Here is a 243,793-nt window from a genome sequence, read left to right on the forward strand (position 1 = left end):
TCCAGTGACCGTCTCCGTGCTGACAACTCCCAACAACCAAGCTACCCTCTCTCTCCCGACCTTCAAACCCACACCTCCAAACACCACTGGCTGCACATAAGGCCACTCTATCGCCTCATGTCTAAGACTCAACTGATATTTTTCCTCCCTACCCCAGCTCCTCTCCTCCTCCCAAGTGTTTTGTCTTTGTTGGTGGCACCACACCCACCCAACTTCTCAAATCCAAGATGTGGAAGTCATTCATGAGCTCAACTCTACTTCTCACTCTCAACAATCAAGCCTGGGTATTTGCCCATTTCCCTCCATCCCTGTTGTCCGCCCATCATCCTCTCTGTCTCCCAGATTATTGCAGCAGCCTCCTAACTTATATTTTCAGGTTGGCCCTTCCCATTCTTCATCATGTGGTTGAAATGATCTTTCATAACTCAAATCAAATCATTTCATTCTCTTGCTTAATTCCCTTAAATGGCTCCAATTGCCACTGGAGTAAAGCAAAACCTATCACTAGAGAGGTATTTGAGGACCTTACTGAAATCCGCAGTGAGTTCTGTCTCGGTCCCAGAGGAAATTTCAGTTTATTTACAGCATGGAAGTAAGGAGAGGGTTTCACGACTGGAAAACTTGAGACTAGAGAAAAGCTTCTTTCTTTTTTTTCCTGCCACCTCTTCAACCTCCACTAGAAGCAAGATCACACACCATTCAGATGTTATTCACCCTGATGTCACTCTGATGATGAGGGGACTTTTGTTTATAATCTGGAAATTTCTGGACACATTTATTTTTTGAAGGAGGATAGTCCCTCCTGAAAGGCCTTGCCTACAACTGGAAAACTGCCCCCAAGCTAGGGGGTATTTTAGCTCTTTCATCACTTCCCCTGAGGCTGAAATCGTTGATTATCTGAGATGAGATAATCTGAGGTCAGCCTCCCTGACTTCATACCAGGGGGTTCGGTGAGAAGGGTTTTGTCCTAGGATTGACAGTGAACAGAAAGCCAGCATGATTTCTACACAAAGAAAATTTTAAACATTGCATGTTCTGTATGCTGTAGTATGTGAAATATACCTTTTTCGAGGAGGTTTACACTTATATTGCCATTGCTTGTTTAAGTTCAGTAACACAATGTGATGCAAATCCTATGACCAGTGTGGAACTTGTATCCAGAACATATTAAAAAACTCCTGTAACTCAACGATAAAAGGACAATCAAGTCAATTAAAAATGGGCAAAGAGTCTGAATAGACTTTTCAGCAAAGATATGTGCAAGATAGAATGTTTATCTATCTATCTTCATCACCATCTCTCTGTTCAAGATGGTCAAGAAGCACATGGGAGAACATTGAAAACATTATGCTGAGTTAGAGAACCCAGTGGCAGATGGCCTCATGTTGTATGATTCCATTTATCTGAAATGTCCAGAACAGGCAAATCTGTAGTTTCCAGGAGCTGGGGGATTGCTTAGGAGAAAATCAGGAGTGACTGTGTGCTAGTGGGTATGGTGTTTCTTGGGGGGATAATGAAAATATACTGAAAGTAAACAGTAGTGATAGTGGTGCAACTTTGAACCTACTAAAACCCACTGAACTGTATACTTTTAAAAGGGTGAGAGACTTCCCTGGTGGTCCAGTGGCTAAGACCCCATAGTCTCAGTGTAGGGGGCCAAGGTTCCATCCCTGATCAGGGAATTAGATCCACATACCATAGCTGAGAGTTCACATGCTGCAATTAAGACCTGGTACAGCCAAACAAAGAAATATTTTATACATTTTAAAAAAGGAGGAATTTTGTGGTGTGTAAATTACATCTCCTAGGGGCAGTGTTAAAAAATCTGCCTGCAATGCAGGAGACCTGGGTTCCATCCCTGGGTTGGGAAGATCCCCTGGAAAAGGGAATGGCAACCAACTTCAGTATTCTTGCCTGGAGAATCCCATGAACAGAGGAGCCCAGTGGGCTATAGTCCATGGGATCACAGAGTCAGACAAGACTGAACGACCAACACACACACATGCACACATGCGCACAAAGCTGTATATATAAAAAGAGTGACTGGGACGGTGTTGAACCAAGTCATAGAAGAGCAAGCAGGATGGGGGAGTTTGTGGGGAGACCTGGAACATTCTGACTATGTGGGTGGCTGGGGTAGGATTGTGTCCTGGCAGGATGTTCTTGGCCAGGATGTGTGGAGTGGGTTTGGACTGGGAGGAGGTGGGGACCATATTTATCAGGATGAAAGATATGACCTCTATGCTTAGTGAACTGGAGAACTTCCTGGTCCTGAGCTTAGCACCCTCTGCCTCATGCCCAGCTGAAGAGGCGTCCCAGGCACTGAGAAATGACTCACCCCTCTCCATGCTCATGGTCCTCGTGAAGACGGATTATTCCCCAGCTGCTTGTATTGTCAACACCATCTGAGTGGTGGCCTGGGTCATGGCCCTTCTTCCCTGAAAGGATCCCAGCAGTGTGCGGGTCCATGGGCCCTGGCTCCTGGCCACGAGCTGATTGGTCTGCAATCACTACCGACCCCAGGTGGGGCATTTGAGTGTCTGTCTGGGACACAGACACAAAGAGATACAGGCAGGGTTTGTCTGTGGCAGTGGCCTTGAGATGAATCTCAGATTTCTGGGTCTCAGGTCTCTGACACTGCCATGGCCCTGCCCTTCCTGAAGCCTGGCGGTAGCGGGGCGGTGGGTAGAGGTGGGGTGAGGGGTCACTATCCCACAGATGCCCGGAGCCACCCTATCTCTTCCAGGATATCCTCTTCTGAAGGTCCCCCATGGGCTGGAGAGGTGTCGTCCTCCAGACGAGTCTTCAGGGCAGTTGAACCCCATGTGGCCTTGAAATAGAGTGGGATGCTACGGTCCTTGTTCCGCCTATGTCTTGCGTCTGCCTTTTGCCTGTGGAAAAACTTAAGCCAAAGAATAAGCTTAAAGAGAAGTGAGAACATGCAGACACAAAGGAAAGCAGTCGAAGCAGGCCAGTGCCCACTGTGTTCTGGAATCGGGCATCTTTGTGATTTCTGTCTTCAAATCCCCTAAGCCTAGCATCTGGGGCCCATCAGGATACACCCTGAAGGACTTGGCACTTCTTTTTCTTTTCAGATTTATTTATATCCTTATTTTGGATTGTGCTGGGTCTTCGTTACTGCACAGGCTACCTTCAGTTGCGGGGAGCAGGGGCTCCTCTCTAGCTGTGGTGCTCGGGCTGCTCTCTGCAGTTGCTTCTCTTCTTGCAAAGCACAGGCTCTAGAATGCTTGGGCATCAGTAGTTGTGGCTCATGGGTTTAGTTGCTCTGAAACACACGGGATCTTTCCGGACAAGGGATCAAACCTGTGTCCCTTGCATTGTAAGGCAAATGCTTAACCACTGGACCACCAGGGAGGTCCAGGACCTAGTACTTCTTGATCGTGATTAGGAAGTCACGATCTGGATTAGGAAGGCACCACATCTGGCCTCCCTGTCAGCTTATGGTCCAGAAGGCCTGCTTGTCCCTATTGTGGTTCAGGAAGTGCGTCCCCTTCTCCGCTGCAGATCAGTATCTGTAGAGAGCTACTGTGACCCACAGTGGACTCACCATGGACGCAGTGAGAGAATCAGGTACAGTGAGACCATCTATGTGGGTGAGAGGGCTAAACCATCAACCCGAAGGTTTAGTTTGATGTAATAGGACCAGATCTATGGAGTGCCACAAGTCAAAATTCTTGGGGGGCGGGGGGTGGGAAACCCATCAGGAGTCCGAAGTGGACTTAGTTATGTTGTCAGGGCTTGGAAGGGCCCCAGAGCCTACTCTGTTATTCATCCAGGTCCTGGGAAGGTGCTGCCCAGAGTGACTTGGAGGGAGTGACAAGTATGGCTGGGGGTGATTCTTGGTCTTCTGATTGATCCAGGAAGTTGTTTTGAGACAAACCTAGGACCTGGGATCCTTCACTGCAATGTTTGCATCTAGACACACCTCTCCTCTCCAGCAATAAAATCGAAAGGAATTGTAGGGGACTAAAAATAACCATGTGCATGAGCAGTTGGGGCAGAGTCTGCACCTAAAGATACAAAGAGACCAAAAAACCCAACTGTCACTTCCGAAGAGCCAGGAGCAAAAGCAGGGTACTGCGCATGCCTCCTGTACACACAGCACCACCTAAGAGGTGGGCAGACCACCTAAGTCACCCCTCCAGCCTGATCCTTGGATACACCCCTGCCGCCCCTCCTCCTGGGAAGCAAGCAAGCAAAGGACCCTGCTGTTTGTTGCCCCTACCTCCAGCTATAGCAGGGACCCCAATAAAGTCTCGCCCAAATTTCTTGTCTGACCTCTAGTCAATGTCTATTGATTAAGGAGGCCAAGAACCCTGAGAGGTAATAGTTCATCTGGAGGACTTTTAGCAGTGGAAGTGTGACCCCATCAACTGAATCGTGGGTGATGTCAATTCCAGGACCTAACTGGGAGTGGGCGTGGGGGTGGAGCATGAGTCGGGCTACACACGGGATCAGGGGCACCATGTTTCTCAAACATGACTTGGCACATTTTTACCAAATGAGATATGTACACAGATGCATTGTGTTTTTGTGTACATGTTTTAAAATGTTTTCATTAAATGTAAAGATTTAAGGTAGACTATAACTTCCCTGAATCCATTCTGATACTTTTTCACTTTTTTCCAGATACTGGCAGCCTTTAAAAAATAAAAAAAGCAATTGGTTTGAACCCTTCTCAACAATGAGTGGTCTTCCCGAATTATATTAATCAGTCATCAAGTATTCAAATATTCATATAACACCCACTGGGTGCAAATATGAGCGAGAAATATGCTATGCAAATTAGACATTTCAGTCATTTAAAAATAATTTCCTATCCATATGGGCCCTGTTGTTTTAAGTTTCAACCAAATGATAGCACTTGTCATTGGCCGGCCGTGCTGTTTCACTTCCCCATGATTTCAGCCGGCCTGGAGTTGTTCAAAGGCCAAGGAAGTTTTTGAGTCTCCACACGCAGGAGGCCTGGTCTGGGTGGGAGCCCCTGGTCCCTGCACACCGGTCTTTGACATCAAAACAGGGACCAGGCAGTCTCACTTCTTGGAAAGTGAGAGAAGCGGGATTTGGTAAAAGTGACGATCTTTTTTTTTTTTTCTCAACTTTTTATTTTCTGTTAAAGTATAGGCAATTAACAATATTGTGATTGTTTCAGGTGGACAGCAAAGGGGCTCAGCCATACATACACATGTATCCATTTCCCCTCAAACTCCCCTTCCATCCAGGTTACCACATAACATTGAGCAGGGTTCCCTGTGCTATACAGTAAGACCTTAATTGGTGGTCCATTTTAAATATAGCAGTGTGTTATGTCCATCCCAAACTCCCTAACTATCCCTTCCCCCATCCTTCCCTGCTTGGTAACCATAAGTGCCGTTCTCCAAGTCTGTGATTCTGTTTCTGTTCATTTGTATCCTGACTCTCTTATTTTATACTTCCTCTTTTATGCTTTCCTCTCTTTTCCAACTATTATTTGTTAAGTGCTAATATTTTTTCTTGCTGCTTTTTTCTTTATGCAGATTAGAAGCTATGTATCTTATTTACGACACTAGTTATTATGTTTAAGGGAAAGGCACATTTGAACTTGTCTTTACTCCAGTGAAAAATAACTCCAAGTGAAATAAGAAATTTGATACGCCTTTAAATGTCTCATTATCTCCCCCAACATTTAACATGATTTTTTTGGGAATAATCTATCTACTCTTTCAGCCCCATGTTATTATTAACAGCCTCTTTTTTCCTAAAACTTTTTTGAGGATGTATATAATGTCTGCTTTAAGTTAATATTCATGTTAATGGGTGTTTTTAAACTTAACTACACATTTTATGGGTTTCATACATCATGTCTTTTATAATTTGCCTCCTCCATGCCTGCGGGCTTCACTCTGACCCTTTTTGGTGGGTGTGGGGAGAGTGGAGCGATTGTGCACTGCCACATGGCGCCCCTGTGTACACACCTGTGCTGTGGCTCACCTGGGTGGAGTGTCATTCTCCTTCTCTTGACCTTGGCTTTGGCCGTGTGTCTTGTTGTGGTGGCGGTACAGTGGCTGAAATGCAAAAAATATCAGTTCTGAGTTTGGACTTCAGAAGTCCTCCCTCTTCTGCTTCTCCTGTCGGCCCTTGGGCCCCAGCAAGGGAAGAGAGGTCTTGGCTAATCTGCTGGTCCCAGGGAGGAGACGTGGCAGAGCTCCCCACGGCCTGCAGACCTCCAGCGAGGAGCAGTGCTGTCCAGCCACACCCCTCCAAGACCAGCCAGGCCCGGTGACCACAGATGCCCTCAAGGAGATGCAGGATGCACCATGGGTGGAGCCCAGCCTTGACATGTTGTCTTCAGAGCTGCCTCCATGGGAAAGCTCTGCTAGCTGGGCCAAGGGTAGACTCCCCTGGGCTAACATAATTCTGCCATGATGGGGAGCAACTCCCAGGAGAAGGGCCAGTGTGATGGCTTTCTCCTGAAAACCAGGAAAACTAGAAGTGATATTATACACTGCTCTCAGTATAACCCCGCTGTTGAAAGTTCTCTGACATTCAATCAAGGAAGGAAAAGAAACTTAAAAAAATTTTATTTATTATTTATTTGGTGCCCTGGATCTTGGTTGCAGCACACAGAATCTTTGATGTTAGTTGTGGCATGTGGGATCTAGTTCTTCAACCAGGAATTGAACCCAGGCTCTCTGCATTGGGAGTGAGGAGTCTTGGCCACTTGACCACCAGGGAAGTCCCAAGAAGTGAAAGAAGCTTGATCATGAGGAAGGAGAAGGAAAAATTACCATGACTTATTTACAGGTAATACAATTGCCTACTTAGAAAACAGAGAAGAAATCGAAAAACTGGAAAAACTAATTTAAAGTGGCTGACTACAAAATAAACATTCAAAAATCCATAATTGTCCTGGTAATGATTAGACAAGAAATATCATGGACTCCATGAGCAAATAGCAACATAATTTATAAAATGCTTAAGAGGAAACAGGATGAAATTGGCTGGGTCTTCATTTTTAGTAATGTGTTTTTCACTGAGGGACATAAAAAATCAACTTGAATAACTGAAGCAAAATGCCTAGGCAATGAAACAGTTATTCCAAGATATTAATTCTCTCAAAACCAATTTATAAATCTAATGTTGATTCTAATGAAAATACAAGATCATTTTTGAACTTGTCAAGTAGATCTAAGTTCATTTAAAGGAATAAATGCTCACAAAGAGCCAAGAAATTCTTGAGGAAATAAAAATGCCAGTGCTAGTGCTGTGAGCATTGGCTGAAAGCTATGATAATTAAATGAATCTGGTTATAGTTCAGAAATAGGCAGATAAACAGAAAGAAACTAAATGCTTCAAGGAAATTAGTACTGAGAAAGATGGCATTTCATAGCAGTGGTCAAAATAATGTTAGTTTTTAAAAACTGGAAAAGTTCCGCTGTTGGTAGTAATGTAAATTGGTGCAGCCACTATGGAAGTTCCTCAAAAAATTAAAAATAGAACTACCATATGATCCAGCAATTGCACTTCAGGGTATTTATCCAAAGAAAATGAAAACAGTAACCCATGTGGTCATGTATGGATGTGAGAGTTGGACTGTGAAGAAGGCTGAGCGCTGAAGAATTGATGCTTTTGAACTGTGGTGTTGGAGAAGACTGTTGAGAGGAGTCCCTTGGACTGAAAGGAGATCCAACCAGTACATTCTGAAGGAGATCAACCCTGGGATTTCTTTGGAAGGAATGAGGCTAAAGCTGAAGCTCCAGTACTTTGGCCACCTCATGCAAAGAGTTGGCTCATTGGAAAAGACTCTGATGCTGGGAGGGATTGGGGCCAGGAGGAGAAAGGGATGAGAGAGGATGAGATGGCTGGATGGCATCACCGACTCGATGGGTGTGAGTCTGAGTGAACTCCAGGAGATGGTGATGGACAGGGAGGCCTGGCGTGCTGTGATTCAGGGGGTCACAAAGAGTTGGACACGACTGAGCGACTGAACTGAACTGAACTGAACCCATGTTCATTGCAGCACTATTTACAATAGCAAATCACGGGAGCAACCTGTGTCCATCAGTGAATGAATGGATAAAGAAGATGTGGTATATGGAATAGTATTCAGCCATAAAAGAATGAAATCCTACCATTTTGACCATGCAGATGAAGCTTGAGGGCATCACGTTAAGTGAAATAAGTCAAACAGAGAAAGACAAATACTGCATGATCTCTCTTTTATGAAGAATCTAAAAAGTAAAACAAGAATAAAAAGCCAAACTCATAGAACCAAAGAATAGACTGGTGGTTGCCAGAGGCAGGGGCTTGAGGGCAGGGAGAAATGAGTGAAGTGGGTTAAAGGTAAAAAGGAAAAATTAAAGATTTTTTTTTAAAGCTGCAGCTAAGACTTTGAACCTGGGGAAACCACCAAAGGGACGCTACACACCACGGAAGCAAGTCTGGGGCCTCAGGGACCTCGGCGGGGACTCCAGTATGGCTGCCGCTGCGCACTCCCCTGGCTGTGGTCCCTCTGGGCAGGCTTGGGCTCTGCTAAGCCCTGGCCTTCAGCCCCTTAAAGGTCTGTCCTAGCTTCTGATGGGAGAAGGCAATGGCGCCCCACTCCAGCACTCTTGCCTGGAGAATCCCATGGACGGAGGAGCCTGGTAGGCTGTAGTCTATGGGGTCGCTAAGAGTCAGACACGACTGAGCGACTTCCCTTTCACTTTTCACTTTCATGCATTGGAGAAGGAAATGGCAACCCACTCCACTGTTCTTGCCTGGGGAATCCCAGGGACGGGGGGGCCTGGTGGGCTGCCGTCTATGGGGTCGCACAGAGTCGGACACGACTGAAGCAACTTAGCAGCAGCAGCTTCTGATAATTCTTTTTTTTACAAAACAGGCACACAAGAAATACCCAGCAGATTCATTTTGCTATACAACAAGAAACTAACATTGTAAAGCAACTATGCTCACACATACACACACACACACACACACACACACACACACACACACACAAACCCTGGAAAAAGTAGATAACAAACAGGGAACTCTACTCAGTATTTTGTAATAACCTATAAGGGAAAAGTATCTGAAAAAGGATACACACACACACACACATATGTAAAACTGAATCACTGTGCTGAACACTTGAAACTAACAGTGTTGTAAATCAACTCCAATTAAAAAAAGTTTTAATTAAAAAAATTTTTTTAAGTACCCAACACAAAGTAGGTGCTCAGTAAGTATATCCTAAAGAAAGGAATGAATGAAAATGGGTCTCAGCCTTAAATCCTGCTCAGTGAAATATCGATTGATTGATTACATATTTATTTATTTGGCTACACTGGCTCCTGGTTGCAGCATGCAAACTCTTAGTTGTGGCATGTGGGATCTAGTTCCCTGAGCAGGGATCAAACCCAGGCCTGCTGCACTGGGAGCGTGGAGTCCAGATGAGATACTGTCACTGGGAAGTCCCAATGAAATACTGATTTAAATTGGTTTGTTTCCATCGTCAATCCTATGACTTACATCTGGAGCCAGAGTTTTCCCCCTTAAATGCAAAAAACCACAAACATAAATTAAACTTGGAAGTATTAATGAGAGATACCTTTGGAAAGGTAAGCAAATGAGATAAAAAAAAATAAAGCTAGAAACTCTGACATATATACTAGAATTAATTCCAGGTGGATAAAATATGTGTATGCTAAAACAAATAAGAATGGTGTTGATTTGCCCACGTAACGCCTTTCTGACTTGTGTTTCTTAGTCTACTCCGTCTATTATGAAATCCTTCTATTATTCCTCTACTATGTTGCTTTAAAAAATCATTATGTTGTAGTTAAACATACTTCTATTTCAACAGAGACCGACTCAAATAAACAGGCCAATGTGCAAGCTACAGTTTTGCAAGAAGCTAAAGTTTTAAAGGTTTACAGAGACAGAAACAAATTTCACGTTTATTCACCGGCGAATCAGGACTCTGGTTGCCTTATGCTGCGATCTGAATGTTTGTGTCCCTAGATTCACACATTAACACTATTGGAAGAAAATGCAGAAGGAAGAGCTAGAGTGCTTTTCATTCCAATGAAACGTTTATTTCCCTGATAAATGGGCTGTTACCACACAACACATCATGGGTCCTCTCTGAAATCACTGCTCATTTTCATCCAAGAGACCAATTTCCTCCACTTTCAGTGCATATCCTCATGGCGGATACTTTCCAAGAGTTTAATAATGCATTTACAATCTCAGAATCTTCCTCTCCAAGGGATCGTCTCTGTCCTTCAGGCATCAATGCAACTGCGACTGATGTTCTATTGTTGTATTTACTCTCAGTCACATATGAACGTAGTCAAGCACCTGAGTTTTCATGATCCAAGCCTCTCCCCTGTTTTCTACCCTCACTTGGGTTAACTTCTCTTTTTGGCAACATCTGAAAAGTGAAAGTGTTAGTCGCTCAGTCATGTCCAACTCTTACTGTGATCCCATGGACTGTAGCCCACCAGGCTCCTCTGTCTGTGGAATTCTCCAGGCAAGAATACTGGAGTGGGCTTACATTTCCTTCTCCAGGGGATCTTCCTGACCCAAGGATTGAACCCAGTTCTGCCTTGCAAACAAATTCTTTACCATCTGAGTCACCGGGGAAGCCCCGGCAACATCTGCAGTCTGTGTCAATGCCCATCCTGCTAATAAAGATGTGCAGATACGGTGCAATGAGCCTTGGGCCTTCCCTGGTGGTCCAGTGGTTAAGACTTCACCTTCCAATGCAGGGGGTGTGGATTTGATCCCCAGTCAGGGAACTGAGGCACCCCACACCAGTACTCTTGCCTGGCAAATCCCATGGACAGAGGAGCCTGGTAGACTGCAGTCCATGGGGTCGCTAGGAGTCGGACACGACTGAGTGACTTCACTTTCACTTTTCACTTTCATACATTGGAGAAGGAAATGGCAACCCACTCCAGTGTTCTTGCCTGGAGAATCCCAGGGATGGGGGAGCCTGGTGGGCTGCCGTCTATGGGGTCGCACAGAATCAGACATGACTGAAGTGACTTAGCAGCGGCAGCAGCAGCAGGGAACTGAGATCCCACTTACCTTGAAGCCAAAAAACCAAAATGTAGAACAATATTGTAACAAATTCCATAAAGACTAAAAAAAGAGAAAAAGATGCAATAAGTCTCAGCCATTGGGATATCTGAGGGACAACAATGAAACATTTTCTATATCTTGCAATGAATTCCCTATAATAGATGATTACATGTCACACTCCTCTGCAGAGGATGCTGATTCTACTGTATCAGGAGAGGCAATTTCTGGTGTCAAATGAGGTGGAAAGCGAATGCGAGTTTTCCTAAACTTTCTCCTGTATCTTCAACTTTTGCACTGAACTCATTAGAATTGATTTATGGGAAGTCACCAGAGACATTTCCAAGTTGATGAAAAGAAGGTTACATTCATTCGTCAGAAAGACAAACTGAGTGGGTTCTCCATAAAAAATATACACTCAACAGATAAAAACGCTTGGTACATTTGTCTGTGCTGTACAGTCAGTGCGGCAAAGTAACCCTGTGCTGAAAGGTGTTAAATCACTCACAGACAGGCATGGTTTTGATTTGGTAGAATTTGTCATGTTTTGCAAAGAGGATGCTTGGTCTGTTGGTCGCCTAAGTGACTTATGTCAGGAAGATCTGTGTGCTGATGTCTCAAGGGAAAGACTAGTGAACCATTTCTAAAAAGTTCCAAGTTAGAGTTAAATCCTTAGAGCATCCATACAATAGACCTGGGACTTCCTTGGTGGTCCAGTGGTTATGACTTTGCCTTCCAATGTAGGGGGTTTGGGTTCAATTCCTGGTCAGGGAGCTAAGATCCCACATACTTCACAGCCAAAAAAAAAAACAAAAAACAAAAACAAAAAACACAGAACATGAACAACAGGAGCAACATTATAGAAAATTCAATAAAGACTTTAACAATGGTCCACATCAAGATACATAAATGAAAATGTTAAAGAAAAACAAAGCAAACAAAAGGAATAGACCAAAGGCTGAGTTGAATTCATTCTCAATCTCTCTCTCTCTCCCTTCCACCCTCCTTTCCATGCTAGTCTGTTTTAGATATTGAGCTAAACAGAACCCTGGTTGTAACCTCAGCTTAAAGGTGCTACTTTTGCCCTTTGCAGATACTGGCAACAAACCCAAAGTGGATAACCAAGCACAGATATGAAGATGTCTGTATGTCTGCACTGAGGCTGCAATATTATTTTTGAAACTTTCCATCCATCCACGTTTCCATCCATTTCTTTATCTCCTCACACACACCTCCATTGTCATTCATTTGTGGCATAGCTCTCCAGAATGTAGATATAAACGTAAATTTTTAAAGTCTTTCTTGAATTAGTTACAACATAGCTTCTGGGCTTTTTGTTTTGGTTTGGGTTTTTGGCCTCAAGGCATGTGGGATGTTAGCTCCTGGACTGGACCAGGGATCAAACCCTCACCCTCTGCATTGGAAGGTGAAGTCTTAACCACTGGACTGCCAAGGAAGTCCCCACAAAGGAAAACTTAAATTTACATTCTCCCTTTTGTATACAAAAGATAGCATATCATTCCTACCGTTCTGTACTTTGTTGCTTTTGGCTCTCTGATTCAGCAGAAGAGAGCCTTATTCCTGCTCCCCCTGCCCCATCCAGTGACAGACTATTCCATCCTGTGGTATCACTACACTGTTTCCAATTTTTTATAAAACCAGTTTTCTTCAGATGAGCATGTTGGTCATTTCCACTCTGTTAAACTTAAAACTACAGTGAATAGAAACTAAGTTATCCTGTGCCAGTGCTAGAGTATCTGGTATAATTTCCAGAAGTGGAGTTGCTGACAAAGAGCAAAAGCGCTTCTAACTTGCATGAAGAGTGCTACATTCTCCTTCGGGGCGATGTACCAATTCCTGCTGCTTCCCAGTGGCACACGGCGTGCAGGGAAGTGGAGAAAGTCTCCCCCTGGTGGAGGCAACCAGGGATGCGTTATCTGTAGAAAACTTAAAAAGCTGATACTGACACAACTGAAATTTGGTGTGTTTTCTTTCTGACCCCATGAACTGACCCCATAGACTGTTGCCTGCCAGGCTCCTCTGTCCATAGGATTCTCCAGGCAAGAATCCTGGAGTGGGTTGCCTTTCCCTTCTCCAGGGGATCTTCCCAACCCAGGGATCGAACCCAGGTCTCCTGCATGGTGGGCAGATTATTAACCGACTGAATGATGAGGGAAGCCTGGAAAATTGGCAGTTTCTGATAAAAGACTTTTTCCCTCCCCCAGATCTTTGATTGATCTAAATTCTAAATAATTTCAGCAGTCACTGTTGGATTTTAATAATCTACGTGTAATCATTGGGTTCTGTCTACGTGGAAATTAACCTGGAGGACTCATAGTCAGGCTGTTAGCCCCCTTCAGAGTCAGCTATTGGTGCAGAATGAGAGGCAAATGGTTACCAAGTCAGGGTATGCTTCTGACCTGGAGGCCTACTTCTGATGCAGTCCTATCTTGAGCCCACACGGTCCTCCATATCCTGGGCTTAAACTGGACTTCCTGGTGGTCCAGTGGTTAAGACTCTGTGCTGCCCAGAGAAGAAATATTGTTTGACATTTCTTATATGTGGACTCTAAAAAGAAATGAAAAAAAAAAGAACTTATTTACAAAACAGAGACTCTCAAACTTAGAGAACAAACTTACGGTTGCTGGGGGGAATGGTGGAGGAAAGGATAGTTAGGGAGTTTGAATGGACGTGTACACACTGCTATATTTAAAATAAATAGCCAACAAGGACTGACTGACTATAGCACAGGGAACTCTGCTCAGTGTTAGGTGGCAGCCTGGATGGGAGTGGGGTTGAGGGAGAGCTAATACATGTTTATATATTTGGCTGAGTCCCTTTGCTGTTCACCTGAAATTATCACATTGTTAATCAGCTATACCCCAAAATAAAATTTAAAAAGAACCTGCTCTTCCAATGCAGAGGGTGTGGTTTCAATCACATGGAACTAAAATGCCATGTGCCCTGGAGTGTGGCCAAAAGATTAAAAATACAAACACAAAACTAGGATTATGCAATGACTGTAAAGACGAAAAAATAAAACTCAGGTTACTTCAGTTCTGTCCTTCTGTGTGATCACTTAAAGCTTCTCCTTGCATTTAAAACTTTATAAAAATTAGTCTTGGAAACAGAAATTGCAATGTTATTTATTACCAAGACAGATGAATAGGGAAACACTTAAAAATGCTTGTTAATGAAATGAAAAAGCACTGAGCTGTGATATTTGTGTACTGTAGGTTCATTTCTGTGCCTCCTAATCTTTTTTACTGATATGATTCATTAGGGGTATGAAGTTCAAGAAAGGCCATAATAATAATGCTTCCTTTGACTTCATTTTTACTGAAAATAATTAATATATATAACAGAAGAGGCATTATATTAACATATGATCTTTTCAGGGTGTCAAAATCTGCCTGCTGTCTACTTCTCCTCCAGCAAACATGAAGAGGAGCCCAATAATGTCAAAAGTGAATACTGTCATTATGTTGTAGGATGTCTGCCAAGCTGAACATTGGATAAAAACACCTTGGTGTACCCTTATTTTATATTTATCTTATCATGGGTTATGGTGGACATTTTTTCCTATCTTTAAATGCATCTTCAATTTCCTCCAGCTTTTTAAATTTGGGGCATTCCTTTTCAGTTCTTTTTCTTGTTCCCTCTCTTGTTTTCTTCTGGGAAAGTCTCCTTCAAACCCTGGTACCCAGAACAATGAGACACTTTCAGTGGTTGATTGCTCAGCAGAGACCAAGACCATCTGCTCCCTTGTTCTGGACCCCACTTCTATGAATACAACCGCAGCATCCATTATTTTAACAGCTTCCTCAACTGCTGGCTGATGTTGAGTTTAGAGTTCACCTAACCTCTTAATTCCTTTGGATAATGATACCACCCCTTAGCCATGTCGTCCATATTTCTGTACATGTGCACTTAGCTTTGGGACCCAGCCAAGGATGCCTTGTATCATGTGTAAGCTTTATTAGATTTATGCCATTATTCCAGTTTGTAGAGGAAATGGCAACCCACTCCAGTGTTCTTGCCTGGAGAATCCCAGGGACAGGGGAGCCTGGTGGGCTGCTGTCTATGGGGTTGCACAGAGTTGGACACGACTGAAGCAACTTAGCAGCAGCAGCAGCAGAGATTATTTTGCTTTTTGCTCCTGGCACCTGCAGAAGCCTTTAAGGCTTCCAGCATCATATCAATGGCAAATTGAATAGTCAGAATTATCTGTCCTTATTCTGATCACTAAAAAATCAGGGAGTGATGCCAAGGCTAGACCCTTAGGGAAGATGAGGAGATAGTTCCCTTCAGCTGACATTATCTCATGAATGAGCACATTGCAGGAACGATTTTGACATATTTCTTAGTACTTTACCATTATTTAGAAAGAAATACATGCTCTTCATAGAAAATTTACAAGATACAGGAAAATATAAAGTAGAAAATTAAACCTCCTCTCCAGAAACAATACTGTATCATTATATAATGTTAATATTTCTTTATAATATGTATCTGTGCTGTCTGAGAGAGTAACTCCCAGCCACATGTTGTTATTAAACCCTGGAAAGTATGCTGGTCCAAATTGAGATGTGATGTGAGAGTAAAATACACTGAAGGGAGTTTGAAGACTTAGCATGGAAAAAAAATTGTAAATATTTCATTAATAATTATTTATACCTATTACATTGTTAAAATCAGGCTAATTTTGGAATTTTGGATTAAATTATTTTATTCAATTAACTTGAGTTGCTTCTTTTTACTTTCTTAATTTGACAACTAGAAAATGTTAAATTACGTGGTGGCTCATTATATTTCTATTGGAAATATAACTGCTGCGTATTTTCTGCACACTAGACCCTTATGTGCCGTGTTTAGATGCTTAGTTGTGTCTGACTCTTTGCAACCCTATGGACTGTAGCCCTCCAGGCTCCTCTGTCCATGGGGATTCTCCAGTATTCTCCAGAATACTGGAGTGGGTTGCCATGCCCTCTCCTCCAGGGGATCTGCCCAACCCAGGGATTGAACCCAGGCAGATTCTGTTTTTTAGACCCTCATGGTTTGAATATATCTGAGGGACCTTTTTTTATTTCTTAGTTTATTTTTAATTGGAAGATAACTGCTCTGCAATGTTGTGTCGGTTTCTTCTATACAACACCACGAATCAGCTATATGTATACACATACCCCCGTCCCTCTTGAGCCTCCTTCCCACCCCTCACCCCCATCCCACCCTCTAGGCCACCATGCAGCATGGAGCTGAGCTCCCTGCGCAGTACAGCTGCCCACTAGCCCTCTGTTTTACACTTGGGAGTGCATATATGCCAATGCTGCTCTCCCAGTTTGTCCTACCCTCTTCTTCCCCCTCTGTGTCCACAAATCCATTCTTTACATCTGTATCTCTATGCCTGCCCTACAAACAGGTTCATTAGTTCCATTTTTCTAGATTCCATATATATGCAGTAATATACAATGTTTGCTTTTCTCTTTCTGATTTACTTTGCTCTGTGTGACAGAGTCTAGGTTCATCCATCTCACTGCAGCTGACTCAATTTCATCCCTTTTTATGGCTGAGTTATTTATTCCATTGTATATATGTACCGCGTCTTCTTCACCCGTTCTTCTGTCAGTGGACATCTAGGCCGCATCCACGTGAGCAATCTTGGGGCTCATGACGTGGACGGGTTATCCATGTCTTCTTTCAGGTACGTATCCAATCACACGTGCTAGAGGAAGCAACTTAAAGAAAAATGTCCAATAGCTGCCACCATCTTAGCTCCTATAACTCTGGTAAGAGCTAAGTCCAAACGGGCTCAGATATGCACAGTCATCCAGGCTTGGCCAATGACAGATTCCACCTTCCAACCAGCAGTGAGCATGTAACCCAAATTAGTGCAATTGCAGTCAGCTCCTGGACCTGTACAACTCCCTGGAAAGAGATGCACTGTTTCCATCAGGGTGGCCTGTAGAATAAAACCCTCTATCTGCTGGTGACTGTTGCTAACCACACACACAAATACAGCAATGGGGAGGGAAGCAGTGCAAGAGATGGTCGGGGACAGACCACCTTGTTTGTGCACCTGGATACAACCATTCCTGAGGCTGGAATCCCTTGGCTTTTCCATTAAAAGGGTCAATATAGTCTATTTCCCACTTTTTTCTCTTAACTCAGTTTTAGTGACATTTCTGTCATTTGCAGCCTGAAAAGCCTTAACTAGGACATGCGCTGTGAGTCTTTTGTGCAGAAGCAAATGCTTCATCTGGTAAAAGAGTCTGGCACTGGTCCAGCATCTGTAACTTAACTTAATGGCATCGCCCCTCTCGACTCATTCTGTCTATACTGTTAACTGCTCTGAAATAACAAATGCATCTTTTCTTGGGATGTTCATCACCCCACCTTTCTCCATACACTGTGTCCTAAGCCAACTGCTATGTTGACGATGTACATGAAGAAAAACTACAATGTTTTCCTGTATTTTTATGCAGTTATTCAACATTATCAGCAAAGATAGAAGGTGGTGAAGATATCAGAACTTACCCCTTTGCCAAACCAAGGGTCTGTTTTATCTTTTCTTATCCCTGTCCATGCCCATATTGTTTATTTTTGTTGTTGTTTAGTCGCTAAGTCATGTCTGACTCTTTGCCACCCCATGGACTGTAGCCTACCAGCCCCCTCTATCCATGGGACTCTCTAGGCAAGAATACAAGAGTGGGTTGCTATGCCCTCCTCCAGGGGATCTTCCTAACCCAGGTTTCAAACCCACATCTCCTACATTACAAGTGAATTCTTTACCACTGAGCCACCAAGGAAGCCGCATATTGCTCATACCTGAGGCTATTTGAGATCACGCTATCTGTAAAGAACATTTATGATTATTTAACTCATGATTGTATCTTGAACGTTATGACAAATGTCAAAAACATTTGAAATGCAATCTGTAATGACTGATGATAATTATATTAACATAATATCAATTTCTCCTTTATTCAGTAGAATTTGGGAAAGTGGTTCTAATATCCAGTTGGATTTTTGGTTTTATGTTTTATAGTTTTAATTGATTCATGAGTGTTAAATGTATCTCCTGCAATTCCTACTTTTTGGATCATCAGTTCAGTGCAGTTCTCTCGCTCAATCATGTCCGACTCTTTGCGACCCCATAAATCACGGCACGCCAGGCCTCCCTGTCCATCACCATCTCCCGGAGTTCACCCAAACTCACATCCATCGAGTCAGTGATGCCATCCAGCCATCTCATCCTCTGTCGTCCCCTTCTCCTCCTGCCCCCAATCCCTCCCAGCATCAGAGTCTTTTCCAATGAGTCAACTCTTGGCATGAGGTGGTCAAAGTACTGGAGTTTCAGCTTTAGCATCAGTCCTTCCAAAGAACACCCAGGACTGATCTCCTTTAGAATGGATCATAAATTTTATATATTATGATATGTAATTTATGATTATAATTTATATGATCCAAGTGGATCTTGTGTTTTTATTATAAAATTTAATGATTTATATAATCATTTTTATAAATGATTGATTATAACATGAAAATATAATGTCATGTACAGTTCAAAGTATGATTATGTATATTTGTACATATACATACACACACATATATATACATGCACAGTGCTATTGATTCAGTAAGTATTCAACCTCTCAAGTTTCACGTTTGGTCTGTTTTATCTATAATGTGTTCATAGTGCTGTGTTAAATCTTCCAATACCAAGGGCAATGCCAAAGGACTTTGTCAAGGCTTTCATTTATGCATGTTCACTATCAGCCAACAACTTCTAAAATCATTCCAAATAAACATACAGTAAAAAATAAAACAACCCAACCCTGCTTTGCGGGGCACATTTAGCTTCAAGCTAAGTCCCTCAGGCCCTTCTTCTAATCAGAGCCCAAAATCATTCTAAAGGGATAATTTGACTCCAATTGTAACTGTGATCCTAGCAAATCATTTAAAAACCATTCAAAGGACTTTCCTGGTGGTCCAGTTGTTAAAACGCGTGCTTCTACTCCAGGGTGTGTGAGTTTGAACTAAGATACTGCATGCTATAACCAACTTAAATCTTTAAAAGTCATTCAAGAAATATTTGTTGAACAGCCACTCTATTTTAGGTAATATGCAAGATTTTAGTTCCTCTTTGTATATCAAATACGTTTGCTTTGTTTATTTTTATCTTCTCATTTTGTGTATGTCTTCATGGCTATTATGCTTTTTATCGTTGATTATACCTCTCAACTTAAAAGACTTCTCACCCGACCTACCAGTTATCAGCTGCTTTCTTCTCAACTTCCCATATATCCTTACTCTGCTTCATGTCACTGGAGCTGGCCCCTGTAAACACTGGATATAATATCTGTTTGCTGTTGCTGCTTGAATGAAGAATTTTTCTCTCTATCTCTGTAAGTCAAATATTATGCCTTTGTAAGTCAAACAGCTCAGGGACTCCTTTTTCTCAGCACAGTCTGTATGATATGACTCCATACAATGCCCTTATTGTCAATATAGTGACCGTGGTATTCACTAATTGGGTTGTTTATTTCATAAATAACAAACAAACATTTGTTCAGGCTCTTATATGTACACAGCATTGTTGGGGAGGAACCTTGGGAAAGCATCGCAAATTCATTCAATCTAAAGTCTTCACTGGGACTTCCCTGGTGGTCCAGTGGTTAAGACTCCACACTTCCAGTGTTGGGGGTATGGGTTTGATCCTGGCTCAGATGGTAAAGAGTGGCCTGCAATGCGAGAGACATGACTGAGCAACTTCACTTTCACTTTTCACTCTCATGCATTGGAGAAGGAAATGGCAACCCACTCCAGTGTTCTTGCCTGGAGAATCCCAGGGACAGGGGAGCCTGGTGGGCTGCCATCTCTGGGGTCGCACAGAGTTGGACACGACTGAAGCAACTTAGCAGCAGCAGCAGCAGCAGCGGGAGACACAGATTCAATCTCTGGGTTGGGAAGATCCCCTGGAGAAGGGAATGGCAACCCACTCCAGTATTTTTGCTTGGAGAATTCCATGGACAGAGGAGCCTGGTGGGCTACAGTCCATGGTGTTGCAAAGAGTCAGACATGACTGAGCAACTAATACTTACACACTTACTAAGGGCTTCCCAGGTGGTGCTAGCGGTAAAGAACCTGCCTGCCAGTTCAGGTAGACATAAGAGACACAGGTTCGATTCCTGGGTCAGGAAGATCCCCTGGAGGAGGGCATGACAGTCCACTCCAGTATTCTTGTTTGGGAAAACCCATGGACAGAGGAGGGCTGCAGTCCATAGGGTCGCAAAGAGTCAGACACAATGTTGAAGTGACTTAGTATACATTCAGGGAACTAAGATCCCACATGCCAGATCGTGCAGCCAAAAAATAAAGTATTTCCTATCTGTCAGACTCTAGCCTGGCTATTGAGGAGATACGAGTGAAGGCAGGTGGGTAGCTTTGGCTGTCTGAGGGGAAGGTAGACAGCACAGAGCCCAGCAGAGGGCAGGGCCCTGGCACTGCCAGTGAGTCAGTGTGGGAGTGCAGTGCAAAGGCAGGCCAGACACAGAAGCTGCAGCTGTGTCACGCTGTGACCCGCATACATTCACCAGGGCAGTGGGCCATCCAGACAGAGGCACGGGGGCTTCCAACGGGGACCCGCCTGCTGTATCCCCAGAAGGTGGTCTGCTCCACGCCATGTTTAAGAGACTGTTTCCATGACCAAGCAAGGCAGGCCTGGCAGCATGCAGGAGGTGACGGGCCACGGTAGTGAGATGACTTGGGCTTTACAGTCATCCATTGTTTTGTTTTTAACTTTTTATTTTGTATTGGGATATAGCCAATTAACAACGTGATAGTTTCAGGTGAACAGCCAAGGGATTCACCATACACATACATGTATCCATTCTCAGTTATACATATATATATATATACATGTATCCACTCTCCCCCAAACTCCCCTCCCATCCAGGCTACCACACAGCATTGAGCAGAGTTCTGTCTATACAGCAGGTCCTTGTTGGTTATTCTTTTAAATTATCTTTATAATTTTATTTTAAAAAACTTTTTGTTTATTTTTTATTGGGGTATAGTCTATTCACAATGTTGTGATAGCTTTGGGTGGACAGCAAAGGGACTCAGCCACACATATACCACCCAGTCTTCTAGATCAGTGATTTCAAACTCAGAGAGGAAGCCTTGAAAAGTGATTGCGATAGAAAAGGGGAAATGGAAAAGAAATGACTTGTGCCTAAGTGCGAGTGATTCATGGACTGCCATTTAGTATTTAATTCCCAGCAAGCTTGCTTCATCTTGGTTCCTGTGCCATCAAAGGAAATATAACGTGTGATTTCATCACATTTATTCCCAGTGATGTTAAATAAAGCTGAAAGCTCGGCTGCACATTGATGTGCACTCAGAGCGTGGCCTGAAGCTTAATAAAGCTAATTTAAAAGAACTCAGGCCATAACATTTATCTTTCACCCAAGTCAGAGGAAGAACTTGGATGCATTCTTTTGAGCAAATGCATCCCCTTCTTTAAATAAAGCTGCATGGTTCACTCCAGCTATATCTGTAAAAATGCATACCTCCTAAAGTTTATACTTTAATTTCTAATTCTGTGAGCAATAATACATACACAGTGTAAGGCTTAGAGGCTGTCTGAGTGGAAAATCACAGGAGTCCTAAATGTCAGGGATTAAACTGTCACTTCTTCCCTTTCATTTCACAGATGCAGGATCAGGCCTGGGCATGAGAAGTGACTGACCCAAAGGAGAGAGTGTCTAGCTCCTTAAGGCCCAGACAAAAGGGAAAGAGGGGAATTTGGAAAGCAACGAGACACCCTGCTCACACAAAAGCAAGAACAAAGTAAGGCTTCTTCTTCAAACCTAAAATGACTTGAAGTTTAGATGCTAGAGCAATTCAAGAGGTATTTTCCTTTAGAAGTAGTTTACTTCATTTGAGGCCATTTGTCTTCCTTCCTTAATCCTCTCGGGCATGAATTTAATATCTTTACTCTAAAACAAATAGCTCCTGTAAGGCTAAAATAACAAGAAGGATATTACAGTCTACCAAGTCCAATAAGATCATGAATTATGTTGCTGGCCATTCTCTGAGTCAGTAGAAAAGTTATGGGTTGAAAGTTAAAGTATTAACTGCTCAGTTGAGTCTGATTCCTTGTGACTCTGAGGACGGTAGCCCACCAGGCTCCTCTGTCCATGGAATTCTCCAGGCAAGAATACTGGAGTAGGTTGCCATTTCCTTCTCCAGGGGATCATCCTGACCCAGGGATCAACCCCAAATCTCCTGTGTCTCCTGCATTGGCAGGTGAATTATTTACCATTGGTGCTACCTATGGTAAATAACTTCTTACTGACTTTAAAACTAATATATCTTCTTTATAGAGAATTTAGAAAGCAGGATTTGGCCACATGTCATGCTGAGCTTCCATGGAGAAGGTGTCCCTCCTATTACAGCTACATGGAATTGGTAGATAGAATGTAACCGAATGATGGGATGTAGCATTCAAGTTGCCCTCCTCACCAACCCTTCATTGATGTGGCGGGAAGTCAACACAACACACATACAACATAATGGCAGAAGGGCTTCTCTTATTTTAAAGGTGTCCTCCCTTCACTGTGAACTAGAGCAAAGTAAACTGTTCCAAAAGGACTCTGTGAACTCAGATACATGAAAAAGAGGTGTCAGTTTAATTTTACTGGTTAACTTGCTGCCCCTCCAGATCTCTTGAGTTCTCCCTCCTCCCTCCCTCCCTCTTTGTCTTCCCTTCCTCCCTTCCTCCTGGTAATGAAACTGACAGAGGATACAAAGCAGGGAGGGATCAAGAAGATGCTTTGGAGGGGCATGAAGGACTAATAGCTGAATGCCTTCCAGTGATTGGGGGTGTGCTGCTGAAGGTGCTACGAGAGATGGATGGGGCTATTTCAGAAATTTCCCCTGGAGTTAACACTTCACTTAGCATTCTTCCTGCAGATCCTGACACAATTAAAAATTCTGTTTCCATCTTCTTGCAACTTGTATGAGGCCTGAAGGGATTTTTCTTCAGGGCCATTGAACACGCACAGGAAGATGATTTAGGGAAACGTTACACTGCATGTAAAGTCTTCCTATATTATCTTCCTGATCTACCTCATTGCAAGGAGAAGTTGAGCTCTGTGAGGCAGGCGCTGCCCGAAGGGCACGGCCCTCAAATCTGCTGTCAGAGCCTCGGCTCTCTGAGCTGTGATCATGCCCAGGGACCTGGAGAGGCTGAGGGGCAAGTGGGGCAGGGGGTGGGGGGAATCATAGGCATGGGGAGGGGCCAGCCCTGCTCCTGGCCAGTGCCTTGGAGTAGAGCACAGCCCCTCGGGGAACAAAACCCATCCTGGGGTTCTCAGCCCTGCCAGAATGCTGGTGCTCAAGCTGGGAGTGAAAGCCACACAGTGATGCTTCTAGAAACACCACACATCATAACCACACGCTCATTTTGTTCAAACCTTGGACAGCAAGGAGATCCAACCAGTCAATCCTAAAGGAAATCGACCCTGAATATTCACTGGAAGGACTGATGCTAAAGCTGCAACTCCAATACTTTGGCCACCGGATGTGAAGAGCTGACTCGTTGGAAAAGACCCTGATTTTGGGAAAGACAGAAGGCAGGAGGAGAAGGGGACGACAGAGGACGAGATGGTTGGATGGCATCACTGACTCAATGGACATGAGTTTGAGCAAGCTCCTGGAGAGTGGGTGTAGCTCATGGGGTCAGAAAGAGTTGGACACAACTGAACGACTAAACAGCAACTGTGTGTCAGGCCTCATTCTGATAGGCAGGGCAATGAACCCAGTTCATTAGAGCATGAGCCCAGTTTCCACCGAGCCATCAGGGAAGCCCAGAGAAAGGAAAAACTGAACTAAAGAAACGGATCTACATGTGTGCCTGTGACTGTACAGATATATCCAAGCAAGGAAAATGTAAGCAGAGATACACAAATATTTTTGAAAATTGGACACGTTAAGACAGGAAGGATGATTTACATACGAGGAGGTGGTTGCCACAATAACTACTTCTTTTTTAAAAATCTGTATTGTTAAACTTGCCATAGAAACATAAGACTTTATAAGCTGAAAAACAATATACTTTTAAAGTTCAGCAGACATAAGCTTTGAACATATCATTTTAAAAAAAGAGTGACATTCAGTTAACATCTTAAAGATATAAATAAACTTATTTTGTCTTAAAAAAAACTTTTAATTGAGTCTATTTAAATATTTGAAAAGAAAATCTTGCAGTTGGATGCAAAAATTTCAATCAAATGATGAAAATACACAAAAACCATACAAAAGCCAAACCAAGCAGAATTCTATCTTGGTATTTAGAGACAATGACCTCTTCTGGTCTTTATACCTAAAAATGATCAGAGTATTCTGCTTTTTAAAAAATCTTTACTGAATTTATTACAATATTGCTTCTGTTTTATGTTTTTGGCTTTTGGCCAAGAGGCATGCAAGATCTTAGCTCCCTGACCAGGGCTTGAACCTGCATTCCCTACATTGGAAGGCGAAGTCTCAACCATGAGACCACTAGAGAAGTCCCATGTATACTGAGGATCAAAGCATCATTCCTCAATATCTACTGAGTGTCCATGTCTACTGGTGAGGAAGAAGGCTGAACACCACATACAATTCAAAATAACATGTGGGTAACTTCCCTGGTGATCCAATGATTAAGATTCTGTGCTTCCAATGCAAGGGCCATGGGTTTGATACTTGGTCAGGAATTAAGATCTCACGTCCTATATGGCATGGCCAAATCTACTTCCCTCAAACAAAACCAAACCCAAAATAACATGTGGACTACCCCAGGTTTCTTTACTCTGATAGGCACCAGTGCAAACTTCCTGCCCCAAATACCCTACTGGAGAACCCACATGGTGTATTCAAGGACATTTTTGGACTATACGCAGAAGAAGCGAACTAGGAGCATGTAGTTTTTCAGGCTGCCCTGGTGACTCAGCATGATAAAGAATCCACCTGCCAATGCAGGAGATGCTGGTTCGATCCCTGGGTCAGGAAGAAATTCCATAGACAGAGGAACCTGGTGGGCTACAGTCCATGGGATCGCAAAGAGTCAGACACTACTGAGTGTAACAATAAGCAAGCTCTGTCCCAACGGAATGTGCGGCCTCACATAAAATATCAAACTGGTCCTCAGCCACCAGGGGCTTCCACAAGAGGGAGTGGTTATGATGTAGAGGTTGTGGGGGGAGGGAAAACTAATTCATACTTAAGACTTAATATCTGTGATATGCATGCTCATGTATGACTTCTTCAATTTCACTGCTGAATATTCATGTATCTTAGTTACAGTTCGGTTCAGTTCAGTTGCTCAGTCATGTCCAACTCTTTGTGACCCCATGGACTGCAACATGCCAGGCCTCCCTGTCCATCACCAACTCCCAGAGCTTGTTCAAACTCATGTCCATGGAGTCAGTGATGCCATCCAACCATCTCATCCTCTGTTGTCCCCCTCCTCTCCTGCCTTTAATCTTCCCCAGCATCAGGGTCTTTTCCAATGAGTTGGCTCTTCACATCAGGTGACCAAAGTATTGGAGCTTCAGATTTAGCATCAGTCCTTCCAATGAATATTCAGGACTGATTTCCTTTAGGATGGACTGGTTTGATCTCCTTGCAGGCCAAGAGACTCTCAAGAGTCTTCTCCAATACCACAGTTCAAAAGCATTAATTCTTCATTGCTAAGCTTTCTTTATGGTCCAACTCTCATATCCATACATGACTACTGGAAAAACCATAGCTTTGACTAGACGGACCTTTGTTGGCAAAGTAATGTCTCTGCTTTTTAATATGCTGTCTAGGTTTGTCATAGCTTTTCTTCTAAGGAGCTAGCATCTTTTAATTTTATGGCTGTAGTCACTATCTGCAGTCATTTTGGAGCCCAAGAAAGTAAAGTCCGTCACTGTTTCCATTGTTTCTGCATCTATTTGCCATGAAGTGATGGGACTGGATGCCATGATCTTAGTTTTCTGAATGTTGACTTTTAAGCCAGCTTTTCACTCTCTTCTTTCACTTTCATCAAGAAGCTCTTTAGTTCCTCTTTACTTTCTGCCATAAGGGTGGTGTCATCTGCATATCTGTGGTTATTGATATTTCTCTTGGTAATCTTGATTCCAGCTTGTGCTTCATCCAGCCTGGCATTTTGAACCATGTACTCTGCATGTACAGTGGTGTGGTATTGGATCATATATATGATGTGGTATTGGAGAAAGACCCTTGAGAGTCCCTTGAACATCAAGGCGATCAAACCAGTCAATCCTAAAGGAAATCAACCCTGAATATTCTTTGGAAGGACTGATGCTGAAGCTGAAACTCCAATACTTCGGCCACCTGATGGGAAGAACTGACTCATTGGAAAAGACCGTGATGCTGGGAAAGATTGAAGGCAGGAGGAGAAGGAGACGACAGAGGATGAGATGGTTGGATGGCATCACTGACTTGATGGACATGAATTTGAGAAAGCTCTTGGAGTTGGTGATGGACAGGGAAGCCTGGTGTGCTGCAGTCCATGGGGTCACAAAGGGTCAGACACAACTGAGCAGCTGAGCTGAACTGAACTGAACTGAACTCTGCATATAAGTTAGATAAGCAGGGTGACAGTATACAGCCTTGATGTACTCCTTTTCGAATTTGGAATCAGTCCATTGTTCCATGTCTGGTTCTAACTGTTGCTTCTTGACCTGCATACAGATTTCTCAGGAGGCAGGTAAGATGGTCTGGTATTCCCATCTCTTTAACAATTTTCCAGTTTGTTGTGATCCACATAGTCAAAACCTTTAGCATAGTCAGTGAAGTATATGTTTTTCTTAGTTACAGTATATCACAATTTAACTATCCATTTTCCTGTTTACCTATGAGATACTTCTGGGTTTTAGTTGTTATAATATTACTTGAAATGCTTATATATCATCTCCTGGTGCTTTTATGTAAAAATTTCTCCAGGGTATATACTTATAAGTGAAATTGTTAGGTTATAAGTCATACACATTTCTAACTTTACTGGATATTGCTGAATCTATTTCAAAATAGTTCCCTTCATTGTCTCAAGGTGGCTGCAGCAGTTCCAGACATCACATCCAAACACAACAACGGTCACAAGAAAAGACATAGTCTTTTCGAATTCCTCTTGGAAATGAGAGATTTCTTAGAGACCTTATGACAGACTTTGCTTTAAATCTAATAAGCGGAGATTGTCATATTCCTGTCTCTAAACCAAGCATTGGGAAATGGAACCTGTTAGGCCTGATCTTCTTCTCCTTCTTTAAGATTTATTTATTTGTTTATCTTTGGATGCACTGGGTCTCCGTTGCTTTGTGCAGGCTTTCTCTAGTTGTACAGAGTGGGGGCTACTCTCTAGTTGGTGGTGCACAGGCTCCTCAGTGCAGTAGCTTCTCTTGTTGCAGAGCACAGGCTCTAGGGTGTTCAGGCTCCAGAAGTTGTAGTGCACGGGCTCAGTAGTTGTGGCTCTTGGGCTTAATTGCTCTGCTGTCTGTGGGATCTTCCAGGACTAGGTATTGAACTCAAGTCCCCTGCATCAGCAGGTGGGTTCTTAACCACTAACCCACCAAGGAAGCCCAGATCAAAGTGTCTTAACTTCTGCAGTATGATTGATGTTTGGAGCCAGGTACCTCTTTGCCGTGAGCAGCTGTTCAGTGCTTTGTAGGATGTTTGCAGCATCCTGTCTTCTACAAACCAGATGCCAGTAGTACCTTCTCAGACGCCACAGTAAAACTGTGGTCAAGATACTGCTGGATATCATCCGGGATGGGGGAAGGGATGAACAAAATAGCCTCTGGTTGAGAACCACCGGCTTAGACTTGGAATGGAAGAGACGGAGGGAATTCAGCCACCATGACCACCGTGACTCCAAGCAAGGGTCAGGGCAACAAGCATGTGAGTCTCCCAGAATAATGTGTGAAGTGCCTCCATGCAGAACAGTGCTGTTTCTATTACAGACTTCTTGCTGGGAGATGCTGGACTGATAGGTGTTTCTGCTGTCAGCCTGGCAGAGGATTCATTCCAGAGTCTGGAGTGAGGCAGAAGGTACCTATGAACATGAAACAAACTCAATTGTGCAAAGAGGAGATTTGTCAAGACAGGAGCCAGTCACGTCATTACTATGGGGGTTTCATTTCCAGGACAAAATATCACTGAAAACGTGATTCTAGTTTCCCTTTAGCTCCCTGACCCTTTTAAGATCTCTTGCAAGGGCCTTAAAAATATTGTTGGATACTGAAACAAGATGTGCCTGGTTTATTTCTTTTCCACCCAATGTATATGTAGCCTGGGCTAATATTCAGTCTTCTGTGACAGTGACATGCTGTTCCTAAGGGTTGACAGAGTTGCAGCAGCTTTCTCTGCAGTTATAGAGTCCTTATTTCAGGATCTCTCCACTCTCACAAGCTCTTTGTCTTAAGCTGGAGAAAGTTCATCCTAGGGGTTTTTGCAGCAATAGCTTCCACCCCCTCAGTGTTCTCTGAAGGTCAAGATAAAGTTATGAGATCTTTGATATAAGTGGAGATGTTCTGTCGACAGTTGGAGATGAGAAACTAGTGTTCATATATTTTTCAAATGTGATCAACTGCAGGACTTACTTCTAATATACCGACTTTACAGATGAGAAAACTGAGGCACAGAGATGTTAAATAAATTGGAACTCTTGGTATCAGTAATCCTCAGGGCAGGGCCATAAGATTCAGAGACTAAGTTGATGGAAGAAGAGACAAGTGGTTCCTGCTGAGTCACTGGAGACATTTATTGGACCAGAGATGTGACTGTTTGGGATCCAGCCCCCGGGGAAGTAATTTACAAGTGGACTTGAATACAGACTTCCCACCTAAAAGCCTTTTTCTTTCTTTTACTAAGAAATACTTTTTTAAAAAAATTAGTTTTTATTGGAGGAAAGTTGCTTTACAATGTTCTATTAGTTTCTGCTGAATAGCAAAGTGACCCAGCCGTAAGTATATGTATATCTCTTTTTCAGATTTCCTTTCATTTAGGTCACTACAGAGCACTGAGTAGAGTTCCCTGTGCTATACAGTAGGTTCCTACTAATTATCTATTAATATTTTACACATAGTATCAATAGTTTATATATGTCAACACCAATCTCCCAATTCACCCCACTCCTTCCCTCTTGGTGTTCATGTTTGTTCTCAATGTCTGCATCTCCATTTCTGTTTTGCAAATGAGACCATCTCTACCATTTTTCTAGATTCTGCATACATGAGTCAATATACGATATTTGTTTTTCTCTTCCTGACTTACCTTTACTCTGTATGACGGTCTCTAGGTTCATCCATGTATCTACAAATAAGCCAATTTTGTTCCTTTTGAGGCTGAATAGTATTTCATTATATATATATATGTGTACCACAGCTTCTTTAACAGCCTTTTTCATTATTCCGAGTTGCCACCTCACCACCCCATTGATTTTTACTACTTCTGTCTCATTTCCCTCCACCACAGTCCTGGTGGCCAAGAGAAGAAGCGGAGGCAGCTGTGGCATCTTCCCTGTGGCCGAAGATCCCCTTAGAATAGGAGGCCAGAGAGCCTCTTTACCTTCTGTCTTCTTCAAGGACAGCTATCTCGGGAAAAGTAAGAAGCTCTTGGAAAAGGTAAGAAGCTCTTTAGTAAGATGTTGAGTCTTTCTCAACATCCAGGTCTTTTCCTTATCTACAAAGAAGTTTCAACCTGCTCAGGATTTATAAAGAAAACACTCCCACCAGCATCTTCCAGGCTCCTGAGAGAGTCTGGGACACTAAGATCACAGGAGCAAATAGTACAGGGAATACGTCCATCCTGCCCAGCTCTAAAACTGCCTTTTGTGTCTCCTAGAAATGTATTCATTCTATTTATTGGACAGTCATGGAAACTGATAGCAAAAGCACTTTTAATAAGTTTCCTAACTCAAAAAGCTTAATCACATTTTGGCAGCTTTTCCATAGGACACCAAAGCAAAAACTCTGTCTTCTCCCGATTGCCACTCAGGTCTGGGTATCAGGCACATTGTCCATAGAACATCTCAGGAGTTAAGTAAGAAGAAACTGTCAGCTTCTTGACCCATGGTTGGCTCTGCTTCCCCTCTTTGTGCAAACTAGGCCTCTTCCATGAATCAATATCTTCTTTTCAATTTGCAAAGAAGGGAGAGGACCTGTGTAATGTAATTTGTGAATAAAATGTAGGGAAAAAAAACAGCACCTGCCTGAAAATTGGAGGAATGCCGAAGGTGAGGTGAGCAGAACAAGGTTTGAGCAGAGGGAAGCGGGGAAGCCCGCAGAAGGTGCAGGAATCAGAACAGAGCTGCAGCAGAGATCAAATTGGTCCAACTTAGCCACACGGAGGGCTAAGACCTGAAGGATGCCTAGGATGGGGGACAGGACAGGGGGCCAGACCAGGAAGTGGTCTGTGTTGCGGCCAGTGTGAGGAAAGCAGGAGAGACTCTATCTTGAAGCCTGTCACCCATCTTAAAGATAGGATGTGAACTGGGCCTGAACCCTGTCCAAGAGTAAGGAAACCATTGCTAGTGAAAACCAGGTCTCCTGGAGACTTCCCTCCCTACAGATGACACACGGAGATTGTAGTTGAGGTCAGGCTGCCCCTGTTAGATTAACCATGGAGACATCCCCCCTTGATGTATAATCATTGTCCTCCCACCCCCTAACTTTAATTGTTTGTTCTCCTAGCACCTATCTGTTGTAAAACTCAGTCAGATACAACAGAGGTTGCAAATGATAGATTACAGTGAATGATGTCGGATTTGTGATCTCCAAAGAAGATTTAGCTTCCGGACCAGGGACCAAGCTTGATCACTCAACAGCTTTTGTGTAGCAGAGTTTTATTAAAGTAAGCAAAGGGATAAAGAAAGCTTCTGACATAGACATCAGAAGGGGGCGGAGAGTGCCTCTCTTGCTAGTGTTAGCAAGGGAGTTATATACATTTTAAATTAGTTATTACAATAAATCAGAAGAATGTCTTGACGTTGTAAAGATCTTACTAGACTCACTCCTATAATTTACATTTTAAGATAACAGGATTAGCCAGAAAGTTTTCAGGAAGGAGAAACAGTCCTCAAGCAGGATATATTGTTGTTATATAATCCTTCAAAGTGAAAGTGAAAGTGAAGTCGCTCATTCATATTCGACTCTTTGCGACCCCAAGGACAGTAGCCTACCAGGCTCTGTGGTCTATGGGAGTTTCCAGGCAAGAATACTGGAGTGGGCTGCCATTTCCTTCTCCAGGGGATCTTCCCAACCCAGGGATCAAACCTCGGTCTCCTGCATTGCAGACAGACGCTTTCCTGTTTGAGGCACTAGGGAAGCCCACGTAATCCTTAGTACAGAGTTTAACCTGAGTTGTTTGTTGTGTAATCATCAGTTCCGGGCTTAAAGAAAAAAACATTTTATGTGACTAAGACTAAGGAATGTAGAGAAAAAACATGTTTGTCCTTTCCTCCTCCTTGAGAATTCTAGACCCCTATCTCCTCCTCCTCAAGGACCCCAGACTCTTATCAACCTGCCTAGGAAGTGACTCTCTCACTAACAAGTAATCAGTCACGTAGCCGGGGGTAAAAAACTGGTCCTCTCAGAAACATCACGGTCCTTGTTGGGAACTGATTACCCTCGGACCCGATGTCATGATAAACTGTACTCCACTGTCCTGAGTGTCCTCCGAGGTGTGTTTTGTGACACCAGATTCCACAAAAGTCTGGAGTGTAAGAGCTGGACTATGTTAATAAATTTATATGCCGTTCAGTTCAGTTCAGTCTCTCAGTCGTATCCAGACTCTTTGCAGCCCAATGACCTGCAGCACGCCAGGCCTCCCTGTCCATCACCAACTCCCGGAGTTCACCCAAACCTATGTCCATTGAGTCGGTGATGCCATCCACCCATCTCATCCTCTGTCATCCCCTTCTCCTCCTGCCTTCAATCTTTCCCAGCATCAGGGTCTTTTCTAATGAGTCAGCTCTTCGCATCAGGTGGCCAGAGTATTGGAGTTTCAGCTTCAGCATCAGTCCTTCCAATGAACACCCAGGACCGATCTCCTTTAGGATGGATTGGTTGGATCTCCTTGCAGTCCAAGGGACTCTCAAGAGTCTTCTCCAACACCACAGTTCAAAAGCATCAATTCTTCGGCGCTCAGCTTTCTTTATAGTCCAACTCTCACATCCATACGTGACCACAGGAAAAACCATAGCCTTGACTAGACGGACCTTAGTCAGCAAAGTAATGTCTCTGCTTTTGAATATGCTGTCTAGGTTGGTCATAACTTTCCTTCCAAGAAGTAAGCGTCTTTTAGTGTCATGGCTGCAATCACCATCTGCAGTGATTTTTGGAGCCCAAAAAAGATAAAGTCAGCCACAGTTTCCACTGTTTCCCCATCTATTTGCCATGAAGTGTTGGGACCAGATGCCATGATCTTCGTTTTCTGAATGTTGTGTTTTAAGCCAACTTTTTCACTCTCCTCTTTCACTTTCATCAAAAGGCTCTTTAGTTCTTCTTCACTTTCTGCCATAAAGGTGGTGTCATCTGCATATCTGAAGTTATTAATATTTCTCCCAGCAATCTTGATTCCAGCTTGTGCTTCCTCCAGCCCAGCGTTTCTCATGATGCATATAAGTTAAATAGGCAGGGTGATGATATATATCTGGAAGTTCACGGTTCACTTATTGCTGAAGCCTGGCTTGGAGAATTTTGAGCATTACTTTACTAGCATGTGAGATGAGTGCAATTGTGCGGTAGTTTGAGCATTCTTTGGCATTGACTTTCTTTGGGATTGGAATGAAAACTGACCTTTTCCAGGCCTGTGGCCACTGCTGAGTTCTCCAAATTTGCTGACATATTGAGTGCAGCACTTTCACAGCATCATCTTTTAGGATTTGAAATAGCTCAACTGGAATGCCATCACCTCCACTAGCTTTGTTCGTAGTGATGCTTCCTAAGGCCCACTTGACTTCACATTCCAGGATGTCTGGCTCTAGGTGAGTGATCACACCATCGTGATTATCTGGATCATGAAGATCTTTTTTGTACAGTTCTTCTTGTATTCTTGCCACCTCTTTAATCTCTTCTGCTTCTGTTAGGTCCATACCATTTCAGTCCTTTATTGAGCCCATCTTTGCATGAAATGTTCCCTTGGTATCTCTAATTTTCTTGAAGAAATCTCTAGTCTTTCCCATTCTGTTGTTTTCCTCTATTTCTTTGCATTGATCGCTGAGGAAGGCTTTCTTATCTCTCCTTGCTATTCTTTGGAACTCTGCATTCAGATGTGTATATCTTTCCTTTTCTCTTTGCTTTTTGCTTCTCTTCTTTTCACAGCTATTCATAAGGCCTCCTCAGACAGCCATTTTGCCTTTTTGCATTTCTTTTCCATGAGGATGGTCTTGATCCCTGTCTGCTGTACAATGTCACGAACCTCTGTCCATAGTTCATCAGGCACTCTGTCTATCAGATCTAGTCCCTTAAATCTATTTCTCACTTCCACTGAACAATCATAAGGGATTTGATTTAGGTCATACCTGAATGGTCTAGTGGTTTTCCCCACTTTCTTCAATTTAAGTCTGAATTTGGCAATAAGGAGTTCATGATCTGAGCCACAGTCAGCTCTGCTTCTCCATCTTTGGCTGCAAAGAATATAATCAATCTGATTTCGGTGTTGGCCATCTGGTGATGTCCATGTGTAGAGTCTTCTCTTGTGTTGTTGGAAGAGGGTGTATGCTGTGACCAGTGTGTTCTCTTGGCAAAACTCTGTTAGCTTTTGTCCTGCTTCATTCTGTACTCCAAGGCCAAATTTGCCTGTTACTCCAGGTGTTTTCTTGACTTCCTACTTTTGCATTCCAGTCCCCTATAATGAAAAGGACATCTTTTTTGGGGTGTCAGTTCTGAAAGGACTTGTAGGTCTTCACAGAACCGTTCAACTTCAGCTTCTTCAGCGTTACTAGATGCGTGTTCAATCCCTGGAATGGCCAGATCACCTCGAGAAGGAAATGGCAACCTACTCCAATATTCTTGCCTAGAGAATCCCATAGACAGATGAGCTGGGTGGGCTACAGTCTGTGAGGTCACATAGTTCGGTTCAGTTCAGTCACTCAGTCATGTCTGACTCTTTGCGACCCCATGAATCGCAGCACGCCAGGCCTCCCTGTCCATCACCAACTCCTGGAGTTCACTCAGACTCACTTCCATCGACTCAGTGATGCCCTCCAGCCATCTCATCCTCTGTCATCCCCTTCTCCTCCTGCCCCCAATCCCTCCCAGCATCAGAGTCTTTTCCAGTGAGTCAACTCTTCACATGAGGTGGCCAAAGTACTGGAGTTTCAGCTTTAGCATCATTCCTTCCAAAGAAATCCCAGGGCTGATCTCTTTCAGAATGGACTGGTTGGATCTCCTTGCAGTCCAAGGGACTCTCAAGAGTCTTCTCCAACACCACAGTTCAAAAGCATCAATTCTTCAGTGCTCAGCCTTCTTCACAGTCCAACTCTGACATCCATACATGACTACTGGAAAAACCATAGCCTTGACTAGACAGACCTTAGTTGGCAAAGTAATGTCTCTGCTTTTGACTATGCTATCTAGGATGGTCATAACTTTTCTTCCAAGGAGTAAGCGTCTTTTAATTTCATGGCTGCAGTCACCATCTGCAGTGATTTTGGAGCCCCCAGAAATAAAGTCTGACCCTGTCTCCACTGTTTCCCCGTCTATTTGCCATGAAGTGATGGGACCAGATGCCATGATCTTCGTTTTCTGAATGTTGAGCTTTAAGCCAATTTTTTCACTCTCCTCTTTCACTTTCATCAAGAGGCTTTTTAGTTCCTCTTCACTTTCTGCCATAATGGTGGTGTCATCTGCATATCTGAAGTTATTGATATTTCTCCTGGCAATCTTGATTCCAGCTTGTGTTTCTTCCAGTCCAGCATTTCTCATGATGTACTCTGCATATAATGAATCAAGGCAAATTGGAATTGGTCAAACAGGAGATGGCAAGACTGAACGTCGACATTCTAGGAATCAGCGAACTAAAATGGATTGGAATTAGTGAATTTAACTCAGATGACCATTATATCTACTACTGTGGGCAGGAATCCCTTAGAAGAAATGGAGTAACCATCATAGTCAACAATAGAGGCTGAAATGCAGTACTTAGATGCAATCTCAAAAACGACAGAATGATCTCTGTTCTTTTCCAAGGCAAGCCATTCAATATCACGGTAATCCAAGTCTATGCCCTGACTAGTAACGCTGAAGAAGCTGAAGTTGAACGGTTCTGTGAAGACCTACAAGTCCTTTCAGAACTGACACCCCAAAAAAGATGTCCTTTTCATTATAGGGGACTGGAATGCAAAAGTAGGAAGTCAAGAAAACACCTGGAGTAACAGGCAAATTTGGCCTTGGAGTACAGAATGAAGCAGGACAAAAGCTAACAGAGTTTTGCCAAGAGAACACACTGGTCACAGCATACACCCTCTTCCAACAACACAAGAGAAGACTCTACACATGGACATCACCAGATGGCCAACACCGAAATCAGATTGATTATATTCTTTGCAGCCAAAGATGGAGAAGCAGAGCTGACTGTGGCTCAGATCATGAACTCCTTATTGCCAAATTCAGACTTAAATTGAAGAAAGTGGGGAAAACCACTAGACCATTCAGGTATGACCTAAATCAAATCCCTTATGATTGTTCAGTGGAAGTGAGAAATAGATTTAAGGGACTAGATCTGATAGACAGAGTGCCTGATGAACTATGGACAGAGGTTCGTGACATTGTACAGCAGACAGGGATCAAGACCATCCTCATGGAAAAGAAATGCAAAAAGGCAAAATGGCTGTCTGAGGAGGCCTTATGAATAGCTGTGAAAAGAAGAGAAGCAAAAAGCAAAGAGAAAAGGAAAGATATACACATCTGAATGCAGAGTTCCAAAGAATAGCAAGGAGAGATAAGAAAGCCTTCCTCAGCGATCAATGCAAAGAAATAGAGGAAAACAACAGAATGGGAAAGACTAGAGATTTCTTCAAGAAAATTAGAGATACCAAGGGAACATTTCATGCAAAGATGGGCTCAATAAAGGACTGAAATGGTATGGACCTAACAGAAGCAGAAGAGATTAAAGAGGTGGCAAGAATACAAGAAGAACTGTACAAAAAAGATCTTCATGATCCAGATAATCACGATGGTGTGATCACTCACCTAGAGCCAGACATCCTGGAATGTGAAGTCAAGTGGGCCTTAGGAAGCATCACTACGAACAAAGCTAGTGGAGGTGATGGCATTCCAGTTGAGCTATTTCAAATCCTAAAAGATGATGCTGTGAAAGTGCTGCACTCAATATGTCAGCAAATTTGGAGAACTCAGCAGTGGCCACAGGCCTGGAAAAGGTCAGTTTTCATTCCAATCCCAAAGAAAGTCAATGCCAAAGAATGCTCAAACTACCGCACAATTGCACTCATCTCACATGCTAGTAAAGTAATGCTCAAAATTCTCCAAGCCAGGCTTCAGCAATAAGTGAACCGTGAACTTCCAGATATATATCATCACCCTGCCTATTTAACTTATATGCATCATGAGAAACGCTGGGCTGGAGGAAGCACAAGCTGGAATCAAGATTGCTGGGAGAAATATTAATAACTTCAGATATGCAGATGACACCACCTTTATGGCAGAAAGTGAAGAAGAACTAAAGAGCCTTTTGATGAAAGTGAAAGAGGAGAGTGAAAAAGTTGGCTTAAAACACAACATTCAGAAAACGAAGATCATGGCATCTGGTCCCAACACTTCATGGCAAATAGATGGGGAAACAGTGGAAACTGTGGCTGACTTTATCTTTTTTGGGCTCCAAAAATCACTGCAGATGGTGATTGCAGCCATGACACTAAAAGACGCTTACTTCTTGGAAGGAAAGTTATGACCAACCTAGACAGCATATTCAAAAGCAGAGACATTACTTTGCTGACTAAGGTCCGTCTAGTCAAGGCTATGGTTTTTCCTGTGGTCACGTATGGATGTGAGAGTTGGACTATAAAGAAAGCTGAGCGCCGAAGAATTGATGCTTTTGAACTGTGGTGTTGGAGAAGACTCTTGAGAGTCCCTTGGACTGCAAGGAGATCCAACCAATCCATCCTAAAGGAGATCGGTCCTGGGTGTTCATTGGAAGGACTGATGCTGAAGCTGAAACTCCAATACTCTGGCCACCTGATGCGAAGAGCTGACTCATTAGAAAAGACCCTGATGCTGGGAAAGATTGAAGGCAGGAGGAGAAGGGGATGACAGAGGATGAGATGGGTGGATGGCATCACCGACTCAATGGACATAGGTTTGGGTGAACTCCGGGAGTTGGTGATGGATAGGGAGGCCTGGCATGCTGCGGTTCATGGGATCGCAAAGAGTCTGACATGACTGAGCAACAGAACTGAACTGAACTCTTATGTATCCATGCAAATTCTAGGAAAATGTCTGGTACAAAATACAAGACAAGGTCAGCCTAGAAAACTCTCACCAGGTCATTGCCCACTGTCAACTACAAACTGGCCCTTGCCAAGGGCATCTGCGGTCTGTGGAGACTGAACCATGTCCTGATGCAACTCTTTGACATGCCCTGGAGGGAGTTCAGGATGGAGAGTAAGGTACTCTGTGCTCCAGAGGAACTGGTGGAACAGGTCTTTCTAGATGGTTAGATATTTTCAGAAAGTCATTTGACCCCAGTCCTTGCATCTCCTCTAGAAAAGCACTAAGTCCTTTCATGGTGACATCAGCTCCTTGTGACTCCACAAAACCTCTTGTAAAATAAGTGCTTGATTGTGTGAACTCCACCTTCACCAAAATCATCTATATTGAACTTCCCCCACTGCCTCTGTGGAGCAGTCTCTCAGAGCCATCTGAGGTGCCATCTCCCAGGCTGCAGTCCTCATTTTGCTCCAAGTAAAACTTACCTGGCGATTCTCACATTGTGCATCATTTTAGTCGACATCGCCTTCTGTTTCGGGTTGAGAGTTTTTTTTTTTCTTTTTATTACCTCTAGCTTAAATGAGATATAACTGACATACAACACTGCACAAATTTATGATGTAAAATGGGCTTCCCTGGTGGTTCAGTTGGTAAAGAATCAACCTGCAATGTAGGAAACCTGGGTTCTATCCCTGGCTCAGGAAGATCCCCTGGAGAAGGAAATGGCAACCCACTCCAGGATTCTTGCCTGGGAAATCCTATGGACAGAGGAGCCTGATGGGTTATCGTCCACGGGGTTGCAAGTGTTGGACACAACTTAGTGACTAAACCACCACCAAGGTGTAAAATATGGTGATTTGTTACACTTATACATTATGAAATACTTATCATAATAGAGTTAGTTAATACCTCCACCACTTAGTGTACTTTTTTGTGTGTGTGGTAGGAATATTTAAGGTTTACTGTTTAGACAAATTTCAAGTTTATAACACAGTACTGTAAACTATGGCCCAGGGATCCCCAACCTAAAGCCCAGGGGTCCCCAACCTCTGGGATCTGATGCCTGCTGATCTGAGGTGGAGCTGATGCAATGATAGAAATAAAGTACACAATAAATGTAACGCACTTGAATCATCTCAAAACCGTCCTCCATACCTCTGACTGTGGAAAAGTTGTTTTCCACAGAACTGGTCCCAGCTTCCAAAAAGGTTGGGGACCACTGCTATGGCCAGGCTGTATGACCACGTGTTTTCATTGCAAAACTTCTCACAATGGCATGGTAGCTCCAGTGCAGGATGCCGTTGAAAGCAAGAGAGCATCTACATTTAGCACAGATGGTCAGAAGGAAGCCTCTAAGTAGGACAATGTGTGTGTACTAAGTCACTTCAGGCATGTCTGACTCTTTGTGACCCTGTGGGCTATAGCCCTCCAGGCTCCTGTGTCCATGGATTCTCCAGGCAAGAACACTGGAGTGGGTTGTCATACCCTTCTCCAAGGATCTTCCCAACCCAAGGATCGGACCCATGTATCTTATGTCTCCTGCATTGGCACTAAACCATCTTTATCACTAAACCATCCAATACATGGTTTAACTTCTGACGTATTTAAATATGAAGAGAAATTTAAGCACTCTTTGAGTGTCAACGATTCCAGCCTCATCAATTAGATACAACTATAGTAAATGCATCTGATAGCATTTAAGCTATCCTTTTTTCTTTTTGCCTAATTGTAAAGCGAGGGGCTAAAATCATTCGCTTTGATTTACCCAATTTCCTACCGTCAAATGCTTGCCTGATGTGATTATGTTAATGTGCTAATTGAGTTTGATGTCCTTCATTGTACATGCTAGTTTCAGCAAAATAAGAAAGTAGTCCTGAAGTATGTTTTCTTTGACAGTGTTCTGGGATATAAATAGAACAAATGCCTTGTGAGAGCAGGAAATGTTATCTTTTGGGTTGAGCTGGCTTAGGTACAATTTAATTTAAATAATTGAACATATTTATGAGGTGCAAGAGGCAAATTAAAAAAGAGCATTTGAGCTGTGTATTGTGCTTTTCCTTCACCGTTTGAGCTGCAGTAACAGTGAACATGCTGCTATGTGGGCCACAATGTTTTAGGGGGAACACAACCGAGAATATTCTGCTTATGTGCCCCTCAAAGCCATCTTTTACTTGAATTTATATTGTGTTCTAATTTCTCCTGACTCAGCTTACACAGACATTTTTGTTAGCTTGCATGTTAATATTACTTCTGATTTTCATTTTGAAATCTCAGAAAAAGACCTGAGGCCCAGGTCTTGTCTGAGACAAGGAATATTTCTTAAAAGAGACTGAAAGAATCCATTGTTTTCATTTGCAAATAGTCTCGGGAGTAGAAAGAACTCAGGAATGCCAGGTCCCTGCTCCCAAGATCATCTCTATGGGCTTGGGGATTTCTGGTGTCGACTTAAAAAAATGTACAATGTGAGAGTTGTGAGTTAAGCTTTATTCCGGACAAAATGAGGTCGATAGCCCAGGAGAACAGCACCTTAGAAAGCTCTGAGAAACTGGTCCAGAGAGGCAGTGGAGGAAGGTCAGTATAGATGTGATTTGGGTGAAGGGGGAGTACATGCAATCTAACATGCATTTTTTGCAGGAGGTTATTGTTAGTCACAAGGAGCAGTGGTCACCATGAAGGATTTTAGTGCTTTTCTACATGTGAGGAGATACAAGAATTTGAAATCAGCTCCTGAAAATACATATCTAAAGACTTGTCCTGCCAGTTTTCCCAGAGCACAGAGTGCCTCATTTCTGCTCTCCAGCCTGAACTTCTTTCCGGGGGTGCTAAGGTCAGCAGCTGCAGTAGCACCTGATTCAATCCTTGTAGAGGTAGATGGCAAGTGCCAATTTATAGTTGACACTGGTTAACCTGTACTGCCTCAAGACAGAGCCAAACGTCTGTGTGTGAGTACTCTGTATTAGAAGACCTGTAGGGCAAAGCAGGTGGAGACCATAGCATCGAAACCAGAGCTGTGAACAGTGTGGTGCGGACTGCCTAAGAGCTGATATGTGCAGTCAGACCTTGGAACTGTCTCTTACTTGCTTGGTGAGTTACTTAATCACCCTGAGCCTCTACTTACTTATCTGAACAATGGGAACAACACTGTGTTTCATTGACACCATCAATTGTAAAATATATTTATTTATTTATCTATATATTTATTTATAACTGATTTGTGTACCACAGCAAAAATTACACACACATAAGAAACACTTGGGTTTTCACCATTTCCATAGGTGTGTGGCCGTGAGATGTTTCTATCAACATTTCAAAAACTACCCTGTGTGATACTGTAATAAGAGATGAATGTTTTTATATATTTGTTAAAACCCATAGAATACATACCACCAAGAGTGAACCATGATGTAAACTATGGACTTGGAGTGATTATGATGTATCAGTGTAGTCTCAAGAATTGTTTTTGCTTTAAATATTTATTTTTATTTATTTGGCTCTCCTGGGTCTTAGTCGAGGCAACGAATTCTTAGTTGCAGCATGAGGGACCCAGTTCTCTGACTAAGGATTGAACCCGAGCTCCTTGCATTGGAAGTGCAGGGTCTTAGTCACTGGACCACCAGGGCAGTCCCTAGACTCATCAGCTGTGACCAAAGTATCACTTTGGAGTATGATGTTGATAGTGGGGAGGTTGCACTTGTGTGGGCTCTTTGTACTTTCTGCTCAATTTTGCTGTGACTCTTAAAACTGTTCCAAAATATATTCAGTCTACTAAAGAAAGAAGTGGAAACATTTCTAGATTAGAGGAAATGACAGAGACATGGCAACACGTGATCTTGCACTGGACAGAATTTTTTTTTCTATAAGGAACACTTTTCGGGTAATTGGGGAAAAATAAGTAGGGTGTGTGGCTTAGATAATTATTTAATCAGAGATAACATCTCGATTTGAATAATTATAATGTGCTTATATAAGACAGAGTCCTTGTTCTTAGGAAATACACACTGAAGTACTCAGCAGGGCTTCCCAGGTGGCACTAGTGGTAAAGAACCCACCTGCCAATGCAGAAGACTTAAGAGACGTGGGTTCGATCCTTGGGTCGGGAAGATCCCCTGGAGAAGGCAATGGCAACCCACTCTAGTACTCTTGCCTGGAAAATCCTGTGGACAGAGGAGCCTGGTAGGTTGCAGTCCATGGGGTCACTAAGAGTCAGACACGACTGAGCGACTTCACTTTCACTTTTCACTTTCCTGCATTGGAGAAGAAAATGGCAACCTACTCCAGTGTTCTTGCCTGGAGATTCCCAGGGATGCGGGAGCCTGGTGGGCCACAGTCAATGGGGTCACAAAGAATCGGACCCGGCTGAAGAGACTTAGCATGTATTCAGCAGAAAGGGCTGTCATGTCTCCAGTTATTCTCAAATGGTTCAGAAAGATAATGTGAAGATGTATACAGAGAGAGGAAGTGAGAAAGCAAGTACTGTGAAATGTTAACGATTGGGGTGAATGGCAGGTATCTCAGTGGTAAAGATTATCCACCTGCCAATGCAGGAGACATGGATTTGATCCCTGGGTCAGGAGGATCCCCTGGAGACAGAAACGGCAACCCACTCCAGTATTCTTGCCTGGAGAATTCCATGGACAGAGGAGCCTGTCGGGGCAATAGTCCATGGGGTTGAAAATGAGTCAGACACAGCTTAGTGATTAAACAACAACAACAGATACAACAAGCAGAGAGAACTGGAAAATTTCAAAGGTTCACCTCTAAATCATATACTAGATGGGTTTTCAAGTTCCCCTCTAGAAGTCTGTGACCATGATTAAAACAGGTAGATATTCAAAAGACCAAAAGCTAACCCCTCAATGAGGGAGACTAAGCATTCCCAGGAGAAGGCAATGGCACCCCACTCCATTACTCTTGCCTGGAAAAATCCCATGGACGGAGGAGCCTGGTGGGCTGCAGTCCATGGGGTTGCTAAGAGTCAGACACGACTGAGCGACTTCCCTTTCACTTTTCACTTTCATGCATTGGAGAAGGAAATGGCAACCCAATCCAGTGTTCTTGCCTGGAGAATCCTAGGGATGGGGGAGCCTGGTGGGCTGCTGTCTATGGGGTTGCACAGAGTCGGACACGACTGAAGCGACTTAGCAGTAAGCATTCCCAAAATAAATGTTCTTGAACAGAAACAGATTTCCCTTGAACACTGTGACCTACAGGAAAGGAAATCATTGTCACCTGCCCTTTATTTGTGGTCATTTGCATGCTAATGGTTGAACAGTCACAGACCAGTTGGCTGGATAATGAGTTTGGTCTAGACATGTCGTATCAGAGGGACCACTGTGGATGCCAACAGAATTTCGAATATCACCCGGAAAGAGAGATTGATCATTAACTCTGTTAATTCACTGGGCATTTCTAAGCAAAAATTACCTCTGTAAATATGTAACATGTGAGAAGACCCAATGCACCCAGTATTATCTGATAAAAACATCCAGAGAATCTGGTTATGCTGAAAAAGAAAATTGTTGTCATTCGTGAGGTGGTTTCCTAAATGGATTAACACAAACAGGAAAGTGATTATCTAACAAAATATTATTTTCATATGCTGAATTTCTTCATTTATAAGACCAAATAAAAAATGCCCTAGCTTGTGAAATAGTGGTGTCAGAGTGATGTGAGAGTCAGAAACTGCTGTACATAGAAGGGGAGTTGTTATAATTCCTGCTGGAAATGGGATTATTACAATCCTTCTCATGCACTGGGAAAAAAGGAAGACTTACATGGGCTTTCCTGGTGGCTGAGCTGGTAGAGAATCTGCCCACAATGTGGGAGACCTGGGTTGGATGCCTGGGTTGGGAGATCCCCTGGTGAAGGGAAAGGCTACCCACTCCAGTATTCTGGCCTAGAGAATTCCATGGACTACATAGTCCATGGGGTCACAAAGAGTCGGACGTGACTGAGTGACTTTCACTTTCACTTCACTACATGGCATAGAGCATTGAGCTTTTGGGTGGAAGACCTTTTTTCATACTCATTTCCCTCTTGTTCTCCAAGAGTAACTGATGCAGCTTTTCATATGGATCAAAACTATAGCAGGAAATTAAAAATAAAAATCCAGCCTAGAGAAGTTAAAAAATAGAGGTTCTCTATCACTGGAAACGTGTGAGATGTTATAGATAGAAGCAACATTTCATTCTGTGTATCCTATCAAGGAGGGAATAGTAGGGAGGCATGGTGGATTACAGGCTCACTCATGTCTGATAAGATACTTAACCACTCTTTCCATGAATATTAGAATACTTCATAAAACAAGAAAAAGAAAAATAGTCACTCAGTCATGTCTGACTCTTGTCAACCCCACGGATTGTAGTCCATCAGGCTCATCTGTCCGTGCAATTCCCCAGGCAAGAATCCCGGAATGGGTAGCCACTCCTTTCTCCAGGGTATCTTCCCTACCCAGGGATTGAACCCAGGTCTCCTGCATTGCAGGCAGGTTCTTTACCACTTGAGCCACCAGCAAAGCCCCAGAGTGCTCCCTAGGGGTCAGGATATGAACTCGGTATAAAAGGAAAAAAAAGATAAAGGCAGTAGCTCACAGCTTAATGAAGCAAAACATAAAAAATCAATCCCAGTGTAGAGAGATATGTGCTGAAGGAAACGGAGGGGAATGGAGCCCCTCCATGGGAGAAATCATGAAGTCACTGCTTTTAAGTGAGGAGGCAATAATGGTAAGAAGGTCATGGGTTGTTGTTGTTGTTTAGTCACTAAGTCCAGTCTGACTCTTGGCAAGCCCATGGACTGTATAGCCTGCCAGACTCTCCTGCCCATGGGGTTTCCCAGGCAAGAATACTGGAGTAGGTTGCCATTTCCTTCTCCAGGGGATCTTCCCGACCTAAGGATCAAACCCATGTCTCCTGCCTTGGCAGGCAGATTCTTTACCACTGAGCCATTAGGAATGGGGGCAGGGTGGGGGGCAAAGGAAGCCTCCTGGTGTGTGTAGGAAATAACAAGTCCTGAACTTCACTAGAATGTAATTGTTGATGGGGAATGGAGGCAAAGGTCCTTTCCAAAGGCTCAGCCCTTGGACTAATTGGTAAGTGCTTCTTTTGTTGCCTGCTATATCACTTTCTGCATTTCTCTTTGTTAATTTTTTCTCCTTCTTTCATTTTCTCTCACTTTGCAGCAGCCATCTGTGCAAACGTCTTCCTAGCCATTCCATCCTTCTCTTGGAATGGTAGCCCCGTGTTCTTGAGGGCTGCTTCTTCATGGCTCCAGCCACAGGGCTTCATCAGGAGCCTCGTTCTTCTTACATGATCAGGCCTCCTATCCCAAGAAGGGACAGTCAAAGTCACCTGCCTCATGGGCACAGCTGGCGTAGAGGCAGGCATCTGAGCCAGGGCCAGCCCCAGCCTCTCTCTGTTCATGGGGGCCACAGAGAGTTTCAGAGAGTTTGAGAGCATCTCCCAAGTGATGAACATCTCCAGGAAGATTATGCCTGTCCTATACGGTCCAGTCACTGTCTGCAAACCCACTGAATCACAGCCACCCTGGGGGCCAAGCTAAGAGGAAGAGTTTCAGTCAGACTCAGGAGCAGAGTCTTAGGGTCCCAAGTTACAGCCAAGAGTAAATAATAAACTTCAAACCAACATGTCCTATAGTTGCGTTTGTTGTTATTCTGTCAACAACCAGAAAAATCTTAGCGAAAATCTGTACTGCCGCTGTGATTTTTGTCAGTTTCTTCTTGAATTTCATTTCATATATATTTTTAATTGGAGTATAGTTCCCTTACAATGTTGTTAGGTCCTGCTGTACAACAATGTGAATCAGCTATACTTATACATATATCCCTTCCCTCCTGAGCCTCCTTCCCATCCCACCCCTCCAATTTCTTCTTGAATTTCTAGTAGCATCTGTTGTATACATTTTCATGCCATGTGTTTGCATTCCTGGCCTCTTGCCATCTTAAAGTTAAAAGAAGATAACAATTCCTGGGATGTTATGCATCATACAAAAGGAAGCCCTGTCTCTCATACCAAAGGGATACAAGCAGAGTCAAGGTGCTTGCTTTCCCCCACCCAGTCTTATCAGCATTGTGTCTGGCAACCCAAGTCATTTCTGGGAATACCATACCCAGAATCACATGCTGTGGGTCCCATGGGTCTGTGTGTGTGTGTGTGTGTGTGTGTGTTTTAATGCAAATCTCAGCTTCCAAAGCAAGAGCCTCATTTGGAATTTAAAAGAGTTCTAGGTTGTTTAACGTTTGAGTGGAATTCCTGAGCCTGTTAACTGGTCACAGTCTACTAGCTCTCATAATTAGCAAGAGACACTGTATTATGCAAACGCCACTCAGTATTCAACAATGACTAACTGCTCTGTTTCAGACTGTTTACTTAAGAGTGGGGTTTTCATCCACAATCGATGTTTCTGGGTAGTTCCTTATTTAACAACGAGAGACGAGAGAGAGGATGAGCACCCAAATCGCTCATTCTTCTACTACTTCCCAACAGCCTCCTCATTCCACCGCCACCCCCTCACCCCACATCCTGGCACTGTGGGTGACTTGGCTCCAAGTCTTATCTGGCTAGAAATACGGATCCATGGAACAGGATAGAAAGTCTAGGGGTAAACCCACGCACCTACGGTCACCTAATCTATGACAAAGGGCTTCTTTGCCTGGTAGCTCAGACAGTAAAGAACCTATAATGCAGGAGACGTGGGTTTAATCCTTGGGCCGGGAAGATCCTCTGGAGGAGGGCATGGAAACTCTAGTATTCTTACCTGGAGAATCCTATGGACAAAGGAGCCTGGCGGGCTACAGTCCATGAGGTTGCAAATAGTTGGACATGACTGAAGCAACTTAGCATAGTACACACACAGCACAATCTATGACAAAGGAGGTGAATGCATACAATGGAGAAAAGACAGTCTTTTCAATAAGTGGTGCTGAGAAAAGTGGACTGCTACAGGAAAAGAATGAAATTAGAACACTCCTTAACAGCATACACAAAATTAAACTCCAAACAGATTAAAGACCTAAATGCAAGGCCAGATACTATAAAACTCTTAGAAGAAAATATAGGCAGAACACTCTGACAAAAATCATAGCAAGATCTTTTTGATCCACTGCCTAGAGTGATGAAGAAAAAACATAAACAAATGGGGCCTAATTAAACTTAAAACCTTTTGCAGAGCAAAGAAAACCATGTAGAAAACAAAAAGACAACCCCTATAATGTGCATGGTGACTGCAACCATGAAATTAAAAGACGTTTGCTCCTTGGAAGAAAAGTTATGACAAACCTAGACGGCATATGAAAAAGCAGAGACATCACTTTGCTGACAAAGATCCGTCTAGTCAAAGCCATGGTTTTTCCAGGAGTCACGTACGAACGTGAGAGGTGGACCATATTGAAGACCGAGTGCTGAAGAACTGATGGTTTTGAACTGTGGTATTGGAGAAGATTCTCCAGGGTCCCTCAGACTCAAACTAGTCAGTCCTAAAGGAAATCAACTCTGAATATTCATTTGAAGGATTGTTGCTGAAGCTGAAGCTCCAACACTTTGGCCACCTGATGCGAAGAGCTGTCTCACTGGAAAAGACCTTGATGTTGGGAAAGATTGAGGGCAGGAGGAGAAGGCGATGACAGAGGATGGAATGGTTGGATGGCATCACTGACTGAATGAACATGAGTTTGAGCAAGTTCTGGGGGACAGTGAAGGACAGGGAAGCCTGGCATGCTACATGCAGTCCATGGGGTCTCAGAGAACTGGATACAACTTTGCGACTGAACAACAACGACAAATTATGGGAGAAAATGTGTGCAAATGAAGCAACTGATAAGAGATTAATCTCCAAAATATACAGTTCATGCAGCTCAATAGAAAACGAAACAAAACACCAAATCTTATCTCGCTATTGAGCTGTGTGACCTCGGGAAAGTCAGTTCCCTGCCCTGAGTCTCAGTTCCCTCATTTGCGAACTCTGGGGGCTGAATTGGGTGATGCCAAAAGTCCCTTCCACCTGGAAGGTGTGGGGATTGGGGGAGAAGATAAAATGTCTCCTTCTTTGTTAAAATTCAAATATGTTTATTACTTACTAAAAACCACAGCACCACAGACTCCAAGCAGACTATGGGACACAAAGAGTCCCAGTGTCCTGTAGCCGTCCACATTCTAACTTTTATTGCCATGGACAAACGCAAGAAGAAGGACTAAAGATATTTGCAAAGTAACCTTTTAGAAAAATGGGGAGAAGGCAACAGCACAATTAAGGTTTCCCCAGTGGCTCAGACACTAAAGAATCCACCTGCAATGTAGGTGTTCGATCTCTGGGTCAGGAAGATCCCCTGGAGAAGGGAATAGCTACCCATTCCTGAATTCTTGCCTGGAGAATTCCATGGATAGAGGAGACTATTGGGATACAGTCCATGAGGTTGCAAAGAGTCGGACATGACTGAGCGACTAACACTTTCATTTTTCACTTTTCAACAGCACAGTTGAATATATGTGTGTCTGCGAGTAAAACCGGTCATGTTCGCTACAATTTCAGTTTTTTAGGGAGACTATTAAAAATATGTTTGGAGATAATACCAAAATGAGCCACATGGAGTGGCTGACATGTGAATGCCAATGAGAGAAACTAGCTTACCTCTAAGGGCTGTGGGAAGTTGGAGAAGGGAAAGAGTTTGGTGGTAGCAAGGGTACAGTGATGCTGGGGGCTATGTGAAGATGCTCTTACAGAGCAGAGCCTAAATAAGAATCATCTGGGTAGCAGAAGCATTTAAAATGGATTTTTACCTTGCTTGAGATGGAGTGAAAAATCTTCAATCAAGTATCTTTGTTGTTCTTGATTAGTCATTAGTCATGTCTGACTCTTTGTGACCCCGTGGACTGTAGCCCCCCAGACTCCTTTTTCTATGGGATTTTCCAGGCAAGAATACTGGAGTGGGTTGTTAATTCCTCCTTCAGGAGATCTTCCCGACCCAGGGATCAAACCTGTGTCTCCTGCATTGGCAGGTGGATTTTTACCACTGAGCCACCACGGAGGCCCTGTGTATTTGTTAAGTGCATGGGGCTATTTGAATGTGCTGCCGTTTGGGAGGATGTGGAAGAGAGGCTGAGCTCTCATTTAACTGACGTTGAGAAAATCAGGCACAGCGACTTGATACAAGGATGGGGTGGTCCCAGCTGATACCCAAGCTGTTCTCTCTCTACACCTCATTATCTGTCTAGGCCTGGTCCACCTTTTTTATTATTTTTTAATATTTATTAATTTATTTGGCCGCACCTGGTCTTATAGTTGTGGTACGTGGGATCTAGTTCCCTGACTGATCTCAGATAACCTCGGCCTGCAGTGGTTTGAAGTGGGGCTTCAGTTCCCCACCAGAGGTTGAGATGGGGTCTTGGAGATAAGAAGACCTAGCCACTAGGACAGTGGTTAGTGACAGGCCCTTCGGCTTTGCAGAAAAGAGTTCCCACAGAGATAGAAAGTCGTGAAACTAGTATTTACTAGAGTACAGTTGGTATGGCTAGACACACAGGCGGGCTCAGCGAGAGTCGTGCCCTGGTGGTAGTTCAAATCACTTTTAGGGGGTATTTCTTCCCGGTTTCCTCTGGTCAATCATTTAGATTTGCCTGATACTGAGTCTGTACTTGGTATATCTCAGGATCCCTTCAGTGTTCGCGTGGGCATCTTTTAGCCAAGATAGACTCTAGTGAAGAGGCCTGTGGGTAGGTTGACACCACTTACTAGGCTGGCTGCTGCTGCTGCTGCTGCTAACTCGCTTCAGTCGTGTCCGACTCTGTGCGACCCCATAGATGGCAGCTACGAGGCTCAGCCTACGAGGCTCCCTCATCCCTGGGATTCTCCAGGCAAGAACACGGGATTGGGTTGCCATTTCCTTCTCCAATGCATGAAAGTGAAAAGTGAAGTCGCTCAGTCATGTCCGACTCTTAGCGATCCCATGGACTGCAGCCTACCAGGCTCCTCTATCCATGAGATTTTCCAGGCAAGAGTACTGGACTGGGGTGCCATTGCCTTCTCTGACTAGGGTGGCGCCACCTCCCTTTTTGACTACCATGGAGCCTTTCTGTGCATATATAGTCGGGGAGGGCTCCTTAACTTTGAGAATGAGGACTATGTGGTCTTTTATGTCTTATTTGGGCAGGGCCCAGGGTCCTCCTTGGGCTTCCCAGGTGGTGCTAGTGGTAAAGAATCCGCCTGCCATTGCAGGAGACATAAAAGACTCAGGTTCGATCCCTGGGTTGGGAAGATTCTCTAGAGAAGGGCAAGGCAACCCACTCCAGTATTCTTGCCTGGAGAATCCCATGGACAGAAGAGCCTGGAGGGCTACCATCCATGGGGTCACAAAGAGCTGGACACGACAGAAGTGTCTTAGCAAGCACAGCCTTCTCTGTCATCCTGTTTTTGTGGAATTTCTGCTATTTTTTAAAAAATAATTTTTATTTATTTATTTTTGGCTGGGCTGGGTCTTCCTTGCAGTACGTAGGCTTTCTCTAGTTGCAGTGAGCAGGGGCTACTCTCTAGCTGCAGTGCTTGAGCTTCTCATTGTGGTGGCTTCTCTTGTTGGGGAGCATGGGCTCTAGGGCATGCAAACTTCGGTGGCTAGGGCACGTAGGTTCAGTAGTTGTGGCTTCTCAGCTCTGGAGCACAGACTCAATAGTTGAGGCGCTAGGGCTTAGTTGCCCCATGGTATGTGGGATCTTCCTGGATCAGGGATGGAACCCTGGGTCCCCTACATTGGCAGATGATTCTTTACTACTGAGCCACCAGGTAAGCCCCAGGATTTCTGCTATTACAGAGTTTCTGTCTATAGGGGATAAACTGTTCAGTGTGGGGCCCCTCTATCTCCTGCCTCATGACCAAGGATGGAACCCAGGGGCACCCTGCATTGGGAGGTCAGAGTCTTAGCCACTGGACCACCAGGGAAGTCCCACCAGCCTGGCCCACCTTGGTGCTGGTTGCATTCATGCCCTAGTTTTCCCTTGAAGAGTCTTTCTTTCCACCTCTCCATATTCTGCTCATTGTTTCAGAATAGTGTGTGTGTTCTTGATCACTTTGGCCTCTCTCTGCCCCCATTCATTCATTCACCAGTGACCACACTGAGCCTCAAGCAGCTGTGTGCTTCTGGAGTACAAACACCTTATTCTGCTGCCCTCATGGCCACCCAGACTAGAAGTCCAGGGAGGGCAGAGCCCCTGTGGCTCTCTTTCCATCGTCCACCCAAAACATCCCCTTGTCCAGGCACTACAGCAGACATTCAATTTCATGGAATCGATAAACAAATGAATATCATTAAGCGCCTATTAGTCAAATCAATAGTGACAAATACTCCCCTGGAAGACAATGCTGATTTGAAAATAACATCCCAAGCACTTCTTCTCTACTCGCCCCCTCCCTCTCCACCAAGTGCTTCTTTGTAAGGATTTAAGATAGTCTGATGTTTTTGCAAACGTGTTCACATTAAGAGGCCGTCTTGCCCTTTGTGGGTCTCACCTGGGAGGGGTTCATTCTTCAGTGGAGCCTTCTCAGTGGGTGCCATCTCCTTCCTATGAGCAACCGTGCTGTCTGGCGAAGAAACAGCCCCTCCCAGCTCCCTATGGCTAACTTCACCAGGATATGCAAATAAAAGCTCTCAGAGACTCCTAAATTCTCAGGTGGTTGTGTAAAAGCTCCTGCAACAACTTTGGGTGATAACCAGTCACCATGCAGAAAGGAAAGTCGAGCTGACAGCCTTCCTAAGGGCCGAATCCTGCACAATTTCCCGGGTCTGGTGCTCGCTGGATGCCCTCGGCAGCTGTCCTTCCGTGCCCGTGGCCTTGGAGGTGCCGGGGACCTGAGGAGTCTCGGCCCTGGGAGCCGAGCGGCGCGGCGCCGGCATGCTAAGTGGGCAGCACTGGGGCGCCTTTGTTTCTCTCCATCTTCCCTCTGAATCTTAATGGGCGGCCCTCCACCCTCTCGGGCCCGGCCCCCTGGCCCAGGGACAGCGCCCCTTCGAGCCGTGTCCGGGACCCCCGGAATGGGGGTGGGCAGGGGGAGACTCGGACCCGGAGAGCGGGGAGGGGGCGCGCCTCCAGCCCGAGCCTGGGCACCTGCGCGGCCCCGAGGGGGCGGCCCCCGACTCGGGGGTCCGGCCGCCCGCCGCCCCAAGTCTCGCGGTGCTGCGGCCCGGCCCGGGGAGCGGCGGCCGGGCGCCCCCCGCGTGTGACAAAGGCTGAGGCCGGAGAAGGAGGCCGGGGAGGGGGCGGAGGCGACAGAGGCGGGGGCGCGGGCGGCCGGGCGGCGGGAGAGCGCGGAGCAGCGCCCGCCCGCGCCGTCCTTTGTGTGGAGGCGGAGGGGCGGCGGAGGGGAGGCGGCGGTGGCGCCTGGGCCTGCGCCGGCCGCGCTTGCCCCGGGGGGCGCCCGGCTCCGCGCCGCCCCCGCTCCGCGCCCCCGCCCGGCGCGCGCCCAGCCTCCCGAGCAAGATGGCAACCCCGGCGGCCGTCAACCCTCCGGGTGAGTAGCGGCCGCGGGCCCCGCCGCAACCCGCGGGCCCTGCCGGGGGACGGAGCGGGCCGGAGGGGCTGGGCGCGCCGAGCGCCCCCGGGGACGCGGAGCAGGGGAGCTCGACACCCCCATCCCCGGGTGGGGTGAGGGGGGGCGCTGTCATTCTGCGCGGCAGCCTCAGCCTCAGCACCAGCTCCAGGATCTCCATCCCAGTCTCTGTCCATCCCGGTCTCGGGGATGCGTCCCCTCCGATCCGCGGGCGGCGCACGCCGGCCTCGCATCCCTGGGAACCAGCAGCGCCTGTCCGGGATCCCCTGAAGTTCCGAAAATACCCACCTTAGCCTTCCCTATCCAGCGCCTTTTTCTCTTCCGGCCCCGGCCCATGTAGCATCAGGCGTCAGCCGGTCCGGACGGGTAGGAGGGTACAGCGCTGACGAAGGGAAAAGTTCGGAGCCAGAATTCAACAGGGTGGAACTCCGGGACGGTCCCCTCAAGCTCTGGTCCTTTGATCCCCTGGCGACTAGCTACTGTGTGTCCCCATATTTAATGGACACACATGCACACAGCCTGTAGAAACAGCGTGGAGAAGCCCAGGCCAGTTCAACGTCCTCTGCTTTATAAGGCTGACCAGCTCCCAGGGTGCGGTCTATGATAACTCTGCTTACTGGGCAGATTTCAAAAAAATGAGACGAGGTCCTGATCAAGTGGGAATAACGACGTGGCTTGGAATAGTAGCAGAGAAATTCTATTGTGTTTGGAGAAATGCTCTACCTTGTGAATAGGACGGCCGGAAAGGTGTCCAAGAATGGAAAGGCGGACAGCTGGGCTTTCTGCTACAAAGTTTTGGGTGCTGTGCAGTGACTGCTATGGCCGTGGCGTGGTGTTCGGCCCCTGTGGAGGTTGCGGGGGAGTCTGACAGAGGCCAGCCCTCGGGGAATTCCTGGTAGCCGGAGGTCGTAGGGTGGACTCGGGGGAGGGGGGGGGCCGAACACACGCAGTGTCTAGCAAAGAAAAAAAAAAAAACAGTTAGAAAGGAAGATCCCCTTCCATCTGAAGTGGTAAGGCAAAGCTTTTGGAGACTGGGCACTTTAGAATTGGACTTTGAAGAGCTGGAACACAGACCCAGGTGCGAAAGCGGCTCGCAGGTGGAAGGGATGGTGTGAGTCACGGCGGACTTACTCTGAGCATGCGCAGATGCAGTGAGTGTTGGGGCTCTAAGCCCGAGAATTTCACACCGAGCGGTTTGGCAGTGACCAGACTTTAGAGTAGGAGGAGAAGGGGACAACAGAGGATGAGATGGTTGGATGACATTACCGACTCAATGGACATCAGTCTGAGCAAACTCCAGGAGATAGTGAAGGACAGGAAAGCCGGGCCTGGTGCAATTCATGGGGTCACAAAGAGTTGGACAGGACTGAACAACAACAACAAGGCTTTAGAGTGGACGGACTGAGGAGTATGGACTCCCTCATTCCACACTAAGAGTATTCTCTATGGTATTGCACACGGAAGTTACATGATCACAGTGCTTCTGGAAGATTAATTTGTTAGCTCAGGTTTGAGGTAACATAGGAATGAGGGAGCAAGACTGGAAACAGAGAGGCCGGGTTGAGATGAGGCAGGTGCTGGGGAGGAGAGACTTAGCGGTCCTGGCTTGGGACACAGAGAGGAAGGACAGTGCTGTTGGGCAGGTGGAGGAGCTCAGACTTGCACCTCTTAGATTAGGGGTAAGCCTAAAGGAGACACAGACACAGAGGTGAGGGGCCTGAGTAGCTCCAAGGACAGAGGTTCCGTTTGCAGAAATAGGGAGTCTAGGAAGAACAGATGAGTATCCTGTCCAGATGCTGAGTCTGAAAACAGCTTTACCAGTTTGCTTGTGATTGAAGCCTGCAAGTTCAACCTGTTCAGCTACTTAAAGATCAATGTTAAGTTGATGGATTTAAATGTTATATTAGGAAAAGCAAAGGATGTTAAATGAGGATATTTTAGTCCAATATAGGTTTATAATGGAAATAGGAATAAAATCAGAGGCAATGTACATTAATATATGTAGGCTGTGGGGTTTCCCCACTCAACCCACTCAAGTATTCTTGCCTGGAGAATCCTGTGGACAGAGGAGCCTGGTGGGCCATGGTCCGTGGGATCCCAAAGAGTCAGACACGACTGAGCGGCTGAGCATGCACGTGTACACACACACACACACACACACACACGCATACGTACATACACAGCATAACATTGCTGTTTAATACATTTTGTGTATCACATTGTTCCGTGAGCCAAATGCAATAAATACAGGGCAACTGCCAGCCTTGGCCATGCTGAGCACATGACTGCCTGTGCCTTAGACTTTGGAACACTTGAACTGTGCAAGTGCAGGGAGTTGTTTTTATTATTTATAAACAATAGATGGGAAAACAATGGAAACAGTGTCAGACTTTATTTTGGGGGGGCTCCAACATCACTGCAGATGGTGATTGCAGCCATGAAATTAAAAGACGCTTACTCCTTGGAAGAAAAGTTATGACCAACCTAGACAGCGTAATGAAAAGCAGAGACATTACTTTGCCAACAAAGGTCCGTCTAGTCAAGGATATGGTTTTTCCTGTGGTCATGTATGGATGTGAGAGTTGGACTGTGAAGAAAGCTGAGCGCCGAAGAATTGATGCTTTTGAACTGTGGTGTTGGAGAAGACTCTTGAGAGTCCCTTGGATTGCAAGGAGATCCAACCAGTCCATTCTGAAGGAGATCAGCCCTGGGATTTCTTTGGAAGGAATGATGCTAAAGCTGAAACTCCAGTACTTTGGCCACCTCATGCGAAGAGTTGACTCATTGGAAAAGACTCTGATGCTGGGAGGGATTGGGGGCAGGAGGAGAAGGGGACGACAGAGGATGAGATGGCTGGATGGCATCACTGACTCAATGGCCGTCAATCTGAGTGAACTCTGGGAGTTGATGATGGACAGAGAGGCCTGGTGTGCTGCGATTCATGGGGTCGCAAAGAGTCGTACATGACTGAGTGACTGAACTGAACTAAACTGAGCTGAACTTGCTTGCTAGAGACAGTGGGTGTCTGTCTTTTCTCTGTTGGCAGTGATACCAGAGATACTGAGCATGATGAGATCTTCCCAAGGGAAAATTTCTTTAGGTGGCTAACTTTTCTCTTACTCACCCATCTTTTCTTTAAAAAAAGAAATTATTTGTTTGGCTGCGCCAGGTCTCAGTTGGGCACTGAGGATCTTAAGTCTTTGTTGCAGCATGCGGGATCTTTAGTGGTGGCATGTGGGATCTAGTTCCCTAACCAGGGATCGAACCCTGGCCCCCTGCATGGGGAGCACAGAGTCTTAGCCACTGGACCACCAGGGAAGTCCTTCACCTGCCTTTTCTCAGAATGACCCTCCGCGATAACCCTCAGGTCTGTGGAACAAGTTGTTTTTGCAACCCTGTGAATCTTGAACTTCTCTGGGGAAAGGATGTATTTCCTAAGGGAGATAACTAAAGGTTAGACCCCAGAGACAGGTTTCAGATTTCTCTGGCAATTTACAACCGAGAGAGGCAAGGTGCCTGAGCTGGGTACCCAGAGTCCACCTCTCCTAGGCACGAGTCACATGATGCTTCTTTGAATGCCCCCTCCTCCTTCCAGCTCACCTTTCTCTCCAGATGTTGTTGTTTTGCCAAGAATAAGAGCTTAGTAAACACAAGTGGCCTGGGAGGCACCCGGTTTTTTTCCGATGCTTGTCTCTGTTCAGGGTACCAAGGTGACAGGCCATCACTTCGCCACCCCACCCACTTGTTCCTTTTCTTCCAGTTGAGTCCTGCAGACCAGCAGACCCATGTGCAGTGACGCTTGTCTGTGCTGTATGGTAGGGGCGCTCTGGGGACCAGGTAATATGAAGTTGGAATCTTCCTAGTTTCGTGTATTCAGGAGATCTGAGCCAGGTTCACACTCTAACCATCTGCCCCTTCTAGGTGCCCTGTTTGGGTTTTGGATTCTACCAATTACTCAGAGAAGAGGAGTGCTCCTTGGAGCAGGATGGGTTTGGCCTCCCGCTCTTCTCATGGTGTCTGCCACCGTAGTCCGTGGGTTTAGCTCCCATCTCCTGGGGCCCCTGACCCCTCCCTGCTGCTGCTGCTTAGTTGCTTGTTTGTCTCTGACTGTTTTTGACCCCATGGACTGTAGCCCACCAGGCTCCTCTGTCCATGGGATTCTCCAGGCAAGAATAATGGAGTGGGTTGCCATGCCCTCATCCAGGGGATCTTCCCAACCCAGGAATCAAGCTGTGTCTCCCGCTTTGGCAGGCAAGTGAGCCATTGGGGACCCCTCCCTACTTCTAGGTCATTTGCAGTCCCTGTCTTGGTTGCTGATACTATGGCAGTGGCTGATTCTTTTAAAATTTATTATTGTTATTTTATTTTTGGCTGCACTAGGTCTTCATTGCCGGGTGGGGTCTTTCTCTAGTTGTGGCACCTGGGCTTAGTTGCTGCATGGCATGTGGGATCTTAGTTCCCCATCCAGGGATAAAACTCACGTTCCCTGCACTGAAATTCTTAGATTCTTAACCACTGGACCTCCAGGGAAGTCCCATGTCTAGTGTCTTTACACACTGCATTTCATGGTATCTAGAAGACTGTTGATGGCAAGATCAGTTCAGTTCAGTTCAGTCGCTCAGTCATGTCTGACTCTTCACGACCCCATGGACTGCAGCACGCCAGGCCTCCCTGTCCATCACCAACTCCCAGAGCTTACTCAAACTCATGTTCATTGAGCCTGTGATGCAATCCAACCATCTCATCCTCTGACATCCCCTTTTCTTCCTGCCTTCAGTCCTTTCCAGCATCAGGGTCTTTTCAAATGAGTCAGCTCTTCACATCAGGTGGCCAAAGTATTGGCGTTTCAGCTTCAACATCAGTCTTTCCAATGAACACCCAGGACTGATCTCCTTTAGGATGGACTGGTTGGATCTCCTTGCAGTCCAAGGGACTCTCAAGAGTCTTATCCAACACCACAGTTCTAAAGCATCAATTCTTCTGTGCTCAATTTTCTTTGTAGTCCAACTCTCACATCCATAGATGACCACTGGAAAAACCATAGCTTTGACTAGATGGATCTTTTGTTGGCAGAGTAATGTTTCTGCTTTTTAATATGCTGTCTAGGTTGGTCATAACTTTCCTTCCAAGGAGTAAGCGTCTTTTAATTTCATGGCTGCAGTCACCATCTGCAGTGATTTTGGAGTCCCAAAAAATAAAGTCAGCCACTGTTTCCATTGTTTCCCCATCTATTTGCCATGAAGTGATGGGACCAGATACCATGATCTTAGTGTTCTGAATGTTGAGCTTTAAGCCAACTTTTTCCCTCTCCTCTTTTACTTTCATTAAGAGGCTCTTTAGTTTTTCTTCACTTTCTGTCATAAGTGTGGTGTCATCTGCATATCTGAGGTTATTGATATTTCTCCCGGCAATCTTGATTTCAGCTTGTGTTTCATCCAGCCCAGCGTTTCTCATGATATACTCTGCATAGAAGTTACATAAGCAGGGTGACAGTATACAGCCCTGATGTACTCCTTTCCCAATTTGGAACCAATCTGTTGTTCCATGTCCAGTTCTAACTGTTGCTTCTTGACCTGCATACAGATTTCTCAGGAGGCAGGTGAGGTGGTCTGGTATTCCCATCTCTTTAAGAACTTTCCACAGTTTGTTGTGATCCACATAATCAAAGGCTTTGGCATAGTCAATAAAGCAGAAGTAAATGTTTTTGTGGAACTCTCTCACTTTTTCAATGATTCAACGGATGTTAGCAATTTGATCTCTCGTTCCTCTGCCTTTTCTTAATCTACCTTGAACATCTGGAATTTCACGGTTCATGTACTGTTGAAGCCTGGCTTGGAGAATTTTGAGCATTACTTTGCTAGCGTGTGAGATGAGTGCAATTGTGTGGTAGTTTGAGGTTTCTTTGGCATTGAATTTCTTTGGGATGATGGCAAGATACATCATTATTTTATGAGCTTCCAAGAAAGAAAACTAGCTAATTCAGCTCTGACATACTATCAATTGTTAAATGCTCCTCCATTTCAGTGATGTTTTAGACAATCGCATTTAGAACCAGTGAAATACCATGCCTTAAGAAAAAGTCAGTTTTGCTTCCTGACTACTTGTAGGCAAAACAAACGGTCTTTTTTTTTTTTCAATAAAAAATCTATATAAAGTGTACCCTTTCAGCATCTGTCAGGGAGCCTAGTGATGAACCAATACCCTTTTAGCTTCTGTCAAAAAACAGGAGTGATATCTGAAAAAGAGATATATTTATTTTTCCATCATGTTTTATTGAGCAACTAGTATGTGTCAGTTGCTAGGTGCTGTGCTAGCTTGAAGTTGGGAAGAGCTGGGCTGGTTTGAGGATCCAGAAAAGCCCAGGGTGGCCAGAGGACAGTGGGTGAGTAGGGGTGATGGTGATGTGGGAGGTTGGAGAAGGGGGTAGAAGCCACTCATGGGAGGCATGGATTGGGATAAGGGGTTGAGATTTGATGCTAAGAGCAATAGAGAGCTTGGAGGGTCTTGAGCAGTGGAGGTGTGTGGTACCACCTGCAGTGACTGCTGTATGGAGAGCGGACTGGACAGAGGCAAGAGGAGAAGCCAGCATCCCTTTAGAGCTTGTTGACATGGACAAGGGCGGTGGTGAGCATGGAGGGAAGCGGATGGAGTTGAGATCTATCTGGAGGCCAGACTGCTATGCTGAGCAGCTGCAGAGACACCAGTTATATCCTTGGCCACATTGCCTGCAGCAGCCCTTCTTTTGGGTTAGCACCATATATGGTGTGGGTTTGGGAGAAAGAACAGTTGAGGTTGACTCCTAACACTTGGGTGGTAGGAGATGATGGGGATATAGTGAGGTGCATGTGGCCGTGGGGTGTCCATGAGGCTCCTGCACTTAGCACTGGGGTGGAGGTGCCTTGGAGACACTGTGGGGGAGCCGCTGGGAAGGCCATGGATTTGCTGGAGATGTAAGTGAAAAGTGGTGTTTGCCAGCCTCTCAGCAGCTTCTCTAAGCCCTTTCCTTGAGGGATGTGAGCTCCCCGAGAGTGGAACACCTGGGCCACATCCCCTGAGCCCCCCAGCGTCACCTCCATAACTGCCTCATCCTCGGCCTGTGCTGAGATCCGTGGGGAAGTCAGTTCTGTATCTTTTCCAGAACTACGACTCCAGTGCGAGTGTCAGCTGAGTGCTGGGCTGTCCCTAGGAAAGGAGCGTGCAGTAGACTTGCCCGGGGTGGGATCCACTGCATGGGGAGCCGAGGACGTCCTCATACAGAAGCAGGTAGAGCCGCTGTCACGCAGGTCAAGCTGGTGGACTAGCTGTACACACAGAACTTGTTCAGTGAAGAAAAGCAGGGTCTCCCACTTCTTGTCAAGCCCCTTCCCACTTGAGGGCTTTAGCCTGTGCTGCTGTGTTCTCTTCTGAGGATGAAGAACTGCTCACCTGTCCTTCCTGCCGTCTCCTGCCCACTCCCCCCACCTAACCGTTTTCCCCCAGGCCACTCCTTTTGTTTCCTTCTGGTCTCAGCTTGAATTCTTACTCCATTGGAAGAGGTTCTCCGGACCCTTTATCAGTGGCTCAGTGATAAAGAACCCGCCTGCCAATGCAGGAGACCGGGGTTCGATCCCTGGGTTGGCAAGATTCCTTGGAGAAGGAAATGGAAAGAAATCCCACTCCGGTATTCTCGCCTAGGAGATCCCTTGGACAGAGGAGCCTGGCGGGCTCCAGTCCATGGGGTCACAAAGAGTCAAACATGACTTAGCGACTAAACAACCACACCACCACCACCGCGGAGGGAGAACAGGTCAGACTGGTAGCAGCCTGGGGACCAACTGGTGGTCTCGGAAGACCCGTATCCCCACCAGATTCCCTGTGGAAATCCCACAAGGTGCTCCCCTTCCCAGCCTTCTGCTCTGGGTATGAAACTGCTGCTGTGTCTTGTGTGACCACCAGCAGTCACGGATAAGGCCCCCTGGGCTGGTTCTCATTCCCCTGCCTCCCCCACCCCGCCAACCCAGGGGTCGACACGGGTCTCAGGAAGGCGGCACTGAGGACTACTGGCTCTGCAGTGGGAAGCGAGGCCCTTTGCAGATAAGCAGAGCCTGCATGGTTTTCCAGACTGTGACAGTTGGGCCATTTTCCGGACAAATTCATAGAAAAGCAAAAATGTTCACCAGTAAGGAGTTCTTGATTTTGGACATCGTGTGGGGCATTTTTCACTCCTCTGGTTATGTTGTGAGGGCAGCTGAGCAGAGCCTGGAGGGGATCTTCTCCCTGCGCCCTTCTGAGGAATTGGCTTCCTTTCTTCCCCATAATCACTTTTTCCCTGAATACAACAAGAAAGATACTGCGTGGATTATAAGAAATTTGGAAAATACACGAAAGTGTTGAGATAGTTCTCCTACCCACTATTAATATTTTTGCGTATGTTGTTACAGACTTTAAAAAACATTAGAAATTAATACAAAATAGAATTTTAGAGTACATTGCATATTGTATATTGTAAATTAATTCTATGTTGGAATAAAATACACAGTTTGCTATTTCCTTCTCCAGGGGATCTTCCCAACCCAGGGATGGAACCCATGTCTCCTGCATTGGCAGGTGGATTCTTTACTGCTGAGCCACCAGGGAAGCATTTTATTCCTAGTTATTACCAGATGCTATTCTCTTTCTTATTTGAAGAGACTCTGACTAAGCCAAGTGGCAGAGCATCTGAGAACCCAGACATGGGGGCCCAGAGATGTGTCCATACAGCGCTTCTGAGCTGCGGGGGGGCAATCCTGGTTGTCACATACCAGGGTGGGTGGGAAGGTGGGGGGAGGCAGCATCTTGGGAGTGGTGGCCAGGGATGCTGGCAAACATCCTCCAGAGCACAGGGCAGCTCCCACCACAAAGAATGATCCAGCCCTAAGGGTCACCAGTGGGCGGCTGGGAAACCCCGGTCTACAGGGACAGGACTTCTCCTGGGTCTCTGGGCAGTGGCCACTGGGAAAGGAACCTGAGAGTTACAAAGAGGCTGGCCCCCGAGGCCGCCACCTCAGAATAAGAAATCACGGTGGCTTTAGAAACAAGACGGTGCTTTTCGGAAAATTATGATATCCGCAGTGAAAGTTAATTTAAATGTGAAATGACAGAACTGCAGGATTTTTTTAATTATTATTTTTAGAACAGCATTGCTCTTTCTATCACATCAGCAGGTTCGAAATGAGGCCTCGTCTGGGTTCATTTGCTATAATTTGATATGCTTGATGGATTCCAAGCCCCCCAAAGAATGAAATGAATGAATGTGATCAAGGATCACAGCTGTGTTCTTTCTCTTTGAAAGCATTTCAGACCAGAAAACTTCTAATTCGGTTCAGCCAGCCTTCCCTGGGCACCCCTCTGCCCCCCTGTACCGGCTTCTGGGCGGGTAGAGAGACTCTGAGTGAAACAGGTTGGCTGCACTGTGTGTACAGCTGGTCTCCTCAGCAGGCAGTATTGGGACAGTCTCATGGCAGTGACTGGTGGACTCTTACGGACAGCCGAGAATGGACCCCCACCAGCTCCTCCTGAAGGGCAGAGAGAGAGTTACAGGAATGGCTTAGAACAGGGGCCCCCAACCTCTGGGATCTAATGCCTAATGATCTGAGGTGGAGCTGATGTAATAATCATAGAAATAAGTGAGTGAAGTGAAAGTCGCTCATCGTGTCCTACTCTTTGCGACCCCATGGACTGTAGCCCACCAGCCTCCTCTGTCCATGGGATTTCCCAGGCAAGAATACTGGAGTGGGTTGCCATTCCCTTCTCCAGGGCATCTTTCTGACCCAGGGATTGAACCCAGGTCTCCTGCATTGCAGACGAATTATTTATTATCTGAGCCACCAAATGTAAGGCACTTGAATCATCCCCAAACCATTCCCTCTACCCCTCTCCCTGTCTGTAGAAAAATTGTCTTCCATGAATCCAGTTCCCGGTGCCAAAACGTTTGGGGACCACTGGCTTGAGGGTGCACAGCTCATTTTAGCACCAGAGTGTATGCCTTTTCCTAACGTCAGCCTCACAAACCACAGGTCTCTATTTCCTGCTGCCCGCCCAGCATCTCCGTCCACGTGTCCCCCTCATTTTGCAAAGCCAGTACCCCCTCCCCAGGTCCCCTGCAGCAGTGAATGGCATCACTCTCCATTTACTGGTCCAAGCCTGACATTAATTATTTTAATTGCTTATCCACCTAATTAAGCAAATATTAATTGAATGCTAACTGTGCATGCACAGCAGTGTGCAAAGCCAGGCGTGGTCCCCACGCCCACAGAGATCCCTACGGGGAGGACTGGTTGTTTATTAAAGAGTCATGAGCAGGAGGGTGTTATTAAAGTAAGTATTAGGGGAAAAAGGTGTCTTTGTATCCAGATGCAATAGGAAGCCATTGAAGTGTTGTGAGCAGGAGGCAAATTTTGAAAAGACCTCTCTGGCTGTTGAATCAGGCCTACAGGCTGAGGGCGTCCTTCCCCATGGTCCAGGGAGGGGACTGCAGAGGCCCTCTCTAGGTGGCAGTGGACATGGAGAGAAGCAGGTGAACCCCTGAGATGAAGCCAGCAGAACCAGATCAGAACCAGATGATGCATCAGATGGAGTTAATGAGCGTGACAGTGGCCAGGTTCCTGATTCAGTCCCTGGAAAGTCAGGGTGCCATTTCCCAAGACAGAGGTTGTTGATGAAGTCCCAGTGTTTGCGGGTATTTTGATGGAAGGGGCAGGGAGGTGATGGATTCAGTCCTGGACCTGTTGAGTCTAAGGCATCAAGAGTTCAAGGCATGTAGGTGGGGCTTTGCCAGAAACCCCAAGTTGCTTCATTTCGCTTAGAGCTGAGATTTTCTTTTCCACTGTAGGAGCCTTGATATTAGGGGCTTCCCACGTGGTTCAGTGGTAGGGAATCTGCCTGCTAAAGCAGGAGACATGGGTCAGGAAGATCCCTTGGAGAAGGAAATGACAACCCACTCCAGTATTCTTGCCTGGAAAATCCCATGGACAGAGTAGCCTGGTGGGCTATAGTCCATGGGGTAGCAGAAGAGTCGGAAACAACTTAGCAATTAAACTACAACAACGTCTCTAATATTATTGAATGAATGGATGGATGGGTGGTTTGGTCACCCAGTCTGCCACAATTTAAAACCAATGCAAAGCAGTGTGACCGTTAAAAGGTTCGTTTTTTTGTTTTTAGTAACTTTTACGCTGCAATAATTACAGGCTTACAGTAAAGTCTTGAGAAGACTACAGAACTCCTGTATTCCCCATCTAGATTCCTTAAGTGTTAACATTCACGTTTGTCTCATCAGTTTCTTTAGGTTTTTTTCCTCAATTTTCTGAACACTTTAATACCTGGTAGACAAAAATGAAAATGAAAGTGTTAATCGCTCAGTCGAGTCTGACTCTTTTGTGACCCCGTGGACTATAGCCCACCAGTCTTGTCTGTCCATGGAATTCTCCAGGCAAGAATACTAAAGTGGGTTGCCATTTCCTTCTCCAGGGGATCTTTCCAACCCAGGGATCGAACCTGGGCCTCATTTTAATTCTAAACACTTGAATGTGTGTAAACTGAAAATAAGTACATCCTTCTACAGAACTGCGATTTATGAGCAAGATCAGGAAGTTGGCATTCATATAACAGTATATTCTAAGCTGCAGACCTTATTCATATTTTACCAGTTGATCTTCATAGCCCAAACCATTTTCTTGGCTCTAGGTTTAATCTAGGATGACAACTTATGATGCCTCTTTAGTCTCCTTTATTTAACTGCTCCTTTAATAACTGCTCTGGTTCCCCACCCCGCCCCCACCACCCCCGCCACCCATAACATTTTTACCGAGTACAAGCCAGTCACTTTGTAAAATATCCCACAATCTGGTTTTGTTTGACGTTGCTGCATGATGACCTTGGGATTATGCTTTTAAACTTGTCTGTTTTCAAGGACACAACAAAAGTGATGTTATATCACAAGGCTGTTTTTAGCAGGCATTACTTAAAAAGCAAGTCTCTGGGTTGGTAAGTCAAGGTCTTGTGCAGACAAGGCTAAGCAAAGGTGATCAGCGGTTCCAGATGCCCTTTCCTGTGTAGATGCAGAGAGTGTGTTAGCTGCTCAGTCGTGTCTGACTCTTTGTGACCCCATGGACTGTAGCCCGCCAGGCTCCTCTGTCCGTGGAATTCTCCAGGCAAGAATACTGGAGTGGGTAACCATTACCTTCTCCAGGGAATCTTCTTGACCCAGGGATCAAATCTGAATCTCCTGCATTGCAGGCAGATTCTTTACCATCTGAGCCACCTGGGAAACCCTTCCCTGTGTGCTCGGCAAACTTCTGTGGGTTCTATACACCATATATAGGCAGCTTCAGGTGTTCCTTGTCAAGTACAAGTCCCAGGTTTTTTTCTATTTTTTAAAGACTGTAAGGGTAACATTTTCCTAAATAAGTATCGACTTCATTTGACAAATAATTATAATCTAACTGTGTAAGGATTATCAAATCTCTAATAAAGTCAATAGGGAGTTGAAGAGTTTAATTACCAACTTTCCTGACATACAAATTGGAAAGCTTTTCAGGTAAGTTGCTCATGTGGAATTCCTGAAACGTGTTGCAATTAACAGATCTCCATTCAAACAGTAATTAGTGTATGATTTGACCTGTTCTTTGTGGCTGATGCGTATCTAGGGTTAGATAGGTATTTGTGTTTATTTTAGGAAGTGAATTTGCTGCCTTTTTTTTTTTTTTTTGGCTGCACTGTGTATGGAACCCTCCACATCCTGCACTGAAAGTATGGAGTCTTAACCACTGGACCACGAAGGAAGTCTGCTGCTGCTTCTACGGTCCATTTAAAAACACATTTGCATTTACTGTCACTTCCTAAAGAAAGACCCAGTAAATCAGATTTGGGGGGTGAGTAATTTGCCTGCAGAAACCTGCTGAGTTTTTCCCAAGGTCCGAGAATTCCCCCTCCTCGCTCTCTCCTCTCTGCTCCCGTCCCTCTCCTGTCTCCTTCCTTCTTTCTTCCTCCCTCTATCTCTTTCTCCTCCACCTCTTCCTTTCTTCCATTTGTCCTCCCTCCCTTGTCCTTCTCTCCCTCCCCACTCCCACTTCTCTTTCGTCAAAGACCCAAAAGAACCAGACAGGGTGGAAATGTTCAGATCACCCCAGTAGTTCATGCTGGGTCATCTTGCTGCAGGTATGTAAAAACCCAGACTCTGACTGTGTGAGTGGTGACGATGTAAACACCATCTGCTGGGAGATGGTACAGGTGAGGGCCTCCGTCTTCCCATCTGTAAAATACGCTGAATTCTTGATCATGCACTGACTGTGCTGTGTGCTCAGAATTCAGAGATGAGGAGGACACTGCCCCCTGGGGTTGAGACAGGCCACGGCCGACCTGGTGTCCGTGGCTTGTGGGCTGGCTGGTTACCCCCTCGTTTCCACTGCTTCCTCACCTGTATAGTGGGGCTCCTCCCTGGGCTTTGATGAGAATTAGATGGTTCTACTTAAGAACCTTGGGGATGAGGCTTGGCACATGGTAAACACTGGCTCAGAAGGGCCTTTGCTTCTTGTAGGGACATGGAACACAGCACAGGGTTCAGGAGTGAAGGGCAGCGTTCCAGCTGGGCGGGGAAAACTTGGGGAGCAAATAACCAAATGTGCTTATGAAAGAGATGGGGTTCTTGTGCAGTAGGCAGTCTGGGTTGCTGGGGCTCTTCTGTGCATGTGGGGGTCATTAGCTGTCCATGCTTCAGTATTCCTCCTCCCAGGCTCAGGGCTGAGAAAGCCCTGGGAAGAAGGCCATCAGCCGTGGCAGCAGTCCCCGCCGCCGCCCTGCTGGACTCCAGCTTTCCCCTCCTATTGTGCTGTGACTGTCCTTCCTGCCATCCCTCCCTGTTTGCTAGACTTCCTGCCTCGGTCCTGCCCCTGAGTGCAGACCAGTTCATAATGCCCTGTCACCCTCCTTTTTCCTTCCTCACTGGCACAGTAGGGTGGGGGGAGGGTCCCACTACCCTAAGACGAGTCTCCCTCCTGCCCCCTCCATCCTCTAGACAGACTGTGATGGGCTCCCCACCCAGGAGGGTCCCCCGTTGAATGCCCAGGGCTGCTGCAATTGCAAACAGTATACCTGGATGCCTGGAAGTTGCCGCTGCAGGCAGTGGCTTGGCACTCTCTCCCACCCTGTCTCCTTCCACCTCTTAAACCTGGCTTCACTGGGCCTCAGGCTGCATCCTAAGAGGTTTCAATTTCACAAACACTTTGTGGACAGAATAGGCATTAAAACGTGTGTCTTTTTAAATTTATTCGTTCATCTTTGTGCATTCAACCGGTATTCATTAACTGTCTGCCTTTTATTAATCATGGTGCTTAAGTGCTGGGATTATCCTGGTTAGAAAGCACAGCACAGTCTGTGCCGTTGAGCATCCACAGTCTGCTCTGTTGAGCATCCGCAGTCTCCATCCATAGTCTGCTAGCAGCGGTTCCTTCCCTTGGTCGTTCAGGCTGGGTATTCTGGTCCTTTCCCAGAGCATAGGCGCTGTTGTGCCTATTGACCACTAGGTGGCGCAGTCACACAGGTAGCTCAGTCACTGGAATTAGACCTGCTTGTTAATACCCACTGCTGGCTAGAACTAGCCTCTAGCCCAGTTCTAGAGGCTCTGCCCATAGGCGGTGGTCAAGTTGGAGGGAGGTTGGCCTGGCATTTGTATTTCTTTATTTTTAAAGAAAATTTAAAATGTATTTATTTATTTATTTGGCTCTGCCAGGTCTTAGTTGCAGTGCTCAGGATCTTTAGTTGCGGTGTGCAAGTTTTTAGTCGCAGTATGTGGGATCTAGTTCCCTGACCAGAGATGGCACCTGGGCTCCTTGTTCCAGTGGCTAGGACATCTGTTAGTAAGATGCAGACCTCCTGGCTTGATTCTCTATCTCTTCTCTCATTCCCCGGCTCCTTGATTGTTTTCTGTGTAGGGGGTGTATTTCTTTAGAAAACAAACCTTCAGTCTCATTCCTTGGGAGAAATGTCAGCCCATTGGCATTAGGGGTTAGAAGTTTGTTATTTTCATTAAGGGGGTGGTGTTGGGAAGGTAGAGAGGATGAGGCATATGTCATTGTGCTGCCTTTAATTGGAAAATGGTGGCTTTTATTTTCTTTTTCTTTTTTGGACTGTGCTGCATGGCATGTGGGATCTGGCAGTTCCCCAGCCAGGGATTGAACCTGCTGCATTGGAAGCATGAAGTCTTAACCACTGGACCACTAGGGAAGTCCCAGAAAATAATGGCTTTTAAAAGAAGCATCTAGGTTCACTTTTTCTTTTAAAAGATTTTCTAATTGGGTAAAACAACAGAAGCCAAACTATACCATTATGTACTACTATTTACAACTTGGAAAAAGTGATTTAAAGGTTTGAAAATAGAAGGACCAGCCTTGGTGTATCAGGCTAGTGCAGACAGAAAGAAAGCTGTGGTCACAATGTTAAAATCAGTCAAAATGAAATTATTGTCAAAACATCTAATGGTAAGAAGAAATTATTACCCTGTGATTTGTTGGTTTTGATCTTAATGCACCAAACAACATTTTATAATTGATATGAATTTCTTATCACTTGCAGTGAACACCCATCTTATTGCTTTATTTTTAGCCATCAAATTAAACCTGCCTTATCCCTTCCAGCTGGCTGTTAGAACATCCAGTTTCATGTTTCCCGGGGAATATGAGCCCCATCCTTGGTCATTTGTGACGCCTTTGGCCCTTACAGCACTCAGGAGATTTGGAGACAGGCTGCCTATTGTTTAGTTCAGGTGGGCCATCAGGAACTTACAGTGCCGAAAAATAAGCAAAATTAGGAAACTGGTGGATGAATTACTTATTTATTGTTAACGCGTAGTTTGACAGTCTTTGTTTCCTAATCCAGAAAACTGAGTCCCTTTATTGGGACCATTTATGTGTACAGACTTATTTCTTCCACTTCTTTTCCTTTTTGTCCCACTTTTTCTTTTTCTCCCTCCCTCCTTTATTTTATTGGAGATGAGGGTCATATTTACCCTTCTGTTCTTTCTTGCTCTGCTAGTTTGGAGGTCATATATAGTATGCGTGTTAATTACCACTTTGGAAGCATGATTACGCACACTCAGCAGACTTTAGTAATACTGAATGGCCTAGCATCACTTCAGATCACCCCATGAAGCACATGCTAGTATTATTTACTTACAGTCAATACATATTTATATTTATTCTGTGTTCATCACTCTCTTTGCTCAGTAAAGCAAAGAGAGTCCTCCTTGTGCCTGAGACCTTCCATTTGGGGTTACTTTGGTTTCCTTATCTGTAAAATGGAATAATAACAAATACCTACCTTCAGGAGCAGGCGAGGTGAGCTGTTGAAATGAGACAATGGATATAAGGTGTTTAGTGGTGTTTAGCGGTGTGCTGGACGGTGTCTGTGCTCAATATGTGTTAGCTCTGCCTATCATTGGAGTCATTCTGGCTCCGAGGACCATTTCCACAGGGATCTGAGAAATGATTCGTAATGGATCTGAGCAATGGCAGCCTTGAGCAGTAAGCGTGGAAGCACACAGCAACTCCTAACACTAGGAACACAAACCTGTCAAAGCAACGAGTCCCATGATCAGTTATGTCACATGTCCTTTTCAGTGTCTATTGAGATAAACTCAGGGTTTGTTTTTTTTTTTACTTATTTAAGCTATTAATAGATCTCCTAATGGTGAATTATCTGCATCTTCCTGGAATAAAAGGGACATGGTAACACTGCATGGTTCTTTTAATATTATTATTGTAAGATAATGCTGGATTTGATTTACTAAGATTTTATTTAGGGATTTTCCGTCCATATTAACGAGTGAGGTGTTTTTGCAAATACAGAATTTGCAGTGTAGTCGGTGAAGTGTGCTTGTCAAATAATTCATATATACAGATTACAAATATTCATTGTGTCTGTGAGAGAAGAAGGAGAAAGAGGGGAGGGGAAAGGAGAGAAGAAGGAGGAGGGGAAAAAAGAAAGACGGGAAGATGAAGCAGGGGAGGAGGGGGCAGGGGAAAGAGGAGAGTAGGAAGAAGAGGAAGGAGAGGAGATGCAGAGAAAAGGAAGTCACGATATATTTGTCAGGATTATTTCACTCTCAGAAGACATCCCAGAGACTTCCCCGGTGGTCCAGTGGTTAAGACTTCACCTTTTAGTTCAGGGGCTATGGGTTCGATCTCTGGTCAGGGACCTACGATCCCACATGCCTGGCAGCCAAAGAACCAAAACTATAAATCAGAAGCAATATTGTAACAGATTCAATAAAGACATCAGAAATGATCCACATCAAAAAAAAAAAATCTAAAAAAAAAAAGGCAGCCCAATTCAAACCAAACAGTAATTGTTCCTAAAGTTAAGATAGCCAGGTGGGCATTTGGCTGCAGGTAAAGATCCAGAGGTGCTAGCACTGTACCCTTCATGCTGCGTATCTTCACTAGGTCCTCTCACCCTCCCTCCTGGTACTGGTTTTAATCTCAGGCAGAATCCCCCTAGTGCTGGTGATGTTACATCTCATCAGCGAAGCTCCAGCAGAAGTCAGATGACTTTGCTGAGCCAAGACCTCTTGCCAGGGCACGCAGTGCTCTGAACAGACCTGGGCATGTGCCCACCTTTGGGAAGGAGAGAGAAAGGCTCTCTGTCCAAAGGGAGTCTCCATCACAGCTTTAGATGTTTTATCTGGCCTCACCTTGTCTTGACTTTAACATATCTGGCTCTGTGTTTACAGGTCTTTTCTGTTTTTCCTTTTTGGCTGTGCTCCATCTGTATTGCAGCGCGTGGGCTTCGCAGTTGTGGCACTTGGGCTCTCTAGTTGAGGCATATGCATTTGAGTCCCACTTGAGCCACACAGACTATGAATGGAAGGGGGGACATACCTGAGATGTGGTTCTCAGCACTGTCACTGAAGTGAAGAAGGGGACATCGGGACAGGCAGTACCAGACATTCTGGATTATCCCTAATTGATCAGGTGCTTTTGTGTGTCCCAGATTTCAGTTACTTCATTTGGCTTGCACAAAACTCCCATGAAGTTTGTATAAAATACTGTCTAAAATATTTATTTATTTATTTTAGGCTGTGCTGGGTCTTCTTGCTGTGTGCAGGCTTTCTCTAGTTGCGGTAAGCAGGGGCTACACTTCTTGGCGGTGTGTGGGCTTCTTATTGCAGTGGCTTCTCTTGTTGCGAAGCACGGGCTCTAGGGTGATTGGGCTTCAGTAATTGCCCCACGGCATGTGGGATCTTCCCAGACCAGGGATCGAACCCATGTCCCCTCCATTGGCAGGCAGATTCTTACCCTCTGGACCAGCAGGGAAGCTCCCATGGAGTTTTATTTGATATCATCTTCCTCCCTCTGTTTATGGAGGAGATGCTCAGAAGCGTTCCCACTTCGGCAGGACGATTGAGTGGGACGGTGAGTCCTGAACGAGGACTCCTCTCCCTCAGTGGGGCTGCATCTCCAGTCAGGATGGCCCGTGCCTCCTCTTCCAGAGTATCCTCTCGGGCAAGCCACCACTTGTGTCCCTCGTGGCTTTACCACAGCATCGTCTCGTCTGTAACAGTCAGGTGAAATCTACCTGCAGGCGGAAGACGAAATGCCTGTACCCTTACTGCTTCACTGTCACCTAGAACCTTTCCTTTTCAGTTGTCTGAGTCATAATTTTCCTTTGGTTGATTGATAAAGCAACTTTTACTTTTTTCCTCCCAAGCAGCCCTAAAAAAACCAAACAGGCCAACAAAGAATGGATTTGTAGAAGCTCACAAACTCAGGCTTCCAGGCACTGAAACCCAGAATCTCTGCCTCAGAGATGTGAGTGTGCAGCTCTCTGCCTATGGTTGCTTCCAGGAACCTGACACGCACTTTGTCAAATTCCTTGTGAAAAGCAAATCTTATTTTGCAGCACAAAGTGCTCAAGTTGGAGAATCACATAAGACTTATAGCAAATGAGTGGTTAAAGTAAAAATGTATCACAAAGGTATTTTCACAAAGTACCTGGGATTATTAATCCATATCTAGTTGCTCTTAACCAAAATTTGACACATTGGGTTTTTTTTGCTTAATAGTATATTCTCTAGGGGACCCAGGGATCGAACCTGGGTCTCCTGCATTGCAGGCAGATTCTTTACTGTCTGAGCCACCAGGGATGTCCATTCAAGGTCTTCTTAGAGTAGCCTTGCTTCTGTCAAGATGAACATAAATGAGATAATCAAGATGAAGATGAACAGGTACTCAGAGCAGGGACTTGAGCCTTTAAATAGCTCAAGACAAACAAGAATGTCCTTCCTGGGAGCCTGAAATGCTGTGTAGTCATTGACTTTTTAAATGGATAGACTTCATGCTTCTGCACATGTGCCTCTCTGAATGGCTGTTTTAAACTCTGAAGTGCTAATGGGCACGTTTCTTTTCCACTCTTTCCCGTGAAGATGGCTAAATCAGTAGCATCTCTACAGGTTGACCCCTGAGGATCCTGATCTTTGTTGTTTAGTTGCTCAGTCGTGTCTGACTCTTTGTGACCCTGTGGACTGTAGCCCGCCAGGCCCCTCTGTCCATGGAATTCTCCAGCCAAGAATACTGGAGTGGGTTGCCATTCTCTTCTCCAGGAAATCTTCCTGACCCAGGGATTGAACCAGGTCAAAGGTCTCCTGCATTGTTCTTTACCATCTGAGCCACCAGGTAAGCCCATGATCTCTATTTCAGGTTCCCTAGTCCATCCATGAGGCTCAGTTGAATTAAGTACTTTAGAACTGGAGGTTTATCATTTTATTCGTATATGTATAAAAGAGAAAAGATGAAAATGTGATTGATTGCCTCGCTCCTTCTGTGGCCAGGAAGGTAGATTCTTGAGGTCTGTGCTTCTTCTCAAGATAAATGTTGGTTTTTTACCGGCAGCTTCTAACAGCTCCTGGGTCATGCTGGTCTCTGTATTTCCTTTTTTTAAAAAAAAATTATTTTTCTTGTAGACCATTTTTTAAGAGGATTCCCAGGTGGCTCATTGGTAAAGAATATGCCTGCCATGTAGGCAGTACAGGAGACTCGGGTTCAATCCTTGGGTCTCAAAGATCCCCTGGAGAAATACATGGCAACTCATTCCAGTATTCTTGCTGGGAAAATCCCATGGACAGAGGAGCCTGGCAGGCTACAGTCCATGGGATCACAAAGAGTAGAACCTGACTGAGTGACTGAGCAACTGAGCACATTTTTTTTTAAGTGTTTATTGAATTTGTTACGATATTGTTTCTGTGTTCTATTTTGGGGGTTTTTGGCTTTGAGGCATGTGGGATCTTAGCTCTCCGATCAGGGGTCAAACCTGCACCTCCTGCATTGCAAGGTGAAGTCTTAACCATTGGACTGCCAGGAAAGTCCTCTTGTCCCCATATTTTCTACTTTGAGCACAGCTGGACAAGTAGAGCTGGGTTTTAGGATATCATCTTAGAGAAGACGTAAAACAGCGATCATAGGAGCTCCAGGCTGCCACCAGAATTTAGTTCCTCTCAATTTTCTTTCAATCAGAGCAAAACCCAACTTCTTAATGGCGCCTTTCTCCCAAGGCTACTGCATAGAAGGGGCAGGGCCAAGGAAAGAAAAGATTTGGTGAACACAAGGGTGTGGTCATCAGTCATTGGGTGATTTTCTCTCCGTCTTCATGAAGAGGAACAAAGTTTTCACTTCTCCTAACCTGGTTAAATTATCTTGTTTATTTTTTAAAAGAATATTTGTTTGGCTGTGCTGGGTCTTAGTTGTGGTTTGTGAGATCTTTAGTTGTGGCATGTGGGATCTAGTTCCTCGACCAGGGATTAAACCTGGACCCCCTGCATTGCGAGTGTTAGCCCCTGGAGCACCAGGGAAATCCCTAAATTATCTTGTTTAGAACACATTTCACAAATGAAAGGCATTCTTTTTGACACAGTACTGTTGAACAGCTATCTTCGCTTGGGCTGTGATAACGAAATACTGCAGACTGGGTGGCTTTAACAGCAGAAATTCATTTTCTCACTATTTGGAGGCTGGGAAGCCCAAGGTCAAGATGACGGCCTGTTTGGTTCCTGACAACAGCTCACTTCCTGGCTTGCAGATGGCCACCTTCTTTCTGAGTCCTCACAGGGCTGGGAGCAGAGAGACAGGAAGAGGAAGCCAGCTCTCTCCTATCTCTACTTGAAAAGAAACTAATTCCACCATGAGGGCTTCATCCTTACGACCTTATGACCTCCCAAAGACCCCACCTCCAAGTACTGTTCCATTAGGTTTTAGAGTTTCAACATGACTTCCAAAGGGACACCTTTCAATCCCTAGCATTAGCACAAAATTATTTTTAGGATATGCATGTGAGCTTCATCAAGCCCCACTTTGCAACCCCCTGGACTGTAGGCCACAAGGCTCCTCTGTCCATGGCATGTTCCAGGCAAGAATACTAGAGTGGGTTGCAATTTCCTCCTCCAGGGGATCTTCCCAACCCAGGGATCCAACCCACGTCTCCTGTGTCTCCTGCATTGGCAGGTGGATTCTTTACCTACTGAGCCATCGAGAAGCTCATTGTAGTGATCCGTGTTTGGGGTGATAAGATCCTAGACTCTGGTGGAAAAAGTGAGAAGAGGACACCTGACCTGCAAGGTGGGGCTCTGTGGCTGTGGTTGTTCTGCTGAGACCTGAGCGTGTGTGCTTTGTGTCCCTGTCCGCCTCTCTTCTGAGACATTTAAGAGTGACTTCTTGGTTCACCGCTCAAATTGATTCTGCATTGAACCGCCCCACTCCATTCTCGTTTGTGGCAGTGACTGGTGGTACCTGATAGAAGACGGGTGCTCAGAAAACCCTAGCGGAAGGAAAACAGGGAGTTTTGAGCCTCAAGACTGAAAACAAGTGAGGTTCTGCTGATGGAAAGACTGGAAATCAGCTTACCAGATGGTCTGGGAAGGAAAAACAGAGTTCCATTTTAGACTGTGGAAGTGTGAATTGAAAGTTGCTCAGTCGTGTCCTACTCTTTCCGATCCCATGGACTGTAGCCCACCAGACTCCTCTGTCTATGGAATTCTCTAGGCAAAAATACTGGGTTGGGTTGCCATGCTCTTCTGCAGGGGACCTTCCTGACCCAGGGATCGGACCTGGGCGTCCTGCATTGCAGGCAGACTCTTTGTCATCTGAGGCACTGGGGAAGCCCTTGAAGCCCGGAGGCAGCTGTGATGCTGCTGTGGTGGTGGGCTAGTTGCTAAGCTGTATCCAACTCTACGAGATCCCGTGGACTGTAGCCCACCAGGCTCCTCTGTCCATAGGATTCCCCAGGCAGGAATACTGGAGTGGGTTGCCATTTCCTCATCCAGGGGATTTTCCCGACCCAGGGTTTGAACCCGCATCTCCTGCATTGCAGGCAGATTCTTTACCACTGAGCCACCTCTATACATTATTGCCAAGTAGGTGAAGATCAAATAGTCATACGTCTTAGGAAGATAAAAGTCCTTTGTTTTAACCCTGTAGTCATGGCAGGGATCCCCAGGATAAAAGTGTGGCCCCATAGCACCCCGAGCCCTGCTTGGCACTCTCTTGGTGACGTGATCATTTATAAGGCATTTAGACAGTCCCATCCTATCTCATGGAACGTGCTCTGCTGCTCTTCAATTCTACTACAATTCCCCCTTATTTGTGAATCTGTCTTCTGAGGGATTGCAGTCTGCATCTATTAATAGCTTGGGTCTTCGCTGTTGCTCGCGGGCGGGAGCTACTCTCTAGTTATGGTGCACTGGCTTCTCGTTGCGGTGGCTTCTCTTAAGCACAGACTCAAGAGCACGGGCTCAATAGTTGTGGGGCTTAGTTGCCACTTGGCATGTAGGGTCTTCCCGCAGCAGGGATCTAACATGTATTCCTTGCATTGGCAAGTGGATTCTTAACCACTGGACTACCAAGGAAGCCCCATATATCTTATATATCGGGAGATTTTCAGCCTTAGCTCATCTAGAATGCCTGTGTACGTTTGAAACTGAATATTTGGAGAACAATAAGTTTGTGTGGCATGCCTTGTCTTGGGATTGCTGTTACTATACTATCAATGTAGATATGATGATGACCCATGTGATCGTAGGGTCATTGATCACCCACAAGTTCAAGGATGCCAGAAATGATCCTGAAATAGGTATTTCACTGCTTCACTATTCAAAGGTTGAGCCATTCATTCAGAAGCCAGGGCCAGATGTTAGGGCAAATATTGCAAAGCTGAATTTCATCGGATCCCTGACATCTATGTCTGCCTCTAAGCTTTTGTATCCTGCCCTACCTACTAATGTACCCTGAGCATTTTCCTGTGGCATTATTCTTTAAAATCGTGATATTTACTGGCTGAGTGATTCTTATCTGTGTGGGTGTTCCATAATTTATTAGCTTTTAACTTTATGTCAGATGTTTTAGTTCATTTGGTTTCTGTTCGACTTCAAATTGTATTTGGACAGTCAGCATGCATCTGAGTCATTCATTTTCCCCTTATCCTTCATATCCTTGGCTACCATGTCAAGGCCTTGGCAATAATCAAGAAGTGGCCTCTTTTGCTTTATACAGGAAGGTGTCTTGCATATTTGAAGACAGTTTCATGTCTCCTTCTGCCTCAAGGACTCTTCTTCAACCTGGGTTTTAAGCGAGGCTCCCTCTAAGACCCTCTCAGCGCAACCTGTCCATTGATTGAGCCCGAGCCTGCAACCCAGGTGACCTGCCCTGTATTCTGCCCGACCCATGAGACCCACTTTCCTCTGATGGTCTCCGGCTGTTGATTTGACTCAAGCATGAGATGATCCATGGGGTTAAAGACATGGGCCTTTGTTTGTTGTCTCCCAGAGGGGGCAGATTTGAGTGCTGAGTTTACACTCAACTGTCTTCCTCTAGAGTTGTTACCTTACCAGTGACCTCCCGACCTTTCTTCTGCCGTTATTGGTTACCTATCTTCTCCCTGGGGCTCTGGGTTTTGCCCTTTTTATAAAGTTCAAGGTGAGCTTGGACAGAGCAGCAATACAAGTGCTGACACCCTAGTAGACTCTGGTCAATGTCCGCATTCCGAAGGGCACAGCACGGCCCAGGCAGGCCAGGGAGCAGGGCTCTGCATAAGCAAGCATCATTAGCTGAGATGGGAGGCCGTCTCCCAAGGCTGCCTTGGGAATGGTTCCAGTTCCCTAACACCAAACCTGCCTGCCAGCGAGAAGTGACTCAGGCCTGCAGCCAGGGCTCTGTGTCCAGGTGGGAGGCATCAGCTGATGGAGGCAGGACTGGCCTCTTCTTCTTCTCCTGGGTCCGTTGGCCATCTCTTACCCTGTCCAGCACCTCCTGCTCTGCTGCAGAGAGCACCTTCCCCACTCCCTCCCACCCCCCGCACTATTGCCTGTTTGTGGATGAAGGCTGCCTTACAGAGGATGTAAAACAGGTTAAAGTCTAGAAAGGGCCTGGAGTTAGAGTTCCTTGCCTCTCAGTCTGATGGCTTTTCTGTACATTGTTTTTGTTTTGTTTTGTTTTGTGGCCACACCTTGAGGCCTGAAGAATTGTCCCGGACCAGGGATTGAACCCATGCCCCCTCCATTGGAAGTGCAGTGTCTTTTAACCACTGAACTGCTAGGGAAGTAAGTCCCTTTTCTATGTTGTGCTGTGCTTAGTCACTCAGTCGTGTCTGACTCTTTGTGATCCCATGGACTGTAGCCTGCCAGGCTCTTCTGTCCATGGGGATTCTCCAGGCAAGAATACTGGAGTGGGTTGCCACACCCTCCTCTAGGGGAGCTCCCCATCTCAGGGATCAAACACAGGTCTCCCACATTGTAGGGAAGTTCTTTACTATCTGAGCCACCAGCGAGGCCCAAGAATACCAGAGTAGATAGCCTATCCCTTCTCCAGGGGATCTTCCCAATCCAGGAATTGAACCTGGGTCTCCTGCATTGCAGGTGGATTCTTTACCAGCTGAGACACCAGGGGAGCACCCCTTTTCTATACATTGTGCTATAAAAATCCCACCCTCCAGAGGATCTTTGGGAGTTCTGTGCCTTGCCTTCCTTCCAGAAGTGGAAGGGACCCTTTCTCCCTTGCTTGCTAGGAGGACTCCTTTTTGATCTCTCGCTGAAATATTTTGATAACAATCTAGAGATTTCAGTATAGACTGTGGTTGCACAAGAAATCCAAGTCACCAATTTTTCAGAACCTAAGCAGTTAACATTAGAAATTTTGCTGCAAATAAATTGATCAGTATGCAAGACAGTTGTCACGGCTGAATCATGGTCCACAGTTAAGGTAAACAGATCTGTGATGACATTTTCTGAGCGGAATACAAATGTAACTCATTTCCTCCCAGAGCTTTCTGACATTTCTTCTACACGGATAACAGATTCTCCCAAGAAGGTGTTGGTCACAAGGAAGAAAGATCTTTGTTTAATCCCTCTGTAAAGGTATGGCTGTGATATTTGATATGCTTTCTTTGAAAAAAAAAATTGTTCTAAGAGAGATGAATAGTGGGGAGAGCATTTTTCTTTGGTTAGCTGCCCCTCACTCCCTCCCAATCATGGGGGGAACCCTTTTGGGTTTTTGCTTATTTGAATGGTTATTAAAATATTACATTGTCGTATTGTGAAAGTTTGCATGTCATTAATCTTTTTTTTGCAATGTGACAATCAAGGGATATTTTTCCTTATTTAGATTCATATGAAATAGTAGTGAGGGGAGACGAAACAGAATGTTTTTCCATTTTCTCACGTTCTTTTCATCTGTAATGCTCTCAAGTTTCACATTTTCCCCCAGGTTTTCGCTGCCTATACTGTGTTTTAGAAATTCTGTACACCGCCTCTGCATTTGAAATGTGAAATAGTCCTTAGCTAGATGCTGCATCGTAAGCCAGCTCTGTGTTCTGTGTTATGATGAAGCTTTCAAAAGCCTCAGCTTGTGCTGATGTTGAAATGAGCTGAAAACCTGCAGCTCTGGGTAAGGGCGGGCAGAGAGTCATTCCACTCCTGTATGTAACAGGAATCAGAGTTTCCTGGGGTGGGGGGATGGATATTGGCATTTGGGGTGGGGTTGCTCTGGATAGAGCTGTGCATGTCTGTCTGTGCATTCGTCGTCGGCTACGACCAGAGATCCTGAGTGAGGAGCTATGCCGGAGGGTTGCATTTGAGCTGGGGGTTTCATTCTAGATCCTGTTGGGAGTTGCATTTGGGAGAAAATACCTGAAAAGATGTGAACAAGAGGGCATGCCCCTCAAAGCAGGGGCGTGAGTGAGTCTGCTCAGAAATTATGGGGCAATAGAAGGAATCCATTTGGGAAAAGGTCATCTTTCACACCATGCTTCATTCCTTCCCGAAACATTTACAGTCCTTGGCCAGGATAGCGCAGGTGCAACCTCCTCCAGGAAGCCTTCTTGGATCTCCCTGGCCATTCCCACCACCCAGGGTCCAGTCTTTTGCACAACTCACAGCTCTCAGTGTGAAATTACCCAGCTATGTGTCGTCACACTCAGGACTGAACTTGTCAGTGGCAGGATGGGGTCTTTTCGTCTCCAGCTCTCCCACCTGAAGTACAGTTCCTGGCTCAAAATCAGAGCTTTGCAAATGCTGTTTGTAGTGGGTACAGGCCCTGCTTTCTTACAGCAGCTTCTGCATAAAGAAGGGATGTCCTGATTAACCCCATTTCTTAGTTGAAGAGTAGATGGGGAAACTGAGTCTCATGGCAATGAAGCCAGAACTGGAAGCAGATGCCTCTTGAGTGCGGAGGAAGGTGTAGACGCTCATGTCTCCACTTTTCTCCAGAGTCCCCACATATCAAGTGCATGGAGTGGTTGATGTAAATATGCAACCGAACCAACCACATTTTTCTTCCTCCTCCAGAAATTTTTTGCCCTGTGCAGTCTCAGTGTAGGAGGATCAGGTGACCAAGGCTTTTTAGAATCTTCCTTTCTGGGCTCTGACGATGACACATCATGTATTCTGAGGCATTGACATCATCTCCTTCTTCCTGAACGCCCTTTTGGTGGCTCCATTATTCAAGCTCTGTCATCTTTCACCTGGACCATCGTGACCTTCATTCATTCACAGGAGAAGTGCAGGTACAAGAAGAATGAATCACCAGGGACCAGACCTAGAATGCGAGGGGCAGGGACTGGCCAAGGACAAGCTTCCTTGGAAAAGTGACGTTTGAGCCGAATCTGAATGAGTGTTTGGAGTTAGCTTGGTGAAGAGAGAACTTTCTGGCCACAGGACACAGCGCGTGCAAAGGCCCTGAGGTGGGAGGGAATGTGGTGTGTTCGTAAAACCGATGGGGCAGTGCGGCCAGAGCCCACGAGGCAGGCAGGAGAGGTGGACAGCAGTCTGACCACCCAGGGACTGGCTGGGAGCTCCACATTTGTGCTGAGAGCAGAGAGAAACTGCTGGGGGACCGAAAGAAGCAAAGGCTGGACCGGTCAGCTCCAGCTCCCCTGTGAATGATGCGGGGGAAGAATAGAAGCAGAAAGGCCAAGGGAGGAGGCCCTGCGACAGGCCAGCAGCAGAACCCAGGGACAGAGGGGCTGCGGGGACGTGACAGCACGCCTTGATGGCTGGGTTTGGGAATTGCCGTTGAAGAGACGGTATTGATGCCACTGCCTGCGTGAGCTCACCTAGAGAGAGAGCAGAGCAGAGGGGGCTGTGGAAGCGCCTGGAGGCCTAGAGGAGGGGCAGCTGGCTGAGAGGAGGAGGGGCCCGCGAGGCTGCAGGGAGAGGATGCGGCCCCTGGCAACCAGGAGACTCTGGTGATGGAGTGGGCAGCCGCGCCCTGCAGAGAAGGGCAGGAGCGGAGACGAGACCCCCACGATGACGGCAGCTCCCTAGCAGCGTGACAGAGACACAGGCCTGATGGAGGGGGATTGAAAGGAGCCTGGGGGGTGAGGAGAGCCTGAGGGGCACGTGACGGCGAGCAGTGACTTTGCCCCGTGTGACAACTCTTACTCTGACGAGTTCTTCATCTGCTTTTAGGGTCGATTTGCATTTTGATATGTGGTGTTTTGGTCAGTAGGACGCGTTCATGTTTCTGTGGCACTCAAGCCTCTCAGTTTAAAAATTTATTCATATATTTGACTGCGCCGGGTCTTTGTTGCGGCGTGCAGGATCTTTAGTTTTTCTCTGTGTCCACGAGGAGGAAAGAAGTTTTCACTACTCCTACTCTGGTTACATTGTCTGTTTGTTTGGCTGCACCGGGTTTTAGTTGCGGCACTTGGATCTTTAGTTGTGGCCTGGGCACTCTTAGTTGCAGCCCAGGGGATCTAGTTCCTCGACAAGGGATGGAACCTGGGCCCCTGCACTGGGAGCCTGGAATCTTAGCCACTACCCTGGACGTTCAGCAGGGGAGTCCCAAGCCTCTGGTTTTTCTTTTTTCAAGGTGCTGACCATGACCTCCATACACCTCTCAGTGGAGTTCCTTTGCCGGTGCCCGCTTGGGACGCCCAAAGAAAACGAGAGTGGAAAGGATGTAGATGGTTCACCCAGGATTTCTGGGCTCCCCTGCTGGGCTGTGTGAACCCTTTGAAGGCCGAGTAGAGCTGTGTAGGGCCGTGGGGTCCCAGGGCTGTGATAGGGGCACGTACACCTCTTCAGGTGAGGCTCTCGTGGTTGAGAGCATGGCGTCGCCAGGAGGGAGTCGTGTCCACATTGGTTCAGGGTGGAGGGTGCGTGGGTGAAGTCCTGCAGGGACCTTGGGAGAGTGGAAGTTGGGGGCAGCCAGTGGACGTACTCTCAGGGCCTGTCTGCTGACCCTCCCATGGGGTATGGGGCAGGCCAGCCAGGTTAAAGGCAGAACTCTGGGTAGGAAGCTGGTGTAAGGTCAGTGAAGGACAAGAATCCCAGCTCAGTCTCCCAGGGCTCTGGCAGCCCCTCTTGGCCTCCCTTTGCACGGGCATCACCCTGGAGACACTTTGCGTGGGGGCTGCAGAGGAGTCAGTCGTATGGCCAACTCCCTTCTGTGGGCACTGTCCCCTTTCCTGCACTCCTGTGAGACATAGCCATAAAAACCAAATTGCAGAAGTGATCTAATTCCTTACAGCAAGAAGTTATACTAAGTTTTGTTAGTGTCTATGTATATGTTACCTGGCTTCCCAAGTGGCACTAGTGATACGGAATCTGCCTGCCAGCAGAGGAGATGTGGGTTCGATCCCTGGTCCGGGAAGATCCCCTGGAGAAGAAGGAAGTGGCAACCCACTCCAGTGTTGTTGCCTGGGAAATCCCATGGACAGAGGAGCCTGGTGGGCTACAGTCCATGAGGTCGCAAAGAGTCAGACACAGCTGAGTAACTGAGCATGTGCACGTGTGTGTTACTCAGCAAACGCTTAGACGTCCTTTTGTGCTCCAGACATTATGCTAAGTGCTTTACAGATGTTAGCTTTTTTAATCGTCATAGCAGTGTCGTGAGGAATTTACTGCTTATTATTATGGCCATTCTCTAGACAGAAGACTGAGGTATAGAGAAGCTAAGTTTTGCTCAAGGGTTCTGGAAAAGTACAGACACGCACACACAATATCTGCTTTAAAAAGCATTCTTGTCTTGGGGGGAAGTAAAAGGAGAAGAGGGACCATACCTTCTGCCAGGTATCTGACATAAGGGATCTTCCTTAAGCGCCACAGTTAACTGTGGATAATGTGGGCCTTTTCGTTATTTATAGATGAGGAGTCTGTTGCTTAGGGGATGATGGCCGCAGGGCCATCTGCAGGGCCGCAGGGCACTCTGCTGCCACAGGGCATAACTTGCCTGTGGCCGCAGAGTGACCCCAAAGCATGGACACTTTCTGCACGTCACACCATGTCCACCTGGCTCTGTGATTTAGAGGCTGGATGTTACGATGCCTCCTGTTGCCCCCCCTCCCCTGCCTGGGAAAGGGTCTGCTGGCTGCCCAGCCTCTGCTTGGGCCCCTTGAGGAGGCGAGGGCCCTGCAGGGGTGGGACTGACCCATGAGAGCTCACTATCCCCCTTCACAGCCCTGTAGCTGGGGCATGGCACTGACTTCTTTCTGCCCCAACTCCCTCGCGTAAAATGGGCTGATTTATGCCTCTCTTGTAGGCTGGATGTAAAGCTCATGTGAAGAGATTAGAACAGAGGAAGCACCTAATATAAATCTTTTAGGTAGATCTATACCTGTTAGCTGTAGGTATACATTTAGCCCCTCCTTTTGGGATTTCCTTCCCATTTTGGTCACCATAGAGCGCTGAGAAGCTTCCTGCGCTGTACAGTAGGTTCTCATTAGCTATTGATTTCATACACAGTGAAAGTAAAAGGGAAGTCTCTCAGTTGTGTCCAGTTCTTCGCGACCCCATGGACTGTAGCCTACCAGGGTCCTCCATCCATGGGATTTTCCAGGCAAGAGTACTGGAGTGGGTTGCCATTTCCTCCTCCAGGGGATCTTCCCGACCCAGGGATTGAACCCCGCTCTCCTGCATTGCAGGCAGACGCTTTACCGTCTGAGCCACCAGGGAAGCCCTAGTAAGTGTATATATGTTGATGTTTATCGTCATTATTAAGCCACCCCATTCCATTGTTGGACTCTCTTTTTATTAAAAAGTCATCCTCTTCCTTTGACTCGTTTGTGCACTGCTTCCAGCTCTCCAGCTGTATATGCTTTCCAATGTGTCTTACAGTGAAACCCTTTTAAAATATTTATTTCTCTATTTGTGGTCATTAAATTAACACATCATTTGATTATTGTTAAATTAGCACAAGTTATTTGGGAAAAAAATCCTAGTATATTCAAAAATAAAAAGAGCTTTTAGGAGAAAATAAAACCCACCTATAATTCCCACAACAAAAATAGCCAAGTTTAACACATTGGTGTACTTGTATCTGCCTTCCAGTCTTTTTCTGTACATATAGCAAGTACACACACACACACACACACACACACACACACACACACAGCCCTCGCATCCTCTTGTGAATGCATGCTCAGTTGCTTCAGTCATGTCTGACTCTTTGAGATCCCATGGACTGTAGCCCACCAGGCTCCTCTGTCCATGGGATTCTCCAGGCAAGCATACAGGAGTGAGTTGCCATGCCCTCGTGCAGGGGATCTTCCAGACCCAGAGATGGAGTCCTCATACTCCTGTGGTTCCTGCATTGCAGGCAGGTTCTTTACCGCTGAGCCACCAGGTCAGCCCTTGTGAGGCATGGGTAATTTGATGTCTCTTGATACATACTGCTAAGTCCTCCTACACAGAGGCTGTGTTCATGCACACCTCAGGGTATGACTGTGGCCAGGTCGTCACCTGTTAGGTATCTGATGCTATTGCCTGTCTGCCCAGTGCTATAGTCAAGGTTCCACTTTACTTCCTTTTGAAGTGAAATTCAGAAACCCTGCACATCAATAGTGTACTCACAGGACTGCTTTCCATCTAATTGAATAGCATTTTCTATTCCACTTAAAACCTTGCTCTGCCTTGGAGACCCTCACCTCTGACACCAGGTGAGTGAACTTTCTCTGCTCACTTTTCCTGGATAGATGTCCTAGGAGCTTTGCTAACTTATATTCAAATCATATGGAGAAGTTGCCAGGTTTAGGGAGCAGGTAGTCGCTTATCCAAAGAAGGCTAACTGCGGAACAGTTGGTAGATATGGATGTCGATTATAGATGAGAGAGATGTATTTTTTATATTTTTATTTGAATGTATTAAGAGTGGTTTTAAAAGACGTTAGAGAAAAGTTTAACCTTTCAAGTGAATTTTAGTCTCATTGATTGCATATTTCACTTGGTTTGTTTGGTATCTAAAACACTATGTTAGTTACCACAATGATATTTGGTAAAATGAGACATCCATTCCATGAATCAGTTAAGAAATAGGAACAGCAGCAGATTTCCTTGACGTCATAAAGTGTATTTGTCTTAAACCCGCAATTATATTCAAAGACCAAGCAAGTTTACTTACCATCACCATAATCATGATCATTTTAATCATTGCTGCTTGAGAGTTTTTTCCCTTCCCAGACACTGTTTGAGGCTCTTTATAAACATTATCCTTAATTTTTCAAGTGATCCTTTAAAGTAGATTATTATTAAGAAGTTTTTGGGTTGTAATTTTAAACCAGATATGTTTCACTGCAGATCCCCGTGGCCTTTCTATTCCCACTTACTGGTCATTGTTATCAAATATCTTGGAAACTCTGGCCAATGAAACAAGACTTGAAAAGAAATCAAACATTTAACTATTTAAAGTGAGAAAATAGTATTATTTGTAGCCCAAAGGCTTGGTAAAATTAGAAAATTCATAAGACTTAATGACAAATTATTAGAGCAAATGTGAAAATTTGGTGAAATGGCAGGACACATGGCAATGGCCCTAGAAACTCTTTATCCAGGAATTCAGATTTTGAAAGGATAATACATACACAGAACAGCAAGGGAGGGGAGGGCAGCACCCCTCTTACCTGCTGGTCAAATCAGTCGACATCACTTGCGAAGAGTCACTGCAGCACAGTTGTCGTCATAGCTACTAAGCAATCAGAAAGTATCTGGGAAAGGTGATCTCATTCACACTGGTAGCAGTGATCACAATACACTGTCACATCATAGTAACATCGTAAAGTAGAAATAAACTGGATGCTGGGACTTCCCTGGTGGGCCAGGGGCAAAGACTTTGAGCTCCCAAGGCAGGGGTCCCAGGTTTGATTCCTGGTCGGAGCTAGACCCCACGTTGCCACAAGTAAGAGTTCGCATGCTGCAACTCTAGATCCCATATGCTGCAACTAAGACCTGAAGCAGCCAAATCAATAAGCAAATAGAATGAAAGTGTTAAAGAAGTTAGTCATTATTTAAAAAAAAAACAAAAAACAACCTTATGGGGAAAAGGAAGGACTAGAATAAATGAGGTTAGGACAATTGACCTTTTCTTCTGCTGTGGACTGAATTGTATCTTCCCAAAATTCGTTTGTTGAAGCCTTAACACCCCAGTTGACTGTTTTGAAGATAGAGCTTATGGCGGGTAGTTAAGGTTAAATGAGGTTATGAGGTCATGAGTCTAGTGCCCTAGGATTGGTGGTCTTATAAGAAGAGAAAATGTGACAACAGGGAGGGAAGGTGGCAGTCTGCAATCCAGCAAGAGGGTCCTTACTGCAACCAGTTTGGCTGGCACCTTCATCTTGGACTTCCCATTCTCCAGACTGTGTGGAAATACATTTCTTTTGTTCAGGCTGCTCAGTGTATGGTATTTTGTTATGGCAACTGGAGCTGACCAATACATTTTAAACTCTACCTCTTAAGGCTTTTATCTAGTGTTAAAAAATCTTTCAACCTAAAAAAGCAAGCAACAAATAGGAGAAAGATTGTTAAGTATTTTCAGAAAATTTGGCAAAGCTTCAGTATCTGTCATCAAAAGCATCTTACAACTAGATGAGAAAGAACACCTGAAACTTAGAAGAGAAATGGATATAAGATATACGAATGCAGGGGGGTGGGGGGGTCCAAGAGGGAGGGGATATATGTATACCTGTGGCTGATTCATTTCATTGTACAGAAAAACTAATGCAACATTGTGAAGCAGTTATCCTTCCATCTAAAAAAAAAAAAGATAAAATAAAAAAAATCTACAAATGCAATTTACAAGAGAAAAGTAGAACTAGAATGAGCCACATTTTCTTAGAAATGTTTCTTGAAAATGAGAAAGAAATCTAAAACAGAGGGGATATGTGTATACATATAAGTGATTCAGTCTGCTCTACAGCAGAAATTTAACAGTATTGTAAGGCAACTACATTCCAATAAAAACTAATTAAAAAAGAAATGCTTCTCGAGTTGGGGAGGGGGTAGTTTTGGCCATTGTGGCGGGTGAGCCGACATCCATCTGTATTGTTTGGGTAGCCCTCTTTGCTGGGGATGCGTTTGTGCCTCTCAGTCTTCCAATTCTGTTAATGTATTTGCTCCCTTGCTCCTCTCCCCCTAAAGCCACCATGCTCTGGCTTTATGACACACTCATGTCACATGTAAAGATTGCAGCCGGCTCAGCGTGTCTGTCAGGTGCCCTTCATGAAGCATACGCTTTCTCCCTGGTAGAAACTACTTGTGTCTACCTGCCAACTCACATTTGGCATCTTGCACCACGCTGGGAGGGCACAAGAATATACCCAGTGGGCGTTGATGGAGGCAAGCTGGTTGTGGACCTGTCCTCACTGGCCCTTCTTCTGGGCCGATGAAACTTAATCATGGGAAATGGTCACTGAGAATAAGATGACAGCAAGTCTGGGCCCTCCCCGTGGCCCGGCCCCTGGTCCAGGGGACGCACCTCGGCAAGTCACTGAATCTTTCTTTCCTTGCATCCCTCATCTCTCTGAGGAAAAGACTGGACTTTCCAAACTCCTCTGCCCTTGCCCCATAGACAGGGTTTCTGTGGAGCATTACAGTCCACAACTTTGTTTTCCCCACATAGAATGGGACAAATATCATCTTCTTTCCTAACTGCACATTGTCTTCCGTTTTCCACTCCTTCCTCCTCCTTGCCAACCTCTGAGCCAGAAGGTGACTGCAGGTGGGACTTTCCAAGTCTGCAGACATGGGTGAAGATCTCTCACAGCTTGGCATGTCCTTAGTTCAAAGGCAGGACCGAGGTAGCTGGCTTTAAAAAGCTAGAGTCACCTGAAACCTTATTTGTTCAGAAAGTGCATGTTAGGGTCTCCACGTGGACTTCCCTAGTGGTCCAGTGGTTAGGAATCTGCCTGCCAATGCAGGGAATACTGTGTGGGTTCGATCCCTGATTTAGGAAGATCCCACACGCAGCAGACAGAGCAACGGAGCCCGTGCGCCAGAACTCCTGAGCCCGCCCGCAACAAGAGAAGCCCCTGCAGTGAGAGGCCCGCACACCGCAACAGAGTAGCCCCTGCTTGCTACAGCTGGAGGAAGCCTGTGAGCAGCAATGAAGACCCGGTGCAGCCCCCCCAATTAATTAATTAATCGATAAACATTAATTAGAGACCTTTATGGTATCCTGGGATAGTCACAGTTAAATAAGTGTCCTCCTATTAGGACTTCTCAGTCTATTTTGGGGGAACTTTGGAATCTTGGAGAAGGGAATAAGGGTGTGGCTTTTTCCTCGCCTGTTTGACCACGGAACCCTTTTCTTGGAAAATCTTAAGGGCCTGATGTTCTGTGGGACTTACTTTGGGAAGTGGTGACTTTTGTTTTTGCCCGTGTATGCACGGGCAGTGACTCAGCCTTCAGTTTGAGGCCTTAATGGACTTAACCTGGTTTAGCCTCCATTTTAGGAAAAAACACAAATTTCTTATCAGAAGCAGGCAGATGTCAGATTATGAGGTCGTTGCTGGTCGTACTGCCTAGCTGTCACAAATACAGTACAGTCACTGCCTACAGTGGAGAGGATTGCATTAGTTGAAAGAAAAGCCTGATGGCTCTCAAATTTGTGTGAGTCTAGTGGAGTAGCTGAATTAAGATTATGCCTGTTAGTGCTGTGAGATTCTTCTTCAGAAGTTTCGAGGGGACTAGTTCAAGTTGACCTTAGAATATCTGTATTAAACACAGTGTCTTTGGGCATAACTGAGGATCAGATGCCTCTGTGGTTTCTGGGAGGAGACAGAGCTGTAACTTCTGAGCATCACCAGCATTCCTTCACTAACAAGGGTCCAGATTTTCATATTTATCCGAGACTGTCTTTCTGAAATAAGTTTTGTAGACTCTTGCTTCCCTTCTGCCCTGCGTAAGAGTCAGGCTGAGAAAATCGAGCCCTGTGCAAGTCATTCACAAGAGCAATAAACAGGATCAGAGAGGCCACTGGAGGATTGCTCTTGCCATTTAATGGTCTGAGGACAGGGCGTCTGAGTTCACAAGCTTGCCACAAAGTGGGAAGGAGAAATTCCTTAACTGTGGTTTCTTTGAAATGTAGAATGCTGATCATTGCCTTAACAAGCTTCCAAAAGTTTCTAGCTTGTAAGAAATAATGTATCATGGTAACGAAGCACAGGGAAGGCACTCTCATCTAATGACAGACCTACTTATGCTTTAAATTAAGATTTCTGCCTCGGAAGGCATGGCTGTAGAGAGCTGCCATCACTGGCTTACCGTGCAGCCTGTTGTTGTTCAGTCTTTAAGCTGTGTCTGACTCTTTGCGACCCCAGGGACTGCAGCACACCAGGGTTCCCTATCCTTCACTATCTCCCGGAGCTTGCTCAAACTCATGTCCTTTGAGTCGATGATGCCATCCATCCTCTGTTGCCCACTTCTCCTCCTGCCCTCAATCTTTCTCCACATCAGGGTCTTTCTAATGAGTTCACATCAGGTGGCCAAAGTATTGGAGCTTCAGTTTCAGCATCAGTCCTCCCAGTGAATATTCAGGGTTGATTTCCTTTAGGACTAATTGGCTTGGTCTCCTTGCAGTCCAAGGGACTCTCAAGAGTCTTCTCTGGCACCATAACTCAAAAGCATCAGTTCTTCAGTGCTCAACCTCCTTTATGGACCAGTTCTCACATCCATACATCCCTACTGGAAAAACCATAGCTTTGATGATATGGACCTTTGTCAGCAAAGAGATGTCTCTGCTTGTTAATACACTTACTAGGTTTGTCATAGTTTTCCTTTCTTATGGCCTGAGGGGGTGTTAAGGCCCTGGGACCTCACGGTCCTCATCATGAATGGAGGGCCAGGAAGGACTCTATAGTCAGGGATTCTGAGTCCAAATTTAAGCGGGGAGCAGAGTTTCTGCTTGAACACAGATGCCCAGCGTGAGGTCGGAGCATCTGTGATGCTGCTGCAGGAGACTGGCTCTCTAGGTTTGCCCCAGTGGGCTACCAGTATTTGGGACCAGCAGTGGTTCTTTCCCTGTAAGCTTTTGCCATGTGCCTGAACTTCTGAACATCTTATCTGCCTCCAGGTGACAGGAAACAAGAGTTCTTTATGAATGCTGTTAGCTGTGAGAACTTTTTTTTTCCTACCCACCGAAACTAAATACAGGCATGCTGCCTGGCATGTTGTTTTCCAGAGGAGAAATAGGCAGAGCCCGGACTAGGGAAGGGCTCAGTTGGGTCACATGACTAAGGAAGGGCCAGTACCCAGGTCCCCTGGTTCTCCTCCCAGGTGGTGCTTTTGCTCAGCTGGACAATTTTTCTGCTCATTCCTGGACTTCTCTGTCATTAACAAAACTTCTCTTTGCCGAATTACAGAAATGGCTTCAGACATTCCTGGCTCAGTGACGTTGCCCGTTGCCCCCATGGCGGCCACTGGACAGGTGAGGATGGCGGGGGCCATGCCTGCCCGAGGAGGAAAGCGGCGATCCGGGTAAGCCCCCTCGGCATTTCTGGGAACCGCGTTGGATATGCATTGCACAACATTCTTGACCTGTTAGGAAAATATTGTCTCTCCCTGTCCCGGAGAGTAAGAGCTCAGCAGTTTGCATCCTGTTTATTAGATTCCACGGGATTCCTAACCAGGCATGTGATCGCCTCTAAGTGTTTTTGGGCCTCGGCACCCAGCTGGGGACTTCTGTTTGCTTGTCCTTGCTGTGAGAACGGCTCTGTAGTCCTGCTGGGCCTTGCTCCAGCCATCTCTCTCAGGGAGGGGGCTCACCCCTCCGTCCACCTGAGCCCACCAGCCAGAGGCAGCCCTGAGGGTCGAGCCTCAGCTCCTGTGGGCAGCAAGGATCCCTCTGGTGCTTTCTGTTCTTTGCTCTGGCTACCAGTCTTTGCCAGGTGCTGTGCAGGAATTCTTCTCAAAAAAAAAAAAAAAAAGAAAGAAAGAAAAAACCTGGTTCTAGTCCAGCATCTAAAGGCTGGGCAGCTTCCACTGTAACCTACTCTGCTCATAATGTTGGTAAGAGTGATGGGTTCTGGTGGGACCAGAAAGACCATCACTCTTGAGCCGATGGAACCCAAAACAGTGTCTACTCATGACGTACCACATCTGAAGCTGAGTTACAGCCATCACAGACCCTGCAAGAAGAGCACAGTCTATACTGTCAGACTCTTGTTTATCAACCAGCTCCTTTTCTTCATTGAATCAACTTCATTTTCAATGAAATATTCGATATACAGAGTTTCTCACGTAGAGTCAGTTTGTCCTATGAATGCATTTTCCCACAACACAGGTTCTCCCCAGGAAGACAAGGCTCCTAATTTGTAAAATGGTCCAGCATTTTAAACCCTAGAGTTTCCTCTTAACCACTGTAATTCTTAAAGGCACCTGGGCTGGCCCCAGCAGGGGTGGAGGTGGGGGGCAGGTGTGTTTTGAGGATCTAGAATGGAATAGGGTAGGATGAAAAAGTGCCTTCAGTGTTATCATTTCAGATGGTGAAAAGACTGCTGCCTGTGTGCTGGTCTTCAAAAGAGGGGCTAAGATTTTGGTGATTATGGAGGGGGTTATGGAGCCTGGTTCCCCACTTTCCTTTGGTTCAGCTCCCTCCCACCCCTAAATGCAGCCAGAGTTCCATGTTTATGGTGGGACCCACTGAGCTGTTGTGATCAGTGGGGTGCTTGGGGCCACACTCCTCAGATCAGCCTGCCTCCAGGGCTTACTGCAAACCCAGATATCCTCCTTTAACCAGCTCTTCTTTCTAACTAGGTGCTAAGCTCAGTGGAGTCTGGGTTGTTAAAAGAATGCACTTGCTGTCAACATATCAGCTTACTGCATGTTTTTTTTTTTTAAAGAATCCAGGTCTTTAAAAAATTATTTTAAATGCCTTTGCTCTCTCACATCCATTCCCTGGGGACAGAGCCTCAGTGCAGGCCCAGTCCTTTTTAAGAAGCCGGCACAGGACTCTCTGATGCAGGAAGGTAGGGCTGGGCCAGGCACCAGGCAGAGGTTGGAGCCCAGTATTGCGGGGAGGGAAGTGGTCTCTGAGAGACTCTGCCAGGAGTCTGTGCCACTCCCCGCCCCCACCCCTGCAGGGTGTGTGCTAGGCTTCAGGGAACTGAGGCTACTCCCCTCCTCTGCCCCCGAGTTCCTGGCCCCGGCCTGACGTCTGGACCCTGACTTCTGCTGGCTCCCTGAGCTGATGATCGGACAGTGGACTCAGGCTTCTTTGTGAAGGAGTCCTCCCAGCTGCTCCTTTCCCTCCCAGATCACGTATACTCAGTGTGACTCTAGAGGTGGAGAAGGACCTTGGTGGGGTGAGACTGAGACACAGCCTAGAGCAGGGGTCCCCAACCTGCTGGTCCCCTGCAGTACTGGTCCGTGACCTGTTAGGAACTGGGCTGCAGAGCAGGAGGTGAGCAGCAGTGAGCAATGGAGTGAAGCTCCATCTATACTTGCAGCCACTCCGCATCACTCACATCACCACCTCAACTCCACCTCCTGTTGGATTGGCGGCGGCATTGGATTCTCATAGGAGCTCAAACTCTACAGTGAACTGCACATGCAAGGGTTCTGGGTTGCCTCACTCCTTATGAGAATCATCCCGAAACCTTCCCCTGGCCCCATCGGCGGAAAAATTGTCTTCCATGAAGCCGATCCCCAGAAAGGTGCCAGAAAGGTTGGGGACTGCTGGCCTAGAGTTCTACTCCACTTAGAACCAAGGAAGCCCAACGCCAAGCAAAAATACCAGAGGTTCAAGGGGATGAGCAGCAATTGCTGGCACACCCTCCCAAGCAGGAGGAGGAGGACGCACACCCCTGGAGGCAGATCAGGGAACCAGCTGCCTCCCGGAGGCCTGTCCTTCATTTTCTTCGTTCTTGGAGCCCTACACCTGCCTCCATTTCCCGCTTCAGAGGGAGCAGCCAGAAAACTGTGCTTCCTTCTGCTAAGCCCCTGGGACTCACGGGGGCAGCTCTGTGTCTCAGCCAAGAAACCTCCCTTTTCACAGGGAGGTTTCCAGAGTAATTCTTACCTCTGATATTGTTACACGTTTTGCTGAAATTCTGTGATGGAGGCCATCGCTGTTGTAGAGTAGCCACAGCAGTGATAAGGCTCCTCTGCTCTCAGCCCCCGTGCTTGTACCAAGGAGACCCCGATGGAAGTCACGTTCCTCAAATAGCGGGTCACCCCACTCGGGGTCCCCACCCGCGAACTGTGGCACATTTACACATGCTTCCCCATCTCTGCCATCTTGCCCCCCATCCTCCTTCTCTCCTAGAGTATTTGGCACAGTTGGAGACACAGGGAGGGGGACAAAAAGAGAGGAGAGGTGGGCTGTGTTGTTGAACCTCTGGTATTTTTGCTTGGTGTTGGGCTTCCTTGGTTCTAAGTGGAGTAGAACTCTAGGCCAGCAGTCCCCAACCTTTCTGGCACCTTTCTGGGGATCGGCTTCATGGAAGACAATTTTTCCGCCGATGGGGCCAGGGGAAGGTTTCGGGATGATTCTCATAAGGAGTGAGGCAACCCAGAACCCTTGCATGTGCAGTTCACTGTAGAGTTTGAGCTCCTATGAGAATCCAATTCAGTCGCTCAGTCGTGTCCAACTCCTTGTGACCCCAGGGACCGCGGCATGCCTGGCTTCTCTGTCCTTCACCTCTCCTGGAGTTGCCCAAACATGTCCAGTATTCTTGCCTGAAAAATCCCATGGACAGAGGAGCCAGGTGGGCTACCGTCCATGGGGTTGCAGAAAGCTGGACATGACTGATGTGACAGCATGTTAGCACACATGTCCGAGTCGGTGATGCCGTCCAACCATCTCATCCTCTGTTGACCCCTTCTCCTTCTGCCCTCAATCTTTCCCAGAATCAGGGTCTTTTCCAATAAGTTGGCTCTTCGCATCAGGTGGGCAAGGTCTTGGAGCTTCAGCTTCAGCATCAGTCCTTCCAGTGAATACTTAGGGTTGATTTCCTTTAGGACTGACTGGTTTGATCCCCTTGCTGTCCAAGAGGTGGGCTGTGGCAGGTGGAAAGGTCCTTCCTCCCGCTCCTCTTCCCTACCCAGGTCTTCCCACTCTGACTTGGTTATTCTGGTGGAGGAACTTGTCCCAATTCCCAGGATAACTACCCAGCCCTGGGGTTTCAGAGCCAAGTAGAACTGACCCCTAGCGGGTTTGGCTCCCCTGGCCACATGCCTGGCTGGCTGCCGAGGATCCTCTGGCCCGAATGTTCCCTCCACTCCCCTGACAGCCTCCCCAGTACACGTCTTAGCAAGCTCCGTGCTCTGCGGGCAGTGGGGACACGAGGTGAAGGTTCAGAAGTTTCAGATTCTTTGCAAAGTGATTCCACATGTGTGGGAGAAGGAAGCAGAAGCCAGTCACCTGGGCTGCATTTTTGTAGAGAACTCCCTGATCCCGGTGAGGGGGTGGGATGGGGCTGGGGGGCACCCACAGGGCACACTGGGTTCTTTTCAAAAGACAGGGGAGTGGGCTGTCATCAGGTTGTGCCCGTTCTGGAGTCGGTCCCTGTTGGGAAGGGGAGGTAAGGGTGGTGGGGACCAGGAGTCCTAGCCCCTTCCTGCTGCCTTGGAGTCAGATGCTGGGCTTCTAAAGCATCACCATTGAGGAGAACGATTTCCAAATCCAGTGCAGCCAGTACACCAGCGTCTCCCTGCAGCGTAAGCCCATGGCTCCTGGGATGTGGGGAAATGAAAGGCATATTACATAAGTACATGTTTCCCTTGGTTCGGATTTATGCAGTGGTGATGCTGTCATCTGGCCTTTGCTGTCACCCATGTCCCCTCTTCACCTTTTGTCAATAGCAGCTTTGAGCTGGCCTAGGGTTGCTCCTTTGCTGAGCTCTACAACCAGCCTAGCGGGCGCGGCCTGTCATCTTTTCTCATAAGAGCAAAAGTGGTTTCTTTGATGACTCATAGTGGATGATGCATGATTATTATTACACAACCGCTGTGAGGCCGATTCACATTGCTCACTCTGAACCAGATGCAAGCTCAAAAGTGGCTTTCACGACTTTTTATTGAGGGTAGAAATCATGCTCAGAACAGGAAAGTGAGGCAAAAGGCATTTTCAGCCCACCTTTGGAGGACTCTTACCTCATCCACTGATGGTACCAAATTCTTCAAAGTGAACATAATAGGACTTAAAAGTCATATTTTGATTTCTCTCCTTTATTATCCAGATGCTGTGGTATAATAGAGATACATAAAAGATATAAAACAAGGATGATTTACTTGGCGTTTTTATAGCAGGAGAAATAAACAGAGCTATGGGAGTCATATTTAAAGTGGAGCATTTGAGTTGGTGGCAGAAGACCCAGAGGCAGGAGTCCTCCAAAAGATCCTTCTGTCCTCAGAAGTTGCAAGTTTTCTGTGTGGCTGATGAGTGGTTAGTCGTTTTGGGGTCACGTGAGTTACGCTGAGGGTCTGAACAGTCGTTTGTGTCCTGTTTTTTCTCCTGAGTTCACCCCTACACAATACGTTTCACAATTCCTACGTGTGATTGCAGCTTATATGTGATCACACACCTGTATGGGTAGAAAGGTACAGATTTGTGGTCCCTGAATTTTCATAGAGAAGTCCTGCTTCCTCAGTTTTCAGCAGGCTTAAACTGCCTCCAGAGCATGGCACTCCGTCTCTTACACTCTGCTTGATTGGGTTGACGTGGTCCAGACTGGGACCATTTACCGTAAGGCTCTCCTCTCTACCCGTCTACCGCTTGAGGATGGGGTAAGGAACTGAGCTGTCCTTATGAAAACAAGGGTGACGAATAGTTCTGGTTGGCCCGGGGCTTCTCCGGTTTCAGCACTGAAGTCCTGTACCCCCACGTATCCCCTCCTTCTGGGAAAATCAGGACGATGGGTCACCCTCAATACCCCAAAGATCCTGCAGGCTGAGGAGGGCCGGCTGACTAAAAAATGGCATCTTGCAGGAGCCAGATGATCACACTCCTATCAACTGGAGCTGAAAGGCATTTTAAAGATAACTGATCATCTCACACCCACTTGAGGTTTTTTTAAATGCTTGCATAAATCCATTGGAATTCTGAAAATGCAATTTCTTTTTCTTAACCACTGAGCTGTTTTTGACAGCCCAGGGGTGTTAAGTAACCTTTCTGTCTGCAGCAAGTCGCTCTTACCCATGATGAACACTAGGTGACAGTGTGGTTCTGCAGCGCTGCAGAAGCCCAGAGACAGGCTTTTTGGTGCTTTCTTCTCCCAGATGTCGGCACCCCACTCCAGTACTCTTGCCTGGAAAATCCCATGGACGGAGGAGCCTGGAAGGCTGCAGTCCATGGGGTTGCTGAGGGTCGGACACAACTGAGCGACTTCACTTTCACTTTTCACTTTCATGCATTGGAAAAGGAAATGGCAACCCACTCCACTGTTCTTGCCTGGGGAATCCCAGGGACGAGGGAGTCTGGTGGGCTGCCGTCTATGGGGTCTCCCAGATGTAATTTTCAGGAAAAGTGAGACGAAGCCTTAGTAGCTAAGCAGCATATAGGTGACTTTCCTTCATTTAGAAAGTTGTGCATTCAGCCTTCATTTTCCCACGACGTAGACAACTCTGCTGCTGCTGTCTGGTACCCTGTTACACACTCTGCATTGCGGGGGGTCCTTGTCTCTCTCTCCCAGGGATGTTTTAATTCTGTTTCTCCTTTTTTATAATTTTTCTTCCCTGCCTCCCCTCCTCTAATTGTGCACAAGTATTTTTGTTATTGTTACCATCATCTCTTCAGTTATATAACTCCTTTTGTTCCTTTAGTCTGAATGCAAGCCCTCATGTCTGGAAATTGGGGGTTCTAAATGGGCATAAAACCCATCAGGTCATCTCAGATCAGAACTCTGGTCACACTGCTCATAAAACAAGATAAAAATAAACAAGTGATTGTAAAAAAAAAGACAGTGTTCCTTTGCCCTGTGTCATCCTAGTCCTTTGGTTCCCCAAGTAAACCCAAAGCCTTGAGAGTTTACCTCTTTAGAGGCCTCTCCCATGTGCTTGTGGAGTGATAGCTCTTCCCTTGAAAGTTGGCCTGGGAGCCCTGAGCCCTCCCTATATCACCACTACCCCCTGCGCCCCAGCCTGAGAGCTGCAGGTGGGGTCATATCCCCCATGAGGCCAGCAGCTGTGGCACCTGTAGTGTGGTTCTGGAGCACACCCGCCATTCTTGTGGCAAGCTCCTGGCCACCAGGCAGGCTGGACTCCCTTCTGCCTGGGGTCCATGGGAACTGTGTCCCACTCAATCCATCAGGCCCCCTAAGAACAAGATGGGGAGTGCAGAATGCCTGAGACGTTCTTCCCCAAGGAAGCCCACTCCCTGTGAATGTCCGGGAGAGTCAAAACATCTGTACTGTTTCTATTTTGTTCCCGAAGACTCTGGGTACACCTCGTACTAATTAACTGTTCTGCCCTAACATCTTCAAGGAGTAAAATTAATTGACATTAGAGAGGGCTGCTTTGTTGTTTTTCTTTTTTTTTGAGAAGGAGAGTTTGGGATATCAGCTAAACAAATATCAGTCATAACTTTTCTATGTTTGTTTGGAGAGACCCAGTAAAGTGGGAATCCGAGTATATCTTGGGTGAGTTTCCATAAGCAGACGGCCATTCTGACTAGCTCAGGCACTAAACAACTGTATCTCCTCCCACGTCCATTTACTTGGACCCAGAGTTTATAGGGTAATGGCCTTAAATGCCTTTTCACTTAGACTCATCGAGGCCAGCCAAGTCGTCACATGGCACAACCCGCAGTGTGTCTTCTTTGCCTCTAAAGCTTCTTGTTTCCAAGCTCCCTGGAGCTCTCTCCATCTGTTAATATACCACTAGATAGTCAAAGGAGGAAGTCCAGTGTCGATACACGACGTGGAGGGGTGCAGGTGTCCCCAGAGATGGTGGGGGATAAGGGGTGCTGACTTCTCCAGCGCGGCAGCCTGTAAAGGGTTCTTGAAGGGTCGAGTCAGTATTTCAGCACTGTGCAGAAGCCCTCAACCATGTGATTAATGATGCTGGTACCGTAGACCTTTCATTTTGCCTTTTCTTGTCCCAAACCTATTTGAGGACTGTGTAGAGATACTGTTTATTGCACTGTCAAGGGCTGGGATTGTTGGAGAGCAGTCTGACCAAATCAACCCCAGTCTGAGGCAACAGCTCATATGTCCAGTTAAATGTTCTACTTCTAATGAACGCTCACTTGTGAACTTGACTTTTCCAGAATGGACTTTGATGATGAAGATGGCGAAGGTCCCAGCAAGTTTTCAAGGTGAGTTTCCTTTATGTTCCCTAGATTTAAAGAAGCCCAAACAACCAGTTATCACCTTATTGAAATGTATAGGGGTTTGAATGTCTTTTGTCATTGGAAAAAACCATTGTCTGTTACATGGCATGGGAGGGAAGTCTGGGGGGAGAATGGATATGTGTATATGTATGGCTGAGTCCCTTCTCTGTGCACCCAAAACTCACATTGTTAAATGGCTGTACTCCAATACAAAATAATTTTTAAAACTTTAAAAAAATAAGAAAAAAGCCATTGCCTATAGCTTGACGGCCTTGTCCTTCATTCTATGCTTGGCTCAGGGACAGGTAACTCTTAGCAAAACCTGCCATATCCCAGCCTAGATTTTCAAAAGTTAAGTATTAACAAGTGATTGACTCTGTTAGCTTTTTAAATTAAACAGACTGCCAGTTTTAATGGATCCCTTTTTAAAAGACAGACCTAGAGTTCAAGTTTCGAAAAACAATCAAGATAAAGCCTCTTTTTCTACCATGGGAAATAAAGAGAAATATGAGAAACCTGGGTGGCCCTGTTCTAGATGCAGAAAACTGGACCTTAAGTTCCTAGGAGCTACGTCACTCGCTGGCCACGTGACAGCATCTCCATCTAGGCTCTGCAGGGCTGTCTGGAGTGCAGACTGCCTTCCAGAAGGATGCTAGCCCGTGGGTGCTGTGATGGTAGGTGCATCACTTACATGAAGGGTGAGGCGTGCCCTGTCCCGTGGCTCTTTATTATTATTATTATTATCTTGTTTTAAGTTACGGGAGAGAGTTTGGCAATGTTGAGAAAAAGAGCAAAGATCATTCCATCAATCTTAGCAAACTTCCCATCTACTTCTGTTTACTTATGAAAGAACCTGCCTTGACATTCCTCTCCCCACCACCCCCCCACCCCCACCACTGCCCAAGAATTCCTAATTCTTGGTTGCTAATGAAATTGAAAACCTACCCCGGGTGATGGGTACCTTTCTCTGGTATGCACAGCCCACAGTTTGAACTGACAGCCTCAGTTATTTTATAAAAGTTTTTGAGGACTTCCCTGGTGGTCCAGAGGCTAAAACTTCACCTTCCAATGCAGGGGTGTGGGTTCGATCCCTGTTCAGGGAGCTAAGATCCCGCATGCCTCGTGGTCAAAAAACCAAAACATAAAACAGAAGCAGGATTAGCATTATTGTAACAAATTCAATAAAGCCTTTAAAAATGGCCCACATTAAAAAAAAAAACAACAACCTTTAAAAAATTGTTTAGAAGAATGATGTCTGTATTGAACCTTGTACCCATGGCCTCCCCGTTTGCTCCTTCTCATGGAAGTCACTTTTGGTTGGGTTCCTTTTACCTGTATTATAGGTGTGAATTGAGCATCCTTTCCCCAAACCCAAGAGGAACAGGCACCTAGTTCCTATTCCTGGGCTTCCCTGGACTCTTCAGGTCCATGAAAGTCTCGACCTTGATTCACTTTCCTCCCTGAAAACTGAGTTCCATCCTCCACTCAGTTCCGGTGAGACAGGAGCGAGGAAGTGGAACCCTCTTTGATGTCTGATGACCCTTCTAATCAAATCAAGACACAGGTTTCAACAACAAGAGTATGTATTATTTTCCCCTGGGTGCAGACAGAACCCAAGCTTGGATGCCCACCTCTTTCGTAGGACACATATGAATAGCAGGGAGCACTGTGTTCCTGAAAGGAAGCTGGCCTGGGAAATAAGGGCACATGTCACCCCAGCTTGGTTTGTGCCAGCCTTACACAGCCTCCCTTTGTGAGGAAACAAAGCCTTGTGATTGCTCTGGATCAGTATTCCCCTGGAGATAACGTTCCATAGCGTGTTGACCTCAGGAAGCAACGGTTCCTGGGTCTCAGAACAGAAGGAGGAAGGGAGAGATGCGGAGTGACATTGGCTTGACATGGAAGATCAGTGTCAGTGCTGAAATAACAGTGCAGGGACACAGAGCACTCATTGTCCGGGGTCCCACCAGGAAGAAACAGAAATCCTAGACTCTGCTGTGAGCCTGCCCTTAAGTCAGGTTGTACATAAGTCAGGGTTCAAACCTGGACTTTTGTGAACCACATCCTTCCCCCTCCCCACTCATGAAAAATAAGAGGGAAAGATGAGGTGAGCTTACAACATATGTTGGTGCCGGTGGGAGCCTGGGGCCGCTTCAGTCTGACAGCAGAAGGGTTGATGGACCCGTCGGCTGCTGGGGACATCTGAGCTGCTCCCAGCTGGGGAGACCACTGAGTCCACCCCTGCCTTCGCTTTGCCAGCTGCGCTGGCCACCATCCAGAGGCAGGTCAGAGAGACTGCTGCAGGCTGTCTCCCTAGGCGGCAGGCATGGCATGCCTTGGGTCGGCTTCTGTTTCCTCCTCCTGTGTTCACAGTCAGCCGAGGGAGCCCTCAGGCCAGGTGTCGGAAGAGAGAGGGGCTGAGAGGCAGGCGTCTCGCCAGCAGAGTTTGCTGTCTCAGAACTCGGGCAGCATGCTGGGTCATGGTTTGTGTCACCCTGAGCTACCCTGGTGGCTCAGACGGTAAAGATACCCCCTGCAGTGCACGAGACATAGGAGACATGAGTTTGATCCCTGGGTCCAGAAGATCCCCTATAGGAGGGCATAGTAACCCACTCTAGTATTCTTGCCTGGAGAATCCCATGGACAGAGGAGCTTGGTAGGCTACAGTCTGCGGGGTCACAAAGAGTCGGACACGACTGAGTGAACCAGTAGTAGTAGATGTGTGTGCAGCCAGCTTTCCCAGCTTCTCTTGAGGGTGGTCCCAAATTCAAATGTCCCACCTGCTATCAGAGGTCGTGTCTCAATTTTGGATTTGGGGAATATGGTCACATTCACATAGGAGGTACATTGTAGCCAATTAGATTTGCTTCCTATGTTCTCACAGCAGGTCTCAGATGTTAAGCTGCTTGCAGATCACACAGATGTGCACATATGCATTTTTAAATAGATAAAAGAGGATTTATTTATATATGTGTGTGTGTGTGCTAAGTCTCTTCAGTCATGTCTGACTTTTCGACCCCACGGCTATAGCCCTTAAGGGATGGGATCCTTCAGGCAAGAATACTGGAGTGGGTTGCCATTTCCTCCCCCAAGGGATCTTCGCAACCCGGGGACTGAACCCATGTCTCTTGTCTCTTGCGTTGGCAGGTAGGTTCTTTACCACTATCGCCACCTGAGAAGCATATATATCCCCTGCCTTGATCCAAAAAATCCTGATGGTGGCTTAAAAAGGGATTGCAAAAAGTTTTTTAAAAGCTTATTTATTTTATTTGGCTGTGATGGGTTTCACTGCTGTGGGCAGGCTTTTCTAGTTGCAGCCAGCAGGGACTACTCTGTTGTGATGCGTGGGCTTCTCATTGTGGTGGTTTCTTTTGTTGCCACCACCATGAGAGAAGGGCTTGTGGGCTCTAGGCATGCAGGCTTCAGTAGTTGTGGTGCATGGGTTTAGCTGCTCCGAGGCACGTGGGATCTCCCCAGACCAGGGGTTGAACGGGTGTCCCCTGTGTTGGCAGGCAGATTCTTAACCACCAGGCAACCCCAAGTAACTTTTTGAAAAATGTTCAAAGTCTTAAAAAAATTACTCTTCCCCTAGAGCTAGCTGCTTCCAAACTTAATATTTTGCATGTTTTCTCTCTCTTGCTTGGTGACTGTATTTGCTTCTCCTTTCTGCAGTTGTCGTCTTATAGCTGATCTTTGCTGATTCGTCAACAGATGTTTTACTTTCAGCTTCACCAGTTCTGGAGGAACTGTGTAGGGGTACTCAGCTGCTGGGCACATGTACACACCTGTGCACACGCAAGGGTGCACACACGATGCCAGGGCCAGAAATGCCCCGAGACTCGCCTCATCATCCCTGTCTCAGACTTCCCTCCCACATGCAGTTGATGCTGCCCTGGGGGCTGTGACATGCAGGACAGGGCTCTGCTGACCAACATGCTCCCCTCCGCACACACAAAGTCAAGGGCAACCTGAGGGGCAGAAGCCGGTCTCCAGGGGCCAAGGAGTAGACTGGGGATGAGGAACCGAAGACCAGAGGGGACAGTTTATTGAGCAGTTTGTGTCCAGTTCAGTCACTGAGTGGCGTCCGATTCTTTATGACCCCATGCACTATAGCCTGCCAGGCTTCTCTGTCCATAGGATTTCCCAGGCAAGTATACTAGAGTGGGTTGGCATTTCCTCTTCCAGAGGATCTTCCCGACCCAGGGATCGAACCTGGGTTTCCTGTGGCTCCTGCATCGGCAGGCAGATTCTTCACTGCTGAGCCACATGTATTGTGTAGAACAGAAGACTGGACACATGAAATAGAGACATTCTTCAATGTTGGGCTTACTTTTTCTTTAATCTTTGGCCGTGTTGGGTCTTCGCTGTGGTGCTCAGGCTTCTCTAGTCACGTGGGCTTTAGTTGCCCCCATGGCATGAGGGATCTTAGTTCCCCAACCAGGGCTCAAATCCCAGTCCCCTGCATTGGAAGGCGGATTCTCAACCACTGGACCACCAGGGAAGTCTCTAAATTTGGAGTTTATATCTTAGGAACACCCAAGTGCTCACTCCCAAACCTTTCATTTTCGTTGCTATGTGCTATCACCCTGATTTTTTGCGGAGTTCCCACTCATTCTGCATCCTTTCTCAGAAGACTCAGAAGGTCTGGGAAGGAGTTCTCATACCTGTTGCTCTGAATAGTGCATGGGGCCATCTGGAATCAAACCTGGAATCAAAAGACCTGGATGGGTTTTATTAGCCTCTCTTCCACCCCTTCCTTCACCCTTCACCTTTTGAGGACCATCTCTGACCTTCCCAGGGTTCCACCTTTAATCTGTATGACTTTCAACTGTTCCCTTGGACATGGTCGAACCCAGTGGCATTAGTCCATAAGGGGTCGTGATATTTCACAGGGTTTCGCCAGTGAACTGCTAACATTATCTAAAAGTAAGGCTATCCACAATAGGAAGGTTTCCACAGGATTTTTTCCTTTTTTATCACACCCATTTTGACATTTTCCTCTTGGTTTTATGCAGTATTATGCTTGTGGACATTTTTCTTTTCCTGTCTCTTTGGGTTATGATGGTATTTTCATCTTTCCCCCTGAATTTATCACCTGTTTTATTTAGAGCTTTGACCATCAAAACCCCATTGATAAGGGGGAAACATGCAATGTGGGTGTATCCTTCATTTCCTTCCTGGCAGAAAAAAGAACAAGATTGTCATTTCACAGAATTCTCAGTGTGCGTCTTAGCTTAGAGAGCCAGGCATTTTGTTTCAAGGTGGGGGGGTGTTCAGAGTACTTCTGATGCAGAGAGGATGGCCAGGAGGGAGCAAGGATTACCCTCATCTCATCAGTCACCTTGTGGGGGACACCCTGACTTAGCCATGTGGATTCTGTTTAGAGTAAGGAGAATTTCAGCTGAGCCTTCTGACACTGCCGAATAAACACCCACATGAGCACTCTCAGCCTTTCCAGACACTCTCCCTGCCTTGACAGCCTTCGTCCCCTTTTTTTTTCACTGTGATTTTTTTCTTTCCTTTTTTTGATTGGAATATAGTTGCTGCACGATGTGTTAGTTTCTGCTGTACAGCAAAGTGAGTCACTACACGTCTGCCCCTTCTTTTTTGGGTTTCCTTCCCATTTCAGTCACCACAGAGCACTGAGTAGAGGTCCCTGAGCTATGCAGTAGGTTCTCATTGCTGCTGCTGCTGCTGCGGCTAAGTTGCCTCAGTCCTGTCCGACTCTATCTGTTTTATACACAGTATCAATAGTGCATATGTGTCAATCCCAGTTTCCCAGTTCATGCCACTCCCCTCCTGCCTTGGTAATTAACAAACTTGGTAAGTTTGTTTTCTGCATCTGTGACTTGAATTCTGCTTTGCAAGTAAGTTCATCTCTACCATTTTTCTAGATTTCACTTGTAAGCAGCATTAGAGAACCTGCCTGTCAATGCAGGAGATATAGGAGATGTGGGTTTGATCTCTGGGTTGGGACAATCCCCTGGAGGAGGGCACAGCAGCCCACTCCAGCATTCTTGCCTGGAGAATCCCCATGGACAGAGGAGCCTGGCTGGCTGCAGTCCGTAGGGTCACAAAGAATTGAACATGACTGAGCGACTTTGCAAGCGCATACAACATTTGTTTTTCTCTTTCTGACTGTCTTCACTCTGTATGACAATCTCTAGGCCCATCCATGTCTCTGCAAATAGTACAGTTCTGCTCCTTTTTATGGCTGAGTAGTATTCCACTGTATGTATGTACCACAGCTTTATCCATTCCTCTGTTGATGGACATTTAGGTTGCTTCCGTGTCCTGGCTATTGTAAACAGTGTTGCAGTGAACATCAGGGTGCATATGTCCGTTAGAATTATGGTTTTCTCCAGGTGTATGTCCAGGAGTGGTACTGCTGGGTCGTATATAGCTCTGTGGTTAGTTTTTAAGGAACCTCCACAGTGTTCTCCATAGTGGCTTTGTCAGCCTTAGTTCTTATGAACCAGAGAAGTCTGGCAGAGAACCTGGGTGTAGTTCTCTGAGGAACAGTGTAGCCTGTGAGGAGCCAAATTACCAGGGGAGATAGCTTGAGACAGTCTTGTCGTTTCGGTGGGCTAGAGCTGAGAGTAGGGCTGGAAGCTGTGGGATTAATGCTGCGTCGAGTGGAGACAGTCCTCTGCCATCAGGCCTGTCTGAGTCAGTGACGTCTTCACAGCTGTTTGACTCTCGTGTCGTCAGCTTCAATCCTGATGTCCTTCTCTCCTTGTTCAGCGACCCCAGTTCCTTCTGTTCTCCTGCAGAGGTTAACCTTGATGTGAAGTGACGTGCATCTCCTGCACTGCAGGCGGATTCTTTACCCGCTGAGCCACTGGGGAAGCCAACAGTCCTGCATAACCCCAGGCTTTGTGGGGAAGCGGGGATCGTTTCTGGAGGCATACCTGGCCCCAAGCTGTGTCTGTAGAAGCTACCAGGCTTCTCTTCCCCGTTGAGCCTTAGGTGTCTCTGCCTGTCTGTCTCCCCAGTGTTCCAGCTCTGACTCTGGGACCAGACAACGCTCTGCTGGGGAGCTGAGTTCAAGTCCTGGTAAATCAGTCCCTCTCAGAGCCCCAGGGTCGTCCTCCACAAAGGACATTCCTGAAGACAGTGTGGGATGAACTTGGATCCCACTCTCTGGCTTCCCTTTGCAGACCTCCGGACACTGAGTTGGCAGAGAAGCCTGAGGCAGCGTGCAGCTGCAGCTCCTCCTCCTTGCCCTTGGCTTCCGCAGCTGTGTTCCCGGGCCAGGCGGTGGGCCCTCTGGTCCCAGCGGAGGGGGCACGGCTGATGCTGTGCTGTGTCCCCAGCGGTCACTGCTGCAGGGCCCCCGCCCTGGCGCCCATGTGCAGAGGGGCTCATTGCTTTATTGATGCTGCATGTGGGGCCCACGGAACTCAAATGCTAAGTTCACAGGCTGCCCCTGCAACTCCTCCAAGCAGGTCCCCGTCGCTCCGTACCCTGTGGAGGAGGTGGCTTTGGTCCTGGAGACACTTCCTTCTGTTTTCACAAGATGGCATTGTTCCTGTTTCTTGCCTCCATGACCCTTCAAAGGAACTATATATATACGTATATTTCATTCAAAATGAAACCATATATATACATATTTTACATATATTTTAATATATTCAATAGCTATACTCACTAGTTTATCAGATCCTGTTGCTAGGTAATTTGCAGCTCTTCCTCATTTTGACTTCTGTTGGTAACTCTTTCAGTCTCATTTCATGAAGTAGAGCGTTTTCTGCACTAGCCAGTCAATACTGTTTTAAACAGTTGTCCTCGTGTCTCCCTCAAGCCCCTGTTCTCGTGAGTTGGGTTGAATCAGCATGGTGATGAAATTGCTTTAGATCCATTTTAAGAACGTCACAGACTCTTCTCAGATGTTTTACAAAACAAGTTGGTCTGTGGGTCTTTTGCAAATGGGATCAGAAGTAGGCATGCCCTAGTCCTGCCTTGGGGGGGTCGCTGTGGTAACTAGCAGGAAGCGGCGAGGGAGGGGGCTTGGACTCTACCCTGTATATTTGGGGCATGCCTGAAGGAATGGAGAGGAAGGTCTGGGTCTGCGTTTTTAGGGATATCCGCAGGATCACAGCACACAGACTGAACTGAGGGCCTGTCTGCTCCTGCCCAAAGGCTTCACCCCAATTCCAGCCCTTTCTTTGATCCCACTGATGCTCTTCCCATAGTGCACCCCCTTCACCTACTGCCAGGTCAGGGCCAACTGCCTCTCAGCTCCTCCTCCACCCTCTCAGCCCCTGTCACCCCCAGGACCACCTCCTCCTCTCCTCCCTTACTCTCTCCTGTGGGCTTTACTTTCCATGTGCCTCTCAGAGCATTTGATCACTTCTGCCTTCATTTCCACTCTTCATGTTTTAATGTCCTGACCAAACACTTCGCTCCTGTAGAACAGGAGCGGGACATTCCTTGGTTCCTTTGGCCTGTCCTCTCTGGGCACCTGGCTCAGTGCTTTCCATACAGAGGTGCTCACCAGGCCTACCCAGGTCCACTCACTTCAGGCTTTTATTTTTTTAACATTTATTTACTTATACTTATTTGGCTGCACAGAGTTTTGGTTGTGGCACACAGGATTTTTAGTTGAGGCATGTGGGCTCTAGTTCCCGGACCAGGGATGGAACCTGGGCCCCCAACATTGGGAGTGCCGAGTCTTAGTCACTGGACCACCGGGGAAATTCCCTCACCACAGTCTCACTCCCGCCGTTTTGTTAGTGTGTTCATGTGAGACCTGCCCACAATCAGGCCCACTTGGCATCTGCTCCTGGCCTGGAGGGCAGGGTGTGCAAAGTCCCGTGAATGCCAGCAGTGTGAGGCAGCCTTGCCCAGGGCTCTTCCTTCCTTGCCCTCACCGTCACCCTCATGCTATGAGCACCGTTGAAGCCCTAAATCCTGCCGCAGGCATGTGCTGTGTTTTTAGACAAGTCTTTTACCCCACGTGACAGCCTTGTCTCCGTGTCGTGGAACTGGCTTGGCTGTTACTCTGTCAAGCCTAGAGGTGATCATTTCAAGACAGAAACACTTTCCTGTCCCTTCTGTTCGTTTTTCATCTTAAACACGCCCCTGAGTGTCACTTTCAGAATTCCTGGCAGTGCTGGGATTTTTTAGTTGACTCCGTTGTTGGAGAGCAGGTACACATACTCTGTTACTAGGCTGTAGAAAATGCGCTGTCGAGCAGGGGCTTGTTCACAACGTGATGGGATGTGGGTCTGTGGTGTGGCTGTCTGCTTAGGGATGCCAGGAATGGTGAGGAGGCTAGACGTGTTTCTCATTGTGGGTCAAAGTAAACCATTTGTTCAAGTCGGTGGTAACTATTACGTTCAATGTGTGTGTGGATATTTGTGCAAGCCTAGCATTCGTGGGTGCACTTGGAAAGTGTGTTTGGTTCACTTTGGACACCTGAAGGGTCATGTCTTCATTCTTTATGCTTATTAAAAAGTATTAATACCTAGGTACATGGGAACAGTGAAAGCTTTGAGAACATATTCAGAGATGAGACTGAGGTATCTGTGGAAGTCTGTTCCCACCCCATGCCCTGAGACAGAAGCTTGCTAAGGTGTCCAGAAGCTGCTCTAAGATGTCTTCAAAGCATGAAGATTCCTTAAAAAAAGTAAAAACAGAACTGCCATATGACCCAGCAATCCCACTACTGGGCATGTACCCAGAGAAAACTGTAATTCAAAAATACATACACTCCCCAGAGCTCATTGCAGCACTATTTACAATAGCCAGGACGTGGAAACAAGCCAGACGTGCATTCACAGAGGAGTGGATAAAGAAGACTGGTACATATGTACAGTGGAACATTACTTGGTCATAAAAAGGAACAAAATTGGGTCACTTACAGAGATGTGGATGGATCTAGCCTGTATACAGAGTGAAGTCAGAGAAACAAATATGTATGAACACATATATGTGGAATCTAGAAAAATGGTACAGATGAGCCTATTTGCAGGGAAGGAATAGAGATGCAGACACAGAGAATGGGCATGTGGGGAGGTGGGACGAACTGAGAGAGCAGGACTGACATACATACACTTCCCGTGTGAAACAGATGGCTGGTGGGAAGCTGCTGCATGGCACCTGGAGCTCAGCTTGGGGCTCTGTGATGACCTAGAGGGGTGGGATGGGGGAGGGGTTGGGAGGGAGGCCCAAGAAGGAGGGGACATATGTATACATATGGCTGATTCACAAGGTTGTACAGCAGAAACTAACACCACATTGTAAAGCAACTATATACCCCACCGACACACACACGTGAGGCATTGAGTGAACCATCGCGAGTTCGTCTTTTGGCAACTTCGTGTGCCGTTTTACCCCATTTGATAGTAAGCCCTGGTCTGATCTGTCTCTCTTCCCCCACCCTGATCTCATGCTTTCGGGAAGAGAGAACCACAGTGAGATCGAGAGGCGGCGGCGGAACAAGATGACTCAGTACATCACCGAGCTCTCGGACATGGTCCCCACGTGCAGTGCGCTGGCCCGGAAGCCCGACAAGCTCACCATCCTGCGCATGGCCGTCTCTCACATGAAGTCCATGCGGGGCACCGGGAACAAGTCCACAGACGGCGCCTACAAGCCTTCGTTCTTGACGGAACAGGTACCCGTTCACTCCTCGTCTGTGGTCCTTGCTCCCCTGGTAACCACGTTCCTGGGAGGGCAGAGAGTGGCGGGAATGGCAGTGTCACCAAGGTGAGATAAACTGCGTGGGGTGAAAGGCTGAGGTGGGGACGGAAGCAGGAACTTTCATCCCTATGCTTCGCTAGGAAACTCTCTTCTGGGGACTGTCTTTCTGAGTTTGCATCCTCTCCTTTTTTCCCCCCACCATGTACCTTAATAAGACAGGCTTCCCTGATGGCTCAGTGGTAAAGAACCTGCCTGCCAGTGCAGGAGATGCAGCTTTGATCCCTCAGTTGGGAAGATCCCCTGGCCACCCACTCCAGTATCCTTACCTGAAGAATCCCGTGGTCAGCGGAGCCTGGCTGGCTACAGTCCACGGGGTCGCAAGAGTCCGACACAACTGAGTGACTGAACAACAACCGCCTTAGTAAGATATCACTCAGAGCAAAAAGAGACATTGCGCTTAGCACACGCTCACCCGGGAAAAAGGCAGCAAACCCAGTTCCTCTGTGCTAGACTAGCAGTGACGGTCGTCATCATGATGAAAGTTTTGGTAGCTGTCACAGCAGTCATAGGGACAAGGGCTTAACAGGCAGCACGCAGCCAGCCTCTGCCCTGAGCCCATTTGAAGTCATGTCCTTTCTGTGCAGGATTTCATGGAGTCCTTATTCTGGCTCCAGGAGGAAGCTGCTGTTATTCATCCCTGGTTTAGAGATGAAGAAGTGGAGGCTTCAAAAGTGTCTGCTGCTCAGTGCAGACCAGGAGTTGACACAGGTTGATCAGACCCCAGAACCATGTATTTTAACAGCTATCCTGGTCTTTGCAGAGTTGGAAACAGTGAACCTGAGAGGTGGCCTGTGGGAAGTATTGATATATTGTAATTTGACCATTCCACGCCCTGGAAGGCCTGTGTTCTGGGTCCTTGTTCTTCCCCATGCTGGCCAGACATTGTCAGCTTGTGTTCACTCATCTGTAGACAAACAGGAGCTTTCTGCCCTCCTGACCCTGAGGGCTTCTGCAGGATAAAGGGGACAATGGACTTGGTGCCGGCAGGGGAACGGGGAAGTGATGTGTCGTCAGGGACACAGGCAGGAAGAAGTGTTCAGGCTCGTCAGCGGCTGCCCGGGACAGAGTCAGCGCTGGCCTGCTGGGAGGGAGCCCCACATACGCGCAGAAAGAGAGCAGAGGAAGGGGTTCCACATGGGGAGACTTGGGAAACCGGTGAGAACAGAGCCTTGGAGGAAGGGGTGAGAAGGTGTGTCCAGAGACAGAATCGTGTGTTTTGCTGGAGTGAGGAATCTAAGCATTAGGTTTAGAAAAAGAGCAAGGAAAGAGGAGCTCACATGAATTCCTGTGTGGCAGTCTTTTTAGCGAGGGCCTTTTGCCATCCCATTGCCCATGTGCTCTTCACCTCAAGGTGTGAAGAGGTGTGGCAGTGGGGTGACCCTCTCTGGGAGCCGTGGAACACGGTAGTCCTGGGCAGAATGCGCAACCCATTTCCACCTCTGTAAAAGGGTTAAGGTTAACACAGCGATGGCTCCCACCTGGCAGGGTTGTGGAGACAGGTAAGGGAGGAAGCAGAGTAGAGTGTTTAACACGGGGCTGAAGTGGAATGAAGGATGACTAGCTGGTGGATAGTGTGAAAGCAGTGTTAATCGTTTGGTCATGTCGGACTCTGTGACCCCATGGACTGTAGCCTACGAGACTCCTCTGTCCATGGGATTCTCCAGGAAAGAATGCTGCAGTGGGTTGCCATGCTCTCCTCTAGGGGATCTTCTCGACCCAGGGATTGAACCCACGGTCTCCTGCATTGGCAGGCGGGTTCTTTACCATCTGAACCACCAGGGAAGCCTAGCTGGCAGGTAAGCAGACAGAAATGCATTACGCACGTCCTGACCACTAGGGTTAGTAAAAGGCTTTTCCTCTACATTTCTTTAATCCTTGTAACAAACCCGGTTGGGGTCCATATTTGACATTAATCTCTTTAAGTGACTAGGGATTAAAAACGTGGAGGGACTTTCCTGGTGGTCCAGTGGCTAAAGACTCTGTGCTCCCAATGCAGGGGGCCCAGATTTGATCCCTGGTCAGGGAACTAGATCCCGCATGCCCTAACTAAGAGTTTGCAGGCTACAACTGAAGATCCCACATGCCACAACTAAGACCTGGTGCAGCCAAATTGATAAATATATTTTTAAATGCTTTTTCAAAAAGAAAGAGAATGGAGAGAAGAGAGAAGGCAGTTATGTAGGTCACATGCATCCTCTCCCCCAATTCATCTCTCGGTTCCTTGGTAGGCTGTTGATGATGACAATAGCCATATATATTAAGTACCTACTGTTCGCCAAGCCCTTACTGAGTCCTTCACATTCAAGATCTCATTTAACCTCACAAAATCTTCCCCCCGACCCCAAGAAAAAGGCATGAAAACAAAACAAAACAAAAACAGAAGCCAAAGACATTACGTCTGGAGCCCAGACTTGCACAGTGAAGTGGAAGAGCTGGAGCTGGTGGTCTCCTTTGACTCCACCGTCTGTGCTTTTAGACCTTCCTGTTGGCTTAACTGGAGGATAGGGGCAAGGCTGCTTCTGGATTCAGGGCACAAGACCTTGGTCATGAGTGGGGTGCTCCCAGAAGATGAAAACCAGAGGGGAGGGTGTAGAAAGAGGGGCTCGTGAGGAGGGTGAGCTCTGGCCCATAAGCCCTTCCCACAGTCCCTAAAAAGGGCTGAAACTGTGAAAACATAAATGGAGTCAACTTGTCCACTTCCTCTCCTTCGGAGACACAGAATTCTCTGCTTTCCCAGACAACCTGTTTTATGTGTTACAGTCCTTCCTGTTGGGAAGACCATCTCAACACTGAAAATAAAACTGCTGACCCAGTCTTCTGAACTAAGTCATCATCAAGAGGGATGGCACAGTGGAAGTGCGAAGCAAGACAAAGGGGGAAAATAAACGTTTCTTTAAAAAATGATTGTATAGACCGCTTCCGCACCCAATTCCCAGGCAAAGGATGTTAGAGTTCTGACTCAGCCGAGGGCTCAGAGACCTCCCTGGGTTCTGCTCATCAGCTGACTCACGTTTCCTAGTCTTTGAGCTTTTGGGCGCCCTCAGGTCGGGCACCAAGGGTGGGGCCGGATGCTCCAGACTCCACACAGGTGGCCCTTGCTCTGTTACAGCAGGGCTCCCACCTACAATTTTTGTTGTTGTTTAGTCGCCCAGTTGTTTCCAACTCTTTGTGACCCTATGGACTCCTCTGTGTCTGCCAGGCTCCTCTGTCCTTGGGGATTCTCCAGGCAAGGATACTAGAGCGGGTTGCCACTTCCTACTCCAGGGGATCTTCCCAACTCAGGGATCGAACCTGAGTCTCCTGCTTTGGCAGATGGATTCTTTACCACTTGAGCCACCAAGGAAGCCCACCTGCAGTTACACAGAAGCAAGGAATTTGGGGCTTCCCAGGTGGCTCAGTGGTGAAGAATCCGCCTGCCAGTGCAGGAGGTGCAAGAGCTGTGGGTTCAGTCTGTGGATAGTCCATGGACAGAGGAGGCTTGCGGGCTACAATCCATGGGGTCACAAAAGAGTCGGACACAATTTAGCAACTAAACAACAAAACAGCAAAGAATTCCCAGCAAGAATTGTTTGCCAACCGCTGACCAGAAGAATCCCATTTTTCTTTGGGGCCTGAGCAGTGTGCGAGGTGGATGAGAGCTGGCTGTGGACTCCGGCACACGTGGAAGAGTCGGTCCCCAAGTCCAGCAAGGACGGAGCCCCTTGCGTTCAGCAGGAAAGGGGCCCTGAGCCTGATGGGGGAGACAGCTGCGCCTGGGCTGCCTGAAGGCACTGCAAAGAAAAGGCATCTCATTTGGACAGAGTTGATCCTGCCCTCTGCATCCCTCTCGGGATGTTGAGGGCTTCCTGCCGCCCATTCATCCTTCCTGCCGGCACCAGCAGTCATGAGCTCTGTGAGTCAGCGTGACCCCAGGGCTGGCACAGCTAAACACTTTTCTCACCGCCAAGGGACACGGACAATGTTGGTATCCCTGCCACCTCCTGGGATTACCCTGGGACTCTGTTGAGATGCTAGCTGTCACAGAGTTCTGGGAGTTTGGCAGACAGTGTAAGGTGGTGCCCTCATATCCACTGCCAGCATTCAGCTCAGACAGGAAGAGAAGAGGAGTGAGAGCGCTGGCAGCATGGCAGGCGGTGGCTGGGGAGACGCCTGGTGCCTTTCCTTCTCTCTCCCCACGTTCCCGTGGGCCTCCCCTCCCTTCCTGGACCATCTTGTGCTCCAGTGACATGACTGCAGTTTGAAAATGTAGGAGAGGCCATTCGCATCTCTGGGACCCAATACCTTCTGATTCCACTGGGCTGGGAATTTCCTCTTTCCTTAAGAGAGAGCAAGTTAAGGGACTTCCTTGGTGGTCCAGTGATAGAGACTTCACCTTTTAATGCAGGGGCTGCGAGTTTGATCCCTGGGCAGGGAGCTAAGATGCCACATGCCTCATGGCCAAATAAAAGCATATTTTAAGAAATTCAGTGAAGACTTTTAAAAATGATCCACATTTTTTAAAAGATCATAAAAAAGAGGACTAGTTAAAGACAGTTAACTGTGTCTGGAGCAGCTGTATCTTAGAGCTTAGTATGAGCTTTCTGAACTTCTTTTAAAAAAATAACTTGCTCATTTATTTTTGGCTACACTGGGTCTTCGTTGCTGAGTGGACTTTCTCTAGTTGTGAACAACAGGGAGTACTCTTCTTGTGTGGGGGCTTCTCACTGCAGTGGCTTCTCTTGTTAACGGAGCACGGGCGCTAGGCGCATGGGCTTCAGAGTTATGGTGCACAAGCTTAATTGCTCCTTGGCATGTGAAACCTTCCTGGGCCAGGGATTGAACCCGTGTCCCCTGCATTGGCAGTCAGATTCTTATCCTCCGTACCGCCAGGGAAGTCTGCTTTGTGCACTTTTAAAGCTCACTTTCTGGAAAAAAAAAAAGAGTTCCCCAAAGCATTTGTGTATCAGAATGAGCTTCTGAATGAAAGTTGAAGGTTGCTAATAAGACTGTTTACCTGGTTTGTCCATGTCGGGTCCTCATCGTGATCTTCTCTTCCCAGGAACTGAAGCATCTCATCCTTGAAGCGGCTGATGGGTTTTTGTTTGTAGTGGCAGCGGAGACGGGCAGAGTGATCTATGTGTCCGACTCTGTCACCCCTGTGCTGAATCAACCCCAGTCAGAGTGGTTCGGGAGCACCCTCTATGAGCAGGTGCATCCTGACGACGTGGAGAAGCTGAGAGAGCAGCTGTGCACCTCAGAAAACTCAATGACAGGTCAGTGTCGCTCTCTCCGAGGAGCTTTCTCCCTAGAGAAAATCTTCTTTCCTTAAACATACCAAGGAATAACACTGGAACAAATATATTACCATATGTAAAATAGATAGCCTGTGGGAGTTTGATGATGATGAAGGGCACCCAAAGCTGGTGCTCTGTGACAGCCTGGAGGAATGGGGTGGGGAGGGAGGTGGCGGGGGGTGTACAGAATAGAGGGGACGCAGGTATGCCTATGGCAGAGTCACCCTGATGTATGGCAGAAACTATCACAATATTGTAAAGTAATTATCCTCCAGTTAAAATAAGTAAATTTTAAAAGTACTGGGAAGTTTGAGGTCAGAAAATGTTGCCTACAGGTGAAGGATATATTTGACTTAGCTTGTTTAATAGCTTCATTTATCCTGTAACATGTTAAAATTTCATTTTTAATGCATGATTTTTTTCCTATATTTTACCTCCAATTATGGGATGTTGCCACTAGGAGGCATTGTTGACACGTTAGCCACAACCCACTCAAGTGTGTGATTATTTGTGAACCTAATCATAGGTGTTGATTTTCCAGGCCTTACTTATGGGAAATGAAATTTCTTATTGAGACATTTAAATACAGTTAGCTCTGCTATACCACAAAATAATGTGTTATAAAAATCACTGCAAGAAACAAAATCATGAAATAAAAACCACAGGGCTTGGGAGGGGAAAGTGGGCTAGCCATGACACTAAAAATTTGTCAGGGACAAAATGTTTACATAAGAACAAAACTAGGAACCTAATAAAAATGAGAGCATTGTTTGACACATTAAGTGGTTAAGAAATTTATGGCACTTGACCTTGAAACCCGACTTGAAGTTGACTTGTGTAGTAAGTGAGCATCAGAACTTGGGTGTTGGTGTGAAAATGGTCCAAGGACCATCGTATGAAATCAGGCAGAAATCAAGAACTGTAACATAATACGTGGATAGTTGTGGCTCATAACATGTGGTAAATCAACGCAGCCTCTGTGTGCCACAGTGTGTACATTTTGTGAATTCTTGTGTGGCTCTATTCAGCTGGGTGCAGTTTCTGTGTTCATGTAGTACTTCTTACAGATAAAATCAAGCGTAAGCAAACACAAAATTCGCATTCTGATCAAACTGTCACCCAATGTATCTGTGGCACTGGAGCAGAATTGCATTTTTAAGTATTTTGTTTCTTTCTTGGGCTGTGCTGTGTCTTAGTTGCAGCGTGTAGGTTCTTCGTTGTGTCATGCGGAATCTTCTGTTGCAGTGCACAGACTCTCTAGCTGTGGCTTGAAGGCTCAATAGTTGCAGCCCATGGGCTTAGTTGCTCTTTGGCCCGTGGGGTTTCAATTCCCCAACTAGGGAATGAACTGCCTGTGGGATTTCAATTCCCTGACGAGGGAATGAACTCGTGTCCCCCTGCATTGCAAGGCGGACTCTTCACTGCCGGACCACCTGGGAAGTCCCAAGATTTGCTTTTTCAAAAAAGCATTATAGTAGAGCCGAGTATACCATGCTAGGGCTTCCCTGGTGGCTCAGACAGTAAAGAATCTGCCTGCAATGCAAAAGACCCAGGTTTGATCCCTGGGTCTGGAAGATACTCTGGAGAAGAGAATGGCTACCCACTCCAGTATTCTTGCCTGGAGAATTCCATGGACAGCGGAGCCTGGGGGGCTCTAGTCCATGAGGTTGCAAAGAGCTGGACGTGATTGAGCAACTAACACTTCATACCGTGAGCCCTCCATTCCGCTTTACGACAGATCTGTTTGTGCAGCGTGTTCTTCCTGCCACACTGAGAGCCGCTGGAGTCTCATTTCCTTCTGTGTCTGCCTGAAGTACCTCCTTCAATGCTCGGCACACAGAAGGTGTTCAGCAGAAGCCTGGTGAACAGTGAGGCAGTGCTTTTGTACTGTAGTAATCTGCTAGGGTTGACATAACGAAACACCACAGACTGGGTGGCTTAAACCACTGTCATTTATTTTCTCACAGTTTTGGAGGCTGGAAGTCCAAGGTCAAGGTGTTGACAGGTTTGGTTTCTGGTAAGAGCTCTCTCCTGGGCTGCAGACAGCCACCTTCTCATTCTGCGTTAGGGTTAGTTTCTCAGTTGCGTCTGACTCTCTGCAGCCCCATGGCCTAGAGCCCACCAGGCTCCTCTGTCTATGAGATTCTCCAGTGAGAATACTGGAGTGGGTTGCCATTCCCTTCTCCAAGGGATCTTCCCGACCCAAGGATCAAACCTGGGTCTCCTACGTTGCAGGTGGGTTTTTTACTGTTAGAGCCACCAGAGAAGCCCCTCCCTCCAAAGGGCCCAAATCTCTGGATAAGAGTCCCATGTCCAATCTTCTCACCGCTCGGGATGATCTGGGTCTACACTATACTCCAATAAACCAAACTATACCCCAATAAAATTAATTTTTAAAATGTTTTTAAAAAGTGACAGGAGTACCGCTGTTTCTGAACAATAATAGTAATTTTCTCAGTGTTGGTTATCAGTGACACACACAAAGGAGGAAGATAATGAAGGATTAAGGTATGTGGACAGTCTACGATGTACGGGGATGAGCTCTCCGTATGCGTAAAACAACGGTGCTGGAACAAACTCAGAGAAAGACATGGTCTGCCATCGCACAGCTGGGACTGAATGAGAGAACTCCCTACAGACATCGTAGGGGACACGCCTTGGGAAGTTAACGATCTTGGAAGGGATGTGAAAGGGGGAATACATCAGCCAGGAAGTGTTGGTTTGACAGCTGAAATCACCTTCCCTGAAAAGAGCTGTCTTTTTTTTCCCCGACTCCAGTATGTGAACACAGGATGTGGCTTTATGAAGGCAGTCAGGAGACCCAGCTGGGGCAGTCAGTGGGTGGGGGAAGTGATGGTCAAAGGCAGGTCAGTTTCCGGATCAAGGGTTTAACAAACCAGCTCGCCAGAGTTGGGTGGACACTTCTGTCTGTGGGAAGTCTTAATGTGTGTGGCAGTGTTGACAGGGGCAGCGTGAACCCCATTTGGAAAGAAAGGTCCCTGGAGTGGACGCTGGGTGGTGGCCTTGGCGGCCAGAGCTGGTGTGGTGGAGTGAGTCCTCCAGGACACCAGAGAGGAGCCAGTGAGCCCTGAGTGGCTGGGCTCCATGAGGTCGGGTGGAGAAGGCTGGTGAAGAGGACTGGGTCTCTTCTGGAACCAGAGAGTGTGCAATGCGAATCTCCCAGGACACACAACATAAAAGCGTATTGATCCAGTGCAGGAAGCTTAGGATAGCTCACTGCAGCCAGGCTGCCGCTGGCCTCAGGGTTTTGCTGGACCAAGGACTGGGAGGGAGCTGGGCTTCGTAGCCAACCAAAGCGCAGATGTAATGAAAACTAGTAATAAAAAGCCACAAGGATGATATGATGCCTTCAGTGATTGGACTAGGGTTTCTCAAACCTCCTGTCCTTAGGCATGGTGGGTTTCAGGCCCGGAGAGAGATGACATGGCCCATTGGATGGGGCATCAGGGTGGGAGGCAGGGTGTGGGGGCAAGGAGCCAGGCAAGGACTGCTGGGTGGTGCTGGTTTAATCAGGGCAGCCTGGAACACTTGACCCAATGAAGTTCCCCTTCTCTGAGCCTCCCAGTCAGTAAAGAGTCCCTGTTCCATGCATAGGTTTTGCAGGGCGGCCTGGACTGAGCATGTGGGGCCTTGCATGTGCGTGGTGACCGGGGACAAGACACCGAATGACAGTGGGGCCTGCAGACGCCCATGCTGATTTGAGGATCCCAGAAAAACAATGCTTGCACAGAATTGCAGTCCTGGGGGTGGTGGAGATGAGGGAGTTCTTCTTTGTGGAATTAAAATTTTCCCCCTGGCTGGAGGAGTGGTGACAAAGAGTGGGAGGAAGATTCACAGGGTCTCCTTAGAATGGAAACCAGGCGTCATGGAATTGTTCAGTTGCTAAGTGGTGTCGGACTCTTTGTAACCCTATGGACTGCAGCACGCCAGCCTTCCCCGTCCTCCAGTATCTTGGAGTTTGCTCAGATTCATGTCCATTGAACTGGTGATGCCATCCAACCATCTCATGGAGTGGTATGGACCAATGCAATGATGTGACTTGTCTGTGAATAAAAGCTGGGGTTTATCCATGTGAGGAGGGGCTAGGGGAACCCTCACCTAGCAGCAGCCACGCTGCTCATAGAGAAAGTGCTGGGAGGACCCTGGGAGCCCCTTGCTGGTTTGCGCTCTGCGGTCTTGGCTGGTTCCTTTCTTCTCTGCCTCTTGTGCTCCTTATCTCAGCCGAGGACATTGCTAGGCCCCTTCTGGCTCTATTCTACCCTCTTGCCCAAGGCCCCGGTATAGAATCTAACCCACTGATTGGAGAAATGGTAGGAGGTTGGAGAAGAGGAACTGAAAGCCGCCACCAGGTTCCTGGCTCAGGGCCACACCCGCAGGCCCCTCTGGGCCCCATTCCCATGAATGCTTCCTTGTAGGCTGTCACAGCCTGGTGGGCAGGATGGCAACACTGGCCCTGGAAGCCCAAGAGCTATGCAGAACACAGGACATCAAAAGTAAGTGGGGAAATGTTTTCAGATATCTAAGAAAAAGTTAATTGAATCTTAGCTTTCCATGAAAATTAAAATTATACTTTAAGTATTATTTTTAAATATTGTTTTAAAAATGCTACACAGAGACATGCATCATGTAATAAGGGTGGAGTTTTCTGTCTCTGAACAGTTACATAAGTGGATTTTGAGTAGAAGGAAAAGAGGTCGAGAAATGACTGAAACTGCGTGAATGCCGAGTCTCTCAGTCGTGTCTGACTCTTTCTGACCCTATGGACTGCAGCCTGCCAGGTTCCTCTTTCCATGGGATTCTCCAGGAGAGGGTTGCCGTGACTTCCTCCAAGGGATCTTCCCGAGTCAGGGATTGAACCCACGTCTGTTATGTCTCCTGCATTGGAGGGTGGGTTCCTTACCACTAGCGCCACCTGGGAAGCCTGGCTGAAACTATAAAGGAATTCTCAGTGGCTAGTATCCAATCAATTGAAGTTGGATAGCCAGTAACCAGGAGATTTTGCACATCCAGCTTCTTAGGTTCGAATCAATAAAGTTCCCAAAGGGAAAAAGAAGAGCCATAGAGAAAGCATATTCATTCTCCAGGACTCAGATTGGCCGTAGCTTGAGGGGGATCCTGCTGAGGAGTGTTTACTCACAAGAAGAACCCAGCTCCTTGTGAGAGCTTGTCTTGGTAGGAGGGTCAAAGGGATCTGTCATCTCATGCTGAGTGACTCTGGATGTAAACCTGGAAAATCTCTTTGCAAACAATGCCTGGGGGCTGGGGGCAGGCGGTGCTGAACTTTCCCTTTGCAGGGGTCATGGGGATGTTGAGGGTTCTGAGGCTAATGAGAGGGAACCAGTGCCTTTCTCCCAGAGACCTGAGTGCCAGTAGGAAAGAGCAGCCATGGAACCGGCCTGGTTCAAGTGACAGAAGATCAGCTCCAGGGGATTGAGTGAAGAAGGAAATTCATTGGCTCGTGGAACTGAAAGGGATGTGTTGGCTTCAGGCTCAGAAGGATCCAGGTGATTTGAACCCTGCTAGCGAAAGCACAGTCAGTCTCTGTTATTCGCACATTCAGTGTTGATGAATTTGAGAGCAGCAAAATTTACTTGTAACCCCAACATCAATACCCACGAAGTGTTAGAGGTCGTTTGAGGACTGGCACAGAGGCCAGGGTCACACGGGATGACACCTTGCCTTCTGGTCTCAGCCCTCATAACTAGAAACACGTGCTCTTATGTTTTGTCCTGTGATGTTTGGTCTCTTTGTGCTTTCTGTCGGTAATTTTGCTGTTTAACATGACCCTCTAGAGCAGTGCTGAAGTCTCTCTAGTGTCCTTAAGCACAGGGCTGTAATGTGCCCTCTGGAGAGAAGACATGTGTTGGATAAACCTCGTTCAGGCATGAGTCATAAGTGCTGTTGACTGTGAGTTCAGTGTTATGAATCAAAATATGTTAAAGAAAGTGTCTTTAAATAGCAACACAGAAAATAAGACTCTGTGTCCATTGATTAATAAGAGTGTTGTGACCAGAGGCTGGCGGGAACATAACCCTCAGTCTCCCTTAGGAGCAATGGTTCAGTGTTTGCTCATTCACTATTTGCAGTGACTTCACAGCACAGAACTACTGCGAATGGTGAGAATCAGCTGTGTGTCTTTTCTCCTAGCTTTGTTTGTTTTTAAAGCTTTATTGAGGTGCAATTGATATACCGAAGATTGCACATATTAAATGTATACAATTTGATGAGTTTGGTCTTAGGCCCACACCCATGATACCATTACCAGCTTCAAGGTATTAAACATAACCTTCACCTCCAAAACTGGAGAAGAGAATGGCTACCCACTCCAGTATTCTTGCCCGAAAAATCCCATGGACAGAGTAGCCTAAAAGTCTACAGTCCACAGGGCCGCAAAGTCAGTCAGGCACAACTTAGTAACTGAGCAACAAAGCTTTATAACACCAGCAGAAATAGGTTGCCTTTTCAATACTTCCAGCACAAATCCTAGGACTGGCTCTCCTGGATCAGGTTGGGCCACCTGCCTTGCCCAATTTCAGTGGCCAGGGAGGCTGAGCTGGCCTATGAGGCCAGCATCTCCACCCAAGAGTAGGGGACCCAAGAGTAGGGGAGATGTGATTTCCTGGAGGAAGTTAGTGCAGTCACTCAAAGGAAGAGGGGAATGCCGAGCAGGCAGACCACAAGTTGCCGCTGGCTGGGAGAGCCAGGCTCACGGTGATGCTCCTGGGGAGGGGTGGGTGTTCTCCCAGAGAATGGGGAGCACCTCCTCTTACTGGGAATGCTGGGGACACTGGGGTGACAGGATTCTGAGCTAAAGATGGAGCCAGTGTCAGGTATGAAGGAGGGCATACTTGATCAGGTAGAAGTCTGATGGAGGGAGGGGCCCTCCATCAGAAATAATTATTATGGATCTCAGAGTGACCTGAGCCCCAGCTCACTGTGTGGAGGGAGAGCAACCAAGGAGAGGTCCCAGTGGTACCAGAGTCTGTGACTAACAGGATGCGCCCGAGGGGTGGGGCTCAGAGGGCCAGCAGTGCAGCCAGCTGCCCAGGAGAGCACAGAGGGGGCAAGCCCTTCTCTGTGTCTTACACGATGTAGCCCAATACCCCTCCCATCCCCCAACCCTATCCCCCGACCCTGTCCCTGTGGGTACTGAAATCTGGACAGCCCTGGTCCTGGCTAGCAGACAGTGGAGACTCCTGCTCAGTGACCTCGAGCACTGTGCTGTGAAGGAAGTGCCTGGATCCATGGGCTTGTCAGACTAGGTTTATCGGTCCCTTTCCCCACTTTGATTTTCTGTGGCTCTGTTTCTGCTTGGCTCTTCCTTCATTCAGAGAATTGGGTCAGCCTTTTGGTTCAATATAAGAAAAAACTTTGCAGTTGTTAAAAGTGTCCAAAGGCAGAGAGTATAAAGCAAGGTGGGATTATCTTTCTTCTTCCCTCCTTCTTTCTTTCTTTTTCTGTCTTCCCTTCTTTCCTTCCTCCTCTCCCTCCCTTCTTCCCTTTCTCTCTCTCCTCCTCCTCCTTCCCTTCCTTTCCTTCCCTTGTCTTCCTTCCTTCTTTCCTCTCTCCCTCTCTTTCTTTATCCAGTCATTACTTTTTAAAAGTCATGTATGTGGGACTTCCCTGGTGGTCCAGTGGTTAAGACTTCGCCTTCCAATGCAGGGAGTGCAGGTTCGATCCCTGGCCAGGGAGCCAAGATCCCACATGCCTTGTGGTCAAAAAATCAAAACATAAAACAGAAACAGTATTGTAACAAATTCAGTAAAGGCTTTAAAATTTAAATCATGTATTCATTCATTCATTCATTCATTCAACAAATACTTGTTCTGCACGGTTGTAGAAAGCTCATCTTGGGCACAGCCTCTCCTCTCATCACTGACAGGCGTTTCCAGCTGTTGTTGGATGAATGGACCCCCATTTCCTAACTGTTCCAAATGATTTGTGATAATCTGGGGCGAGCCCCAGCAGGGTTGCTCCCCAAAGGCGTTAGCCGGAAAGCTCCCGTGCGTGATTCATGTCCCAATCAGCTGTGGTTAAGCTTCCCTATCCTCCCGAGAGCTTTGCCGAAGTCCAGAGATGCTTTCAGTCTTGGATCACCAGGTTTGGCCGGGCCGCGGTCGAGCCACAGGGAGCAGCTCCCCGGGAAGCCTGCTCAGCCAGCTCGGCTTGAGGACCTGTCATCACACCGCCCCTGGGAGGGGTTAGGATGCTTCATAGGCTCTGCAGGCTCCCTGCTCGTCTGCGGGAGGGGTCGACGCCTGCGGGACTCAGTGCTCGTTTCACTTTTCTTTTCTCACCCAAGCTCAACAGTGAACTATTCATGCTGCTGCTGCTGCTAAGTCACTTTAGTCGTGGCCGACTCTGTGCGACTCCATAGACGGCAGCCCACCAGGCTCCCCCGTCCCTGGGATTCTCCAGGCAAGAACACTGGAGTGGGTTGCCATTTCCCTCTCCAATGCATGAAAGTGAAAGTGAAGTTGCTATAGCAAACTCTTTTACCTTTTTAAATTAATTAATTAGCTAATTGATGTATTGTTTTTGGTTGTGCTGGGTCTTCATTTCTGAGCACGGGGTTTTCTCTAGTTGAGATGACTGGGGGATACTCCCTAGTTGTGGTGGCTTCTCTTTGTGGAGCACGGGCTCTAGAGCATGCAGTCTCTAGAATGTTGTGGCACACAGGCTTAGTTGCTTCGGGGTGTGTGGAATCTTCCCGGACCAGAAGTCAAACGTGTCCCTGCATTGGCAGGCGGATTCCTAACCACTGGACCACCGGGAAAGCCCCGTCTTACATTCGTATAGCACGTTTCTACCCTATGTTAGTAGAAACGTGCTGCAGATTAGACCCAATCATGTGAGGAGAGGTGACCAATACACCTGCCCAGGACTGGGCGAAGGTGTTGGCACTGGTACTTTATAAAAGCTTTCTGGTGACTCTGATGCACAGGTGGGCTTCAGAACCCTCACTCCTCTGGGCCTGAGTGCAGTTCTGTTCATGGAGCGAGGGCAGGGGGTGGTGGTGTTGAACTCATTTCACAGGTGAGGAGCATGGTGCTTGACATCACTGGGACCTTCCCAGGACCACACAGCTGAGGCCCAGCAGCTCCTACAGACGGAGCTCGTCCTCAGTGTAGACAAAGCGTCTGTTTCTTCGGAGGCGTTGAGATACAAAGAAGCCTGGAGAGCCTTGGCCTGGCCTGATGCAGCACATGCAGAGCCGTGCAGCCCTGGCCTCTGGGCTCTGCTCAGAGGGAGGACAGGGCAGCAGTCCAGTTCAGGGCCGCATGGGTTGCAGATGGTGTCAGAGCTTTGCGACCACACTCAGATTCCCCAGGGGTCTCCAGGGTCCCCTGGTCTAGCACAGGGGTTCTCACAGTGTGGTCCCTGGTCCAACTGTGTGAGCATCACTTGTGAACTTGTTAGAGATGTCAATTGTGGGCTGAACCCCAGACCTACTGAATCAGAGGCTCCGGGGGCCCAATAATCTGTATTTTTTCCCACCCTCCACATCATTCTGACGCACACTGAAATCTGAGAATCACTGGTTTCCGGAAACCATCCTGGAACTTGAGTTCAAATCACCCGGATTGAGTCCACCTCTATTTTGACCTTGTCAAGCTCTTCGATGTCTTGAGTTTAGCATTCCTCCTCAGAAAGATGGGGATGCATGGTTTTATAAAGTGTCTTATGAACAGTGAAGCTGAAGGCACATGTGTATTTGACCTTGGAAGGTAGACTCTAGTAAGATGTAGTAAGTGTGCTCTGTGAGGCAGCAGCACCTTTGTCTCCTGGGAGCTTCTTAGAAATGCAGTCCTAGGCCCCATCCTGAGCCTGCTGACTCAGAGTCTGTTGGGTTGGTCAAAAAGTTCATCTGGGTTTTTCTGTATGATGTTATGGAAAAACACGAACAAACCTTTTGGCCAACCTAATACATTTTAATGAAATGTCCAGGGGATTTATGTGCATAGTCCAGACTGAGAAGCCCAGAACTAAAGAATTCAGCAAGTTGTGGTTGGGGGCTTGCAGCAGCTGGGGTCAGGGGCGTCCTCTGACTGCTAGGCATGGCTGGGTGCTGGCAGGAAGTGGTGGAATTGGCCCCAGCAACTATTTTTTTTTTAAGGCTTTTTTGATGTGGACCATTTTTAAAGTCTTTATTGAATTTGTTACAGCATTGTTTCTGTTTTATGTTTTGGTTTTTTGGTCCTGAGGCATGTGCGATCTTAGCTCCCTGAGCAGGGATTGAACTCACACCCCCTGCATTGGAATGCAGAGTCTTAACCATTGAACCACCAGGGAAGTCCTGGCCCCAGCAATTTCTGCTGACCAGCTTGGATTTGCCCAGCTCTTGGGTCCAAGGCCAGGCCTTCAGGGAGAGCAGTTGGAGGAGCAGCCTTTGGAGGTTTACAGCCCTGGGGCCTCACTCAATAATCCACACATGGCAGACTCTCCATCAGTGTGAGGAGGTTTGCAGGGTCGGTGGTTAGCATCCTCCACCGGGGAAGAGGAGGGGAGCAAGGAGATGAGGATGGCCTGTGAGGACCCGGGCTAGAGCAGAAGCAAACCCAGTTATGAATGACGCCACAGATGACAGCAGGCACGCCTGGGAAAAGAGCCAGTGGTTGTCAGCATTGAGCCTCACCCACCGAGCCAGCTGGGCCTCCTTCATGACACTTTGCATGGGAGGGCGAGGACAAAATTGTGTCAGACCTAGCCACACAGTTGGGTCCTTCAGGGAAGAATGTCAGGCCGATAATTGGTCCCACAGGGGTCCCTGAACTAGGAAGTCCACCCCGGTGGTATCAGTTCTGGAGAAAGATGGTCTGTTTCCAAATGCCAATCATAAAGGTAACTTCATGAAAACCAGACTTGAAAATCTATAGCTTATTTTCCTTGGAATACCCAAACTTCGTCTTTGGACTGATGCCAGACCCTGAAATCCTAAACATCTTCAGCAGTCTATCTGTTTGTTGCCATATTAGGTAATGTCAATACATGTGCCCCCTGCCAAGAAAAAAAAAATCCCCACTTTATCCAAGTCAACTATGAGCACTGTTATAGCATTTTTGTTGTTTGAAATCAAAATAAAGTGTGTTAGTGGCAAGGAAACCATGTTCATTTGATTGTAGCTCCTTAGAAATTGCCCAATTGTGTAATAAACACTTAGGCCACTGGAAAAAGCGTTTAGAGTTGGGTCGCCAGAGGTGCTTGGTGCATGCACGTGAGAGTGAAATCTGAACCTCCCGGGCTGGCTGTTTTCAGGTCTTCCTAGTGCCTTTCCCACTGGAAACCACAGCCTGCTTAGATGTGTTACCCCAGATGTCTCTCTGGCGCCTGTTCAGTTCTTTCTCATTGTTAATATTTATACAACCTGCCTTGTTTTGCTTTCCTGTATCCATAGCTTGCTGATGCTCCTCAAACATTGGTGTTTTTCTCTCCTGTTTATGGTGGAAGTTATTTCATGAATCTGGACAGGTTTCCAACTGGGGCTGCTGGGTTCATTATCACTGTGGTGTCACAGCAGATAAAGGGCTCGGGCAGTGTTTGCACATACATCCACATATTGTGGCTGGAGAGTCAACTTCTCCGCCAGCAGGGAGAGCAGAGAGAGCTCCCCCAGCCCACGTGTGTGCTCACCAGGGTGGCTGGAGGATGACGGGGGTGGGCATGGGGGTGAGGCGAGGCCCCTGGGGCTCATGGAAGGCTCCCTGCATGTGGAGTCGGATGCACCTGGCGACAGTCATGGTTCGCGAGCCTTTATTTTGGGGAGTGACTTAACCCTCCTGGGCTCAGTTCCTCACCTGTAGATACAGACCTACAGGACTGTGGTGAGGTTTGCACGACATGACACATGCATGCGTGCTAAGTCACTTCAGTCATGTCTGACTGTGATGCTATGGACTGTAGCCCGCCAGGCTCCTCTGTCTGTGGGATTCTCCAGGCAAGAATATTGGAGTGGGCTGTCATTCCCTTCTCCAGGGGATCTTCCTGACCCAGGGATGGAACCCGCATCTCTTATATTGCCTCCATGAGCAGATCGGTTCTTGACTACTGGAGCCACCTGGGAAGCCTGACATGACACGTGGGATAGCATTAGTGATTGCATTTGAGAACTGGGGAGATTTCGTTCACTTTTTAAAAATTATTTACTCATTTTTGGCTGTGCTGGGTCTTTGCTGCTGCAAGTGGGCTTTTTCTGGTTGTGGCATGCAGGGGCTACTCTCTAGTTGTGGTGCTCGGGCTTCTCATAGCAGTGGCTTCTCTTGCTGCAGAGCAGCAACTCCAGAGCACAGGCTCAGTAGTCGTGGCACAGGGATTTAATTGCCCTGAGCCATGTGGAATCTTCCCGGACCGGGGATTGAACCCATGTCCCCTGCGTTGGCAGGTGGGTTCTTAACCACTGGACCGCCGTGGAAGTCTTCATTCACTTTTAAATAATTGAAAATTAGATTCAAACATCTACCTGAGTCAGTGGTTTTCCAGACTGTCTTGCTTGCTTTATTCCTCTTCCTGCCCTAGGAAGTGTCAGGATTTCGACACTGTTGACAAGGGAAGGCAGGTAGACTGTGATCTTTCTGAGTTTTGTCCAGCTCTGAAAGGATGGCTTCCTCCTCCCACCCTGTGCGCGAGATCATCTATTGCGCATTCAGGAGGAGGGGGTGTGAAGATGTGCATGCTCTCTTTCTCTCTTTGTTCTGCTGATTAATTCGTTCATCCAGCACGTATTTATTGAGTACCTACTCACTTTGTGCAAGATGCTGTGCTGAGTGTTGGGGATACATGTGTGATCTGTTGCTTCAGTCGTGTCCCATTCTTTGCGACCCCGAGGTCTGTAGCCCACCAGGCTCCTCTGTCCATGGGATTCTCTGGGCAAGAATACTGGAATGGGTTGCCATGCCTTCCTCCAGGGAATCTTCCCAACCCAGGGATCGAGCTCGTGTCTCTTACATCTCCTTCAGTGGCAGGCGGGTTCTTTACCAGTAGCACCACCTGGGAAGCCCCACGAAACTGATGCAGTCTGTACCAGACTGACGCTCTCATGGGGGTTACAGTTCAGTGGGGAAGAGAAACAGCAAAGAAATGATCACTCGCAACACACTATGACAAGTGTTAAGAAGGCAGAGGCCAGGGGTCAGGGAGGATGAATAATATAGGATCTGGATCATCGGGGCAGGCTGGAGTGGGCTCCTGTGAGTGTGTGAGGCCTTGGGAGACCTGGCAAGGAAGCTAAAGGCTACCCACGGAGAGGGTGGTGGAGGGTGAGGAGCGTGGATACTTTTTCCCAGGGCAGTACATACCCAGGTCACTGTAGGTCTTTAACCAGAAGAGTCCTGGCTTCCATATTGCTTCTGAGAAGCTCATTGCAGCTACGGAGTGGAGAACATGTAGGGAAGCCAGCCTGGGATGTGGGAGGAGTCACGGTAATGAGGGTGTTGGAATTGTCCAGGGGAGGTGATGGAGGCAGGGGTTAGGATGGTGTCCTTGAGTTGCAGTCACAAATCACTGCAAACTGAGCAGCTTAAAACAACAGAAATTGACTGTCTCCCAGTTCTGGAGGTCAGGAGTCCAGAATCAGGATGTCAGCAGGGCTGAGTCCTTCTGTGAGCTATGAGGAGACTGTACCAGGCCTCTCTCCTGCTTCTGGTAGTGGCCAGCAATCCTGACATTCCTTGACTTGCAGACAGTCACTCCCATCTCTGCCTCCATCATCAAATGCTTGTATGTCTCCACGTCCACATTTCTTCTTCCTATAAGGATGCCGATTGTATTGAATTAGGAGTCTCCATGATAAGAGGATGACCTCATTTTAACTTGGTTATAGCTTGATTGGGCTTCCCCAGTGGCTCAGACAGTAAAGAATCTGCCTGCGATGCAGGAGACCTGGGTTCGATCCCTGGGTCTGGAAGATCCCCTGGAGAAGGAACTGGCAACCTACTCCAGTCTTCTTGCCTGGAGAATTCCATGGCAGAGGAGCCTGGTGGGCTACAGTCCATGGGGTCACAAAGAGTTGGGCACGACTGAGCAACTAAACAACAACAACACAACAGTACGTTTTCCATCCCATTATAAAAGCATGTGAATTAGACTTGAGAACTCTGAATCTTGCTTCAAATTCACTCTGAGATTTCACCACATAAAAGGACCACTGGTGCATTTCTTTGAAACTCAGGTCACCTCCTAAAGATCTGTTTACTACAGGCCCATTTTTGTATCCTGGCTTTTCTTGAACCGAGGAACATCCAAGAAGTGCTTGAAACACAACCACTTTGTAAATACATTTTTAAAATTCCCAGCTCCTGAAACAGTGGTTCTCAAATCTCCATGCACATCAGAATTTCACTGGATATTTCAACAATTGTGATATCAGGTCTTCACCCCATTTCTCTGGATTCCACTGTGTCAAGCCCCGCATCTGTTTGTAAAAGCAATCCTGGTGATTTCAGCATGAACTAGATGCTGCACCCTGGGGCATCTCCTGCCGGATAAAACCCCATCCAATCAAATAATACAGCCTCATCTGCTTTACACCAGGAGAGAGAGTTCAGCAAGATCAAACCCACAAGGAAACAAAATATTAAAAATGTAAGCAGTTAGCAACACCATTGAAAAATGAGCAATGCCAGCATTTTTGAACCTCTTTGCAAGAGTCTTGATTTCCTTTTATTTTTTAATGATTTTTTTTTTTTTTTGGCTGTGCCAGGTCTTCATTGCTGAGCTCGGGCTGTATCTCGCTGTGGCAAGCAGGGTCTGCTCTGTATTTGTGGTATGTGGGCTTCTCAGTGCAGTGGCGTCTCTTCTCGCGGAGCACAGACTCTAGGTGAGCGGGCTTCAGTAGTTGCAGACACAGGCTCAGTAGTTGTGGCCGTGGACTTAGTTGCTCCAAGGCATGTGGAATCTTCCCAGACCAGGGATGGAACCCGGGTCCCCTGCATTGGCAGGTGGATTCATATCCACTGGACCACCACAGAAGTATTTCTTAATGAAGTATCTTTTGTCCTAACTTTGTGTCTTTTTTCTTAAATGTATTTATTTGGCTGCAGGAAGTGTTAGTTGCATCATGCAGGGTCTTTAGCTTTGGCATGTGAACTCTTAGTTGCCGCATATGGGATCTAGTTCCCTGACCAGGGATTGAAACCAGGCCCCCAGCACTGGGAGAATGGAGTCCTAACCACTAGACTATCTGGGGAGTCCCTTTTGTCCTAACTTTGATGCTCAAGAAATACAGACAAGGACCCTTTTCCCCCTCCATTGTAGCAATATAAGAGGTAAAAAAAAAAAAACAAAACAAAAAAACCCAGAGTAGCATTGTTTTTGGACAGATGAAATTATCTGGACTCATCGCTTCCTGCTGGTATGATTTCAGTTTCAGTAATATTCTCACTGATGGTCATATTTTGTAATGCTTTGGTTAAAAATAACTCAATTGCAAAAACCCCAGTGTGATCAAGAAAATTAAAATAGTTTCCTTTCACTTCACTAAATAAAAAGAGACACATTCCCCTCTGAAAGGTTGTGACTCACGCCTAACGGTTAAAGAAAAATGCACATTTAGCACTGATCTTTCCTGTTTATTGCTTGCTCAGGAGACGTTAATTGAGGAAAACATCTGCATACAGTTTTCCCGTTATTTTTGTAGATTCTTTTCTTATCCTCCAGTTTTCTCAGGCAGCCATCCGGGTTTCAGTTCTCTGCTCTCTGGTGATGACATGAATTACTCTCCAGTGAGTAGCTGACAGTGTCATTCTTTAACCTTGAGTTGAAGGCTTGTATGCTGGGGACCTAGAGTCACCAGAGGAGTGTGCTGTGTGGACCCCAGAAGTCACAAGGCCGACATTTCTCTGGGTCACACTGCGCCTTCCAGAACACACCTGACTCTTTGAGGAGTGTCCACAGGGGCGGAGCTGATGGCCTCGGCAGTCAGTCCCATCTGCTTTGGAATAATATTCTTGTGCTCAGCCAATTTGGTCACCTCTGTGGTGGTGGTTTAGTTGCTATGTCGTGTCTGACTCTTTGTGACCCCACGGACAATAGCCTGCCAGGTTCCTCTATCCATGGGATTCTCCAGGCAAGAATACTGGAGTGAGTAGCCATTTCCTTCTCCAGGGGATTTTCCCAACCCAGGGATTGAACCTGCGTCTACTGCATTGACAGGTGGGTTCTTTGCCACTGAGTCATCTGGGAAGCCCTAGGGCCTGGAGTGGCAAGCATTTCCCTAGCCATGGGACTGACATGTGCAAAGGCCCTGTGGCACGGAAGCTGCTGTAGGGTTTGGGGAGGTGAATAAGGCCATGCAGTGTGATGAGGGGAAAGACCAGGCCACGGTAGCCCTGGAGGACAGTTATGCACTAGAATTCAAACCATGTGCAAGAAATGGTCCCTGAAAGCACATTCACATAATCTGTTCTTCATTTTCATGCCTTTTTTTGCTCCAGGGAAGGAAATGGTTTCATTTGGAATCCAAGAATGAAGGGAACTAATATATAGAGAGATGCTCTGTGAAGTAACTTCACAAATATTTCTCATTTAATCGTCATGACAAGATGTGGATTTTGGAGTTTGGTTTTCTTTTTTTTGCATATGGATATCCAGTTGTACTTTGGTCACCCGATGTGAAGAGCTGACTCATTGGAAAAGACCTTGATGCTGGGAAAGATTAAAGGCTTGAGAAGAGGGTAACAGAGGATGAGATGGTTGGATGGCATCACCAGCTCAGTGGATATGAGTTTGAGCAAACTCCAAAAGATAGAGAAGGTCAGGGAAGCCTGGCGTGCTATATAGTCCACGGGGCTGCAGAATTGGACTTGGCAGAGTGACTGAACAACAGCAATCCATTTGCTCTAGCACCTTTGTTGAGAAGACTGTCCCTTTTCTACTGAATTTTCATATAGTTTTTTTTTTTTTTTTACTGTGGGCCATTTTTAGTCTTTATTTAACTTGTCACTGTATTGTTTCTATTCTGTGTTGGTCTTCTCTGTCAACTCTGTTTTGCAGTTCCTGTGATGATCTCCTGATGATTCCCGCAGAATGTTAGATGTTTGCTTGTCACACTCACCTCCTTTTTCTGTTTTTCCTATAACTTCTGGGAAAATTTCTCAGTGGGTCCTTCTAATTCATCAACTGAGCTTTCAGCAAGGTCACTTTGTACTGCCTCCACTGGAGTTTTCAATGCCGAAATCGTGTTTTTCATCTAAAACTAATCTTTTCTGGTCTCAGGTTGTTCCCTTTTTTATTTATAGAAGATCTCCTCAAATATCACTGAGATTTGGTATTCTGAAATATTGTTTTCTTTCTCAGAATGTGTTTCTTGGAGTGGCATGGTATCCTTCTAACTTTTCACATCAACTTCCTTCCTTTTGGAGTATAATTTTTTCATCTTTTAATGATTTGCATCTATTAAGCTAACCTTGCCCACTCCCTCACCTTTTTAATCCTGGATTCCTAACATTTATTAAGACTTGAAATGATTCAAGTCACTGTATATTTCTTTGAAACTTTATTTGTTTAGGTTGAGGGCCTGGCTGTCTGGGAAGGGCTGAGGTTTTGCAGGCAGCGGCAGCTATGTGCACTGGGCAGCCGTAAGCTGGCAAGAGCGTCGCCCGCTGCTCTAAACAAAATGCTGCCCCTTGGAAGCAGCCTCTCCTCTTTATGGGGTAGGTGGCTGCTGTAAGTCAAGGTAGTGTGAGAGCTCTGCCCTTGGCCTTTCTGGGTCCAGACCCTGGACGACCTCTCCTCTGCTTTCTGACCCCCTGTCCCTTTCCTGCTTGCAGAATTTGTTGTTGGTCAGTCACTAAGTCGTGTCTGACTCTTTGCAACCCCATGGACTACAGCACGCCAGGCTTCCCTGTCCTTCAGTATCTCCCACAGTATGCTCAAACTCATGTCCATTGAATCGGTGATGTCATCCAACCATCTCATCCTGTCACCCCCTTCTCTTTCTGCCCTCAATCTTTCCAAGCATCAGGGTCTTTTCCATAGAGGCTTCTATTAGGGAACTCTTTCACATCCTTCTCAGGCAGCCCATTCCTTTGCAATTGTTGGGCTACAAGACTGCTCATATCCATTCCCATCACATCCTTAGATGTACAGTTTCTTGCAGAAATCCCTCCATGTTTCTGATCCCTCCATGTTTCAAGGCCCCTTCCACTGTTTTTCTACATAGGTGCAATTTTCCCCTGCTACTTTTTTTTTTTTAGTTTTTTTTTTTTTAATTTTTGTTGGTGTATAATTGCTTTACAATGTTATTTTGGTTTCTGCTGTACAGCAAAGTGAATCGGTTATATGTATACATATACATTCATGCATGCATGCTCAGTTGCCTCAGTTGTGTCCGACTCTTTTGAGACCCCATAGACGGTAGCCCACCAGGCTTCTTTTTTTGGGGATTCTCCAGGCAAGAATACTGGAGTGGCTTGCCATTTCCTCCTCCAGGGGATTTTTCGGACCCAGGAATCAAACCCAGCATCTGCTGTATTGCAGGCAGCTTCTTTATTACTGAAGCCCATACGTATACACATATGCCCTCTCTTTAGATTTCCTTCTTATTTAAGTCACCACAGATCGCTGAGTAGACTTCCCTGTGCTGTGCAGTAAGTTCTCTTCAGTTGTCTATTTTATACATAGTGACGCATATATGTCAAATCCAGTCTCCCAATTCCTCCCACCACCACCCCCTTCCCCCTTGGTGTCCATACCTTTGTACCCTGCATCTGTGTCTCTATTTCTGCTTTGCAAATAAGATCATCTGTACCAATTTTCTAGATTCCACATAAAAGTGACAGTTGTTTTTTTCTGACTTACTTCAATCTGTATGACAGCCTCTGGGTCCGTCCATGCTCCTTTTGTACTTCTCTCATTTCAGGAGCAAGTCTCAGGGCAGGTGATGCATGACCTGCATTTGCCTTCTTGAACTGCGTCTTAGCCTGGGCTCTGTTCACACCCCAGGCAGAACCTTCTCCAGCCAAGGACAGAGAGTAGGGTTAATCATTCCCCCTTGGGCTTGCATTTCTGGCATTTTTGTAGCATGATACCCTGAGAGGAATGTATTTCTTTAAATCACACTCCAGCATATTCCAAACAGGATGAGGAATTTGTACTTTGTCTGCAGATTAAATAGCAGAAGAGGTTCTGGCTGCAGGGGGGCTGAGGGGTGACGATTTTATAATGAATAGCAGAGCCTGGGCTGAGCACGAGGCACTCATGTGATTCATGTTTGGAATGCAAGCGCTGGAGAAAGTGGTCAGGCTCTTGGTCTTTTCAGGGACTTCTGAGAACTGTTATTCGGGTGACTGAGGTTGATGTGGCTAGTCACTGGTGTGGAGCTCTGTGCTTTGGATTTACCCCAAATGTTCTGGTCTTGGGCTTGTTGTTGTTGTTCAGTAGCTAAGTCGTGTCCAACTCTTTGAGACCCCATGGACTGCAGCATGCCAGGCTTCCCTGTCCTTCACTGTCTCCTGGAGCTTGCTCAAACTCTTGTCCATTGAGTCAATGATGCCATCCAACCATCTCATCTGCTGTTGCTTCCTTTTCTTCCTGCCTTCATTTTTTCCCAGCATCAGGGTCTTTTCCAATGAGTCAGCTCTTCACATCAGGTAGCCAAAATATTGGAGCTTCAGCTTCAGCATCAGTCCTTCCAATGAATATTCAGGGTTGATTTCCGTAAAGATTGACTGGTTTGATCTCCTTGTTGTCCAGAGGATTCTCAAGAGTCATCTCCAGCACCGTAGTTCAAAGGCATCAATTCTTCAAGCACTCAGCCTTCTTTATGATCCGACTCTCACATCTGTACATGACTACGAGAAAAACCATAGCTTTGACTATGTGGACCTTTGTTGGAAAAATGATGTCTCTGCTTTTTAATATGCTGTCTAGGTTTTTCATAGCTTTTCTTCCAAGGAGTCTTCATTTCATGGCTGCAGTCACCATCTGCAGTGATTTTGGAGCCCAAGAAAATAAAGTCTGTCACTGTTTCCATTGTTTCCCCATCTATTTGCCATGAAGTGATGGGACCAGATGCCATGATCTTAGTTTTCTGAATGTTGAATTTTAAGCCAGCTTTTTTACTTTCCTCATTGCACACAGTGATTATCCCTTTGATGCCCTCCTTTTGCAGAGATGTCACCTACTCCCGCCTAGTTAGTGGCTCATTAGCACCTTCCCCAGATGGTGTGGTTGGGGGAAACAGAAAGACTGACATGAAAACCAGACTGCCTGGCAGGGAGGCTCCTTCTCGGTGTCTGCTCAGAGCCTCTTAGTTACTGCTCTCAGTCCTTTCTGCCAGCTCTAGTCAAGGGTTCCCATGAGCCCTTTTTTTAATCTCCCTGTTTCACAGCTACAGGCTAGAGTTATAACCCAAACTCAGTCACTAGTTCCCTCAGTCCAGAAAAGCTAGAGGGCTCAGAGGATCGATGTTACCCCTCAAAACTGTCTCTGCTCCTGAAAGCAGTCCCCTCTGGGGCTGCCCCCACCAGGAGATGGTTCTGCTCAATGGACATTGTTCCTGTTGCCAGTTACTTCTCAATGTTGATTTAGGGAAAAAAAAAAAACACAACTTAAAGGTGAGAGTTATGTTTTATCCAAGGACCTTACTGAGGACTATGGCCTGGGAATCAGCGACTCAGATTGCTCTGAGGAACTCCTCCAAAGACATAAGGGGAGAGGCAAGTTACACAGGTGCTCCTGTGCTCAGGCACTAACTTGTGTCTGACTCTGTAACCCCATGGGCTGTAGCCCGCCAGGCTCCTCTGTCCGTGGGATTCTCCAAGCAAGAATACTGGAGTGGGTAGCCATTTCCTTCTCCAGGGGATCTTCTCAACCCAGGGATAGAACTTGCATCTCCTGCATTGGTGGATGGATTCTTTACCACTGAGCCACCAGGGAAGCCCCGGATATATAGGAGTTTTTGCGAAAAACAAAATCAAATGCAGCCAGATAGTTGAACACGCAAACATTTTCATCAATCACAAAAAACAGACATCTCAAAGGTGTTAGTCCTTTCTTTGTATGGGAAGATGCAAGAGTCTTGGCTTAATGAAATCATTACCTCTGATCACATCTCCACTATCTGGGGCCAGTATGCTGTTTTTCTCCATCCTGAATCCCCTCAGGGCACACCATCAGGCGGCTGCAGATGCTGATGGCTTGATGGCAGGCAACATTTGTTGTTTACCTGAAAGACAGGCGACAATTTTCTGTCTACACCAGCCAGCTTTTTCGCTGCAGACTGAATGCTGTCTGTGGAGAGCTGAAGCCATGGATCCCCAAGTCTGGCGTCTCTCTCTCCCTGAGTGGCAGAGGTGGGCAACATCAGAGAGTCATGCTCGCCTTACAAGTTTTTTGCTTCTGAAATCGAAATGATTGTTATTCTTGCACTTAAAGTACAAATCATAAGAGTTTCCCCAGGCAGTTCTGGGGCAGTTAGAAGGTTTGCTTTTTCAGTATGATGTGGCCTTTGCAAAGCATGTTCAGTATCTGTTGCCAGCAACATCAGAGCATGGGTGGGTCTGTACAAAGCACATTTCCTAAAATCTGGCAACTCTGGCTCCTCTGCCTCTGTGTGAGAGATGGCGGAATAGCCCTGAAGGCTGGGCTTCTCTGTTCGCTCCTGTTCATGCCTTCCTGGCCCCTATGGCTGGGCCTCAGCCTCTCACATTGAGGTCCATCCGGACAGGACTGCAGCCCTTTTGCAGCCCCTCAGTCCACTATCCCTGGGCTTGGGGCATCCCGCCTCTCCAGCTCCACCTCTCTGGACCTCCAGGGCTCCTCTTCACACCGCCTCTTCCAGGAAGCTTCCCTTGATACCCCTTGGTGCTCTCTAACATGAAGCACTCTCTACTCTGTGCTGCCCTTGCATTGTCTGTCTGCCTTGTCTGGACTGTTCCTCCTTAGTTGAGTCGGTTGAGTAGCTGGATGAGAATGGTGTCTTGTCTCCCCCTAACTGTGAGCCTGCTGAAACCTGCACTTGGAAGTTTCCATCAAGTGGAGCCGATTTGTAGATTCCTGCTCTCTGTGAGCTTCTAGGTGTTCATGCGCTTTCATGCACCTTCTGTTGAAAATATTATTTTGACAAAAAACCACTGTGTGGTTTATTTCCACTTTTGGGTAATTGGGCTGCCTTTTGTAGTCCATTCCTGTCCCAAACTCATTGGATGGCTACTGCCCTCCTCTCCTCTCCTGTGAGTTGTGAACACTGGATGTGATGTGGGAGAGCCTGCCCAGCACATGGTCTCGATGGGCAGCGTGTAACTCTAGCTGGGTAGAATGGCCTCCCTTGGTTGCTGCCATTAAACCACATGTCCTTTCTCATAAAACACCTTCCAGAGTCAAGTGGCAGTGTTCCCAGCAGATAAATAGCTCTGAATGGGCTAGTGTGACACTCATAGCCTGCCATTTACTGGAGAAGTGGGTTTGAAGGCGATACAGCTTTGATCCCTGGGTCAGGAAGATTCCCTGTGGGAGGAAATGGCAACCTGTCCCAGTATTCTTGCGTGGGAAATGTGGACTTCCCTGGTGGTTCAAAAGGTAAAGAATCCACCTGCAGTGCAGGAGATACAAGAGACAGGGTTCTATCCCTGGGTTGGGAAAAGCCCCTGGAGAAGGAAATGGCAACCCACTCCAGTATTCTTACCTGGAGAATGCTACAGACAGAGGAGCCTGGTGGGCTACAGTCCATGGGGTCGCAAAGAGTCAGATATGGCTGAGCACCCGCACATCCAAAGCTTTGTTCTCAACCATTCCCTGAGTTGTAGGGGATTCCTGGAGGAATAAGACATGTCCCTTGTGACTTCCCTGGTGGTCCAGTGGTTAGGACTTCTCCTGCCAAAGCAGGGGGTGCAGGTTTGATCCCTGTTCTGGGAGCTGAGTCGGACATGACTGAGCGCACATACACACGGAAGCTAAGATTCCCCACATGCCTTGCAGTCAAAAAACCAAAACATTAAACAGAAGCTATGTTGGAGCAAATTCAATAAAGACTTTCAAAATGATCCACATTAAAAAAAAAAAAGTCCCTGTCCTGAGAAGCCTGAAGGTTGTCATCACTAGTAAATGATTGCATGTGGATTTGAAAGAGTAGAGCAGTGTTACAGATGAGATAATTATGAATGTATTCTTGATGAGAAAAAAAAATGTGGAAAAGAAAAGTCTTCTTTCCAGAGCAGGAATTTAAGAGATGAGGGGAAAGGGAAGCACTCTGATACATTTCCTCTCGTAGCTTCAGCTTCATGTTCATCTCCAAGCATCTGCAACATCAGACCCCTGAGTGTGTCGGGCAGTGCTTCTGGGTGGCGTTAACCTGGTATCGTTCAGAGCAGAGCAGCAGGAACCCAGTCAGCCACTCCTCCCGGGCCCCCAGAGGCTTCTCTAGAGAGAGCTTTCTCACTCTCCTTTCCCAAACCCGAATGAGCTTTTACTCTTTGTGAACCTGTCCCACTGAACCGTGAACTGCATGCTAGCCCACCCTATTCTCTGAGAGGCTCTTGGAGAACTGCCCTCTGTTCCTAAAGATAAATGGAAACCTAGTTTTTAAAGGAATCTCCACACTGTTCTCCATAGTGGCCGTTTACATTCTCATCAAGAGTGCAGGAGGGCTCCCTTTTCTCCACATCCTCTCCAGCATTTATTGTTTGTAGACTTTTTGACGATGGCTATTCTAGCTGGTGTGAGGTGATACCTCATTGTAGTTTTGATTTGCATTTCTCTAATAATGGGCAAGTTGAGCATCTTTTCATGTGTTTATTGACCATCTCTACCATATGACCCAGCAATCCCACGGTTGGGCACATACCCTGAGATCACAACTCTAAAAGACACGTGTACCCTAGTGTTCACTGCAGCACTATTTATAATAGCCAGGACATGGAAGCAACTAGATGTCCATCGGCAGATGAATGGATAAAGAAGCTGTAGGGCATATATACAGTGGATTATTACTCAGCCATAAAAAGAAACAAATTTGAGTGAGTTGTAGTGAGGTAGATGAACCTAGAGCCTTATAAGAGGCAAAGTAGTCAGAAAGAAAAAAACAAATATCATATATTAAGGCATGTATATGGACTCTAGAAAAATGGTACTGATAAACCTAGTAGAGAGAGACTTGTGGATACAGTGGGGAAGGTAAGGGCAGGACAAACTGAGAGAGTAGCATTGATATATATACACTATCATGTGTAAAACAGATAGCTAGTGGGAAGTTTCTAAATAATAGAGGGAGTCCAGCCCAGTGCTCTGCGATGACCTAGAGGGGTATGGTGAGGGGAGGAGAGGGAGGCTCAGGAGGGAAGGCGTATATGGAGATATTTATAATGTGACTGATTCATGTTGCTGTCAGGCAGAAACCAACACAAAATGGTAAAGCAATTTTCCACCAATTAAAAAAAAAGGGAAACCTGTCCAGGAGCAGAGGAGCCAGAGTGTGGGACCGGAGGGCTAGGTAGCCTCAAATGTAGCCAAGTTTCTCCATCTTCCTAGGTAGGGTAGTATCCGTCTCTCACCCTGATTTCTTCTGAGGTCACCTGTAAAGAGAGACCATATGTATAGAGTCTGTCATCCAAACATGGACACTTTGAGAGTGAAAAGAGACCCCACTAAAAAAAAAAAGAGAGAGAGAGACCCCACTAATAACCATGCTGGGTCATTAGGCAAAAGCTGGTATGTGCAGGTGTGGTCATTCTAACCACACCTGCCCTGTGGGGTACTGCCCCTTCCAGAACTCCATCCAAATACAGATGTAAATCCCTTCCAGTGGTGTCCTTGGGATGACTGAGATGGGCTAGCATGATCTACAGGTCTCTAAAACCAGAAGGAAGAGCTGAAAAGCAGTAAACACATGATAAGAATTACAAGGGGGAAAAAAACTGGCATTTTCCCAGTCTACGTTTCTGATCCTGAAACAGCTACTGGCTAGCTACCATCCCCTGCAGGTGGCTGACCTCCTGTGCCCTCACTGCCCATCTGCTTCTGCTTGGTGGGTGCTATCTTGTTTTCTGCTGAGGGAAGTATGCTGTGAAGAGCACAGACTTTAGATCAGATCCTGACTCCCTACTCCCCTGTGATGAGGCCCATCTTGGCTGGGTTTTTCAGTATCTTTGGGCTTCAGTTTCCCCATGGGAACAATGCAGTCCTCCCAGGGGCTAGCAAGAAGAGGATGTTGTTGTGGGTCTCTGCCCAGGGTGCCAGGAATAAAGGGCTGCATTGTTTATAGAGAATTACAAAACACATGTAGAGAATGGACTTGTGGACTCAAGGCAGGAAGGAGAGGGTGGGATGAAGTGAGAGAGTAGCACTGACATCTATACACTGCCAGGTATGAAGTAGCCAGCTAGTGGGAAGCTGCACTGTCACACAGGGAGCTCAGCTCGGTGCTCTGTGATGACCTGGAGGAATGGGATGGCGTGGCTCAAGAGGAAGGGGATACATGCATGCATATCGCTGATTCATGTTGTTTTATAGCAGAAACTATAGCAACATTGTAAAGAAATTTTATTGGAGGGGGGTGGAATAAAGCCTAGTAAAAGTTAATGGCTGTTTGTGATCACCCTGTATCAGCAGTTCTTGACAATATCAGTGGTAAAATATTTCTCTACTCTGAGACTGATGGCTCCCAACACTCTTCTCCCCAGTCTAACTTGGTATACCACTATGACCTAATTCTTCAGGTTGTGATGTAGATCAAACAAATAATGCACAGAAAATGCTTAATAATATTTTATGATGATAACCGGCCCTTAGTAAAATCCTCTAAAAGTTAATCCTTTGTCCTTCCTTTTCTGTCCAAAGTCAGAGATGGTTGTATTGATCTGGACTATTTGGTTGCACGCTTTAGTTGTGTCCAACTTTTTGCGACTCTATGGACTGTAGCCCTCCAGGCTACTGTCCATGGGATTCTCCAGGCCAGTGACAGAAATTAAAACTGAACTAGTTTAAGCATTAAAAGAGGGAACTTTCTGGCACCAATGATTTGAACACTGAGAGGGTACACTTTCACTGGTTTATGTTTTCATTGCTTTCTTAGAATCAGCTTCATTGTCTTAGATCCAATTCTCCATGAAGTTGGACTCATTACTGCTGAAAAAATCATATTTAGACTCCTAAAGAAAAAGAGGAGTGGTAGAAGTGGTCATATTTTGCCTTTGGAGGATTCTGATTGACGTGGCTGAATCATGTCCTAGTTTTCCGGCCAATCACTAAGGAAGGAGAAGTGAGGTATGGTGATTGGTCCAGCTTGTCTCAGGTTGCCCTGCCCTCACCCAATCACTATGGGCATAAGGTAGATGAGGTGCTAGGATTGGCCTAGCTTGTGTCATTTGCTCGGTCCTCAGCCAGTCACCATGGACATAGGGTGGATGAGGTACTGTGATTGGTTCAACTTGTGTTAGGTACCCAACACTCAACCCAATCATTGTAGCCTGGGAGATGGGATCTTATAAGATGACCACTTCTTTTTTTTTTTTTTAAGGTGACCGCTTCTTGTTTGACTTTCATAATAATGGAATATAATACTTGTTAGTTGCTCAATCATGTCCAACTCTTTGTAATCCCATAGACAGTAGCCCGCCAGGCTCTTCTGTCCATGGAATTCTCCAGGCAAGAATACTGGAGTGGGTTGTCATTCCCTTCTCCAGGAGATCTTTCCAACCCAGGGATTGAATCCAGGTCTCTTGCACTGCAGGCAGATTCTTACCCATCTGAGCTACCAGGGAAGCCAATAATGGAATAGCACAAGGTAACCAACAAGGACCTACTGTATAGCATAGGGAACTCGACCCAGTATTCTGTGGTAAAACCTATATGAGGCAAGAGTGTTAAAAAGAATGAATATATGTATATGTGTATGTATAACGGATGGACTTCCCAGGTGGTGCTAGTGGTAAAGAACACACCTGCCAGTACAGGAGATGTAAGAGACCTGGGTTTGTCCCTGAGACAGGAAGATCCCCTGGAGAAGGAAATGGCAACCCACTCCAGTATTCTTGCCTGGAAAATCCCATGGACAGAGGAGCCTGGCGGGCTATATATAGTCCATGGGGTCACAAAGAATTGGATACAACTGAGGAGACTGCGCATGTATAACTGAATCACTTTGCTGTACACCCGAAACGAACACAACATTGTAAATCAACTACAATAAAATAAAACTTTTTTTTTTTTTTAAGAGAATAGTACAAAAGCATTGTGGTGGAGGAAGTTCTGGGTAGGCGGAGAAACAGATGTCCTTAGTAACTCTACTGCCCAGAGACCCTCGTCTTCTAGTTTGAGAGGAAAATAGTTTGGCTATAACTTGAGTGCTGAAGAAGAATCTTGAGGGTTCCTTGGAAAACAAGGAGATCAAGCCAGTCAATCCTAAAGGAAATCAATCTTGACTATTCATTGGAAGGACCTGAAGCTGAAGTACCAATACCTTGGCCACCTAATGTGAGGAGCTGACTCATTGGAAAAGATCCTGATGCTGGGAAAGATTGAAGGCAGGTGGAGAAGGGGGTGGCAGAGGATGAGATGGTTGGATGGCATCACCGATTCAATGGACAGAAGTTTGAGCAAACTCCAGGAGATGGTAAAGGACAGCGAAGTCTGGTGTGCTGCAGTCCAGGGGGCCGCAAAGGTCGGACGTGATACGACTGAATGACTGAACAACAATAGCAACAACTTGAGAATTGGTACATTTGTACCCTTTAGCTGCGTCAACACCTGGTGGAGATAGTGAACTGTGAAGAAGATGCATCCGCCTCAGTGGCAGAAGGGCAGCTCTCTCCCAGGCTCCAGAGATGCAGATCACCGTCTGGAGCAGGCCTCGGTGCACACTGCTTAGATTCCTGTGTTGTGGAGGTGGGGTGGGGGGTGGTGTGTGTTCCTGTGTGAACAGCTGCTCTCGTGGCTGGGCTCAGCCTCTTGAGAATGAGGACACATTGTCACTGGAACAGCAACCGAAGTCTCTTCCAGCCCCTGGGCTCCCCTTTCAGGGGCCACACATTTTTGGAACAACATCAAATGTTGTCCATCATGGAGCCATCACTGTGCTTTGGTTGCTAATCATTTTCTCTTGTTTTCCTCCCTTTTAAACCAAGATAAGATGTTTCCAGTTTTCTTAAGGATTCTTTTGATGAAATAATTCTAATTTATATTTGTATTTCTGTGGTAGCCTGGGGAGCTGTTTTATGAGCACAAAGCTTTCTTTTGTGATCTTATCCAAGACAAACTTAGGATCCTTCTTTGTTTCAAAAAGTTACTACCGACCGAAATAGTACTTAAAAAATCAGCTTACTGAAAACAATTATAGAAGGGCCCTCTGCCCATAGAAAAGGCTACTCTCTTGTTGGAATCGTTATAATCATTGCTCTTCTAATGTAGGAGTCAGCAAATGTTTTTTTTGTAAAGGATCAGATAGGAAATATTTTTGGCTTTCTGAGCCATGTATTTATTCTCTTTCACAATTAATTACTCAATTCTGCCTTCATAGCCTGGAAGCAACCATAGGCAGTAAATAAGTGAATGGCCAGGGCTGCATTCCAATAAATATTTAAAAACCAGAGACTGAGCCAGCTGTGGGTCATAGGTCAGAGTTTGCCAACTCTTGTTCTAAAGCATCTTTTCTTTTTAACTGTCTTTGAAAAATTGTAGTTAAAATCTGAGATGCGTCATAATTCTTTCCATTCCATGGAATGGAAACACTGAATATTGGTCAATGTGTTGACTACAGGGTTCACTAGGAGCTGGTATTAAGAGCCTTAAAATTTTTTTCTTTTGATGCAGTAATTCCATTTTCAGGAACCTGTCCTAAGATGATATGGCTATTTTTTCCTATATAGTTATTTACCACTGCATATTTGCTGTGGAAAACCTAGGAATGCCTTAATGTCCAATAATAAATTCTCTACTCAAAATAATACCACAGAGCCTTTCAAATAACATTGATGATTAAATCCTTATGAGTTTATATTGTAATATAAAGTGGAAAAATATACACCATGAAACCTCATTTAGTCAAAAGAAATGAGCAGACACGCATAGAAAAAAGATTGACAGAAAATATGCCTAAGTGTTGATATTGGATTGGTCAAAAACGTGCTTCGGGTTTTCCTGTACAATGTGATGGAAAAATCTGAACGAACTTTCTGGTAACTCAATAGTTTATAGAGAGGAAGATTATCCGGACTTTTACTGTATGTATGGTTGCTTGATTTTTTTTTTTTTAAAGATCACTTTAGTTTTAGAGGCTTTCCTGGTGGCTCAGACAGTAAAGAATATGCCTGCAATGTGGGAGACTCAGGTTCAATCCCTGGGTCGGGAAGACACCCTGGAGAAGGGAAAGGCAACCCACTCCAGTATTCTTGCCTGAAGAATTCCATGGACAGAGGAGCCTGGTGGGCTACAGTTCATGGGGTCGCAAAGAGTGACTAACACTTTAGTTTTATAATTTAAAACAATTTAATTTTAAGGAAAAAAGTAAGGAGTTCTTCAGCCTTTTAGCCTGAGACAGTGTTGTGTGCATTATTCTAGAACCTTCCTTAGCGAAGCCAAGAGGCAGGGGCTGGGCCAACTCTAAGAGAGCTTCTCAGACTTTTGCTCTGTATTTCAACACAGTTATCTTAAAGCTCACAAAGTGGCTGCCTGGAGCCTGCCAGTCACTTATATTCTAATTCTCAAAGGAGGTTATTGAGCTCCTCTGTTTAAGTCTTTGAATCCCCACAGAACCGTCAAAGCAGGCAAATCTGATGCTGTTTCCAGTGAAGGAGACCAAACACAGAGAAAGGAGGTGACCTGCTCCTCTCCCACACTTGCACACACAGGAGCTGTGACTCCTATTGTTGCTGCCCTGTTCACTTTGAAGTATGTTAAAAAGCAAACCCAAACAGTATGTTAAAAAGCAAAGCCATCACTTTGCTGACAAAGGTTCATATAGTCAAGTCTATAGTCTTTCCAGTAGTCATGCATGGTTGTGATAACTGGGCCATAAAGAAGGCTGAGTGCTGAAGAACTGGTGCTTTTGAACTGTGGGGCTGGAGAAGACTCTTGAGAGTCCCTTGGACAGCAAGGAGATCAAACTAGTCAATCTTAAGTGAAATAAACCCTGAATACTCATTGGATGGACTGATGCTAAAGCTGAAACTCCAGTATTTTGGCCACCTGATGTGAAGAGCTGACTCATAGGAAAAGATCCTGATGCTGGGAAAGATTGAAGGCAGAAAGAGAAGAGGGCAACAGAGGACGAGATGGTTGGATGGTATCATTAACTCAACTGACATGAGTTTGAGCAAGTTCCAGGAGATGGTGAGGGACAGGGAAGCCTGGTGTGCTGCAGTCCATGGAATCACAAAAAATTGGACATGACTGAGTGACTGAACAACAACTTCAGATTTGGGCTATGTCATCAAATCTCTCCCAGATTTGGGCTGTGTCATGAACAGTTCTCTTTCGTACATTGAATTCAGACAAAATACCTGCTTCCATAGCTGCCTGTTATGTGGAACATTTCTGGGCTTCTTTGGCAAAGGGGCCATTGTGTAATGTGAGCCCTCTACCCTGGTGACCAGTTTAGAGAAAAGCTTGTGGCTTTTGCCCTAAAAGAAGGAAGCTGATCGGGTGGGAGGCTTTGGGCACTGGACTGACTGCGTTCACAGAACAATGAAGCCAGAGAGCCAGAGTGAAGGGACTAGTGGATGTGGGAGTTGTGGTCCAGAAGGGGATATCTGAATGTAAAGCCTCAGAGGGAGCAGTTGTGGATGCCTGTGAGTTCCACAAAGTGGTGGTGGGTGTACAGTGCCATGGAGTGGGGGAGCATGCTCAGAGTTGAGGAGGGCAAGGACAGAGGCAGGGAGGTTGGGTGGATCCTTCACATGAATACTGAGCCCATCCATGGTGGTAGCAGGTCTTGGGGGCAAACAGAAAGAGTATGAGTGGTGTGCTGATGTCTAAAATGAAAGAAGGGAGTGACCCTGAGGTTGGAAGACTACAGAGACCATGAGGGCTTGTGGGTGGATGAGGCTGACCTGGTGCGTCTGGGAGGAGCCAGGGTTATGTGAGAGGAGTGCTGACTTGGAAGGGCTCTGGATGCCCAGGAAGATGGCAGACCTGCCTCTGAGCCCGTAACGCACAGGATATGGGAGAACAGGTTTCTTCTGAGTAGTGATGCCACCAAGGAAGGAGAAGGTCAGGCTTTCTGAAAGGAGTTGAGGATGTAACAGTTGTTTATTTCAGAGTGGACGTTCCAGAGGGCACCCTGGAGGAGATTAGGGAGGAGAGGAGCAGGGGGCTGGGATGGCGGGAATGAGGACAGAGAGGAGAAGTGACCGGAGTGGCCAGGAGCTTAGGCACTGGCTGCAGGAAAGCAGGATGGGATTCATGGTGGGATCAGCCAGTGATGGCATTGACAAGGAGGGAGTCCTCCTGACCCAGTGGATGAGGTTGGGGGTGGGAAGAGATTCTGGAAAGGGTGGCCTGGTTGATGGTGCTTCTTAGGGACCCACTGGGGACCTGCCCTAGAAATCCAGACCCCTGGTTCAAGACAGAACCAAGGTTCCTGTGGGTCAGGAAAGAAGTAAAAGAATTGTGTGTGTGTGTGTGTGTGTGTGTGTGTGTGTGTGTGTGCGTACGCACGCACGCGTGCTTGTGTGTGCTCAGTCATATCTAACTCTTTGTGATCTCATGGACAGTAGCCCACCAGGCTTCTCTCTCCATGGGATTCTCCAGGCAAAAATACTGGAGTGGGTTGCCATTTCCTACTCCAGGGGATCTTTCCAACCCAGGGATCAAACCTGTGTCTCTTGTGTCTCCTGCCTTGGCAGCTGGGTTCTTTACCACTTGTGCCACCTGGGAAGAGCAGTATAAATAGTAGCTATATCTCCATATTCTGGAGAACCCTATCATAAGTAAACCCAATTCCCAGGTGTCCATGGGATAGGGAGTGATTCTCAGTCTATCATGCTGGGACTCACTGCCCAGGGCCAGGGGTTGGTCTCATACCTCCATACATCTTCCCTGCTATTAAGTCTGTCAAAAATCTAATTTCCATAAGCCCTTCAGGAACACACCTACTGCAGAAAGTAGGCATGCTTTCCATTCCTAAGGAGCCTGGAAAGGGGGTTCATTGTGCCAGAGGAAATTGTAGAAGCTCACAGAGAAATAAACTCCGAAGGAGTCATCTCTCAGGGTCATGACAGCAGACCGTGGAAGTGTGTGTTCTCATTTCCTCATGTTCCAGGGCTCATATGCTTCGCAGCTGTGATTTATTTTCAGAGCACACTTTGGAATTTGACAGACTCTCAAGCTGGCCTTCTTCTCAGCTGAAGCCGTTTGCCATTTGGTAGATGACAAGGGCAGTGACAATTTCCACTAAAACAGCCATGAAAAGAAGACATCTGATAGACAGGTGTCAAACCTGGGATGCAGATAGCACTGAATCGCTGACAGACACCGAGGGTCTCCACTGCATGGGAAGTGCCAGAGTCTCTCCCACCCCCGACCAGCAGACTGAGAGCTGGGCCCCCGATGGGCTTGAATTCTGGGGTACATGTCCTGCTTAAAGATGTGTGGCTTTGTAGTGGGCATGATGTAATTGCTGGTGTTTAGAGAGCTGAGCGCCCCACACCCTACAGAGCCCTGGTCCACGTGGAGTTTGAAGGCTGCAGGGTCCCAGCTGCTGCAGCAGAAGGTAATGGGGATAGAGAGCTGATCCTGCCATTCAAAGCCCCTGCTGCCTCTTCTCTGCTTGGGGCAGTGTGAGCCATTTTGGCTAGGGGGTGCCTTCTTCAAGGACCTTTTGATTTCAAGTGATAGAAACCCATTCAGGGACTTCCCTGGTGGTCCAGCGGGCTGGGACTTTGACTTCCACTGAGGTAGAGGGTGGTGTGGGGTGGTATGGGTTTGATCCCTGGGGAGCTGGGATTTCACATGTCTCATGGTCAAAGGACCAAAAAGCTTGGAGCAGAAGGGTTATCGTGGTAAATTCAATGAAAGAAAAAAGTGTTAGTTGCTTGGTCATGTGCAACTCTTTGTGACCCCATGTTCTGTAGCCCACCAGGCTCCTCTGTCCATGGGATTCTCTAGGCAAGAATACTGGAGCAGATAGCCGTTTCCTCCTCCAGGGGTTCTTCCCGACCCAGGGGTTGAACCCTTCTCTCCTGCAGTTCCTGCATTGGCAGGTGGATTCTTTACTACTGAACTGTCTGGGAAGCCCCATACTAGCATGTTACTTAATGCCAATTGTGTTAAACAGTCCTTTTGTGGATTGGTAAAAATGACTCAGTCCAACTAGCATATATAGTCCTGCCTCAGAGCCCATGCAGGACCTGACACAGAAAGCAAAATCCACAGAGGCTCAAATCTATGAAATGGGGTGCTATCTCTTACATAAAATCGTATAGCATTTGTGCATATCCTTGGCTGTGCCTCACATCACATAGGGTCTTAGCTCCCCAATCAGAGATCAAACCTTTGCGCCCTGCAGTGGAAGCTTAGAGTCTTACCCACTGGACTGCTTAGAGAAGTCCCCCTCCTGTACACTTTAATTCATTTCTTGATTACTTGTAACGGCTATATGTAATAACAGTATAAATGTATGTGTGTGTGTGTACTGGGTCACTTCAGTCATGTCCAACTCCTTGGGAGGAAGGAAGGAAGAAAGAGTGAGGAAAGAAGGGAAGAAGGAAGAAACAGATATGAAGCTCTACATGAAGAACCTAGAAAAGATTTCCCAGAGGCTGCGCTGTATGAGGTGGTCCTGAAGGATAAGTTCACCAGGACAACAGCTTGTGTGGAACAGGGAGAGAATTTCTGGCAGGAATGACCACATCTGCAAATGTGAGAGGGCACAGGGCACTTATAGAAACACCTGCCTGCTAAGGGCTCTGATGAGGCCAAGGTCCACAAAGCTGCTCCCTGTACCGTGTGGAAGTCTCTAACCACATCTGGTTACTGAGCACCCAAAACGGGGCTAGTCAGAATTGAAATGTGCTGCTCTGTAAAATACACACCTGTTTCAAAGTTATAGTATGAGAAAAAGCGACATAGCCCATTAATAATTTTTGCATGAATTACATGTTGAAAGGATAATATTTGGGGTATATTTTTAGAAGTAATTTTACCCGTTTCTTTTAACTTTTTAAAAACTGCTTCTGCTAGAACATTTAAAATTACATAGGTGGCTCTTAGCATGTTTCTCTTGGACAGGAGACTCGGAAGTGTAGGAGAAATGAGGTTGAGTGGCAGACAGGGACCAAAGACTCTCTAAGGAGCTCCTGTAAGCAGTGCAGTCTTTAAATTTTTTATTTTATATTGGAGTACAGTTGTTTCTCAATGTTGTATTAGTTTCAGATGTACAGCAACGTGATTTAGTTACACATGTATCTGGGCTGCTCTGGTGGTGCAACAGTAAAGAATCACCTGTCAATGTAGGAGACATAGGAGATACAAGTTCTACTCCTGGGTCGGGAAGACCCTGTAGAGTAGGAAATGGCAACCCACTCCAGTATTCTTGCCTGGAAAACTCCATGGACAGAAGAGCCTGGCGGGCTACAGTCCATGGAGTTGCAGAGTTGGTTATGAGTGAGCAGCCAAACAACAAATACATATATCTATTCTTTTTCAGATTCTTTTCTCTGTAGGCTGTTACAGAGTATTGAGTAGAGCTCCCTGTGCTTTACGGTAGGGATACATGAAGAGGTCGGGATATATACACCACTATATGGAGCTTCTCTGATGGCTCAGATGGTAAAGAATCACGTACAATGCAAGAGACCCAGGTTCGATCCCTGGGTTGGGAAGATCCCCTGGAGAAGGGAGTGACAGCTCACCCCAGTATTCTTGCCTGGAGAACCCCATGGACAGAGGAGCCTGGTGGGCTACAGTCCATGGGGTCTCAAAGAGTTGGACATGATAGAGTGGCTAATACACACACACACCATATAAAATAAATAATCAACAGGGACCTTCATCTAGCAATGCAGTTTTAAGCCAAGAGGTGCACAGTCAGATATGTATTGTCTAAACAGCCATCAGCCATGTGAAAGGTGAATCAAGGAGATAGGATGCTGAGGGCTGGAAGTGAGACTCCCTTGAGGAATAAATGATGAGCCAAACAAGATGGCGAGACTGAGTGTGCAGGAGGTGAGGTGAAATGACATTTAGAATTCTGACTTTGTTGTTGGCTGGAGATGCTTTAGCTGGTGTCTGGGTGGGGTTGATGCTGCCTTTGAGGTGTGCAGTCATCCACTGGTGGTTTAGATCTTGGTGCTGGAGGTGTAGATGTAGGTTCGTTAGGGTAGAGGTGACCCTCAAAACCTTGGAGTGGCTAAAATCACATAGGATAGTGGTCTCCAACCTTTTTGGCAGCAGGGACCAATTTCATGGAAGACAGTTTTTCCGCAGACTGGGGAGGGGTGAAGGATGGTTTCGGGATGATTTAAATACATTACATTTCTTGTACACTTTATTTCTGACCTGATGCTGCTGCTGATCTGACTGGAGGGACCAGTCCATGGCCCAAAGTTTGGGGACTCCTGGCAGAAGGGAAACATAGAACAAGAAGAGAAGATGGCTGAGGTTGGAGCCTCTGGGAGAGGAAGGAGCCTCTGGGGGAGGCGAGTGGAGAGTGTTGTCAGAAGCCAAGGGGAGGGAGGATTTTCAAGAATCATTGTGCCTCAGCAAAAGCAGTCAGATAAGTCAAAGGGAAAGCATGTTTTGGATTTAGCAATAAGAATGTCGTTAGTGACCTTGGTGAACGCTGTTTCCATGAAGACAAAGCTGAACTGGGGGGACTTGTGATGGAATTGGACAAAGCAGAGACGGCGGGTGTGGACCACTCTTTGAGAAAACAAAGCGTTAGGATTGTGTGGATTTCATTGCTTTAAGAATGTTGGGAATTCCAAGAAACATTTGCATGGCCCCATGTGTTTTCACTTGGAGAGCTCTCCCCTCACCTGCACCCCACAATCAAAGACAGAGGTTCATGCAAATGTCTTTCCTCTCTCTCTGTCTCTGTCTCAGGCCGGATCTTGGACCTGAAGACCGGGACAGTCAAGAAAGAAGGGCAGCAGTCATCCATGAGGATGTGCATGGGTTCCCGGAGGTCCTTCATCTGCAGGATGAGGTCTGTTTGGGGCAGCAGTGGGCTGGGGCTCTGGTGGGGCTACTCCCTTCCCCCTGCTGCTGAGCATCCTGGGGGGCTTTCAGATCACACCTTCACCCTGGTGACGTCACCTCCTGACTGCAGCCCCACGTCACCTCCTTCTTGGTCTGTCTCACCTATAAATGGAGAAGAGGAGTCGGCAGTTGGACGTAGAATTCTGGAATTCATGGGAGAGCTTGGGGCTGAAGATACAGAGTTGAGGGTTGACATCAGTGAGATTGGAAAAGACCCTGATGCTGAGGGCAGGAGGAGAAGGGGGCAACAAAGGATGAGATGGTTGGATGGCATCACAGAATCCTTGGATGTGAGTTTGAGCAAACTCTGGGAGATGGTGAAGGACAGGGAAGCCTGGCGTGCTGCAGTCCATGGGGTCACAAAGAACCAGACACAACTGGGCAACCTAACAGCTGCACAGACTGTCTTCCCTCTGTTCAGCTGGCAGGGAGAAGCTGAGTGGCTCAGACTCACATGCATTAGTGTCCACCCAGGGACAAAATGCATCAGTTAGTGCAGTCCAGCACAGCAAGGGCTTTCCTCAGTGCTTTGGCCAGTAGAGTAAATGCCTGTCCTAGCTAGATGGACATTCAGTGTAGCACAGCAAGGTGGATTCTTCATTGTGCCATCTAAGAAGTTGCCTTGTGCATAAATTTATTGGAAGCATCAAGTATTTCATTCCTAAGTAGCCTCCAATGCCCTTATTTAATTAATTTATTTTTCTGTGCTGGGTCTTAGTTATAGCACGCAGGATATTTGATCTTCATGGTAGCATGAAGAATCTTTAGTTGCAGCATGCAAACTATTAATTGAGGCATGTGGGATTTAGTTCCCTGACTAGGGATTGACCCCAGGCCCCCTGCATTGGGAACACAGAGTCTTAGCCACTGGACCACCAGGGAAGTCTCTCTAATACCATTACTGTGCTGTGCTTAGTTGCTTAGTCGTCTCCAACTGTTTACAACCCCATGGACTAGAGCCTGAATTTTCCAGGCAGGAATACTGGAGTGGGTTGCCGTTTCCTCCTCCATGAGATCTTCCCGACCCAGGGATCGAACCCCGGTCTCCTGCATTGGCAGGCAGATTCTTTACCACTGTGCCACCTGGGAAGCCCTCCAATACCATTATCACTGACCTATTGACCAGAACCAGGTGGTCCCCTCCCTGCCTTGGTACCTCTGGGTTGCTTTTCCCAGTGCCACACCCACACTACCTGGATTTACCTGTGAGGCAAGGAGCACTGCCATCTGCTGAGAGCATGGCCTTCCCCTCCAAACAAAGCAGCTCAATTTCAGGAAGACACTGGGCACAGCCTGCCAGAGGGCAGAAGGCTGTGCCAGCATCCCTAGGCGGCTACCTCTTGGATGGATCCTGCTATGAAAATATGCCCATTCTGGCAGCTGCCCCAGGCCTCAGAGTGTAATTGGACTCTTGTCTCTGCTGCACTGAATACTGAGGCATTGAGGACATCATCTACTGTGAAGCTGGAAAATGGAAGTGCGAACTGAGAACACAGGTCAGAGGTTGGCCACAGTGCAGGCTGTGGATGCTTGGAGCCTGGGATGCAGAGACAGTTATGGAGCAGGGAGGCAGAAAAGATGCTGCTTGAAAGGGCAGTGGGACACCTCACACCCCCTGCCTCCCAGAGAAGGACCCATCGAAAGATCCGATTCCAGACTCGTCCTCCTCCTGTCCCCAGTTTGTCCGTTGCCATCCGCAGGCTCACAGTGGTCTGCTCATTCCTAGTGCCAGAACATTGCCGGGGAGGAGGGACTTTCTACACTGTGAATCTGAAGCCTGAGAAGATGATTCTGTTTGTCAACTGGTAACATCTGTTTTGAGTTGCTGCCTCTGCTCGGGCCTGAAGAGACACTGTAGCTGTCATCACCTCCCTTCCCTTGTTCCCTGAAAGCCCCCAGATTACACTGAAATGATCTGCAGGGTGGAGCATGGCCAAGGTCCTCCAAGTGTCTGTCCATAGTTCTCTGGCTTCTGGGCTGGACTGGAGACCGTCTACCTGTGCACTGAAGAATGGGTCACCTCCCTTGCCTTCGGTGATGATAGGAATTCATAGACATGCAGCCCTGCTTCTGCACTTTGGAAAGAAATTAGCTATATGGCTCACCTGAGTAAGTGTGGTCACATTAGATAAGGTCCATATACTTGCCTTGAGAGTTGCTTGGATTGCAAGGAGGTCAAACCAGTCAGTCCTAAAGGAAATCAACCCTGAATATTTGTTGGAAGGACTGATGCTAAAACTGAAGCTTTAGTACTTTGGTCACCTGATGTGGAGAGACAACTCATTGGGAAAGACCCTGATGCTGGGAAAGACTGAGGGCAGGAGGAGAAGGGGCTGGCAGAGGATGAGGTGGTTGGATGACATCACTGACTCAATGGACGTGAGTTTGATCAAACTAGGAGATAGTGAAGGACAGGAAGGCCTGGTGTGCTGCAGTCCAAAGAGGGTTGCAAAGAGTCAGACATGACTGAGTGACTGAACAACAACAAATATACTTGCCTGCAGCGCTGTGGGGTTTATATGCTTGACTGGCTCTTCACTCGTTCTAATGTGTTTCTCACATCTTAGGTGTGGAAATGCTCCTTTGGACCATCTTCCTCTAAACAGACTAACCACCATGAGGAAGAGGTTCAGGTCAGTAGGCCTTTCAGTTTTTATCTTTATTTTTAAAAATATTTATTTATTCGGCTGTGCTGGGTCTTAGATGTGGCACATGGGATCTTTAGTTGCAGCACGTGGGATCTAGTTTCCTGACCAAGGATCGAATCTGGGCCCCCTGCACTGGGAGCACAGAGTACTAGTCACTGGACCACCAGGAAAGTCCCAGTAGGCATGATGGATGTTTTGGGGCTATGCCAGTAGATAGCTTCAATGCACTAAGCTAAGGAATAGCTGAACTTAAAGGCAAGCTTAGCTGTAGAAAGCACCAAGAGACTCACACATCAGAGTTACTGTGGCTCAGCTGAGAAAGGTGTTGGGTGGATTTATTTTGGACATGCATACTATGAGGGAGGAGGGAAAGGGGGATGGTGGGAAGTGAAGATGCAGAAACACAAGGTCAACAGGTGAACCCAGAAGCTTAGGTACTAAAGGAGTCATGGGCATCCTTGCCTCACCCCCAGGTGCTGAAAGCCAGCTCATGATGTTCTTTCCCTAGGAATGGCCTTGGCCCTGTGAAGGAAGGAGAAGCCCAGTATGCTGTGGTCCACTGCACAGGCTATATCAAGGCTTGGCCGCCAGCAGGTAAGGAGAAACTGCATCTTCATTCCCAGGGGATTGAATGCTGGTTTATGTCACCATGGTATCCTGTTAGAAATGCATTCTTATAGAAAGAGACTGGAAAATACTCTTATTTTCCATTGCAGTTAGAATGTAATGGTCTTTGTAATGGAAAAAAGTCTTGCTACTGGAAACAAAGGTTTGTAAAAGAACAATCCTGCACAGGTGATTGGCGCCTCACAAATCCTTTCTGTGATCTGTCACTGAGAGCACTCTGGAAAGTCAGAGGGACATTTGAAATGATAATTGTATTCAAGTCACTAAAGAAATGCAAATCAAAACACAATGATGAAATACCTCTCACACTCACTAGTATGGTTAAAATAGACAATAATGCGTGTTGGTAAGGGTTTGGAGCAACTGGAACCCTCATCCTTTGCTTGTAGGGGTGTAAAATGAAGCAGCTGCTTTGGAAACAGTGGAAGCTCCTCAAAATGTTGAGCCTAGAGTTGCCGTATGACTCAGCAGTTTCACTCCAAGGCATATACTCAAGAGAACTGAAAGCATATGTTCACAAAGAAAATTGTACCTGAATGTTCATAGCAACATTATTCATGGTGGCCAAAATGTGGAATCAAATTACACGTGTACATTTATGGATAAATAAAAAGTGGTATACCCATATGATAGCTTCAATGCACTAAGCTAAGCTAATAATAATTCAGCAATAAAAAGCAGTGAAGGAGAAGGACAGGGTGGGACAAATTGAGAGAGTAGCATTGATATATACATTAATACAATCCCATGTGTAAAATAGCTAGCTAGTAGAAAGCTGCTATATAGCACAAGGAGCTCAATTCAGTATTCCGTGATGACCTAGAAGGGTGTGATGGCGGGAGTGGGAGGCAGGCTCAAGAGGGAGGGGGGTTATATGTATACTTAGAGCTGATTCACATTGTTTACAGAAGAAACTTACACAACACTGTAAAGAAATTGACTGGCAGATGCCAGGGCTGGAGAGGGGGGGAAAAAAGCAATGAAGTACAGATTGATGCTATAATATGGGTGAACCTTGAAAACATCATGCTAAGTAAAAGAAAGTTAGACACAAAAGGCCACATTACAGTTCCATGTATGTGAAACATCCAGAATAGGCAAATCCATTGAAACAAAAAGTAGATTTGTGGTCTCCAGGTTCTGGGGGGAGAGGAAAATTGGGAGTGACTGCTAATGGTTTGTTGTTGTTGTTGTTCAGTTGCTAAGTCATGTCCTACTCTGTAACCCCATGAATTGCAGTATGCCAAGCCCCTCTGTCCTCCACTATCTCCCGGAGTTTGCTCAAATTCCTGTCCATTGAGTCGGTGATGCCATCCAGTCATCTCATCTTCTGCTGCCCCCTTCTCTTTTTGCCTTCAATCTTTCCCAGCACAGGGTCTTTTCCAGTGAGTAGGGTCTTCTCATCAGGTGGCCAAAGAATTGGATCTTCAGCTTCAGCATCAGTTCTTTCAATGAATATTCAGGGTTGTGTTTCCTTCTGAGGTGACAAAAATGTTCTAAATTTAGACAGTAGTAATAGCTGTACAACTGTGCAAATCTACTAAAACCCACTGAATTGTATTCTTTAAGATGGCAAATTTTATAGTATGTGAATATTTTATTTTGCCTTAATTATATTCCTTCTCTGATGCTCTTCCTTCCTTTGTGGAGATCTGAGTTTCTGATCTGTATCATTTCCTTCTTCATGAAGACCTTGTTTTTAACATTCCTTGCAGGACAACTCTGCTGGTGATAAATTCTCCCCATTTTTGTTTTTCATAGAAAGTTATTATTTCTCCTTCACACTTGGAGGACAGTTTCACTGGATATAGAATTTTAGGTTGGTGGTTATTTTCTTTCCACACTTCAAATATTCACTTCACTTTCTTGTTTGCATGGTTTCTGATGAGAAGTCTATATGATTCTTTTCCTCATTTTTCTGTATGTAGTGTGGGACTTTTTTTCTGGCTTCTTTCAAGATTTTTCTTTGTTTTTGCATTTTTGAAGTTTGAATATGATAGTATAATTTGTTTTGTTTTTGTGGGATTTTTTGGTTATTATTGTTGTTGTTTTTTTAGTCCCTGAATTGTGTCCAACTCTTTGTGACCCCATGGACTGTAGCCCACTAAGCTCCCCTGTCCATGGGATTCTCTAGGCAAGACTACTAGAGTGGGTTGCCATCTCCTTCTCCAGGGGATCGCTCCAGCTCGGGGACTGAACCCACATCTCCTTCTTGGCAGATGGATTCTTTACCACTGAGCCACCAGGGAAGCCCCATTGATTATTTGTACTGGTTGGTATTTTTTCTGAGCTTCTTGGGTCTGTGGTTTGGGGTCCGTCATTAATTTTGGAAAATTCTTGGACATTATTTCTTCAAATATTTCTTTTGTTTCATTCTCTTCTCCTTTTGGTATTCCAATTACATGTATATCTTTTGAAACTGGACTACAGTTTGGGGGTATTCTGTTCTGGGCTTTTTATTCTTTTTTGTCTTTGCATTTCAGTTTTGGAAATGCCAGTTGCTATATCTGCAAGCTCACTGATTCTTTTCTTGACTATGTCCAGTCTACTGATGAGACTGTCAAAGGCACTGTTTTCTGTTACAGTGTTTTTTTGTTTTTCTACCATTTCCTTTTTATTCTTTCTTAGAGTTTCCATCTCTCTGTTTACATTACCCAAATGTTCTTTATTTCATCTACTTCTTCCACTAGTGCTTTGAACATATTAATCATAGTTATTTTAAATTCCCAGCCTAGTCATTTCAAAATCCATGTCGTATCTGAGTCTGGTTCTGATATTTAATTGTCTCTTTGAGCTATGTTTGTTCCTGCCTTTTAGCATATCTTGTAAATCTTTGTTGAAATCCAAGTGTGATATATCAGGTGATAAGAACTGAGGTAAATAGGTCTGTACTGTGAGGTTTTATATTAATCTTGCAATAAGTTGGCAATGTTTAGTGTTTGAGATATAGACAGACAGATATCAATATATCAGTTTTATGGTATATCTTATTTGTATATGTTTTTCTACTTAGACCATGCTCATGCCTGTGCTCAGTTGCTCAGTCCTGTCCTACTCTTTTCGACCCTATGGATGGTAGCCCACCAGGCTCCTCTGTCCATGGAGTTTTCCAGGCAAGAGTACTAGAATGGGTTGCCATTCCCTTCTCCAGGAGATCTTCCCAGCCCAGTGATAGAATCTGCATCTCTTGGGTATCCTGTATTGGCAGGCAGATTCTTTACTACTGCACCACCTAGGAAGCCCACACTTAGATCATAATGCATAAAATCAGGTGTTGCTTGCCTTAAGGTTGGGCTCAAGGACAGAAACTCAGAAGGCAGTGATTCATTTACAGTGTCCAGAGCCTGGACCTTAGCTTTGTGGATCCATAGTCTTGACCATGCTGCACAACTCTTCAGACCCAGGGTTCTTAGAGAGAGTCCTCCAAAGCTGACGTGTTAATCAGGTACAACTCTGTGATGCCCTGGGGCTTCCTCGTCACTGGCGTGGATGCTCATGGCTATTGTCCAGGAAATCTATGAGGTTTGAAAGTACTTGAGACAACAGATTTGTGCTGGAAGGTTGTTTGATGAGAAGCAAAGAAGAGCAAAGGGCTGTAGTCAGCCTGGTGAAAGACTTCTAGCCGTGGCTCACTGGGACACGTGATGGTCTCATCCATGCCATCTGCTGAGCAAGGCTCTGGGGCACTAGACAGAGGCCCAGCCCTTGGGGAATGCAAAGATGTGTTGGTGGGGGACAAGCAGGTACACAGATGACTCCAGGAGAGTGTGGGCAGGAAGTCAGCCCTGTGGATGGAGGCGGGGTCCTTCACCTGCCCCAGGGTCAGGAGAGGCTCCCCAGATGAGACTCTGTAGAAAGCTACCCCAGTCCTGCCAAATTCAGCCTCTGGACCAGCAGATCATCTCCTTCTTGATGCTTTCCTCATTTGAATTCATCGTCCTTATTATACCAGGCAAACTTCTCTTCCCATTTCTGGCCTCAAAGTGCTCTTTTTCTACCATTTTATTTGACTGCCATGCCTGCCTATCACAGGAAAGGAAGCTGAGGACCAAGGTGCAGGCAGGTGACTGCATCCAGAGAGTCTGCTAGGAGGATTCAGGGCAAGACTTCCCTGGTGGTCCAGTGGTTAAGATTCCACTCTTCCAATGCAGGGGACGTGGGTTCGACCCTTGGTTGGGGAGCTAAGATTCCACTTGTCATGTAGCCAAAAAGAAAAATTCTAAAAAAGTGATTCAGAGCCGGTTTTTCTGGAGTCCTGTGGAGTTCTATACATGAGAGAGCTGAAGGGTACAGGCTAACACGGCGGAAGGAGTTGTGAGGCATTAAATCTCCAACAACCACCCTTGAAACTTTGCCACATAAGAAACAGTTGAAGGAGCCGGGAGTGTTTATCTTGGAGAAAGCAAGACATGATTTTTGTCTTCAAGTATTTGAGGGGGTGTCATATGAAGGAGGAATTAAACTTACTTAGGATAGTTCCAGAGGGCACAATTTGGACCAAAAGGCGGATTTTCACTGAATAGGAAGAAATGAGCAAAAGCTCTGAACAGGGTGTTACATACATTTACAAATATGAATACACACACATGGTAAGCATCTGGAAGGAATCAGCCTCCTGTTCATCAGAACTGCAAGTTAAAATAATTTTATACCATCTTCTCTTACCTATCAAGTAGCAAAAAATTTATAAGACAAAATACATAGTATTGGGAAGGTTCAGGAAAATGGACACTTTTGTGTTCTGCTGTGCCTGTGTGCTCAGTCGATTCAGTCACGTCCGACTGTTTGCAACCCTATGGGCTATAGCCCGCCAGGCTTCTCTGTCCATGGAATTCCCAGGCAAGAATACTGGAGTGGGTTGCCATGCCCTCCCCAGGGGATCTTCCTGACCCAGGGATCGAACCTGTGTCTCATTAAGTTTCCTGCATGGCAGGCGGATTCTGTGCCCACCTGGGATGGTCAATGTTCTGCTGATGGGAATTTAAATCAGTACAAACCTTCTGTAAAATAACTTGAGAGTATGTATTAAATGCCTTAAAATGTGCAGTCAATATATAGGAATTAATCGGAGATGTGTGTATTGTATGGTTAAACATTGTTGTGAAAACCTTGAATTGTTTTAAATTTCAAAGTCTAAATATTGTAAATATCTAAATTTCAATGATAAAGAATTGGCTAAAACTAGCATGTGATGTCTATATGATAGGATACTGTGCTGTGTGCTATGCTTAGTTGCTTTAGTTGTGACTAACATCCAAGTCTATGCCCAAACCAGTAACGCTGAGGAAGCTGAAGTTGAACGGTTTTATGGAGACCTACAAGACCTTTAGAACTAACACCCAAAAAGGATGTCCTTTTCATTATAGGGGACTGCAATGCAAAAGTAGGAAGTCAAGAAACACCTGGAGTAACAGGCAAATTTGGCCTTGGAATGCGGAATGAAGCAGGGCAAAGACTAATAGAGTTTTGCCAAGAAAATGCACTGGTCATAGCAAACACCCTCTTCCAACAACACAAGAGAAGACTCTACACATGGACATCACCAGATGGTCAACACTGCAATCAGATTGATTATATTCTTTGCAGCCAAAGATGGAGAAGCTCTATACAGTCAACAAAAACAAGACCAGCAGCTGACTGTGGCTCAGATCATGAACTCATTACCACATTCAGACTCAAATTGAAAAACGGAGGGAAAACCACTAGACCATTCAGATATGACCTAAATCAAATCCCTTATGATTATACAGTGGAAGTGGGAAATAGATTTAAGGGCCTAGATCTGATAGATAGAGTGCCTGATGAACTATGGAATGAGGTTCGTGACATTGTACAGGAGACAGGGATCAAGACCATCCCCATGGAAAAGAAATACAAAAAAACCCAAAATGGCTGTCTAGGGAGGCCTTGCAAATAGCTGTGAAAAGAAGAGAAGCAAAAAGCAAAGGAGAAAAGGAAAGATATACACATCTGTATACAGAGTTCCAGAGAATAGCAAGAAGAGATAAGAAAGCTTTCTTTAGTGATCAATGCAAAGAAATAGAGGAAAACAACAGAATGAGAAAGACTAGAGATCTCTTCAAGAAAATTAGAGATGCCAAGGGAACATTTCATGCAAAGATGGGCTCGATAAAGAACAGAAATGGTATGGACCTAACAGAAGCAGAAGATATTAAGAAGAGGTGGCAAGAATACACAGAAGAACTGTACAAAAAAGATCTTCATGACCCAGATAATCATGATGGTGTGATCACTAATCTAGAGCCAGACATCCTGAAATGTGAAGTCAAGTGGGCCTTGGAAAGCATCGCTAGGAACAAAGCTAGTGGAGGTGATGGAATTCCAGTTGAGCTGTTTCAAATCCTGAAAGATGATGCTGTGAAAGTGCTGCATTCGATATGCCAGCAAATTTGGAAAACTCAGCAGTGGCCACAGGACTGGAAAAGGTGTGTTTTCATTCCAATCCCAAAGAAAGGCAATGCCAAAGAATGCTCAAACTACCACACAATTGCACTCATCTCACATGCTAGTAAAGTAATGCTCAAAATTCTCCAAGACAGGCTTCAGCAATACGTGAACCGTGAACTTCCTGATGTTCAAGCTGGTTTTAGAAAAGGCAGAGGAACCAGAGATCAAATTGCCAACATGTGCTGGATCATGGAAAAAGCAAGAGAGTTCCAGAAAAACATCTATTTCTGCTTTCTTGACTATGCCAAAGCCTTTGCCTGTGTGGATCACAATAAACTGTGGAAAATCCTGAAAGAGATGGGAATACCAGACAACCTGACCTGCCTCTTGAGAAATCTGTATGCAGGTCAGGAAGCAACAGTTAGAACTGGACATGGAACAACAGCCTGGTTCCAAGTAGGAAAAGGAGTACATCAAGGCTGTATATTGTCACCCTGCTTTTATTTAACTTATATGCAGAGTACATCATGAGAAATGCTGGACTGGAAGAAACACAAGCTGGAATCAAGATTGCTGGGAGAAATATCAATAACCTCAGATATGCAGATGACACCACCCTTATGGCAGAAAGTGAAGAGGAACTAAAAAGCCTCTTGATGAAAGTGAAAGAAGAGAGTGAAAAAGTTGGCTTAAAGCTCAACATTCAGAAAACGAAGATCATGGCATCTGGTCCCATCACTTCATGGGAAATAGATGGGGAAACAGTGGAAACAATGTCAGACTTTATTTTTTTGGGCTCCAAAATCACTGCAGATGGTGATGGCAGCCACGAAATTAAAAGACGCTTACTCCTTGGAAGAAAAGTTATGACCAATCTGGATAGTATATTCAAAAGCAGAGACATTACTTTGCTGACTAAGGTCCGTCTAGTCAAGGCTATGGTCATGTATGGATGTGAGAGTTGGACTGTGAAGAAAGCTGAGTGCTGAAGAATTGATGCTTTTGAACTGTGGTGTTGGAGAAGACTCTTGAGAGTCCCTTGGACTGCAAGGAGATCCAACCAGTCCATTCTGAAGGAGATCAGCCCTGGGTGTTCTTTGGAAGGAATGATGCTAAAGCTGAAACTCCAGTATTTTGGCCACCTCATGCGAAGAGTTGACTCATTGGAAAAGACTCTGATGCTGGGAGGGATTGGGGGCAGGAGGAGAAGGGGATGACAGAGGATGAGATGGCTGGATGGCATCACTGACTCCATGAACGTGAGTCTGAGTGAACTCCGGGAGTTGGTGATGGACAGGGAGGCCTGGTGTGCTGCGATTCATGGGGTCACAAAGAGTCGGACACGACTGAGAGACTGAACTGAACTGAACTGAACTGAACTCTTTGTGACTCTATGAACCGTAGCCCACCAGGCTCCTCTGTCTTGGGGATTCTCCAGGCAAGAATACTGGAGTGGGTTGCCATTCCTTCCTCCATCGGCTCTTCCAAACCCAGGGATGGAACCCTGGTCTTCTGCATCTCAGGCGGAGTCTTTCCCGTCTGAGCCTCCAGGGAAGCCATGATGGGATACTAGACCACCATTGAGCAGGCGTGCTTTCAGAAGGCACTTGAGAATGGAGCATGAGACTCCCCTCGTGGTCTAGAGACTAAGATCCTGCTCCCAGTGCAGGGGGCCTGGGTTCAATCTCTGGTCAGGGAACTAGGTTCCACATGCTACAGCTAGGAATTCACGTGCTGCAGTTAAAAGATTCTGTATGCCAAAATGATAAAGATCAAAGATCCCACATGCCATAGCCAAAAAAAACAAATAAATCTTAAAAAGAAAAAGAGTGAAGCAAAGTGCTAAGAAGTATTAAAAAGAATGACTGACAGATTATGCAGTCATGATCCCAATTTTATTTTTAGATTGAGTGAATGGTGTATCTACATGTTGAAAATTTGTACATAGAATAGTAATCATATTTCTGTGTAGTTGATTGTTGGCTACTTTTTTCTTCTGTCTTCGGCCTTGCATTTTCCAAATTTCTACATGACTTTCATCATCAGAGAAAATGGCATTTTTAGACAATCAAGCAGAATTTTCTAAACAGCATTTCATACCACTGGATTGAGTGGTTTGCTATGAATTCAGAAATTGTGTCTTTTTTTTTTTTTTTTTTTTTTTTTTGGTTTGGTTGTTGTACTTAGTGGCTATGTTTCTTTAAAGATGGAAGTTCTGGAAGTTAAGCTTGTATGCACACATGATGATTCAGTCATACCTCCAGCATCCTGAATTGATATGTGTCTTATTCCATGGCTGTTAATACTGTTTCTTGATTAACAACTCCATTCTTTTTTCTATTTAAACTTTTTAAAAAATATATTGGAGTATAGCCAACTAACAATGTTGTGATAGTTTCAGGTGCACAGCAGAGTAACTCAGCTATTGTTATACTTGTACCCATTCTCCCCCAAACTCCTCTCCCATCCAGGCTGCCACATAGCATTTTACAGAATTCTCTGTGCTATACTACTCTAGGTCCTTGTTGGTTATCCATTTTAGACATAGCGTGGATTATATTTACTTGATTCATAACTCCATTCATTACACATATCTCACACTATTTTGCACTTACATTTTGAGCTCTCAAGACCAAATGCATGCTTCATTTTCTCAACCCAGTGGTGAGCTCAGACCTGGCACGTAAAATGTATTACACTACACACAGTCTCCAGGAGATTGTGATGGACAGGGAAGCCTGGTGTGCTGCAGTCCATGGGGTCACAAAGAGTAGGACATGACTGTGTAACTGAACAACAACAGACCAGATGGGTGGATGGATGTGTGAAAGGAAAGAAGAAAAGAGTCTGCCTCAATTAAAAAAAAAATAAATAAAGTTGTTAACCTAAGGGGAATGGGTTTTGAAAGAATTCTTTGCCAGAATTTCCAAAGATGTTTATAGAATCCACTTTCCCAGAAATCTTCTGAGATGGCACAGACAGTCATCTGACACAGATGAGGTGGCTGGAATGAGGTCACTGGCACACTTACTCTATAATAAGGTCATGGTACCGGAGCACTGGAACAGCCACTCATTTGATGCTTGAATGATGCCTTGTAAATGTCCATGAGGAATGCTGTCCCTACTTGCTCATGGGCTCAAACTCCTTAATTATCAACAGTGACTTGGTCAGGAGGTATGAAGGTGCCTCAGCACCAAAGTTGCTCAGAATACGTACAGGCGACCTGAGCAGTCTCTAAAGGTGAGTAGAAGCAGTAGAGTTTGTGAGGCAAGCAAGGACCTTATGAAGAATTCTTTGATAGCCCGCTGGCAACACTTGTGCTTATTTCTGCACCAACAAGTTGTGCAGGCAAACTTTTACCTGGTACCTGTTGACTCCATTGAAAACACAGATGTCCCCCAAAATTCTGCTGTATTCCAGAAACCCTTTCTATTACACAGTGACTTTCCCAGTTAGCCTCACAGCGTTGCATACTCTGTGTAAGTGAAATGTTTGTTGCTCAGTCGTATCCAACTCTTTTCAACCCCATGGACTGTAGCCCACCAGGCTCCTCTCTCCATGGAATTCTCCAGGCAAGAATTCTGGAGTGGGTTGTCATTGCCTTCTCCAGGGGATCTTCTGACTCAGGGATTGAACCCGGGTGTCCCGCACTGCAGGCCGATTCTTTACCATCTGAACCACCAAGTATACTGTATAAGCTTCATTTAAAATATTTGAGCTAGGGACTTCCCTGGTGGTCCAGTGGTTAAGAATCTGTGCTTCCACTGCAGGGGGCACAGGTTCCATCCCTGGTTGGGGAACTAAGATTCTGGCATGCTACATGGTGCAGCTAAAAAAAAAAAATCTGGTGTATGACTAAAGAAAAAAACAGAGTTCTACAGCTGCTCTGTCTAATCCTTCCTTCTAAAGAAGTCGGTATTCTGTGTTCAACATAGCAAAGGAGACATCACCCTTGGTGCAGAAGAGATCACCCACGGCAGGTTGCATTTTCCAGTTTGTGAGGTATGCTCAGAGTCCAGGGGTAGCTTTGAAATTCTGAAGATGGGAATTGCCTCCACCCTATGGTCACTGCCCCAGCGCCTTGCATTTTTCAGATTGGCATCCTGCTTTGAGCCAAACTCCATGTCTATCACAGGGAACTCTCCTCTACTCATCATCATCTGATGTGCTTGTTCATCACCACAGAGTAATCCGTGGAAAATGTCTGATTAACTGGCTGTGTGTCTGCACAGGAGAGCCAGGATCTGCCCTGGTGGAGGGGGTGTGCTTGACTAAGATCAGGTTACCTCCCTCTGGGACCATCCTGATCAGGAAGAGGCTTGGTTCTTGGCAGCCTCTGGTGCTTTCTCATTGGCGAGGCTGATGCTTTCCTTCACGATGCTGCTGGACTTTCAGTAAGCCTTGGCCACAGCATGCCAGAGGCCTGAGGTTATTTCAGGGTTTTGGCTAGAATCTGCAGTGGTCAGACCAGTGTTGCCGCTTCGCCAGACGGCTCAGCCCCACCATGAGCTCATCCACAACAGCCCCACGCTTCTCACAGTTTGCTGGTTGAACAGAGTGTGTGTTTTTTTCCCCTTCATTTGAAAGTCTCCAAAGGCTGCTCTTCTGTGTGGAAGCCATGCACCCACAAGGCTGGATTCCTTCCTCTCACCAACGCTCAGCCATTCTGTCCTGCCCAAGCTGGACATATTGATGTTTGATGTTCTGGTTGGACATCAGAGCCATGACCTTAACTTGTGAGATGGATCATTGGCCACCTCTTCCGTTCTCCTCATTCTCAGGCAGGGCAAAGCCACTCTTCCATTTCTTTTAGTGGATACTTTCTGAGCACCAGCCATGGGCCAGTTACTTTCCTAGTTCCTGGGGACCCTACGGGGAGTCCGATATAGCACCTGCCCTTTAGGAGCTCACAGTGTGGACTTCCCTTGTGGTCCATTGCTTAAGAATCCGCCTGCCAATGCAGGGGACACTGGTTCAATCCCTGGTCTGGGAAGGTCCCACATGTCTTGGGGTAATTAAGCCTGTGCACCACAGCTACTGAAGCCTGTGCTCTACAACAAGAGAAACCACTGCAGTGAGAAGCCTATGCTCCACAAGAGCGTGACCCCACCTCACAGCTGCTGTAGAAAGCCTGCACACAGCAGTGAAGACCCAGCACAGCCAAAATAAGTACACAAGTTAATAGTTAAACTAAAAGAAGTCATAGCAGAGTGGAGGAGACAGTTAGGCATGTAGGTCACTGCAAAGCCCTAGATCAAGGGTCACACAGAGGACTCATGAGAGAAGCACATGGACAAGAGATCCCATCTACTGGGAGTGTCAAGGTTGTCTGCTCTCTCCTACGCTCTGTGGCCAAGCCTCGCTGAAAGCCTAATAGGTGGAGAGTAACGTTTGAGCTGAAACATGAACATAAAGGAGTTTTCTAGGTGGAAAAAGTTGCTTTCTAGGCATACAGAGTTGAGTTGGTGAGTGTAGAGGAAGTATGTAATGATCACAGTCTTCAGAGTGCTCACAATGTGCGAATCACTGTGCCAAGGACTCTGTGCATTGTGCTTCAGTGTTTGTGAAAGTGTTTGGTCGCTCAGTTGTGTCTGACTCTTTGCAACCTGATGGACTATAACCTGCTTCTGTAGGCTCCTCTGTTTGTGGGATTTTCCAGGAAAGAATACTGAAGTGGGTTGCCTTGCCCTTCTCCAGGGCATCTTGCCAAACTGGGGATTGAACCCAGGTCTCCTACATTGCAGGCAGATTCTTTAACATCTGAGCCACCAGGGAAGCCCACTTCAGTGTTCACAACAACTCTCATAAGGTCCAGGCATTGTAATTACCTCCATCCTGCAGGTGACATGCTGGAGGGTCAGCATAGCAACTTAATCAGCCCAGTTCACACCGTTAGTAAGCAGCCAAGTCTGGGAATGAATCTAGGCCTTACTGATTCTCTGATGTCGGGGAGAAGAGAGGTTGCTGCCTTGGGAATAGTGTGTGATTAACTGTGGCTGGAGGGAGTGTGGCTGGACAGGTGGGTAGAATCAGATCCTGGAGGCAAGGCCTTGTATGCTAAGCCTGGGGGTTTGGACCCTCCTCTGCTCTCTATGGAGTGTTACTAAAAGCCACTGAAAGTTCTTAAAGATCATTCTAGAAGTTGGATTGAAGTGAGAGGAGGGGCAAAGATAGGCTTGACGGTGGGGGGCCCATAGAGGGCTGACTCAGGAGAAACTGTGAGGCCTGAACGAAGGCAGTGGCCATGCAGGTGGAGAGGTACATGTTGAGTGTACGGACAGCGGGGAGATGTGAGCTGATGGGAGAAAACGGTAAGGGCTGGGCCATGCTGGGTACACAGCTGGTGGGTGAGGAGGCTGGAGTTCAACCCCTTGGAGGCCATACCGCAGAGTCCATGTGTTTTAAGAACTATGAGAGATGGCCTACCCCACCCCTGCCAATTAATGTGTAAATAACATGGGACTTTGGATCTGCAATTTAGATTTTAGATATGTTGTTGTTGTTGTTGTTCAGTCGTTCAGTCATGTCTGGCTCTTTGTGACCCCATGAACTGCAGCATGTCGTCATTATTTTATATTATTCATCTGTCGTTCAAGAAACAGGTTTGCCATTTGCAGTCAAATCCAGGACTCTGTTACTGACAATTCTTCCATCTTCCTGGTTTACTTGCTCACCTCTTCTGGCTTCTGGACTTTGTTTCCTCCATATCTGATATCACGTCTCAGTGCCAGGTGGGCCCTTTCAGTTTGCAGACTTAAGCCCGTCCTGTGTGCATGCTCAGTTGCTGAGTGTATCTGATTCTTTGCAAACCCTTGGACTATAGCCTGCCAGGTTCCTCTGTCCATGGGATTCTCCAGGCAAGAATACTCGAGTGGGTTGCCATTTCTTCCTCCAGCGGATTTTCCTGCCCCAGGGATCAAACCCACATCTTCTGCATTGGCAGGCAGATTCCTTACCACCTGGAAGGGTCTTTCCCTCAAGACTTGCCCCCATTCTTGCCACTGTCACGCCAAAGCAGTTCTGAGCTTATAGTTTGGTCTTGCTGGGGTCCCTTCCACAGCCTCCCTTATCCTTCATGTGTAGCTTCCTCAGCACTTCCCTTTACCCCATCTTGCCCAAACAGTCCTCCCTGGTTTCTGGTATTGAGATGTTCCTCTCTCATCTCAGACTCTGGGAGTTTCCACAGTAACTTGGGAGGGACAGGTAGTTACTCATGTGGTCTCAGGTTGCTCTTTTGACGTCAAAGCACCTGTTGTACTTCTAAGCTCTCCTTTGTAAAGTGGAAGAGCTACGTCTTTAAGGTCACCAGCAGGAACCCTGAAATGCAAAACACCTATAAGTCAGCATTTCCTAAAGTGTGTCCTGAGATCTCAGTCTCAGAGATACTTCATAAAGAAAGGAGTCCCTGGTCAATAATTAGGGTACCTTTCTCTCTCTTAGAGACTCATACTCTGAAGTTCTATGTTTCCTGAGCATGCCTACAATGATGACACTTTTTTGTCTGTTTAAATGATGTTTCCCAAATGTATTTGGCCAGAGAATCATTTTTTTCCCCTAAAACTTTTTACTGTCTCCCAGAGAATACTTTGGAAACATGCTATGAACAAGTGGCTGTTTTTTCCCCCTGTGTTTGGTGGAATGCAAAAAAAAAAGGTCTTAATTCTCATGTGAAGATGTGAGTCCCAGAATAGACTCCACCCAGCATTATTGAAAAACAACCCAACTTTCCGTGAGTCTTTGCACAGGGTTAATGCATCCCTTTAGTTAAACATGAAGAAGGCTTTCTGGCCAACAACTCTAAGCTTCATCTGAGACAGCAGTCTCCAGTTACATTTCACTTGTGTGTTGTTTGTATGACTTAGGGGTTTATTTAGACCTGGCGTTAGTGGAGCGTGTTTCAAAGAAAAGGTAATTGAATGTGGGGCAATACGGGCTTGTGAAACCAATTAGGAAATCATTGAGATCTGTTTAAATGGCTGGAATTATTCCGTTCCTATTAAAAACCACTTTGAGAAATGCTGAGGTTCCTGCCAGGAAGCATTCCCTCCTGACACCATCCCTGCCAGCCCTGGCATCCAGCCTTGGCCACCCGCCCTTCCTCAAAGCAGCCTGTTCTTTTCTCTGTTGTAACACTAACCACCTGGCATTGTAATTCTCTGGTTCTCTGCTTCCCCCACCTGCTGGCAACTCCTTGAGAGCAGGAGCTGGTGGCATGCACGCTGAATCCCTTACTGTCAGGCACTTAACAGGTGATCAACAGGTATGTCAAACTGATCCCATGGCCAAACTCTGAGCTGATGTTGGGCCGAGAAAGTTAGAGTCAAAAAGAACCTTTAGCATTACCCCAAGCCAGCCCCTCCTCTCCATAGAGGGGGAATCTAAAATCCTGTAAGACTCCGCATCTCAGCTGACCCCAGCACTTCTCCCCTCCCCTTGACTACAGCCTAGACCCTGCAGGGGAAACCTGCAGCCAGGCAGAGTTCAAATGCCAAGAGGCCAGCTCAGGAATGGGATGATTCTGTGTCTATTGACTAGTGCCGGGGAAGCCTTCACCAGCATCATAGCAAAAACTAGAGCTGGACATATTGAGCCCCATCTGCCAGTTGTTGTTATTGTTCAGTTGCTAAGTCATGTCTGACTCTGCGACCCCACTGGCCCTGAAATTGGTGACCATTGGGGAGCCTTTGAGGTGTTTTGGAAAAGGAGCTTGAAATATGGTCGAGGCTGTGCTTTGGCGAAATGGAAAGTAGCGATAGCACAGGAAGAGGTGGGCCAAGGAGGGAACATGGTTGGAGTGTGTGCTAGAAGAGGAGATGTTTGAGCACCTGTAACAGGGAAGACAGTTGGAGTGCGTGCTAAAAGAGGGGATGTTTGAGCACCTGTAACAGGGAAGACGGTTGGAGTGCGTGCTAGAAGAGGGGATGTTTGAGCACCTGTAACAGGGAAGACGGTTGGAGTGCGTGCTAGAAGAGGGGATGTTTGAGCTCCTGTAACAGGGAAGACGGTTGGAGTGCGTGCTAGAAGAGGGGATGTTTGAGCTCCTGTAACAGGGAGGATGGTTGGAGTGTGTGCTAGAAGAGGAGATGTTTGAGCGCCTGTAAGAGGAGGGTCAGGCTCACCCGGTGGTTCAGGAAGAATACGCCTGTGCAGGAGTGCAGGAGATGCTGGTTCGATCCCTGGGTTGGAAAGACCCCCTGAAGGCAGGCATGGCAACTCATTCCAGTGTTCTTGCCTAGAGAATGCCATGGACAGAGGAGCCTGGCAGGCTACAGTCCATAGCATCGCAAAGAGTCGGACACGACTAAAGCAACTGAGCGTGCCCGCAACAGTAGGGTTGTGTGAAGGCAGTGTCTGGAAGGGTCCAGTGTCCGTGACCGGGGACTGTTGGAGAAAGGAACATCCTCTCCTGGGGAGGGGGTCACAGTCAGGGAGATGGAGGCACCCAGATCGCAGAGCGCATGAGATGCAGACAGCCAAGGATGCCAGTCTTCGACTACAAAGGATGAAGTTCCCAAGGATCATGTAGAAGGTTATTTGGGAGCTGGTTACTTTGAGACAAGTTACTTTGAGCAAGGCCAGGTGGAGGCTGGTCTTCATTGGAAAGGAATGTGGAGCAGAAAGCGGCAAGACACTGATGGTGGTGAGAAATGACAGCAGAATCAGGATGTGAGTGTTACTGGGGGACTGACTACAATGCGTGGTGAGTTGTCATCATGGCAGAACTCTTGGTGCTAGCCAGTGCCCAGCCTGCCCAAGACAGAAGTATTGTGACCAGAAGCTGGAAAGACAGTGTAGCCCCAGAGCAGGGATGGGTGACAGGTGGGCTGTTGGACACAGCCCTACCTTTTAGATGCAAGTTCTGCACCAGTGAGGATTTATAGCTTCTAGGAGCTAGAAATGGGGGAGAAGTCAATCAGTGAAGCATGCCATTTATTTCTGAACTTTGTATGTGCCTGGATGCTAAGTCCCTTCAGTCATGTCTGACTCTGTGTGACACCATGGACTGTAGCCCACCAGGCAACTCTTTGTGGGGATTCTCCAGGCAAGAATACTGCAGTGGGTTGCCATGCCCTTCTCCAGGGCATCTTCCCGATCCAGGGATTGAACCTGAGTCTCCTACTTTGCCAGGCAGATTCTTTACCATCTGAGCCTGAACTTTCTATAACTGAAAGCTAAAGATAGCAGGGAAGAGCCACAGCTAAGCCACCAAGAGAATGAGAGGGTCAGTCTGCTGAGCTTCCTTTGGAAAACAGTCCACTGCTTTCCAATGACATCCCTCTTCTGTCAGGGGGAGATAATAGGGACTCAAGAGTCTCGAGGTGGGCAGGAAAACTAGGGGAGCCTTGTGGCCCATTCCTCTCTATACCCCTGGTGAGACTCAGGCTTGGAAAGGGCAGTCCTTGTGCCCCCTAATTTCTTTTTTCCTGACATCCTGCTGGACCCCAGTGTGGCTTTATTGTTACAGGCCCTTAGCCCTTTGTTTATAGATGACGCCCTTCTGGAAATGAAGGTCTATCTTCTGAGTCCAAGTTTATACAAGAAATACTCATTTACAGCCTTCCCTTTAGGCACAAGAAGATGGCGTGTTAATTTTCATGATTCAATGGCAGTTAATTTGGAAATAAATGTTGCATCTCTGCCAAATATTTGACAATTAAACATCCAGCATCATCATGTGCATTTTCCTTCAATTTGGTAATCAGGAGCAGGATTCTAAAGGCTGGATTTAAGTACAACATGTTCATGTTTCTGACATGGTTGGAGAATGAGGTGTGAACTGGGAAAATTCCCCAGGTGTGTGAAGCCCACCTTTTTAAATACAAACATCACAGGCCAGCCTTTTTCCTTAATCATTTTTTATTATTATTACTATGAAACAGCCCATCTTATTAAATTTAGAAGTCTATAAAACATTAAAAAATAAAATTCACCTAAAACCCATTTTAAAAATTTATTTATTTTTTAATTTTTACTTTATTTTACTTTACAATACTGTATTGGTTTTGCCATACATTTACATGAATCCACCACGGATGTATACAAGCTCCCAATCCTGAATCCCCCTCCCACCTCCCACCCCATATCATCTCTCTGGATCATCCCCATGCACCAGCCCCAAGCATCCTGTATCCTGCATCGAACATAGACTGGCACTTCGTTTCTTACATTATAGTATACATGTTTCAATGCCATTCTCCCAAATCATCCCACCCTCTTCCTCTCCCTCAGAGTCCAAAAGTCCATTCTATACAGATGTATAAAACCCATTTTTTAACAGATTTTTTTGTTGCAAACCTTTTTTAAAGTCTTTATTGAATTTGTTACAATATTGCTTCTGTTTTTATGTTTTGGATTTTTGGCCATGAGGCATGTGGGATCTTAGTTTTCCAACCAGGGAATCGAATCCACACCCCCTTGAATTGCAAATCAAAGTCTTAAACACTGGACTGCTGGGGAAGTCCACTGAAAACCCATTTGAAAAAAATTTTAATGTATTCTGAAGTAAAAGAGAAGTCTCCCTTTCCACCCTGGTTCTATTCTGCTGCTGCTGCTGCTAAGTCGCTTCAGTCGTGTCCGATTCTGTGTGACCCCATAGACAGGGGCCCACTGTCTCTGGGATTCTCCAGGCAAGAACACTGGAGTGGGTTCTATTCTAGACATTTTAAACTTTTCATGGGCATCATAAATGTTTCCAAGTTAGTACTTAAACGGCGCAATCCCTGGTAGCTCAGACGGTAAAGTGTCTGCCTACAATGCCAAAGACCCAGGTTTGATCCCTGGATCAGGAAGATCCCCTGGAGAAGGAAATGGCAACCCACTCCAGTGTTCTTGCCTAGAAAATCCCATAGACTGAGGAGCCTGATAGGCTACAGTCTATGGGGTCGCAAAGAGTCGGACACGACTGAGTGACTTCATTTTCACCTACTTAATTCTTTTAAATGACTGCATAGTATTCCATCAGCTGCTCCCCAAATTGGAATATTAAAATGGTTTTCAGGGACTTCTCTGACAGTCCAATTGTTGAGACCACCTTCTAATGCAAGGAGCACAGCTTCAATCCTTAGTCAGGGAACTAAGATCCTACATACTGAAAGGTATGACCAAAAATTAAAAATAAATCAAAAAAAATTTTTGAAGATTGTTTTCAGTTTGGGGCTCTTGCAAAGAGTACCGTAGTGGATGTCCTTGCACATGATTCTTTTCCCATGAGCACTTCCGTTTCTGCAGGATGGTCTCAGAAGTGGAATGAGATGATGCAAGTACATTTTAATAGATGTTATCAAATTACCTTACAAGGCAGATTGCAAGTGGGTCCATTTTTCCCCTCTTCTCCCAGCTCTGAATGTTTTCATTCTTTTGTAAGTTTTGCCAATCTGATAAGTATTTTGGGGGGTGAGGGGAGATGATGTATTTTAAATTGGATGTCTTCATCAGTGAAATCGAGCATCTTTCTGGATATATCGACTATCTGTACTTTACTGTGAGTTGCTTGTCCATGGTATATATGCACATTTTCCTGTGGAGTGATTTGTGGTTTCCTTATTTACTTGTCCAGATGTTAGTTGCTCAGTCATAGCCGACTCTCTGTGACCCATGGGCTGTAGTCCTCCAGACTCCCCTGTCCTTGGGATTCTGCAGGCAAGAGTACTGCAGTGGGTTACCATTACTTGTAGGGTGTCTTTATAATATTATGAATATTACACCTTTGTCTACTGTATGTTGCAAATCTTTTCTTCCAGGCTATTGTTTCTCTTCTCGTTTTGTTTGTATTATCTTTCATCGCACAGAATTTCTCATCTGCTTACATAAGGGGCCCAGAACATGCTCTTGTCTTTTCCCCTAATAATTCAGAGTTGGCTTGACAAAAGTCTAGAGCTGGATGAGAATTGAAAAGATAATTCAAAGGTGTCCTCAAGGTTTTTCAGCTCACTGCTGTCTCCCTGTGGCTATTGTTTTTGTGTGTGTGGTTGTTGTTTGTTCCTTTTTATGCTCCGTAAGGATTCCCTGTCTTCAAATTCACCTGCTGGTAAATAACTTCATTCTTTCCAGGTGTCTCTTTTTATACTGTGCTGTCCAATCACAGATTTCTGGTTCTCATCCTTTCTCATCTAAACCAGGGGTCTCCAGCCTCTGGGATCTAAAGCCTGATCATCTGAGGTGGAGCTGATTGATGTCCCAGGTGGCATAGTGGTGAAGAATCCGCCTGCAAATACAGGAGATGCAGGTTCAATCCCTGGGTTGGGAAGATCCTTGGAGGAAGAAATGACAACCCACTCCAGTATTCTTGCCTGGGAAATCCCATGGACAGAGGAGCCTGGCAGGCCACAGTCCATGGGATCACAAACAGTTGGACATAACTGAGCACGCATGCCACGCCATCCTTCATGGTATAGACCAGGGGTCCCCAACCTCTGGAATCTAATGCTTGATGATCTGGGGTGTAGCTGATGTAATACTAACAGACATAAAGGGCACAATAAATGCAATGGGCTTGAATCGTCCTGAAACCATCCCCACTGCCTTGCATGAAAAAATTGTCTTCTGCAAAACTGATCCCCATTGCCAAAAAGATTGAGGATTACTGGCCTAGACCAGTAGTAACTTGTTGGTACCATGGGCAGAAGGAATGAAATAGACTGTGAGAGGGGCTGACAGCCTTTCCTGAGAGCGAAGTGCCCAGACTGTAGTGAATGACCTTTGGGATCTCTGTTAGGGCTAGTAGAGACCTTGTTCTGGTTTGCTGAGACTGATAAATATAAATTTGTTCTCGGAGGAGGTGGCTTTTGTAGGCTTTTTTCTTACTTATTTGGTGCCTTGGCCTTGACTGCATGGGACTCAGAACTGTGATGCTGTAAAGGAACTGTGCTAGACTTGTTAAGACACCTCCTTCCCCTGACACATCCCCAGAGACATCTTTCTCTGGCCAACGCTGGTCCCACCAGACACAGAGACACACCCGACTCTGATGAACCCTTGGCTATAAAGCCTTCAGGAGTATTCTGCCAACAACTTCCCAGCCAAGAGGTGTGTCACATGGTACTTCTTGTTATAGATATTTTGCATCTGTTTGTCTCTGCTGCTTATGACAGGACCAGATCATATGCATTGCTATATTATTTAAGCTACTGAGCACAGGGCTTAGATCATAGAGGGGCCCCAGTGAGTGTTTGGTGACTGAGTTTCTCTTCCATCTCCTGCTTATGCACCCTGCAGAACCTACCTAGAAGGAACCCAGGTTTACTAATACCGCTGTTTAACACTGTTATTTAGTCATTGCTATGGAAAGAATTTGTGAACGTTTGTAATAAAACACTAAGCTAAGAAAATAGAAGCAGCAAACAGGTTTTATTTTATGGCCTGCTTTGATGAACTGTTTTGTGTCTGCTTCAGTAACTGGTCTGGTGGTCCAGTGGTTAAAACTCCAGGTTAGAGTAGGACTTCCCTGGTGGCTCAGAGGTTAAAGCATCTGCCTCTGATGCGGGAGACCCTGGTTCAATCCCTGGGTTGGGAAGATCCGCTGGAGAAGGAAATGGTAACCCACTCCAGTATTCTTGCCTAGAGAATCCCATGGACAGAGAAGCCTGGTAGGCTACATAGGTCCACGGGGTCGCAAAGAGTCGGACACGACTGAGCGACTTCACTTTCACTTTCAGTAACTGGTGGGAGGGATATCCCTGGTGGTCCAGTGGTACAAGATCCACCTTGCCAGTCAGAGGACAAGGGTTTGATCCCTGGTCAGGGAACTAAGATCCCACATGTCTCAGAGCAACTAAGCCCACACACAGCAAGTATTGAGCTACCTGCTCTGGAGCCCACTTGCCACAACTAGAGAGGCTGTGCATCACATCAGAAGATCCCACATGTGACTAAGACCTGATGCAGCCAAATGAATGAATGAATAGATGGATAAAATAACTTGGAGGGGGGAAATATGGCATTATATATTAGTGATTAGTGATGCTTGTCTTGGGTACAGAAAGGGGGTGTCTCAGTTCACATGTTAGATCTGTGTCATGGCTAACCTATATGTTAAAAAATGAACACGTAGAACATTCACAGAGGTGTTATGGGTTGGAATGAGTTCCCTACAGAATTCATGGGTTGAAGCCCAGTATTTCAGAATGTGACCTTATTTGGCAGTAGAGCCCTTGCAGATGTAATTAAGTTCAGATGAGATCATACTGGTGTTGTGTGGGTCCCTAATCCAGTACGACTTATGTCCTTATGAAAGGGTAAACCAGCTACTACCTTTGTGCAAAGAAACCTATCTTTGAAGGGTGGAAATCAAAATTAAACTCTCATTACAGACTATTTTGTAATTAAAAACTATGGCCCCATTCCATATCAAGACTTCATGGATGTGACCAAAACACTGCTTATAGGAAAGCTGTGGTTTGAAGTGCTTTTCTTATTAAATGTGGGAAAACTAGGATTTGCCTTATGAATTAGGAATTTAACTTATGAAAATAGAATTTATTTAACTTACAAAAATAGAATAACAAAATAACATGAGCAAACTAAAAGGATAGAATTAATGAACAAATATAAATGAAAAAGATTAAATTAGAAAACAAAATTATTATCCTGTTGATAATAGTTATTCATCAAGATTGGTAAAAGAAAACCTATAGGGGTGGGATGGGATGGAGAAGATGGGAAGGAGGCTCAGGAGGGAGGGGATATATATGTACATATATGGCTGATGCATGCTGTTGTACAGCAGAAACTAACACAACATTGTAAAGTAATTATACTTCAACTGTAAATAAATCAGTTCAGTTCAGTTCAGTTGTTCACTCAACTCTGACTCTTTGCACCCCATGGACTGGAGCATGCCAGGCCTCCCTGTCCATCACCAACTCCCAGAGCTTACTCAAACTCATCTGCACTGAGTCGGTGATGCCATCCAACCATCTCATCCTCTGTCATCCCCTTCTCCTCTTGCCCTCAATCTTTCCCAGCATCAGGGTCTTTTCAAATGAGTCAGCTCTTTGCATCAGGTGGCCAAAATATTGGAGTTTCAGCTTCAGCATCAGTCCTTCCAATGAACACCCAGGACTGATCTCCTTTAGGATGGACTGGTTGGATCTCCTTGCAGTCCAAGGGACTCTCAAGAGTCTTCTCCAACACCACAGTTCAAAAGCATCAATTCTTTGGCACTCAGCTTTCTTTATAGTCCAACTCATATCCATACATGACTACTGGAAAAACCATAGCTTTGACTAGATGGATCTTTGTTGGCAAAGTAATGTCTCTGCTTTTTAATATGCTGTCTAGGTTGATCATAACTTTGCTTCCAAGGAGCAAGCGTCTTTTAAATTTCATGGCTGCAGTCACCATCTGCAGTGATTTTCGAGCCCCCAAAAATAAAGTCTTTCACTATTTCCACTGTTTCCCCATTTATTTGCCATGAAGTGATGGGACCAGATGCCATGATCTTAGTTTTCTGAATAGTTGAGTTTTAAGCCAACTTTTTCATTCTCCTCTTTCACTTTCATCAAAAGGCTCTTTGGTTCTTCTTTGCTTTCTGCCATAAGGGTGGTGTCATCTGCATATCTGAGGTTACTGATATTTCTCCCGGCAATCTTGATTCTAGCTTATGCTTCATCCAGTTCAGCATTTCTTATGATGTACTCTGCATGTAAGTTAAATAAGCAAGGTTACCATATACAGCCTTGATGTACTCCTTTCTCGATTCCGAACTAGTCTGCTGTTCCTTGTCCAGCTATAACTCTTGCTTCTTGACCTATATACAGATTTCCCAGGAAGCAGGTCAGGTGGTCTTGTGTTCCCACTTCTTTAAGAATTTTCCATAGTTTGTTATGGTCCACACAGTCAAAGACTTTGGCATAGTCATTAAAGCAGAAGTAGATGTTTTTATTGAACGCTCTTGCTTTTTCGATGATCCAGCGGATGTTGGCAGTTTGTTCTCTGGTTCCTCTGCCTTTTCTAAATCCAGCTTGAACATCTGGAAGTTCACGGTTCACCTGCTGTTGAAGCCTGGCTTGGAGAATTTTAAGCATTACTTTGCTAGTGTGTGAGATGAGTAGATAAATAAAGACTGGTAAAAGAGAAAACTTCTAATAAGTCTAATCCTTATTTTTTAAAAAAGAAAATAAATGCATGTTAATGGTAAAGAGATTTATCAAAGAAAGTTTAAAACCTTATAAACATAGTGTGCATAATTTAAATTTATACATGTTAAAATCTTTGGGAAGAAAGTTAATTTCTGGGAAAATTGAATCAAAGAAAGGTCTTTTTTTTTTTTAATGAGAGGAAATCAAAACTAGGCAATAACTTGAAAAAGCTATTTTTTCAAGAACAAAGTACAGCTCTCCCAATGGTGCCAGGCCTCAAGATTTTATGAGCAAATTATTTAAACACTTACAAGTGTTTGGCTTTGTTTCTTAAAGTTCCCAAAACTTTAATACAAAACCTGACAAGGGCACTTCAAAAAGGAAAGCAATGAACCCAACTTCATTTATGAACATACAGGTGCTAAATACAACATTAGCATATCAAATTATATATTTATTAATTATAAGACTACTTGAATGGTTTAATATTAAGAGATCTTTTAATATAATTAATTAATGGAGGGGAGTGAATTAATTTTATCTATTAATGTTTTTAAATAAGTGTTTATAAGCCAATAATAGAAATATGTTTTCTTAGTGCAGACAATATAAATATCTGAAACAGTAATCAATATCTTACAGACTGGTGAAATATTAGAAGGGTTTTTATCAAAATGAAGAATATAAGAGGAATGTTCACTACTACCTCTATTAATCAGCATTTGTGTTGGAATTTTTACTCCAGGCACTAAAATAAGAAAAAGAAGTAAAGCATAATTACTTGAAAGGGAGAAAAGAAAGAAAAGTATAGAATTAACATTACTTGCAGATAATATGATTACCTAAAATATAAATCAAATCTAAAAATATTTTAGAGAATTGGGTACAAAGCCATTTATAAAACACTAATAAAATCAGTAACACATTGGAAAATAAAATGTGAAAAGAATACTCATCTATAAAAATAGCAACACTTTATATATAAAAAACTATAAAACACTGATGAAAGAAATCAAAGATGACATGATAGAAGGAGAAATATATCATGTTCATGGATCGGAAGAATCAGTATAGTGAAAATGAGTATACTACCCAAAGCAATCTGTAGATTCAATGCAATCCCTATCAAGCTACCAATGGTATTTTTCACAGAACTAGAACAAATTATTTCACAATTTGTATGGAAATACAAAACACCTCAAATAACCAAAGCAATCTTGAGAAAGAAGAATGGAACTGGAGGAATCAACCTGCCTAACTTCAGACTATACTACAAAGAAACAGTCATCAAGACAGTATGGTGCTGGCACAAAGACAGAACTATAGATCAGTGGATCAAAATAAAAAGCCCAGATATAAATCCACACCCCTGTGGACACCTTATCTTTGACAAAGGAGGCGAGAATATACAGTGGAGAAAAGAGAATCTCTTTAAGAAGATGACACCACTCTTCTGGCAGAACGTGAAGAAGAGCTAAAGAGCCTTTTGATGAAAGTGAAAGAGGAGAGTGAAAAGTTGGCTTAAAGCTCAACTATTCAGAAAACTAAGATCATGGTATCCGGTCCCATCACTTCATGGCAAATAAATGGGGAAACAGTGGAAACAATGGCTGACTTTATTTTTGGGGGCTGCAAAATCACTGCAGATGGTGATTGCAGCTGTGAAATTAAAAGACTCTTACTCCTTGGAAGGAAAGTTATGACCAACCTAGACAGCATATTAAAAAGCAGAGACATTACTTTGCCAACAAAGATCCATCTAGTCAAAGCTATGGTTTTTCCAGTAGTCATGTATGGATATGAGTTGGACTATAAAGAAAGCTGAGTGCCAAAGAATTGATGCTTTTGAACTGTGGTGCTGGAGAAGACTCTTGAGAGTCCCTTGGACTGCAAGGAGATCCAACCAGTCCATCCTAAAGGAGATCAGTCCTGGGTGTTCATTGGAAGGACTGATGCTGAAGCTGAAACTCCAATATTTTGGCCACCTGATGCAAAGAGCTGACTCATTTGAAAAGACCCTGATGCTGGGAAAGATTGAGGGCAAGAGGAGAAGGGGATGACAGAGGATGAGATGGTTGGATGGCATCACCGACTTGATAGACGTGAGTTTGAGTAAGCTCTGGGAGTTGGTGATGGACAGGGAGGCCTGTTGTGCTGCAGTTGATGGGGTCATAGTCAGACACGACTGAGTGACTGAGCTGAACTGAACTGAATTTAACAGGTGGTGCTGGAAAACTCGTCAAACACTTGTCAAAGAATGAAACTAGAACACTTTTTAACACCATACACAAAAAATAAACTCAAATGGATTAAAAATATAAATGTAAGACCAGAAAATATAAAACTCCTAGAGGAAAACATAGGCAAAACACTCTCTGACATAAATCACAGCAGGATCCTCTATGACCCATCTCCCAGAGTAATGGAAATAAAAGCAAAATTAAACAAATGGGACCTAATTAAACTTAAAAGCTTCTGCACAACAAAGAAAACTGTAAGCAAGGTGAAAAGACAGCCTTCAGAATGGGAGAAGATGAAGGCAAACAAAGCAACTGACAGAATTAATCTCAAAATTACACAAGCAGCTCAGGCAGCTCAATTCCAGAAAAATAAGCAACTGAATTAAAAAATGAGCCAAAGAACTGAACAGACATTTCTCCAAAGAAGACATACAGATGGCTAACACATGAAAAGATGCTCAACACCACTCATTATCAGAGAAATGCAAATCAAAACCACAATGAGGTACCATCTCACGCTGGTCAGAATGGCTGCTATCCAAAAGTCTACACACAATAAATGCTGGAGAGGGTGCGGAGAAAAGGGAACCCTCTTACACTGTTGGTGGGAATGCAAACTATTACAGCCACTATGGAGAACAATGTGGAGATTCCTTAAAAAACTGGAAATAGAACTACCGTATGACCCAGCAATCCCACTGCTGGGCATACACACCGAGGAAACCAGAATTGAAAGAGACACGTGTACCCCAATGTTCATCACAGCACTATTTACAATAGCCAGGATGTAGAAGCAACCTAGATGTCCATTGACAGATGAATGAATAAGAAAGCTGTGGTACATACACACAATGGAATATTACTCAGCTATTAAAAAGAATGCATTTGAATCAGTCCTAATGACATGGATGAAACTGGCCTATTATACAGAGTGAAGTAAGTCAGGAAGGAAAACACCAATACAGTATATTAACCGCATATATATGGAATTTAGAAAGATGGTAATGATGACCCTATATGTGAGACAGCAGAAGAGACACAGAGATAAAGCATAGTCTTTTGGACTCTGTGGGAGAAGGGGAGGGTGGGATGATTTGAGAGAACAGCACTGAAACACGTATATTACCATATGTGAAATAGATCACCAGTCCAGGTTCAATGCATGAGACAGGGCTCTCAGGGCCGGGGCACTGGGACGACCCTGAGGGATGGGATTGGGAGGGAGGTGGGTGGGGGGTTCAGGATGGGGGACACATGTACACCCATGGCTGATTCATGTCAATGTATGGCAAAAACCACTACAGTATAGTGATTAGCCTCCAATTAAAATAAATTAATTTTAAAAATAGCAACACTTTAAAATGCATGTTAGTAACCTTAACATGAAATGCAAAATGTTTCTTAAACTACAAAATAATATTGAGGGATATGAATGTAACTAATATGTGAATTATGTATGAATATAGCTAAGTGGAGAGTTGTGTATTCTTTGATATAAAGGCTTAGTATTACAAAGATTTCAGTTTTTTCTAAACCAATCTATATGTTTAATACAATTTTAATAACTGTCCCAGTGGAATTTCTTTTAAAAGAAAGTTAATTCTGAGATTTGTGTAGTTCACTAAATATAAAAGTAGCTAATAAAATTTTCATTAACAGTACTTGGGAGTAATTGCCTTATGATATGTGAAAATATCTTTTAAAGCCTAACTAATTAAGATGTGACCAATGAACTTTCTAAATCCAATTACTGAACAAACATAAAAGACCTAAAACAGACCCAAGTAGAAATGTGGTGTTTGCCAGTCAGAATGGCTGCAATCCAAAAGTCTTCAAGCAATAAATGCTGGAGAGGGTGTGGAGAAAAGGGAACCCTCTTACACTGTTGGTAGGAATGCAAACTAGTACAGCCACTATGGAGAACAGTGTGGAGATTCCTTAAAAAATTGCAAATAGAACTGCCTTATGACCCAGCAATCCCACTGCTGAGCATACACACTGAGGAAACCAGAAGTGAAAGAGACACGTGTACCCCAGTGTTCATCGCAACACTGTTTATAATAGCCAGGACATGGAAGCAACCTAGATGTCCATCAGCAGACGAATGGATAAGAAAGCTGTGGTACATATGCACAATGGAGTATTACTCAGCCATTAAAAAGAATGCATTTGAATCATTTCTAATGAGGTGGATGAAACTGGAGCCTATTATACAGAGTGAAGTAAGCCAGAAAGAAAAACACCAATACGGTATACTAACACATATATATGGAATTTAGAAAGATGGTAATGATAACCCTCTATGCGAGAGAGCAAAAGAGACACAGATGTATAGAACGGACTTTTGGACTCTGGGGGAGAGGGAGAGGGTGGGATGATTTGGGAGAATGGCATTGAAACATGTATACTATCATGTAAGAAACGAATCACCAGTCTATGTTCGATACAGGATACAGGATGCTTGGGTGGTGCACTGGGAAGATCCAGAGAGATGATATGGAGTGGGAGGTGGGAGGGGGGTTCAGGATTGGGAACTCATGTACACCCATGGTGGATCATGTCAATGTATGGCAAAACCAATACAGTATTGTAAAGCAAAATAAAGTAAAAATAAAAAAAAGAAAAAGAAAAAGAAATGTGGTATTTGATGAGGGAAGCATTTTCAAAAGGAAAAAGTAGTGCGCAGTTTGAGGACAACTGATCATTTGTAAAACTATGAGATACAGCATATCAAAAATTTAAGATTTATTAAAGGTAAATGTGAAACTATAAAGTGCTATATGAAAATATGAGTGAATATTTTACGTGATCTTGGGGTAGAGATTGTACTTTTCAAAGAATGACCGCCAAAGGCAAAAACAAGAGTTAAAACTGACAGTTTTGATGATCTATACTTTAATAATGCTGTAGAAATAAATGAAGAAAACACTTTAAAGGAAAGAAAAACATAAAAAATAACTTAAATGAGACCCACATATATTCTTTTAAAAAAAAAAACTATTTTGTATTGAGTATAGCCAGTTAACAGTGTATTGATAGTTTCAGGTGGACTGCAGAGGGACTCAGCCATACGTATACATGTATTCATTCTCCCCCAAACTTCCCTCCCATCCAGACTGCCATTTAACACTGAGCAGAGTTCCCTGTGCTGTACACAGTAATTCTTGTTGGTTATCCGTTTTAAATACGGCAGTGTTCACATGCCCATTCCAAACTCCCTATCTCTTCCCCCATCCTTCCCCCTGCCCCAGCCACCATAAGCTCATTCTTTAAGTCTGTGAGAGACCCACCTATATTCTTAATACATCACAAAACTTTTTAAATAAATGAGGAAAAAACCCACAAACAGAACTTTTGTATTGCAAAATTGTGTGCAGGCTGTCCATAAAAGACCAAATGGAAAACAAATATATATTCAAAGAAAAGCAAGTATAACTAATAATAAAATACCATGTATACTCTCTGAGATGGCAGTTTCATTCCAAGGATTTATATGCTAAAGAAATCATTGATATGCTCTAAGATGCTATGTAGAAGGATGCATGGGATTGTATTTCTTGTGCGTGTGAAAAACTGGGGGAAAATAAAATGCACTAGTATCAGAGAGATGGGGTTACAGAAATCACAGCACAGCCATACAGAGGAAAGATGAAAACACATAAATGTTTCTCAGTAAGCTGAAAAGTTTCCAAAGCAGGTTATAAAACAATATAAGAAAAAAAAGATATTTTATTACACACATATACACACAGTAAAGGACGTAAGGATTGTACTGTAATCAAGGTTAATTTTAATGTTTATCTTTTTATTTATCTATAGTTTTCTAGGGTCTTTCCTGAGATCCAGTGGTTTACTCTGTGTGTCCACTGCAGGGGACATGGGTTCTGTCCCCATATCTATCCCCATGGTGTGGCCAAAATAAAAAATGGTATCATATAGTCTTCTAAATTTGATTCAAAAAGGCTGGCCAGAAATATACCAAGACATCATTTTTTTATATTCTTTTGGTAGGTAGCTTTTTACTCCCCTTATTTATACCCCCCCTTTTTTTTTTTCAAAATATTGTTTATACACCAGCTTCATTGAAATATAATTCATGTATCACAAAGTGTACAAATTAAAATGTACCATTCAGTGGTTTGGAGTGTATTCACATAGTTTTACAAGTATATCATTGCAGTTAGTTTTAAAATATATTCGTTATCCCAGAAAGAAATTGCACACCTATTAGCAGTTAGCAGTTATTCCTGTTTCCCCCCAAATCCTAGACAACCACTAATCTACTTGTTTGATTTTACGGAATCGCCTGTTCTGGACATTTCACATAAATAGACTCATGTAATATGTGACTTTCTGTGATGGACTTCTTTCACTTAGCATGATATTGTCAAGATTTATCCATATTGTAACAGGTGTCAGTATTTTCTTTTTTATTGCCCAATAATATACTAGTATCTGGATCTACCACATTTTGTCTATTCATTCATCTCTTAACAGATATCATGGTTGTTTCCACTTTGGGGCTGTTGTTGCTGTGAACATCTATGTCTACATGGACATATGTTAGTGGACATATGTTTTCATTTCTCTCGGGTGCACACCTAGGAGTGGAATTTCTGGGGTATATGGTAGCTCAGTGTTTAGCCCTTTGAGGAACTGCCAGATCGTTTTCCAAACCGACTGCACCATTTTACATTCCCACCAGCAGTATATGATGGTTCGTTTCTCCGCATCTTCACCAGCACTTGTTATTGCATTTTTAAAAAATCGTAGCCCATCCTAATGGATATGAAGTACTCTCATTATGGTAGTGACTTGCATTTCCCTGATGACTAGCGATGTTGAGTATCTTTCCATATGCTTACTAACCATTTGTATACTTCCTTTGGAGTAATGTTCACATCCTTTGCCCTTTTGTTAACTGGGGCTATATTTGTCTTTTTATTGATGAGTACTGACCGTCAAAACCATTTTAAAAGATCATCTGTTACTTGAGAGTATTACCCAAACGTATGGAAAATAGAGAACATCCAGATATCTGGATGATAATCTGGAGATTACACATCACTTCCCTGTCAGAGGCTTTTGGTCAGAAAAGCATGTGAGAGCTTGATCCTGAATCCTTCCCGCCAGCTGGTGCCAGAGCCCACCCCTGCCTTCCTGTGGTCACCCACAGCCTCCTCCGGACCCTGGTAGTCTGAGCAGTGATGATCACAGCTTCCTTGGCCCTGGGGTCCCTACAGCTGCTCGTGGGCTTGTGTCAGAGCCACCTATGCAAATATTCAGCCCCAGTGTTTCAGGCGCCAGCCCTTCCATGGGAAAACTGAGCCCAGCATCCTGAGGAGAACCTTGAGACAGGCACATAAATAAATTTCTTTAAGGAAGTTTGGGTTTACTGAAGAATTTTCTGGATATTTCACAAACACTTAATTGGCTCTCATTCACAACTAAAGATTACCTGCCCACATTAAGACCAAAACTATTTATTTAATAAGTTACAACTTTCCACTTCATTTCTGCAAAGCCAAATTCAGTTTAGTTCAGTTCAGTCACTCAGTCCTGTCTGACTCTTTGCAACCCCATGAATCGCAGCACGCCAGGCCTCCCTGTCCATCACCAACTCCCGGAGTTCACTCAGACTCATGTCCATCGAGTCAGTTATGCCATCCAGCCGTCTCATCCTCTGTCATCCCCTTCTCCTCCTGCCCTCAGTCCCTCTCGTAACATAATTTTAGCTGGTGTATTAAAATGCATTCTTACAAAGGAGCCAATTTATACACTTCAGTTCAGTTCAGTCACTCAGTCATGTCCAACTCTTTGTGACCCCATGGACTGTAGCACTCCAGGCTTCCCTGTCCATCACCAACTCCCAGAGCTTGCTCAAACTCACGTCCATCGAATTGGTGATGCCATCCAACCATCTCATCCTTTGTCATCCCCTTCTCCTCCTGCCTTCAATCTTTCCCAGCATCAGAGTCTTTTCCAGTGAGTCAGTTCTTCCCATCAGGTGGCCCAAGTATTGGAGCTTCAGCTTCAGAATCAGTTCTTCCAATGAATATTCAGGACTGATTTCCTTTAGGATTGACTGGTTTGATCTCCTTGCAGTCCAAGGGATTAAGAGTCGTCTCCAACACCACAGTTCAAAAGCATGAATTCTTCTGCACTCAGACTTCTTTGTAGTCCAACTATCACATCCATACATGACTACTGGAAAAACCATAGCTTTAACTAGATAGACCTTTGTCAGCAAAGTAATGTCTCTACTTTCTAGGTTGCTCTAGATGCTGTCTAGGTCAGTCATGGTTTTTCTTCCAAGGAGCATCTTCTCATTTCAAGGCTCTGGTCACCAACTGCAGTGATTTTGGAGCCCAAGAAAATAAAATCTGTCACTGTTTTTATTGTTTCCCCATCTATTTGCCACGAAGAGATGGGACTGGATGCCATGATCTTTGATTTTTGAATGTTAAGTTTTAAGTCAGCTTTTTCACTTTCCTCTTTCACTTTTATCAAGAGGCTATTTAGTTCCTCTTTGCTTTCTGCCATAAGGGTGGTGTCATCTGCATATCTGAGGTTATTGATATTTCTCCCAGCAATCTTGATTTCAGCTTGTCCAGCCAGCATTTAGCATAATGTACTCTTTATACACTTTCTAATATATATTATACATACATATATATATGATGTATTTTTTATACACTTAAAGGACTTGTATCTTTGGCTCCCATTAAGTCTTCTTCTCTGCACATCTAGGCTGATGCACCTTCTTTTTTTTTAATTTTAAAAATAATAACATTTATTTCTTTATCAACTGCACCACGTAGCCTGTTGGATCTTGGTTCCTTGGCCAGAGACTGAACACAAGCTCCCTGCACTGGAAGGCAGAGTCTTAACTGGACCACTGGAGAATTCCTGATGCAGCTTCTAATTGAGACATTTTATTTTGATGATAAAACAGGGCTTCCCAGGTGGCACTAGTGGTAAAGACCCTGCCTGCCAATGCAGGAGATGTAAGAGATGCAGGTTCAATCTCTGGACTGGGGAGATGCTCTGGAAGAGGGCGTGGCAACCCACTCCAGTATTCTTGCCTGGAGAATCCCATGGACAGAGGAGTCTGGTGGCCTACAGTTCATGGGGTCACAAAGAGTCGGACATGACTGAAGCGACTTAGCACACACGCTTGCATTTTGTTGATAAAACCACCACCATTTTATTATACTCAGATTCTGTGGGCTAGGGGTGGAGACAGGGTGCAATATGGATGACCTGCCTCTGCTCCACAATGTCTGGGGCTCATTGTCTAGAAGCCAAAGAGCATCACTTCCACTTATTTCATTGATCAAAGTAGTCTCAAGGAAATCGAACTTCAAGTCTTGATAGAAGGTACATAAAGAGCATGTGTGACTACTTTTTAAAATATATAAAAGTTCTCACACAACACTGGTGGGGTGAAGAATGAATCAGCAAATGAACAACTCCTCCGTCCATGGTATTTTCTAGGCAAGAGTACTGGAGTGGGTTGCCGTTTCCTTCTCCAGGAAATGAGCAAAGGACTGGTTAATTCATTGACTGATCCCACAGGCTACGTGGTACAGTTGATAAAGAAAAAAATCTAATTATTTTAAAAATTAAAAAAAAAGAAGGTGCATCAGCCTAGACGTGCAGAGAAGAAGACTTAATGGGAGCCAAAGATACAAGTCCTTTAAGTGTATAAAAAGTATGTCATATATATATATATGTATGTATAATATATATTAGAAAGTGTATAAAGAGTACATTATGCTAAATGCATTATGCTAAAGGCAGATGGTCTCAGGGATCAGCCAGTGACAGCCTCGCCCTGCAGAATCCCTCCTTCCACAGGGTAGAACAGAAAAACATGATTTTTTCATCCTGACTGGATTCAAGGATTCTTCCCACCACTCACTGTCTCCTCTGCTTTCTGTTCTGGCCTGTAGCATAGCACCTTCATCCTTAGTGTGGCAAAAGTGTATCTGAACCCACTGTTCTCTTTGTCCATAAATACACTGTGCATGTGTGCTCAGTTGCCCAATTCATGTCCAGATCTTTGTGACCCCATGGACTGTGGCCCACCAGGCTCCTCTGTCCATGGGATTTCCCAAGCAAGAATACCGGAGTAGGTTGCTGTGCTCTCCTCCAGGGCATCTTCCCAACCCAGGGGATCGAACCTGTGTCTCCTGCATCTCCTGAATTGGCAGGTGGATTCTTTACCACTGAGCCACTGGGGAACCCCACAAATATACCTGCTACCAGCAGTTGGGGAGTAAAGTCAGGGAAGTGAAAAAGAAGCTGATATTTGGGTCTTGGGCTGAGGGAGGTTCCCCACAGTCCTCTCATTCAAGCCTCACAGCATGCGATGGACTATATCATACCCTTTTGGACCTCAGTTTTAATGCAGGCTGAGATGGAGCTTGGCTCAGTGGTGAAGAATCTGCCTGCCAATGCAGGAGATCCAAGAGACGCAGGTTTGATCGCTAGGTCAGGAAGATCCCCTGAAGAAAAAAATGGCAACCCACTCCATAATTTGAAGTGTCTGTATATACTCCTTACCAAACTTTCCCTTAAAACCAAGTGTTTTAGCCAAGTTTTGCAAATTTATACATGAATAATTTGTTTCATCTTCCTTCAGTTTTCAGCATCTTCCATAGATGCTGATGATAATGTGCCATGAAATTATCAAAAGCGGGACTTCTCTGGTGGTTCAGTGGTTAAGACTTCACCTTCCAGTGCAGGAGGTGCAGGTTCGATCCCTGGTCAGGGAGCTAAGATCGGACAGGCTGCAATGAGCAGTTCGAATTCTTCAACTAAAAAAGATCCCATGTGAAAGATCCTGCGTGCCTCAGGGCCAAAACATAAAATAGAAGCAATAGTGCGACAGATTCAATAAAGACTTTAAAATGGTCCACACCAAAAAAAAAAAAAAATCTTAGAAAAACAGATTATCAAAAGACATCAAGCAGAGAGCTGAGCAGGAAATGAGCAAGTGAAAGTGAAGTCGCTCAGTCGTGTCCAACTCTTTGTGACCCCATGGACACCAGGCTTCTCCGTCCATGGTATTTTCTAGGCAAGAGTACTGGAGTGGGTTGCCATTTCCTTCTCCAGGAAATGAGCAAAGGACTGGTTAATTCATTGACTGACTTCCTAGACCCTGGAGGGTCCACGGTGGATCTACATTTTTGATCATGTAAGTAAAATGGACACCTGTACATCTTTTCAAGTCACCCTGGACATGTTGCTGACTCTGGCATCTTTCATTTCAGGAATGACTATACCTGAAGAAGATGCCGATGTGGGACAAGGCAGTAAATATTGCCTGGTGGCAATTGGACGACTCCAGGTAAGAAGGAGGTCACTGCCTTTTTAATCTTCAAGGAGGGCTTGCTATTGCAGCGAGCAAGAGTCTGTGGTCTGGATGACTTTTTCCATCTCCCGTGTGCTCAGCATTGTTGAGTTCCGTGTCTTACCTTATGGAAAAGATGAGGCTGAATCTGGGAGAAGAATGGGGAGACTGTGACCTGTAAGCGGCAGAGTTCTCACTTCAATGAGAGTCTGTGTCAGCCCATCCTGATATGCACCAGTTGTTGCAAAGTTGAGCTCTGCTCACATCACACCCATTGTTTTTAATTGAAGTATAGTGAATTAACAATTTCATGTTTGTTTCTGCTATACAGCAAAGTGAATCAGCTCTATGTATAGAAATATCCCCTCTTCTTTAGGTTTCCTTCCCGTTACCACAGAGCATTGAGTAGACTTCCTTTTGCTGGACAGTAGGTTCTCATTAGTGATCTATTTTATACATAGTACTGGGCTTCCTAGGTGGTGCTAGTGGTCAAGAACCCGCCTGCCAGTGAGGGAGACACAAGAGATGTGGGTCTGATCCCTGGGTGGAGAAGATCTCCTGGAGGAGGGCATGGCACCCACTCCAGTATTCTTGCCTGGAGAATCTCATGGTCAGAGGAGCCTGGTGGGCTATAGTCCATAGGGTGGTAAAGAGTCAGACATGACTGAAGCGATTTAGCACATCAATAATATATATATGTCAATCCCAGTTTCCCAATGCATTCCACCCCACTTGGTGTCCATAAGTTTGTTGTCTACTTCTGTCTCTATTTCTGTTTTGCAAATAAATTCATCTGTACCACTTTTCTGGATTCTATGTATTTGTTTTTGTTTAGTCGCTAAGTCGTGTCCAACTCTTTGTGACTCCATGGACTGCAGCACACCAGGCTCCTCTGCCCTTCATTATCTCTCAGAGTTTGTTCAAATTCATATCCATTGAGTTGGTGATGCTATCCAGCCATCTCAACCTCTGTTATCCCCTTCTCCTCCTGCCCCCAATCCCTCCCAGCATCAGGGTCTTTCCAATGAGTTGACTCTTTGCATCAGGTGGCCAAAATATTGGAGCTTCAGCTTCAGCATCAGTCCTTCCAATTGATATTCAGGGTTGATTTCCTTTAGGATTGACTGCTTGGATCTCCTTGCTGTCCTAGAGATTCTCAAGAGTCTTTTCCCAGCACCACAGTTCGAAAGCATCCACATATAAGTGATATTGTATATATTTTTTTCTAATGATTTTCCATTGTAGGTTATTACAGATACTGAATATAGTTCCCTGCACTGTATATTGGGGCTTCCCTTGTACTATATATAGGGGCTTCCCTTGTACTATATATAGGGGCTTCCCTTGTACTATATATAGGGGCTTCCCTTGTACTATATATAGGGGCTTCCCTTGTACTATATATAGGGGCTTCCCTTGTACTATATATTGGGGCTTCCCTTGTACTATATATACCGTCAGTGCTTGTTGTTTCACACCCATGTCTAGTCACTGTGAGTGTTTCCCTGTGGTCTGCAGGATAAGGCACCCACTCACCTTACAACCCTGCCTCCTCCCTCCCATCTCTCATGCCTTATTCCCAAACTACATCTTCCCCTTTCCACAAGCCTGCCATGCACATGCCCACCATTGTGGACGTCCACAGGCTGTTACTTCTGCTTGTTGTTAAAGGAGGCTCCTTAAACAGGAGAACTCCTTCTCCTCTTGTTTACTTCTGTTTCCTCATCTTTCAAGAGCCATTGAAACGACTCCCTTATCTGCTTAGTCAAAGTGAATCACTCGCCTCCCTACTCACCCAGCATTGAGTTTACATGTCAGTTAAGTTTCTTCCTTATCTGTTTTCATATAGTTAGTTGAGAGTAAGGCCCTTCCTTGCAGACTCCTCAAGGGCAGGAAATGTGTCTTTTTCATCTTTTGAGAATTAGATATTCTGAATAATGTATTAATGCATAAATCCCACTGGCTTGATGTCTGGCGCACCTAGTAGCCACTAAGTCTTTCTTCCTGTGGCATTGAGGGCCTTCCAGGTTCTGATGGTGAGGCTGTAGTAGATGTAGTTCAGAGAACACTGATACTGCATGTCTGTGGCTTCCTGGATCTCACCGTTTTCAGAAGCTGTTTCATTAACACATGATAAGCATTGTTTATTCATTGCAAACAGGGAAAGAAAGAATACTTGAGTGAATTCAGTTCACAAATGTAGAATTTCCAAACAGTGTAATCAGTTCCTTAGACTTCTTTAGACTTCCTTGGTGGCTCAGTGGTGAAGAATCCGCCTGCCAATGCAGGAGAAGTGGATTCAATCCCTGGTCCCTAAAGATCCCATGGAGAAGGAAATGGCTACCCACTCCAGTATTCTTGCCTGGGAAAGCCCATGGACACAGGAGCATGGTGGACTCCAGTCCATGGGGTCGCAAAAGAAGCTCAGAAGTGTAGAGAAAGTGGTCCACTGTTCCAGTTAGTCCAAAGTATGACCAGGGCAGTTTCAAACATTTTATTTATTTTTAAAATTAATTTTAAGTCCCTTGGACTGCAAGGAGATCCAACCAGTCCATCCTAAAGGAGATCAGTCCTGGGTGTTCACTGGAAGGATTGATGCTAAAGCTGAAACTCCAGTACTGTGGCCACCTCATGTGAAGAGTTGACTCATTGGAAAAGACTCTGATACTGGGAGGGATTGGGGGCAGGAGGAGAAGGGGACGACAGAGGATGAGATGGCTGGATGGCATCACCAACTCAATGGACATGAGTTTGAGTGAACTCTGGGAGTTGATGATGGCCAGGGAGGCCTGGCGTGCTACAATTCATGGGGTCACAAAGAGTCGGAGATGACTGAGCGACTGAACTGAACTGAACTGATGGTTGCTTTCAGGTAACGTTGTGTTAGTTTTGCTGTACAGCAAAGTGAATCAGCTACACATATACATATATCTCCTCCTTTTTAGATTTCCTTACTGTTTAGGTCATCACAGAGCAGTGAGTATCATTTCCTGTGCTATACAATTCTCATTAGTTATCTATTGTATACATAGTATGAATAGTGTATAAGTGTCAGTCCCAATCTCCCAATCCATCCCACTCTCCCTTCCCTGCCTTGATCTCCGTATGTTTGTTCTCTACATCTGTGTCGCTATTTCCATTTTACTAGAAAGCGTATCTGTACCATTTTTCTAGATTCCACAGATAAGCGATATTATATAGTATTTGTTCTTCTCTTTCTGACTTACTTCACTCTGTATAACAGTCTCTAGGTCCATCCACCTCCCTAAATGGCACAATTTCATTTCTTTTTATGGCTGAGTAATATTTTGTTGTATACATGTATCATATCTTCTTTATTCATTCCTCTGTTAATGGACATTTAGCTTCCATGTCCCCACTATCATAAATAGTGCTGCAGTGGACAGTGGGATGCATGTATCTTTTTAAAAAATTTATTTTAATTGAAGGCTAAGTACTTTACAATACTGTGGTGGTTTTTGCCATACATTCACATGAATCAGCCATGGGTGTACATGTGTTCCCCATCCTGACCCTCCCTCCCCATACCATCCCTCAGGGTCATCCCAGTGCACCGGCCCTGAGCACCCTGTCTCATGCATCAAACCTGGACTGGTGATCTGTTTCACATATGATAATATACATGTTTCAATGCTATTCCCTCAAATCATCCCACCCTTGCCTTCTCCCAGAGTCCAAAAGTCTGTTCTTTACATCTGTGTCTCTTTTGCTCTCTCGCATATAGGGTCATCGTTACACCATCTTTCTAAATTCCATATATATGTGTTAATATACTGTATTGGTGTTTTTCTTTCTGGCTTACTTCACTCTATATAATAGGCTCCAGTTTCATCCACCTCATTAGAACTGATTCAAATGCATTCTTTTTAATGGCTGAGTAATACTCCATTGTGTATATGTACCACAGCTTTCTTATTCATTCATCTGCCGATGGACATCTAGGTTGCTTCCATGTCCTGGCTATTGTAAACAGTGCTGTGATGAACATTGGGGTACACGTGTCTCTTTCAATTCTGGTTTCCTCAGTGTGTATTCCCAGCAGTGGGATTGCTGGGTCATATGGCAGTTCTATTTCCAGTTTTTTAAGGAATCTCCACACTGTTCTCCATGGTGGCTGTACTAGTTTGCATTCCCACCAACAGTGTAAGAGGGTTCCCTTTTCTCCACACCCTCTCCAGCATTTATTGTGTGTAGACTTTTGGATAGCAGCCATTCTGACTGGTGTGAGATGGTACCTCATTGTGGTTTTGATTTGCATTTCTCTGATAATGAGTGATGTTGAGCATCTTTTCATGTGTTTGTTAGCCATCTGTATGTCTTCTTTGGAGAAATGTCTGTTTAGTTCTTTGGCTTATTTTTTGATTGGGTTGCTTATTTTTCTGGAATTGAGCTGCAGGTGTTGCTTGTATGTTTTTGATAATAATTCTTTGTCAGTTGCTTCATTGGCTACTATTTTCTCCCATTCTGAAGGCTGTCTTTTCACCTTGCTTACAGTTTCCTTCATTGTGCAGAAGCTTTTAAGTTTAATTATGTCCCATTTGTTTAATTTTGCTTTTATTTCCATTACTCTGGGAGTTGGGTCACTGAGGATCCTGCTATGATTTATGTCAGAGAGTGTTTTGCCTATGTTTTCCTCTAGGAGTTTTATAGTTTCTGGTCTTACATTTAGTTCTTAATCCATTTTGAGTTTATTTTTGTGTATGGTGTTAGAAAGTGTTCTAGTTTCATTCTTTGACAAGTGTTTGACCAGTTTTCCCAGCACCACTTGTTAAAGAGATTGTCTTTTCTCCATTGTATATTCTTGCCTCCTTTGTCAAAGATAAAGTTTCCATAGGTGCATGGATTTATCTCTGGGCTTTCTATTTTGTTCCACTGATCTATGTTTCTGTCTTTGTGCCAGTACCATACTGTCTTGATGACTGTTTCTTTGTAGTATAGTCTGAAGTCAGGCAGGTTGATTCCTCCAGTTCCATTCTTCTTTTTCAAGATTGCTTTGGCTATTTGAGGTATTTTGTATTTCCATACAAATTGTGGAATTATTTGTTCTAGTTCTCTGAAAAATACTGTCGGTATCTTGATAAGTATTGCATTAAATCTATAGATTGCTTTGAGTAGTATACTCATTTTCACTATATTGATTCTTCCAATCTCTGATATTTCTTCATCTATTTTTGTCATCTTTGATATCTTTCATCAGTGTTTTATAGTTTTCTGTATATAAGTCTTTTGTTTCTTTAGGTAGATTTATTCCTAAGTATTTTTTTCTTTTCGTTGCAACGGTGAATGGAATTGTTTCCTTAATTTCTTTTTCTGTTTTCTCATTGTTAGTGTATAGGAATGCAAGGGGTTTCTGTGTGTTAATTTTATATCCTGAGACTTTACTGTATTCATTGATTAGCTCTAGGAATTTTCTGGTGGAGTCTTTAGGGTTTTCTATGTAGCAGATCATGTCATCCCTAAACAGTGAGAGTTTTACTTCTTCTTTTCCAATCTGGATTCCTTTTATTTCTTTTTCTTCTCTGATTGCTGTGGCTAAAACTTCCAAAACTATGTTGAATAGTAGTGGCGAAAGTGGGCACCCTTGTCTTGTTCCTGACTTTAGGGGAAATGCTTTCAATTTTTCACCATTGAGGATAATGTTTGCTGTGGGTTTATCATATATGGCTTTTATTATGTTGAGGTATGTTCCTTCTATGCATGCTTTCTGGAGGATTTTTATCATAAATGGATGTTGAATTTTGTCAGAGGCTTTCTCTGCATCTGTTGAAATAATCATATGGTTTTTAATCTTTCAAATTGTGAATGCAGTATATCACATTGATTGATTTGTGAATTTTGAAGAATCCTTGCATCCCTGGGATAAAGCCTACTTGGTCATGATGTATAATCTTTTTAATATGTTGTTGGATTCTGTTTGCTAGAATTTTGTTAAGGATTTTTGCATCTGTGTTCATCAGTGATATTGGCCTGTAGTTTTCTTTTTTTGTGGCATCTTTGTCTGGTTTTGATATTAGGTGATTGTGGCTTCATAGAATGAGTTTGGAAGTTTACCTTCCTCTGAAATTTTCTGCAAGAGTTTGAGTAGGATAGGTGTTAGCTCTTCTCTAAATTTTTGGTAGAATTCATCTGTGAAGCCATCAGGTCCTGGGCTTTTGTTTGTTGGAAGATTTCTGATTACAGTTTCTATTTCTGTGCTTGTGATGAGTGTGTTAAGATTTTCTATTTCTTCCTGGTTCAGTTTTGGAAAGTTATACTTTTCTAAGAATTTGTCCACTTCTTCCAAGTTTTCCATTTTATTGGCATATCATTGCTGATAGTAGTCTCTTATAATCCTTTGTATTTCTGTGTTGTCTGTTGTGATTTCTCCGTTTTCATTTCTAATTCTGTTGATTTGATTCTTCTCCCTTTTTTTCTTGATGAGTCTGGCTAATGGTTTGTCTATTTTATTTATCTTCTCAAAGAACCAGCTTTTAGCTTCGTTGATTTTGGCTATGATCTCCTTTGTTTCTTTTGCATTTATTTCTGCCCTAATTTTTATGATTTCTTTCCTTCTACTGACCCTGGGGTGCTTCATTTCTTCCTTTTCTAGTTGCTTTACATATAGAGTTAGGTTATTTATTTGATTTCTCTCCTGTTTCTTGAGGTAGGCTTGTATTGCTGTGAACCTTCCCCTTAGCACTGCTTTTACTGAATGCCATAGATTTGGGGTTGTTGTGTTTTCATTTTCATTCGTTTCTATGCATATTTTGATTTCTCTTTTGATTTCTTCTGTGATTTGTTGGCTATTCAGAAGTGTGTTGTTTAGCCTCCTTATATTTGTATTTTTAATAGTTTTTTTCCTTTTCAGTTCAGTTCAGTCGCTCAGTTGTGTCCGACTCTTTGTGACCCCATGAATTGCAGCACGCCAGGCCTCCCTGTCCATCACCAACTCCCAGAGTTCACTCAAACTCATGTCCATCGAGTTGGTGATGCCATCCAGCCATCTCATCCTCTGTCATCCCCTTCTCCTCCTGCCCCCAATCCCTCCCAGCATCAGGGTCTTTTCCAAGGAGTCAACTCTTCACATGAGGTGGCCAAAGTATTGGAGTTTCAGCTTTAGCATCAGTCCTTCTGATGAACACCCACCCAGGACTGATCTCCTTTAGGATGGACAGGTTGGATCTCCTTGCAGTCCAAGGGACTCTCAAGAGTCTTCTCCAACACCACAGTTCAAAAGCATCAATTCTTCAGTGCTCAGCTTTCTTCACAGTCCAACTCTCACATCCATACATGACCACTGGAAAAACCACAGCCTTGACTAGACAGACTTTGTTGGCAAAGTAATGTCTCTGCTTTTCAATATGCTATCTAGGTTGGTCATAACTTTCCTTCCAAGGAGTAAGCATCTTTTAATTTCATGGCTGCAGTCACCATCTGCAGTGATTTTGGAGCCCAAAAAAATAAAGTCTGACACTGTTTCCACTGTTTCCCCATCTATTTGCCATGAAGTGATGGGACCAGATGCCATGATCTTCATTTTCTGAATGTTGAGCTTTAAGCCAACTTTTTCACTTTCCTCTTTCACTTTCAACAAGAGGTTTTTTAGTTCCTCTTCACTTTCTGCCATAAGAGTGGTGTCGTCTGCATGCCTGAGGTTATTGATATTTCTCCCGGCAATCTTGATTCCAGCTTGTTCTTCTTCCACCTCAGTGTTTCCTGTTGTTGACATCTAATCTTACTGCACTGTGATCGGAAAAGATTCTTGAGATGATTTCAATTTTTCTGAATTTACCAAGGCTAGATTTATGGCCCAGGATGTGATCTATCCTAGAGACGGTTCCGTGTGCTCTTGAGAAAAAGGTGAAATTCATTGTTTTAGGGTGAAATGTCCTATAGATATCAATTAGGTCTAACTGGTCCATTGTATCATTTAAAGTTTGTGTTTCCTTGCTAATTTTCTGTTTAGTTGATCTATCCATAGGTGTGAATGGGGTATTAAAGTCTCCCACTATCATTGTGTTACTGTTAATTTCCCCTTTCATACTTGTTAGCATTTGCCTTACATATTGCAGTGCTCCTATGTTGGGTGCATACATATTTATAATTGTTATGTCTTCTTCTTGGATTTATCCTTTGATCATTATGTAGTGTCCTTCTTTGTCTCTTTTCACAGCATTTGTTTCAAAGTCTATTTTATCTGATATGAGTATTGCTACTCCTGCTTTCTTTTGGTCTCCATTTGCGTGAAATATCTTTTTCCAGCCCTTCACTTTCAGTCTATATGTGTCCCTTGGTTTGAAGTGGGTCTCTTGTAGACAGCATATATAGGGGTCTTGCTTTTGTATCCATTCAGCCAGTCTTTGTCTTTTGGTTGGGGCATTCAACCCATTTACATTAAAGGTAATTATTGATAAATATGATCCTGTTGCCATTTGCTTTGTTGTTTTGGGTTCGAGTTTATAAACCTTTCCTGGGTTTCCTGTCTAGAGAAGATCCTTTAGTATTTGTTGATGAGCTGGTTTGGTGGTACTGAATTCTCTCAGCTTTTGCTTGTCTGTAAAGCTTTTGATTTCTCCTTCATGTTTGAATGAGATCCTTGCTGGGTACAGTAATTGGGGTTGTAGGTTTTCCTCTTTCATCACTTTAAGTATGTCCTACCATTCCCTTCTGGCCTGAAGAGTTTCTATAGAAAGATCAGCTGTTATCCTTATGGGGATCCCCTTGTGAGTTATTTGTTGTTTTCCCCTTGCTGCTTTTAATATTTTTTCTTTGTGTTTGATCTTTGTTAATCTGATTAATATGTGTCTTGGGGTGTTTCATCTTGGGTTTATCCTGTTTGGGACTCTCTGGGTTTCTTGGACTTGGGTGGCTATTTCCTTTCCCATTTTAGGGAAGTTTTCAACTATTATCTCCTCAAGTATTTTCTCATGGACTTTCTTTTTGTCTTCTTCTGGGTCTCCTATGATTCGAATGTTGGGGTGTTTAACATTGTCCCAGAGGTTTCTGAGGTTGTCCTCATTTCTTTTAATTCTTTTTTCTTTTATCCTCTCTGCTTCATTTATTTCCTCCATTCTATCTTCCGCCTCACTTATCCTATCTTCCGCCTCTGTTATTCTTCTGTTGATTCCCTCCAGAGTGCTTTTGATCTCAGTTATTGTATTATTCATTATTGATTGACTTTTGTATTTCTTCTAGGTCCTTGTTAAACTTTTTTTGCATCTTCTCAATCCTTATCTCCAGACTATGTATCTATAACTCCATTTTGTTTTCAAGATTTGGATCATTTTTACTATCATTATTCTCAATTCTTTTTCAGGTAGACTCCCTATCTCCTCCTTTTCTGTTTGGTTTGGTGGGCTTTTATCATGTCCCTTTACCTGCTGAATATTTCTCTTCCTTTTCATCTTGTTTAGGTTGCTGTGTTTGGGGTGGCCTTTCTGTATCCTGGAAGTTTGTGGTTTCTCTTTATTGTGGAGTTTCCTTCCTGTGGATGGGGTTGGAGGAGTGGCTTGTCAAGGCTTTCTGGTTAGGGAAGCTTGCGTTGGTGTTCTGGTGGGTGGAGCTGGATCTCTTCTCTCTGGAGTGCAGTGAAGTGTCCAGTAGTGAGTTTTGAGGTATCTATGGGTTTTGTATGACTTCTGGCCATCTGTATTTTTGTGCTCAGGGTTATGTACCTGCATTGTTGGAGAGTTAGCTTGATATGTCTTGCTCTGAAACTTGTTGGCTCTTGGGTGGAACTTGGTTTCAGTGTAGGTATGGAGGCTTTTGGATGAGCTCTTGTCAATTAATGTTCCCTGGAGTCAGGAGTTTTCTGGTGTTCTCAAGTTTTGGATTTAAGCCTCCTGTTTCTCAGTCTTATTCTTACAGTAGCCTCAAGACTTCTCCATCCATATAGCACCAATGATAAAACATCTAGGTTAATGGTGAAAAGATTCTCCACAGTGAGGGACACCCAGAGAGGTTCACAGAGTTACATAGAGAAGAGAAGAGGGAGGAGGGAGATAGAGGTGACCAGGAGGAGAACAGGGGGAATCAAAAGGGGAGAGAGCAATCTAGCCGGTAATCAATTCCCTATTTGCTCTCCACTGCATGTATCTTTTGAATTATGGTTTTCTCAGGGTATATGCCCAGGAGTGGGGTTCCTGGGTCATACAGTAGTTTTAGTTTTAGTTTTTTTAAGGAACCTCCCTACTGTTCTCTATAGTGTTTGCACCAATTTACATTCCCACCAACAATGTAGGAGGGTTCCCTTTTCTCCACACCCTCTCCTGCATTTATTGTCAAACATTTTGAACTCATTGTACTCATGACCTGGAAGGATCTGTGAAACTAAATCCACGTGGATTGTTCTCTAACTCAGTCTCCATCACTGTCTCTGTCTGTGTTAAAACTGCCTCCCTGTGGATTTCTCCATTCCAGGTGACCAGCTCTCCTGTGTGCATGGACATGAGTGGGATGTCAGTGCCCACAGAATTCTTATCACGGCATAACTCTGATGGGATCATCACGTTTGTGGACCCAAGGTGCATCAGTGTGATTGGCTACCAGCCTCAGGTAGGTGGTTTTGAGCTCATGGAGTCGGCTGGAGATTTAGTTTTATTTAAAATGTACCTGGGCTTCCCTGGTGGCTCAGATGGTAAAGAATCTGCTTGCACTGCAGGACACCTGGGTTCAATCCCTGGGTTAAGAAGATCCCCTGAAGAAGGGCATGGCAACCCAATCCAGTATTCTTCCCTGAAGAATCCCATGGAGAAGACCCTGGCAGGCTACAGACAATGGGGTCACAAAGAGTCGGACATGACTGATCGATTAACACTTTCACTTTCAAAATTCACCTACCTCATTTGTTAAAGATATAATACAGTGACAATACAGGGAAAAACAGCATAAAAATCCATCTCCTTGCCTGGGTAATGGCCTTCCAAAGCAAAAAAGGTTATTGTATGCAACTGCACTGCTTAAAATTAACTCAATTTTTTGTGCTAACCATTTTGTTTAATCTAGCTCTAGATTTTTCTCAAACTAGAATTAAGATGTTCTATGAAAAAGAGACTCTCTTATCAATTAATTTTGATGAATACCAAATAGGAAATCTCCTTAGAAACTTTAAAAGTATATTCATGTGAAAGACCCTGAAATGTCTTAAAGATGTTCCCTGAGTTTTGTCTCACCATTGTTTCTCAAATGTATATGGATCCTCTTTTTACAGGAGACACATTTTCAAGGTCTTTTTTTTTTTAAGTGAAAAACACAAAAATCACAAAAAATATCAAAAGTCAGGAGTTCAGTTCAGTTCAGTTGCTCAGTTGTGTCCGACTCTTTGTGACCCCATGAATCGCCGCACACCAGGCCTCCCTGTCCAACACCAACTCCCGGAGTTCACTCAGACTCACGTCCATCGAGTCAGTGATGCCATCCAGCCATCTCATCCTCTGTCGTCCCCTTCTCCTCCTGCCCCCAATCCCTCCCAGCGTCAGAGTTTTTTCCAGTGAGTCAACTCTTCGCATGAGGTGGCCAAAGTACTAGAGTTTCAGCTTTAGCATCATTCCTTCCAAAGAAATCCCAGGGCTGATCTCCTTCAGAATGGACTGGTTGGATCTCCTTGCAGTCCAAGGGACTCTCAAGAGTCTTCTTCAACACCACAGTTCAAACGCATCAATTCTTTGGCACTCAGCCTTCTTCACAGTCCAACTCTCACATCCATACATGACTACTGGAAAAACCATAGCTTTGACTAGACGGACCTTAGTCAGCAATGTAATATCTCTGCTTTTGAATATGCTATCTAGGTTGGTCATAACTTTTCTTCCAAGGAGTAAGCGTCTTTTAATTTCATGGTTGCAGTCACCATCTGCAGATTTTGGAGCCCCCAAAAATAGTCTTTCACTGTTTCCACTGTTTCCCCATCTATTTCCTATGAAGTGATGGGACCAGATGCCATGATCTTCATTTTCTGAATGTTGAGCTTTAAGCCAACTTTTTCACTCTCCACTTTCACTTTCATCAAGAGGCTTTTTAGTTCCTCTTCACTTTCTGCCATAAGGATGGTGTCATCTGCATAGCTGAGGTTATTGATATTTCTCCCGGCAATCTTGATTTCAGCTTGTGCTTCTTCCAGTCCAGCGTTTCTCTTGATGTACTCTGCATATAAGTTAAATAAGCAGGGTGACAATATACAGCCTTGATGTACTCCTTTTCCTATTTGGAACCAGTCTGTTGTTCCATGTCCAGTTCGAACTGTTGCTTCCTGACCTGCATACAGATTTCTCAAGAGGCAGGTCAGGTGGTCTGGTATTCCCATGTCTTTCAGAATTTTCCACAGTATATTGTGATCCACACAGTCAAAGACTTTGGCATAGTCAAGAAAGCAGAAATAGATGTTTTTCTGGAACTCTCTTGCTTTTTCCATGATCCAGCGCATGTTGGCAATTTGATCTCTGGTTTCTCTGCCTTTTCTAAAACCAGCTTGAACATCAGGAAGTTCACGGTTCATGTATTGCTGAAGCCGGGCTTGGAGAGATTGTTCCAAATTAAGATAAACCAAAGAGATAAAATAACAGTATGCAATATAAAAGCCTTCCTTGGGTCCTCAGCCTGAAGATGTATAGCTATAAAGGACAACTGGGAGACAAATGAGGAAATGTTAATGTTAGGTGATTTTATCAAGTAATTATTGATTTTTAAGGTATAATATGGTACATTATGGATTTGTAAGAAAATGTCATTTATATGGGGCTTCCCTGGTAGCACAGATGCTAAAAATTCTGCCTGCAATGCAGGAGACCCTGGTTCAATTCCCTGGGTCAGGAAGATCCACTGGAGAAGGGAATAGCAATCTACTCCACTATTGTTGCCTAGAAAATTCCATGGATAGACCATGGGGTCGCAAAAAGACACATATTTCATATATGAGGAGCGTCATGATTCCTGCTAATTGTTTTCAAATGATTCAACAAAAAATTAAATATATAAACATATTTTAAATATAATTTAAAATAAGATATATAAATATATTTTAGATATATTTGTGCATAGGTATGATATTTCATTTGTATTTACTTTTATGTTTCTTATATATTTATAGTTGCATATATATGAAACAAAGAGAAAAATGCAAATGTGGCAAAATACTGACAGTTGATGAATCCAGTTAAAACGACCCACAGGTGTGAATTACACTACCCTTTCAACTTTTCTGTAGACTTAAATTTCTTCCAATATAAAAAGCATTTGAACAAACAAGAAAGAAGAAAAAGAATCCTTGTTCTGAGAAACAGTTTGGGTGACATTGATGGGGGTTTTTTTAATTACATGTCTATTTTATAACTAGAAACAGACTAAATTGAAATATGGGAACCATTCATTGAATTCTTCATCTCTAGACTGATGTAAACCTCAGAATTCTGGGACGGAATGAAGGGGAAAATTAATCTCTTTCCAAATTCACTGTGACCTCTGATGACTTCTCTTTCCAGCCTGATTCATTTATCTGCCAGCCACCTTCCATGGGCATTTGGATCTAGGTGTGTCTTGGCACAGATAAGAGTCCTTTCCCCTGCCAGCATCAGCACCCACTGAGGCCATTTGCTGATTTGGGTTCTGATCGATGACTTTGTTGAAACTCTTTGCTGCTGAAGATATTCCAACTGGACCAGTTTCCTATAACCCATTTGCTTTTGGACGGTTTCTCTCATTCCAGTTGGTTTCATTGCAAAACACTTTTGTTTGGGGTTAATGCTGGGTCCTTTGAATAAAACATTGATGAACGAAGGTAGGTAGTCAACAGACTTAACAAGTTTAGTTATTTTATGATAACTGCTTTTCTCCAGGCACAAGAGAGCTGCAGTTCCCCCCATTTAAACAATTCCAGGTTTCATAGGCTACACATCCATCTTCATGCTACCACTTGTGTTCTTTTTATGTTTATTAAAATGTTTATTAGAACTCGACTGTACAGTCTGCCTTTCCAAGGCAAACAGAAATAAAATTGCATTCTGAAGCTGCTGCTCTAGTTCCTTAGCAAAATTAGAAGTCCATACTGAACATGCCAGAGGCACTGAGGATGGGGCACCAGATGCCAGCTCCTTAATCACGCAAGGAAAACATTTCCATCCACTTTTTTCCCCCTTATGATGGTGTGCGCTAAAGGAGATGAGTTGAAGGGGATGTATGTGAACACTCTTGTCTAACAGTGATATATAAACAATGAAATGTGGGGTTGGGAAGTATTAAAGCTTGTCTCTCTCTCTTTAGGATCTTCTAGGAAAGGACATTTTGGAGTTCTGCCACTCCGAGGATCAGAGCCATCTTCGGGAGAGTTTCCAGCAGGTACCATGAATGTTCATTTCCAGCTGATGTAGAAACTGGGTACACATGGATGTGGTCCTTCCATGTGCCAGGCAAGCAGCAGGGACCCCCTCTCCAAGGCGTCAGAGGCCCCTGGAATGAAGGAGCTCGCAGTCCAATGGGGAGGGCAGACCATCAGTAAGGAATTTCTGTGTCTTGAGAGAAGAGCAGAAAAGGACAAGGTTGACAGGGTGAGGAACAGTCTCTGAGGGGAGACATCAGGATGGGTCTTAACAGATGAGCAGAGAAGAAATGACAGAACATTCTAGACAAGGGGCCAGCACCAGAGATGCAAAGAAGAACACAGCCTGTTGGGAGAGTTTTAAGTAGTTCCTCGTGGCTACAGTGACACTGGCCGCCTTGTAGGGAGGAGGTGGGCAGTGGTCAAAGAAGAGGCCGATGAGGCCAGATTCTGAAGGGCCTCATGTGCCATCACCGGGAACTTAAATTCTCTCCTGAGTCGTTTAAGTGAGGATTCCCTTGAGGATTTGAAGTGGAGCGATGTTTTGAAAAACCCAGGTATGGCAGCCCAGGTATGTGGAAGAGACAAGGATGCGAAATAAATGGAACAAAAGACAAATCAGAAGGCTGCTTCGGTTGCCCTGGTGATGAGACGGAACTGGGGCAGGAGCAGCAGAGGAGGTGGTTGCTGGGTAGCGATGCTGACAATGTGAACAGAGACAGTGAAGGAGAGAGAAGGACCGAGGGTGACCGTGGAGGTCTGAGAGAAAGGCCACTATGCTCACTGTATCCAGAGCGTCGTTAGAATTAGATGCTGTTTACTGAGCACCTACTATGTGCCAGGCAGTGTGGAAGCCCCTTTTGCACACACTGCTTTCCTGAAACTTCATAGCAGTCATAGGAGTGGGTGTTATCATCCTCATGCTACAGGCGAGTCAAGTGAAGCTTCGTGTAGGAATTCCATAAGGTCACGTGGGTAAGGAGTGAGAGAAGCAGGACTGTCACTGCGGACCTGCCCCCTCTTGAGTATGGGTCCACCTGGGAGCAGAGAGAGAGCCAGTCCTCGAAGGGTTCCAAGGACTCGCTTCAGCCCCTGCAGGGAAAAGGATGGGTAATGTTACAGAAGGGCCTTTGAATTGCTTTTTGAGAGGGAATCATGGTTTGTCATTCATCTGAGAGAATAAGTCCTTGACACTCTGCTTTGCAAGTGGTTCAGAATGAGTGCCTCCGACACTGAGCTCCTGTGAAAGGCATGGAGCTGTTTGCATGCACAGACCTAGGGCTCCAGTTATGCCACATCTGTGCATGCAGACCACATGACCCGACTTGTGCCCTGCTGCCCTGTTCTTCCCAAATAGCTCCAGCTCCTGGTTACTTTTCCACCTGTTAGACTGCTTTGTTGTCCATCCTTCGTCTCTGCCTGCATCTCCAAGCCGTGATATTCTGGGGCTCTGTTCCTGGCGCCTTCTCTCCTTCTCTCTAGTATCCGGGTGATTTTACCTACTGGATGAGTTCAGTCCATATCATCACCTGTGGATGTGCAGATACCTAGCCCACACCTGCACTTGAGTGCCCACGAACCTTCCAACACGGTGCTCCACTCTCATCTCACAGCCCCCAGTCTCCTTTGTACCACTGGTCTTCTGGATATAAAGGTCAGAAACCAAGAAAAAGTCTTCATTCTTCCCTTGATCTCCCACATCTTGCCCAATCGGTCCTCCTGACTCCAGCCCCCCTCAAAGGACACTAGTAACCTGCCCTCTTCTCCCACTCTTGTTCTTACTGACCTTGCCCAGGCCACCTGTCCATGTATTTTGAGTGTTGCAACAGCTTCCTTGGGCTTCCCAGGTGGCTCAGTGGCAAAGAATCTGCCTGCCAATGCAGGGGACATGAGTTTGATCCCTGGGTTGGAAAGATCCCCTGGAGAAGGAAATGGAAATGCACTCCAGTTGTCTTGCCTGGGAAATCCCGTGGACAGAGGAGCCTGACAGGCTGTAGTCCATGGAATCGCACTCAGACACAACTTAGCAACTGAACAACAATGGACCCCTCGTCACACATATTTTATCCTGTATAATCCTCGACCCTTCACAATATCTTATCATTCCTACTTTTTGCAGTGAAAACCAGGACTTAGAGAGGTTCAGTCACTTGCTCCAAGTCACACAGCAAGGTGATAACAGAACTGGAATCAGAGCCTGCCTCCTTCCGAAGTGTCCACCTCCATCCCCAAACTCCCCACACAGACCTCTCCATCTGACAGCACCTCAGAGATTTTAAACTGCTGACACTATCAGAACCTGGTTAGTTTGGAAAAGAAAGAGAAGGAGTAAAACATCGATCCCACCCCAGGATTCTGCTTAAGTAACCCTCGCTCTGAGAGCAGCCACCTCATTCCTGGGGCAGGAGGTGAAACCAAAGCAGCCCCACCCGATAGCCGGCAGCCAGGGTGGGTCACCTGGCTCAGCAGGCAGCAACCAGCAGCCACACGGACACACTGAAGAGCCAGGCCAGAGCTCCTTGCCCATGTTCATTGGGTTCCAACCACCAGCGGTCAGGGTGGAGGACAAATGTTGATAAAAGGAAGTGACTTATTTTTGCAAAAAGGTCAGAGGAGGCTGTGTGAGTTCAGAGCAAGTCCTTGAACTCTGGATTTAAACAGACATTTTGAATGACCCAGATATGAGACTTTAGTGTGGGATCGCGAGTTTGTGAGGAATTTGTGGTTGGTGGGATGACAGCATGCCAGACGGGGCCCCAATGGGGTGGGAATCCCGAGTCTGCTCTGCACTCTGATGCCCTCTCTGGATCCCAGGTGACCTGGATGTCAGATGGAAGAGTGGGACCCAGGGAGATTAAGGCAGGCTCCTCCTCTCTGCTCAGATGTCTTCCACAGTGATGGTGGTGGTGGTGGTGGTGGTGATGGTGGTGGTGGTGGTGGTGGTGGTGGTGGGTAAAGGTGTTTGCAGGAACAGCTGGGCTGGGCTGGCTTCATACCTGGCCTTGGTGGTCTCGAGTACTAGCATCATACCTGAAGAAAGCACAGGTGAATGCACCAGCCTTGTCTCCAGGCCTGGACTGTGACACCTCCACTGCCTTATATGCGTGGTCTCACCCACATAGCACCTTAGGTCTCCCCACCCCCAGACATGTGCTCATCTGCACCCTCTGCCCCAGGGAAACCCTCTCCAAAGCTTTGTCATTGTTCAGTCACTCAGTCGTGTCCGACTCTTTGCAACCCCATGGACTGCAGCATGCCAGGGTTCCCTGTCCTTTACTATCTCCCAGTTTGCTCAAACTCATGTCCATGGAGTTGGTGATGCCATCCAACCATCTCATCCTCTGTCACCTACTTCTGCCCTCAATCTTTCCCAGCATCAAGAGGCTTTAACAGTGAGTCAGTTCTTCGCATCATGGGGCCAGAGTACTGGAGTTTCCGTTTCAGCCAGAGTTTTACCAGCCAGCATGTCACCCAAACCCACCTCCCTCCAGGAACACTTTCTGGACCCTGAGAAAGCCTGTCCGTGACGTAACCCATGGCACCTGATCCTATGTTTCTGTCATGTTTGCTGTCCGAGTTACAGTTACCCACGCGCCCACCCCTCCTGTGCTGGTGAGAGGCTCTCTGGGGATGACACAACGGTTCTGTCTCAGCTCTAGTGCGTCGGGGAAAGACAGAGGTCAGGTAGACGTGGGGTCCCATCCTGCCTCTGCTCCGCCTCAGTCACGAGGCTTTGGCAGGAGAGTTCCCTATTTTCGTTGTTGTTCAGTCGCTCAGTCAGGTCCAACTCCTTGCGACCCCGTGAACTACATATAGCACACCAGGCTTCCCCACGCTTCACTGTCTCCCTTAGATGGCTCAGACTCATGTCCATTGAGTCGACGATGCCATTCAAGTGCCCTATGTTATATCCTTTTTAGTTCTCTAATACTTCAGAGATCCTTGGCCAGATGCAATGGAAGCTAATTGCTTCTTGGGACTTTCCTGGTGGTCCAGTGGTTAAGACTCTGAGCTTCCAATGCGTGGGACCCGGGTTTCATCCCTGGTCAGGGAACTAGATCCCACATGCCACAACTAAGACCCAGCACAGTCAAATAAATAAATAAAAAGAAACTAACCTTTCCTTTCATGGTGCCCAATGGGCAGAATCAGATTTCTATCCCATGAGAATGGGATGAATGGGGCTCTTTTCATTTCCAAGCTGAAGACAGCAGACCTTTAATTTTGAGATTAACCTCCTCTGTCACAAGGCTTTGGCAGGAGAGTTCCTCCTTTGTGGTTCAGCTTCCAGATACACCAGGCACTGTTGTGAGGACCACGGGAGGTGACACGCACAAGATATTTGTAAGTCAGCCTCCAGCAGGTGCAAGGCTGGGCTCCCTCCCGCCCTTGCTCTTTACACATGGCTCCAGGGGCCAAGGGGCTTCCTTGGTGGCTTAGATGGTATAAAGAATCTGCCTGCAATGCAGAAGACACAGGTTCAATCCCTGAGTCAGGAAGATCCCCTAGAGAAGGAAATGGCAACCCACTCCAGTATTCTTGTCTGGAGAATCTCATGGACAGAGGAACCTGGCGGGCTACAGTCCATGGGGTCACAAAAAGTCGGACACGACTGAGCGACTAACAGCAGGGGCTGAGCTCTCCCACAGGCGGTGCCTGAGAGTGTGTGTTCCACGGAGTCAAAAAATTTCACACCATCTCAGGCATCCTGGTTAGAGGAAGCAGGAAAAGGCACCATCCTCAAGCTTCAGAATACAGTAGACATGGTCTCACCACGGGGGCGCTGCCTGCATCCCAGGTGCTTTGTGCGGATTCAGAGAACCCCCTGGAAAACGGCCCTGAAGAGCACATGGCCTTGACCTCTGGCCGGCTTCCTGTTGAGGCTGCAGTTTTGCTAGCGGGCACCCCTGGGCGTCCTGGCCTGGCCTCCCCCCACCACACTGAAGTGTTGAGTCAGCTCAGGAAATGTGCTTGAGGCACTTAACTCTCTGCCGGGTCCTGGGCTGAGGGTGCAGGCTCTCGGCGACCATGGGGTCCCTGACCCTGGCTGCTGCTGACGTTCAACCAGAATAAAGTACAAGTGTCAAGGGTTAGGGGCAGGGACCCGGGTCCCAGTTCTTATCTCTGGTCACATTGTGATCCTCAGTCAGGAGGCTGGTTGCCTCCCAGCCACAGGATCTGGGATGCGCAGACCAGGAGGGGGGGCTCCTGTTCCCCTTGCTTTGTCCTGGAGGCATCATCACACCCAGTCCTGAACCCACCAGCCTTCTGTATCCTTTCTCCTTCTTTCCTGATTCAGCTGAGAACTGCCCCTGGTGTCACCTTGTGCACCTGCACCCTGCCATCCAGTCTCAGCATCTTGGGGTTTCTGCATGTGATAGATTGTGTGTGTGCATAAAGCTGGAAAGCCAGCTATGTGTCCCCTGAAACATACTCATGGTTTGGAAATAAGATTTTGGTTCCTGTCCCAGGTTTTCTACCTAAGTTGTCTGATCTCGGACAACTTATTTTATTTCTGTGATGCTGAGCATTATAAAAGCCCACCTCTTCAAGTTCCTGTGAGGGATTACATTGAGAAGTATCTTGGAAACTGTACTGCAACATAAAAGTCATAATAGAGGAGCTTCCCTGGCAGTCCAGTGGTTAAGATTCCCACTGCAGGGGGCATCCCTGGTCAGGGGACTAAAATCTCGGATGCCTCATTGCGGGGGCCACAAAAAAGTAGTAATAGATAATGCATAGAAATTTGTTATTTTATTGTATCTCCTCCCAGAGAGTATATTTAATCCAATCTGCAATGTTAAATGGAGTTTAAGAATTTCTTAATGTGAAGCATGAAGGAATAAACCCACGAGTACAACGTCACTATGTACCTGAGTTAACTGCATCAGGGCGTGGGCACCAAGCTCAGAGTGCCCTGGTAGCCAAGGCAAAAAGGGAAACCCTCTAGCTTATAGAGTTTTCGTGGTCTAATTTCTAAAAGCTAAAATGTTCTGATATAAAATGGGCTTTGAAGGGGTAGGTGGAACAAATTGGGAGAGTAGCATTGACATATATCCACTATCATGTGTGAAACAGCTAGTGAATGGGAGGTGCTGTATAGCACACGGAGCCCAGCTTGGTGCTCTGTGATGACCTAGATGGGCGGGATGGGGAGTGAGACGGAGGGAGGCTCAAGAGGGGACGGGATATATGTTTATGTACAGCTGGTTCATGTTGCTGTACAGCAGAAACTAACACAACATTGTAAAGCAATTATACGCCAGTATTTTAAAAAGGGCATTGAGTAATTGGTTTCTCACAGGGTGGTGGCAGAACGACCCAAGTGCAGGGTCCCATCTCAAGGGGGAGTGGACCGAGCTTCCCCTGAGGGTGACCGCCCTCCCTCCGTGCCTGTCTGTGGCCACGATGCTCCTGTTCTGGGCTCCCGCTGGCCCCCGCCAAGCCTGCACTGCTTGCTGCCTCCCCGCTCTGTCTGGCACCTTCCTTCCTCCCGCTGACTTCCTTCTCCAAATGTTTGCTCAGGTGGTGAAGCTGAAAGGCCAAGTGCTGTCGGTCATGTATCGGTTCCGCACCAAGAACCGCGAGTGGGTGTTGATCCGCACCAGCAGCTTCACCTTCCAGAACCCTTATTCCGATGAGATAGAGTACATCATCTGCACCAACACCAACGTCAAGTATGTACCCGCCCGCCCCTCCCCAGGTCCCAGCCGGCGCTAGTGTTCCGTGACGCTCTCCTCCCTGCAGGCTCTGGCTCTGCCGGCAGCTGCAGATCCCTGCAGGAGACAAAGGAGCAGGAGGAGGCAACACTGGCCCCTCTTCACTATCTCCTCCCAGGTCCCCCTTCTCAAGGCCCTCCTGATTGGGAGCCTTCAGTGCTGACTGATGACCCTGGTAGTACTCCCTCTCCATCACACGGTTGGTTGGTTCAAGATGCTCTGGTTTCCATGATCTCCTCCCCGAGTGCAGAGCCCAGCAGAGTGGAGCTGGGGGCTTCCTTGGGGCTCCCTGCTGTGCCAGCTGAAGCCGGGAGGTGGAGGAGTGAGGCTGAGCCTTTTGGCAGTTCTGGGGCATGGGGGCCAGGCAGCACAGGGGTGAGCACCTTAGGGTCACAGGGCTTCTTGGCTGTCCAGTCACTGACGCAGTCCTCTGAGATCCCTGCTGGCTTTGCTGCTGTACCCTACGTGTGTTAACACACAGACCTAGAGCTCCAGTCGTGGTCCCCGATTCCCTGCTGTGTGACCTTGACTGTGTCCCTTCATCTCTCAGCCTTCATTCCCCATTGGTGAAAGGGGTGATAACAACTCTCTCTCAGGTTTCCCGGAGGGTATGATGAGGTCGGGCTTCTAGATACAGGCAGGTCATGCCTTCTCTCTGGACTTATTCTTGAGGAAATATCAGCAGTCCAAAGAACCAACATGGACAAAGGCAAAATGATGTCCACAGGCACGGGAGCACGTGGAAGCCGTGCCCAGTTTTGGGGGTGGGGGGCGCGCAGTCTGCAGGGCGTGAGACGAACATACATGGTGGGAACTGTGCCCATGCATCCCCGTGTCTCCGGTCAGCGGCACTGCTGTCCTCCACTTTCCCAGGTTCCGCACTAAGCTGTGGAGTCTGTCCCCACCCTGACCACCTCCCCGTCCTCATCTATGACCACTCTCCTCCCCAGACACCAGCACCTCCAGGCCGTCACTGTGAGTGACCTTCTGGCTTGCCCAGAGCTCTCCATTGCCATTGCAGGCTCCCTGAGTTTGGCGGTTCCCTTCTGGGTCCCCAGAAGCAGCCTCCTTTCTAACACCACCCGGAGTGTCTCGGCTTTGGCCCTGCTGCTGGACCACAAGGCACAGAGCTGGACAGATGGGTCCACACAAGACCCTCAGAGGACCGGTGACCTGGGCTTCAGTCCCAGCTCCCACCTGGGCAAGTCACCTGCTCTTTTGAAGCCTCAGTTGCTCATCTGTAAAATGGGGAGAATGACAGGCCCCACCCACCCACCCTTGGATCCTCAGTGTAGATGGTGCTTTTGCATCTCTCTGGTGGAGCAGCAGCCCTGGGCGGTGGGATGGGGGGTCTCCAGTGGTCATTACTGACTTGATGGAGGCAGCTACATCCCCCCTGCCCCGGGGCACAGCTGCACGGCAGTTTCTTGGCTTGTTCTCTACCAGTTCCATCAGATTGGCTAAGCACGTGCTTGCTTCTAACTCTGGGCACATTGTATTGTCTTCCAGCGAACAGGGAAGCCAGGGCCGTCTGCGTGAACCCCTCCTAGTTCATGTGGGTCTGTCTAGTCCCCTCCTCTCCTGCTCTGCTGGTGGCCAGCCAGGGCGAGGCCACCCCTCCAGGACCGAGCCCTCCACTTTCCCTCTAGCTCCTGGTACATCCTGTCTCCCATGGGCGGTACTCACCCAGTCGCGCTGCAGGTTTCCTCCAGAGGCCCCCACCTGGGGACATGCCTCCTGATGTTAGAAAACCCCTCTCTTGCCACCCTGCTTGCTTCCCTCCCTGTCCTGCCACGTGTTTGTATTGGACGCCCTCGCTGTTCATCTCTCCTTGACCCCCGAGAACCTGGTGTGGTGCCAGCTCCGCTAACTTGCTCGCCCAGAAGCCACCAGGGACCCCCGTCAATAACCCGTTCTCACTGGTCATTTTTCCCTGTCAAGCCATCTCCTCTCTCTTTACATCTTACCCCTTGACTGACCTGATGCTCTGATTCTTCTTACACCTCCTTCTCCTAGTCAAGACTTTCAGTGGTAAGAATAGCAGGAGTAAATCTAGTTAAGTTGTAGATCCACTAATGCAAAAAGGTAACTTTTTTTTTTTCCGCTGGGCCTGTGCCATGTGGGATCTTATTTTCCTGACCAGGGATTGAACCTGCACCCCCTTGACCACAGTGGAAGCATAGAGTCTTAACCAGTGGACCACTAGGCAAGTCCCATATCTTTATTATTTTTTAATATCTGACTCTGTCTAGTCACTGCTTGGTAAACTCGGTCCAGTGAAGGAGTTTTTGCCTCTCCCACTCTTCCCGACTTGGGCAGGAGAAGGAGCAGAGTGGTGCCTGTTAGTGCTGGGCCTGTGTCCTGCCCTGGCCTTGGAGAAAATGACGAAGCTCGAGAAACAGGAGGAAGAGTGAGATACGCAGGGTATAGAATCTCGAAGCTCCTTCTTTGTTCAGCAGTAGGGAGTGTAGAGGTGAGACACAGGCCAGACCTGCAGGGCTTTCTAGGAGGAAGTAACAGGTGGGCTCATTGACGTGGAGCTGGGTTTGGGCAGTGGGAGCCCCAGGGGATAAGGCTGAACCGAACAAGAGAGTAGGTCTGCTCAGCATCTGTTCAAACTGCAGCTCATCTGCAGGCTCACCTCACCTGTCCCAGCCCCACCAGCTACCTGTGCCCAAAGCTATGGAGATGGGCCAGCCTACCACCATGCCAGGCCCCGGGCGGCATCCTAGAACGTCCACCATTTTGGTGCCAGTGTATTAACCAGCTCTTAGTGATGGCTACCTCCTCCTATGATCCCGCCCCTCCTCTCTTCTGTTCACCTGTCTGCCTTCCTCCCCACACCTGGGCTCTCTCCTGGTCCTCGCTCTGCGTGTGTGATGCCTGGTGTCCATGGCCTGATCCAGGGAACCTCGGAGGGTGTGGTGGAAGCAGCCCGCCTGTCACTGAAGCCACTTACACGCAGGCCGCGCTCAGCAGTAGAGAGCAGGGTCCCAGGCTGGGGATCTGCAGAGTCCTCTGGATTTGGGGCAGAAGAACAGACTGAAGCTCCCCTTTTGGGGGTTTTTGGTTGTCTTATATTTACGACTGTTCTTTTGTTTGTTTGGTTCTCTGCATCTTCGTTGCTCTGCACGGGCTTTCTTTAGTTGTGGTGTGCAGGCTTCTTATTGCAGTGGCTTCTCTTGGTGCAGAGCACGAGCTCCAGAACTCAAGCTTCAGTAGTTGTGGTGCACAGGCTTAGGTGCTCCGAGGCATGTGAGATCTTCCCAGACCCCTGTCCAGGGATTGAAACCGTGTCCTCTGCATTGGCAGGTGGATTCTTAACCACTGGACCACTGGGGAAGTCCTCACCATGCTTCATTTACTTCCAACATGAATGCAAGCTTCAGCACTCACAGTTGCATGCTTTGTTGTGACGCAACACAATGGATGGTCACTGAGCACCTGTGCCAGGCGTCCAGTACTCTCAGGATGCCTCTGCTCTGGTCCCTGCCACCCCAGGTGTCCATCACATGGAGAGCGTGAGAAGTGAGTGGCAGGAGGGAGGAAGCACAGGAGGGAGTAAAAGGCGACAAGGAGGGCACAGGGGAGGCAAAGAATCAACAACTTACACCCAGGGCCTCTGAGAACGCATCCCTAGCAGGTAGTGTCACAGAGGGGCCTGGAAGGAAAGGAAAGCTCCCTCCTCCTAAAAGCAGCCACAGGCAGAGGCTCTGACCTATTTTCCTGGAAGTCAGGCATCACGGACAAAACAGAACACTCTGTCCCGGGGGTGTCCTTACATCTCTTCTCAGAATGATCACTACCCACAGCTCACTGAGACTGGACAGAGTGAGGAGCCCCCCACACACACACACACACACACAGACTCACAGCAGAGGCTGATTTAAGGGCCTCTGGGTGAGGATGTAGCAAATGTTGCCTGTGGACAGCAGAGGGCAGTGACAGCCATCGTGTGAACAGTCCGGCTTCCAGTTTGTACCTGACTGTCCTCACCAGCAATAGGCAGACTTGTTGTGGAAAGGTTCTTTGATGCTCTCTGCCTGTGGGAGAAAGGGGGAATTGCAAACCCAGTTGCATTCTGTCCGGAGCATCCAAAAGAAACATCCCAGGGAAACAGAGTGTGAATGGTTAGCATTGGAAGCTGCTGAAAGGGAGGCCTCTTTGTCCCCTGCTTGCCTGTTTTCCTATCACATCGAGGCAGGAAAAGGGAAAGTCCAGAAAACACAGGCTCCCATTTTACATGCTGGAGGCCCAGCTTTGAAAAGTGCCCGTGTCGATGTCGGGGATGGACACCGTCAGGGAGACACACTGTAGGCTGCCGCTGAGCAGGAGTCGTTCCAGAAAACACAGGCTCCCATTTTACATGCTGGAGGCCCAGCTTTGAAAAGTGCCCGTGTCGATGTCGGGGATGGACACCGTCAGGGAGACACACTGTAGGCTGCCGCTGAGCAGGAGTCGTTTGCACGACCCAGGCACTGTGCCTTCCTATGCGCCCCCCCTCCTTAATGGGGGATTGAAAGCATTCCTGTGCATCTGCTGGGGCTGAGCACACACCCTCCTGTGCGACCACCCCTTACAGAGTCACTGTGTGTCTACATGACCACAGCTGCATGTTGTGCTGGTGTGTATGTGTGTCCCTGAAACTCCACGGTCCCCATGTCTTCCGGGATGGCTTCCTGGTGGGCCCAGCCCACCTGGCCACTGGTTGGCAGGATGTGCTAGCAGAGAATAAAAGGAAGCAAAGAAAACCTACAGGGAAGGTGTTGTTCCTGGTCTGTGCAGAGTTTAGAGTCAGGAAGGAGCCGAAACACCTTGTCAAATCACCAAGCCCCATCTTATCTTGGGTCCACCTCTCGTCCACCTGCAGCAGACAGCTGGCAGAGAGCAGGGGCCCACAGATTCTGTCTGGGGTCCTCTCTGGCCCACTTTCTCCTCCTCTGCCTCTGCCTCCATCAAGGCTTCACCATCTCCCAGGTGACCATCCATCATCCCCACTGGCCGGTGCTCCCTGCCTTCCATCTGGCCCTGGAAGCATCTCTCTAAAACCGCACTCAGGCTGCTCCCTGTCCTGGATCATACCAGTTCCGAACCCTTTCACAGGCACCCAGAGCCCTTCACAGGGGGCATGCAGATGGTGCTCGATCCATGGGGGTGGGGGACAGGATATTATTATCCTTGCTCTGGTCAGCTGAGCTTGCCCGCCCCCTGGCCCCCGCCACCCTGATGGCTGTGAGCTGGATTCCTGTTACTCCCAGGGGTACGATAGCAGGCTGCCCCCGACTGCCCCCTTAATGGCTGGTTGCTCACTTACTCTGGCTGAGTAAAAACCTCTGTCCTGGGAGCATCAGAGATAATTGACATCATCTGCCAGCATGCTGCACCTCCTGATGCAGAGCGGCCACTCTGACAGGAAGCCCGTGCTTGCTGTGTCTGTTTGCTGATCGTTAGCTCTGGGCCCCAGCTAATGGGTGGTGGGCGGGGGCAGCAGTCTGTGGAACGGGATCCGGTTCCCTCCCGTGTGCTATCGGGCAGCTTTCAGCCCAGCCACCGTGTTTCTCCCTCTCTGGAATTTGCAAGCACACCAGGGTTTATTTTCATTCCGTTGCCATGAAATGTCCGAGAAAGCTCCTCGGACCGCTTCTCAGGATGGGGCAGCCCGCAGGTCAGCACTTCTTCCCCACACGCTCAGCTGCGGAAGCGGAAACCAAAGGCCCAGACTGAGCATCTCATGTCCAGACCACAGGGACGGTGAGGTTGGCATCCTGGATCTTTGCCAGCCAGGCCTGAGACTTTGTTTTCTTTCTACATCCCAGAGAAAGTCACTGTCTGTGGTCTCAGAGCCCCCAGAGCTCAACAGAGCAGAGAGCAGACACCCGTTGTAACACCTCTGGCTCTGATCACGTCTGGTCATGCTTCTGTGCTAACTAAAGCCCTCGCCCTCCTCCATGCATCACAGACACACCCCAGGGCGCAGAGCTGGGCAAGTGGAAAGGGCTGGGTTTCTGCCCTGTTCACCCCACGCACCAGGCCCCCCGGCACAGCAGCACAGCTGCTCACTCATCAAGATTCTGTGCTTGGGCTGGACACCAGGGCTGCACCACGAGTTCGTAGTGGTCCTTATTTCCTGGAAAACCTCTTCTGTGTTCAAGGTTGAGCGTCTGAAAGCTTATGAAAGGAAGAAGGCGGTGGTCCATGGATTCCTGCCCTGGAGGGGAGCTCACTGCTACAAAAATTCCACAAAAATCCCAAAGCACAGAGTTGTTTTCTCCTGCCTGGTGGCTCAGGATGGTGTCTTGGGCTCACAGCTCTTGGGATGGGACATGTAGAAAGGTGGTTCCTATACACCTTTCGGATGGAGTTCAGGGGCTGATGCCAGACACACTTGGTTTTGAATCCTGGGTTTGCCGTACTGACCAGTGTCACCCTGGGCACGTCACTGAACTCTCTGAGCCTCAATTTCTTTATCTGTAAAATCAGTCATTTCTCAGAGATGTGAAAACGTTGATGAGGTTCTGGCTCTGAGTACCACACTTGGATTTTAGAGGGCATGCCAATGAGAGATGAGGGTGCCCACAGGATGTAAATCAAAGTAAAACAGCAAACCTGTCAAGTCAGAATCAGAAAATACAGAAAGTTGTCATTTTTCAATAGACGATTTTATCAATTCTTTAAAATGTTTTTGAAATGTCCTTTTTTCTTGAAAATTATTTTTAGTGCTCCTGTTTCCTGGTGTTGCTGGGCTTAGGCTGCCTGGTAGGCAGTCACATGGTGCTGGTTTTATTGTTAAGCTTTTCTCCAGGCTCTGATGCCAAGGTTGGGAGATATACTGTGGGCTTCCGTGATGGCTCAGTGGTAAAGATTCCATCTGTCAGTGCAGGAGACACTGGTTCCATCCCTGGGTAGGGAAGATCCCCTGGAGAAGGAAATGGGAACCCACTCCAGTATTCTTGCCTGGAGAATCCCATGGACAGAGGAGCCTGGCGGGCTACAGTCCCCGGGGTCACAAAGACTCAGACACGACTGAGAGAATAACACTTTCACACTTTTCACTTTCAGATAGGAAGTCCTCCCTTCTTCCTGTGTTGTGATCCCTAACTCAGCATACTGCCATTGTTTTTGCCAACTTATCTGTCTGCCCCTGGAGGCTGTCAACTCCCCGAGGCCAGAGACCACATAGGTTCTGGGTTATCTTTGCTCTCCAGTGCCTGGCAGACACTTGGCATAGATAGCTCAGCGCACTTCACTGAAGACATGGCTCACCTGGGCTTAGTACTTTTTCTTTCTTTTTCTTTTCTCTGGCTGCACTTGGAGGCATGTGGGATCTTACTTCTGACTCTATGCGACCCCGTAGACGGCAGCCCACCAGGCTCCCCTGTCCCTGCATTGAAAGCTCGGTGTCTTAACCACTAAGCCACCAGAGAAGTCCTGCCGGGCTTAGTTTTAAATAAACTATTCACTGGGTCTTCCAACTGGGTGGGGTCCTCTTTTAAGATGTCTTCCCTTGTGGGGGACATACACGCTAGGGGCCCTGATTAAAAGGCGTGGCTGGAGGAGTGAACAGTGTTCAGATTGTACACCTCTGAATGCTGAGGAAAAGAGTTGAGAACCACAATTCAAGTTATTTTGTATTTCTCCAAAGCAGAATTGGAACTCAAACTGGGAGGCGTAGAGAGGTGCGTGCATGCTAAGTCGCTTCAGTTGTCTCCAACACTTGCAAACCCATGGATTATAGCCTGCCAGGCTCCTCGGTCCGTGAGATTTCCCAGGCAAGAATACTGGAGTGGGTAGCCAGTCCCTCCTCCAGGGGATTTTCCCAATCTAGCGATTGAACCGGGTCTCCTGCATTGGCAGGCAGATTCTTCACCATCTAAGCCACCTGGGAGTTTTAAACATAAAGGGCGTTTTAAATGTCTCTACCCCAAGGGCTGTGTGCTTACAGTGTGAGGCTAACGTGGTCCATATGAATGCAGACTCTGAGCAGAAAGGGCAGGGTGAATACCAGCATCTTTGCCCTCCCCTGGACCCAATCACACCACTCTCCGGGGAGCCCTCCAGGTCCTCAGATGCTGATTCAGGTTGCGACTGTTCAGCAGCGGCCCCTCTGCAGGGACCTGCTCCCTGACTGAGCTGGTCCACAGCTGTGCATCCTCTCCAGGGAGGGCCTCACAGGCTCTCCTCCATACATCTCAGGCCGCAAGTGAAGAGGGCAGGGGATCTGTGAGCCGTTGTCCTGCCTGCCACCTTCCTGTCCAGGGAGTGGCCAGGGATGACAAAGGGACACCCTAGCATCATCCATACTTTCATAGTGAAAATGAACACAGAAAGTCTTTCCAATTAATGCAAACACTTAAGATATTTTTTTTCCATGTTCCAAATCTCACTCACCCACACAGGACATAACATTTGTAGTTGTAATCACAGCATCCGTAACATTTGGTGCTGAACTTTTCTGCACATTCTTGTCACACCTTGTGGTGGTTCCAGTCTTCACTGTGGCCACCGCTGCTGACCGTGTTTACTCAGCAAATGAATAGATGTGGTTTACAAAGCCGCTCCCCTGTCACAGCCAGCTGTGCGGGGACAGCTCTTGTTTCCTGCCCTTGATTCATTTCCTTAGCACAGCCCCTGCTGCAGGGTGACCACCTGCAAGGCTGTGACCGCAGCCGCCCCTTCTGATGTGGCCACCGTCCTGTTTTCCGAGAAGACTGCATCCACACAGGCTTCTCTTGCAGGGTGTGAGCGGGATAGTTTCAGTACCATGCCAGCACACTGAGCATGCTTTACCAACTTAGTAGGTGAAAAATTGTACTTTGGGATTATTTTAATTTGTGCTTATTTTGCTTATTTTAATGGTGAAAATATTTCCCTAACTACTTGCTCATTATGTGTGTGTGTGTATATATATATATATATATATATATATATATACATATACATATATACATATATATTTTATGTATTTTTGTTGTTTAGTCGTGAAGCCATGTCTTACTCTTTTGCCACCCCATGGACTGTAGCCCTCTAGGCTCCTCTGTCCATGGGCTTTCCCAGCAAGAAAACCCATTTCCTTCTCTAGGAGATCTTCCTAACCCAGGGATCAAACCTGTGTCTCTTGCATGTCATGTGTTAGCAGACAGGTTCTTTACCAGCTGAGCCACCAGGGAAACAAAAGCAACTATACTCAATAAAACTGACTTTTTTAAAAAACCCACTTATTTCCTAAATATTGTCAACCTAAGCTGGGTTTGATCCCTGGGTCAGGAAGACCTACCCCACCCCAGAGGAGGAAATGGCAACACTCCAGTATTCTTGCCTGGAGAATCCCATGGACAGAGGTGCCTGGCAGGCTACAGTCCACGGGGTCGCAAAGAGTCAGACACCACTGATCGACTAACACTTTCACTTTCCAACTTAAAATATAAGACTTGGAGCCTTGATTTGGAACATGAAGAAATAAAATCAATCAAAACTGAAAACGATTTAGAGATCCAACAGGTGTTACCGCTGTGCCACTGGGGAGCAAGGGACATTCAGGCTCCACCCTGTCACCCCCACATCTATTTTTCCTGACTCTCTGCTGACCCCTTGTTTCACAGGCAGCTCCAGCAGCAGCAGGCAGAGCTGGAAGTGCACCAGAGAGACGGGCTGTCATCGTACGACTTGTCCCAGGTGAATTTCTGGAAAACTCTTTCCCAGTTAGAACTGTCTCCAACCAAAGGACTGCAGACTAAATCCCCTCAGCCCAGCAGGTGCTGTTGCTCCCTCCACCCACACTGCAGAAAGCATTTTGGCCCCCATAGAGTGTGTGTGTGCAGTGGAGGTCTACTGTGACTCTCCCATGCAGAGCTGAGCCATGCCAAGTGTAGAACAGAAGCCTTGCGAGCTGCGAGCAGCCAGTACAGTAAGTCCCCTCCATGCGAAGTTCAGGCTGTGAGCTTTCAAAGATGCAAATGTGGCTTTGCATATCCAATCACAGGAGTGAGTTCTCGTGTCTGGCGTACACTCACGTGCGTACGCCTGTATAAATGGTTGTGCTCGTGTGTATTTTACTGTACAGTACTATATAGAGGACAGCAGTGCAGTGTCTTTTTCAAGCCCAGGGTGTCGGGAAGCAAGCATGAGAGCAGTGATGATGTAGCTGGTGCTCCTGTACTTTTTAAGGTACTGTACTGTAAGATTAAAAATGTTCTCTTAATCTTTTTGTGTTCATTTTTTGGTGCAGATATGTGTGAAAAGTATTATAAACCTATGAGAGTAAAGTACCTCATAGCCGAGTGTGTTAGTTGGGCACCTAGGCTAACTTTGTCAGACTTACAAACAAATTGGTCTTGTGAACATGCTCTCGAAATGGAACCGGTTCGTATGTAAGGGACTTACTGGTACTGAGATCCAGAGGCTATGTGGGAACTTGGAGACCACCCAGCTCTGAATCTTGTCAACTCTGCAGCCTCCGTGCTGCCCCTCCCACCTTTAATCTGCACCCCGATGTTCTCAGGGGACCTCTTCCTGGCCATCTCCTCAGGCCCCCCTCCTTCCCTTCTCCTTTCTTCTCTTCTCACTGCTTCTGGCCTTAGAGAAGCTGAAGCTTGTGCTGGTACTTGGCGTCTCTCTCCAATTAAACTTTATGTTCACTTTCCCTGATACTTAGACTAAGTTGATCATTTTTATTTCTCTCTCTCCAAGTGATCAGTGGAACTCCAGTCAGACTTCTGTGACCCCTTGTTCACACCCACACCTGTGTGTTCTATCTAGGCTTTTGCATATACACAAGCTCCCTGCCCTACCCAGCACCCCAGCCTGAGATGCCAGCGATTCTGAGGGAGAGGGATCTGGTGTGTCTGTTCTGCCCCTCACACCCAGGGATGCTGTTGTGTTTTCATGTGCAAACAGGTGCCTGTCCCCAACCTACCAGCCGGAGTTCATGATGCAGGGAAGTCCGTGGAGAAGGCAGACGCAATCTTTTCCCAGGAAAGAGATCCGCGGTTTGCCGAAATGTTTGCAGGAATCAGTGCATGTAAGTTCCCAAAGAGTGCTGACGTGGTGAGATGGTGGGGTTTATAGTTGCCACCAGCCAGCTGGAGGCAGCCACCCTTGAGGGTGAATTTACAGCGACTACTGCAATGTGTAAAAGGAACACCACATTCAGGGGTCCTAATGAGTCCTCTCTATTCTCAAACTCGCCTCTCATTTACCTGTTACCTGGGGCAACCACCTGACATCTCATGGGCCTCTGACATCTCATCTTCAAAATTTGAGGACTCGGAGTAAATGAGCTCTGTTGATCATGGTACAGTTTAGTATTATCAAGCCAAAGACATGTCCCTATTTTAAAAAAAAATCTTAATCTCTAATGTAGAGAGGACCATATTTGAAAATAAAAATATGCATAAAAAGGAAAATAAAAATGATCCAGTATCCTACCACCTAGATTTAATCTTTTTTAACTTTTTAAAGCTTGTCCTTTTTGTCTTTCTACACGTTGTTGTTCAGTTGCTAAGTTGTGTCTGACTCTTTGCAATCTCATGGGCTGCAGCACACCAGGCTTCCCTGTCCTTCACTGTCTCCCAGAGTTTGCTCAAACTCATGTCCATTGAGTCAGTGATGCCATCCAACCATCTCATCCTCCATCTCCTGCTTCTCCTCCTGGCCTCAACCTTTCTGGCATCAGGGACTTTTCCAGTGTGTCGGCTCTTCATATCAGGTGGCCAAAGTATTGGAGCTTCAGTTTCAACACCAGTCCTTCCAATGGATATTCAGGGTTGCTTTTCTTTAGGATTGACTGGCTTGATCTTCTTGATGTTCAAGGCCAAACAACTAACATGGAGGGAGCACAGCGACCCCCCGACCCTGCAGGAGGAGACAGTTGGGTTAAAGATTTACTGAGCATGACCCTGCCCACTAGAGCAAGACCATTTTCTACACATATGAACTCTTTTTATATACAGAATTGAGCTCATACTGTTTGGTAGCTTACTTTTTCACGTGTCTATTACAAACATCTTTCTAGGTTATTAAATAATCTGCACTGTTATTGCCTGCGTAGCGTTCCATTGTATGAGTGTTCATAAGTCACCCTTTGCATCCACCTGTGTTAGTGTCGCTATTAGAGAAGGTGGTGCCATTCATGGGACTTCCCTGATGTCCAGTGGTTAGGGCTCTGTGCTTGCACGACAAGGGTGGCAGGTTCAATCCCTGGTCAGGGAACTAATCCCTACTTGCCGCATGGCGCAGCCAAAAAAGTAAATAAATAATAAAACAATATAAGAAATTTTATAAAGAAATAAAATGGTGCTGTCCAAAGTTCAGGTGTCACATGGAACCCACCCACTCAGACTGCCACAGAGATCAACAACACATAAAACTTGGAAATGTTGTTGTCAATTCCAAAATTCAGGAAAACAGATTCCATTTTCATGTGATCAGCGAAATACAGTACAACTGGGATGAGTTTAGGGAGATACTAGCTGACTCATGCCACAGAATCGCGGGGAATGCAGTAAAGGGGCGGGACCCCCAGGACCATCCTCTCAGGACCAAGGAGCGGGGGCAGCGTGGCCTCACAGAGGACAGAGAGGCCCTAAGCAGATCCAGTCCTCCTGCTGTCAGCTCGTGGGGTGGAAGACCCAGCCCTGTTCCCACGCTGCCGGGAACCGGATGCTAGGAAAGCAGGAAGCTGCCTGAACTGGTGGCTCAGACGGTAGAGATTCCCCCTGAAGTGCAGGAGACCTGGGTTCGATCCCTGCATTGAAAAGATCCCCTGGAGGAGGGCATGGCAACCCACTCCAGCATTCTTGCCTAGAGAACCCCATGGACAGAGGCGCCTTGGTGGTCTGTAGTCCATGGGGTCACAAAGAGTCGGACACGACTGACCGACTAAGCACAGCACAGCCTGAGCTGAGGGCAGCAGGTGCCAGCGCAGCCCAGCATCTGGCTCAGAGCAGAGGACAGACCTGTTGGCACGACTCAAGGGCTCCCTGCTGGTGCTCCCCCTCCTCCCCGTCGCCAGTCATCCACATGTGCCAGCTGCCCACAACAGTATTTCTTCCACTTTCATGGAGAGGTGTGGTTTCATCTAGCAAGAGGAAACAATCCCACATCTCACTGGTTCCTCTTCCTCTCAGATAATCCTGAAATATTTGGCCACACCCACAGCATTTCTGGGAAATCCATTTGAAATTTTAATATTATACAGATATAGACATCTTCCCATAGAGATGACAAAATAGGAAAAAAAAAAGTTAACAGAAAAGGAAAAAAAAAAGAGGAAAGAAAATAAGTAATCTCAAATTTTTTCCACCAACCAAGCTGGTTTCCTATATGAAAAAGCAACAGAGAGTTGGTTCAGTGGTTAAGAATCTGCCTTTCCATGCAGGGGACATGGGTTTGATACCTGGTCAGGGAACTAAGATCCCACACACAACGGAGCAGCTAAGCCCACGTACTAGAAATACTGAGCCCTCACACTCCAGAGTTTGTGCTCCACAATAAGAGAAGCCCTAGTCCCTCAACTAGAGAAAAAAACCCACACATCACAAGGAAGACCCAGTGCAGCCACAAAAAAAAAAAAGGAACAGAAGGACCTTCTCAGATATGTGCCATCTACTTACACTTCTTGGAAAAAATCACTTGCAGAAGTCATTGTGAAATGAATTAAAATACAGTACCCAAGATTGGAAACAATAGGTTGGAAAAGTAGGAGCATTGAAAAAGTGAAACTAGTGACATGTAGAATTAATATAAAAATTGTTAGAAGATACAAAAGATATTTAAAAAATAAAAACCCAAGTCAAATCAGTTCAGCAAAAGTACATACTTTGGGTGAGGGTACTAGGAACAGAAATTTCTCATCAGTCTATGCTATTTTTATCTCTGACATTTACAAAGATATATAACTTCAAGTATTAAAAACATAACTACTAATGAATGATTTTTTAAAAAAAAGAAAGGAAAGGAAAGAGATCTCACTTCCAAATCATTTCCAAGAAAAGACAAGGACATTTTTAGCAACTTGCAAAATACTCAGAAGAAAAATAAAGTGAAATAGAAACTATGAATAGCACGAGTAGTGCAATAAGTTGATGTCCAAGGGCTCCTGATTTCTAATTCTGGAATGGTATGCCCCCAAAATATGATATTCCCATAACAAAGTGAAACCATTTAACCTGAGAGAGTAGATGGTGATGATGCTCCAAAACCAAGGAGGAAAGCAGAGGTGTTGACCTTGCTGCACAAAGAAAAGTTAGAGCATTCAGTGGGGAAAGAAGCTTATTTTATATAGATAAAAGGTGGAACCTAAAAATGAAGATACATCATGAACATTGAAATGTGAAATCCAAAAATAGTTTGAAACACAAGAGATCCTGATAAAGCCAAATTGCAGTGGAAGATTTCAACATGCCTTTCTTCATCTCTAACAACTCATGTAGCTCAAAGTAGTAAGAAAGATATAGAAGATTTAAAATTACACACACACACATATATATATATATAATTTATGTGCATGTGTGCTCAGTTGTCTGACTCTTTGTGACCCCATGGACGATAGCCCACTAGACTTCTCTGTCCATGGGATTTCCCAGGCAAGAATACTGGAGTGGATTGTCATTTTCTCCTCCAGGGGATCTTCCCCACCCAGGGATCGAACCCACGTCTTCTTATTGGCAGGCAGATTTTTTACCACTGAGCCACCGGAGAAGCCCCTGTGATTTTATAGACATATGTAATTTTGTACCCCACAAACATCCTGGAGCATTGAGAAAAATAAATGTTTCTTATTTAACCAACAACCAAAAATCTTAAATACATGAGAAAAAAAAATGGCTTATTTATAGTCAAGAAAAATTCAGAAGTCTCTCTTACTCCTGCAACTTTTAATTTTATTTATATTTTGGCAACCCCATGTACCTTGCAGGATCTCAGTTCCCTGACCAGGGATCAAACCTGTGCCCCCAGCAGTGGGAGCATGGAATTTAACCTCTGGACCGCCAGGGAAGTCCCGCTCCTGCAACTTTTAGCCTCGTCTCTTTCTCTCCAAGATCCAAGGCCTTGTGATTAGGTTAGAAATACACACCCAAGAGTCCGATCTCTTTCCATCCTGTAGGGATTTCCCACTGAGCAACGTCATCATCACAGCAAAAAGACAATGGAGCAGTAAAGCTGCGCAGTGCCTCCGTGTTTTTAAAAACGTCATGGGGGTTTGTTGACGCGTGTGGGAGATTTAGCCATGGTCCCTTTATCCCAATCCCTGCGCCCCAAGTCCGGGATCCTGAGTTTCCATCACTGCTCATGGTCACCCAGGGAAGGATCTGCCTGCTCTGCCCACCTCCCCACCAGCAAGCCAGAGACAGGTGCAGATGTGGGGTCTGTCCAGACACAGAATGGCTGCCATGTAACTCATCTGCATCTCCTTTATTCTGGTATCTCACTGCAAGTGGAGATGTTCGAGATTATAGGAGTAAGATGCAAATGGAGTCTTTGAGCTTCTGGGGAAATGGGAGGGTGTTTTGGGGGAGCCCTGGGCCCCTCAATTACAAGAGAGAGTGAGCGAGCTCCCATCCTCACTGCTGTTTCTCAAACTACCACACTCTTGCTCATGTCAGATCTAAAGTCCCAGCTGGGGTCTGAGCCCATTTCTTTAGCCTCTCTGTGTGGGTGCTCAGGGCTCCCTGCCCTGGAGTCTGTAGGGAGGGAACTACTCCAGGGTGACCCTTGCTCTACTTTTCCCAGCGGAGAAGAAGATGATGAGCTCAGCTTCTGCGGCAGGAACACAGCAGATCTACTCCCAAGGAAGCCCGTTCCCTGCTGGACACTCGGGAAAGGCCTTCAGGTACAAGCTGGGAGTGCAGGGCATGGGGCAGGGGTGGGCAAGAGGGCAGGAAGAGGCCCCTACTCAGTGAAGCCCTGAGTCTCAGAGTCGAACTCTGTGTACAGCAAATACTGCCAACCTCACTTAGTGCTTACCCATTCGAATGCCCGGGCTTCCCAGATGTCTCAGTGGTAAAGAACCTACCTGCCAGTGCAGGAGATGTGGGTTCAATCCCTGGGTCAGGTAGATCCCCTGGAGAAGGAAGTGGCACCCCACTCCAGTATTCTTGCCTGGAGAATCCCATGGACAGAGGAGCCTGGCGGGCTACAGTCCATGGGGTCGCAGAGAGTCAGAGATGACTGAGCACATACACACACTTTGGTATGCCAGGGCCAGGCTGAGGGGTCCGGGAGCTCCAGTTCTGACCTGCAAGCCCTTGATGAGCCACCATAAGTACAAAGTGTCGGTTACTCTTTCTTGGATGGGAAAGGTGCCAGCCACTGTGTTTGCAGAGGTGCCTGCCATGGAGAAGGGAGTGAGGTGGCTCTAGCCAGGACAGACCTAGGGACACCTGACAAGGCAGCAGAAAGTACCCTGTCCCTGGGTTTCTAGAGGCCACCCCGAACTCCAAGGGGGAGAGGACCACTCCATGACGCCTGAGGTCTCAGCCTAAAGGGCTGCTCATGGGAGGCATAAGTCGGATGTTGTGCTTCCGGGGGTTGGTTCTTAGCATCAGGGGTCTCTTGTAAGTCACTGAGGAAGCCAGCAACACCACCAGGGATAGGGCCTGGCTCCAGGGGCTCCCAGGGCAGCAGGAGCAGGGGTTGGGGGGCTCGGCTTGGGCACAGACACCTTCAGGGAGGGTGGTGGGCACTTGTGGGAGCCATCAGGTACCCCCAGACCCAGTAGGAGAAGCATCTCAGACCCGTGCCTGATAGGATGGGGCTCCCCAGGCAGCCCAGCCTCCGGCTGACTCGGCCAGAGCTGAATGTCCAGTTGAGAATCAGGCAGGGACCAAGACTGGGCAGGTGGACCAGCCACCCCAGGGAGAGGTCCCAGCCGGGATGGCCCTCACCAAGGGTCAGTGGACCAACCTCAGGGGAGGCAGCAGGTGGTCAGCAGCTGCGCCGTGAGACATCAACCCCTGAGGTCACAGAGTAGCTCTGCCAGCCCCGCAGCTGGGCTGTAGTAGATGGTGACTTGTTCTCAGTCTCTAGGGAGCTCTGTCCTGGAGCAGCTACTCTCTAGTCTGGGGATGGGAGGACAAGATGGTGGCCTCCTGTGAGCTGCCCCTGAGACATAATCCCTGCTGCTTGCCTGGCTCTGCGGAGCACTGGCCAAGGCTCCAGGCTCTTCCCCTGCTGCTGGTTACTCACCCACTCAGCACGTGGCGAGCTGCTGTAGTTCCATGCCAGGCCCGCCTAGGCCTGTGTTCATCGAGTCCTTGTAACACTTGCTGCTTCCCCCTCTCCCTCCCCGCCCCCTGCCATCTGGACAGAGGGCAGCCAGGCTGGAGCAGAGGCCAGAGGTGAGGAGGGCTAGCCAGGCACAGCACGGTGGGGGCAGGGGTAGGGGGAGGCTCAGAAGCAAAAAATCAGATGGCCACCTGCTGCAAGGGTAGGTGCACAGGCATCAGGATTGTGCTGAGCGGAGTCCAGGGACAGGAGACACGGGGACTCCTGGAGTCTGGGAGGAAAAGAATGAAATGAATACATGAGTCTTTTCTACTGTGCTCGACTTGGGAGTTTGGGCTCATCACTGGGACGACTCAAGCCCCAGAAGAGGGGCTTGAGGAAACGAGGTCCTGGAGAAAGTTTGTGATGACAGAGGTGTCAGGGGTGGAGAGGAGGAGTGAGGCTGCAGGCAGGCGCTTAGAACAGATGGTCCAGCCAGAGATGCTGAGTCTGCACCAGCTGTTGTCACTGAAACAGAAGGGGGGGGCCAGTCCCCTTGTGGAGCCTGGCATTGGGGAGGCTCTCACTAGATCACTGGTCTATAGAACGAATGGGTTAATTAGTTAAAAGAGTGCCACCAAGCTGTAAGCTTGTAGGATGGCTAGTTTCCTGTACATCTGCAGGGCCTGAGCTGGATTGAGTGGGAAGGGACATGGGATGAGTGGCACTGAGCCCTTGGCAGGATGGCACAGCTGTGGCTGCACATCCCTAAGTTTGTCCCCCCCCCCGAGTCCTGCTGTGGTCCCACGGGCCCTGTGCACCTATCCTGGGGTCCACAGCATTCCTGCCAGCTATCCAGTCAGTACTGTGAGGGCAGCCAGGGCCAAGGGATGGAGGAGACCCCCACCACCCCAGTAGAGAACAGTGATCAGAAAAGGCCCCAAGGTCACTTACACACATCAAGAGGGAGATGGGAAAGGAGCTCTGTGTTAAGTGAGGAGGGGATCTCGGGAATGAAGTTCCTCTTGATCACGGTTAGTGCGAGAATTTTTGTGTGGCTGTGCTGTGTCTTCATTGTAGCACTCTGGTGTCTTAGCTGTGGCACACAGGCTTAGTTGCCTGGCACGTGGGATCTTAGATCCCTGGCCAGGGGTGGGACCTGAGCCCCCTGTGTTGGAAGGTGGAGTCTTACCGCTGGGTCACCAGGAAAGTCCCATGGTGCTCTTTCTTCCTTTGCAGCTCTGCTGTGGTGCACGTGCCTGGAGTGAACGACATCCAGTCCTCATCCTCAACAAGTCAGAACATGTCCCAGATCTCCAGGCAGCTCAACCAGAGTCAGGTGGCCTGGACAGGAAGCCGGCCGCCCTTTCCAGGACAGGTATGGGCGTCAGCAAGGACGTTGCCCCAGGTCCCCAGAGGGCGCAGAGCACCTGAGCTGTGCTCTCTGGGGATCCCGGCTCTGAGAACAGGTCAGCACATGGAGCTGGAGCTGACCACCTCAACCATGGCCGGGCTCCTAGGAGCACGGGGCAAAGGGTACTTTGAGAACTAGGTGCCCATCAGTGGTACCAGATCTGGTTTCACAGCCTTTTCTCCCAACTGGAGGCAGCTCTGGGGGACCCAGGGGAGGGGACGGGCACTCAGAGACCCTCCCTCAGGAGCAAGCCCCTCACCACTCAGGACCTCGGTTCCCTTGGCCCAGGAGTACATGAGGACATCAACCTGGGGACGCACCTGGCTCCCTGTCTTCACTGTGGGAACATCTGTATCCTGGCTGGTAGAGTCCTTGCCAAGGTCCCCTAAGCGGAAGGCAGAGGACTTAGATCACTGAATCCCTGGAGGGCAATTTCAACCAGACCCTGAAAATCCAGGACCTGAGTCCTGTTTCTTGGGCCAGCACGTATTGGCCTGATCCTGGGCATGGCACCCAGCAGGCCGGGAGGCCACTGGAGTCACTATCAGCCCAGAGCAGGGCTGCCAGTGCAGACTGGACCTGCACGTGACTGACCAACCGGGGCCATGGAGGGTGGGGGAGGGAGCCTGCTGGTGATGCTGGCCCTCTCTTCACTGTGTCCTGATTGTAGCAAATCCCCTCGCAGTCCAGCAAGACTCAGTCTTCTCCCTTTGGGATCGGAACGAGCCACACATATCCCGCAGACCCCTCGTCCTACAGCCCTCTCTCCAGTCCGGCTACCTCCTCGCCCAGCGGGAACGCCTACTCCAGCCTGGCCAACAGGACTCCAGGCTTCGGTAGGTGGGGACGGAGGGGACGAATTCCTGGGAGAGCCAGTTAAGATTTCTGAACATTCTGGGTTTGGGGGTCTGAGCCCTAGGCTCTCAAAACCCTGGCACCAGGTCTGGAGATTTCCAAATTCTCTTCTCTCTGGCCATCAGGAGGCCAGTGGTGTCCCTAAGAGACTTGCTGCCTAGACCTTGGCTTTGTAGATTGACTTTATCATTGTCAAGGCTCTGGGTCTCCTGTGATGTCATCTGAGTTCTATTTTAACCATTTATGGCCCTTGGCAAGGACTGTTAGATGAACCAAAAAAACCCTATACAGTAAGTCCCCTACTTATGAATGAATTCTGTTCCAAGAGTGCATTTGTAAGTCCAACAATGTTAGCCTAGATATCCAGCTAACACAACTGGCTATATAGTACTGTACTGCCATAGATTTATAATACTTTCCACACAAATAATACATTAAAAAAAAAAGCAAGCATTTTTAATCTTACGGTTCCGTACCTTGAAAAGTGCAGTAGTGCAGTACAATAGCTGGGCATCTTCGCATCTTTGAAAGTTTTTATATAGGGAACTTACTATGATCTTGTTTCAAAAAGCTGAGGAAGTATGGGTCGTAGGGATGATGCATTGCGTCAATAAATTGTGTAAATGATAAACATCGTAAAATTCTCTCTCTCTTTAATATTACAAGAGGGATCCTATCCCATGGAAGAACACCTTGCTTAGCTTTGTTTGCACAACTTCAGGCCCTAAAGGGTTAACCGTCTGCTCCCTCTGGTGGACTTCCCAGGAGCCCCTGCCACTGCTCACCTTGCGGGTGTTTAAATGACCCACTCTGCGTGTCTGCCAGGGTCTGAGTCCCACGTCACAGAGAAGGAACTCAGAAAGGATCCTGGTGCCGGCAAGAAGCCTGAGCTGGTGTTCAGCTGCAAGAAGCTGAACCTTTTTGCAGGGCTGTCTGTGGAGACAGTCATGCTCAGGGGGCATTTCCTTTGCAGAATGGATCATTCTCAGGCAAGCATGAAGCAGAGTCCAAACACCTGAGTTTCCATTTGAGCTGCAAGTGTCCTTTTAGGGCTATATCAGCTTTAGGAAGCGTGGGGTGCCTTGCCCCTGGCCCACACCTGAGTTGTCAGCTGCCCCCACCCCCTGTCCAACCCCACCGCTAATAGCAGAACTTCTGGCCCTGCAGCCCCAGGTCTGGGGGTTGGGCCAGCATTTCTCAACCCTTTATCTGTCCCTCCCCCTCAGATTCAGGTGTCTCTCTGCGTGAATCCCATAGACTTGTAGCAGGCTCTCACACTCAGCCTTTAAATATCCTTGCCAGATGATTCAGTGAGTTTAGCAGCACTGCCCCCTGTTTCAGGAAGGAGAGGCCCTTCCTGAAAGGCAGCTGCTTTCAAGCCAGCCAGGAGCTCAACTTAGACCCACCCTGAGGTTGGAGGTCCCTGGTACCCAGGAGGGCCCCCTGCTCGCTTCGTGTGGAGAGACACCACCCCCACCACCGATCTCAGCACACTTGGCTTGCAGGCACCTAGTCCTTCCTGGGAGCACAGGGCCCACTGGGCACTGACCTACTCGCTGGCCCTCCTGATGCCAGGCCCTGTGCTGAGCCCTTGGAGGAGACTCGGCTCTGACCGGGTAGAAGGTCACAGTGCAGACACCGAGGCAGGGGAGACGGACAGGTACAGGGAGGCGGGCAAGCCAATGCTGGAGGTGCAGCAGCCAAGTCTGTTGGAAGCAAATGGGGGAGTCAGGAGAGGCTCCCAGGAGAGTCAGCATTCCCCCTGGTATGGCCTAGAAGCATCTCAAGGCGGCCTTAACAAGAGATGAGGGGACGCCACCCCTTGCCCCAGCACTAGAGCCTTTAGCTCTGTGCCTCTGTCTGGTCTCCACTTACCAAATGCTGGGCTCTGAAGTGCAAATGGAGGTGGAACAGGAAGGACAGAGCCAGGGCCTGAGGCTGCCACACAACTCGCTGACCAAGAGCAGGACTGCACAAACAGGGCTCCAGGCTGAGCAGCCACTGTTACAGCTGCCTTGTAGCTAGCTTACTTCGGATGATGATAATATTGTAATAATTATGATAGCAGCTCACTCATACCACATACTTACTCTGTGCTCAACGCTTTACACACTTGAATTTATTTAAAGCTCATGGAGGGCTTCCCAGGTGGTGCTAGTGGTAAAGAACCCACCCGCCTGCCATTGCAGGAGACATAAGAGAAACAAGTTCGATCCCTGAGTTGGGAAGATCCCCTGGAGTAGGAAATGACAACCCGCTCCAGTTTTCTTGCCTGGGAAGTCCCATGGACAGAGGAGCCTGGCAGGCTACAGTCCACAGGGTCACAGAGTAAGGCACGACTTAGTGACTGAGCATGCACACACATATGCCTTCTGAGATGGCCCGTGCCCTGTCTGTGAAGTATGTCTCTCTAAAAAGGTCTACTTCTTACCTATCAGAAAAGAAAGAAATGTCTCTAGACATTGCCAAATGTCCCTTCAGGATGGGGGGTAAGGGCAAAATCACCCATGCCTGAGAACCACTGAGCTAAACCCAACCACTTAGGACCTCTGAATGGGACTTCAGGTAAACCTTGAGTCTTAGGGCACTTTCCAAATCAAATGAATCTCACCAAAATTATTAGCTAGCAAAAGCTGAAAAGAGAACATTGAGTGCCAACAATTTTTTTAAGGAGGTTGTCATCCCCTTTGTCTACAGTCTAGAAATTGACAAGCCCCCCAAGATTCCGACTCTTGTTGTGAAAGCTCACCCAGTCGGCCCAGATGGTAGCAACCTCCTCATGTATTCTGTTTGGAATCCCTGGGCTGGCAGGTGGCCCAGGCATCCAGCCAGGGGATATAGCAGCCTCGGTCTTATGCAGGCGGCCCGCAGAGCACGAGAAGCACGGCATGGCTGGAACCCACGGTTAAGGTTTGCAGTCACACACGTGGCTTTTGGATCGATGAGGCAACATGAGGATTTTGATTACCACTGGGGCTTTTTCCAGAAAGAGGCTTGTAGGTACATATCCTGGGAGCAGGCCACAAACATGCCCTGTTTATGGTCTGTGGTACTGGTCAGTCGGGGCCAGGGTTTAGTCTAAGACCCCACAGGGCTGTGTCATCCTGGGGAGGTTATGTTGTAGTTATTACTCATTCTTTAATGAGAGAGGTCACTGATGCAACCTCAGAAAAAAAGGTCAGGAGCAGAGACTGCATGGAGGACTTTCCCCTTTAACTGTCCCACCACATGGCGGGTGAGGTCATCTTCTAGATCGTCAATGGATATAACTTCCTCCAGGAAGATGCAGATGGAGTTAAGTCTCACAGCCTGTCCTTCCAATTGCCTGTGCTTCCCTTATAAGCAGTCTTAACAGTTTCAATTGGGCTTCACTGCTGGCTCAGCAATGCAGAATCCACCTGCCATGCAGGAGGCCTGGATTCAATCCCTGAGTTAGGAAGATCCCCTGGAGAAGGAAATGGCAGCCCACTCCAGTATTCTTGCCTGAGAAATCCCATGGACAGAGGAGACTGGCAGGCTACAGTCCATGGCGTTGCAGACTCGGACACAACTGAGCGACTAAACAAACAACAATTCCAGTTGCCTAGTTACTCATCTGTCTTTCTCAATGAATTGGGCCATTGCAACCCCCTGTATCCCCAGCCACTGCTCAGGGTCGGGTACATAGCATTCAGTATGAAAACTATTTATCAAATGAATGCACATGGGCTTCAGCATCAGATGCTATGCTATGCTAAGTCACTTCAGTCGTGTCCGACTCTGTGCGATCCCATAGACGGCAGCCCACCAGGCTCCCCCGTCCCTGGGATTCTCCAGGCAAGAACACTGGAGTGGGTTGCCAGTTCCTTCTCCAATGCCTGAAAGCGAAAAGTGAAAGTGAAGTCGCTCAGTCGTGTCCAACCCTCAGTGACCCCATGGACTGCAGCCTACCAGGGTCCTCCATCAGATAGATCTCGGTTCAAACCCTGGCTCTGGTATTTATAAGCTAAATGAGTTGGGCATGTTTCCTGACATCTTTGAGCCCCAGTCTCTTCATCTGAAAAACGTGGAAGATGGACTCATCTCTTAGAGTGAAGAAGAAATTAAAGAATGTCTAAAAAGTATCCCGAAGGATGCCTAGCACCTAGTCAGCACTCCAAAAATAGCAAGCCTTCTCCCTGCTTCCTTAGCTGTAGCTTATGCTGTTTCTAAAGCAAACCAGTTCTTCCCTGGTGGTCCAGTGGTTAAGACTCCACGTGCCCAGGGCAGGGAGCATGGGCTTGATCCCTGATTGAGGAGCTAAGATCTCCCGTGCCATGCAGCAGGGTCATAAATAAATAGGCATACCTTATCACAGTGTTAACTGTTTAGTCATCATGTTGTACTTTACATCCCTATAAAAATAAAAAAATGAATAAAGCAATCCAGTTAATTAATTTTTTTTCTATTGCACGCAGTTAAGAAAAGCACTTCCCTTCCCAGAAGTTTAAGATTTTTTTTCTGAAATCTTGTCTTGTACATGAATACAACCACCCCCAGACACAAGTTGGGGAAGCTAGTCTTCCTCTAATCCTTCCCCTCCACCCTCCTCCCCTGGCTCTGGCTGTCACCAAGGAAGACTGATGAGAAGATGGGTATTAGCTTCATTATAAGTTGGGGATATCCAGGAAGCCCCCAATGGGAATAGAAGTGGTGTATAGAGTGTTCTTATTTCTTCCTCCTTTGCTCCTCTTTCCTTCCTTCATTCTTGCCTTCAGCAGATACTTTTTTTTTTTTTTTTGGCTGTGTAGGATCTTAGTTGTGGCATGTGGGATCTAGTTCCCTGACCAGGGATTGAACCTGGACCCCCTGCATTGGGAATGCAGACTCTCAGCCACTGGACTACCAGGGAAGTCCCAGCAGATACTTCTGCTTTATTCCAGGCACTGTACTCAGTGAGGCCTGGAACAGACATTTTAATAGATAAGGTCCCTGGCCTTAAGTTATTCACATCTGGGGATAAGTTATCTTAGTGTGACGGGCACCATCCTGAGAGACAATGCAAGTGCCACAGGCCAGCTGAGGAGAGAGCATGGAGTCAGTCGTTCAAGGTCACGTTCGATCAAGCCTCGGAGTACAAGTAGAATCCTGCAGGCACAGAGCATGGGGAGGACACACACGCCAGAGAGAACACAGGTACGGTGGCACCAAGCCAGTCATCCCTGAACACATGAGGACAGCCCTCATGGTCTGCACCAGCCCCACCTTCAGCAGAGGTGCCTGTGTCCATCCGTCCTCTGTCTCAGCAGCAGATGGCCCAGCTCATGCTCAACCTCGGGGCCTCCAGGATGGGGTGGGTATCTGACCAGTGGGGCTCCCATCACTGCTCCAGCTGGGGCTGCTGTGCATTTCATCTTTTTTTAAACATTTTATTTATTTATTTATTTATTGCTATGCTGTGTCTGTTGCCGCATGTGGGCTTTCTCTAGTTGGAGCAAGCAGGGGCTACTCTTTAGTTGCAATGCACAGGCTTCTCATTGCAGTGGCTTCTCTCGTTTTGGAGCAGAGTCTCTAATGTGCACGGGCTTCAGTGGTTGTGGGCCTGTGGCATGGGGGATCTTCCCGGACCAGGGATCAAAGCCGGTTCCCCTGTACTAGCAGGCAGATTCTTAACCACTGGACACCCAGGGAAGTCCTAACGCATTTAATATTGCTACAGTTTTGAACCAGGACTGTTCTAGATTGTTCTATTCACAAATCACGGCAACCTACTCTAGTGTTCTTGCCTGGGAGATCCTATGGACAGAGGAGCCTGGCAGGCTACAGTTCATGGGGTAGCCAGAGTCGGACACGACTTAGCAACTAAACCACCACCATTCCCAAATCGGGCCAGGGACATGATTCTATGAAAAAGTTGTCCCTGGCCCATGGAATATCATGAGAGAGTGTTCGGGAAAGGCATTTCAGCAAAGCCAGATGCATTTGTTTAAACAACAGAATCATGCATGCACAGTAGATTTAACTCCTTCTTGTGTGCAATAGGGAACTGTATCCCTACCTGAGTTCCTGGATCCCTTTACCAACTGTGGTCATGCGCAGCTTGAAAGGTACCATGGTGAACCACTCAAGGGAGTATATGTTTTATTAAAGCCCCTCATGTCTCAGGCAGTAGGTGAGATGTGAGAGAGAAAGGGACTGACTCTTCCCTTTGAACACCATCTAACCTGCCACCCGAGATGAACCCAGTGCCCACTCATCAGGCAGGGAGTGGGGTCGCCCATGGTCAGAACAACTGTTGAAGAACAAGTAGGGCCAAGATGGGACCTGTTCTGCTATCCAGAGCTGGACAGTGAGCCCATCGCCTCCAAAATGTCATTGAATGGTTTGGAACAAGGAAAAGTGCCTGCAGGTTTTAATATGCCTTAGGATAAATGAACCCTGGTAGACTTAAAAAATAGTCACAACCCGAAAGTTGAGAGTTATGTTTTATTTGATGGGACTGGGCTTCCCTGGTGGTTCAATGATAAAGAATCCTCCTGGCAATGCAGGAGACCAGGGTTGGATCCCTGGGTTGAGAAGATCCCCTAGAGTAGGAAATGGCAACGCACTCCAGTATTCTTGCCTGGAAAATTCCATGGACAGAGGAGCCTAGCAGGCTACAGTCCATGAGGTCGCAAAGAGTCAGACGTGACTGAGCATTCATAGGATTTAGGACTTCAAGCCTGTGAGGCAGCATCTCAAGTAACCCTTAGAGAATTGCTCAGAGGAGGCGAGGGGAGAAGCCAGGTGATATAGAAGTTTTGCAACAAAGGGCAGGTAGTCTGAACATCGAAAGATTATTGTTAAAGAAGACCAGGTTAAGGAATTTAGCACTTTTCCATGTATGGAAAGATACAAGAGTCTGGGCTCACTGAAATCATTCCTTTGATATACACCTCACCTATCTGGGGCCAGCATCCTATGTTTTCACATCCTGAGTTTCCTCAAGGCTCCCAGTAGGGAGTGGCTGCAGACCGATGGCTGCTGGGTGGCAGGTATTTTCTTCCTCGGTTCCCTCGGGGCTCACCAGCTCCCCATCTGTGGTGTCTGCAATTGCTGATGACTGTGACATCCCTGTTTGTTGATATGGCAGGAAATATTCCCTTTCTTGCCCCCTTGGGTTAATCTTTAAAATGTTTTAGGCAAAATTCTGCTCTTTTTTCTAAGTTTTGTTTTTCCACCAGGTATTTTTTGTAAATTGTGGACAGAAGCAAGGTCGCTCTTGTTCACAAATTAATCTGGCAATTCCCACAAAGAGACCTATCTCCTTGTCTAAGCTGTACCCAAATGCCTTTCCTCTCAAACTAGTGGTGCTGAGAAACACTCTGCTAAAGAGACAGGCAGAAAGAGCCATGGCTCTTGGCCCCCATGGAAGGACCCTCATGGAATGCCATGTGTGGCTTCAGCTGAGTTACCCAGAAGGCAGTGAGGCTGGTGGAGGTCAAGTTTTGCTGAGAGAGGCTCTTCTACTGGCAGGACAGGGTTCCTTTAAAGAGCAGCCTGTGAGCTGGGGTATCTGGAGTGGCAGAGACTGCACATCTAGGAGATGGCTTCTCTCGGCCACAGACATGCCTCCAGCAGTGATCATGAAGCACTGAGGGCTGTAAGACTTTACCCTGGCAGGTGCGCTCGGGGAGAACCACCCTCACTGCGCGGTACCCGCACCATCTGGCAGAGAGCTCCTGTTTCTGTTTCACCCACCCAGCTCTCGGGTGCCAAACCAGCTTCTTATCTGTCAGCCAGCATGAGGCAGAGGGAGACAGGGAGCACTGTCAGCCCGCTCTGGATGGAGTGCGGGGGTCCTCTGGGCTGTAGTGGTTCTTGGGTCTCCCGAAGTCATGGGCTGGCTTTTAAAGGAAGTGTCCTCTACGTCGGATCTTTCAGCTGAGAGCGGACAGAGTAGCGGGCAGTTCCAAGGGCGGCCCTCGGAAGTTTGGTCGCAGTGGCAAAGCCAGCACCACGGACAGCAGAGCGGTGAGCCGCACTCCCACCAGCAGCCCGGTCAGACTGAAGTGTTCCAGGTAAATCAGCGAGCACCGCCTTCTCGTAGGTACCCGCGCCTTCTCTCTGCTTCCTTTCCCCCTCGGTCTCTGCCTCCCTGCTGTAGCACCGACTGCTGATAGAGATTGTGAGTTCTGGCCCCTCCCGGGAAGGTCGTAGCCCCGACTCCTGGGGCTCCAGGAGGAGAAAGAGGCGAGGCTCCCTTCTCGAGCCCCACTCACGTATTGCTGATTGAAGCTGCCTGGGCGCCTTGCAAGTCCTCCGTTGTTTGATCAAGCTGTCCTCAACTATTTTGGCACCAGGAACCAGTTTTGTGGAAGACGGTTTTTCCACAGATAGTGGGAGGGGATGGTTTCGGAATGATTTAAGTGCATTACATTTATCATGCACTTTATTTCTATTGTTATTACATCAGCTCCACCTCAGATCATCAGGCTTTAGATCCCGGAGATTGGGGACCCCCGGTTTGAGCCATTCCCTAAGTGTGCAGCAGTAACAGATATCGCTGGCATACCACAGGGCAGGACTCAGCCCCCTTGGGTGTCAGAGCCCCACTTTCAGCCAGGAAAGTTCTCACTGGGAAGAGGCTCCAAATGCGAGTGTGTCCCATCCACCCCACCAGGTCTTCATGAGGGAGAAACACCCGATAACAAGAGCCCCAAGTGCCTTCTGTCACATTCCAGAGCCTGCCCCGCAAGGCATAGCTGGAGCAAGGCGCACCTGGGACCCACAGGACTATAAAGCTCTCATGGGAGAGCTCTCCATTTACCCCACCCTCACCCCAAGCTGGGGCTTCCCTAGTGGCTCAGTGGAAGAGAATTCGCCTGCCAGTGCAAGCGACGCAAGTTTGATCCCTGGGTAGGGAAGATCTCTTGGAGGAGGAAATGGCAACCCACTCCAATATTCTTGCCTGGGAAATGCCGTGGACAGAGAGCCTGGCGGGCCACAGTCCATGGGGTCACAAAGAGCCGGACATGACTTAGTGACTAAACAGCAGCAATGCTTCAAGCTCCTTTCCCACCAGTTCAAGCAGCACCTTCACAGGCAAAGTTGTAGAACCCAGGTCCCCAAAGAGACAGAATCCTTTTATACTTGCAGAGAGGTGCCTCACCCAGGCCCTCATCTGACCACCCGTGACCCGTGATCACTATCCCCCCTTCCTCCATCCGTCATCCTGAGAGCCCTGGCCCATCCTTGTGCCTCACAGTCACCATGTAAAGCAGATTTCCGTAACCTGGCTCTTCATGGTCATGATGCTGAAAGGAATTTTTGGTCAAATACATTTGTGAGACGTGAGTAAACAGTTGTTCAGTTTCTTTTTTAAAATATTATGATATAATTGCTTTACAATGTTGTGTTAATTTCTGCTGTACAACAAAGTGAATCCGCCATATGTTCACATGTGTCTCCTTCCTCTTGAGCCTCCCTCCCAGCCTGCCATCCCACTGCGTTAGGTCATCGCAGAGCACTGAGCTGAGCTTCCGTGCTGTGTGGCAGCTTCCCACTAGCTCTGTTTTACCCGTGGTGGTGTATATAGGTCAGCGCTGTCTCAGTTTGTCCCATCTTCTCCTTCCCCTGCTCCGCCCGAGCATCTGTTCTCCACATCTGCATCTCTGTTCCTGCCCTGCGGATAGGCTTGTCTGTGTGACTACAGGACTTACCGGAGCTTTTATGTACTAATGATGACTGAGGGTTTACAGAAGGGCGACAAAGTACACCTCGTTTCCCAAACTCATTCGTCTGCAGAATTCTTTTCTCCCACAGTGTCTCGTGGGCCAAGAATTGGACACAGCACACTTTGGGGAAATTGCCATAAAGGATTGAAATATAGCTCTGCCCATTTTCTGGATGGGTAGTCTGAGTCCCAGAGAACTTGAAGGACTCGTGACAGGTGGAGTCTCACCCCACAGGGATTTGGCCCTGTCCTTGATGTACACAGTGAAGACGGACCACTCAGCTCTCCCTACACGCAGCCCTCCTGCCCTTCCCTGCTTTGCAGTGCTGTTGGATCTTGATTGTCGGTTGGGTGTATAACTTGCTTGGTACCAAACTGGTACCAGTGGGCCTCTTCTCCACCCTGTGTCCTGGCTAGGCTTTAAATAGACAGAGCTTCCTGCTGCAATGACATCTCTCCCAGGACAGCAAAGCTACCCAGGGTCTCAAACATTGGAGGAACCCAGCAGAGCATGGTGGGGGCGGAGAGGGAGGGTACGTGTTCCCAGGCTGCCCTGTTGGAGAGATGCCGTCAGGGTGGTGGGCAGGCTGGGCTCCTGGGACGTGCCACTGCCCGGGAGAATGAGGGATGAGCCGACTCCCCTGCGCTCTTTTCCTCTCTCCTGCAGGACATGCTGCCCATGCCCGGAGATCCAACCCAGGGGACCGGCAACTATAACATTGAAGATTTTGCCGACCTGGGCATGTTCCCGCCGTTTTCGGAGTAGCTGCGGGCAAAGCCAGGCTTCACAGAGCAGTGTCCCCCCCTGCTGTGATGTCGACGCCATCGTGAACGGGGGGGCCCCCATTGCCCTGCTTGTCCTGTGGCAGGACCCCCCCCCAGCAGAAGACACCTCATTCCCCCCTGCCTCCACCATGTTCCCCCTGCCACCGTCGCATTGCTCAGCTTCTGACCCTCAGCAGTGGCTGCTCTGCCACCAAACAGGAGCCTGGTAGACGTTGGGGGTGGGTTTATTTATTGTATTTTACTTGTGTGTGCTTGGGAGGCTGACCCACTGGGTTCCTAAAATCTGGTTGTGAATAATCTCCTATCGGACAGTTTGTGTCTATGAAAAGTTCACTTACAGCCCAGAGAGCCCGAGCAGCATGCCCAGGCCTGCCCTGGAAGCTGGAATCTGGTTTCTCCTGGCTTTTAACTTCTGTGTCCGTGTGGGGCTCAGGGAGTAGTGGGGAGAGAGGGCACACGGCCTGTGTTCTCAGAGCTGGAGGTGAGCAGCTGGGGACCCCCAGGTGGACGCCGGCTCCTCTGTCTCCTGGCTCAGCCACATCCGTCTGTCCATGTTGCCATGAGACGTGTACTTTGTGCCGTGTGATGTGAATCCTTGTCCTGATGGATGTGTTGTGCCTGTGTCTGTCGTGTGTGGCAAGAGCGAGTGTCTAGAATCCAGGGTGAGTGGCGGAGGTGGAGCCCGGCCAAGCTGAGGAGGACACCCTGACCAGAGGGAGCCAGGCCCGGGGCCTGGGCGCCAGGCAGACAGGCTGAACTGAGCAGGTGGGCCCTTGACAGTGACGCCAGGAGTGCCGGCCCAGAGCTGCTTCCTCTGCTAGGTCAGTTCTTCGGTCCAGGCGGGGGACAGCGGCTTCTCAGGAGGGGCAGAGGGCGGGTCTTTGAGGGAGAGGACTTGGGCTCCAGTTCTGGTTTTGCCGCACACCCCCCACCCCAGGGCCTTGAATCCCTCAGTTTGTCTCAAGACAGAGTGAGAGCTGACTTCTAGAAGCTTGCCTGGCTAACTTCTGAGCCCCTGGTCCCTGGCTTGCTGTCTCAGATCTGAGATGATTCCCCACTTTTACTTACCACCACTCCATCCCGTGCCCTTTACAGTAAGGAAAGAAACTCCTGTGTCCTCTTCTTTTCCCTATGGTCTCCCTCCTGTCTTGCCTCCCCATCCCATCAGCTCACCAACACCCGTAGGGAATCACGCTACCTACCCGTGGCCACCTCGCGGCAGACAGAAGAGCCCATGCCCCCTGCAGGCGCCTGGCTCAGAGCAATCCTTGTACCCCTCCTCCCGGGGTTCTGAGGGGCCTGGCAGAGTGGAGTCGCTTCTAGGCTACCTGAGCCGGGAGTGAGCCCCATCTGCAGGAAGGAGCCACGTGGAGAGTGTTTGCTCTCATCCTCTGAAAACTCTGCATCAACCCCAGCACTGGCCAGCATCCAGAGCGGATGGGCGTTCATTCTGGCCTGGGAAGCTCCAGCTGTTAAAGTCCAGCATTGTTCACGAGCTTACCCTTGGCTGGTAGCCAGCTTTGTGTGATCCCAGGTCATGGGCTTTAAATTAAAACTGACCTGACAGTTTCTAGAGTGGCTTTTAATCTTCGTGTATATAGTGGTGATTGGATTTGGGGTTTAGACGCACAGGATGTCATTTTTAACCTTTAGAAGCCTTTTGGTTCCTGGGAAAATGGCAGGTGACTGAACGTCCCCCGACCCTGACAGAACCAAGACCCAGAAGGGGCCTCCCGTGGGTGTGCCCCGCCCCTGGGGTCACCTCTGCACCCCCTGCAGCCTTGAACTTGTCCCAGATGGTAGACTTAATTATTTCCCAAGAAGAGGCACCAAAATAGCTTTTGGATCAAAGAATGGGTTCTCGGTGAAATGAAAACAGACTTCTTGTGACTTTGAGCCTATAAGTTTGAAAGTTTGAGGGGGGAGGTATGTTTGTCTCTTTTGGTTTTGGAGGGAGTTTGGGGGTTTTCTGAGGTCCACACACTGATTGGCATGCTGACTGGGAGCTGCCACCCACCCAGGCTTTACTGGGTGCTGAGGGGATGCAGAAGGACAGAGGAGAACAATCTTGCCCCCGGGACCTTTCATCTACTTACAGTGTCTAGGATGAGGACCTCTCAGTTCTTAGTCCTAGTAGGCAAGGATTCATGAGCGAATGAAAGCCAGATGTAATGGGAGAGCATCATAACTAAACAGCCCCAACCTGACTTCCCTGGTGGTCCAGTGGTTAAGACTGTGAGCTTTCACTTCTGGGGCCTGAATTCGATCCCTGGTCAGGGAACTAAGATCCTACACACAGCACAGTGTGGCCAAAGTAAATAAATAAATAAGCCCACCTCCCTCTCCAGCTGTGTCCCAGGAGCCCTGGAGGGGCGTGTGGTGCAGTGTGACTGGCAATTTGAGTTTTCTGTTTCCCGTATTCCCCATTCCATGCTTTGATTGTGAGTGTTAGAAGCCACCATGTGGCCACTCAGAAAACAGGGAGCACCCAGAGGACCACATGTCTGAGGGATTCTTCCCCCCACTCCCCACCCCCCACGCAGAAGGAATTTTGAGACGAATGAGCGTTAAAGTCCTAAGAGAGCCTAGTAATGCCAGTTTGTAGAAGCCCCTCCCTCTGGTCCTGCCCAGCCAGGAAGCCAGGATGCCCACGGGCCCTGCGTCAGCGTGGCCTTCAGCTCAACTTCCATTCCTACTGGAGATGGACGAAAAGCTGGATTGGGAAGGGGAACAGCACTGGGACTTTGGCTCCAGGACTCTCTTCCTCGTTCACCCCTCATCTTGCATCTCCCAGGCCTTCCAGTGGCTTCCTTTGGCTGAGCAAGCAGAAGGCTCTTCCCGAAAAAGAGCCATGTGGTAGCTGCCTGAACCATTGGTGAGCAGACAGACACAGCCACGCTGAGGCTTGGCCAAGGCTGGGTTAGTGACTGCGACGGTGGCTACAGGGGTTCTAGAACATTCTGCCTCTATACCCCTCCCACTGGCTTCATCTTTAGTTTTGGTTTCAGGGAGCAACAGAGCCATCACAGACACCCGCATTCTTCTCTGCATCCCAGTTGATCAAATTCACCGTTTTGTTGTTTCGTGAATGCCTGTTGCAATGAGAATACTGATAGTTGATGGGACTGACGTTGAAGAGCATGACTCTCCTGAGTCCATAGGAGACTGTCCCCCAGACCAGCCACTGTCAGTGCTGTGACCAGGCTCAGTCTAGAGATGAGTCAGGCCCCAGGAAAGTGACCGTGTTCCCTTCCCTCTACGTCAGCATCTGGACTAGCAGATGAGGCCTGAATCTCTACCCCCGGTTCCCCCCACCGACGTACCTGCTCCCTAACATTTATGACGTAAGCAGGACCATGCTGGTCACTTAACAGCCATAGCCAGTCATGAGTCAGGGTGGAAATGCTCCTTCTTTTACTGGGAAGTACGGGTTTGATCGTTAAGTCGCTGTGTCCCGACTTGCCAGGGACAACCCAGCTTGTCCATTCAGCCCTCTCTCCTGGCCAGATCCTCATCTTGGGTATGAAGGGATCTGACTGTCCTTTTCCTCGCTGCCTGGGGGCTGGAGCAGCTTGAGAGGCATCTTGCTGGAATACCAGCACCTCTTCATGCTTAGGTAGGTGTGCCTGGGTCTTGGGGCCTAAGACCGTGGAGCTGTGACCATGAGGGTGGAAAGAGGGAGGCTTTTGGGAACGAGGCAGCCTGCTTCCGGTTAACAATCTCGTTTTCCTCCAAAAACAAGAGAATTCCCAGATGAGCTTCAGAGGACAGTTTCAGCACTTAATCGTTTCTCTTTTAACCTTTCTTCTTATGAATGTGAACCGTGCTGTGGATAAATCATTTGTATTTCTTGAATGTTCTCTATGACTAACAGTTATTAAGTCAGTTGTGTATATGTGTAACTAATGGAACTGCCTTTTAAAATTTCATTACAATAAAAATGACTTTGCTCTGAACACTGAATAGCCCAGGCCAGCTTTGTCACTGAGCGATTCATAGAACCTGCTCTTGAAGTTGGGTAGATGCTCTCATATTACTCTTCCTAAGGGCTGTGTTTTGTTGTCCCCAGGAAAGAGTGTAGAAAGCATGTATGCTTAAGAGCGACTCTGTCAGGGGATCTGCATCATAAAATTTTAAAAGAAGCTAATAATTCTCAGCTTTGTGTGTTAGGCAAGGCTCTCTGGAAAGCTCTTTGCAAATGCTATTTTTGTGACCATTATTAAACTCTGCAATGTGGATATTACTCCTGGTTTATAGATTCAGAAACTGGGACTCAGAGAAGTTAAGTGACTTATCTAAGAACACAAAAGGTTGATCTTACGTCTCATTACAAAACCTTGTACCTGTTGTACTCTTCAGACACTCTATTTCTTTCTTAAATTCTCCCAGGGACTTTCCTGGAAGTCCAGTGGTGGTCCCGTGTTTAAGACTTCACCTTACAATGCAAGGGGTGCAGGTTCCATCCCTGGTTGGGGAACTAAGATCCCACATGCCTTGTGGCCAAAAATCAAAATATAAAATAGCAAGTATTGTAGCAAATTCAATAAAAACTTTTTTAAATGGCCTATATCTTTCTTTTAAAAGAAGATGTGGGATTGGCATAAAGAAAACTAGACCAGTAGAACACCACAAAGAATCTGAACGCACGCACATGTTCAGAAAGGAGAATATTTGGTATGTGCACCGCTGAAGCAAGCCAGAGCTGTTATTTACAAGAGTCAGCATTACAAATCACAGGACCAGACAGACTTCCAATAAATGGTGCCAGGGAAAAGCACATGGGGAAAGAAGCAACTGTACCCTTATCTTACACAATGTACAAAAGATAAATTCCCCACAGATGAAAACATCCAAGTGTTGAAAAGCAATATATGTAAAATCTTTAGAAAAAAATCTGGGAAAGTATATTGATGAAATCAGTTAGGAAGGAGATTTTAAACCGGGCACAAAGACCACAAACCATATAGAAATTTTTTAAAAGTTTTGTTTGAGGTCACTAAAAAATAGTCAGCTTAAAGAAATGGACCAGACAGCCAATAAACTGGTAGAAATATTTGTAGTGTATGTACCTAACAGAGTGGTATTCACATCGAGAGAGACTATTCTGAATATAAGGATTCATAAAAATGAATGAAAAATACAACCCAATAGAGAAGTGACCAGAGGCTTCCCTGGTGGTCCAGTTGTTAGGACGTTGCCTTCCCGTGCAGGGG

The 243,793-nt window shown here is 46.4% G+C and overlaps 1 protein-coding gene and 1 long non-coding RNA gene across 10 annotated transcripts; one reads left to right on the plus strand and one right to left on the minus strand.

Moving 5' to 3' along the window:
* The first annotated feature begins 51,827 nt into the window (after positions 1-51,827).
* Positions 51,828-242,536, plus strand: ARNT2 (aryl hydrocarbon receptor nuclear translocator 2). Of its 8 annotated transcripts, none has more exons than XM_069559010.1 (19): positions 51,828-52,070; positions 89,231-89,345; positions 97,075-97,122; positions 107,545-107,758; positions 112,883-113,096; positions 149,106-149,208; positions 151,829-151,894; positions 152,418-152,503; positions 187,544-187,620; positions 198,043-198,177; positions 201,877-201,951; positions 208,457-208,608; positions 218,250-218,322; positions 219,544-219,667; positions 224,380-224,479; positions 227,092-227,230; positions 227,937-228,102; positions 236,003-236,164; positions 238,462-242,536. In XM_069559010.1, exons 1-19 carry the CDS (start codon positions 52,040-52,042, stop codon positions 238,509-238,511), a joined length of 2,130 nt encoding a protein of 709 aa, XP_069415111.1. In that variant the 5' UTR covers positions 51,828-52,039; the 3' UTR covers positions 238,512-242,536. The 8 variants fall into 8 exon arrangements, with proteins under 8 accessions (XP_069415111.1, XP_069415113.1, XP_069415110.1 ...); XM_069559012.1 differs by having other exon boundaries at positions 227,952-228,102; XM_069559009.1 differs by having other exon boundaries at positions 227,952-228,102; positions 236,003-236,139.
* Positions 123,272-132,070, minus strand: LOC138423287 (uncharacterized). 2 transcript variants are annotated; one of them, XR_011250209.1, is made up of 5 exons: positions 131,931-132,065; positions 126,431-126,880; positions 126,081-126,168; positions 125,878-125,998; positions 123,272-125,202 (listed from the first exon to the last, which is right to left on the minus strand). It is a non-coding gene; the product is annotated as an uncharacterized lncRNA (long non-coding RNA). The 2 variants fall into 2 exon arrangements; XR_011250208.1 differs by lacking the exon at positions 126,081-126,168 and having other exon boundaries at positions 131,931-132,070.
* Positions 242,537-243,793: the final 1,257 nt, after the last annotated feature.

The sequence above is a fragment of the Ovis canadensis genome, chromosome 18, assembly GCF_042477335.2.
Source record: "Ovis canadensis isolate MfBH-ARS-UI-01 breed Bighorn chromosome 18, ARS-UI_OviCan_v2, whole genome shotgun sequence".
In the NCBI taxonomy this organism is placed as follows: Eukaryota; Metazoa; Chordata; class Mammalia; order Artiodactyla; family Bovidae; genus Ovis; species Ovis canadensis.

Bases quoted from the DNA above. Each gene is read 5' to 3' on its own strand.
- ARNT2 (XM_069559016.1), top strand. From the start codon at position 52,040: ATGGCAACCCCGGCGGCCGTCAACCCTCCGG. The intron at 107,759-112,882 runs GTACCCGTTCAC...TTCTCTTCCCAG, and splicing joins CTTCGTTCTTGACGGAACAG to GAACTGAAGCATCTCATCCT. The intron at 236,140-238,461 runs GTAAATCAGCGA...TCTCTCCTGCAG, and splicing joins GTCAGACTGAAGTGTTCCAG to GACATGCTGCCCATGCCCGG.